Source organism: Antedon mediterranea, chromosome 4, assembly GCF_964355755.1.
Source record: "Antedon mediterranea chromosome 4, ecAntMedi1.1, whole genome shotgun sequence".
NCBI classification, from domain to species: Eukaryota; Metazoa; Echinodermata; class Crinoidea; order Comatulida; family Antedonidae; genus Antedon; species Antedon mediterranea.
This window is the reverse complement of record NC_092673.1, coordinates 25665240-25919939: the sequence shown is the minus strand read 5'-3', so window position 1 is coordinate 25919939 and position 254700 is coordinate 25665240. Positions and strand designations below refer to the sequence as shown.

General features: G+C 32.9%; 13 protein-coding genes, 1 long non-coding RNA gene and 1 other non-coding gene across 19 annotated transcripts; 6 read left to right on the top strand and 9 right to left on the bottom strand.

Moving 5' to 3' along the window:
• Positions 1–8981: 8981 nt before the first annotated feature.
• LOC140046156 (uncharacterized) lies at positions 8982–12291 on the bottom strand. Its single transcript, XR_011844737.1, has 4 exons — positions 12094–12291; positions 11145–11401; positions 10556–10701; positions 8982–10107 (listed from the first exon to the last, which is right to left on the bottom strand). It is a non-coding gene; the product is annotated as an uncharacterized lncRNA (long non-coding RNA).
• Positions 12292–13561: 1270 nt separating this feature from the next.
• LOC140046155 (synaptobrevin homolog YKT6-like) lies at positions 13562–20337 on the top strand. Its single transcript, XM_072090702.1, is given in 8 exon segments — positions 13562–13667; positions 14073–14291; positions 14380–14462; positions 14966–15008; positions 15010–15151; positions 15520–15585; positions 16242–16343; positions 18139–20337. Coding segments are annotated over 7 exon segments (573 nt in total). The 5' UTR covers positions 13562–13667; positions 14073–14190; the 3' UTR covers positions 18175–20337.
• Positions 20338–28464: 8127 nt separating this feature from the next.
• LOC140046154 (mitotic checkpoint protein BUB3-like) lies at positions 28465–33543 on the bottom strand. The gene is made up of 7 exons (XM_072090701.1): positions 33464–33543; positions 32749–32953; positions 32371–32440; positions 31521–31672; positions 30614–30877; positions 29815–29987; positions 28465–29214 (listed from the first exon to the last, which is right to left on the bottom strand). The coding sequence occupies exons 2-7, from the start codon at positions 32944–32946 to the stop codon at positions 29091–29093; spliced, it is 981 nt and encodes a 326-aa protein (XP_071946802.1). The 5' UTR covers positions 32947–32953; positions 33464–33543; the 3' UTR covers positions 28465–29090.
• Positions 33544–33670: 127 nt separating this feature from the next.
• LOC140047047 (major vault protein-like) lies at positions 33671–45670 on the top strand. Its single transcript, XM_072091844.1, has 23 exons — positions 33671–33807; positions 34155–34288; positions 35157–35220; positions 35352–35412; positions 35893–36056; positions 36142–36233; positions 36685–36916; positions 37359–37500; positions 37651–37752; positions 39415–39523; positions 39691–39846; positions 39987–40071; positions 40294–40350; positions 40475–40571; positions 41052–41131; positions 41368–41427; positions 41809–41887; positions 42046–42188; positions 42541–42641; positions 43015–43195; positions 43534–43725; positions 44119–44199; positions 44541–45670. The coding sequence occupies exons 1-23, from the start codon at positions 33721–33723 to the stop codon at positions 44643–44645; spliced, it is 2604 nt and encodes an 867-aa protein (XP_071947945.1). The 5' UTR covers positions 33671–33720; the 3' UTR covers positions 44646–45670.
• A 96-nt stretch (positions 45671–45766) lies between these two features.
• Positions 45767–47318, bottom strand: LOC140047049 (oxaloacetate tautomerase FAHD1, mitochondrial-like). Its single transcript, XM_072091845.1, has 3 exons — positions 47138–47318; positions 46723–46819; positions 45767–46557 (listed from the first exon to the last, which is right to left on the bottom strand). Exons 1-3 carry the CDS (start codon positions 47197–47199, stop codon positions 46075–46077), a joined length of 642 nt encoding a protein of 213 aa, XP_071947946.1. The 5' UTR covers positions 47200–47318; the 3' UTR covers positions 45767–46074.
• A 283-nt stretch (positions 47319–47601) lies between these two features.
• On the bottom strand, positions 47602–169820 carry LOC140046153 (oxaloacetate tautomerase FAHD1, mitochondrial-like). Of its 2 annotated transcripts, XM_072090699.1 has the most exons (4): positions 169815–169820; positions 49995–50082; positions 49011–49107; positions 47602–48847 (listed from the first exon to the last, which is right to left on the bottom strand). In XM_072090699.1, the coding sequence occupies exons 2-4, from the start codon at positions 50054–50056 to the stop codon at positions 48365–48367; spliced, it is 642 nt and encodes a 213-aa protein (XP_071946800.1). In that variant the 5' UTR covers positions 50057–50082; positions 169815–169820; the 3' UTR covers positions 47602–48364. The 2 variants fall into 2 exon arrangements, with proteins under 2 accessions (XP_071946800.1, XP_071946801.1); XM_072090700.1 differs by lacking the exon at positions 169815–169820 and having other exon boundaries at positions 49970–50061.
• Positions 65069–80404, bottom strand: LOC140046152 (vacuolar protein sorting-associated protein 51 homolog). Its single transcript, XM_072090698.1, has 19 exons — positions 80319–80404; positions 79602–79823; positions 78190–78275; positions 77301–77456; positions 76668–76741; positions 76134–76266; positions 75944–76032; positions 75242–75398; positions 75037–75143; positions 74331–74442; positions 73422–73742; positions 72824–72946; positions 72085–72189; positions 71827–71967; positions 71097–71320; positions 70778–70904; positions 70090–70202; positions 69748–69826; positions 65069–65997 (listed from the first exon to the last, which is right to left on the bottom strand). The coding sequence occupies exons 1-19, from the start codon at positions 80329–80331 to the stop codon at positions 65968–65970; spliced, it is 2412 nt and encodes an 803-aa protein (XP_071946799.1). The 5' UTR covers positions 80332–80404; the 3' UTR covers positions 65069–65967.
• On the top strand, positions 80599–90409 carry LOC140046150 (syntaxin-18-like). Its single transcript, XM_072090696.1, has 11 exons — positions 80599–80769; positions 81416–81483; positions 81597–81712; positions 82051–82128; positions 82821–82887; positions 87277–87365; positions 87830–87900; positions 88700–88755; positions 89268–89337; positions 89837–89917; positions 90266–90409. Exons 1-11 carry the CDS (start codon positions 80623–80625, stop codon positions 90356–90358), a joined length of 936 nt encoding a protein of 311 aa, XP_071946797.1. The 5' UTR covers positions 80599–80622; the 3' UTR covers positions 90359–90409.
• LOC140046149 (fucose mutarotase-like) lies at positions 93548–109491 on the bottom strand. 3 transcript variants are annotated; one of them, XM_072090694.1, is made up of 7 exons: positions 109384–109447; positions 105911–105978; positions 99372–99447; positions 98815–98885; positions 95470–95571; positions 94528–94601; positions 93548–94275 (listed from the first exon to the last, which is right to left on the bottom strand). In XM_072090694.1, exons 3-7 carry the CDS (start codon positions 99436–99438, stop codon positions 94215–94217), a joined length of 375 nt encoding a protein of 124 aa, XP_071946795.1. In that variant the 5' UTR covers positions 99439–99447; positions 105911–105978; positions 109384–109447; the 3' UTR covers positions 93548–94214. The 3 variants fall into 3 exon arrangements, with proteins under 3 accessions (XP_071946795.1, XP_071946794.1, XP_071946793.1); XM_072090693.1 differs by lacking the exon at positions 105911–105978 and having other exon boundaries at positions 93550–94275; positions 109384–109472; XM_072090692.1 differs by lacking the exon at positions 105911–105978 and having other exon boundaries at positions 93554–94275; positions 99379–99447; positions 109384–109491.
• LOC140047739 (uncharacterized) lies at positions 122567–128622 on the top strand. Its single transcript, XM_072092774.1, has 5 exons — positions 122567–122585; positions 123750–123874; positions 124632–124724; positions 125586–125759; positions 126243–128622. Exons 1-5 carry the CDS (start codon positions 122567–122569, stop codon positions 126429–126431), a joined length of 600 nt encoding a protein of 199 aa, XP_071948875.1. The 3' UTR covers positions 126432–128622.
• On the bottom strand, positions 161628–161699 carry Trnae-uuc (transfer RNA glutamic acid (anticodon UUC)). Its single transcript has one exon. It is a non-coding gene; the product is annotated as a tRNA-Glu (tRNA).
• A 4565-nt stretch (positions 169821–174385) lies between the features above and the next one.
• On the top strand, positions 174386–180428 carry LOC140046148 (uncharacterized). The gene is made up of 5 exons (XM_072090691.1): positions 174386–174506; positions 176603–176659; positions 177776–177844; positions 179051–179245; positions 180214–180428. Exons 1-5 carry the CDS (start codon positions 174459–174461, stop codon positions 180352–180354), a joined length of 510 nt encoding a protein of 169 aa, XP_071946792.1. The 5' UTR covers positions 174386–174458; the 3' UTR covers positions 180355–180428.
• Positions 180429–223701: 43273 nt separating this feature from the next.
• Positions 223702–231368, top strand: LOC140046143 (uncharacterized). Its single transcript, XM_072090682.1, has 5 exons — positions 223702–223844; positions 224123–224256; positions 225541–225639; positions 226924–227091; positions 230328–231368. Exons 1-5 carry the CDS (start codon positions 223808–223810, stop codon positions 230508–230510), a joined length of 621 nt encoding a protein of 206 aa, XP_071946783.1. The 5' UTR covers positions 223702–223807; the 3' UTR covers positions 230511–231368.
• Positions 231369–236189: 4821 nt separating this feature from the next.
• Positions 236190–248260, bottom strand: LOC140046141 (uncharacterized). 2 transcript variants are annotated; one of them, XM_072090680.1, is made up of 16 exons: positions 247911–248260; positions 245905–246083; positions 245235–245553; positions 244607–244930; positions 244132–244251; positions 243732–243948; positions 243106–243265; positions 242034–242253; positions 241492–241629; positions 240941–241149; positions 240210–240399; positions 239409–239666; positions 238112–238268; positions 237713–237771; positions 236928–237197; positions 236190–236594 (listed from the first exon to the last, which is right to left on the bottom strand). In XM_072090680.1, the coding sequence occupies exons 1-16, from the start codon at positions 248230–248232 to the stop codon at positions 236485–236487; spliced, it is 3252 nt and encodes a 1083-aa protein (XP_071946781.1). In that variant the 5' UTR covers positions 248233–248260; the 3' UTR covers positions 236190–236484. The 2 variants fall into 2 exon arrangements, with proteins under 2 accessions (XP_071946781.1, XP_071946782.1); XM_072090681.1 differs by lacking the exon at positions 239409–239666.
• Positions 248261–250545: 2285 nt separating this feature from the next.
• LOC140046135 (uncharacterized) lies at positions 250546–253623 on the bottom strand. The gene is made up of 4 exons (XM_072090673.1): positions 253361–253623; positions 252523–252774; positions 252037–252249; positions 250546–250869 (listed from the first exon to the last, which is right to left on the bottom strand). Exons 1-4 carry the CDS (start codon positions 253556–253558, stop codon positions 250594–250596), a joined length of 939 nt encoding a protein of 312 aa, XP_071946774.1. The 5' UTR covers positions 253559–253623; the 3' UTR covers positions 250546–250593.
• Between the last annotated feature and the right edge of the window lie 1077 nt (positions 253624–254700).

Below are 254700 nucleotides of genomic sequence, written 5' to 3'. Positions count from 1 at the left end.
GTTGATGCCTTCGAGACCCGAACCTCTATAAAGTTGATGCCTTTGGGACCCGACCTCTATAAAGTTGATGCCTTCGGGACCCGAACCTCTATAAAGGTGACGCCTTCGCGACCCGAACCTCTATAAAGTTGATGCCTTCGAGACCCGAACCTCTATAAAGTTGATGCCTTTGGGACCCGACCTCTATAAAGTTGATGCCTTCGGGACCCGAACCTCTATAAAGGTGACGCCTTCGCGACCCGAACCTCTATAAAGGTGACGCCTTCGCGACCCGAACCTCTATGAAGGTGAGGCCTTCGGGACCCGAACCTCTATAAAGTTGACGCCTTCGGGACCCGAACCTCTATGAAGGTGATGCCTTTGGGACCCGAACCTCTATGAAGGTGATGCCTTCGGGACCCGAACCTCTATGAAGGCGACGCCTTCGGGACCCGAACCTCTATGAAGGCGATGCCTTTGGGACCCGAACCTCTATGAAGGTGATGCCTTCGGGACCCGAACCTCTACGAAGGTGACGCCATCATCACTGACCCTTAAAATGGTCACCCCTGAATAGTTGTTGACCGTATAGTATATTTACCTTGTTTATTTCACGGTAGTGTGAATAGAGGTGTCCAATCCTACACGAGGGATTCTACTGTGTTTATGTATTGTAGTTTATGATTGGCTGGGATTTTCTTGATAACCTCATGTATGTAAGGACGAAATTTACTTTACCCACTAATAATACCTAAGAGGCTAATTTTATTAAAATAATATAAGGTACACTCCCTGGGCTGAACTGTTTTATGAGTTTTTTTATAATGTAAATTGTTGATAATAATATAAATATTTAGATTGGTTGGCTGGTGACAATTAAAACTTCCATAACAAATAAATAAATAATTAAATGAACATTACGGTTGTTTTGTGTGTTTTGTTAGCCACATAAAAATCAAACACAAATAGACAGGGTTGTTTGATGGAGAAGAAACTGGACATTTAGCAAAAAAATTTTAAAAAATAGAAGAAAGTAGTACACTACAAGGGTCACCCGCGGGACCCAAAACAAGTTTTCCATAGAGTGTCCCTTGAATATAGTTTTGCTGTAGTGTTATTGCACGGTAAAGTGTCCCTTTAATAATAGGATTTGGCTGTAGTGTTATTGCACGGTAAAGTGTCCCTTTAATAATAGGATTTGGCTGTAGTGTTATTACACGGTAAAGTGTCCCTTTAATAATAGGATTTGGCTGTAGTGTTATTGCACAGTAAAGTATCCCTTTAATAATAGGATTTGGCTGTAGTGTTATTGCACGGTAAAGTGTCCCTTTAATAATAGGATTTGGCTTTAGTTTTATTACACGGTAAAGTGTCCCTTTAATGGATTTGGCTTTAGTGTTATTAGGCCCACATGGTAAAGGTTTCCCTTTAATATAGTTTCCCCAGAATGGAACGTCCCAAAGGAGGAGTTTTACTGAACTAATTATGATTCCATAAAAGTTTTACAATACATTTCCAAATAAATGTAAACCATTTCATTTTATGACACGTATTGTATACTTACACGTCATATAAAGTGGCAATTGCATCTATTATATGAATAATATGGTAATTTTAGCAGTGTATTATATTTTTGCTATTAATTCACATGTACATTTTGAAATTAATATAACGTCAAATTTTATGGTCTGAAAATGGTCCGTAATAAACTAATAAATAATTGTCTGTCAACTTCATATCGTAAAGAAATTACGGTTACTATTGCAAAGAAAATCGATTACATATTATATTCTTATTACAGTATTTGATTTTTATCTGAGAAAATTGTGCATGTATATCGTTTATATATTAATATAATAATAGTCGATCAATCTCCTTGGAAATACACCTAATTGTAGTGTATTGGCAAATGCAAAGGACGCAGAGGATATTTAATGTGGGGAATATCTAGCTTTTAATGTGGAGGATAAGTGGTAAGGGGTGGGATGTATTTTAGTGTAGGGGAATATACAAGATTGGGGATGCAATAGTACCTATAGTAGAATATTTAGTGTAAAGGTGGCAAATTCAGAAGACGCAGAGGATATCTAGTGGGAAGAATACCTATATTTTAGTGGGAGGATAAGTGGTATGGGTGGGATCTATAGTGAAGTGGAATATACAAGATTGGGGATGCAATAGTACCTATAGTAGAATATTTAGTGTAAAGGTGGCAAATTCAGAAGACGCAGAGGATATCTAGTGGGAGAATACCTATATTTTAGTGGGAGGATAAGTGGTATGGGTGGGATCTATAGTGAAGTGGAATATACAAGATTGGGGGATGCAGTGTACCAGAATAGTAGAATATGTAGTGAAGTGATACTGGTACTGGTTCAAATAACCGTCTCACAGAGACATCTGGTAGCCATTGACTTGAAGTTGGCATTTGGATGTGCTACTTTTAAATGTATATTTTGTATGTATGTAGAGTGTAACTTATTACCAAATTGCACAGTCACAAAACAATTCGGTTAATAATATACTTAATACATACTTTAGTGGGGGTGGTACCACCTTGGTGGGGAGGATATCCGATTAGTGAGGAGAATAGGCCTAAGTGGTAGGGCTGGTGAAGAGGAATATGTAAGATGGGGGATGCATAATGGAATATGAAAGAGTAGGCTGCATTTGGGAGAATATAGGAATGGAGATGTAGGCCTACAGAGCCCCTTTCTCACAGAGTTGTGTGCCAGGAACATTGCGGGAATATACCATTACCATGCCGGTATGGTTTTCTGTGAGAACGGGTCGTCTTGGCATCATGCCGGCACCATGCCGGCATCGACATGACCTGCTTTAGACCTAGTAATATTCTAGGGATATTCCCCGCAATGCCAGACGGGCATTCTGTGAGAACGTATTGCCGTTATATTCCGGGGTTCCCCGTCGAGGCTTTGACACCTTGCGCAGTCAAGTGTATCACTTTGGCGCCTATTCAATTCAATTAACAATAATAATGTCGAACTGGAGGGATAATGAGATAAGAGAGCTGCTTAAAATAAGGGGACAAGAAGAAATTTGTAGCATAATCTATATAGGCCGCTAGGCTAGGCCATTAGCTCTTTGTTTGTTGGTGCCTGACCTTTCGTCGCCTTGTAAATTGTAGGCCTACAGCCTTCTAATTAAGGTGTTTTACAGATTGCCGATGACGGCAAATTAATTGCTATACCTGTATAATATATGCACAATATACTGTACATAGCATGTATTGCATAAATATGCTATAAAGGAAGATAATAATCTGTAACTTAACATTCGCCGCCATATCATCGCTAGACAAAAACAATAACAATAAAGGGCGCCCTCAATAATTATTTTGTCAGAGACTTTTTATTGGCCGAATATGCCCGACTCCTTTCTCACAGAAAGCCGGTATATACCGGTTATATTTCCGGCACGATAGTCCGATGAGAATGGGTATATGCCGGTAGCGATTTTTTTTTCCGTACGAGAGTTCCTCCATCGGTTCGTTTCGGACTCAATCGACTCTTCGGTAAGCCACCGATACTCACTGATGCGTGACAGCAACCACAAAACGTGAGCAGCTTCTTTGCACGAGTGACAAATTTATACATACTAGGCTATACTAGAGGCCTAATACTATACTCACTGTAAATATAATAATAAATATTAATAGTAGTACTGAACGTCATTGTAATAATAATAATAGTCCTAGAATTTTAATAATATAATACTGTATAGGCAGCCACAAACCAATGTATGTACACCATCAGATTCACAAACAGTAACACACACACACAGCAGCAGCACTTTGTTGGTCGTCACACTAGCAACTTAGGCCAGCTAGCTAGCCCTACGTACGTGTGCTTCAATGTAGTACATTCCATCTACAGTACTATTTTTTATTTTAATAAAATGAAGTAGTAGGTTAGAAATTATATGTACAGAAGTAACACTAACAGATGTTTTTATCAAGAAAATTACAATTTTCTTCAGGTTTTTAAGTGTAACATTTGAAAAATTGTATACATTTAGGCCTAGTATTAGTAACATGTATTCTTGTAAGTTGTAATGTATAGAAACACACGCTTGCTTATAAAGCGTTTAATATCGTGTTAATTTAATAATTGATGATAGTATCACATATAATTATAAGCTTCCTGGAAAATGTGTTATTATTAAATGTATTTGTACTATTGCAGTCTTGTCAGTACCGTAATTGAATGTTTTTTACTTTGCATGTATTTTTTATGATTTTCCAAATTACATATAATAAACAATAATATTAGTTGTAGGCCTATACTCCAAAGTTGCCTATTATTAAAAGTCTGAAATCTTTTTTTCAAGATTGGGGATAATTAATACGTACACCTTTAACGTAAAATTTCCATTACCTTACAATATAAATATTAATTTAATAATATTATTTTAAAAGGTATAAAAAACATACACTGTGCATAGGAATTCCTACTGTACATAATCATTTTAAATTCAAAAGTAATACCATGCATAGGCTTACACAAGCTAGCCTAGCCATGGGCTAGCTACAATACCATAAACGATAAGAAAAAGAGCCTCTCGTTCGTGACAAAAGGTCGTTCAACTTCAAAAAATAATATCTGATACGACCTACTATTGGGTCGTAGACCTAAATATCTTCAATATGCTATTGGGTTCTTAATGTAATTACTAAGTAGGCCTAGTATTTATTAATTAATGTCATCAAATCAAAACTCGTATTAGTGTAGATTTATTTTACTATTGTGAGAGCCTGTGTGAAAGTAAGCTCGCGGTTTGTAAATGTAAATTGTATTATGTTGTCACGCATCAGTGAGCTGACTTTACCGAATACCGAAGAGAGTCGATTGAGTCCGAAACGAACCGATGGAGGAACTCTCGTACGGAAAAAAAAATCGCATGCCGGTAACGATACCGGCACGACGCCAGCACTGTACCGGTATATTGCAGGCACATCTGTGAGAAAGGGGCTCAGGTGAGATATGCAAATGTTGGGGAGGTAATTTTCATTATGTTATTTTGTACATGCAATTCGAGGAATATAATTCATTTCGGTATTATACCATACCATTATATACTTTACTTCAATCTCTCAATACATAAACTATTAATCTATACCCATACATATTGATAAACGTTTGCGCAGTTAACGCGTCATTAGGCAAATGTTAAACGCTTGACTGTATCATGATGACGGTAACGATCTCGTAATGCATTTTCACTTACATATCACTTAACGTTACCAACATTTCCATGACAACAGTGTCGCAACGATGATGATATAATCTGCATTTAGAAAATGCAATCAAACATATAATAATCAAAAGTGTGATACATATTATCGTGAGAAGTTATGTGACGTTGTGATCTACATCATCTGATCTCAGATTTTTGCAAATTTATTCAAATGAAATTGGTTACGTAAGAAGTGAATGGAAAATGGAGAAAGAAACACCGAGTGCTAACAAATGTCGTATTGATATGGTTATTAAAATATCTTTGGTGTGTGGGGTTATGCCTATACTTCCAATGTGTTTCACATTGTGTTTCTGACCCACCCGAACGACAAGATGTTTTCTATTTAGGCGCGGCCTATGCACGTTTTTAGACCAAAATGTAGAGGCGTGCGTCACACTGACTGACACCACATTTTTCTCCACCCAAAAAGGTGACACTTAGTTTCCGTTAAAAACGGAAACTAACAGGTAACAGGTAAAATACATAATGTTTTTATTTTTAGTATTCTTTTTATGCTGACATGATGATAGAAATCAAACATTGAATGAAAATATTCGGTAAAACCAGGGAAGAGTGAAATTCTTCCCTGGTAAAACCATGGAGGTAACCATGCTAGGCTAAAACAAACATTAGGCCCCTATACGTGAAATATATACGTGTTTTGAATTAAAGGCTTTAAAAATAATTGTTTAAAATGGTTTGTTGAATATGCCATTTTTCATGCATAATTGGATTGGAAAAAAACTATTTACCTGCTGAAAAAAAACTGTAATTTAAGGCAAAAAATAGTCCAATTGTCTAATGGGTTTTTGTTGAATGTAACCGTTTGTTTTGTCAACATGATTTGAAAGCTTCGTTTTCCCCGATTTTTTTTTTTCTGCGGAAGTGATTAACTTGATTAAAACTACAAAATGGCAATTCAAAATCTGATTTTATTAATCATTTTTTTTTATATTTCTAGGGGACAATACATCTTTGGTCGACTTCATTTTTGTCGAATTAAAAATACTGGTTGAATGTACTTTGCTCTGTTCGTATGACTTTAATAATATTTAAATATTTACTAATAACTTGCATATCCATTGTTGTTTGTTCATATTCTATATTATATTTGAACGTCAGCACTTAAAACGTTGAGTAGCAAATTCCAAGATGGATGTTTGCGTTGGTGCGTATAAAGCTTAACAACATAATGAAACCGCGTCTAATAGTTTGATTTATAAATGACTATTTTGCATGTATAAAACAAACTGATGAAAATTAAAATGTCTTGTATTTATTAGACCTTTCTTTAAAGTTGTATTGTCCCCCAAAAACCTGAAAAATAATGATTAATAAAATCAGACTTTTAAATAAAAAAAATTAAATGAAATATTATTTTTAATTAAATAATCTCGGTATCGTTTGTCTGTTTTGTGTTTGGAATCACAAAATAATAGGCCTATAACGTTATTTAAAAACAAAGACATCATTGTTCACTATATTCCAAGGTTCATAAAATACATTTTTTACATATTATTAAATATCTATATATTGTTATGTTGTACAGTATAAAAAACGTTTGGACCATCGGCCTATTTAATGATAACGTAGAAGCAACACGTGCTTGTGTTGCGTCGTTTTGTTTAATTATTGATTATGAAGATGCGACATACATTACTATCATTATTTATGTCAAAGGTTCAAAACAGCTATTAAGTCTACTTTATCGTCGCATAATGCTTTTAAATGAATTTCTTTAATAAATGAAGTCCATTAAATGCTGCTCAGTCATTTAATTATCGAATACGGTATTTCTAGTTTAATAATATCGTCGTGAATATTACAATTATTCTTCGGAAATACCACGCACCATTATTGATCGCCCTTAATTATTAGATTTAGACAAAATAATAATTAATAGTATTTTCGCAGACATACATAGGCCAGAGATTTTTTGTTTTGCCTTTCTCGCGATCTTCTTAAACAAATAAAATAAAAATATAAATTCAGTTTTACGTAGATTCAAGTGTCAAAAATTATACCCCTGGATTAGGAACCCCAAGTGGCCATCCAATGCTGGAGGCTTCTGGCGTTTTTAGCCCTTTTCGATATATTTCAATGCTGTTTTTTCCACGGGTAAAGCTCCTGGGCCCCTTGGTTTACGCCACTGCCACTCATCCGGCCCCATTACAAGATCGTATCTCCCAATTCTCACAGAGCTGTTCCTAATGAGGCATTCGAACAGGTACCACAAATCTCATAGGCATGTCTGTTTTGTTCCAATAATGCTACTAGAAATGCAGTCGTTAACTAATTAAATCAATATTGTTTTTTTTGTGTCTTTTATGGGCTCGTCCCACTTTTATTTTAGTTTGCTGTACAAATTATTGAAATATATACAAGTTCTCTATATAAGGCATATAATATGTATATTCTTTTGTATTATTAAAATTAAGAACAAAGGTCATGTTCTCCATCTTTTCTTTTCACATGCAAGTGACGCGTGCATATTTAATCAATATTATATACAATTCAACACCTTTGGATTCTTATATATCTAGTGTAATCTATATATAAATTTACGTAAGGGCAAAATTCGGTAAATCGCGCCTTACTTCTAGAATTTTTACTCGATGGTATATAAAGTTGGTTCGTACTTTCGGTACTGATTTTAACCACCTGATGTAACCCTGTTTACTAATTAAATTAAGTTAGATAATTAGTTATTGACGATTAAAACGAATTTAGGTTCAACGATTTGCCCCAAATAGGGGTGTTTTCCGATCGTGGTATACACTGTCTAATGGATGTCCATCTTGAAAAATACCCGCCACAAAAATGCGAGGAGGCTTCGCATTTTCCTATCTCCTCCTACGATAATTGTTTTTAATAGCTGAAAACCGGTTGAACAGTTCGAGTACAGCATCATAATGTTGAAGACAGGCTGATTTTCTTTAAAAAATACTATTTTGATACATTTAATATACGTTTTTACAAATGTATTGATTTGTGATGAATGGAACATTCCAAATTATTTGGTTTAACCATACAGGTATAGATTTAGATTTATGGGCCCCCTTGGAGAATAAACATAAATAGTATTGCAATGCTGTACCAGGGAGTTCCCTGGCTGTACAATACTGTTAAGGTATTTTAATGGTTAAAACCACTTTTGATCGCAATTTGAATCGCAAATTTCTTACTGTGAGTGTTGGTACTGTTAGATGTAATATAAAAATATATACAAATAAACTTTATTACTGTGAGTGTGGGTAGGCCCTACTGTTAGATTATAAACATATAATATACAAATAAACATTCCAAATTATTTGGTTTAACCATAGAGGTATAGATTTAGATTTATGGGCCCCCTTGGAGAATAAACATAAAAAGTATTGCAATGCTGTACAATACTGTTAAGGTATTAACCACTTTTGATCGCAATTTGAATCGCAAATTTCTTACTGTGAGTGTTGGTACTGTTAGATGTAATATAAAAATATATACAAATAAACTTTATTACTGTGAGTGTGGGTAGGCCCTACTGTTAGATTATAAACATATAATATACAAATAAATAAACGTTATTACTGACAGTTGCTTCTCAACGTTTGTATTAATTAATAATTTAAAAATATATAAACGTCGTAGTGGTGTATCGTTACATGTACTTTACTATTTCAATCGACTATGACAGTGAGAGTTTTAACAAAGTACCGTATTAAATCGTAAATGTTTTACTGTATTTAGTGGTATATTATTTATAGGCCTATAAAACATTAAAAACAATATTTCGTTACTGAGTGGATAAGAATATATTTTAAAATGTTTCCTCTTTGTACCTATCTTCTTCCCCCATCCCTCAACCCTTAATGTTACATACAAAACACAAATTGGGTTTGTTTAAATGAGTCCAAATAAAAAAATTTGACTCATTTTGTTTCTCTCTCGGAAGTAATTCCCAGGGTGCTAATTTTGGTTGACTACATAAATCATTGTGTATATTTATTCGTTTCTGTAAACGACAATGTATTATAGTCCTGCGGTACGTACATTTGAAATCTCCATTTTTTTCTCGCTGGAAATACTGTGTATTCGAGAACCATCTGTGGGCACGACCTAGATGGTACGCGAGCGAAGCGAGCGTGCCATCTAGTAAATACAATTTATGGAGCTGCTTCACTCCTGATAAATAATTAATGTCAAAATATTGAATTCTTCTCAGTAGCAATGGAGGCCTTCACTATGACGAGCATAACTTGCAAGTCCCTCGTTTTTTCGTATATTAGAAAAATAATAATATTGTTTTATACCTTGCTACGCCGCATCACCCCCACCACATATGACATTTCTAGATGTCCCACTGGGTAGCGTGTATTACTTTTTTTTAAATCATATTATTAGGTACTTGATGAGAGTTTTTTTTTGTAATTTTAACAGATCACCATTTTTTGTTGTCCAGAAGCTCATTTATCCAGGATAACATGGAAGATCGAGAGTAGCATCCTACACACAGACCAAGTTAAGATATTGAAAACCGCTTGGTCACAATCGACAAAATGTTATTTTTCAAAAACCAAGGCTCATTGATTCTAAATGCTATATTTAGTAGCTCAATACATTTCTATTTTTAATTTTCTTTTAGGATTTATCATAAATCAATATCATTGCTAGCAGTGTGAGGATGACCAATACCAGTGGATTAAAGTTTACGCATGTGGTGTTTCCCGCCATAACATCGTTGCAGTCTGTCGTGTTGCAGCAAGTTGTACACTTTTCATCAAGATATCCTAGGCCTTCGTAAATACAGCCTTCCAGGCACTTTATTTTTTCAATGCAGTTCCGACGATAGGTTGTTATGACGCTATTTCTTTTTACTACATACATCTAAAAAGGTAAATTTGAATAAGGTAATAATATAAAAATGTACTAGGGCTATACCCACCTGTATGCATACACGGTATGGACCACTTTGCATATCATTCCAATGCGAAACAATAAAATCCAGCAACCAACGGTCATTCCCTCCTTTAGGAAACCATACGCACCTTTTCTGGGTTACCATATTTAGACCCTGTTATTGGTTTTAAGTCAGTTCGCTCTTTCAGGGATTTTATTTTTAGCATAAATAGGCCTATAGTCGAAACTTCCTCGTGAAACGAAGAACGGACACTGTTCTTTCACTATACTTTCCCGTGAAACGAACGATCAAGGGTTATAATATACACTGTACTATTTTAACTTATGACAAACTCCTATTAAGGGGACACTTCTAATGGAACCTTGTCGAGGCTTCGAGGTGTCCTTTTAATAGAGTTTGCATTATAATATTTACATAGCAGGCATCTTCATGTGGTTGACATTCGCGTGAAGTATTTGTCTTTGGATCCTCCAACCAGAAACATGGTTCTGCCGTTTCGATGTCATAGTTCTCTCCCGGCTTCAATATGTACTCACAGTCAAAACATTTTATTGTTGATGCTACAATAGTAGAAATCTGAGATATTAATACCGTACTTAACCACTAGGTTCTCTGTCAATTTAAATCTCCCCCTCCCAACGAAGCAAGCGTGTAATGAAATAAGACATTCTATCATTATCCAAGAGAGAAACCGCAGATGTCTAACCACACGGGACTATAGGTTTCGCGTATATTTTTGGTCAAGATAATTTTACATTTTTTTCAATTACTCTTATTCAAAAGTCAAATAAGATTCTATATTCGACTTTAATTATTGTCATCAGGAAATAGGCCTAACCATTAACATGTTTAGGCCTAGTATTAGTGTATAGAGAAACACCTTTATCAAATTCAAAGTAAATATAAATATACCCTTGCGCGTTCTACCTGTTTCATCATTTATTTATTTAATTGTCACTGATAAAATAAATAATAAAAATAACTAATAATGATTTAAATTTACCTTTTGGTGGCCCTGAGGTAAAGATAAGCAGCGTGATCCACAAATATATTAATGAACAGCAATTCATAGTAATGTCTTGTTTTGTTTTTAATTGGTAAGTTCAAGCTGGTCTCAAATCTATTCACCTCATATTTTTCCAGTATAAAGGCAACAATTTCTGTAAACTGGCACGATGGTCAAATGTCACTACGTGCTTTAATGACGGTTTAACAAACAATTATAATCACATTTAAATGATCCTGATTCAAATGTTTAAACTGAAATATTGAAAAGAAAACTAAATTTAGATTTTACTTTTGTTGTGCGGGTCTTCACATGAAGACTGTGATTCATGTGTTTTGAAAATATTAAAACCAATTGATGCATTTTGTATACCATACGTAGGCCTACATTTTAACTCAACATAATTATATTCCCCCCAAAACATGAAAAATAAAGAATAATAAAATCAGACTTTGAATAGGCCATTTTCTAGTTCTAATAAAGTTAATCACTTCCGTAGAAAAAAAATGGAAAAAAAATAACGTTTTCACTTATAAAATGAAAAAATAAATGGCCCAATTCAACCAAAAACCCAATGACTGCTGACAGCCAATTTGACTATTTTTTGCTTTAAAATACAGCTGTTTTTTTAATAAATACATTTTTTTAATCCAATTTTTGGTCAAAGTGGCCCACTATTAGGTTGCATATTCAACAAAATGTTAAGATTTATTTTTTCAGGGAGAAAATACATCTTTAAGCATTTAAAAATTGAAATTGAGAGGTGCATCATCTCTAGCACAGCTTCCATCCGTATCTATAATAGTTTATGATGTTTTCATCCCTTCACTGGCGTTGGCATAAACCCTACCAATTGAAGAAACCAGTGACATATGTCCCAACGAAAAGGAACTATTAAGTAATATCTGTTTATTGTTTAGTTAATAAGAAGTAAGCAAATACTCACTTTATTCATATTATTTAGTTTCCATCCAACAACATTTCGTTCGCGACGAATGTATACGTCAGGTCGATCTTCCAATATCGTTGCTACATTATAAATAAAGCCGTTTGGTTTTCATGCCGATGAATTATGATTAGTTTAAAAAGGCCTATTCGGTGAATCTTAATGGGTTTGTCAACAAACCCTGCAAGCAATGCGATTGGCGGAATAATGTTGCATAGTCTATAATATTATCGTCTGCTTTCTTCCGATGTAATTAATTTTCTTGAGTTGAATATTGCCGCAGCCGGAGGATAATTCTAGCAAGCATTGACTCTTAATTAATTGTCTCTCATCGATTTCTATGATTATACAGATCATGGATTGGTATAACACCGACAATATTAAAAATTCAATTATTTTACAAGTGTATTGTCTAATTATGGATCTTGCACGCACGCGCGTGCGCATTAATATGCAAAATCGGTCAAGTCAAATGATAAAATTCCAGAAATCGATGTGTGGATTTTTTTGATCAGTTGATACCTTTCCCAAAAAAAATATTGATAAAATATAGCCTTGATATTCGATAATTAAAAAAAATATATAATAATTATTGATTAATAATAATGATATATTGACATTGTGATATTGAACATTAGCAATGTAATTGGAGAGTACAAGGACTAAATATTATTTTAAACAATAAAATGATCGATCAAGCCTATCTAATTTCGTGTAATTGTTGTTGTACGTTGCTATGTAAGTATCACATGATAACATAATAGAAACTATAACATCATAAATTGGTGAAGATGAAGGCCGGCTAATTTTGGTTTCGTATCATGACAATCGCATGCGCCATAAGTCGCGTGCTAAAACGCATAGTGATACCGGACCGACAGACAGACCGACAGACCGACATACCGACCGACCGACACAGTGAACCAAACTCCACGCGACTAAAAATACGGTTCTAATTGTTCAAAAATAAATGTAGGCCTAAACTACAACATATAGGATTATAATTATTATCTGCAGTTTGTTTTTATTCAGAATTCTGGTATTAAATTATTATTTAACTATATTTAATTGATTTCATATTAATTTAGCCTCCATATTTTATATTTAACTTCGTTTTTTTTTTTTGTGGCATGGTTGGAATTCCCTTATTTCGTATTAGTTTATGTACTTTAATTTATTATTAGGCCTATTAATTGTTTTGGCCCTTTCATTTATCCAGCTGTAGGCCTATATTTATAATAGCCGATAATGTACAGAGTACAATTAAGGATGATGGATACGATAGTAATTACGTATACGAGTTAATAATAATATAAAATAAATAAATGTTTGTTTGGGAATTTGAAAACGAGAGAAAAAGGTCTAGAAGGTCAAATATACGGAGACTTAAAAAGTTTAAACAAAATATGGTGGCGCCCGTTTATTATGATGAGTAAACACACAAAAACAATCGAACTGCGAAAACGAGGCAATTTGTCGATGTGGTTGTGTTTATTGTAAATTTCTGACGTCTGTTCTAAATTTAACGTAGTAATCACAATATTAACAATTTAATAACATTCACTTACACCAAGGTAAAGTACGAATGACTTTATATAGGCCTAAGTCTTGTTTAGCTAACCCCGTTTATAGAAAATGAAAACTAGGCCCTTGTTAGATTAGCCTAACTCTGGGCAAGTCTGGTTACTCCCCGGCCGGCCCGGCCTACTATCAAGTATCTTGCCCCGTCACCAGCCGGAGCTGTGCCGCCTAGCCTGGCCAAAGTATAACCTGTAATCCATGCATGACCTGAGTGTGATCAGAAATGTAGCCCTAAATTTAGCTTTTAGAAAATGTAGACGACACAATAGGACATACATTATTAGTCATACTGTATTTTGAATTATTATTTATTTTTAATAATAGCCTAGGCCTAGCCTACTAATACTATAGCTAGCTAGGCCTACTAGCCTAGTAATACAAATTTTCATTTCTTCCAGGAAAAATATACGCAAATATAAAAAAACGAGGCAAAGTCAAGAGGAAAACAATACAGATCGTAGGCCTACGAAGTAGCCGTTTTTGTGAGAAACTAGGCTACTACACACTCACAGGACCATGCGTCTGTATTCTTTAACTATTCTATATAAGGGTGTGAAGGTACTGTCATTAAAGGCAGCCTACGATCTCTCATCCTTTGGATATTTCCAACGAAAAAGGTAAGACCAAAATACATTTTGAATTTCAATGACCTACTATATATCTTATCTAATTATACCATTAACTTTCCTACATTCATTCATGCAGTGTTCAAGAATTTATGCAATTCACTAGTCAGATTATTGTTGAAAGAACACAAGTTGGCCTCAGAACCTCCGTAAAAGAACAAGGTTAGTAGTAATTAAATGCAAACCTTACTTATTATTTTTTTTTCAGATTCAATCAAAAAAAGCTTATGGTTTGTCTTAAAAAACCCATATCAATTTTATTTATGAAATAAAAGACTCCATTATACAGTACAACCACTGTACACATTCTAGACCCAAACAAGTTTTTTCTTACTTAATAGGGGTATTCCCAGAATAATGGTTGCAGTAGTAACACATATTGCCCGTAGTAACATGTGTTTTCCACTTGTTTGATTCCACAAGTGTAGTACTGTATATTATTAAAGTGTAAAGCTCTGTCTACATTAGAAAACTAGTTTGACAAAAAAATGTGATGTGTCCAAATGTGGTAGTGTAACGACATCATCATGTCCATAGGTACACACATCACATATTTTTGTCACATAAAGTATGATAGTGTAGACAAGGCTCAACACCACTTTAAATGACCATAAAAACTTGCTTACTGTGCGCTTTTTTAACTTTGCAAATATGTCTGTTCACAGATTACTTATGTCACGCATACATACGTAATGACAGTCTAGCGGGAGTACCCTAACCGTGTGGCGTTTACGTTACTAACCAAAATACTGGATTTATTTGCAACACAAGTACCTTCAGGATCATGGCCAACAATGGCAGAAAACTCCGCAGATTTTTCGGGATTAGATGAATTTTTAGCTAAATATCAGGTTAGTATTATCAGATTTCAGAGTATTGTAGAAAAAATGCCTACAAAGCATTTGCTAAGTATACCAGCCACAATTTTCAGGTTATCGTCCCAAATTTATCATCCACAAATTACATATTCAGGAAAATTGATATGTTACAAAAGCTTGTTAAAATCCTGAGTTCTTCAATGCCAAGTATTTAGTTTCTGAGCGCTTATTTTATTACTTGATTGAATTTTTTGTTACATTTGTTGTATTTTGATTTAATGAAAAATTAAAAAAAAAAGTATATATAAAAAGCTTAAACCTCATTCACTTGATCAATTGATACATTATTAAGAAAAGTTAAATTATTATTTTTAACATTAAAAAAAATTATTTTATTTCAGAATCCAAGGGAAGCTGATGCAATGACAAAGGTACAAGCAGAATTAGATGAAACTAAAATCATAATGGTACGTTACTGATGTCACGAACTCTCTTTACGTATGTTTCCGAGCGGTTGAAAATACTTTAGGAACTCCCTTGTGACATAAAAGTACACACACAAAATCCACAAAGTTGTAAAATAACTCAAAAACAAAGCTTTAATTTCACTTATCTTCAACTTTCAACAATCCAGTAAGCACTTTAAACAACAGCTTCACAATAACTTTTACAATCTAATATCTAACCTTCTTCAAAATAAATGCTTCAATCAAAAATTCTTCTCCCCCTTACAATTGTCATATTTCCCCTTATATACAATATGTTCATAACCTTCTAGATCATTCCTTAAACTTCTTACTCTATTGGATTACAGTTTCTATTAATAGTATACTTTTGGAATGTTGCTGATTGTTGATATATTAATTATACATGGTTTATTAAATCAAAACATCTTATTCTAGAATGTTCATGTAGACTATGATACTGTATATGTTAGGAATGGTAATTTATTACACTGAACACTAGGGATGTTGGGACGTGCTTCCTTGCTTTAATACCATTGAGGGGACACTTTCCCATAGAACGGACAAACGAATATTGCCCCTTGGATTTATATAATTCCTCATTGCATAATACATTTTCTCCGAATTTATCAGTATTGCCTATATTTTACGTTTTTTAGCACAGCACTATAGAAGCAGTTTTACAGAGAGGTGAAAAACTAGATGATTTAGTATCAAAATCTGATGATTTAAGTTTACAATCAAAAACATTCTACAAAACCGTAAGTACATTTGAATACTGTACATACATTGTATTTGAACACATACATTGCATTTGAACACATACATTGTATTTGAACACATACATTGCATTTGAACACATACATTGTATTTGAACACATACATTGTATTTGAACACATACATTGCATTTGAACACATACATTGTATTTGAACACATACATTGCATTTGAACACATACATTGTATTTGAACACAAACATTGTATTTGAACACATACATTGTATTTGAACACATACATTGCATTTGAACACATACATTGTATTTGACCACAAACATTGTATTTGAACACATACATTATATTTGAACACATACATTGTACTTGAACACATACATTGTATTTGAACACATACATTGTATTTGAACACATACATTGTATGTTAACACATACATTGTATTGAACACATACATTGTATTTGAACACATACATTGTATTTGAACACATACATTGCATTTGAACATATACATTGTATTTGAACACAAACATTGTATTTGAACACATACATTGTATTTGAACACATACAGTGTATTTGAACACATACATTGCATTTGAACACATACATTGTATTTGAACACATACATTGCATTTGGACACATACATTGCATTTGAACACATACATTGTATTTGAACACATACATTGCATTTGGACACATACATTGTATTTGAACACATACATTGCATTTGAACACATACATTGTATTTGAACACATACATTGTATTTTAACACATACATTGCATTTGAACACAAACATTGTATTTGAACACATACATTGTATTTGAACACATACATTGTACTTGAACACATACATTGAATTTGAACACATACATTGAATTTGAACACATACATTGCATTTGAACACATACATTGCATTTGAACACATACATTGTATTTGAACAAATACATTGTATTTGAACACAAACATTGTATTTGAACACATACATTGTATTTGAACACATACATTGCATTTGAACACATACATTGTATTTGAACACATACATTGTATTTGAACACAAACATTGTATTGGAACACATACATTGTATTTGAACACATACATTGTACTTGAACACATACATTGTACTTGAACACATACATTGAATTTGAACACATACATTGTATTTGAACACATACATTGTATTTGAACACATACATTGCATTTGAACACATTCATTGTATTTTAACACATACATTGTATTTTAACACATACATTGTATTTGAACACATACATTGTATTTGAACACATACATTGTATTTGAACACATACATTGTATTTGAACACATACATTGTATTTGAACACATACATTGCATTTGAACACATACATTGCATTTGAACAAATACATTGCATTTGAACAAATACATTGCATTTGAACAAATACATTGTTATTTAACACATACATTGTATTTTAACACATACATTGTATTTTAACACATACATTGTATTTTAACACATACATTGTTATTTAACACATACATTGTATTTTAACACATACATTGCATTTGAACAAATACATTGTATTTTAACACATACATTGTATTTTAACACATTCATTGTATTTTAACACATACATTGTATTTTAACACATATATTGTATTTTAACACATACAGTACATTGTATTTTAACACATACATTGTATTTTAACACATACATTGTATTTTAACACATACATTGTATTTTAACACACACATTGTATTTCAATACATTTGCTTCATTTCCTTGTAGGCCAATTTATCACGTTAACTTGTCATTAGTAAATATATGTGTTTATCTTTTATTAGGCACGGAAAACGAACTCTTGTTGTGTAGTACAATAGCTGTTTCTGCATAAAACATTTACTATTGTCATGTCAAGTCTCGTCAGTGAAGTCCCACCTCAAGTAAGAATTCCTGACGTGCTGAGGTTGGGGTAGTATGAACTATGTGAATAGACTTAGCATTTTTATACTATGATGCGGCTGGCAGGAGCACCATCTGTGGAGTGTCCTAACTGGGAATAAAGGTATTTGTTTGTCTTGTGTTCTGGTGAAAAATTCATACATTTCAAATCCATATGTCCTGACTTTTGAAGAGAAAGATTTGTTTATAGTAAGTTTGAAAATATGGTTCTTGGTATGTACATTTGTGGCAATTGGATTATGAAATGCTAGAATTAGTATGAGCTGGTATCACAATTCCCTAGCTATCTTGCCCATGTTGTGTTTATTGTTATACGCCCCATAAATAAATCCATTTTCTTTTAAAATGTATATAATGCTATAGTATACAAATAATGAATGTTTATGAGTATATTGGTACAAATAGCATGAAGTGAATGAGGTGAAGCCGAGTTGATATATAACTTTTGATCATTCACCAAATGCCATTTTATATAACATCTAAATAGATTTGATTTGATTCAAATAAAAGATAGGCCTAGCCTAAGGCTATTCATGCCATGTGACCCACAATCGTCCAATCAAATGACAAAAATTTATTCAGGTGTTATATAATAACAGATAATAAATATGAAGTATGTACCATTGTCAATTGTATTACTTACAATTTTGTTGAGAATGGGTGTAGACTTGCTAGAAAGTTTTCCAGTCATTCAATTTAACCAAGAGAAAACTTCCTCCTAATTGTGCATAAGATCTGATTAGCCAATTAAAGATTGTAAAGTAGCGTGTAAAGCTATGTCTACACTATCAAAGTTTATGTGATAAACAAATGTGATGTGACCATATATGGACATGATGATGTCATATCAATACCATATTTTGGCATACTATATTTATACTATATTTGGGCACATCACACTTTTTGGTCAAACTAGTTTGTTAGTGTATAGAGCTTAATACATGTCACATACAATATGTATCACATAAACATAACCTTAACACAATACTGTGTCATATGTGATACATATGACTTTATATTACATAATCTGATACTTATGTTGATATAGAGTATCAGGTGATCTGATTTACATTTCTTGAAAATATGTTTAGATCATTTTTGCTATTTTATTAAAAATCATAGATGGTATTATAGTCTAACTCAATGTGATTGGTGCTTCAATAGATAAATCTAAAGCTCTGTTTTCACTATCAATTAATTACTTTGACAAAATATACACGGGTTGTCATATCAGTACCATATTTGGTCATAATACTACCATATTTCGCCACATCACACTTTTTGTCAAAGTAGTTTGATAGTGTAAACAGATTTAAGTTGATGTACAAAAAAGTATTTTTTAAATAGAAATTTTTGTATTAATTTATTGCCTTGGAAATTGGGTGGATTTTGGTTCTGTCAAATGTAATGTTTCTCTTCCATTGGTGTTTGTTCATTGTGTATTTTGTTTGGAATAACTTGTTGTTTATATATTGTACACAGATCGCTATGTGTTTTGTCCCTTAAGCTCTGTCAACTCTATCAAACTTTATGTGATATGCCCATATATGGACAGGATTATGTCATATCACTACCACATTTGTGCATATCACTACCATATTTGGGCATATAACACTTTTTTTTGTCAAACTAGTTTGATAGTGTAGACAGCTTTAGCTCCATGATTCTTTTACATTGGAAATCACTGTAGTATATAATCACTCATGGCGTAAATGTATTGTTTGAACTAGGTGTGGATTACAGTTTACGGTTACTGTTGTAGTATCTGAAAACCTGCTGTACATTAACCTGTAATTCTGAACCTAAATTCAACTCATTCCTAAACTCTTATGAATATGAAATGTATCATTTATTAATTGGCTTGATTAATAAATTTAACTCTTTAAAACATTTGAAATATTAAGTTAAGATTAGAAATATATCAAGAATTTGATACAAATAATGTATTGAAGGTATCCCATATTTAAATTCAAATTATAACAAAACCATGCATTTTCATTTCATTATTAATGTAAAATACTGAGATGGATTACTATTATCAGTTTTCATACAAACAATCTCATTGGCTATTTAGTACTAATAACAAGATAACATTTTTAATCAAGTGAATACTATTTACTTATGTTTTAAACAAAAACAAAATGACATTTAGTACTTCATTAATTAGTATAAGAATATGAAATATTATATGATATAATATATTTAGTGTACATTTTTTGTGTACACTTTATAGCACTTTGCTATGTAAATCGTATAATGTAATTGAAAATTATATTGTGTATAGTAAATTATGTTGTCACAAAAAATGTATGTATTTTTACAACAGCAGTAAATACAAATACTGTTTTCGATTTATTAAATAAGTATAATTTTTTAATTTAGGGTCTTTATTTCTTTAATAAGGAATCTTGTGATTATAAATGTCTTGTGAAATAAATATTCGTATACAAATTGTGTTTTCATTTCAAATAATAACTGAAATGTTTGAAAAGTCAATATTTTAGAGCCATAGTAATATTGCCTTTTATATAACACCTAAATAAATTCCTGTCATTTGATTGGACGATTGTGGGTCACATGGCGTGCAATAGTACGCACTATTAAATGATCGTTTAATAGTACTTTTTTCAACATTTTTGTGTACGAAACAAAAAACGTTTCGCGGATGAAAAAAATCTATTATACGAAAATTACTGCGTCACCTATAGTCCTGCCTCTGTAAAAATCACCGCGAGATCTACAACAGCAGCAGATTTTTGTGTACGATTTAAAGATATATATGTACTAATTTCATTCAAAAAGGCATTTAAATTAGCTTTAGATCGTTTTTAGCATTTTGATTAATTAATGGGGACATCCCTTCCTACAAGACGTGGAATCTTTGGAAAAACCATAATTAGCCTAGATAAGTTCCAATTGTCTGTCGAAGTTTTGTCTTTCAGTCAAGCTAGTACTAGGCCTTAATTAGGTCTAGCCTAGCTATGCCTGTTAGTATTAGGCTAGGCCTAGCCTAGGCATTTTAGCCTTGCTAGGCCTAGGATTGTTTGTTCGTTTGTTGACATAATTAACACTAATTATCCATATAAAATCCATATAAATATAACATTTAATATAATATTAAAAACCAAATGTTACTGTTTTAATCAATGTGAATGAAATGTAGGCCTCTTGGCTAGGGCTACCTTTTACTATTTGATTCAAATGACAGGAATCTATTTAGATGTTATATTATACAGATATTGACTGCTTAGAGGTTAAATATAAGATTTGACATCCCCGAGGGAATGATTAAGTTCGAGGGAATATATATTTCCCGAAGCGCCAGCTGAGGGAAATATATATTCCCCGAGAACTTAATATCATTCCCGAGGGGATGTCAAATCATATATTTAACTGATATAAAAGGCAATATCTGTTATATTATATAGCCAAGAACAAGTCTGCTGGGTTGGGTGAAGCTAGGCTAGCTAGGCCTTCTTATAGTATTTGTATTGTATTTAAAACAAGCCTGCCTAGACACCTTACCTTGCGAAGAATAATATACAGATAATAATTAATGATTCCTTGGCAATAAAATATTCACTTAGGCCTAGGTCGTTTAAATTAACAGAAGAATTTCCATCAATAAGCCTATTAATAATACGCCGTGGTTAGGATTCCGGCACCGGAACTCAACTGCCCAGCGTTAGGGATTCCGACACGCTATTGCGCATGCCCAGAGCGAGGTAATCGGCGACTCTATACTTATCAACAGCGATGGATTATTTCATAGCTGCGCCACACGGCGAACTAGCCTAGATGCCTTCTAATATGGGATCCACAAGAATGTGTATATCTTAACATAGATTCTAAGTACTGTATATTCCTTTGTTCATATACTAATTGATATGCTAATTTAGTGTCCAAGCTTATGTATGTGGGTTGCATTTAATTGGTTTTAGTATTACAGTTTATTTTTAATTTGGTTTTATCGAACTTCCGTTTTATCTGAGTATTATCTGTTTTAATCTAGTTTATCTTTATTTTTATACTCATATTTTTTATATTGTATGTTTAATTGTTTTAAGGATGCACCATTATTATGTGTGCCGCTGTTCAAAAAGCGTTTTCCAAATAAATTATTATTATATATTATTATATTCTAGGCTAGGGCTACCAGTTAGACTACGTGACCAGTGGGCCTATAGTATTTATTTTGTAATTAAAAAGTGGTTGCTTCATTCATATATAAAATTCATATCATTATGAATTATATAATTACATGACTAGTTTTATGATTTTTCATAACGCATTATACTGTACATATACAACATGCAATCACAAGTTGATTTGTTGACGGCAGCCACCGCGTGGATGTGAAAAAACTGTTCGGGAAGTCAGGGTCGCAACGCTAAAAACAGCATTACGATTCTTAGATAGATACTGATACTTATTAATATCATTATAATTATTTTAACGCGTGGCGTAGTCATATTTTAATTATTAATTCATGTATGGCATAGGCCAAGTTTCATCCATCGCTCTCTCGCTCGCGCAACGACTATCTAGGCTACAGTAAATCCCTATAACACTCCGACTCTCCGTGGTGTGGCACTATTATTAGTGCAAGCTATAATTCACTTCCCAGAGCTCTGGGCATGCGCAATAGCGTGTCGGATTCCCTAACGGTGGGCAGTTGAGTTCCGGTGCCGGAATCCTAACCACAGCGTTAATAATAATATTATAATCAGGTAGGCCGAATAAACAATTCGTCGGCTCCTCGAATCACCGGATGTTCAGCGCGTACTAGTTACTAGGTTACTACCGTGAGTATTGACCAATCATAAACGGTGTTTCATCACATTTAGGGTGGACTTATAACAAATGAGGGCGCTATGTATGCATAGCTTAAATAGTTTAGAAGATTAATTTCTTCAAGCAAATTCCGTGGCCCAGCGGATGAAACGTTGTCTTGCGATGGAGTGACAATTCCACCCGAGTTCAAGATCGAGTAGATGACTTTTGTTTATTTATCGGCAACGCGAGTGTTGGCACACGAAAATTACACAGTCAATATCATCGTACTCGAGAATCTATATGTTTAATGACAGGGGACACGATAATTACGCGAAAATTACACAGTCAATATCATCGTTCTCGAGGATATATACGATTTACGATCCTCGCAGCGGTAGTCATGTGATGCAGTTTCAACCAATCACGTTAGCGTATTTACATAGGCTATGTAATATAAAACAAATAATGAATGTTTTATATTCGTGTAATGGTACAAATAATGGCACTTGGTGAATGATGAAAGGTTATATCAACTCGGCTTTGCCTCGTTGATATAACCTTTCATCATTCACCTCATGCCATTATTTGTACCATTACACTCATAAACATTCATTATTTGTATAATATGTGCATCATCTTATAGAGCCATAGAAACTAGTTAGTCAACAAATAAATGGATTGAAAGTTTGCCATATAGTACAGGGACTTTTTAAAATTAAATTATTATGCGATAATATGGCTATGTAAACGTATATTTTGACATAAATGGCAGAGTCGAATAATGGGTTCTGCGCGCGTAATTTTTTTTTCCAGGACGAACGTGGGCAGAAATCATGAATAATTCATGATTAATTATGACATAATAGGGAACATTATAGAGGGCGCTGTATAAGAATGGAGAGAGATTAAATAATTAGTGTAAACAACGTTTGCCAACCGAAATGTTTGGTCTAGTGGTAAAGGCTTTAACCTATTACGCTGAAGCCCTCGGTTCGAGGTTTTTTTTAATAGTTGAGAGAGATTATTTAGAGGGGTAGGATTAGTATATTTAGGAAGTAGATCAGCTATCTTTCAATTCTTTATAATAAAAATAATTAAGGTAATGAATTATTCATGACTTCTGCCCACGTTCGTCCTGGAAAAAAAAAACACGCGTTCTGCGCATGTCAATTGTGCTATCATAACCACTTTTGACATAAATGGTTACTATTGCATAATAAACATGCGCAGAGTCGAATAATGGGTTCTGCGCATGTCAATTGTGCTATCATAACCACTTTTGACATAAAAGGTTACTATCGCATAATAAACATGCGCAGATTCGAATAATGCCTTCTGCGCATGTTAATTGTGCTATAGTAACCCGTTTTATCGAAAAATAAAAAGGTCGAAAATTGGCCATTTTTAGAAAAAATCCCTGTACTATAGTACAGGGAAATTTCCGAAAAATTGCCTTTTTTCGACCCTTTTATTTGTTGACATAAATGGTTACTATTGCATAATAAACATGCGCAGAGTAAAATAATGGGTTCTGCGCATGTCAATTGTATATATAGTACAGGGAAATTTCCGAAAAATTGCCTTTTTTCGACCCTTTTATTTGTTGACATAAATGGTTACTATTGCATAATAAACATGCGCAAAGTCGAATAATGGGTTCTGCGCATGTCAATTGTGCTATCATAACCACTTTTGACATAAATGGTTACTATAGCATAATAAACATGCGCAGAGTCGAATAATGGGTTCTGCGCATGTTAATTGTGCTATAGTAACCCGTTTTATCGAAAATTGGCCATTTTTAGAAAAAATCCCTGTACTATAGTACAGGGAAATTTCCGAAAAATGGCCGATTTTCGACCCTTTTATTTGTTGACATAAATGGTTACTATTGCATAATAAACATGCGCAGAGTCGAATAATGGGTTCTGCGCATGTCAATTGGGCTATCATAACCACTTTTGACATAAAAGGTTACTATCGCATAATAAACATACGTAGAGTCGAATAATGGGTTCTGCGCATGTTAATTGTGCTATAGTAATCAGTTTTATCGAAAAATAAAAAGGTCGAAAATTGGCAATTTTTTGAAAAAATTCCTGTACTATAATACAGGAAAATTTCCGAAAAATGGCTGATTTTCGACCCTTTTATTTTTGGACATAAATGGTTACTATTGCATAATAAACATGCGCAGAGTCAAATAATGGGTTCTGAGCATGCCAATTGTGCTATCATAACCACTTTTGACATAAATAGTTACTATCGCATAATAAACTTGCGCAGAGTCGAATAATGGGTTCTGCGCATGTCAATTGTGCTATCATAACCACTTTTGACATAAAAGGTTACTATCGCATAATAAACATGCGCAGATTCGAATAATGCCTTCTGCGCATGTTAAAGGTGCTATAGTAACCCGTTTTATCGAAAAATAAAAAGGTCGAAAATTGGCCATTTTTAGAAAAAATCCATGTACTATGTACAGGGAAATTTCCGAAAAATTGCCTTTTTTCGACCCTTTTATTTGTTGACATAAATGGTTACTATTGCATAATAAACATGCGCAGAGTCGAATAATGGGTTCTGCGCATGTCAATTGTGCTATCATAACCACTTTTGACATAAATGGTTACTATAGCATAATAAACATGCGCAGAGTCGAATAATGGGTTCTGCGCATGTTAATTGTGCTATAGTAACCCGTTTTATCGAAAAATAAAAAAGGTCGAAAATTGGCCATTTTTATAAGAAATTCCTGTACTATAGTACATGGAAATTTCCGAAAAATGGCCGATTTTCGACCCTTTTATTTTTTGACATAAATGGTTACTATTGCATAATAAACATGCGCAGACTCGAATAATGGGTTCTGCGCATGTCAATTGTGCTACCATAACCACTTTTGACATAAATGGTTACTATCGCATAATAAACATGCGCAGACTCGAATAATGGGTTCTGCACACGTTAATTGTGCTATAGTAACCCGTTTTATCGAAAATTGGCCATTTTTAGAAAAAAATCCCTGTTCTATAGTACAGGGAAATTTCCGAAAAATGGCCGATTTTCGACCCTTTTATTTGTTGACATAAATGGTTACTATTGCATAATAAACATGCGCAGAGTCGAATAATGGGTTCTGCGCATGTCAATTGTGCTATCATAACCACTTTTGACATAAAAGGTTACTATCGCATAATAAACATACGTAGAGTCGAATAATGGGTTCTGCGCATGTTAATTGTGCTATAGTAATCAGTTTTATCGAAAAATAAAAAGGTCGAAAATTGGCAATTTTTTTAAAAAATTCCTGTACTATAATACAGGAAAATTTCCGAAAAATGGCCGATTTTCGACCCTTTTATTTTTGGACATAAATGGTTACTATTGCATAATAAACATGCGCAGAGTCGAATAATGGGTTCTGAGCATGCCAATTGTGCTATCATAACCACTTTTGACATAAATGGTTACTATTGCATAATAAACATGCGCAGAGCCGAATAATGGGTTCTGCGCATGTTAATTGTGCTATCATAACCACTTTTGACATAAATGGTTACTATCGCATAATAAACATACGTAGAGTCGAGTAATGCGTTCTGCGCATGTTAATTGTGCTATAGTAACCCGTTTTATCGAAAAATAAAAAGGTCGAAAATTGGCCATTTTTTGAAAAAATTCCTGTACTATAATACAGGAAAATTTCCGAAAAATGGCCAATTTTCGACCCTTTTATTTTTGGACATAAATGGTTACTATTGCATAATAAACATGCGCAGAGTCGAATAATGGGTTCTGAGCATGCCAATTGTGCTATCATAACCACTTTTGACATAAATGGTTACTATCGCATAATAAACATGCGCAGAGTCGAATAATGGGTTCTGCGCATGTTAATTGTGCTATAGTAACCCGTTTTATCGAAAAATAAAAAGGTAGAAAATTTGCAATTTTTAGAAAAATCCCTGTACTATAGTACAGGGATATTTCCGAAAAATGGCCGATTTTCGACCCTTTTATTTTTTGACATAAATGGTTACTATTGCATAATAAACATGCGCAGAGTCGAATAATGGGTTCTGCGCATGTCAATTGTGCTATCATAACCACTTTTGACATAAATGGTTACTATAGCATAATAAACATGCGCAGAGTCGAAATGTGGGTTCTGCGCATGTCAATTGTGCTATAGTAATCAGTTTGATCGAAAAATAAAAAGGTCGAAAATTGGCCATTTTTATAAAAAATTCCTGTACTATAGTACAGGGAAATTTCCGAAAAATGGCCGATTTTCGACCCTTTTATTTTTTGACATAAATGTTTACTATGGCATAATAAACATGCGCAGACTCGAATAATGGGTTCTGCGCATGTCAATTGTGCTACCATAACCACTTTTGACATAAATGGTTACTATCGCATAATAAACATGCGCAGAGTCGAATAATGGGTTCTGCACATGTTAATTGTGCTATAGTAACCCGTTTTATCGAAAATTGGCCATTTTTAGAAAAAATCCCTGTACTATAATAGTACAGGGAAATTTCCGAAAAATGGCCGATTTTCGACCCTTTTATTTGTTGACATAAATGGTTACTATTGCATAATAAACATGCGCAGAGTCGAATAATGGGTTCTGCGCATGTCAATTGTGCTATCATAACCACTTTTGACATAAAAGGTTACTATCGCATAATAAACATGCGCAGAGTCGAGTAATGCGTTCTGCGCATGTTAATTGTACTATAGTAAACCGTTTTATCGAAAAATAAAAAGGTCGAAAATTTGCCATTTTTAGAAAAAATCCCTGTACTATAGTACAGGGAAATTTTTGAAAAATGGCCGATTTTCGACCCTTTTATTTTTTGACATAAATGGTTACTATTGCATAATAAACATGCGCAGACTCGAATAATGGGTTCTGCGCATGTCAATTGTGCTATCATAACCACTTTTGACATAAATGGTTACTATCGCATAATAAACATGCGCAGAGTCGAATAATGAGTTCTGTTCATGTTAATTGTGCTATAGTAACCTGTTTTATCGAAAAATAAAAAGGTAGAAAATTGGCCATTTTCCGAAAAATGGCCGATTTTTGACCCTTTTATTTTTTGACATAAATGGTTACTATCGCATAATAAACATGCGCAGAATCGAATAATGGGTTCTGCGCATGTCAATTGTGCTATCATAACCACTTTTGACATTAATGCTCAAAATATTAACTTTTTAAATTCAATTATTATGCAATAATATTGCCTTATAGGCACATATATTGTGTTGTCTTATAGAGCCATAGTACCTAGTTATGTCAACAAATAAATGGGTCGAAATTTTGCCATTTCTGAAACAATCCATTTACTATACTACAGGGATTTTTATAAATAAATGGTTTTGTAGAGACAAGTGATGTTAAAAAGCCAGTACTGATGTTCTTGTTTTATTAGACCAATATTGTATAAAAAATGTGGAAGATATTTACAATTTGAGATTGTGAGTTTAGATTATCATTGTGAAAAGGCAACAGTACACTAGCTATAATATTGACATTTAAAACAACATTAATTATTTTCCAGTCATAGATAGAGATATTTACAATTTAAAGAAGACATGAATCTTGAACTTTGTCTACACTATCAAATTAGTTTGACAAAAGAAGTGTGACATGCACAAATATGGTAAGTAATATGCCCAAATATGGTAGTGATATGACATCATCATGTACATATATGGGCACATCACATTTTTTGTCACATAAAGTTTGATAGTGTAGACAGAACTTTACAGCTTCCACAATATTAGATTATCATTGTGAAGTACCATAGCTACATTGACATAAAGCTTGGTTGGTAAAAGCAATGCAAGCGTGTTGACCAATGACAAGCAACAGTTCAAATAATTCATCGCTATCGGTTGGTAACTTACGTTGCGTTACGTCCTTGCATTGGGTCTCTAGTGGGTACCAAGCATTACCAACGTTAACTATTGTTCAGTACTGTGTCCGTCTGTCATTTCTGAAACGCTTTGGTTGTAATTTCTTGCAATTACCTTAAATTTTTGGTTTGGTTTCTTGGTCGGTAACTTTTCTGATGAAAATGGCATCATCAGGATGATCAATGTCACCATTTTCGTACATGTATGATGAAGCGATTGCTAATATACTACCATCATGACTAAAAGAGAAAATCATTAAAATAATTAGTAACATTATACCCCAGAGTGGGCTTATACTCGAGAATAAAATCTGGATCTGGAACTTTATGCGACAAAAAAATGTGATGTGCCCATATATGGACATTATACCCCAGAGTGGGCTCATACTCGAGAATAAAATCTGGATCTGGAACTTTATGTGACAAAAAAATGTGATGTGCCCATATATGGACATGATGATGCCATATCACTACAATATTTGGGCATATCACTAATATCACTATTTAATTCTTTAAATTGGAAATTAGTGAAAAGATTCATCTGGATCTTTATATATTATTGATAAATGCAAATTTTCCTTTGATATGATCTCACATGTTTGAATTAAAATCTTAAACTTACTTTTTACTTTCGCTGTTTACAATTATATTCAAACATATTGGATCATAAAAAAAGAAAATTTGCATTTGTCAATAATTAGAAATTATTGGGCATTATTATGTGCATTAGACAGAATTAGTACATTTGTGGAATCCTAGGCCGGAAGGACACATTCACTGGGTTTAGGGTAAGGCAAGTATATACCCTAGAAGGGGCTTATATACTATATCGTTCATTACCTGAAAGCTAAATATGATATACTGGTAGGGTATCTATGAAACTGACATAGCCGCTTCTTGTTAAATCCATCCCAGATGTTTACGAATCCATCAGAGCCTCCACTTGCAAATGTATTATGCCCACTATGAAAGGCAATGGCATTCACAGGGTAGATCTCTTCTTTACCTTCATTCTAAAAAAAAGAGAAATAAAAATAATTTCATCATTAAATTATTATTATAAAGCTTGGTTCCCACTAGAACGCAACAACGTATTTACGCAAAGTGTTATATTGTGTAATCGAGTGGGAACCGACGACGCAATATTGCTGCAGACATCGGTACTACAGGTACTCGCGCAACAACGCAAGGCAAAAGAACACTGGAAAACAAAGTACAGCACGTACTTAAAGTATGCGAGGTGAACCATGTCAAAGGCTACAGCATTCCAACGTTGACGTGCAATAAGCAGGTTTGATTTCACGCAGGCGGGGGCAAACACAATTATTGGAAGGGCATTTGCTTATATTGCATCGCTAGTGGGAACCACGCTTAAGAATGGAGCTGTAAATTGGTGGTTAACTTGCTTGCCTTCCAATCCAAAGGTGTAGGTTTCAATCCTGACCTAGTGCCATGGTTGTAACTCGCAACTCTTTCAACTCACTCCCTAGGCCTCAAATGAGATTTAGTTTATAAGCATAATCAATTATAAAATAGTTTATCTATCCTACAATTGGTGAGTTACTCGCTGTTGGATGCGTAAAAAAATACATAAGCAATTGACATATAAAATACTTAATGATTAAATTAAAATAATAACCTTTAATCTGTGACATTTAAATGCATATTTCCTTTTCTGTATCTCGGGGCTTGCGTCAAGGTATTCTACGGCAACTCTGCCCTCTATACTACTCAAAACGTAGCCTTGTTTATTTGGGAAGGAGCGAATACAGCGCGTCTGGTACTTTAAACTTGATTCTCGTCTCTGCTGTACATAGCCCATGTTTCGGAGATCCCACACCAGGACCTTCCTACCTGCTGTTCCAACAATTAATCTTTCTCCACAAACTGCCATTGTGTATACCTGGAAAATAAATCATGCTATGTATTGAGATACAACCACACAAGCTCATAGGCAGTAACCAATGCATATTATTAACAAAGATTTTTAATTTAATAATAGAAAGCTATGGCAACTGTAAAAGGTGTGACGGAAAAATAATGTCAGATCTGGTGACCTGAGGACCATAACAGGAATAATTGGAAGACCAGAAATGATGTGGATTTGCTACAAAAGGTTAAAGCTAATCAGTACTGAATAGAATAGTTATACAGAAATGTATGCAAGTTAAAAAGGATTAGAGTCTGTCAGAAGATGCTGGAGTGAGTGATGATATCCTCCGACTATACAAGACACCACAATACAATAGTTTAGAGACCAACAGCTCGGCACAAAGATCATTTTGTTAAGCTTGGTTCCCACTAGCGACCCAACGCAATCTACTCGTAACGTAAGAAAATGCCCTTCCAATCATTGTGTATGCCCCCGTCTGCGTGAAATCAAACCTACGATGTTTGCAGCACTATTGCGTCGTTGGTTCCTACGTGTGATTACGCAATACAGCACTTTGCGTAGATACCTCGCTGCGTTGCGTTCTAGTAGGAACCACGCTTTAGCCTGATGATAGTTTACTCACAGGCATGGTCTAAGGACATTAATACCGTACCTTATCAGGCTGTGAGAAGGAACCTGCATTGCATGGTGTCCTAGGGTCCCATAGCTTCACTGTCTGATCCCAACTACCAGTGATTATTACATTCACATCTGGACAATACTCAACACATTTAATAGCTCCTTCATGATTGCCAACAGTAATTTCTATAAAAAAAGGAAAAATATATGGGTTGTTTAATATAGTTTAATGTAGTATGTAAAGTCAGGCCATTTCTTTTGAGTGTGATCACTCACCTAACACCTAACTGCCCTTGAGGAGTGCGATTTACAGTGCTTAAATTTGGTAAACTTCTACACACCAAAATACAAACAGCACACCTACTAGTACAGCATACCTGAATGTATAGAGGAGTGCAATTTGTAGCACACCTATAATTATAATAGGTACTGTCTAAATGTGTGTCACGTTCAACCATGCATGTAGTTTATATTTTCTTATCGGCATGACTATAGGTCAAATTAAAAGTTTCTATCAGTAGAAACTGAACGGAATTAAGGAGCATGGTCGGCCTTGCCAATAGAAAACCTTGCTGATAATAAACATGGCTTTAGACGCAAAGCTGATCTTGTTGTCAATAAGAAACAATTTCATACATGAACATACATCAAATATTAATTTATGGTGACTGTGGCAGAAAAATGTAAAATTACCATTAGCCTTATTTGTTCTAATAAAATTTAAGAAGAAGAAATTACCACAGTATTTGTGCGGTAAGAGCAAGAAGGGTTGGGGAGAAAATTACTTATTAGGAGGGGAAGGAGTCAGAACCCAATCTAATTTATTCTGCAAGTTTTTGTTATGTTTATAAAAGGGCTAGAAAATGTTTTCAACATCCAGATACCTGAGCTTGTATTGACATCAAACACCTTCAACTGCTTGTCTAAACCACCACTGTATGTGTGTGTACCATCCTAAAAAACAAGAGATAATAATAGCAACATTTAATACTTAATTATCAACACTAGCGGTTCACTTGCTAATGTGGACAAACATCATTTAAATCATGATGACCTCTCTACGACTTAATCTGATTGAATTTTTAAAATCAATATACTGTAATATTGATTGTAATAGATTGTGTAATGTGATAAACACATCTGAAAGTATCCTTGCCATTTAATTGGGTAATTACAAATAATGAATGTTTTTATTGAATGTTTCATTAGTTGAAAGATTTTTCCATTTTCACTACTAGGCATAATGTTTGCACTGAACTTACATAAAAACAGCAATCTAAAACAGCTTGAGAATGGCTATATTTTGTACGAAGGAGGTTTGACTGAACATCATATAGTCGGACACTCTCATCCCAAGAAGATACTAAAAGGAACTGTGATGACTTTGGGCTGAACTTAGCAGCAGAAATACCATCATCTGGACATTGGTTTAGCTTGAACTCATTTGATGTTTCCGTCATGGTAATTCTGAAATAAAAGAACATTCATTAATATGAAAAAACAAACAAAAATGACATGTAAGTTAGTAATAGTAGTCGTTTTGATTTGAATAACTGTATCATCAATCAAAACAAAGAAAAGGGAAAGAAAAGGGGAAAAAAACAGCCTTCTTCTTCATATTTGATAGCTGCAGAATAATTTATTTGGTATTTTATCTTATTTATTAAATTTGTTCCTTAATTGTTTCTATTTAGGACGGCGTTTTGAATAAAAATTATGCCTAGGCCATAGTAAAATATTTTAAAAGTATCTCATTGAAAAAAAGCTTAGCTAGGCCAGAACTACATAGGCCTGGCCTACACCGGCACATGATGATAGCGAACTGCGTGCGAACGTGTGTAGAAGGCCAGAGCCAGGCTACGGTGAGACTTGATATGAAAGCGGTCATTAGCTGGCTTTCTGATTATAATTTAGGCTTGTTTCGATAAATTAAAAAAGTATTATTCTCAAATACATCTCTACCGATTATAAACTTACTCTAATACTTTGTTTACAGCTTATATTTGATATTTTTTTATAAGAATTATAGATTTCAAAAACACAAACGAAAACAACAGCAATTTCCGAATTTTGTCGCCACCAACGGTAAAGTTAAGAGAACCGTTGCCAGCTATACGCACGGCTGTGGTTTTATGACATACACAGCCGCTGTGCGTATATCCAGTTAAATTTATAAACAAAAACACAGGAAACAAAATAAGAAGTACACATAACTGCAACAAAATCAACGTAAAATGCAGAGATTTGGAGGCGATTCAATCAGCATAAACGGGCAGATGATAGGAATAGGCCCTACAGAGTTTGTGCACGTTCTTGATTTGGTATGATAATGATAGAATTCGGGCATAGGCCTACATACAGTTTGTTGGACCAGTTTTATGTTTTTGTACGCCCACCTCTCCTGATCCTCTATTCCTAAAACAAACAACATTCAACAGAACAACTATAATGGGAAGTAAGAAAGTGGCTTCCTTCTGTATGAGGTGCTACTACCTCATCCTAGACTATTCACATAAATTCATTGTCTTTATTGAATTATAATGAGCTGCAATATCAATCATTATAAATGTTCTTCTTATATCATTATTTTAATTTATAAATCTGGTCCGACCAAAACAATTCACTGGGTCGATTGACATTTCACTAATCTGTTTTTGTTCTTTTTCAGTCAACCAACATTACTCATCTTGAGACGGGTCCTCAACGTCTTGTTCTGCAATCAAATGAGAAACTATTAGCTGGACCGCTGTCTTGTATAATATTACCACCAGCTGGTTATTGCACTGTTAAAAACCCAGTCAAGTAAGAAAATAAGAACAATTTCTGCATACTCTTGTACGGGGAGTGACTATTACAGCACGTCAACTTTGCATGTAATTTACTATTTTCTATGTACGTTATCAATATGGTCCATGTACCTGTTACCTGTGCCGATACGATAACCAACAAGTATAACTTAGAAGACTTTAAATTGCATGCAGTTACCGATAGTGTCATACTCTTGTGTGTAAAGTAGGAACACCATGGATAAATCTAAGATGAGATGATGAGAAATCACCCTCACCCTATAAGGTTTCACCCTCACCCTATAAGGTTTCACCCTCACCCTACTATAAGGTTTCACCCTCACCCTATAAGGTTTCACCCTCACCCTATAAGGTTTCACCCTCACCCTATATGGTTTCACCCTCACCCTATAAGGTTTCACCCTCACCCTATAAGGTTTCACCCTCACCCTATAAGGTTTCACCCTCACCCTATAAGGTTTCACCCTCACCCTATATGGTTTCACCCTCACCCTATAAGGTTTCACCCTCACCCTATAAGGTTTCACCCTCACCCTATATGGTTTCACCCTCACCCTATATGGTTTCACCCTCACCCTATAAGGTTTCACCCTCACCCTACAAGGTTTCACCCTCACCCTACAAGGTTTCACCCTCACCCTATAAGGTTTCACCCTCACCCTATAAGGTTTCACCCTCACCCTATAAGGTTTCACCCTCACCCTATAAGGTTTCACCCTCACCCTATAAGGTTTCACCCTCACCTTCCATCTAGTATAAGGTTTCACCCACCCCGACCTCATTCGTAAATCACATGGACTGAACCAGTATTAGTATTTTTTAATTAACAATTTTTAACTTGTTACATAATTTTGTTTTTTTAGAAAATTGGAAGAAGGTAAACAATGCGAGGTAGAACATGGCCATTTTGATGTTCGATTTCACCAGGTAAATGATATAAACAATATCATGATCTCTAAGTGAGTGTGTCAGTTATTGTGTCTGGTTTACTGTATGTTGTATCAAAGCAGAGAAAATTCATTTAAATTTCATATAAAACAGTCTTTCTTTAATTTTAGGCACCATTTCCTCTGTATCCAGGCGAGATTCTTGTCAACGCTGAAGAATATATCTCTAAAGGTAAATTATGACATTGCAAACTAAATTTGTTATTTTTTTACTCTACATTAGCCTGTATGTATTCAGGTTATTAAATTAGTAAAGCGAAATATGGAAATGAAGCAAGCATAAAATAATTTCAATACACAGATTAATAGGTTTCACCTGCTCCAATGTAATAATTATTATTTATTCTGTCATTATATTGAATGACGCTTTCACTCAGTGCTAAATCATTGATTGAAGTGGTTCAGTAGAGAACATTTACAATATAATAACAATAATTCAAAGACAACTAACCAAGTAATTTACAAAACTGTAGTACACACACATTTATAGATAGATATACATTTAGGTAAATATCTACAAAAACATACATTATATATAACAAATTGAAGGAATTCAAGGTAAAAGATACTTAATACTTAATCAGTAATATTTTGGATTGAATTTTTAAAAGTTGAAAGTGTCATAGATTTATAGATTTTTGTGTCTTTTCAGGTGGTTCATATTCAAAAGCTGTGCGCCCTTTACCAGTTGTTAAATCAAATCATGCCATTAGACTTCAAGTTCTTCTGGATCACCAGGATGGCGATGTTCAGCGTACCGCTGGTGATTGCTTTCAGCTTATTGGTCCGTTGACATATTACCCAAATCCTAATGTAGTAAGTTTTTAAAAAGTTCAATAGTTTACAAAAACAGGTGTTTTTAAGCAATGTAGACGTATTTATTTTCAAACCTTTTTTCCAGGAAATTTTGGGGATTATTAAGCCATTTATCGTGAAGGAAGGACATGCACTAAAAATGAGAGCTGTACAAGATTTTACCGATGACAATGGAAAGTTAGTATACATTAATGTTTGGCTTGATTTTCCCTTTTTAAACTTCTGCAGTAACTGGTTTAATATGGGTTTGAATATTTTTTATTACAGAATGGTCTGCCTACAAAGTTCTTTTTATCTTTTTTCCTACCTTGTTCTTTCATAATAAAAGTAAATATTCTCTGCAGTATGTATAACCATGGAGAAATAAGTTAACTAACTTATTTCTCCATGGTATAACCAGTAGCTTATAACACATTGTGATAATTCTAAAGCTCTATCTATACTATCAAACTAGTTTGACAAAAAAAGTGTTGTGCCAATATATAGAAATGATGTCATATCACTACCATATTTGGGCACATCACACACTTTTTGTTTGATAGTGTAGACCGAGCTTTAGGTGCTAAATATGGTGAATATCTGTCAGTTAAATTGAGCAATTTTATTGTGCCTCTCTTTTTAAACACAGGAATCGTGTAACAGATGAGATGTGGTTAGTTAGAACACCAGGAGCATACCTTCCTGGTGTCTATGAGGAGTATTTGGAAGAAGTCAAAGCGTACATTCTAAACGACAACCTTGGCTTACACATGGTTGCTGAGCAGACCTGCGTTGATGGACTTGGCCGTGAAAGAAAGTCGGGCCAAACATGGTTGATCACAAAAAACGATATTGAGGCATATATTCCAGAGATTGGAGAGGTACTGCAAATACATTTAAAAAAAACTATGAAACACTTACATCTTTGAGGAATGGTTATCTGCATAGAACTAGCATATTTTCTGGCTGTTAAAACCATTATCTAAAAACAAAATAAAAAACACTTGGGTCAATTTTTTGAGCTAAAGAAAAACAATTTTCAGTTTACTGTTTTAAAAAGTGAAATGTTAATGCAAACAGTGACATGTTCGCTATGTTACTTTTATGTTATGTATACTGTTATGTTTCCTCCAAAAACATGAAAAATTAAGATTAATAAAATCAGACTTTAAATAGGCCATTTTGCAGTTTTAATAAAGTTATTCACTTCTATAAAAACAAAAACAAAAAAACTGTAATTCTTTGACTTGCTTTAAATTACATTTTTTTTTCAGGTAAATCATTTTTTTTCTGATCCAGTTTCAAATCATTGTATGTTTACAGGTTGTGGCAGACATTGTAACAAAGAAAGTTTTAGCTAAAGGTGAATATTGTGTTATTCACGATCCAGTGAATTCGACAGGAAGGCCGAGACTTGGACAAAAAGAACTTCGCAAGGGTGTTACAAGCTTCTTCCTCAATCCAAGTAAGGTTTTTTATTTATTTTAATCAAGAAATACATAATTAAATGTACTAAAAAATGTACCAATTCCTAAAATTGTTTATCTGAAAGATTTGACCATGTAAAGATGGTTGAAATTGTTTTAACCTTCCATCTGGTATTCTCTTAATTTAGATGAACGAATTCCAGAGGGTATTCAAAAAGAGTTTGTACTCTCAGAAGATGAGGCGATAGTTTTGCTGGCAATTGAAGATTTCATTGATGATGCAGTTCACGGTATGACTAACTAGTTTGACAAAAAATGTGTGATCACTTCATTTTTTGTCACATAAAATTTGATAGTTCAGACAGAGCTTTAGTGTTAAACTTATTCAATCCCTGCAAAGCTATACATTTGATAGTGTAGACAGAGCTTTAGTGTTAAACTTATTCAATCCCTGCAAAGCTATACATTTGATAGTGTAGACAGAGCTATAGTGTTAAACTTATTCAATCCCTGCAAAGCTATACATTTGATAGTGTAGACAGAGCTTTAGTGTTAAACTTATTCAATCCCTGCAAAGCTATACATTTGATAGTGTAGACAGAGCTTTAGTGTTAAACTTATTCAATCCCTGCAAAGCTATACATTTGATAGTGTAGACAGAGCTTTAGTGTTAAACTTATTCAATCCCTGCAAAGCTATACATTTGATAGTGTAGACAGAGCTTTAGTGTTAAACTTATTCAATCCCTGCAAAGCTATACATTTGATAGTGTAGACAGAGCTTTAGTGTTAAATCTATTCAATCCCTGCAAAGCTATACATTTGATAGTGTAGACAGAGCTTTAGTGTTAAACTTATTCAATCCCTGCAAAGCTATACATTTGATAGTGTAGACAGAGCTTTAGTGTTAAATTTATTCAATCCCTGCAAAGCTATACATTTGATAGTGTAGACAGAGCTATAGTGTTAAACTTATTCAATCCCTGCAAAGCTATACATTTGATAGTGTAGACAGAGCTTTAGTGTTAAACTTATTCAATCCCTGCAAAGCTATACATTTGATAGTGTAGACAGAGCTTTAGTGTTAAACTTATTCAATCCCTGCAAAGCTATACATTTGATAGTGTAGACAGAGCTTTAGTGTTAAACTTATTCAAACCCTGCAAAGCTATACATTTGATAGTGTAGACAGAGCTTTAGTGTTAAACTTATTCAATCCCTGCAAAGCTATACATTTGATAGTGTAGACAGAGCTTTAGTGTTAAATCTATTCAATCCCTGCAAAGCTATACATTTGATAGTGTAGACAGAGCTTTAGTGTTAAACTTATTCAATCCCTGCAAAGCTATACATTTGATAGTGTAGACAGAGCTTTAGTGTTAAACTTATTCAATCCCTGCAAAGCTATACATTTGATAGTGTAGACAGAGCTTTAGTGTTAAACTTATTCAAACCCTGCAACGCTATACATTTGATAGTGTAGACAGAGCTTTAGTGTTAAACTTATTCAATCCCTGCAAAGCTATACATTTGATAGTGTAGACAGAGCTTTAGTGTTAAACTTATTCAATCCCTGCAAAGCTATACATTTGATAGTGTAGACAGAGCTTTAGTGTTAAACTTATTCAATCCCTGCAAAGCTATACATTTGATAGTGTAGACAGAGCTTTAGTGTTAAACTTATTCAATCCCTGCAAAGCTATACATTTGATAGTGTAGACAGAGCTTTAGTGTTAAACTTATTCAATCCCTGCAAAGCTATACATTTGATAGTGTAGACAGAGCTTCAGTGTTAAACTTTTTCAATCCCTGCAAAGCTATACATTTGATAGTGTAGACAGAGCTTTAGTGTTAAATCTATTCAATCCCTGCAAACCTGTTGTATGTACTGTATCTGTATGCTTGGTCCAGAGGCATGACATATGCGACCTATGTATTGTTCTCTATATGCAGGTAAACCATCAAGGAAGGCTGGGGACAGATGGATGATCAAAGGGCCTGCATCATACATACCACCCATTCAGGTGCATGTGATGGAACAAGACGACCGTGGCTTTGTAAGGTTAGTTTGCCATTCAATAGTACTGTAAGCAGAGTTTTGATTGGTTGGTTAAGAAAGCTAATGCTCTATTTCATGCCTATGGCCTAGATTCTTTTTTCAGTGTTTTGTTTTTTGTTTTATATTATTGATATTAATTTTAAACAGTGTTTGTTTATTTTACCTTTCAGGAAAGCCATATCTCTTGCAGAAAATGAAGGAATCTACATTCGACATTTACAAACGGGAAAGATTCGAGCGGTCATGGGTCCTCAATCGTATCTTCTCGAGGAATATGAAGAGCTGTGGGAAAAAAAGTTATTACCACTAGTTGAAGAAATACTAAAGTGAGCTCTTTCTGGAAGATATAAATTATTTATATTTAGTTTACAAATCTCAGTACTCTTCCTTAAAAGTATGCAGTTCATAGGTAGTAAAAAGTATGTATATCCGTTTCTTGTGTTAAAATGAAAGTGTTCCATTTCAGAAATGGGGGTGGATGTGGCGCTGATGACATTCGCAAAATGGCTTATTTTGAAGCATCGATCGATCCACAATATGTTAGTAAAAAGGTAAGTATTTTTACGTTGTTGAATTGATGAGCCATTTTAATTCATGTTTTTGTTATGACTTTTGTGGCGTACTTTTAAATAGGGGATTACCTATAGCTTGAGAGGCTGTGGTAGTCTGTGTGTACAACTATTGGGAAGAGAGTAGATAATTTCAATCCATTGTAAACAAAATAAATAAACTCAGATTTAATTTTTCTTTACAATAATCTTTTGTTTTTCTAGGGAAGAGATAAAACTAGAGTCGTTACATATCGTTGCCCAGGAAACACAGCTGTTCAGGTATTGTTAGAATAGAAATTTTCTGAAATACATAGAGTGGTACTGATTTTTATTATTTTACCGTTACAATATTATTTTATTAAATTGGAAGCAATATTGTATTAAATTTACCATACCATTTTAGGTTTACAAATACAAAGAGAAGACTGGCAGAGTTGTGTTTGGTCCTGATATGGCAATCCTAGGCCCACATGAAGACTTTAATATTCTTAGCCTTAGTGGTAAAGTAACAACTCATTGTTTACTACTGTATTCAAGAATACCTACCTGTATAGCTTTAATATGGATATAGCATAATGATACAGTAGCCTGACCGCAACATTTCTTTTCGTACATCAGTTGGGAACCCCTCATAAAACGTCACAAAATAAACATGAATTTTCATTATATTCATATCCATAAGGTGTGACATAAAGAACTGACCCAACTACAATTTACTAATGTAAACACTTTCTGTTGAGCCGTGTGTGTAGTAGAATGGATTGACTAGACTTTGAATGTGGATGTATGGAGTTTGATTTCTTTGTACTTTATAGTGAGAGATTATTTAGAGGGTCAGGTTAAGATTTAGTAAGTAGTTCGGCTATCTTCCATTGTTTTCTAGCTGAACTATATCTGATGTACAGGTCTTAATTAATCTTAATTCCTAACTTAACTTCACGCTTAACTTAATTAAGATTAAAGTATTTATTATCTTACAGCTGGCAAGCCAAAACGAGAAAATGCACTTCAAACAATTTGCCTAATGCTCGGTCCAGACTACATCACAGATATCATTGAGGTAAATTTCTGTTAATTGCCACAAAATAGCGAGCTCAGTGTTTTGGGATGATATGCAAAGGGAGATGTTAATTTACTATGATGGTATAGAATACACACATGCATCATAGTCAGGTACCGTCTCATTTGTGTACCATCCCTGTCTTGATGGCCTAACGACCAATAAAAGTCTTGGTTAAGAAATATCACAGAGACTGATTACAGAACAAAACAATTTTTTTTAAACAAATCTTTCAGGTAGAAACTTCCGACCATGCAAGACTGCGAATCAAGATTGCCTGCAATAATCATTTTGAGGTATAAATTGGTTGCTTTTTATTACAGTAGAACGCCTCCTTTCCTACAGTATTATGGGGAACACTAATTAAGGGCTAACCCCTATAACAGGTAAACCCTTATTAAGATGTAACCCGTATTAAGGGGAAGACATTATTAAGGAGGAAGACATTATTAAGTGGAAGCCATTATTAAGGGGGAAGCCATTATTAAGTGGAAGCCATTATTAAGGGGGAAGCCATTATTAAGGGGGAAGCCATTATTAAGTGGAAGCCATTATTAAAGGGTTATAACTACTATTAAGTAAAAAGTTCTACAGTTCTACTGTATTTAAAATAATGAATTATTTTCAGAATTCTAAGAATATATCTTTACTGTCCATTAACTATTAACACTTTACAGGTGAAAAAAGGTGACAAAAAGTCAGAGCAGGCTATCTTTTCTGTTCCAGATTTTATAGGATTTGCTTGTCGTGAGATTGGTAAGTCTTTTATAAGTGAATCAAGTAATTGATAATGGTGAGTGTGGGTGGCTATTTTAAGCTTTCATACTTAAGCACAATCACATCTGAACAACTGTTATCACTAGAGCTTAAAAAAATGACTAAACTTACCAGACTTGTTATCAATTCACTCTTAGGAGGCAGAATTCGAGGTGCAGTATCCCGCATTCGTTTCGATGAATTCCACAAGTTTTCAGTGAAGATAATACGGGCTGCTGTGTTTGGTGTGGATGACAATGGAAAGGTGTTAGATAGACTCTATTTTGAGGCCAATCAACTGGTAAAACATAACATTTTATATATAAAATTATAATTCCCACCCATGCTTTTCTGAGGAATCAAAATAATGCTTTTAAAATGGTTTCGTATCTTTTAATACTACTGTATCTAGGATTATTTCTTTAATGTTTTTGTGATGCACATGACCTTTATGACCTTTCTATGACCCCTGTCCATTATTGCGAAGACATACTGTACATATATTGCCCCTTGTTAGGTTTTCAGGAAAGGTTCTATGTATATTTTGAAGGTATTTTTATTTTGAAGTGGTTTAGTTGTTGTTTCTTTGTAGCCTTAAATATAAAGATAGTGCGATATATTAATTTGTTAGTAATGATTGTTTTACCTGAAAGGTGATCACCAATGTTGACGTACAAAGTATTGAGCCTGTTGACAAGCATATGAGAGATAGTCTGATGAAATCTGTTCAAATGGCAATTGAAATAGCAACAAGGTGAGTATGGCAGTTCCATTAATACGTTAATAAGTTATGACATTGAAATACATTGTGACGGCGAATGCTAGTTCCTATCTTGGTTAAAGCGGGTGAATACGCTGATAAACTATCAGGTCTGTGAGAGATTAAAATAAGTGGGTATACAAGCTGTGTTGGAGTGACTTCTCTACCTCATTCTGGTTAAGGCCCTGATTATTGTTAGGACCTATGAGACAGGCTCCACATTTAAAACACATTTTACTAGAAAACTTAGATACAGTACCGAGGACTAGTTGGCCACATATGAACTATTTTACAAGATTATTTCAATAAAACTAAGTTTTTGAATATGAAAGATTTCAAGACTATTAATTATAAGTCTTTATGAAAGATCTGTTGAGGCATCAGCAGAGCACGAGGCAAGCAGAATGGAGCAGAAGGCTAAAGGTGAATTAGAACGTCAGAAACTATCCAATGAGAAAGAAGCAGAGAAGGCAAGATGTCAGCTATATTCTCTACAAGCAGTGACAGCTGCTATTGAGTCAAGTGGTCAGGCTAAGGCAGAAGCATCGGTAAACATTTTGTTTGTAGTTGACTTTAGTTGATTAGGGCTTGGTCGGGGGCTTGGTTGGCATTTATTTACCTATTTGGCTGGAATTTACAAGATCCAGGGGTAGCTGTGATGGGCCTGGTTATTTTGGCAAGTTATGATAAAAGTGATTATGCTTGATAATTGAAGAGAAAATTGTAGCACCAGTTCATCAAACAATGTTGATTATCAGGGGTGGATTTTTATGAACTTTGACGCATGAGGGAAGGATATGAGGGCGGACTGGTTTCTTTAATCCTATCTGATACATTGACGGGTGAAAAATAAATAATAAAAACAAATATGAAAAATTATCTTTAGGCCCAGTCAGAAAAGCTTCGTATTGAGTGCCAGAGTGAGATAGTAGCCGCCCAGCTGAAGGCGCAGGCCGATGAGATTCTACACGCATCAGATTTGGATACTACAACTATACTTCGTGACTTGGAACTCGCCACTGTTCGAGATCAAAATAATCTTGAAACCAATAAAGCTCAACGTCTTACATCAATTGAGGCAAGTTTAACCCTTTTTAGAATACAGTACTCGCTTTCTCATTCAATTATTTTTATCAGTTTGTTTTTTTAACAGACTATTGGGCTTTTATAATTTATTTCTTCATAATTCATTACTAACTTACTTAGCTCAGGACATATCCAAACTTATATGACTAGATTCCTCTATAACTTCCTATCTGCCATTGTGACAGCCAGTTCATCTCTCTGCATACCAGAACCCGCCTCTAGTACATAAATGTATGTGAGTGCTGGTCATCCTTTTTTTGCAAGCACATGTTTTGGCTGCCACAGCAATGATTTCTTCTTTATTGCGAAGAAAGTTTCCAGCAAATTTTAGTCTTCTTCAATTCATACCGAGCCTAAAACTAAGAATGATTGTTTTAAAAAATAGGTATCCAAGTTTAAGAAGATTGTTAATACTCTAGGAGCAGATACAATATCAGGTATAGCAGTTGCAGGTCCAGAAATGCAGGTAAGGAGGATAGGGTACATACATTCATATAGACTGCATCCATCTGTGACTGTTCCAACCATTACAATTACCATGACAAGTGGAGCTGTAGCTTGGTGGTTAACGTGTTTGCCTTCCAATCCCAAGGTCCATGGTTCAATCCTGACCATGCCAGGGTTGTAATTCACGACTCTTTCAATTCCACTCCCTAAGCCTTAAATGAGACTTAGTTTATGAGCATCACAATTATAAAATAGTTTATTCATCCAGTAATTGGTGAGTCTGTGCTTGCTGTTGAATGCGTATGAAATTGAAAAAAACAACAACCAAGAATGCTAATCTGTTTATTTCTCTTTCACCAGGTTAAGTTGCTGAAAGCACTTGGACTTGAGACCACTTTTATCACCGATGGCAACAATCCCATCAACCTTTTAAATACGGCTCATGGTCTTATTGGTACCAAGTGAAATATACGCCAAGTAAATACATTGAAATGGAAACTTGTTTGAATTTAACCAAAATTTTATCCCATGATTTAGGAATTGCGGCCTACAGTAGTTTACAAAAAGAATTATATATAATGTTATATTCTATTTTATGTCGGAGAATAAAATGTTTATTCATATATTATTTAACCTCAAGCTCTCTCTACACTATCAAACTTTATGTGACCAAAAAATGTGATGTACCCATCTATGAACATGTCATATTACTACACTTTTTTTTGTCGTCAACCTAGTTTGATAGTGTAGACAGAGCATTAGTAGTAAGAGTAGTCTATTTATTTTTGTATTGTTAACTGTATTTTGCAATAGAAGTAACCATTTTGTAAAAGATATATACATGCAGTATGCAGAAAAAAAATCAGAAAACTCACCGTGTAAAGAAATAACAGCATTCACAGATGTGTCACCTAGAAACTAATCTTAAAACCCATCTGAAAAAATAAGAAATTGTTTAAAAAAAAATACAATTTTTAAAAAAAAGCATATACAGCATAGTAAATAACAGGAACAGGCACCATAACATTTCTTAAAATGCACAATAAAATAAAAAATAAAAAAAAACATTATGTCATAAAAAATGTTAATACAGCACTATTTTAAGATGTTAGATTTATTAACATGAGTATTGTAGTGTTTCAAACTTTGCAAAAAGGTTAATGGTTCTCAAAGATAATAGCATGGCATGCTTATTGTTAAACAAGAGGTAATGAAGCATAGAGAATATGTTATGCAATATTGAGTTTATATTTTTTTTAATGTAATATTTAGTTTTTTTATTATTTTTTCTAATTGATAATAGTGGTATTTTAGGCTTACCTAAAGATTAATATTTTATATATGTATGTGTATTCAGTTGTTTATTGTGAAAAAAAAAATAATATAGGTATGCTATAATTATGAACCAATGTATACATATACCTACATTGTCTATACAAAGAAAGATCAGGTCACATGAAACGTGTTTACAAACTAAATTGTGAATTTAATTCTTTTATTGACCACAGTTCAAGAAAAAAAAACAGTGTATAATCTAAACTATTGTGAATACACTTTCTGTGTTTCCTACATATCAATACAATATTATGCATGATAATTAAATAATAAAATGTAGATTTATTTGCAAAACATAATTGACTGTTTTTAATAGCATCCATAACAACATATTTTCTACAATCATCAAACACATACTGTATTATTTATTCTGCAGGTACTTTAATTATTTTAGGAATTGTTGCAGCTGGAAACTGCACAAAAACAATCTGTTATTTGGCTAATAATACCCAATCAAATGTTTTACAATCGGTTTCACTATTGGATATGTCCAGAGGTTCCTAGAATTTGCTCAATACCCGCCAACAAATTCTATTAAAACCATATTTATAATCGGAAGTTAGGCGACTGTAAAAGAAATTTCCATGACTTGGTCTAGACCAGCCACAATGACATCTCCAGACTTTACTGGTCCAACTCCAGAGGGGGTCCCAGTTAATATAACATCGCCAGGTTCAAGGGTCATCGAGCGACTAATATAACTAATAAGTGTTGGAATTTTAAAAATCATATCGCTTGTGTTTCCGTCTTGACGCATATTTCCGTTAACAGACAACCATAATCTTACATTATCAACATCTTTTACACGATCTTTTTCGACAAATTTACTAATGGGACAAGACGTGTCAAATGCCTTTGCTAGTGTCCACGGGTGACCTTTCTTCTTAGCAGCATCTTGAAGGTTTCTAGCGGTCATGTCAAGACCCAGAGCATACCCACCAACATAGTTCATTGCTGATGCTTCTGGGATGTTGGAACCTTTGGTTCCAATGACAATTCCAAGCTCAACTTCATGGTGAAGATCTGTACAACCAGGAGGCATCTAGAAGCATTAAAAAGAATTATTCGTAGATGTTGCAATGCTGAATAAATTATCTATTATTACCTATTTTAGAAAATAAAATCTAATAAATAGAGGGGTATAGACTGTAGACTATAGACTGCGTTTTCACTAAAAACAACCAAATGTATATAAACACAAAATTACCTTAATTGAGTTTCCCTCTGATAAATATGCTGTAGTCGGCTTTAAAAACAACAGTGGCTCTGTTGGAACTTTGTTCCCCAATTCCACAGCATGTTCTCTAAATAAAAGTAAAAATATGTAAAAAAACAATTTTGTGCAATGTTGGATACAAAATCATCTAGGGGACCTACGCTATTAATTTATTAACTCTCTGCAAAAAACAATATGGTAATAAAGTATGTAAATGACAGTCTAGTCTAGGCCCTTGCATACTTTTAGTAGTAGCCTAGTTAGTCTCTACCATGTCGAAGCAGGCTACTCGGAGGCTTCTCCATAGGATTGTTTACTAGCAGTCAGGCCTACCACTAGGCCTAGCTAGGCCTAGCTAGGCAGACCTAGCCTACCTGATAACTATCTAAAAGGCCACTAAACTTACGCATAATTTCTACCAACACACACAATCTTCTTTCCCAATTCTACAAATTTCGACAGACTCATTTTTGCATCAATATGTCTACTACAAACAAGAAGTTTAGATCATATGACGATACCGGGTGGTTTTAGAAACATCTTGTACAGGCCCACACACTTGATCGACGATCCGATATCCAGGGTAACGTTTTGTCACGCATGACTGAATATATGTGGTATGCTCTTCCGGTGTGTCGCATGAATTCGGGGATTTCCCCTACTGGATTTCCCCTACTTACAACTTTCACAACTTATTATCATTATTGTTTCAGTAATGTCATTAAATTATGGGATATTTGTCTACTCATGGAGGAAAATATATAATTTTAGATCAATTATTGTTTCCTCAATGGTCACCTGTGAAAAACACAACAAATTGGCCAAACGTGGTTTTAAAAAAAGTCATGGAAATGAAGTTCGTAGGCGTACAGTAGTTTATTGTGGAGGCATAATTATATAAAGATAAATGAAGCATAAGCCAGTTAAATTTCCAATGCAATTGTGATGACTTTCCATAATTGTAACAACTGCAATACGTGCACATGGAAAACCAGCAATACTTAGGTTCACCGCCGGTAGTGTGTGTTATGGCATATCTGAATACAGGTGGGCGTACAAACATGGCATTATAATAAACTATAATATAAAAATAATTTAAAATAATAAATCATGAAGGAAGTATTTTAGAAACTCAATAGTTTAATATGGCATCTGCAACACTTTGCTTTCTACAAAGAAAACATAATAATTATACCCACACGTAGGCCTAAATAAGATGGGAACGCCGGTAAGTGGCCGGTCATATTTAAGTAAACAAGTATACACTTTGCGAAGATTTGGCCTAATCCCAGATTGCTGCAGTAATCTCTTATTGCAGTGGATAATATTTAACAAATATGCTCAGCAACTTACAATAGGTAGATCAGATTATTTTGTTTTAAAGGCCTATAATAGTTTTGCATGTAAATTAGCACATTTTACATTTACTGTGGGTTGGCGATCAGACCTAGAACTCGCCACTGTTCGAGATCAAAATACTCTTGAAACCAATAAAGCTCAGAGTCTTATATCAATTGAGGCAAGTTTAACACTTTTATTGGTTACGTCCAGAGGTTCCTAGAATTTGCTCAATACCCACCAACAAATTCCAACAGATAGACTATTAAAACCTTATTTATACAGTAATCGGAAATTAGGCGACTGTAAAAGACATTTCCAGGAGTTGGTCTAGACCAGCCACAATGACATCGCCAGACTTTACTGGTCCAAATCCAGAGGGGGTCCCAGTTAATATAACATCGCCAGGTTCAAGGGTCATCGAACGACTAATATAACTAATAAGTGTTGGAATTTTAAAAATCATATCGCTTGTGTTTCCGTCTTGACGCATATTTCCATTAACGGACAACCATAATCTTACATTATCAACATCTTTTACACAATCTTTTTCGACAAATTTACTAATGGGACAAGACGTGTCAAATGACTTTGCTAGCGTCCACGAATGACCATTCTTCTTAGCAGCATCATGAAGGTTTCTAGCAGTCATGTCAAGACCCAGAACATACCCACAAACATAGTTCATTGCTGATGCTTCTGGGATGTTGGAACCTTTGGTTCCGATGACAATTCCAAGCTCAACTTCATGGTGAAGGTCTGTACAACCAGGAGGCATCTAGAAGCATTAACAAGAATTATTCGTAGATGTTGCAATGCTGAATTAATTATCTATTATTACCTATATTAGAAAATAATATCAAATGAATAGAGGGGTGTGACAGTGTCCCAAATAAGGGCTTCTATAGACTGTATTTTCACTAAAAACAACACAAAATTACCTTAATTAAGCTTCCCTCTTGTAAGTATGCCGTAGTCGGCTTTAAAAATAACAGTGGTTCTGTTGGAACTTCGTTCCCCAATTCCACGGCATGATCTCTAAAAATTTGTAAAAAGACAGTTTAGTGAAATTTTGGGTACAACATTTTCTAGGGCATTATTATTGGTTGACGGCAACTCTCAGGAAAAAACCATATGGCATTAAAATATTATAAATGACAGTTTAGTCTAGGCCTAGGCTCTTGTACACTTCTAGTAGTAGCCTAGTTAGTCTCTACCATGTTGAAGCAATATTAGACATTTCTTTAATAACAAGAACAATTGGTATAGTCGACGCATGGGGTTTTAAATAAAGATGCTTCATTACACTTAAAATGCGTGTCTTTCTTTTCAGTATCGATCATCAAATTTTATTTCACTGCTGCTCAACTAAGACTTCCATAATTATATTGGACTGTTGCTGGTAAATCAAGTAATTATAAAGTGTTAGTAGAAAAGGTTGGGGAAATAAAATTAATATAACTGTCAATCTTTGAGGCTCCATTAAAAACTCTGCCTTCTAATTTGCATGTTAAAACGTTCTGTCTCACTCTTGAGTAGGCTCAGCACACAAAATTAATTTTGTCGATATAAAATGAATTTTTTCGACACAAAATGAACTTTGTCGACACTGAATGAATTTTGTCGACACAAAATTAATTTTGTTGACACAAAATGAATTTTGTTGACACAAAATGAATTTTTTTGACACAGAATGAATTCTGTCTACACAGAATGAATTTTGTCTACATAGAATGAATTCTGTCGTCACAAAGTTTTTGTCCGAATAGAATCTATTATGTGGAAAAAATGAGTAATGTACCCGAAGGCTTCTCTATAGGATAGATCTCACTGGGCTGCTGAGTGTTTGTTTACTAGCAGTCAGGCCTCCTATTAATTAGGCCTAGCTAGGCAGACCTACCTGCTAACTAAGGCTAATAACTTACGCATAATTTCTACCAACACACACAATCTTCTTTCCCAATTCTACAAAGTTCGGCAGACTCATTTTTGCATCAATAAGTCTACTACAAACAAGAAGTTCAGATCATATATGACGATGCTAGATAGTTTTAGAAACATCTTGTTAATGAATGTTATATATAGGCCCACACTTTATTTTTATCGACGATCCGATCCAGGGTAACTGTCACGCATGGTTGAATTTATGTAGTATATGCTTTTCCGGTATCGCACGAATTCGGGGATTTCCCCTACTTACAACTTTTGCAACTTTTTATATTGTTTATACAGTATTGTCATTAAATTATGGGATATTTGTCTACCCATGAAGGACAATGTATATATATATATTTTTTTTTAAATTAATGATTGTTTCCTCCATGGTCTACTGATGGAGGTATAAAAATAGATTCTAATCTATTTTTTATACCTCCATGGTCTTATTATTAGAAAAAAACATAATAAATTGGCCAATCGTGATTTAAAAAAAAAGAAAAAAAAGTCATGGAAAATCATGGAAAAATAAAGTTTGTAGGCGTAGAGTAGTTTATTATGGGGCTATAATTATGCAACGATAAATGAAGTAGAAACCAGATAAATTGCCATTACTTGTGATGACTTTCCATAATTTTAACAACCCGTGCATACGGAAAACCAGCAATACTTAGGTTTACCGGTAGTCGAGTGTGTTATGGCATATTTTAATACAGCGGGCGTACAAACATAGAATTATAATAAATTATAATATAGAAATAATTAAAAAAAATAATATCAACGGTAATCAGACGGCATAGGGCCCTACTAATTTCATTTTTAACAACTTTTTAATTTTATTCACAATTGTTATTTAGAACATTTAATGTATTTCCCATTAATGCACACTATATGCTAATGATATAGGCCTAAATGAAAATGATTTTTTCACCGATGGATAAATTTTTAACAATGAGAATAGACTTGATTTGATTGAAAATGTTTATCTGGTTTGAAGATACGTTTTAAAAATAGACTTGATTTAATTTTTATTTGATTTATTTCCCTACCATTTTTCGACTACCGATATTAACTTGCCATGCCTACATATGGTCTGTTCGCATTTTCGCATATTATAACAATTTTTAATAAATCCAAATCATTTGTAGCTTATACAACACATGGCTAAATTTCTCACACATACGCAGACAATAAACAACTTGAACCATGCAATTTTTATGAGCATAACTAAACGATTAAACCTGAATAAACTAAACGTATACAATTAGAGATGAAAATGCAACGTGTCTGTTACAAAAATAACATTTCTCTCTGGTAGCTGATTTCTAAAAGGTTTTTAACATCCTACTATAGGTCTATAGTATTAATAGATGCTGCCGTATAACATATTAATATTATTATTTTTCATACACAAAGAGTGCGTCGGAAGATAGTGCTTTATACCGGTACCAGGACCTTTGAAAAGGAAAATACTGTGCCTTCATTTATCAATATCGAATGGAAATATTCTGGTAAGAGAGCGGTTTTTATAAATATTAATAGGCCTGTAATAAATTCGTAGTAGATCTACGGGAAGTTTGCATGATATTAGCAAAAACAACAGGTTTATAATTTAGAATAACCAAAATAAAGTACAGTAATACGTGCTTTTTTTTAGGGTTTACATTTTGATGTTTTACAACGAAAACAATTATAATTATTACGATGATTAATAATAATAATATAAATATTATTTTTTCGTTCAATGTCGTGTTTATTTGTACCGATTACCAAAGAATTACGGCTTAATAGATGAGTTGATATTTGTATGTATAGGCCTATACCTCCTTAGTTGAAAGTTGATGAAATAATAATTATTGCAGCGCTAGGACATAACGTTGCACATGTCGCTAATACTATTTTGTTAACAGAATTATTACTTTTTCCTCTATTATTAATACGTGGAAGGGAACCATTATAATACATATTTATTTCCTCTATGGCAGTAAGCCTATATTTGGGAGTTTGATCTTTATGGTTTATGTTAAATAGCGCGTGCCTTGTTCTCATGTGTACACAATGCCATATTTCAAAGTGTACGACGTGTGATACAAAAACACGAGGATGTCCGTCCGACACGCGACTAAATTGAATGATTTCAATAGGACCTAACAATGAATAACAAAACATTAAAAGGAATACATCCTAATCTATATTATAAGTGAGAGAGTTTGTCTGTCTGTTTGTCTGTTTGTTTGTTTGTTTGTTCGTTATACAAAATTTTGTTACTGCACATAATCTTACATATGGGGTACCAAAATGACCGCAATTGTACCGGGAATGTTCTAAGCTATATTTCAACATCATCCGCCACCTAGGATCCAAGTTAGGGACCAAAATGTGGTCAAAACCCCACTTTCGATGTTTGTTCGTTATACAAATTTCTGTTTCTGCACGTAACCATACGTATGGGGAATCAAAATGATGGCAATTGTACCCGGAAGGTTTTAACCTACATTTAACAAAATTCCCCCGACTCCTGGGGTTTTTGTGTCAGGGGTGGGTGGTGTGGTGGTTTGTGATGTCACATTTTTGCTAGGCCTCGGGGTTGTAGGCTATCGAATTGTAAACTAAATACTACAAAAGTTTTACAGTATTTGAATTATCCTCAGCAAGGCGTTAGATATACATATTTTATTCATTGACCAATATGACACCTATTCAATTACACATTTAGCAAAGTACTTTAACCATATCCAGCTATGTATACAGTATCGGTCTCTTGGATTGTCTCATTACAGACATCCATACCTGTGTGAACATACACATGTTGTTTACTGTTACTGTGTTCAACTACATCACCAATCCTCCAAGAAAAAAACGTCAATTGTGGGAGAGTGGGGGTAGGGAGATAGGGTTTGGGTTCAGGGGATAGTGGGAATTTTGCTTACACCAGAATTGTGGTTGGAAAATGTTAAAGTATTTAATCATCCCTGGGAAGCGGATGGGAGTTTGGGGTGGGGATGTAGGTCTATCACCATGACCGAAACTGTATTTGGAATGTTTTAAACTACATTTGAAAACTGCCACTGAGGGATTATGGGTTGGGAGTGATAATAAAATAATTTGTACTGGAACCGGCTTCAACACGTCACCCAGTGTATCTGGGGTGTGTTTGTAGGGGGAGGAGGAGCGAAAATACTAGCGTAATGAAGTAGCCTATATGATTGGATTGTACTAGGAAAAGTTACTAAATTTGAACTGTCCAGGGGAGGAGTTAAGGTTTGTTGATGGTGGCTGGGGTGGTGAAAGGAGAAAGAAGGCTGGGGGCCGCAGTATCTAAATTACATATTTTAATTATCAGCCAATATGACACCTATTCATTTACACAATTTACAACGTACTTCAACCATTATTAGACCCATCGTAGCTATGCATACTCCTCTCAATTCGAAGCTTAGGTTGAATTGAATTTGTCCATCACTGGGAAGAATTTGTTTTTAAGAAAGAGTAGAGGGGTGGAGGTTGGTGAGTATAGACAGATACTGGCGTCGGGTGTTATGTACTGAGAAGGCTGTAAACAAAAAAAATTTTGAAACCCGCCCTGGGGCGGGTATAATTGCTAGTGATTAATAAAAGCATGGAATAATAATAATCATTTCTCAATGATAAACAAAACAGCTCAACGAATTCCGGACACCTGTTGATCAAAAGGATATGCCTTCAACACCACCAAGACCTTTCTATGAACGAGAGCAGGCTATCCATGTTTAAATGTCATGCTTTATTGAATATAATCATAATCACAATAATTTATACCTATTGCTATACGGTAGCCTATTCAGTGAACTCTCTATTATGGAATACCTTGAGCGTGAAAAAATATATATGTTTGAAAACGACCAACATTCATGAAATAACCCATAGGCCAGAGTTTAATAAATTGATACTGAATATTAATACTAATAGGATATTTTTGTGGTTCAAAGGAGTCCCATGTATATTGATTATAACGATGAACTTTGAGTTGGTTTTTTTTTATAATCAAATAATTATGATAGTAAGATTATTATACATTATATATACAGCCCAGCCTTAGCTTTTTATGTAATTTTTCGAAGTATACCAAAACCAGGGAAAAGTGAATATATGCCTAAGTAAGTAGTCCCAATTTTCCCGCCAAAATATTCTGCAACTTAATCTGAGTTCTGATCTTAGTATGTGGGAACTGGAGCTGGGAGAAGGATTCGAGAAAGTAGTAGAGGTAGAGGCGGGGAAGGTTGTGTAGACACTGAATAGTAACCCTTTATATTCTAAACTGTATTATTGTAACAAAAGTGTAAAATGAAAACAATAACACTGTTAAATTCCATAAGGCATGTTCACATGACCTTCTTCATCGTTTTCATGATATCATTAAATTCAAATACAACAAAGAACGAATAGTGTGAACGGAGCAAATATCCTCATTTGTGAAAAACTAGCAACTAGGCGTCTATTCAACACCTCTTCTGCCATATATTAGGCCTATGTCTTCTGCCATATATAATTATCTTCTGCCATATATTATATCTTCTGCCATATAGTATTATCTTCTGCCATATATTAAATCTTCTGACATATAATAAATATTCTGCCATATATTATTTTTATGCGTGTTTGTTTGTTCAGTTTGTTTTTATTGTCTATGCTGTTTTTAATTAAAGGACCCCATTGGAATAAGTTGATTTTTCTTTCGACTTTCTGACTTGGTTTCTAATTTAATGTATTTGCTTGTACATTGTTTGTCTTCATATTGGCTTGTAATCTTAAGTTGAAACCGAATAAAAACAAATCAAAATCAATTTTGATATTAATAATATTGTTTATACCATAATAATGCATTAGGCCTGCAATCACATTCCTTTGTTTGCAAATTCAAATAATAATAGACGCATACGTTTTGTGGCAAGTGATGAAAAAAACAAGCTAGATGGCAGCATAAAATTGTGCCAGACGACATACTGGACACAATTATTAATTTAGCACAATTTTCACCTAAATCTCGATATGGATAGGCCTAAGTACCAATAAAGTGGAAACAAAAACCAAAACAGCTCATCGGGGTTTGGTCAAATTATGCTAGATTTCGTTAAAATCAGGCATATGCTATTTTGTTTCTATAAAATGCTAAAAAGAAAGAAAACATTAAGCCTTGAAAATTAGTTTTTCCGAATTATGCCACATTATGCTAGATTTTTCAAAAATTATGTCTAAGCATTATTGCTTAATGCTAAATGGGTCAAGATATGCTAGATTTGGCAAGTGCGCGTTCGTTGGGGCCAATTTCTCCCTGGTTTGTATGTAGGTCCGCCTATGATGGACAGAGAGGGCCACAGCTACCACCACCCCACCCCTCCCTAATTAAACATTGCACTTCAAATAGGACATTAGATTCAGTCAAGCTTTTCATTTGACAATTTTGCTATCTCTTCTCCCTCCACACGCCACAGAAGTTGTCTCTGTTTCAAAATCCTGGATCGTCATTACAGTATTTGTAAACTACAGGCCTACCAATGCAAAACAGGTTTCTTTTACCTGATTGTGTAATCCTGTATAAAGTTAAATAAATAAAATAAATACACTGAACATACATACACTATTGATTTTTAAATATTGTTGATTTGATATCATCTAAAGAATAAAATTACGTTGGTGTATTACGTCAGAGATGTTTTTAAATGATTCTCGTTTACATAAACAAACAGGTAAAAAGGTCACCGTTGTGGCAACATCAACAGAAAAATAAATAAAATGTTCAAAAATGAATTACAAATTACGTCAGAATTGGGAAAGCATCTTTTTTATACTCAGGAACAAAATAATACATAGGCCTATGCCCTTTTAAATAGTACTCTGGTAGCCTTGCATTATAATGGTATAGGCCTACACTTGAATGGAATAATCTTGTGTTTTAACGCAAACAATCGAATAAACACAAACACTTAACACAATAATATATTTAGACTATATCTTTCAGTGACGAGTGAAATTACTAATTATTAAGTAATTGTAATTTCACTCTTCCCGGATACTTTATATATACTGTACATAATATTTAATGGTTAAAATTGTATTTTTGTATGTGTACGACCCCGTTAGTAGTTCTGGGCATCCGTGGTAAAATAAAGTTTAACTAAATTGAATTGACTTAAATCACCCATGCTAGTAATATCAATGTACTACTTTGATTAGGCCTAGACCATATATAATATAACAAAGAGAACTGGCACGCGACCTTTTCGACGCGTGTCGTCTTTTGTCATTCAATTTCCACCACTGTATCTGGTATAAATTAATTGTTACATAATCGATACTTAATTATTTAGCATTAATTAATAACACATTAGTTTAATTAAAGGATAATTAAAAGTATCCATCTATTAATTTGTATTGTTGTGGGTCAAATTTCAATGCATCTTTTTCTGATCGCGCAAACAAAGACCTAGAATATACGGGTTAAAATTCCATACTATTAGAGTGCAGTTTGTATAACTAACTGATATCAATTCCGAGAGAAAATTATGCAGTCACTTTAAATAATAATAACGCACGCGCCCGCATATACCATGTGCTGGTATTCAATGGGTATATAGCATTCGAAAACGGTTGTAAAAAGTATTTGACAACCTTTGAGTGCCTCGGTTGGTCTACACGGACAGTACAGCAGAAGTCACGATACATCAAAGTGATTTTATCAGCATTCAAGTTGACAAATATTACTACTAATAAAATGTAATAGCACATCAGGACCATTTCGTTGAAGCGATAAATGTTTACAATTGTCAGCGGTTTTTTTTTCAAGTATTGGTTCAGGTAAGTTGATTTAATTTACAAGTTTAAAAAGTCGTTCACAGGTTTATTACCAATAATATTAAATACACACTGGTTTGTATAGGCCTATTTTATGGATTGTCATATGCACAATTTAAAAATATGTTATATCCTCAGTAGGCCTACTGATATATTTCTGACACGAGAGTAAATTCAAATAATTTATTGATATCTTAAAACCAAATTATTTTATTTATTTTATTTTAAATGCTAACACAAACCAGAGTTTTAATCTTAAGTCCTACGTATTGAACTTATAACATTAGGTGAACGTCTATATTTTCTGGCCCTTTTAGACTTTCCGCCCAAACGGTTACGATTGGCTGGTTAAATCGCAATATCTCTTTCCTTGCAACATAATTGAAATGTACTAAAATATAAATGTACAAATTAAATTATAAAGTGTTATATGAACAATAATTTACAGTTTAAGACTAAGCTTATTATTTGACCATGCAGGACCTATTATATCCATTATACCGGTAAACCATGTTATTATACTGGTAATATACTATAAAATTTAACATGAAAATTATAAAATGTTATATAACCAATAATTTACAGTTTAAGACTAAGCTTATTATTTGACCATGCAGGACCTATTATATCCATTATACCGGTAAACCATGTTATTATACTGGTAATATACTATAAAATTTAACATGAAAATTATAAAATGTTATATAACCAATAATTTACAGTTTAAGACTAAGCTTATTATTTGACCATGCAGGACCTATTATATCCATTATACCGGTAAACCATGTTATTATACTGGTAATATACTATCAAATTTAACATGAAAATTATAAAATGTTATATAACCAATAATTTACAGTTTAAGACTAAGCTTATTATTTGACCAAGTAGGACCTATTAAGTATTATATCCATTATACCGGTAAACCATGTTATTATACTGGTAATATACTATAAAATTTAACATGAAAATTATAAAATGTTATATAACCAATAATTCACAGTTTAAGACTAAGCTTATTATTTGACCAAGTAGGACCTATTAAGTATTATATCCATTATACCGGTAAACCATGTTATTATACTGGTAATATACTATAAAATTTAACATGAAAATTATAAAATGTTATATAACCAATAATTCACAGTTTAAGACTAAGCTTATTATTTTACCATTTAGGACCTATTATATCCATTATACCGGTAAATCATGCATGTGGACAATGAGCATGATCAGAATAGATTGATTAAAAATGATTTAACGTAATACAATAATACCTATATAAATATAGAATCTATTTAAAATAAATGTTTATACCTCCATGGACTAAGTAATTTTTCTCCATGCTCAGATAATATATTTTTATTTAGGAGATAATATTGAAGATTTTTTTTTATCTAGTCGTCATAGACATAATGGCGTCAATTTCAATGTAACCAAACCGTCATTGTATAAACCACAGACCCGCACAAATTATGATTTGAATATATTTTTGAAAGTTGTCGTTTGGACTCTACCATTTTATTAACGGGGGCGGGTAGATACCCAACCACTATTAATTTATACAGTTTGTGGGAACATTTTCTCCGATTTATAAAAAACTTGAATCTTAATCTAGACTTCGGCTAATTCAGATTTACTTCAGAAATGTGCGTACTGGCGCCCGTTGAATCCCATCATTTCTGTTGCGTATTTAATCAGAATGTTACTGCAGGCATAGGCCTGCTCAGTTTGTATTTAAAATAGCATAATAACATCAATACCAATCTCAAGATGTAAACATTTTTGGTTTGTGAAGAGTAACATGTAGTTCATAGGCTGACTGCTAGGCATGGAACACAATGAGTGTTTGATACAGAGAAAATAGATAAATAATACATGACTCAAATCAAATGAATGTCAAAATGTTATTGGAAAATAAAAATCTCTAGTGTCGATGCATGCAAAAGATACCGTAAATTTAGTATGTATCTTTTCACAACATTTTCTTTCTAAATGTGCCAATTTCGTTCTTGTGAAGTTACAGGCAAAAAAATAATTAAATTCAGCAGATCAGCTGGTTGGTTTTTCCCAGGTACGTTTTCTACAAGGTCATGTGACCGTGATAATGGGCATTGTAACACTGTATCATGTCCGTTATAACGATTGCACAACTTAGTAGTAAAGAGAGCACCGTTTTCAACAAAAACACGACTTCTCAAATGATAAGACGCTTTGTTTAAAAATATAAACACCTTACTCAAGATCGCCTCGTAAATAATATCGATGACGCATTTTGTTGATTGCTGTTATACATACTCACAATACTGCGTGAATTGCAATACATTATTCCTATTACATCACATTATTCGTTGTCATAACAGTCATAGCCACATTGTTTAACTTCCTGAAATATCAAAAATTGTAATAATTAGACTATAGTATTTTGGTTTACACCTTTACCGCATGTCCGGTTACTCATTCATTAACAATACTAGGCTATACGTTTGTTTTCATTTCGAACATTTCATTTATGAACTTTATTAAGTTCAAATCATGAGTCGTTGCATCCTTAATTACAGTATTCGTTTTATATTATTTCTGATTGAACCGATTTTGTATCCGAGATCGTGATTGGCTATTTACACGCATACAGGAGGCCCGCGGTGATTGGTTGAAAGTTCATTATTGCTCGTACTCTACTAAGTAGTAGTGCCGCAGGTAAGAATGACGTCATACTTTACCTGTACATTGCTGCTTAATAAGGTATAAGTAAATATTTCATACGTCATCATGGTGAACTATCTGGGTCATTTAATCATCTTCTATTCATTATTTTCACCATCGCAGGTATTGGTACCATTCATCTATATTGATATTTTAAGTGTTTATCATACATTATTGTACGGTAGTCTTATATACCGGTATTGGTACTGTTATGACGTAACGTAACGTAACGTAATTAATGTTATCACAAATATCATCTTTTTTTTTTCTCGAAAACACCACCAGCTGTGGCAACAAAAAAAAAGAGTTCTGTTGACCACATGTTCTCTCTTGGATGCTTCTGTATCTATAAAGCACACATTTTGAAGAAAGTAAAGAAATGGAATTATGGTTCACTTTCTCGCCTCTTTTTGGCAGAAAAAAATAATAGGTTATACCTTAACCGACTATTATAATACGGTATATTCTACAGAGGTTTATATAGAATTATATAAAAAAAAAAAAAATGAAAATAAATGAAATAAATATTAAAAACAAAACGAAACGTAACATATAAGTAAGCAACAAATATAACCATGAGACATAAAACTAAAACACAAGAGTAAGGAAAGATTTTTTTTTTAAGCTTACTATAATTATTTGAATTTTATATTTTTATTTATGTTCTTATTGTAAAAAAAAAAAAAAAAAAGAATTAAGAATAATAATTGTATTGCATTTTATATATTGTAAATATTTATTTATTTATATACCTTTGTCGTGGGTATGTATGTATGCATGTGTGCAATCATATACTCGAATATATGCACTTGTGTGTTTTGTACAGAGACATAGACCTATTGTAGAAAGGAATAGTTAAAATAAAAGAAAATAATGAAAAAAGTGGATAATACATATAAAAGTATAAAGTATATATATATATATATTTGACCGAGTTGTTTCGATCAAATCGTACTAAAGATAAAAGAAAGTACAAGAAAATAACAGAACAGAATAACAAGGGAATATATATTTGGATGAAGTGTAAAATCATTGTATTGATCATTTGAGAATGAAATGAATAAAATAGTGGTTAACGCCACAAAAAAGAAAAAAAAAAAAAAGAGTTCTCAAAACTTATCATTGTTAGCGACTACTTTCAAAAGTATAAATTCACTAAATTTAAAACATAATCTTGCAAATAATAATTAATAATGGCATATAGAAAGTATTATGTAACATTAGTTAACAAAACAACTATCTACGAAACGGGTCGGTAAAAAGAATCAGGACAGGACAGGACAGAATACATAATACTGGCATTTTATAACATTAAATGTTTCTTTATTTTTAAAATTTATTTGTTCCCTTTTCAGAAACTTTATTCAATACATTCTTTTAAACTAATGTTTCTTTATATAGGCCTAAAATACCTTACACATCAATAATAATTATTTTTCCAGTCGAACTATTATTTCATTTATTAACTTGTTAAACACATTAACATGTCTGCTAAAGTTCGAAATAGCCGTCACATGCTCGACAGCGCATATCCGCCACCACATGATCACCATTATAGAGAGGATGGTTTGTTTGTTTCATTACCAGAAATAAACATATATCTGGACTACTACCGTACTTGTGTATTTATAATGTCAAAACGACTCTTTTCTGTAACATTAACTCCTGATATGGTAAGTATTAAAATAGTTATTATTACGTAACCAAACATTTTTTGTTTTTTTCTTCCAATCAAATCGTAACAAATAATGAAATTTATGTTGAACAATTTGCGCTTTAATGTATAAACTGCACGCCATCAACATAAATTAATTAAACAAAAATCATATGTACAAACTACAAACAGTTTTTATCGGCTGGCATACGTCGTTATTGGTTCACGAAATTAAACAAACATTAATCGTTGGAAGGAAAGCGAAACCTGCCGTAATTCTGTAATTTAATATAGTAATTAAAAATTAATATTCACGGTCTTTTTAGGTCTCCTTGATTTGCCAATGAGTAGCCTACACAGTGCACTAAGTTCGGTATAGTTCGACACTCCAATCGTTGTGCCGGTCTCTCTAAAGCTGTCTACACTTATACAAATTAGGCCTATGTGACAAAAAATGTGATGTGCCCATAATGGACATGGTGATGTCATATCACTACCATATTTGGGCATATCACTACCATATTTGGGCATATCACTACCAAATTTGGGCACACATTTTTTTATAGCGTATACAGAGCTTGAACCAAGGCTCTGAGTACATGGGTGTGATCAGTGATCTTACGAATAGTCCTAAAAGGAATACATATAAAAACCAGCAGTTTACGATACTCACGGATATATTCCGGTGGTCAGTTTCCTTACTTCACAAACTCATAGCAAATATTATGATTACTGTAGGCTTACAATTAACGACATTAAGATTCATACTAATGATGAACAACGCGACAGTAACTTGTAGCTTCTCTCTTCCTGCATACAAAACGGTACGTTAGGAATTCACATAAGGCCAGCAAGTCATGCATAACTAATTAGCAAGTGTACGGCACAACCACCTGCCAGCTCTATATACTGTAATTACAATGCTCTAAATATTTACTGAAGAATTAATGTTGTCATCTCTGTCATTTATGCTTTATTTTGTATTATATAGTCATGAATGAAAGGTAGTCCAGAACATCAAAGTAATGGTGAATCTATACCAGGTCTAAAATATGGTTTATGGTAACCAAATTCCCTTTGATATTATATGTAAATCACTCTGTTAAATTGAAACAGTGCTCATATTCGAGATATGATCTCATAATCGCGTCGAGCATAGCTCATTGGCGGAAGTATTGGCTCTGTGATAGTTGGCTTAGAAATCGAGGCAATATGCCGGATGATATTTTTCATTTCTTAAAAATGAGTTCACGATGACTTGGCACGATATATATATAAAAACATGCAATTCATATGATGCGCAACGTGACGACTATTGATAGATAGATCGTAATATTTAATTACACTTTAGCATGTGACCAGCGTTGGAAACTTATAAGGGTAGGCTACTATTAAAGGGTGTGTCATTCGAAAAACAGCCTTTGTTGTGCCATCATCATTCACCATGGTTCCATTGCAACGTCTGCTCCTCCTGCTGCTCTTGATGCGTGTCTGCACTTTCTTACTTCTAGGCCTCGGCTACATCTTTCCACAGGTTGCATCAGTTATACCTCCAATGGTTACAAGTCTTCAAAATTCGAGATATGCATCAATGGCCAGCTCCGGACACAGTTCTTCTCAGTTTTCCTTTTAAAGTAACATTTTTTGTTTAAATATTACAAGGGATATTTTTTAAATCTTAATTTTATGTGTTTAACTGTAGTTAGTGGATGTGTGTTATACCGTTAATGACACGACTTTTACGTGCACAAGAGATATTTCGTTAGCGTACCGTTATTGTGAATCCATGCGAGTAAGATAAATAATTAGATATCCTGCATTATGTGTACAAATATTAATTATTTATTATTATTATTAAACTTGTTGTTTTACCGTTATTTTAGGTAGGACCTGCTTTTGTTTAAAAATGTGCATGGCGAATGCAAACTTTACTTTACTCTTTTTAGAATAACATGGTTTACGGCAAAGCAGACTGTATATGTATTAATAGTTGACTGAGGGACCTGTTGAACAATGCTACTGTACAGTCACGCAGTTTCTCTATGCTACGGTCAATATTTCTTTCCAGTGATAACACAATATCGATAAAAATGTAAAAAGTCTGAATTCGTAAAATATGCAACCGTATACGCATACTGTTGGTTCTTTCTAATGGACATAATAGTTTTGTTGTCTCCTACGTCCAACGTCTTTACTTCTCCTGCAAGACATCGTTACAAGAGTCCAGCTTCACAAATCTAGATATTTGAGCTGCTACGAATCATCCAGTCGATACTCACTGGTCCTATACTAAGTACTAGTGCCGCAGGTGTTAATATCAATCATCCCTGTTGTGCTTGTACTTAACATGGGACTTAGTATTATCATCAAGTGATATCATTTAATACAGTAATCAACAAGGATCATCGCAAAAATTAGTATACAAATCCAAAATCGATTATCGGAAAACTATGTTATTGGAAATGTTATCTACCGCGTGTTAAAACGTTACCTTTTTTTAAATGTAATTTAATATTAGGCCTATCTATTCAACAATTTGATCTGATTGAACCCCCAGGAGAGGGGGTTTGATTCAATACGAATAATACCAATACATTAATGTATAATTTCCGAAGGCTATATAGGTTAAATGATTCACTGCAAGATCATGTTGGTTTTGTAAACCGAATACAGTTTCGCTTTGACATGCATGACATAAATATATCACATGGTACATTATAGCTAAAAACAAACACAAAATTTGATAATTGGACCAGGGAAGAATTGCACTATTCCCTGGTCAAATGTCCCTGGTTGATTATGTTGATTCCCTGGTGTCTATCTGTATAGTAATGACTTATGCATAAAAAATAGGCCTAATCAGGGAAGAACCACTCTACCCTGGCCTAATTAAAGATAGCTAATTTCAGCCTCGATTAAAGAAACGTTTTTCTTGATTTATGCTTTTGTAGTAAATTGGCAACGATGCATCACTAGCGTACCAGTATATCTAATTCATATTGGCGCTTGCCCATACGACCGACCTTGCTTAGCCGAGGACAACATACTTTCAAGAGACACCACATTTTAATAATGTGGGTAGGCAGAAAGTTGTAAAACTATATAGTTCAGACTATAAAAGTGAACTCGCAAAGTTTCACAATTTTTAAAGTCATAACCTTTCCATGGTAGATTATCAGGCGCAGATCCACAATTCAGAAAATCGAGGTGGGGAGGGTATCCAGAGGTGGGGAGAGGGGAGAGGGGGTTAACGTAACATATGTTTTAGAGCTTTTCTTGGTGCACGATATTCTCGTTTTTATTAAATTTCAAAATGAATCATTTTACATTCAATTTTAAGACTATATTGTTTGTAATTTTTTGGTACATACTACAGACTGCAGTCACGATGTGGTTATGTCCTATTTATGTGTAAGAAAATGCAAATTTTTATTATTGTTTTGGTTCAAATAAAAAGTTAAAAGAGTTGTATGAGTTAAAACAAACATTGCACTGATAGTCCTCTCTCTAAGCATATCAAAAAACGACACAATTTCATGATAGTCTATCACTGTTAATGTCGCTACACAAAATAACAACTCACTGATACTTAATAAATATATATCCAAAATACGATTTATGTAAATATTTATTAAATTATTATTATTAACATCTTTTCTTATTTTAAAATGTTTTTCTTATATTTAGCTTAAATATAAATTTAATAGTCAACAATATGGCCCCATTAAATTTGATGTCATATACAAAAAAACCCGGATTAAAATATTTATGACTTTATTTAGAAGTGATGTGGGGTAATAAAGCAGGACAGAAAAATGTGAAAATGTTTAAATAAAAAAACAAACAACTTTATAATGTCTATTACATACTGTAATATTCTGAATAATGTTTAAATCAATTATAAATACTATAATTAGGTTATTCTAGGATTAAATAAAATATTATTATTACAACTACAACAACTTTGGAGCCAACAAAGTTGTGTCCACTGGAAAAAGGCTGGTCGTAGTGTTGAACATATTTATACATTCCTTCTATGTTTATTGGAAAGTGTGTCCACTGAATAGAGGTATCTATTGTATTTAATTAAATTGTATTAGAGGCAGAAACTGGTTTAATAAGTTTCTCGGAGACAATGCCACTATATTTTTGTAAACAGAAAGAGCCAAAGGAAAAATCGTGCCTGATGTTTCTACCGACATTTCAGTACGTATATAAATGCTATTAATTCCTGTTTTTCCTGAGGACTTTCTTTTTAGTGTTTCTTGTAGCGCAAGAAAAGATTTTATTGTCAACGCGCTTCTGTGTCAACCTGAACCTCATATTATAAGTTTACATAATTGAATATCGTGTAAAAAACAACCTGCTGATATAATAAATATTTAAAACGTAGCACGTAGCACAAAAGTTGCTATACCTTTTATTTAACTACTCACATGGCAATCTGTTTTCAGTTGTTTGTTTGCCAAAATTAAAAAACTACTTTGTTGTTGATTAATCGCATTCTTGAGAAACAATTTGTTTCTAAGTATATTTGGTTTTAAGGTAGACCACAATGTGGTGCAGGGCAGATAAAATTAAACAAGTGAGTTACTCGGAATGACTCAGTCTTTACACATATGGTCTGCAAAATGCTCACCAGTGAAAGAAGTAGGACACGCCAGTACATCAAATCAAGAAAACTCTTTCTTTTGGAAATGGCAGGTAAATGTTATTGCACACGTTTCAAGTTGATTGGTCCACAGTTCGTAGATTGGAGTGCGCCATCAGAGCTATCCTCGTTCACAAATTACTTCAATTACCTGAAAAGATAAATAGATTTTCAAAATGAATGGAATTAACATACACTTTTCATATTTCATAACATTCAGTTAGGATTTAGGATTAGGTGGGTGTGGTCATGTCATCATTGCAAATCGGAATTTTGAGATTGTTAGTACCGGTAAGACTCTTTTGAACTTTATGACTATAGTATGTAGCTATCTAGTCAAAAAGTCATTTTGCAAACATTTCTGAGCGGAGATGAATGTTAATAGTATTTGCGTGCATGAAGTTAAAATGAAAGGTCACTAAAATGTTGATGTTTTGTTCACAATACAGAAATTAGAATTTGCTTATAACATCTTAAAACATCATAAAACAAGAATCTATAATACAATTAACTTTCTGAAAATGGGAAAGTTTCGAAAAACCAAAATTCTAAAGCCAAATTCATTGATATTAAAAAAGGAATTTCTTTTGGGCTAAGGAAATTGTGTGCAGTTTTAGTGAGTGAGTTTACTTCATAAAACTGATGAATAATACAATTTCTTGTAATAAACAAATACACTTCTACTAAGCCATTAAATCTGGACTTAAATCAGATGAAAAGGTAAATCAAATGTCATAGAATAAAATTATAAATCCATTCTCATTTAAATTAGTTTCAAAGTAATGGATAATAAATACAAATATTCTGTTAATAGCAGCTGGCGTCCATACCAAGCTGTTTATACAGTGTATATCTAAAGAATGATATTCAAATTAGATTTTTGCATAGCACATTTATATATTATCAATTTATAGAAATACTGCTTGTGGAGTTATTATTGAATATATTATTATTGAAACTGCACCATTTTGAGGAATCCCTGTTCAGTTTCTATTACCTCGCTGTCTCCTAGTTAACTCTCTAGTTATATATAATACCTCAATGGTAGAACATGATCTCATTGTATTGAGCATATTAAAAAAGTTGTAATATTATTGTAAGAAAAATTAGATTCGAACCTTTGACCTCTTATTTTACAAGGCAAGTACCATACTGTTAGACCGCAGATTTGTTTTATACAATGAAAAGTTAGAAATGAGTTTAAACTTGCTTTGAATTTTGGTAATTTAAAGCATGATATATTTATGGCATAAAAGGGGACAATTTAAATATGAATAGCAGAGAAGTGGGGAAGAGATATAATCGTGTTAATGCTATGAGCTATGAGATTCTGGATAATGATCTGATGTGATATGCCCAAATATGGTAGTGATATGACATAATCATGTCCATATATGGGCACATCTCACAATTTGTTGTTACAAAAAGTTTGAGAGTGTAGAAGGGTTTAAGGCATACTGTAGGGCTCTCATAAAACAATGCTAAGACCACTTGGAACCTAAATAATCACAATATTGTACCTCCTGGACCATATAGTGGAGGAAGGCTCTGCCTCCCAAGTCATTTACTTCAAAGCTAATTATGGTGGTTTACCAGAATATTTAAAATTGCAATAGAAGAATTTATTGAAAAATATTGAATATGTGGCATGATAAATAGACAAGTGGAAGTTGTAAAATTTGCAGGCATCAGTAATGAATGTGAATACTAAACTCGTCAGTATGATTGGCACAGAATATGTGGCAGGTAATGAATATATCAAATCTTATACATACGGGTTACAATATAAACAAGGGAATGTTCTCCACACAAAGCAATAGAGGCCAACAAACAAACCACCTATTAATGAATAAATAATGGTAAAAGCTCAGCTGGTAGTAGCTAACAAAAAGGGAGTTTGTGCAAATAATATGTAGGTGTAGTGATCGAAAAATAGTAAAACAGTGCATGTGAAAACAATTGTTTCAATGCACAGCAAACTAATTTAGTTTATTACTAGTTTTAATTTCATTGATTACTAGTTTAATTTAGTTGACTAGTAGTTTAGTTTGATTATTAGTTTTGTTTTGTTACTTTAGTGTATGGTGATTATTAATTTAGTTTAGTTGATTACCAGTTTACAATGTTGATTAGTACTACTAGTTTAGTTTATATTACAATACTAATTCAGTTTCGTTCTATTTAGTTTAGTTGATTTAACTAGGTTTGTTTAGTTTATTACTAATACTAGTTTAGTTGATTACTAATTTAGTTTAGTTGATGTCTAGTTTAGTTCATTACTAGTTTAATTGATTAGTAGTCTAGTTTAGTTTATGTTACTAATTCAGTTTCGTTAATTACTATTTTAGTTTAGTTGATTTAACTAGGTTTGTTTAGTTGATAACTAGTTTCTAAGTTGAAAATACAGTACTTTTAGTTTATTAATACTAGTTTAGGTGATTACTATTAATTCAGTTTACACAATTTCTAGTTTAGTTTAATGGATGTTAAGTTTAGCTGATAACTAGTTTAGATTAATTTGATTATTTTAAAAGACATAGATTTCAGATTTCTAAATGTAAGACAAGGTTTTAGCAGGCTACACACACAATTTCAGGGTGCAACAACACTTTTGCAAAACATATTCAAACTCGATAATTAATACTACCAGCAAAACGAATCACAAAGCGATAATATTTTATAGTTTAGTATCTACCAAATTCATTAGAATATTCTGGAATATCTGGCAAAGGGCATTAACAATAAACTAGTACTTAAATATATACAAGAAATATATAATGAAGTCTCTGATAACAAAGAAAAGCAATTAAACCATTGAAATTATGTTAATGTAAATGTTTAACAATCTGATTTACTTAGTTTAGGATATACCTTACAATAATACAATTTAACAAATATGGAAATGATATCTAATTGTAATATGCATGATAATGAATTGAGGCAACACAATAATTTGCTTTGTATCAAAGTACAAATCTCATTTCATCTCACAATTTACAGAAATTTAAATTTTTAAAATTGTAGAGAGAAGTGTTACATATAGATTAAGGGGTTGTGAATATTCAAAAGTTTTTAAGCTTGTATGCTAAATATCAGAATTTGTTTAGTGTGACCTTTATTAAATAAAGTTGATGATCAATTTCTAACATGTATGCATATGTTGATTTATTAAAATATTATGTAAGTTGTGTAAATAAGGACATAAAGTGAATTACTGTTGTTGAAAAGATCGATTTTGAAAAATTAAATTGCAGATAAATGTACGCTTAATTGTTAGTTACGGACAAACTTGCCATAACCAAACTCTATGCAATGAAAACAATGGAATATGACCATTGTAGAAACATTGACACATCACAGGGACCTAATATCAACACAAAGTAATTTTTTACCAACTAAAATATTGTAATAAAAAATAAATAAATTATCTGAGGAAACAGACAACTAAAAAGCACTAGGAAACTGCAAAGGTGTAAAATTAATTTTTATACCACAATCATATACGTTAAAATACTGTACATAGTACCAAAATGCCTTCACACAGAACAATACCATCCATGTATACAAGTGGATGGGGTCATCTAGTCTGTAGCCTTTATACATAACGTTTTACAATGTGGGCAAACACCCTTACATTTTTTTTCACTTGTCCTTGTATATTATTATAGCTAATTCTCTAAAAAAAAATATTTTACATAATAACTATACAAGAATACATTTAACATCAACATTTTATTCTCACATAATTCTAAAGTAGTTAATTATACTTAAAACAATAAAAGTGATGGTGTACTGTGTGCAATTAGTAGACGATACTTACACAGGGTTTCATGCATTGTTGTAAAGACAGCAATGAATGTTTGTTGTGAAATTTGTTAGTTATATAAGATAAGATACTTACACTGGGTTCCATGAGGATTGGGTCCAAACAGCGGTGAATAGTACTTCCAATGATTTCATCAAGAAGAAAGTGAACCAAACTAAAGTGAAAAAAAAAAACCAGATACATCATTTTGAACCAGCGTTTTAGTGTTGTTTTTACAGACAAGTTTGCCTCTAACTTGAGAGAGTACTTGATAGGAACAAAATAAATAAATATTGAAAAAAATATTACATAATGGAAAAAATCCCAGGCAACTGATTTCTTGATAAAATTAAACAAAAATAAATAATAATTTAAAAAAAACAAAAACACAAATTCAGTAAATACATATTACTGAAAAATTGATAAACATATCCTTACTTTTCATCACTGACAAATCTCCATAGATACATGTCTAAATAGTGGGTATCCACTTGCATTTGTTGTAACCCATAGCGACCAAATGTCCGTAGACGTACACATTCTAATAAAGTCTGATAAAGAATTTTTAGAATTAATTTTTTTGCATTTACTAAACACAATTTTTATACAAACATTTCTTTTATATTACAGTACTATGCTTTTAGGCACTCAATCAATGGACTGGATGGAGTGAAACAAAATGACACCTAAAAAGAACTTCATTGTAAAAATGATAAGATTGGTGCACCGCAATATGTTAGGCATAAATATTGCGGTATGGGAACCCACCAATGGAGTTTGCTAATTTGACCTTTTTTTGACCTTCTTGGCCTTTGGTTCAAAATAGAAGTGGCTTATTAACTAAATGATATTTTGCTTTAGAACAACAATGTTCATAAAACAAATAATGAATGTTTCATTGATTGAATGGGGAAAATATTTTCATCCTTTGAAAGCCTGACTGTGCTATTTCACTTGACTGCCTCATTAAATAGAGCAGACAATCTTTCCACTTATAAAATATTATTTGTATACGATTACTTGCTAAAAAAAGTTAATATATTTTATGTATTTCATCTCTGCCTAATGCAGTATACACTACTTTACTCCAACATTCAAAATATCTGCTTAGTACTTTAGTTTTTACCTTAAGACTTATTTTAACAATACCGGTAAGCACAGACACTTTGGAGAATTCTACAGCGCTGAAAATCTCTATTCGTTCAGAAAACAACTTCTGTATATTGCTCATTAGACTATTATCGATATTTGCACTAAAAAAAACAAAAATAAGTAATAAAACATTGCTTATATAGAAATATTAAATTCTGTCTCCAATTTCAAACTAGTTTGACAAAAAAGTGTGATATGCCAAATATATTTAGTGATATGACATCATCATGTTGATATATGGGCACGTCACATATGACATATCTGAAGGATTGTGTATTTGTAATTGTACTTACCTTGGTCTTTGCATTCGTTGTTGCTGTTGTCTTGCAGAGCTCAAGCTAAAAGCCCTACGACTAGAATCGCTGCTATGCGCCTTGCGTACACCCTCTTCATATAGATGTCCAACTTGCGTGTCAATAGCTGTTACATCTTCCACGACACGCTTCATTACGGCACGGACATTACGTGGTTCAATTGTGTTTAGCCAATCCCTGGTTTCAACACTTTTTCTCAACATCTTATACAAAGAAATAATGGATGTTTTATTTTTAAATACATCTAATAATGTTAAACACAAAATGAAAAATATATTTATATTTTTTAAATCTTTTTATATATTATAATCATTGTTTATTCTTGTTGAAAAATATTTGTGGCTTTGACAACAAATCTATTTAATGACACTGACATGAACCCATGATCTGGAATGGGTGTGCAACCATGTCAACAACCACTATTAACGCTAATTTATACAGACGAGCAGTAACGGTAATAACAATAAAGAATCTATGTTATTCCTTATAAGCATTTACACACAATGTGAAATGGACAGGCGGTTTCCGCTCAGGATAGATACAGATTCTATGTGGGACAAACTACACGATTTTCCGCTTACCATTACTGCTAGACTGTGTAAATTGGCGTTATCTGTGTCACTTTGTAGTCTCTAGTTTAATTTTTTAGTTTCCCCTTATTTGATTAAATTATAGGTTTATAAAATTAAATGTCTTTTGTTTTATTTACCTGAGAGATTTGTAAGCCCTGTATTTGTACATATTGGTTGAGAAGCTTCTGAGCCGTCTTCTTAGCTTTGGTTGAAAGGTCGGCAGCAGGGGTCACCTTACAACGTGGGTCAAGTGAAAACTGCTTATCAGCTGTTGTAACCTTGAAATAACAATAGAAATTAATGTTTACTATTTAAAATCATCGTTATATAAATTCTGAATTCTCAAATTTTTCTCTAGGTGAATAAAGACGATTAAATAGCTATTAAAGACTTACAATTTGGTTTATTGTTGAGTTACTAAAGTCCATGTGAAGTCTAGAGAGCAGTAGAATAATAGCTGCAGGGGCTGATCCTTTCTCACCACTACGCTCACAGAGATCCTAAAAAAACAAAAAGTATGTTAAGATTAGTAAAAAGAGTATAAAATGAAATATTTAGGCAAATTGCCAAGGATAACCATAAGCGAAATCATTCACTATCCTTCTTAAAGGTTGCACAATGGTAAGGAATTAAGTCACATGTTCGAGACTTGTGCTTTTGTTTGAGTCCTTCAGGATGGAATGTTATTATGTAAATGCACATATAATGCAGGATACAGAATATGAAAACAGCAGAGAATAGTACTACTACTACTGTATGAGCTGATCATCATACTGTACATGGGTCTGCAGTATAGGATTTAATCCAAAATTAATCAGTCACAATTTTAACTAAGGAACAATATACATTTACCTTTACAAAAAAACACAACAAAATTGATGATGATGTCTTAATGTTGATATATATAACATTGTCCCTCAAAACATGAAAAATACAGATTAATAAATTTAAACTGAATAGGTAATTTTATAGTTTTAATAAAGTTCAGGCAGAAAAAAAAAGAACAAATAATTTTGTTATTTTATTCCAATTTTATTCAAGTTAATAAATAATGTCATATTCAAAAATTGTTAATAAAATAATAATAAATATATAGTTATTGGAAAATAGACATCTCTGATATTGTTAACTTACACATGATGCTTTAAACAGATACTCAAGGAATCCTACTACCACCACTTCACGCACATCATGAACACAGAAAGTGCCTTGGAAATAAGCTGTGTTGGCAAACGTCAGGTCAGCAGAGGTAAAACCCTATAACACAAATGTGCATGTCATTTATTTTAAAAAAAAAGAATTACAGAATCTAGAACAGAGTAAGGATTGAAAACAATTAGTGTCCGAGCAAAGAAAAGTTCAATTTTGTGACGAGATATTGGAGAAAAGAAGATACACATATGGTGGTGATATGCCCAAATATGGTAGTGGTATGACATCATCATGTCCATATATGGGCACATCACATAAAGTTTGATAGTGTAGACAGATCTTAAGATGACAATGACAGAAGAGATGAAGGAGGGATAATCTCTCTTTTATAGGGATAGGAAAATGTTACAGTTGTTTCCCAAAGTGCCAATGGTGTATACAGTCACAGAAACAGTCTACACTATCAAACATATATGGACATGATGATGTCATATCACTACCATGATGTGGGCACATTACACTTTTTTTTGTCAAACTAGTTTGTAGTAGTGTAGACAGAGCTAACTGACAGCAGCCTTACCTGCAGATTAGCAAGAACAATTTTCATTTGTTCCACAATTGATGATGACATCATTGACAGCATATCCATCAGATTTGATGTTTCTTGTTTTCCAATGAGATGTGGCGTACACAACTTCTGTCGCACATCCGTAGTGCATTCGATAAAGTGATTTTTCAATCCTTCTAAATAAAACAGCGACCTCTCTCGGGCAGCATTGGCAACAATTTCTGTTCCTCGAGCGATGATATTGAGTTTTGGAAGTAGATCATCGACAGCTTGGAGGCGGCGATGGAATCTGTCCAGAGCTCTAACAAGCATTGAGTTCTCTACAGATTCCTTCTAAATGTTGAAAAAGGTAAGAAAATGAATTTAAATTAAGACTTATAAAATGTAAAAAACTGTTTCATATTTAGAAAAGAATATAGAAGATTTTGAGCCAACAGCAGGTGACTGGGCTGCCCAGGCCTAGCGCAAAAACTGCTATTTATCCTAATTTTGTCAAATATTTTGAGTAAATTCATTTTCATAAATTGTCTCTGTTTATACTATAATTATATACAATCTTAATTCAATGCAAAAAAATAGACCAAAAAAGTATATTTGCTTTGAATACGACTATTTCTATGAAAATAAAAGATGAATGTATGTTTTCGTATTCATAAGGTTGCAAACCTCCCAAATATGTGCGAACCAAAATGTCACTTTGGACAGTTAATGACTTACAAATATACATGTATCTTTAAACTTTGCGCTGATTACTAGCTGCATTATGGAAGTATGTTTCCATACGTGTTTGATCCAAAAATTACCATGGTAATAATAATGTACAGCACTTAGAGGTTTCACAACATTAGGTGCTTTATAAATCCAGAATATTATTATTATTTACTAATTAATAATTTATTTATGTCTGGTTGTAAACAATACCTCAGCTTGAATTCTTTGTTCCACACATGAGAAATATTGCTCCATCCTTGACTTGACAAACTCTGCTAACTTTGCGTGGGCAACCTCCTTTAGTTGGTCCTGCTCCTGGGGACTAATAAGAAATGTTGATATTTAATAGAAACCGGAGATAACAAGATGAAGGCTAGGGAGTAAACTAGGATATATAGATTAGATTTTATGGGGAGCAGATATATATATACATTCTCTCTATTTCCAAAAAATACAAAAATATTGACTAACTTTACATCTCATAGCCAAATGGCCAAATTTATAACATAACAAACAATAACATGTCAAAAATGTTCCATAAAAATGTGTAAGAATTAAGGCAGAATTAAAAATATTTAAATCTAATAAAAGATAAAAACACACACAAGAGCCGTCGCAAGTCAGCAGGGAAGGTAAAAATGGAGTAAATTTTGAGAATTTAATGAAAAATGGTATATTGACTAGTTGGTTAATTTTTTTTTTATTTCTTAAATTCCTACCATGACAGTCTAGTCGAAGATGGCCATGATTTCTGAATAATTTCTTGGTAAAAATGTGTACATTTTACTTACGATAGTTTAGTATACAATTTTGGGTTTGTTTGTTTTTGTTGATCGCTGGCATAGTGATTTGTGGCTGCGAATGCATGAAAAAAGTTAGGCTTGACTGACAAAAACATGATTAATAAAGAACTTACTCTGAATGTGTTTGTCTGTTGACAAACAGTTCTTTGTAAGATGCAATCACAAGACAAATATTACCAAGGAAATTGGTGCAACCTTTGTGAATAAATTCCAAAATATCCTACATAAAAAAAAAGAAAAATAACAAAGAAAATAATGCATTTTACAATTAATAATTTCTATTTCTATTGCAATTCATATACAACAATTAATACGAACCATTGGCATATTTCTCATATACTTCTCTGAAGGCCTTTCCTCTTTCTTGTCTGTGGACTCTACCATTTCCTTTATAGGGGTAGACACTTCAATGGCTTTCGCAGGGTCTACCTGATCTGACATCTCAGACAAATCTTCATCAAGTTTCTCCTGGGCACTACACGGAATAAATAAAATTTACCATTATCTTTCAGACTTTCGTAGCACATTATCAGCGGTGTCTGTATGTGCTCAATGATATTCATGAATCTCATGAAACTGCAGTGTGAGAAAAAAGACTCATAAGGGATTTGAACCCCTATCCTTCAGATAGGACATAAAGCTGATTTTCATAACAAAGAAAACAATTAAAAAGAGAAGGGGATAATCTCCTGGTGTTCTGATTATTGGCCCACTGGAAGAGGAGTATAGTACTAAAGAGGTCACCCAGGATAAAAAAATAAATCAAATTTTTACCTTAAACCAATTTCTACTGGATTTACTTTGTGTTTGTGTATAATTTTACTGCAACACAAGAATATGTAAGCTCGGTCTACACTATCAAACTAGTTCGACAAAAAAAGTGTGATGTGCCCAAATATAGTAGTGATATTCCTAAATATGGTAGTGATATGACATCATCATGTCCATATATGGGCACATCATATTTTTTTTGTCACATAAAGTTTGATAGTGTAGACAAGGCTTCAGGACTATACTCACCGTGCCAGGAACTCGTCACAGAGTTCATCAGCTGGTTCCTTGAGTTGCAACAGAAGATCCACGCACTCTGCAAGCTGTTTTGGTGTGGACTATCATAACAAAATAAAATGCAAGTAACTAATTGTTTTGCTAAAAAGGACATGATAATCATAATTATACTGCATACATTATTATGCGCAGCTTCCCTCACCTCTTTGTCTCTAAATTGTTCCCTTAGCTTTGATCTTAATTCAGTAACAATGTCACTACAATCTTGTTGTATACCATGAAAGGATGGCATATGTTGATACTGGTTCAGAACGGTTCTGGTCTTAGCATAATACCTGTGAAAGAATAAACACAAATTCTTGATCCTTAAATAGTACAAGACTCTCTGGGTCCTAGTTCTGGCGGTAGTCTTCTAGGACATACAGTATACCTCAAGACTCAGTGTACACAAGTGCATTTAAAAGACAGTGCATCTTTATCGTGGAAAGAGTAGCGCACCAGTTCACTGATTTATCATATCGTAGCCGAAAACATTACATCTTAGAATCAGAATTTTAACATAAAGCTCTGTCCATATATGGGCATTTTTTGTCACATAAAGTTTGAAAGTGTAGACAGAGCTTAAGACTTTTATCATTGATCATACTATGTCTGGGCTAATGACTCTACCAGACCCTATAAGAATTGTGGCCCTTGTCCCAATTATGACAGAGAGTGTTAATTAACTATTATATACCTGACAGCTTGTCCATAAGCTTTCATTTCAATACACTTCTTTAACCTTGCAGGAAGCTCAAATAGAAATTGTAACTGTAAATAAAAACAACTATTGTTAAACATCCACATGCTACAGTATATTTGTTTATCATTTTTTTTCCCCTAGTCTTCATTTCAACATTACAATACAAAATTGAAGCACAAACCAATAGCCAATTGAAAACAACTGCGATAAAAACTGCCACTAACTAAAACATACAATAAAATATATAATATACAGTAGAAACAAAACAAATACATCAGCATGACAGACAAATTAGTTATGCATTATTTTGAACAATGGAATGCATGATCTTGATTTTAAAAGAAACAAGGTTATCAGAGACCATTTCAATAAACACATGTAAAGCTCTGTCTACACTATCAAACTTTATGTGACAAAATTATGTGATGTGCCCATATATGGACATGATGATGTCATATCATTACCATTGTTGGGCATATCACTACCATATGTGGGCACATCACACTTTTTTGTCACATAAAGTTTGATAGTGTAGACAGAGCTTTACATAATACTGTACTAGAATTGTGGAAACAAGAAACGGTAGATGTATATTTAAAAATTTAAAAAAATAGAATAAAAAAACACCTTTTTAAGTAGTGAATGGACACCACTAAGAGTTGATATTTGCTGCCTTCTTTCCTGCAATGTGTTGCTTATTCCTGCACTGAATTCTGTAATGGCGTCCATGTTTGTAGCTAACCTATCCATCTCATCCTCCATTTTCTTGAAATCATTCTTCATCTGTAATATTGTATTGTGTTGATATTATTTAGAAAAATTGCCAAGGAAAACCATGACTCCAAAGTGAGATGTTTGGAAGATTCAGGTAAAAATTATATATCAGGCAATGTTTTGTACTTTAAACTTTTAGTTCAGTCTTGTACAAGTATTATGTAATAATGAATAATACCGAAATAATTGAATGTTGAAGAAATAGATTTTATTTTGTTTATTTTTATTTCACCTTATTTATAGGGGGGTCCCTTAACAACGTATGCAGACAATCAAGGAGCCCTCTTAATGAGTTATGACAATTGTCTGTGGGTGACAGTGGCTGTGTGTATACTAGTACACCGGGGTTACCCTAATTGTCTCCAAAGATGTACTAGGTTCTTTAAAGTGCACATGAGTCAGATGTGTACACTGGACCTATGGGTTAGTGAAAAATTAGTTAGTCTATCCGAGATTTTTTCTGGTGGTAAATAGTCTTATCCATCCAAACAGGAGTAAAAACCATAGGCACTTTTTTTAATTGTGTGCACTTCAAAGAACCTAGTAAATCTTTCAAGATGGGTAGGAGTTGTGCACTAATTCACTCACAGACATGAGAGCAATTGGCAGCACTGACATCCAGGGAAGAAGCTGCATGTAGTTGAAAAGTGTAACAATGATTCCGCTATACAAATGGACATGATCATTAGGATATTTATAGTGAAATTACATTTCAAAATATATAATTTATTTTGTCACTTACTTTTCTAATAGTATCCGTAGCACTAATAAATTTATTATAATTTTCATAAACAAGGGTTTGCATGTCACTATCTAGAGAACAAATTTCTGAAAAATAAAATCATATTAAAAAAAATATTGTAAAGTGGTGGTCGCATTCTTATTATCTGGTCATTGGCTGTAATTGTAATTGTTTACCTCCGCCAAGGAGGTATATGTAATCGGTAGCGTGTGTTTGTTTGTTTGTTTGTTAGCAGGATTACTCAAAAAGTAATTACAAGATCTTTACCAAAATGAATAGACAGATAGATATGTGGTCAAGGACCATTCCATTAAATTTTGGGACCATTTGGAACCACAGTCCCAATTCTGGACCACTTTTTAGTATACTTTTTTAGACCTGCTAGTGTTAAAAGATAGGACAGAATTTTTCAAAAGCCGGCGAGCAGTCTTAAAGTAACAAGTAAACTGAAATTGCATTTTCTCGAGAACTACTTGTCCAAAAAACTTCATGTTTGAACAAGAGGCAAGAGTTATAATTTTTGATTTGTAATTTTAAAACATAATTTGATTTAATGTGCACGTTTTTTGATGCGAGTAGTTTAAAAAACCTATTTCTTTTCAAATTCACTCGTTTGATTTTCGCGTTGCTGTTCTATTGTTAGTCAACTGAAGCTATTGTTAATTGAAAGGCTTGTTACATAACCATTACACCAAACTCGCATACACATGCTTGTAATGAAATTAGCCTAAATCACAAAGAGCATTATAAGACACACACAAATATATATATATATTTTTTTTTACCGGAGAAATCTTATGTAGGAGAATTTTACAGTAGGCGGAGGTATGCCCTCTCGGAGTGGCTTTCTAGTTCATTCTGTTTTCTTATTTATTTCCATTTTTGGCAAATTGCCCTTGGATAACCACAAGTGAATTCATTCACTATCCTTCTTAAAGGTGGCAATCCTGTTCACAAGACAAACATACACAAGATGCTCTACATAAACAAAGACTTATTACAAGTCTTTGGAGTCCTGACATATGACAGGACTTGAACCCTTGGATTGGTAGTCAAGCATCATAACCACCAAGCCACAACTCCACACTGACATGGTGTGACCAGTTTAAAGTACTTATCTGTTAAATTAAATGTTTAAAAAAAATCAATACAATTTTACAATCTGTCTACACTATCAAACTTTATGTGACAAAAAAATGTGATAGTGATATGCCCAAATATGATAGTGATATGACATCATCATGTCCATGGGGACATCATCATGTCCATGGACATGGGTGTTACAAATCTTTAGAAAGATGGAGAAAGAAAATTGACTGAAAAATTCTCCCAGCCAAAAGGATTGCCATATACTGTATGGGGAAAAAGATAAAGTGCATATTTGGCAATCAAATAAAAAAAATATGTCATACGTTTAACCATATCGCTTTCTCTGTCTATCAACTCATTTAAGCGCTTTTCTTTCATCAGTCGTGACAGATACACCTGTGGATTAAACTGAGCACCATTAATATCAATTGGATTTGAATCTTGGTTGTCCTTATTTGATTCCTCCATTCCATAGTACAGCTTCAACATCCCATGCTTTCGTCGTCTGCGGATTTCTTCTCCCGCTTCATCTATCTTGTCGCCTCCTGAATCACAAAACAATATATTTATTTAATTAAAAGAAAGGGTCTATTCTATTACTATCTAACCTCTATTGCAATTTTAAATTATGGATACAGTAGGCTCAATTTAATATGTTTTTATTAACACTAACAGAATTATTTATTTTATAAAAAAGTGTGAAATTACACTCTTTCCTACTAAAATACAAATAATAAGAAAGGCCTTTTAAAAAACATAATGCAAATAAAGGCTAGAAAGTAAAATGTTATTAACACCTACCTAGGCCTAGCCCGCCGCCCATGTATACCTATGCCTAAGAAAAAGAGGCACCTAAAAAGGGCGGCACACTCCCCTTTACCCATTGAAAAACCGAGTACACAACCAAAAAACAAACAGGGAAGGCAGGCCTAGCCCTGCCTTGCTATTATTAATCCTAATTTTGGTAATTTTAGCTAACTATATTTTAATAAAATGCGATATAAACTATTAAAACGGACTATCATTAAATTGTAGTTTACCTGAAGTAGCCATAATTAATAATAAAAACGTTTAATACGAGGCTAAAATTGATCAATCTGACAACTCCTTTCCTTCCCTTTTTCCTTCTTTCTTTTTTCTGAGTTCCAGCGACAAGCAGTGATTTCATGAGTTAACAGTTTAACAAAACGCGTTTAATCTTAGACAAAACGTAGGTAAACGTTATTTAATCGCGTTACAATTCCCGTCATAATGGCCATGTTTTAAACGCAAAAGGTCACACAACTGGGCAGCGCAGACTAAATTTCCAGATTTCCCACATCATCAAAACCAGCGAAACGCAAGATGGACATAACAGCACTTTTCAAAGCTTCAGTTAAAACTGTTCGAACAAGAAATAAAGCTCTAGGAACTGGTCAAGACAATTTAAAAAGTTCAATTTTAAAGTCCAGTCGTCCAAAAACAGAATTCTCCACCAAATCCAAAGAAATGGTAGGTACACTGCTGCTAGGCCCCCGCGTTGTAGTGTATTGTGATCTCACAGCCCAGCAGCGTAAGGATTCGGTCGTGGAAGATTCGGCAGATGGTCGATTCGCCCCGTGAAGTTTCGGCCCGTGACGTTTTACCGCAGGGAAGTTTGCCATAGATAGGAGATCGGCTTTGCAATGATTATTTGTAAATACATTTATAAATAAATAGGTCTGCTTCATTCAATAATATAATATTTTAAGTATTTTAATAGTAATACTGCTATTTCGCACCACAGGCTGTGCGGTGTTATCTTCGTTTTGTTGAAAATATTTATTTTCAAAACATTACTGAAATTTCCCATTTGAGGTGGTCAATATGTCAACCTTAATTATTCTTTTTTGGACCAACATTCTTTTCAAATTTGTCTTTACACATTTATAATTACAACCAAAATATTTACAAACACAATTTTTTATTGGGTCCCTCAAACGTTAGCCAGCAGAAAAGACAACTTGTATTGTATATGACACGCAATGGGTCACACAAGCTGATCATCAAGTAAGTAAAGAGGCTCTTCTCTCACAAATATTTGTTTGTTTTCAGGTAATTTTATTTTTGTATTAGTATAATTACAGTATGTATTATTTTAATTTTCTTTTTCAAATAGGTGGTGGCAATAACTAAACTGAAAGATTTTCTTCAAAAACATAGAAAAGATTATATCAACCCATCAAGGCGAGTTTGTTTAAAAAAATTCATTAAAATCATCACAACATTATTTTATTTTTATGTTATGAAATTATATACAATAAAAAATACTTTTTAAATAGAATTTGTTTAATTTGTAGTCATTTAAAGTCCGATTCAAATTCAATGACGGAAGCTGATCGGGACCAGATAGATGCAGACGCTCAAGTATTTATGAGAACGTGCTTAGATGCAATCAGATCATTTAAACAAGAGGGTAAAGAGAGACAGAGAGATGCAATATAAAAGCATGTAGATGCATTGACCATTAAAAATTTATCCTTGAAAATAATTTTATCTGAGAGAATGCCACTTAATATTTAATAATAAATTACACAATAAATATTAATAAACTTTGGAAAGAAATAGAGGGAGTAAGCACTACCCAAATTCCCTGCATGTACACTATGAGTTGACATGACCTTTCTTGTTTCAAAGTTGTTTGTCATTGTAAATCGAAAGCTCTCCTAAAAATGATTCAAGCTCAGTTAAAACTTAACTCTTTACATTTTTTTTCAATGAAAGTTACAGTATTTTATTGTTTGTTGTTAATAGCAATGAAGCAGGAGGCAACAGAAGAGGTACAAAAACACAGAGAAGCTACGTTTGAACTATTAGACAATTACTTAAAAGGTTCGTACATCTATTACACAGACTCCCATAAGGGGTCACGAAAAAATGTCCACATACAGCAAGTTTGACAAACTTCGGTTCCTGTGAATCATGTTTTAACGAGTTTTCGTTGCAGAAAAGTGCGGTAAAAATCTTTTCCTGCATCACCTTCAATATGCTTTCGTTATTTTTGGATATTTTTTTTTTCTTTTTTTGTGTGTAAAGCGCCTAGAAAAATATGTATTAGGCACTGTATAACAATTATTATTATACTTCGTGGAAACTCTTTTTTCCTTGTAATTTATTAGTTCATTATAAATTATTCACAATTTTGTATTAAAGATTTTGTATTGGTAAATTGTAGATGTTTTTTTGTTTATTTGATTAAATTTTCCACACACATCAAATAATACAGTACATTCTAATAAAACATAGATTAATTATAAATTTGATTCAGAGAAACATGAGTGTGGATGGAGGTCACATTTGGACATTTTAACACTAAAAATATATAAACATTTTTAGGATTGTTCAGTCGGATAGGGAGAATAATATTTGCAGTATATATGAAGAACATACATACTTATCGATGTGTGTCCATTGCGTGTGTGGTGTCTATTTATGAGAGGTCTATGTGCAGGGAGATTCAACTAAACAATTTTTTTCTGGAAATTAAATTATTTTATTGAGGAAATTTTACATATTATTTACAGGTGTTTGTAAGCTATACAGTGAACAGAGAGCTTTACGTGTCAAGAAAGTGGTTGACAAGAAAAGAATGTACGTACCTACTGTATATGGAACTGGTAACCTGCTATGTTTGTTGTGCAGTAGAACCCCCTTTTAGGGGACGCCTTCAGGACACAAATGATTGCCATAAAGTTGAAACATATATTGCTTCTAATTAGTTTCACAGGAAAGTGTCCTCTTAATAGGACGTGTGATCGAGGTTCGAATCCAACTCTCGCCGCATTGCTTGTATCCTTAGGCAAGATACTTTACTTACGTTTGCCTCTCTCCACCCAGGTTTATAAATGGAAAGCCGGTTAGATCAAGACCACATTATGTGGTAATAATGCTCAGCGCTTAGAGGTTTCACAACATTTAGGCGCTATATAAATCCAGGATATTATTATTAGGTGTTGTACTGAATCTAACTGGAGGATTTATTTAAATTTTCCTTTAATTGTATGTTAATTTAGATAAAAACTTTACCCTTCAAATAAAAGGTATGGCATCTCTTGTAACAAGTTTAAAATACAATAAAAACTAACTGTAACACACATACTCTGGACTAACCAAATTGGTTTGACCTATGTACAAACATACTATATGTTATGTAAGATATTTAAGAGCCATTGTCTGTAAGAATCAAAGAAATATCAAAAAGAGTGGCAGAATCAAAAAAATGGATTTCTTTCAAATTTTGCACATGGCTATATATATGTTGAGAGAAACCAAATATGAAGTATTTTTTTTTTCACACGTATATTTCCATGGCAACGGCCAAATTTGTGTTTTTGTCCTTTTTTAAGGTTTTTTAAAATGGATATTGGTACTACTTTGATGAACAATATTTTTGTTTTGTTCATTTAATTATAACAAAATAATTAGTGTATGCATAATAACAATGCATTGTGTACCTGTTTCAAATTTTTTTTTTTTTTTTTATTTCATACTTTGGGAGATACCATTTATTTAAAAAGGGGTGTTTTTCACTTTTTTTAAATTGTTCAATGCAACTAAACTTTACTTCACCATAACGCCCAAAGTGGTGTATTTTTTTAGCTGATTTATTACAAATAGGTAGTTCTAATGTTTAATAATTGATTTCTAAAATAAAATACTGGGGTAAATTTAAAATCTACAAGCAGTGTTGCAAGAAACATAGGCATTTTTATAAAAAAAAAACATGGTATATTAGTAAAAACATTTTATTTTCTTTGATTATTTGATTTGAAACTCATTGGTCAGAAAAATTCTTAATGTTTTATATAGTTCTAGTTGTGTTGAGAGAAAAAAAATTAATTTTTAATTATAGATTCTGTAATTCCCAGTTTTAATGTCATTTTATAGGTTATATCCTCTGGAAATTTGAATAAATTATCAGATCGTTGTGAATTTTAATCTTTGCAACAGATTACTCCTCTCTTATTTTGAAGCTCCTCTTTCATTTGTTTACTTCTTTTATTTGCTAACCTAAGCAGATCCCACATGCCCATCTACCACCACTTTCGACTACCACCCCTCCCCCCCCACCACGACTATAACCACAAAAAGATAAACTGCAACACTTTGGTCGATCATCCACTATAGAGTGTCAAATGCATGCATTTCAAGCACCACCCACACTGCCGCTACTATCGCTCCAATGAATAGACGGATTCAAACTCCTCCATTCCACCCCCTCCCCCTTTCTCCAAGCCGCCACCCACCCCAAGTTAAAAATTGCAATGCAAAAGATAGGACATAAAGTTAAGTTTTTAGACCCTCGCCTTCAACCACCTAACTATTTAAAAGTCCTGGATCCACCACTTTCCCCTCCCCAAAATAGAACCAATCAAAAGTCAATGATATACTCAGGTATGTTAATGCTACATAACAAATATTGAAGCCCTGATTTGAAATTTCATTTCATTTAAGGTCAGCATGTAAAATATCACACTTTATTATTAAATATTGGTTTTAAATTCTAAATTTTTTTTACTGTGATGGTTGGATTCAGTATTAATTATTAATTAATAATTATCTGATAATTATTTAATTTCCCTTAGTTATGCATAGCAACAGTTACTATGGTAACTAAAATTGAGATATTCTTTAGATTTTGCATATTTATCTTATACAAATTTAAATTTGTAGATTAGTAGCAGGCATGCCTTATTTGCATTTTCAAATTACCGTTTCACAAGGTCATATTCGTAAGCACTTTCTTCTGTGATTATTTTTATTCATGAAAACCCCATATTTTATTTACAGCGGCCACCTCCCTTAACGGACGCACTTTGAAAAGCCTGTTTGTTCTTCCTATCTAAGTAGTGCATTTAGTGCTTACCGTAAGCAGCTGCGGGCACCTTTTTATACAAAATGAGATTTTTTGTAAGCGGCCAATCGAAAAATGTGATACTTATTGCATGGACCTATGAATTAGAGGTGCATGTTTATTGTATTTCTTTATATATTAGCTTTATTTTGAAGAGGTTTTAAAAACATTACTGTTAAGAGATGAGAAAACTACACAGATTTTGACCGACCATTTTTCATATGATAAAAGTTTTTAAAATTTGTCTGAAAATGCTAAAAAATACTAAACCACCTGATTATAAATAATAATAGGCCTACAATTATAAGCGGCCACTTTTCCAGGTCCCAAGGGTGGCCACTTACGGGAGGTTCAACTGTATTTAAAAAAACAATTATCCTTAGTTACGCATAGAAACAGGTTCTAACAAACATTAATAATACATTTTGACATAACTTGACCCAACAAATGACCCTTTCACAAGCTCAGACATTTTCTGGGATTCAGTAGATAAGTAAATTTGGGAAAAGGTAGTAAAGCTATGTTATCAATTGTTTGTAGTCATGAAACCCCATATTAAAAATATTGTACTTAGTTACGTATAGAAACAGTTGCTACAATACACTATAGGTAAAATGTTGATGTCATTTGACCTCAATATGTAAACATTTTTTTTTTCATGAAAACTCCATATTTAATTTTTTTTTTTAAATATCATTAGTTACGTAAACAGGTTTAAGATAACACTAAAGGTCATTTTTTTACCTTTATTAAGATTCGTCAAGACTTTCTTTCTGAGATTATTAGGATTCAGTATTTAAAGTAAATTTGGCAAAAAGTAGAAATGTAAAACTATGTAGAAAAAATGTTTTGTATTTATGAAAAACTCCTTATTTTTTTGAAATTTTCGCATAGAAACAGTCACTATGGTAAAATTTTGACCTCAAAATGAATGAATTTACAAGGTCAAGTTTGTCATTAATGGAATGCAGTAGAAGTAAAATTGAGAAAAATTACAAATGCAATCAATTCTTTGTATTTATAAAAACGCCATTTTTTACGTTTTTTTTAAAATTACTTTCCTTAGTTACACATAGAAATGGTTGCTAAGGTAACACTATAGGTAAAATATGAAAATTGTTGAGAATTGTTATGAACTATCTTGTAAATTTTGATCAAAAATTAATAGTTGTAGTAAAGTGGGGACCTGTTCTGTTTTGCATTCTGACCCCTTTTGACCTCAAATGACCTATTTACAAGGTCAGATATTTTAAGAGGTCTTTCTGTATCTCTTTACACAAGATTTAAAAATTTATAAAAACCATTGACGCAACTATTTCCAAGTTTAACATTATTTTCCATCAACTAAATATTTCAATGCAAAATACTGTTTTTCTGGCAATTAATTGAAATAAACCTGGCAACACATTCTCCTATTTTATCTAAACTATTCGTATGACTCTAGTAGCATTATAGCAAGCCACATATACATTTTATTATTGGATTAGCCATATTTAAATTGTGTTTCATGTGTTTTGTTTGTTGATATTTTGTTACATTTTTTGTATTTTTCGTATTTTCCTGGCAACACAGAACCTATGTACGAAATTTACCCCAGTGTTTTTTTCATGATTATTGTTGACAAACCTATTGACTATCAAATTAAAAAAACCTCATTGATTTAAAAACACCACTTTAGAAGTTATAGGTACGTTTATGAGGTATACTTTTATAAAAAAAATATTTTTTAAAAACACCCCTTTTTAAAATAATGGTATCAACCAAACTCCATTTTGTAATTTATTTTTTTTCTACATTAAATGGAACTCAATACATGTTGTTTACACTGCTATAAACAAAAACTGTATACTGTAAGTATTTTTGGTTAAAATAAGTATACAAGTTTGTACTTTTTCACTATAGAAAATCTGTGAAAAATGGCAAAAACATCAACATTTGGATAATTGACCGTTGTCATGGCAACGGAGGCTAAAAATTAAAATGAATGTTATAGATATGCTTTTTATTGAAATGTCTATTCATGGTAAAAATTTGAGAGAAATCCATTTTTTTACATCTGCCACCAAATCTTTGATTTTTACAGACAATGGCTCTTAACTTCTTTTTATACTTACTTTCTGTTTCAGCTCTCGGTTAGAATCTGTCCAGCTCAAAAACAGTAAAGCCAAGTTTGCCTCTGGGTTAAATTTAAGAAAAGCAACCACTTCTAATTCAGGTATATAACATATTTGTATAAAGGGGTGGATCCAGGATTTTTAAATAGGGGGCGGGGGGTCCAGATACTAAGTATTTGAGCCACAGGCCCCTTTTGTAAATAACACCCCAGGTCGGAAATGGTACTCTCGCTCACATAAAATTCATGATAAATGGCACCTCTAGTTGGCCCGGAAATAACACTCCCATGTATAGCACAACAATCTGCAAAACGATCAGACTTTTTCCGCTGGTAAACACGGCCGGATGAGATAACGTTTTGTTTGCGTATGTCAGATGCGTGGGTTGTGTGTGGCAACCACCGATTGTTTGATCGTTTTTGTTTGATCGTTCTTGTGTTTGATTTGCTATTGAAATAGTTAATAGAAAAGTGACTGGTAAAATATTCTCCCTATTTTCGTATATATACAGCACAGTAAAGTGAGCATTTGTAATCTGGGGATTGATTTTTATATTCTATTTCAGATTTATCAAACCAAGTAACTAATCATGAAGAGTATTCTGACAATGAGCTATCTCCTGAAGAAATTGCAATGGTACTTTATTCATTAATTTCTTTAAGCTTGTGTATTCCCAGTACTAACAGGTATAACAAATTTCATTCGTTAGAGTGAGTGAGTGGCCGTAATATCGGCAATGATACAAGACTCACTCGCTCCATGGTTCTGGTGGTAGAATGAGTCTTTTTGGATAAGGACTATAAACTGTAGGTCCAGTGTTATACTACACATCTAGCTCTTTGTGCAATCTAAAGAACCTAGTACATCTTTTGAGATGAGAGGTTGTATCCAGTGTACTAGTATATCACATCCACTGATCATAACTGGGCCCTCTTGGAGACGGGAGAGGTTACCAAGTTTAAATAAAATATTCCAATTCAATTGAACTGGGTATAACAAGTATAGGAAAAATGATTGGTTTAAAATATTTTCCTTACAGTACTGTACAACCCCCTCTATAGTTAGTTAAAAATTAGGTGATTTGCCATTCAAATCATTCTGAACTTTGGCTTCTATAGTGTTTTTTTTAAAAAATAAATTTTGCGTATAAATTATTACTGGAATGCCGGCAAATTATTCCAACTTATTATAATTTGTTACCACTATTCTTTAAAAAAACACATTTCATAAGAATTTTGTGGAGAAAATAAGCTTTTTCATAATTAATAATCCAAACAAAATTATTTAAATTATCACTTTCGTTCTCTCCCCCTTCCTACACTAAAAGCACCATATTTCTTTTCATTTTGCTAAAATCGTCAAATTGAGGGTGCTATGCTCTGCCGAAATATGCAAATTTATATCTTGAATTTTTGATTTATTTTTATTATTTCAGTTCCAACAAGAAAACCAGATGATGCTGCAGGAGAAAAATAATCTTGATGAAGTCAGGTAAATAATAAGATCACTTCTCTTTCTTTCTAAAATGTTTGATGGCCCTCCTCCTCCACTCATATTTTAAAAGCCAGAAATTGTAAATGAAACCACCAATTTGTGTTCATTGTACAATGTAAAAAACAATATACAGGTTATAATATACAAATGTAAACAATTAAAATAAATTAAAAAATATTAATATTTATATGGTCAAAAGATATATATATATTGAGGGACTAGAGGTGTTCCAATCGAGTTTGAACAATACCATGAAAGCCCAGTGGTCTAATGGTTAGGATATCTACATATCAAGCAGAAGGTTTCGGGTTCGAGTCTCGGTTGATAGATAGATATACTGTAATTGTTCAAATTAAATTTAAGAATATTTTTGTATGTTTTGCATGAACTCTCAGGGAGGAAGAATTGAGTGGCTTTAACAACAGCATCTGCATATTTGGGAGCCAAAATCCAGTTTAATAGTTTAGTGTTGATGTTTTTTAATAAATTAGCTTCTTTTATTTTTTTAGAGAACTAGAAGGAAAGGTTGTAGATATTGCAGCTTTACAAACAGTGTTTATGGATGAGGTTGTAAAACAGGTGAAAACATTTATACAGTGGTATATTATACAAAATAATGAATGTTTATGAGTGCAATGGTACAAATAATTTTATGATTTGTTGAATTTGTCGAAAAATGGCAAAAATATGGACTTTTTAAAAATGAATTATTATGTACAAAAAATAATTACAAATGAATTTGTATGCACTCAAATTAATATATATGCATATATATTGCATCTTATCTTATGTTACCATATTAAAGCAGTTGCGTAAAAAAATTATAATGGTAAAAATGTGCCAATTTTTTGATAAAACAATTCCTGTACTATATTAAGGAATTTGTCAAAAAATTTGCAAAACATGTACTTTTTAAAAATGAATTATTATGCACTAAAATATATATATGCATATGTATTGTGTTATCATCATCTTATGGTACCATAGTAAGCAGTTATCTAAAAAAATAAACCCATTTTTAATATTGAATTATTATTGCACCAAATAAGTAAATAAAATATCTTTGCTTACTCAATAGGATAATGTTATTGATCAAGTTATAGAAAAAGCTGTGACATCTACTGAGAATGTTGAAGGTGCTACAGAAGCTATAAGAGAAGTGAGTTGCATTAATGATGTTACATTCTGAAATATACTAGTTATACAAATAATGAATGTTTATGAGTGGAATGGTACAAATAATTTCATGAGGTGAAAGATGATAGGTTTCTATCTCTAAAACAGAACATTTCATCCTTCACCGAATGAAATTATTTGTAACATTGCACGAATATAAACATTTGTTTTATAACGCACCTACTTTTAACGAGACGCTATGCCAAGGCCTAAACCTTTCGAAATGAAAGCGCTTATTAAAAGATATCAAATCATTAAAGAATCAATTTAGGTATGTAAAAATAATTATTACTTAATTTTTCGCTAATTCTTATTTTAATTTTTTCCCCAGGCTATCAAGAATAATGCAAGTCTTCGAGTGTGGATTTTATTTTTCTTGTTTATGTGCTCATTTACATTATTATTCCTTGATTGGTACAATTAATTATTCATTTTGTATATAAAATTTATCCTGATATAAAGTATAAACAATAAACAAGCAAGAAAATTATACAAATAGTGGTTTATTTGTGATTGCGTCATAAAAATATCGAAATATTACAGATCATCAACAAATTTACATTTTTTTTGTTTATGAACATATTCTGTTTTTGAGTTGGACAGATCAATAGTAGAAATGAAGATAATAAAATTAGATAAAAATAAAGTTAAATATCTTCAGCTTAAACTTTTTAAATATATAATTTAATCATACTCCACTTGACATTAAGGCTTACTAAACTAAATCATTCTTTATAAAAAGTTCGTAAGGAGTCAATTTGGTTGTCCTTAGGACCCCAGCACCAATCACATGATTTTCCCCTGCTTTAGAAAACATTCATCTTGTGTGTCTTGGGAAATGCCAAAAAGCTTGGGTTTTCTAGTCTTTTTAATGTTCATCCTGGAACTTCAGGGAAATCACAAAAGCTTGGTTTTTCTACCATTAGATTTTACTTCCTGTATAGAAATGTTTATAGAATACCATTTAGAATATCCACCCTTAATTTTTTTGGAAGGGTGTATAAATGTCATATCTTTAATGTTTGGTCAACAATTTAAAAAATCCTGGATGTAATACTTTAAATATTGCTTTATGTATGCATTGTGAATGTGGTTTTTGTGGAAACGTCCTTTTTTTGAAATATGATACAATTAGTGGTTACTACGATATACGAACACATTTTCCCATAGTTTAGTTCACTAACAAGCGGCAAGACTCCTTGCAGGAAGTTAAAACGGAACCGTTTAATATTAAATTCAAGCAGTTTCTTTTTAAATAAGAAGAAAAAGAAGCTTTTCTACCTGCATCCATAGACATGACAGCAAACCAACCAACCAATGTTGTTTTCTTTATGCCCATAACCATTAGTAAGCACTGCACTCACATGATTTAGGCTTACTAAAAGTGATGTGATGATCTTGGTTGGTTCTCACCTATATGAAATGTCTAATAAGTGAGGGTTAGCGAGTGAGTGGCCGAGCGGTTAAGACAGTGGAACCGTAATTACGTAGCCATATCATCGGCAAGGGTTCGAGGCTCACTCGCTCCATGGTTCTGGTGGTAGAACGAGTCTTCTCGGATAAGGACTATAAACCGTAGGTCCAGTGTACACATAGCTCATGCGCACTTTAAAGAACCTAGTACATCTTTCGAGACGAGTAGGGGGTTACCCCGGTGTACTAGTCCACACAAACACAGCCACTGTGCAAATTGGGACTGGACCGTTTTAGAGGTGTTTACCACCTGTTGGTCCAGATCCTTCACTAACTGAGTTAAACTAATATATTATACATTTAACATTACACATAATAAATTATACCTTAAACATTATACATGATATAATAATTTTCACGGGCCCATGAGCAGTGACCAGAGGAAAAAACAGGCATTAATAATGTCGAAAAAGGCCAAAAACGCCCGAGGATTTAGGGTTCTTAAACCAGGGGCCTCACGTTACGCCACTTTACACATGATTGATGAAAAATGATATATGATTTATATTTATGATTATGAATAACATAATGAATTATGTCTGGTTCTCCATCGCCTTGAAACCAGAAGAAGGGTGGAATCACAGGTTTTCCCATAGAAGGATGTCCTTAAAATTGGTTTGTATTGGGCTATCAAATGTGGTTTGATAACCTTGGTCTGTGGCATCTATTTAAATATATTGTATTACTATTAATATCTATTTATTTTTCCTGTTTGAAAGGTATTTTAGTACATTATCATGTAATATTATATTTAAAAAATGATCAGTGGTCTGCACTATGAGGAATTCAGGATAAGTTTCTTCTTTCATATAAAAATGTCCATATTTGGTGTGTGGGTTTTTCTTTTTGAAATTTATGAAACAAATAAAAATGAAAAGGATGTTCTGTAAAATAATGATTATAAAATTATATTACAGCTTTAAAAGTCATCGCCCTAAAGATAAAAACTATGTGTGGCCTTAAAATCATAAATGCAACAATGTACAATTTATGAGTGTGGCTCATAAACAACTATGATTATTATATATAAATCATACTGTCAAATTATAGAAAAAATGCTCATATTCGGAACATGATCTCATAATCGCGTCGAGCATAGCTCATTGGCGAAAATTCCATATTTTTTAGTTGTATGAAAACATTTCTCTGGATGATTATTATTATTCTGTTTCAGTTGATCAATGATCAATAAATAACATTTAGAGTTTATATATTCTTTAAAAAGAGTGTTCTTTTGACACCCATGACATGTCTTCTTCATTGTGTATAGCAGCATCTCCTCCCTGGTGTCCCATGGTAGTTCTGTAAAGATTGAATTACAGTATTTATTTTGTCATCATATTCATTACTATGCCCTGCAGCTGTACTTTTTTCTGCTCATCATTTTTACGTTATTTTTTCAAACTTTTATCCACCGGTGTTATTATATTTTTTAAATTTCATTTTTAACAAATTATTTATTTTTTTTATAATTTTCTATTTTTAATTAATTTGTGAAGTCAATCCTGTCACAAGATTCTCATCTTTCTGGGATCTGCCTTCGTCCATTTTCTTAATTATCTCTTGCCATTGTTGTTTTTGTTACTTTTTGTCTTTTGGACGCTTATAATGTTCTTTGAATTGAATAACAATACCTCACTCTGCGTGCCTGTTCCTTTGAATTATGGTAACACCACATAACTTTTTTTGGTTTATATCATTTTTTGTTTCTGATACCATTACTTTCATGGTGACACCCATAGACCAGCTGGTTAAATCATGTGCATGCATCAATTTCCTCTTTTTTGTGATCAATGATAACATTTATAAAAAAACATTATAAGTCAATATCAAGGTAGTTTGGTGCTAAAACTTTTAACTACAGCAGAACCCATATATGGCGACACTTTTGCGATTCAATAGAGTGTTCCTTAATAAGGTATCTCCTGCCTTCATGTTAAAACGTATATTGGCTGTCATGTTAAAACATATATTGTCCATTTGTTTCATATGAAAGTGTAGCCTTACTAATAAGTCCCAAATAAGTTCTACTGTGTGAATCAATGCCTTTTAAATGTTTGTTTTAATGCTATGGTTGAGACATGACTATAGAGTTATAAATTTCACAACTACATTATTGTATATTCCGATTTACATTTTATTATAAATATTTTTATAATCATCATTTTTTTATAATTTAATATATATATTTTATACTTGTATAAATTAAACTCATGGTGACATTAGCACCTAAAGTATTTGGAAATCAGATTTTAACATAAGTTATATAATTAATTTAAGTTTACATATAACTAAACTAAAAATAAACAATTTTAGAATTTAGATTAACTATTTTTCTTTTTAGATTCACTAATTTAAAATAAATTATGTCATCAATTTAGGATTTTAAATCTTAATACTAAATTATGTTGACCATAATTAAGCAAGTTTTAATTCAAAGAAATTTAAATGTGAAAATAAGATTAGGTACAACAATTTCTGCTTTAAACAATTTCATATTTTATATTTATATAGTATGATTGTCTCTCATCAGATTATTAAACTAACATTTATCGAACAAACAGTATATGTACTATATAGTCTTTTTTAGAGACAACATTTTACCATTGTTGTACAAGTAAAATAAACATTTTATTTTTATTCGTTATTATTTTCTTCTGTTCTTACAGTATAATCTTTCTTTTTTTGTTTTGGCCCACAATTAATGCTTTTCTTCAGTAAATAAAATTATGTTGTATATTGTTGAGAAATAAATGTAATGTAGAATGGAATTTTAGTACCCCATAATACTGATAGTAGATTTGATTTCATTGTGAAGAGGATATGACACCTTTCTTCAAAATCAGATTACCATACAAAGCCTTTTCTCTGAAATTAAACAAAAACCAAAAATTAAATTAAAAAAAACTAAAGACAATATGGAGAATAGTAAAATAAATTTCATTGTACATAATAATAATATTTGATTAGGAAATTGCAATTAGCTAATCAAGTGTAGCCCCTGCAACTATTACTATTATTTGATAAAGTACTATTCAAGTTAATGACAACAAATATAATAACAATGTTAATTATTAAATAAATTAAATAGAAAATACTTTTTGAGAAAATTCTAAATACCCTGTTGCTACAACAGCAAAAGCTGTTCGTGCTCGATCATAAAACTTGAATCGTTCAACCTTTCTCAATTCTATCTAGAAATAGAAAAATACAAATCAAAACAATTAATTGAAATTAGACACTACTGATTCACTATTGAATTTATTTTGTGTATAAATAGTAAGACATTTTCATTCTGAATATTATGGTGTTTTAAAGATTATATATTAATGTTTATTATGGGAAAGTGCAACAAGGGGTGGGTTTATAGACCCTACTGCATTTTCTAATAATCTGAATTATTATCTAGAAGAAATACAAACATTTCAAGATTAGAAATACAGAACAGAAAACAGGAACATTTATTAATATTTGTTAATAAATAAACAACTAAAAATCACACATTGTTCTAAAATGATATCTTTTTTCCCCCTACTACTATATAAACAATTATTACATAGTAAACTGAAGGTCACATTAAAAACAATGTCTCATTTTGTGGTAAAGTCATCAGAAATAAATTGTTTTTATTGATCAGTGGTCAATAAACAGATTAAATTTCCGCTATTACAATACTGTACTTAAAATCAGGTCAAGTGTTCCATCTCCCACTGAAGAATGTGCCTACTTATCATTGTAGTGGGCAATCCATATGTAAGGAGAAGCATTCCATATGTAAGGGAGAAGGTATTCCTTATGCAAGAGATAAGGCACTACCATATGCGAGGCAGGAGGTAGTGAATGATGTGAGGTACGTGTAATACCCGGGGATACAGGCGAGGCATATGGGAGAGAGGAAGCACTGACACATGAGAAGAAGAGGAGGACAGTATAATATTATGCATGCACTACAAAGGTGCATGACTCATCCATCCCTTCATAGAAACTACTGGATATTATAATCTTAATTTCATGTGACATTCCTTATCACAGTAAACAGGGAAAAGTTGATATTATTATTACCTGTCTACCTTCTGCCTCTGTTAACATTTCTTTATATATTTCCCAAACAGGGGTTTTTAACTGTCGCTGAGCATCACTATCCACTAACTGCATCACCACTGCCTGAAATTAAAATATGAAGATTGTGTTCATTTTATTTCATAATAATATCCTGGAGTTATATAAAGTGCATAATGTTATTAGACATTAACCCATTTTATTCAATTTTTGGCATCAAAAATGTATGTAAACATATTCCCATTAATGCAGCTAATAATCAGTGTTGGATTTGAACCCATGACTTCACGATCATTAAACCAACGTCCAACAAACTGCGCCACACGCCCTTATGATAATTGCCACGTCTTTTTGATGACAATAAAAAGAACAATACCTATGATAATGAACAGTAGAATCCTTATTATTAACGACCTTACTAGGAATGTTCCTTGAGTAGAGATGCCCAAAAAGAAGGGTATGTCTAAAATGTACATTTATTAAAGGGTGACTCTAGGTATTAAAAGGTTCTTGCTTATTATAAAATATAAATATAAAGCTTTGCTACACAATTGATAATAACTATAAACTCCACTTTATTCGTCATGGGTGGTAAAGCAGAAAGAGTGTTCTAAAATAAGTTCCCTTTTAAAGCGCTACAGAAATATCATTCATAACATAGGGATTTTACTGGTTAACTACTGTACTTGTGAATTAATGAATAGTATTTGTCTATATCCTTGATCAAACATAAAGTAATTTACCAGTGTAAACATTTCAAAGAAACATTATCTTCGTACAATCTAAATTCTGGCTACCATACTCAAACATATGAAGAGGAACAGCATCTAGATTGGTTGGATTCAGATATATTTGATCCCATCAGGGCAAACTATAGGATTGAGTTAGGAATGGTTACTGTGGTAATGTACATTAGAACAACTATTATGGGGATACCCTCAGGACCCAAATATTTCTTTATAGAGTGTAGTGTCCTCTAAATTAAAAAGTATTTTGCTCCTCATGGGAAATTGTTCCTTTTGTGGTGTCTCTTGCATAGGGGTGTTCCAAAGGACGGGTTTTACTATATTGTAAAAACACAAATTGATATAACTTATAATGCCTTTGTAGTCAATTTCCAGAACTTTTCCAGCAGTAACAAATGCAATGTATGGGATGTAAAACCAGTGAAGAGTGAAATAAATTTAACTCTTCCTGGTAAAACATATTTCATAACTTTTAATAGGAATCAACATATTATAGTTGTTAATACAGAGGTCACTCAAATATGATACTTTATCAGCAGTACCTACAGTATATGCCAATATACCAATTCTTTTTTTTTATTTACCCATTTCATTAAATAGTAATATTGCATTGTCATAATAAATAACAAGGTCAACTCATGCAGGCATCTGGTCCATTGATCAAGGGGGTGGACCTGATACCACCCAGCCCGGAAGTGTCATGATAGAGTGATAGTACAGGTATTTACTATTATTCACACTAATTTTAAAGGTTAAATTAGTAATTGAATAAGTTTTTTCCACATGAAGCTTATATTCTATTTTCTTAATATACAAAATACAATGGGTTCAATGACTGGCGTAGGAGTATACCAATAGTCCCTTACACCTAATCGTATTCCAAGAATCTAATTGACTAACTGCGTCTGACAGAACAGTGCTTAATCAAAATATTTATATTATGTTTTCCTTTTACCTACACACACTTCCTAAAAACCTGCAAACAATCGAAATACAGGCTTGACACACTTATATTGTTCCTGTTGTATAGTTAAATACATTTATAGATATGAATGAGTCACTGGATTTAATCAACTGAAAGTTTTCTTTTCTTCAAATTTGTCCCTGATTTTGTTCCAATTTCAATAAACTGTCACAGTATGGAGGATTGACACATTTGGTAATTTCTATTGTATCTTTTTTTTGCATACATTTACAGTTTATTTTCTTTTCTTTAACTTTTTCACCTTATCACAATGCAAAGTATGACATACTGTTTCGTTTTGGAACTGTAGACGAAGGAGACATTTCCAAACCTGTTACAACCTACCTTCATTTACCATCCCAAACTGAAGGTTGGTGAATAACCCCTGCAAAGGGGTAGCGTTTGTGTCATGCGCATACCCCTTTGACAGCTAAAATGACATTATGCACTACTTTTTTTTATATCTATTATCTTAGCTTTTCATATTAAAAGAAAATCCTTGATCTGCCCTGCCAGTATACTAAATTAAATTTAAACTTCCTAACATCCACCAATACTACAATATACTTCCAAACAAACAGAATAGATGTGTACATTTATACTATAACAAAATATTATCCAGAGTTTAAACAGAATAATCATTAACATCCTACACACAAACAGTAAGTGTGTATGTGTACTTTTCCTGAAAAATTAGGGAATTTTAATACAAATAATAGACTCATAAACAAACACTTATTATATTTGTTCAATATCTATAAGCTTGTAAAAATGCGTATTTATAGCTTTTCCTAAAATACTAATAGACTGATAATTAACTATTTACTACCGGATATATGTTATATTTATTATTATATAAAAAAAAAATTGTTTTTAATAGTAATTTAAGTAATGAATATTAGTTTATGAACACATATATGTTACTTTATAAGATTAACTAGAAATCATTTTTTTTTTGTTTCAATCCAGGCCTAATTGAAATGATCCCATTAAAAATAAAACGTATATTTGTTACTTATTCTTATGTTTTAAATGCTGTTTTTTTATTATAAAGGTATACATATTTGGGCACATCACTACCATATTTGGGCACATCACACTTCTTTTTAAAAACTAGTTTGATAGTGTAGAAAGAGCTTGACCGAGTTAGAATTCACCTAAAATAAGATCAATATTTAGTTTTTTATGGTATAAATCTTAAGCTCAACAAACCATTTTAAGTACATAAGTACTCTCATGGGTACTAACAAAAAATTGCTATACTATTTCAGGGTATGATATTTCTGCAAATTTAGATAATTGAAAAAGCAGCAGTAGTTAAAATTAAATTAGGTTTGGCCGCTCAGAATAATTTAATACATTTTAAAATTTACGGTACAAATTGATATTGTTTACTTTACTTTATTCCATTACAAGTCTACCTAATGCTACAGTAACAATTTTCGAATGTCAAGAATAACTACAAGGCTATACTGTAGCTATTGCATCAAAACATAATTCTCAGAAATATATGTGTGTGGGGGATTACCACTTATATGGTAGGACTGTGATTGATTACTACTAAATGTGGTAGTCTAGTGGCATGTCGTGAAATTAAAATAGTTTAATATATGATCAAATGCACAAGATCACACTTACAGGTTGATCGACATAGGTGTCTAATGGTAGAAGTGTCAAAATTGCCTTCAGAAGGCCTGGAATATCATTGCCTATTAAAAAAAAATGTTTTAAATTCAAATTTAAGAACTAAACAAAGCTACAGCATTGCTCATACAATGTGGTGTAATATAATCCATGCCTTATGGATTAAGAGGAGAATGTCTAATTATAATCCAGCAAATGGATGCTTGGCAAACATGCCACCCCTTCGACCTCCGGCGGAGGCACATTCTGGCGCCACCACTGCTTCCATCTTGAATCGAATGTTGAAGACTCATAAATAAATATGGCATTCATTATTTGGCAGCGAATAGCTGTTATATTGTAGATGGCGCACTTTACATTATTAAAAAAATTCATAATCCTATATTAGCTTTGTAAACAAATATTTCTAACAAAAAAATTAACTTCCAATCGGGATGTATTCAAATAATGCATGATATGTAATCAACCAATCGAATGGCATGGATAATTTGAAATATGATGTCAACATGAAGACACAAAATTTGCTAAAAATAGAAAAAAAAACAAGATACCTCTTACCGTCTGCACGTATAAGGATTGGTCCTGATTTGCATATTGAACTTGAAGGAAAGTTTGCATCAGCCAAAACTATAGGTGTAAAAGAAGGGAATAAAGAGAGCGTTCTTTCTGTCTACCAGGGTTTGATAGTAGTATGAGTCATGTACCAATCTTTTGTTAAAAAGCCCCTGAAGGTGCAAATGAAATATCAACCTGGTCATACTATTGACAAATTATACGCCTGATGTAACACCCAACAAAATATCTTTGAAAATATAAGAATGTGCGTTTGATTTGGAAATTCCGTGATTTAGTTCCTCTTGAATGTTAAAATTGTGATTCTTTTGTTATTCATCACCAAAACACAGAACTATCAAATTTCAAAATATTTTGATAAGGGGTGTGATTTGTGTACTATTTACAACAAGAGAATAGCCTTCTGGACCACCTCACCTCCCAGCAATACAATAGCATTAAATAATCATACTATTGTTTGTGATTTATTTTTAAAAAGGAAAATTGTTATGATTGAAAACATAGCAACAATATACATATCACTAGCCTGGAATCATACTACCTACAGTACAGATGGGGATTTAATATCAATCTTATATAACGCTTAATGCTCAAAGCTTTTAAGCACTTCATATTAATAATTCCCTCGGTCATTGGATCAAACATGTAGGAACTGCTCTCATAAATACAGTATGCAGCTAGTAATCAGTGCAATTGTGATTTTAGACCCTACTGGGTACCCATATACAACTGGGCGGAAAGAGGCAAGTCTCTTGACAAAGAAACACACTGTGCCACATACCCTTAATTCAATAAGCAGTGTGTCCAGCAAAGAAATAATGATATACTGTATGGAGTGCATTTTGACATGCAAAATGTACTTGCTCAGTATGTAGTATAATAATAATATCATAGATTTATATAGCGCCTAATGTTGTGAAACCTCTAAGCACTGAACATTATTACCCCAGTCATTCTTTTTTTTAATCAAACACGTATGGAAATATACTCTCATAATAATGCAGCTAGATCAGCACAAAGTTGTGTCTTTATCTAACCAGGTACCCATTTATACACCTGGGTGGAGAGAGGCAAACATAAGTAAAGTATCTTGTCTAAAGCTCTGTCTACACTATCAAACTTTATGTGACAAAAAAATGTGATGTTTCCATATATGGACATGATGTCATATCACTACCATATTTGGGAACATTACACTTTGTTTGTCAAACTAGTTTGATAGTGTAGATATAGCTTAAGGATACAAGCAGCATCAAAAAGTGGGACTCAAACCCATGATTTCCAGACCACCACAGTCAGGAGGATAAACTAGGGTTATGAGGGCCCCTAGATTGTCAGCATGTTTTGGATCACCCTCTATAAATAAGGTTAAATAAATAAAATGAAGAATGCTCATATAATACCATAAAAATAATAAGTTGAATAGGGAAAATAGTGTTATTTTTTTTTTACGAGCGATATGATTGTTCAGTGTGTATGCAACTATGGTGTCTGGACAATGTAAAAGGCAATCTAAAGGTTAAGTCCAACCTCTATTTAAAATCAGATCATACACTGATGTGAATGGTTGTAGGCAATGACCCCAGTCAATAGACACATCCCACACTCCAAGTATTAAGCTCCCATTGTGCTATATGATTTTCATGACGTGATTTATTGTTATAAATGTCACATGTGATGTAATAGTTCTAATTATTCAATCAACCTAGGTTCTATTAATATCATGCTCATATTTTAACAATAGAGTATACATATGTATAGCTATTCCTAATCCTCCTTAATTAATAAATTAGATGATTTTCTTAGAAATGCGGTACTGTAAATATGTGGTAGGCACCACAAACATTTGTTTAAAACATTTTAATCATATGTTTAGCAGTTTTTGTTAAAAACTATAACCTCATTACAAGATGTGGCCTAAACCTCTGGTGCGATATCGTATGACCTAAACCTCTGGTGCGATTTCAGTCATCGTGTGACCCACTTTAGGATGCTAAAATATTGATTCACCTAACATCCTCATTAATGGGAGTGGTCACCCACAAGACAATTGTAACGATTTCAATTTATATACCAAGATTAATTTTGCTCACATCATACCATATTTTTGTGATGGTGTAATGTTTGTTATGGTCTTCAGAAAATTCTAGAATTTGGTTTAAGATCACCTCATCAAAGGGTGTGTCCTGGAACTAGAATATGAGACAATTGTTGAAAAGTACATTTTGATACTATCTTTTGATAAACTTATATCCTCAAATACCTTCCATTGTACTATTACCGGTAATAAAATGGTGTGATGTATTGTGTGTTATGTACTGTATGTATTTGTTTAGGATTTGGTATAATAGGCGTGTCCTACCACAAAATGATCCTATTAACCAATCAAAACAATTTAAACAATATTGGGTTGGCATAGCATTGCAATTCTATTAAATTTTAATTCAATTTACATAACACCCTAATTTAAAATACCTTAATATCTAATTACTTCATTTGGGAGGTGAGAAAATTATGACATTCTCAGAATCAAGTCGACTAATTGTATTTAGTCATAATTTATAATTGCACTACTGTAATTTCAGGGGGTTCTTTTTGGTCTTAGCATAGAATATTCTAGGCATATTATTATTCCTAGAGAAACTCAACAGTTCTTTTCAAAACTATATACAGTATGTGATGTAACGCAAACTTTATATCAACATATCATTCCGCCATGAAAACTTTCAAAGGAGCCACCGTTTTAAAATAAATATTTAATTATTATTATTATAAACAATACATTATCAAATGAAGTAATAGTACATGCTTAAATAAAGTAAGAAGACATACTATAAATTTTTTTTTTTTGCAATATATTATACAATTTCTAATTATTAACAATTAATTTTAATTTCATTAATTTATTTGACCAAAAAAACCCCCCAAAAATCAGGAAAAACAAAAGCAACCTAGGCCACTATGACTCAATGAAAAATATAAAAATTTGGTAATTATGAAAAGCACTATTTACAATTTTTATTTTTTTTTAATTTCATGATAAAAATATTAAATTAATAAATAGTGTAGTATTATACTTTTAATCAATGTGGAGTGACTGATTTAGAGATGTGTTTTAGAGAAAAACTTACTGCAGAATCTTTGATAAATAATGGTATGAATTCCTAAAAGACCAGGAACTTGTTAACTGTAGTGTAAATTGGAGAGCAACTTTCAGTGCAAAAGGATGGATGATAGAACTCACAAAACAGCTGTAATCATGCTAATAATATTTTCAATAAAAAAAAAGAAGAAAAACAATATTTTATCATGATTTTGTATAAAAAGATCATGGTACAATTCCAATAAATTTAAGAATAATATTATGAAAATGAAACTAAAGTTTATTTCTCTTTTTGGTATGATGCCTAATATGGTATTATTTGTTTCGATCATTAAATTGTGAAGACTCCCATAAATGAGAGGTTGTTGAACCAGGGATTATAGTAAACATTGCATTTATTATTTATTATTTATTTGTTTCAGATTTACTAGACTACTGGAATAATATTAATAATCTTTATTATTATAATTTATTATTTAATTATAAAACAATTAATACAGTACTTCTGTATAATGAAAAACAATGTACTATTATACTGTAAGTTTCTATTTGTCTTAAATCTCTTTATTTCAACACATTGGATAGAAATATCTTGCAAAATACAGGGTATACTAAGAAAGTATAATAATAATAAAGGTATTTAAGTCGTGTTTGGGGGATACTGAGTGGACTACATTAAGTCATGATTAATAATAATGATAATATCAAATATTTATAAAGCGCTCTTTACCGGAGGAGTCTCACAGCACAATATGAAAAGAATAACTATTGAAATAGGTGAGTTTTTAGGAAAGATTTGATTAGAAAAGGGGAGGAAGTTGGTCCCAGATCTCTGGTGCCTGTGCAAAGAAGCCCTTAGGCACGGATTTAAGGTTGGTTCTATGTGCTGTAAAAGGATCCGTTTAGATTGAAGACCTCTGCATAGTGGGACATATGGTTTAATAAGTTTGTTAAGATAATGTGGAGCCGTGCCACAAAGACACTTACAGTACATGAAGAGGTTGCAGTCTTGTACTGTATATGCTCTTTAACAGGCAACGGCAGGCTAAAGGGCTAGGTGGCGCATATTTCTACTTACTATTCTTTAATAGCAGGTCAAAATTGTTTGTATCCTTTACCTTTTACTGTGTACTGTAGTAAATTTTTTTTTAAATACGCAAGTTTCATTGATAAAATAGTGTACTGTAGTATTAATTTGTTTTATGCATAAATAAAACAAAGTAAATTGTACTTTGAACAATTCCAAGATCTTCCTGTTTAACAAAAAAAATATTTTCACAACCACAACACATGTGTAACTGTCAGTTTGTTAGCTAAGTTATTTAATAGGGATTTTCCATTTTAATTGTATAATTACATAGGAATGCCATACTTTCATTTGTGTTTAAATTTGAATACTACTGTACTACTATCCCTATTATTTGTTGTGGGTAAATACACCCACATTAGAACTTGAATTGTATTTTCATAATATAATATTTAGTTAAATAGGGATTTTCCATTTCAATTGTATGCAAAAGTCTGAATGCCCATAGAATACTTCATTTGTTTTTAATTAATACTACTGTCCTTTATTTGTTGTGGCTATATAATATACAGTACACCCTCATTTGAACTTACAGTTTTGGTGATAAGAGTTTAGATGTCTTTGTCAATTTCTTGTATAACAAAGAAAGTTTTATCCTTAATCCTACAGGAATAAAGGTAGGCCTAAATATTGTAGAGTATTCAGGTATTTAAAATATGTATGAAGGATATCCTCTATGAAATGTTACCTAAATTCTTACTTTACAATAGAAAGATTTGGTTTATTATATCCGTTCTATTGTATTGTTGACAATCATATAGCATCACAATGTGATCATTTTTCAACGATTATTTCATGTTTAAAATTCCTTAAAATAGTAGTTTTCTGAGAAAAATTTACTTCAAAACCCCCCCAAAACTCCCCCCAGATCAGATACTGTCATACTGTATGATTGTCACGTTTACATTAAATTTAAAAATCACAGTAAATTAGAATACAAAGTCAAAAAATAAAAAGAACCTTGCATTGAAAAGTTCCTGTTCAGATTCTAGTATAGAAATGAGCTGTTTAGGAGGTCATTGTAAAAGTTTTTCATATCTTGGTGCTAGATTATGGAATGTACTCTAGAAAAACCAATTTAAAACGCCACAAATTAGAATTTTATTTTGAACCCTAAATGTAAAAAGTAAAGTTTTTGTTTATATATTTTTATCTCTTTAAAAAAAAAAAATGTTTAATTAGTAATGTATAAGTTGATCACAGCCTTGTAGAAGAACACCTTAGTGGTGACAAACATTTCCGTGTTAAAATAAAGTATTTATCACTATTATTATTATTTTTATTAAGCCTTGGAATTATGTGGTAGGGTGCTAAGTTCCATTACACACCACCTTTTTGTCCTTCTCTATTACTTTTCAACCAGGTACTCATTTACAGCCGAGTAAACTGGGTCTTTCTGTACGACAGTCAAGTGTCCTAACCACTTGGTTACCCAACTCTAGGCGTGGTATAAACAGATTATAAATTTACAAATTTGAGTTTAAAAGGTGTGGGATAAGTTATACAATTGATATCCTGCATCTACAGTACTTGTTTTAAATTTCTTTTAAAACAGTCGCCCAAATGTCTTAACGGTGGCTATTAAGATGGTTAATGTTCACTCTTTCAAAAACACCTTTGACCTTTATAAAAAAAATACATTTAAACAAAATTTAGTGTATAATGACCAGTAAGATGCATCCAGTAGATATACTGTACAGTGGGACCATCCATCCAACACTCAACAAATATAAAAACCTATTGTTTAGTAACTATTTAAATGCATGTAATCATTATACGCTCATATCAATTTTTTTGGAGAGATAAAAATGATTCCCCCCCCCCCTTTCAGGTTTGTTTCATTATTCTTTGTTTAAATAAAATTATTATTCATTTATTATTTCAGACAATTAAACAATATAAACATTGCCACAATATTCTCATTGCCACATCGCATGCTACTAATGATAATACTATTAATCGTTCCATTTTTAACAACAATTGGAACCTCCTACTGAACTAGCTATACCCACGTAACAACATCATAGTCGAATCTATGTACTGTACCACTGTAACACAAAATTAAAAAAGAAAAATCAGAAAAAGTTTTAGAAGTGACTTAGAACTGTATGTCGAGTTTCTAATATGTATAGGCAGATTGTTCCAGAGCCTAGCCTAGCCTAGGCCCAACAGTACTGAAAGTCTGATCTCCCCAGCTAAAACTAATAGTGTCGGTCAACAATTTATAATTTTAGCTGGATTTAGGTGGATCGCTCGCTCCTAGAGCAACTCCTAGATGTGCAAATTAAAGCAACATTTGAAAACATAGACAATTCAATATACTGTACCTGTATAATTTTCAGTAATTACTGCTTGGCCGGAAGTCGAGATCAATTATAACTTCCTGTATAGTAAACTAGTAAACAATAAATTATATTGAATATATTGAAGATTTTCATTGCTATTTGTATTTGTACAACACCTCCTACTGACCTAGCTATACCCACGTAACAACAACATCAACATCATAGCTGAATCTGTGTACTGTTCTACTGTAACGCAAAATCAAATAAGAAATGACAACATAGCCAATTTAGTGCAATATAACCATAACACTCAAGTTTTTAATTACAATTGAATATTTATGACGACGCTTTTGGCAAATAAATAAATAAAAATATTCTATTCTAAGCAAATAAAAAAAAAAACTTTGATAAACGGAAGATTATTCCAAACCATAGGCATGAGTTAATTACAAAAACAAACATTTTATTTCACATTTAGTTTAATTCATTTTAAATATTTTTCTATTTTTCAATAAAGTATTTTGCAAAGTGAATGCTTCTATTAACATTTTAGCGCAAATTTCTATCATTATCAGCAGTGCTTACTAACAACATTGCTTGAAATAACAAGTTTTCAACTCTTTCTTCAACTGACTACTGAAATTGTTAATGCCATTACGCAGATTATTGCATAGTTGGGTCCACGCACAAAGACTCGAGGATGAGTGAGTCACAGCCGAGTGGTTAAGACAGTAGAACCGTAATCCATAGCCAGGGTTCAAGGCTCACTCGCTCCATGGTTCTGGTGGTAGAACAAGTCTTCGCAGATACTATAAACAATGAGTTAAAAACAATTGGTTCTTGGTTTGATGCAAATGGACATTTAATATCGCAGTTGGCTGCTGATGACACGATGTGACCCTTAGGGGAGAAGAATGTTGTTGAAAAGGTGTAACATCTAAGTCCACAGCGCTCTGATCTTCATGAAATAGCGCTATATAAATGTCACATTACATTACAAAGATGAATGATCTACAAGCATCAGACTGACATCATGAACGCAACGTTTGGTCACTTGATGTCGTCATTGAAAAAGTTTCTATAACTGTACTACACTTAAATATGGTATAAGATAGTCTTTAAATATGAAATTATGGATAGAAAGGCATACTATATGCGGAGGACCAAAATGCATTAAACCTCTTCCTGCACAGCTGGGATGACCGACTATAATTTAAAATACTTAAAGTTAGGATATTTATTTATATATTTTTTTACCATACCTTTGAATCAGTGGCACTCACAATATGCGGTGCGGTCCAAGAAACAAAACAGAACATATTAAAAATTAAAAAGACATGAATAACTAAACTATAATTTATAAATATAACTGATAATTTAAGTATTTTTCTGTGGTAGTCATGAGCCATATAGTAATTTTCATTTTCTTGGACAATAAGGGAATTTCGTATTGTATTATTATGCTATTATATTATTTAATATTATTATTACTATAAATATTATACTATGTTATACTAATTGATATTTTGAATGATGGTTACTGTCAAATCTAATTATACATTTACTTTATAATGTAATGTAACTACAATTATGCTTTATAGAAAAAATTAATTAAATCAAATTAAATAATTTTAATTACACGATGGTATAGATTTATTATCAATTCCGGGAAGGAAAGAGGCGGAAGGGCTTTTTCAATTGCTTCCAAATATCATTTCCTTAGATTTATGTATTTCCAAATTAGATTAGCAACCACCCTTTAGAAACCACAAGTGTAGTATTGACGTACACTTTAACTATATTACTCAATACAAGCATGGTAAAGGCTAATTAAAGTTATTAACATTTTTTCCAGATGGGAATTCCTCGAAACATGGTACCTCGATCTTTCAAAATAATTATTAAAATAACTTCTAAAAATGTGTAAAATTGAATGTATTTCAGATAAAATATAATAGTTAATTATATCTCAACCATAATAGTAATAATGGTAAAAAACGATTATTTTATTTACCTGACGTTTCGCCAAACTATCAGTTGGCTTTCTCAAAGTGTAGTGACACGTATGTCACCGTCGACCTCTAGATCTACTGTAGATCTGAATGTATTTCAGATTTAGAGTATGTTTTTGTTTTTATTTTTAATAAGACAGATAATAAAACAATAATAATCAATATATAATATCAGGGTATAACATTTTAAAGGAATAAATACACAGATATTGCCTTGGAAAAAATGTTTTGTCCAAAAATCTTTTCTAATGATAGCGTGATCAATACATTACTGGGTATGATCAACTAACGTTCTTGTAACCAACTAGGAATAAAAACACCTCATAACAGGGGACACGTTCCTGTAAAACAAACGAGGAGAAATATTAGCACCTTAATGGTCAACCGCTATTAAAGATGTACTGTATTGTCCCCCTGACAGAATATTTTTTTACATTTTTTTGTCGAATATGCCAATTTGATATCATAATAGTGACCAAAAACTGTAATTTAAAGCAAAAATAGTCAAATTGGCTGAAAGCTAATGATGTTTGGTTGAACCATTTATTTTTGAAAATTATTGTATTAGTGAAAAATCAATTTTTTCGGTTTTTTTTTCTACGCAAGTGATTAACTTTATTAAAACTACAAAATAAGCTATTCAAAGTCTGATTTAATTAATCTTCACTTTTCATGTTTTTGGGGGACAATACATCTTCAAGGGGACACTTTGTTGGGTCCCAAAGGTATCATTTCATTGCAATCTCTACTGCAATCAATTTATATGCAATGTGATTGATCATTCAGATTGTATTAATGGGTCGATAGCTACCAGCATTTCGGCAATATTTTGTCTGTCTGCTCCGTTAGTTTTGGTTTAACCTGTCCTAGTTTATTCACACTGTCATTCAAATTAAGTAAGGTAATTTACGTATAACAGTAGGCTACTGAATGACATAAAGTTTTATTAAAACAATTACTTTTTAGTACCAATCACCAGTGCTATTCAAGGTCAGTTATAGGTCTAAAATCTCATCAAGGATCTACTTATGAAAAGTATTTAATATTAAATTATTACGTGTTAATCGGTGCTGACTGACTACTATATAATAAGTATTATTATTACTAATTGTCAAGAACAACCAGCAACATTTATATACTTTTCTGAAAGTCATGCTTTTAATTTATTTTTCATGTGATTTTAGAAAATTCATTTTCATATTGCTTTTATTAATATTAATTATTGAAAAATCGTGACTGACCACATTCAGGTAGGGTATTTTCTACTACTACTGTATAGTAAAGTAGCTAGCGGCTTACTCTGCCTAGCTGAGCTAGCTAGCTAGTACAGTAGTAGAGTAGGCCTAGTACACACAGTAGACTCAGCAGTGGTGGTGTAGTTTAGGTAAGCTAAACCGGTAGTAGGCTACAGCGGCCTATTTGTAAGTGAAAAAGGGGTATATTATCACATAATATGTTAATATATGTTATTATTTCAGTACTGAAGAATGTTTCTGTACTAACCTATTTCATCTCCATGGCCCATTTGGGCCAAAGCGTACAAAAGTTCAGGAGAAATAATAGACGGTATATTCTTCAAAACAACCATTTTGGAAAAAGGTTATGGTTCAGCGAACTTGAACTTTACGTCACAACGTGCCTTGGAAAATAAGTACAACCTGTAAATATATCAACCAATGGGAAGTGGTTAGAGATTGTGACGTCAAGTTAGGGGAATTCCCTTTCGGATGAGTTTTAGAGGCCTAAACTATTATACAGTAAAAAAAGAACTAACAGCTGTATTTTTACTTCCATATTATATATAACTTTCACATTTAAGTTATCCACAACTGGACTATCAAAATGTGACGTCACATCGAGACCCTACTATACAAGTTTTACCAGAAAAGTAATCACTGTAATGATTTTCCAGTATTCAATAGGCTGGTTTGCTATGTTGGCATAAAATAAATCCAATAAAATCAGTAATAAGAAAACATTCTGTACTGTACACAATTCTAAGAAGTCTGGGCTCGTGTTAAATGAAGTAATGATCCGATGACTGGAAGAGTCGTATTATAACTTAAGCGCCGCACATTTAAATTTAAAGCTTATACATACTTATAAAGCAAGGACCTACTCAGTAATAATTAGACCAATTGGTAATAATAAAGGTGTATTAGGAAAAGCACCACGTGCACCAAATGCATGGTAAAGCTTAGTTCTCAATCCCCTAGAACGGAACACAAGAAGTAGCATACGCAAGCGCACTTATCATCTATCGCCTCGTGATTGGTCAAAGTTTGGCATTTCGTCCTAGTGGGAACCAACAAAAAAATATAATGCCTTTTCCATTCTAAAAGTTAAAAAGAGGTGAACAATTGGGCTTCTAAAAGGTTACACTCGCAAATCAAATCAATATTAGGGCTAATTACCAAGAAACCAATACTGTAAGCGGGCTGGGAAATGAGGAGGTGTGGAGAGTGCTGTTGGAATCCACAGAAAAAACACAACTACCACTAACACTGACCAAATCCGCTAACAGAAGAGCCCTATTTTATTAAACAATTCATTTTATTATTAAAAACGAAAAAAGTAAAAAAAAACACAAAACCTAAAAACAATCTAATAAATTGAAATGTTATGGCACGTTGTTCAATATTTAATGGTTAAGTTTATAAAATAACGTTAGTGACTAAACGTCAGGACGTTTTGTAATAAACCACGCTATAGAATATTTTACCACTTCCTTCAGGATCTATGCTGACCAACTATCAAGGATGCCAAATGGAATCAGATGGGTGGGAAAGATAAAGAAAATAATTGCGCAGAATTACGCTCTGTCTACACTTTATCAAACTTTATTTGACACAAAAAATGTGATGTCCCCATGGACATGATGATGTAATATCACTATCATACTTGGAAACATCTCTACCATATTTGGGCACATCACAACTAGTTTGAGAGTGTAGACATAGCTTAATAAATAATGTGAATTGTAACAAACTATACTGGTTTTGCACGTCATTATTGATAATAAAGAATGATGGTCTAAATGCTTCTGGAGCTGATTGAGTTTTTTTAATAATGCCAGGCCAGCTTATTCGAGATGTTTTATTAGTCACATTTTCACATTAAGAGCAATGCTAATGGTTTCCCTGTAGAATATAAACATTTCCCCATCCTTCATGTAACAATTAGCAAAGATTACCACTAAACATTCACAGGCGTCCACCAACAATCAAGACATAACAAATCATATAAGCGGTTAAGACAGTGGAACCGTAATACCTTGCCATATTAACATTGGCAAGGGTTCGAGCCTAAACTCCATGGGTCTGGTGGTAGAACGAGTCTTCTCGGATAAGTACAATAAACCTTAGGTCCAGTGTACACATCTGGCTCATGTGCACTTTAAAGAACCTAGTAGGCCTACATCTTTCGAGACGAGTAGGGGGTTACCTCGGTGTACTAGTATACACACAGCCAATCTCTCAAGAGGGTCCCTTGATTGTCAGCATACGCTGTTTAGGGTTACCCTCTATAAATAAAGTGTAATAAAACAAAAACAAAAAATATGCAACACCGCACCTTTATCACATTGATGTAACAGTCAATAGTATACCTTCTGTTTTTTGTGGGAGGAGGTTGCATTGATTTATTATTCGTTAGTCATTAAAAAAAAACCCACTCAAAATGTGTGCAACGTTTTAAAAGCTATAGGTTGAATGGAGTTAAAATTAAATTTTATTAGAATAATAATTAGCATTTAGGTATTGAATATCAATATAAAAAAAGAAAAAGAAATTGCAATATCTTTCAAAATGTTGGGTGACCTAACTGCCACTCAGAACCGTTTTACCAATAAAAAAAAAAGGTTACTAGAGTAATAGGTTATTTTTAATAAATATCAGTATCCATATCAGACTACTGTGGGTTGGTAAAATCAAATTAAAAAAATACGTTGCCTTCAAGATATAAAGAGAACACCCACCTTATTTCTGTCTCAGATCCTGTAGAAAAAAAAATGATAGTACGTTATTAATAATTATCAACTTACGTAAATAGCAACTAGTGTATTTTTCCGGCGGAAAAAAAATTCTTGGATAAACAATAAAGTTATTTATAGATTCAAGTTAAAAGTCAAATATACAGGCATACTGCGCATAATCTTTAGTAAGAGGCTGTCCCAGTTTTTGCAATTAATAAAATACTATACTTCCGGCGGCCATCCTCCCATGTCTATAAATGTGGCAAAGTTTGATATTTTCAACTAAACGCTCTCATTGAGACACTGAAGAACTACTTATCAAGAAATATAACTTCAATTTGGATTAAAGATATTAGATTTATACTTTGTTATAATTTGTTTTGAATATATTGGCGATGGCTTCTTATACATCTTACGGTGAGTGGATACAATTATTTATTTTTACTGATATACTTCTCAATAGTTACACTAATTGTTTTGTTGATTTATTAGTAAAACTTAAGGTTTCATAAATGTTTTGAATTTATTTCATTCGTGTTAGATGAATGTGCTTTCTGTCGTGATGGATTGTTGGATTGGTTTTGTTTATTATGTTGTGTGAGGAGAAAATCAGAATTTTATTAAGTGGGTCGGATCATCAGGTTAACTAACAAATGAGTTGACCCTAGGCCTAAAGCTATGAAAATATGCGGCGATTTGATAATAATTTTAAACGAACATGAATCAATTTGTCAATCAATTGTAAAATCAAAATAAACTGGTAATCTTTAGCAGTTTATGATTCTAAACAAAATTGTCAAATTATAATTTGAAATGTTCTCAATAATTTTAGTAATATTATTGATTGGGTACGTGATGACATTTGCAGTCGGAGCGCCGACTACACTACCTGCGACAACGGTGGTGGCTACACCAGCATGGGTTACTGAAGTCAATTTGACATCACTTTTTGAACCAATCGCACCAGCATGGGATACTGAAGTCAATTTGACGCCACTTTTTGAACCAATCGCAAATCTGTGTAAAGTTATAGAAGATACGCTTGAATTAAAGGTAAGTTTACTTTATTATTATATTAAAAGGCAGTGTGAACAATGAGGTCACCTCTCAACACATTTATTACAAAAATTCTCTTCAACCGTATTATATCTTTAATTAACTATCCTGCTGAATTTTTTAAATGTAAAGTGCCAAATATCTAGTATTGATAAATGTTATAAGTAATTGAAATTGTTAACATGATTGATGAATAAGGTTTTGCTTTAGGCTTCTTCAACTTTATTAGTCTTTGTTAAATTTGAGATAAGTACATATTATTAGTACAGGAGCCCCAGTGGAAGGCCTCAGTGATATCACTGATCTGGGCTTCCGTCTTTTAAAAATATCATTCATTCACTATCTTCCAATCACATCTCATATCTTTATTTGATGGATCACACTTAAAACAATTGATTAATAATACACCGTTATCATTATTGTCTCATATTATATCCCCTAAGTTTTACACCAAATATCACGTTGATAATAATTGAACTGTAATAATAGCTGTATTAACTGTTTTCTATACATTTATTCACAGGATTCAATTTCTGCAGCTGCAAATGTGTGCACTATTCATTTTCCCAGTCTATATATTTCTCTCCTTGGAAAAAACAATACGGTATTTAACCTACTTATTTTTAAATAAAAATAATAATAAAAAAAATAAGAGGGCTGTTTGATGTCAATTTTTCTCGCATCCCAAAATAAAACCAATGTGCATCCTCATCTTGTGAATTGCTAATACAATAATATGGTTTTGAGAAATTCCCTGTAAATAATTTTTTTTAGCCAACGAAGTAGATCAAAACACCAACAAAAAATGTACGATATAAATACGATCATACATTATTATTCTGCATCTGGCATTAAGAGAAGCCTATCTACAGTATCTTTATTTTGAAAAGGGCTTCTTTTCGAGATTACTTTTGCAAACCAAACAGGGGAGTCTTTTCGAAAAGAAAGGGGTGCTTCTTTTTTTTTAGGTTTTACGATAGTTAAGCAGGGCTTATTTGAATGTTTCGTATTCGAGACACAACCGTACAGTAATTCTTATAAATAATAATTTAGCTAAGTTATTTTTGCAGGTGGAAATTTTAAAAGATATGCTGTATTCGTTGGAGAATTACCATTGCCTATTTACGTCTCTTTACGAGTCTCATGTAAAAAATAACGTCACCTCAGATGAGCAGTTTGCGTTCATTGGAATTATAGTAAACAAGACTGTTGATGCGATAACCGAAGCCAGAAATGTAAGTGGAATTTAGCATTTTTACATTTCAATTCAAATTCAAATCTCTCCTTAAAACCTTTCATATTGCGATGTGAGATTCCGGTAAAGAGCGGTTTATGAATGTTTGATATTATTATTATTAATTTCCTAGTACAGTACAGTATTATTATTTGTCATCCTCTGACATCCCTATAAAAATTAGGCATAGGCTATTTCCTGTTTTACATTAAAATTATGTACAGTGCAAGAGAACATGCGTGCTCTATATGTTTTTTCCACAAATCCCATCATTTCGATGCTACAATGTGTTTTAAAAGTTTCGTCAAATTAACAATTTCATATGTATTTTATAATTTTAGATAATGAATGCCACAACCTTTCGTTATGATCCACATGTATGTACAAATGACGGATGGGGAGACGTTATTGGCCGATTGGAGGTATCTGCATGTCGCGTGAAGATACTTCCTACAGCCGTTTTAGCTATAAGGAGAATCGAGATACAAATGAACATTTAGTCGCTAGTAGTGTTTGTAATCATTTTTGTGAGACAAGTTATGTACGGTCACAAAATCAATTGTGTAGATGTGTATAACTTGACTTTATTTAATTGTATGTGTGCTAAAATAATGCTTAATGTTTCTGGTATTACTTTGAACAAAATGTGTGTGAGAAATGGGTGTATTCAAAATCTGTTGGTCTGGCATTTCACCAATTAGCACTATTCTATTAGTATTTATCAACCGGTCTGGTAAAACCTATGCCTACAAGAATTAGTTTCAAGGGGGTAGCTAACCTTTTTTAAATTAATAAGACGAGACATGAGGAACATATAGAGTCAAATTAGATATACTCAATTGTAGTAGCCCTAATTTAGCAACAGTATTTTCGTTCCAAATTTGCTATGAAGTACAATCAATTATTCGTCATTGACGAATGAAAAAAAAAAATCTACTTTACTCTTTTATTTCCATAACCGTAAAAATAAGCGTTGCAAATATAAATTAGCCAGCAAACCAGTTTTACATTTAATCCATTTCTTCATTACGCCTCTTATTTCGATCTCGCTTGTGTAGTTAGGGTTTATTTATATATCGTGCAATTATATATTTATGTAGACAATCGCTTATGATTACTAATAACGAAGACAATACATGCAGCTGAATCTATATGTATAATAGATTATTTTAGATACCTTGAGATTTATCTATTACAAGTATTTATTAATAGTATATTTAATATAACGTCTACTACCAATATTTATTATAATAAGCTTATTTAAGCGTGGTTCCAACTAGACGCAGCGCAATGACGTAGACGCAACGCAAGCGAGTTGACCAATAAATTCATCTCTTGTGATTGGTCGAATCGTGCGCGTTACTTACGTGCGTTTACGTCCTTGCATTGCGTCTAAAGTGGGAACCAAGCATTATAGTCAGGAACGTATGCGTAACTTAATTTTTTGTATCTTGCTCATGATGAGTTCATATATTATATTTGCTATTTTGATAAGAAAATTTAGATGAAAAAAATATATTTTAACAATAAAATGAATAAGAAAATGAAACATTTTGGTTGTGTGCTAGGCTATTTGTTTGGTTATTCCGAGAAGTACGTCGAAAACAAGAATGCCTAACTGCAGTTATCAACACCACGTTTTTGCTGAGCACCTATGAGAAGGACACATAGATGGAGTTTGAGTGAAATTTAGGGTGAGGTTGGTGATACCGTACCCCCGGATCACTCTCATAGATGATTGATTGAAAACCCAGACACGTGGTCATGTAGAATAGCCTGTGTATGTTTTTCTCATCTGTCATCTCAGTTATGATTGTGAAATATTCATAAACACATTGCATCCATGGTTTTTGTAAAGAAATTGTTTCGATACGTAAAACCTCGTAGCATTCACACTCAATCGGTTTGGTAAAACACCATTATGCATTACATATATTTTCCAACGTTAAGCTCTTTGACAAACAAAACATCATTAAAACTATTTCAAAGATAATTATAAATAAACTGTCGATGGGCCATTAGGTATTATTTTATATATTTTCTTCAATTAAGAAATGTGTGTACTGTAGAAGCACAAAAGGAAATCAAAGGACATAATGAATATATAATAAAAATTATTGATGAGGTCGTCAATTACCGCGAAGTCAATATCCCGCGAAGTCAAACGCCGTATTTACCCGCTTTGAATATGTCCCTCCCTCTTCTCGAATAGAGTGAGGGGGGGGGGGGGTCCGGGATAAATTAACACATTTCTATTTGTAGTAATTCGTTAAACTCCATCTACATTAATTTTTATCAAGCGTGTTAATACCATTTTTTTCAGTTATTAATTGTGTTTTTTCGTATTTAAGAATTAATTTGACTATTCATGGAAACATATTACATTAAAAAAATTAAATTAAAATATATTGTCTTTCAGGCTTAAAAAAACAATTAAAATAGTTAAACTACACTATCAAACTACTTTGACAAAAAAGTGTGATGTTCTTAAATATGGTAGTGATATGCTTAAATATGGTAGTGATATGCTTAAATATAGTAGTGATATGACATCATCATGTCCGCATATGGGCACGTCACATTTGTTTGTCACATAAAGTTTGATAGTGTAGACAGAGCCTTAACAAATAGAAGAAATTGTCTTCTTAATATTGAAGGGATCAACCCATCGGATTTTCTATTTTGTAAAGTTAGAGGATGGGACTTCCACATCCTCCTAATTATGCATGAGGTGAAGTAAAACTGTTTCACATTTTCTCTTAAGATGACACAGCAAACATTTCGTTGGCTTAATTAAAAATTACATTGTATACAATATGAAAGGAAAATTGTATAACATTATGATATTTATTAAGCGGAAATCCTTAAAACTAGCAAACATATAGAGTACCGTACATTCCTCTAGACATACCTGAACATATTTTATTTTCCTTTACTTTTTCTGGGATTAAGTATAGTAGTCTTCAATTATTTCATTTCCGTAACCACGCAAACAATATCATATTGATCAGATTAGAAAAGTGAAAATAGATAGATAGAGATAGATAGATAGACAGATCGCCCTAATCGAATATAATTTATGCTGATCTATGCCTATTTTGATTGTAATAATATTAACATCGATAAAACGTTTTTTTTTCCTTTTATAAAAAAATATTTTACAGTGTTCTAGAAGGAACACTTATTTCATACTTCGTTGTTATTTTTGTGTGTTTAAGGAAGAGTTTATTTTGATACCAGAAGATTGATTATTTAGTGGGTGTATGTAACACTAAGATCGTTTAGTTCCAAGGAATCTTCTTTCAATTTGTCACTTTGAAGGGTGGGGTTTTTTCATCAGTTAACACGCCGTAACATGCATCGTAAGCTTAGTTGTGGTTTTTGCTTGACGTTTAATTCCCCACTTCTGTATTATTGTTGCCGAATAATAACTGGAATATTGATATAATAAACAAAACAATAACAATACTGTATTTAAAAATGAACAGGAAGTACAATAATATATCTATGTAAATGACAATTTTAAATTTTAAAGATATACTGTCCCCCCTCCTCCTCTCGAAAAAATACCTTTTTTAAGTGTGTATGTTGAATATGTCATTTTAATGACACATAAGAGAAAAAAATTTACCCAAAACAATGTAATTCAAAGCAAAATATAGTAAATTTTCTGTCAGACAATAATTGGTTACATTGAAGAGTTTATGCTTTCTTTTTATAAGGAAAACTTTCATTCCTCTGCTCTAAACACCATTATGCATTACATATATTTTCCAACGTTAAGCTCTTTGACAAACAAAACATCATTAAAACTATTTCAAAGATAATTATAAATAAACTGTCGATGGGCCATTAGGTATTATTTTATATATTTTCTTCAATTAAGAAATGTGTGTACTGTAGAAGCACAAAAGGAAATCAAAGGACATAATGAATATATAATAAAAATTATTGATGAGGTCGTCAATTACCGCGAAGTCAATATCCCGCGAAGATAAATTAACACATTTCTATTTGTTGTAATTCGTTAAATTCCATACATTAATTTTTATCAAGCGTGTTAATACAATTTTTTTCAGTTATTAATTGTGTTTTTTCGTATTTAAGAATTAATTTGACTATTCATGGAACCATATTACATTTAAAAAAATTTAATTAAAATATATTGTCTTTCAGGCTTAAAAAAACAATTAAAATATTTAAACTACACTATCAAACTACTTTGACAAAAAAGTGTGATGTTCTTAAATATGGTAGTGATATGCTTAAATATGGTAGTGATATGACATCATCATGTCCGCATATGGGCACGTCACATTTGTTTGTCACATAAAGTTTGATAGTGTAGACAGAGCCTTAGCAAATGGAAGAAATTGTCTTCTTAATATTGAAGGGATCAACCCATCGGATTTTCTATTTTGTAAAGTTAGAGGATGGGACTTCCACATCCTCCTAATTATGCATGAGGTGAAGTAAAACTGTTTAACATTTTCTCTTAAGATGACACAGCAAGCATTTCGTTGGCTTAATTAAAAATTACATTGTATACAATATGAAAGGAAAATTGTATAACATTATGATATTTATTAAGCGGAAATCCTTAAAACTAGCAAATATATAGAGTACATTCCTCTAGAAATACCTGAACATATTTTATTTTCCCTTACTTTTCTGGGATTAAGTAGTCTTCAATTATTTCATTTCCGTAACCACGCAAACAATATCATATTGATCAGATTAGAAAAGAGAAAATAGATAGATATAGATAGATAGATAGATAGATCGCCCTCATTGAATATAATTTATGCTGATCTATGCCTATTTTGATTGTAATAATATTAACATCGATAAAACGTTTTTTTTCCTTTTATAAAAAAATAATTTACACTGTTCTAGAAGGAACACTTATTTCATATTTCGTTGTTATTTTTGTATGTTTAAAGAAGAGTTTATTTTGATACCAGAAGATTGATTATTTAGTGGGCGTATGTAACACGAATCTTCCTTCAATTTGTCACTTTGAAGGGTGGGAATTTTTCCATCAGGTAACACGCCGTAACATGCATCGTAAGCTTAGTTTTGGTTTTTGCCTGACGTTTAATTCCCGACACTTCTGTATTATTGTTGTCGATTAATAACTGGAATATTGATATAATAAACAAAACAATAACAATACTGTATTTAAAAATGAACAGGAAGTACAATAATATATCTATGTAAATGACAATTTACCTCATTGAATATAATTTATGCTGATCTATGCCTATTTTGATTGTAATAATATTAACATCGATAAAACGTTTTTTTTCCTTTTATAAAAAAATAATTTACACTGTTCTAGAAGGAACACTTATTTCATATTTCGTTGTTATTTTTGTGTGTTTAAGGAAGAGTTTATTTTGATACCAGAAGATTGATTATTTAGTGGGCGTATGTAACACTAAGATCGTTTAGTTCCAAGGAATCTTCCTTCAATTTGTCACTTTGAAGGGTGGGGTTTTTTCCATCAGGTAACACGCCGTAACATGCATCGTAAGCTTAGTTGTGGTTTTTGCCTGACGTTTAATTCCCGACACTTCTGTATTATTGTTGCCGATTAATAACTGGAATATTGATATAATAAACAAAACAATAACAATACTGTATTTAAAAATGAACAGGAAGTACAATAATATATCTATGTAAATGACAATTTTAAATTTTAAAGATATACTGTCACCCCTCCACCTCTCGAAAAAAATACCTTTTTTAAGTGTGTATGTTGAATATGTCATTTTAATGACACATAAGAGAAAAACATTTACCTAAATCAACGTAATTCAAAGCAAAATATAGTAAATTTTCTGTCAGACAATAATTGGTTACATTGAAGAATTTATGCTTTCTTTTTATAAGGAAAACTTTCATTCCTCTGCTCTATAAAATGCAAAAATAGCATATTTAAAGTCTAATTTTATTAATCTTTATTTTTGTTATGTTTTTGGGGGACAATACATCTTTAAGATTTATCTAGCAGAGTGACCATTCCTTTCGATTCAAACTGGCTAATAATATTTGTTGAAGCCTCCCTAAAGCTTGGTTCCCACTAGCGACGCAACATAACGCAACCGACGCAACCTAAGAAAATGCCCTTCCAATATGTTTCCCCCGTCTGCGTGAAATCAAACCTTCGATGTTTGCAGCACTGTTGCGTCGTCGGTTCCCACTTCTGATTACGCAATACATAATTATCTTTGCGTCAATACGTCACTTCGTTACGTTCTAGTGGGGACCACGCTTTAGAGATTGGTTTCCACTTGGATGCGACGTAAGTAAATTGACCAATCACGACACGATAGATGGTCCGGACTACCAAAATTGGTATCGTGGACAATGGAACGTCCACACACGTGCTAATTCCTTGGCCGATAATCGCAGCAGGATAGATGGCCTTAATCTATTAACCGATGAGGATTAATTATATATTTGAAGTGATTCTATATTGTATTATCCTATACAACGATATATTGTTAATCTGTTCTGGAAGCAATCCATTTGTAATTGGTCGGAAGCACAAAGCCAAACCCTCTTTGATGCCGGTATAAATAGCGCATCAATCATACCAAAAAAGGAAACAATTCTTTTAATAATTTCTGTGAACATCTCTGTTATTTTCTATATTAAACTTAATTCTATTCTTATTTTTTTTATAATCAAATGTTCTATATTATTCATTTTTTTATAAATGCATATAGGAATAAGTCGTTTATCAATAAATAGGTCTAACAACATTTTTTTCAGTACTGTATATTGTTCTAACGAAAGAGAGAAACTGATTAGTGGCCCTATGTTTAAATAATGGTTAAAACCAAAACATATATGAGTAATTTGACTATCATAATGATAGCCTAAATGGTAGATATATCAGGCAGAAGATTCCGAGTTCTAGTCTCGGTCGTGTTGGTACTGGTTAGTAACTTGAAATAATGAATTATGTTTTGTTCCTGTATTTCGTTAATACATTGAACGAATATAATGGGAAAACAAGATAAATCTTAATAATAAATGATGTTGATCACCGTACTGATGATGGTGATGGTTATGAATACGATGATGGTGGTGATGACAATGACAGGTACAGATGATTACACGATGATGATAATTATTGACCGAGGAAAAGAAGGAATTGTTGTCGACACAAATACTATGAATAATATTATATTATTGTTATCAAGTGGGTGCCTAATCGGTTAAGACAGTGGAACCATAAAATCTAGCCATAAAATCAGCAAGGGTTCCGGGTTCGCCTGCTACATGATTCTGGCGGTATGGTAGAATGAGTCTTCTTGGATAAGAAATATAAACCGTAGGACCTGGTACATCTTTCGAGACGAGTAGGGGGTTACCCCGGTGTACTAGTATACACACAGCCACTGTCACACACTCATCATAAAGTACGTAAACCATGGAAAACATATTTTCAAAATATACTTATAATTCTGCAACCTGTTAGATGGGTAACATGATGTATAACCAACTTATACTTATAATGAAATTGTAGACCTAATATAAAGTGCATGTAAACCACGGGAAATAACTTTGAAAGACCTACATGATTCAAAATATAATACTTGAATAATTGAAAAACCGGTAAGACTGTACGCTTACTAATTAAAATACCCATAGCAATAATATAGCCATCCAATAAAAGTAACGGCTCACAGGAGTATTATACGAGTGATAATCTTTGCCTCCTTATTTCACTTAAGGCATCACCCACTTAAGCTATACATGAAAGGGCCTCGTCATACGTACATCACGGGAATTTTGTTGAAAGCTCTGCACATTAAACATATACTTTTATTACTACCAATTAATTAGTCCTAATGTTATTCAAAATTGTAATAACAAATAAAATAAAACAACATTTGTAATAATTTAAAATTGTGTTTTATTGGTTTTGTCCCTTACTCCCACGGTTTAAACCTCAATCTAAAAAATGAAACAAGTTAATGAATAAGGCACTACAAAAAACAAAAAAAAATCAAGTAAGCCCAACTCTTAAAAATTTTCTTGGAAAACTTATAAAAAATGAAACTTAAAAATAACAAAACAATTGATATTATTGTGCTTTTAGATAGCAACAAAATTCGTTAAAGGTCAACCCTTTTCCTTCACGAATCCTTAAACCCAAAAATAGATTTTGCGTCACGTCGGTCCGGCTTTGACAAAGATTTCTAATAATAATTTACAATAGTATTCAATTGTAAATCCTCTTAAAAACAAATAAAAGCAACAGTTTAAACCAATGCATCCATCATTTCTGAGTTTTTCATCAACATAAATAAACTAAAATTGTTAATAGGACCAACAAGCAAAAATTTACTCACCGACTTACCAATCATTTCGATTCTTTACATTTAAAGCTGTATATTGCTATAATGATGGTTATTAATATATTTGGTAAGTTATTTTTTAATTTACTTAAGATAATTATATACGATAAATTGACGGCAATTTTATCGTTGTTTTCAAGATGTTGGATAATGTATTTTTACTGCAACGCTTCTTAGCAACGTATTATTTTTACTGCAGTACAATTGTTTGGTTGATTTTACTGCAACGCCTATTCGGTTGCATGCGTGATGTATTTTACTGAGGCATGTATACTTTTTCGAATACCCGATTCCCGTACGGTATTATGTCTAGATACATAGACAGCACGTGCAGTTTCTTGTCTCCTTACTACAACTGTTCTCTCACTATCACAGCTCATGAAAATTAACGATACGAAATATTAAGATGTATCCGAATTTTTTATTTGCAATGGTATATGCCTATAAGGGTATTTCATTTGTAAACATGACCCATTTACACTTTCTGTGGCACGCAATGATTTATTTTAATCAATTAAAAACTGTATAAATTGGTAATTATTTCTAAATTAAAGCAATATTTCATAATACATAATAATAATGCAAATAAACAATAATTACATGGCCAAACAAATGTAGTGAACTATTACGAGTTTTTTTATATTTAATATACTAATTTAGCCATAACATTACAGTTGTCCGACTTTTCATGATAGTAAATGTAGAAAATTGTGACATTAAATAAAGTAGCATGTTATCTATTTTTATACCGGTACTACATGAAAAATCGGTCATTATGTTTATCGGTAAATAAGCCAGGGAAGAGTGAATAAGCACGCCATGTGTGATAGGTTTTGTTTATACGTGCAGTAAGCAACATTTAAGTAGGCATAAGTGATACCTCCAAACGGATGTGTACAGTAAATTTATTTGTAGACTTCCGAGATTATTTAATTAATATTTCATGCATTATATTGATATTTTCTGTCATAGTTTATCTTTAAATAAATCCAAAATTAAGAAATATTTTAAGTTGGTTTATTTGTTTGCTTTAATCGATACTCAAACACGATACCATGAGGGTAACCCATAGCTGAAAGTTACAAACAAATTATTACAACAAAGTTCACATTGTGTTTTGCTCTTGTCATGTTGTCTCGTATTGCTATGTATTCCAATTAGTAAGTGATGGGCTCTCCGAGTGTGAATTGAAATTAAAAAAGATAATAATCATTTTACGTTGATCTTTCAGGATCATTGTTTATACTGGTCTGCTTCAAAACGTCTGTGTCATTAGCAGGGACAATACATCACACATCTCTTATTGAGAAAATCACGGAATTACAGAGGTCTTGCAGTGCATTTGTTAACGAATACGTAAGTGATTTTCCACAATTATAATCAATTCACAGTTAGTGAATGTTCTATCTCAATAACATTATCATCCCCATCTCTATCTTTAACATTCGCAATGTAACCATCTTATTATCCTCCTCGTCACCAGTAACACCACTATCACCATCAATATCATTATCATTATGATTTAAACTCATCAACAAAATCCGCATCAATATTACCATCCTCATCTCAATCTCTAACATTTAATTCTCAATGTTACTATCTTATCACCCTCCCACTCACCAGTAACATCACCAGTAACATCACCAACAACATCCCATCATCATCTCATCATTCATGGTTACCATCATCATTCTTATCCTTATTATCATACTCCTAAAAAGACAACGATTGATAAACTATAGGCCTACCGACGCATTATTAGAATTCTTCTACAATCAAAACGATTACGGTAACTAATGACGTAAATGTTCTTTAGGATGTTTTTCCTATTCATACTATTGTTCTGTTTGTTGTATAATATTCTTACAATAAAAATAACTAACGTGTTTACTTAACTTAGGCCTACTATCACTTTCATTTTAATATGATATAAGGACTTTTATTCTGAAAATTGTTTTAATAATTAGTACACACTATTTTTTAAATATTATAAACAAACTCAGGTGTATGTCTAGCATGGTGTATTTTTTAAAATTAGTATTGTATCTGATATGATGCTTTTAATGTTATTCAGTGTAATATTTTTTACTTATTAGCTTGTTTTTTTTTACAGAATCGGACACGTTTCCGTAGACGACACTTCAACACCAACGACATTAACATTACTGTACCTCATCTTGCGTTTGAAGACGCCCGTAATGCAAGGGTTAGTATTAGTACTGAAATAATACTATCCATAAAGCTCTGTCTACACTATCAAACTTTATGTGTCAAAAAAATGTGATGTGCCCATATATGGACATGATGATGTCATATCACTACCATATTTAAGCATAGCACTACCATATATGGGTACATCAAACTTTTTGTTTGATAGTGTAGACAGAGCTTTATTCACATAATTTGCTTGTTCCTTGTCTACGTACATATCAAACTTTATGTGACAACAAATGACATGATGATGTCATATCACTACCATATTTCGGCACATCACACATTTTTGTCAAACTAGTTTGATAGTTTAGACAGAGGTGTAGACAGAGCTTCAGTCCTACTATGGCTGACAACAGGATAGACATAAAGGGACGGGACCGGATGTCCTGGATCCTGCCTGCGGGATTTTTATCCGGACACCGGTGATCCATAACAATCGTTATAATACTATATAACATGTAATTCATATGGCACTATAGGAATTCACAAAGAATAGTTTCCACTTGATTAACGCTTTACGTCGATCAACAATGACTGTTCTCTGTAGTATTTAACCATGGAACAATTCACACATTAGTACAATACCGAACTATAGACCCTTTATAGTTCGTCGTATTATATCATATACTGAATTCAGTCCTTATATTCACCGTCAATGAATTTCGTAGAAACCAGCAGGTGTAACAAAGATTAGATCATTTTGTAGGCATTTTTCTTATGTTAGTCCCTCTTACCTTGTAAGGTTGATTATTACGATGAACAATCTTACTCTATTACGTGCTTAATAAACATATGCCACACTGATGAAATATATTCCGTTCAGTTTGATTTACTATATTTTTTTAATCGTCAGGAAGTGGACTTGTTATTAACATACGTAACTGATCTCGGTATATACCGCACTGTCTTTCAAGAAGTAAAGGTGAACGAAGCCCGATTATATAGCCAATCTCTAAGAAACTTCAGCAATGAATTTCAGGAAGTATCTGATTTGATGACGACCATCAGTGATAAAATGTCAAATATTGTAAGTACAATTTGATTGTTAAATTGTCGTTTTAGACCTACTTACTTATTTTCTTGTTACACCAGTAGGCCTACATACATAGCTCCGTCACGCTTCTATGCGATTCATTCCACCTCTATCAAAACAGCATTTTCCACATTTTCGGTCTTTTTAAAAATCTAAACAGGGAAGTGTCACTCATCCCTGTTTTAAATAAACAAATCGAATATTACTGATTTTTTTCCCTCGCTTCATAATAGTTATTACTCTCACTCGCAAATATGTCAAAAACCGGACATGGAACTATTTACTAGTTCTATTTGGTCAATTAACACTTAAAAACACAAACACATCAGCTACCTGATTAAACCCATATTTTTGTTAATCATGTTTGGGCGCGCGTGAGTGATTTACACAAATTACATAATTCACAAAATATGCATTTAGTAACAGCACAGCTACTTAACATTAAATAAATGTAATAACATAACTTTTTTCTTGCAGATAAAACATAGAAATCAAAACGCAGTATTAATAAGAAACGCTACGACAGTTGATTATACTAACAAGACCAGAAAGGCCGATCTAAATGATTATGCAATGGAACTTCTATTGACTACAACACACTATGTCATTGACGTTGATTTCCACGTAACTGCACTCTATATGCCTACAACAACATCACAAGGGTAATACTTTTAAAATGTGCAATGCGTTGTATTTTACGCAAATACGTCAATTAAGTAATCAAGCCCGTCACGTTAGTATGTAAATGCGTCACTGTGTAGTTCGCAAATAGTTCAATGCACCAATGTGGTATAGTACGTATGCATTACGCAAGCGCGTCATTTGTACGTACTTAAGCGTGGTTCCCACTAGCGACGCAACGCAAGGACGTAACGCAACGCAAGTGAATTGACCAATCACAAGCGATGGCTTATTCGCTTGTGATTGCTAACTGTCTATAACTTCGCTTGTCATTGGTTAAAACGCTTGCGTTGCGTTTACGTCCTTGCGTTACGTTCTAGTGGGAACCAAGCTTTAGCCCGTGTCACAGTTTGGCAGTAGGCCTACTGTTGTTTTGACGTACGTGTCTTGCTTTAGAGCAAGAACAATGCTTAAGCTTGGTTCCCACAAGTGACGCAACGTAAGAAAATGCCCTTCCGATAATTGTGTTGTGCCCCGCTTGCATGCAACACTATTTCGTCGTCGTTCTCACTTGTGATTACGCAATATAGAACTTTGCGTCAAAACGTCGCTGCGTTGCGTTACGTTGCGTCGCTAGTGGGAACCACGCTTTATTGTACCCACTGGAATATTTATCACCGGGATATCTATCCTAATATCATGAATAATAAGCTTTCATTGAATATTTATTATAAACGCTACATGATATAACCGTAATGTAATGACAACAGTAGAACTCCTACTAAGAAGACACTTCCGGGACTGAACAAACTTTCCTCTCAATAAGGTTTTTATTTGTTCGTTTCATGTTAAAGTTTCACCCTTAATAGGGGTGTCACCCTTAATAGGGGTGTGTCCCGAAAGGAGTGGTTCTACTGTTTAGCTTATTAGGAAGATATCCCGGTGCATTTACGACAGGGTTTTAAACGAATTTACCTAGACTGTAAGTAGTAATTAGATGCAATTAATTATTATATTTATAAAAAATATTGATGCAATTTCTTATTGATAAAAAGGTGGATAGTTGTTGCTATGCAACTGTAAATAACGTTTGTCAAAACTAATTCCATTGCATATCAAATATGTATTTTTATCACTTTAATCGGTTCTAAACTAAACAGTATTATTTTAAAGTATTTAATTATATAAAACGTATTTATTAAAAGCGTAATTATTGAAAATTTTGAAAACTTAATTATTAATTTTTGGAAAATGGTATCCATTTTATTCTGAAACTTGACTCCGATCAACATTCAATTGTATTGGGATACTGTGTATCCGGTAAACAAATAAATAAATAAACATAATAGGCCTAATGGTTAAAGCCAGTTATTGATCCCACACGTATTGTTGTATTGAAATTGTTATGATTTAAAAAAACGTCTGTTGAATTTAAATTATGTCTGTAGGCCTAATTGGTATTCAAAATGTTTTTTACTAATGGTGTTTAATGATATGCTTAAATTTAATATGGATGTTCATCATCCGCAATGGTTGGAGGACGTATGATACAGGAGTTACTTAATAGAAAAATATCCTCAAAGAAACTCTTTAATTTTAAACCTTATCTACTAGAAAAACATGCTTAGTCTTTATTTTGAAATAAGCTTAAGATAAATAACATTATATACTATTATATTTAAACTTATTTAATTTAACTTTACAATCAATTGTGTTAATTATTAATGCATTTTACGTTAAAGGACAACACTCGAATAGTTTTATTTGTTAATGTTAAGTTTTATATTAAACTATTATGTTAAGAGAGTGACAAGTACATGTGATATATGTGTGACATGTATTACATCATTTGCCTTGATACGGGGCGACGATATTTTACTTTCGTTTCCCATGTGTAGGCCTACCCGGTTAGATCAAGACACAACTTTGCGCTGAGTACTAGCTGCATTATTGGAGTGTGTTTCCATACGTGTTTGATCCACAACAAATGACCGGGGTAATAATGTTCAGCGCTTAGAAGCATTGTGCAATAAGCGCTATGTAAGAACGAATATTATTATCATTATCATTAGTAGCAAGATTTTGTAATTAAGACATTTGGATATGTTTGTATACTGTGATTCTCATTTTAAAATGCGATCTGTGCAATAAAGTTTGGTATTGGGTTTTATTAATATGTTGTTTTATTTTTGTGATGGATGAAAATGTTATCACGTACATATATCTCAAATATACTATTGTGAATAGGCGGTGTTTACTTAATCAAATCATAGTAATTTCCATTCAAACTAGGACAAATGGAATATGGTGACATCACATTTTTTTGACACATAAAGTTTGATAGTGTAGACAGAGCTTTAAGCCCTGTCTACACTATCAAACTTTATGTGTCAAAAAAATGTGATGTGCCCATATATGGACATGATGATGTCATATCACTACCATATTTAAGCATAGCACTACCATATGGGTACATCAAACTTTTTCGTCACATAAAGTTTGATAGTCTAGACAGAGCTTTAGACACGAATCGAAAAATAGATATAAGAAAGGAAGTCACTATATTTATGTTATCTATTTGGTTATTTTTCAATGGGCCTATTTGCCAGTGATCTTTGTCACGATGAGATGACACTTTTTATATAGCCATCAGTAATAACGTACGTGTATTGTAATAATAATAATAATGGAATAATGGGTGTGTCTGTGCGTCTACGTAAACCGTATATCTTATGAGGCGCCATTTGAAACATTACTACAATATTGACAGTTATACACCACAGTAATTCGTGGACAATATAGTAGGCCTACAGTCTGAATAGCACAGTGGATATAGCTGTGTCACCCATCACCAATCGCGTCGTGATTGGTCAACCTATTTGTGCGCTTTGTTCTCACACAAGGACGCAAAAACATAAAGGCAACGCAAGTTTCGCATAATCCATCGCTTGTTATGGGTCGCGTTGCGTTAACGTCTTTACATTGCGTCCTAGTGAGAAGCTGTAGGGTTAAATTCTAACACTTACTAGAAGATCCTCACACATATCTCCTATTATATATAACCTTCATTGGCTACCTATTGACTCCCGTATAAAATATAAGATCCTTTTACTAACATTTAAAACGCTACTTCTAAAACAACCTATATACTTGTTCTACTTCCCTCCTACACCCATCTTGCTAGTCTTCGTTCGGCTGATCAGAACCTACTGATTGTTCTTAGAATAAACACCAAATCCTATGAACAAAGGTATTTTATGTTCTCTGCTGCTTCTCCTTGGAATTCTCTCCCCCGACATATTACTAAATCAAAATCTATTGCTATATTTAAAAAAGAACTTAAAACGCATCTTGTTAACATCTAATACAAGCGCCTTTGATTTTTACTTCGGTTTAGTTGATACTATTACTAGTGCTATACACATACCTACATTATTATTACTATTAATTCGTGGCTGCGTTTAGTTAAGAGTTTTTTTAAATGAGAAAGTAGAAAGTTTTAAACTGCGCCCCGTAGTCAACAATTCCCTGAATCCGGAATAGGGTGATTCCTTCCTTCCTTTCATAGTTCTTAAAATTGCACGTCAATATATGGACAACAAGGTCAATTTAAAAGTATACACGACAATACCTTGTTCAACAACCACAATAGTACAGCAAATATATAAAAATAAATAAAAGGGTATAAAAATACCGTAATACATGATATATGACGTCAAAATATATTATACTCCCTGTCTAGTCAATGGCTTTAACAAATAAGGACATGATTACATGACTTGATATTCAATTTGTAGGTTAATGTGTAAACATAAATGTAGGCCTATATATAAATCTCTTCCACTGGTTTCCACGTGGATGCAAGGCATAATCCTCATTATTACATTTATTTATAGACTTATTCTATTTTTTTTTAAATAACAATAATAAAGAATACACATTACCTTTTAAGGTCTGTCCACACTATCAAACTAGTTTATGGTCATATTATTCCCAAATACGGTAGTGATATGACATCATCATGTCAATATGTATATATTTTATTCTCTATTTATTCACTAAATATAGCAAATTTATTTTATTTATTTATTTATTCAACCTAAAAACATCACATACCCAGCGGGCAAACCTGTGATTTACAAAACAGTAAACAACAAAGACAACGAGGAAAAATAAAAGCAAACAAACAATCAAAAGTACATATGAGGCCAACGAACGGAAGCAATTAATTAGGAAATAACAAATATGATATTTATAAAAAGTAACGGATGATTATTGAAAGTAAATTGGAACAAACAAAATCGAGGGATGCATACATTTACGTAATAAGGGCAAAATTGGAAAATCGCGTGTTACTTCTAGAATTTTTACTCGATGGTATATAAAGTTGTTTCGTACTTTCGGTACTGATTTTAACCACCTGATGTAACCCTGTACTAATTAAATTGAGTTAGATAATTTGTTATTGACGATTAAAACGAATTTAGGTTCAACAATTTGCCCCGATCGTGGTGTACATACACTGTCTAATGGATGCCTATGGAATGTTCCATGCATCGCAAATCAATATATTTGTATAAACGTATATTACATCTATCAAAATAGTATTTTTTTAAAGAAAATCGGCCAGTCTTTAATATTTATGATGCTGTACTCGAGCTGTTCCACTGTTTTAAGCTATTAAAAACAATTATCGTAGAAGGAGATAGGTAAATGTGAAGCATCCTCGTATTATTGTGTGCGGACCAACCGAATATACCGAATTTTGCCATTACGTAAATTTATATATACCGTAGATACAAGACTATAGTAGTAATAGCCTGAGAAAATGAGAAAAGAATCCAAAACCGTACTGGTCAATTTAAATAGGGCCTGTATTCATGAAAGGGGACTACCTTTTTGGGCCTAAAGATAAAATTAAATCGGCATAATTTAAAATGAAATGATGAATTCATTAACAATGTCTTAAAGATTTATTGTGAACCCCCGGTATCGGATTGGCGTTGTGGAATAATGTCTCTATACCCATGATGAATCCCATGTTCCATTTGGTTATTCGCACTTGGCAGATAACCCATTGTGTTATATTTTATGTTATTTAAAACGAGCTGATCAGTTTTTAAGATACCGTAAAACCTCGAAAAGAAGCCCATGGGCTTAAACCTCGAAAAGAAGCCCATCTCGAAAAGAAGCCCCCCTCTACAGTTTTCGAGGTTTTACGGTATGACATAATAACTAAATATTTTATTTATTAATTGTTTAGGTTTATTATGATCTTGAGGTAGTCATAGACAAACAATGAATATTAAGTGACGTAGGCCTATAGGATGTATAAAAATCCTTGGAAAAATAAAAAAGAAAAATACGCATTGATAAAAAATGAAATTTGTAGATAAACCACAACCAACAAGGAATTCAAATATGAACAACAAATGAATATTTGTAAAAAGTAACGAAGTTTACCTAAGTAAATTCCAACTTATGACACATTTGATATTAAACGGATCCGGATAACGATCCGGCTAGTAATTTTAGAATTGGCCGTACACCTTGTAGCCGCGGGATTAGGCGATTTAGTTATTTTGGATATACATTTATATTGGATACTATTATATTAATCAACAGTGGTAAATTGCCAATAGATCTGCTGGTAAAATATCACCAGCCTATCTAACCGTTTATATCACGCAAATGAATCAATGGAACTTTTGCTTATAACTATGTTCATTTGTAGGCCGTTCCCAATATACAGTAATCCTTATTACTATTTCCTATTTTTTATACTTACAATATTATACGTATTCATCTTTTCCATTTATTGTAAACCTCTAATGAAACTTTGTATTTATTCAGTATTTTATTATTCAACTTCTGTTTCCAATAATAGTCAATATAAACAATTAATTTGTATTATTATCATTACTGTAAATAATCACTGTATATACTTTATATTTAATATTTTTTTGTAAAAAGTCACTGTAAATATACGTTATTTTGGTTACCGTTATAATACCCAAAAAATGTACGATTGATTGAATAAAGTTCACATTTACATATAAATGATTACACGTGCTACTACGTTCCAAGTAGGCCTAAGTAGCCCACACTTAGAGCTAAAATTCTTAACGAAAGCAACACATAACATTCATAAACTGATTTGATGGTTTAGGCTGGTCTAAAAAAAAAATGAGAAGCGTGATTCTGATTTCACTGTGTACATTGTAAATAAAAGCCCGTGCTGTTATAATTCTGAAAACTAAAAACCGTCGAAAAGCATTTCATATGAAATCTTGATTAAATTAGATATACTGATAAACCTCGATTAACCAAGAATGTATACATACATTAAAAGAAAACATTATCGCAATTCCCCCAATTGAAATTGAAAATGAGATAACAATCAAATATGTCACAGAAAAAATTTCATTATTTGTATTTTTCATTATCAAAATGTAGTAAAAGTATAAAACAATTATAAAAAAACATAATATGCATAATGTAGGATAAACCAATGCATTTAAATATTGTATAATAATTTTATTAATATACATTTTTTAAAATGTACTCATATTTATTATTTACTACTTATTTAGTACTCCATATTTTAAGTGGCAAAATAAAATTGAATCTGAATCTGAATCATTTATCCATATTAAGTGGATATGAAAAACTGATTAATCTACACGTTGAGCCAATAAAATAATATTGCTAGGAACCCGTTCATATCCATTTAAGACATTCGTTACCGTTCATAATAATATTAGGCTACGCCTATGTTTCACTAGAAAATACGATTTGTTTTTGTTTACATCAGAATCAATCACGCCTTACTAAAACAAACAAACAAACACACAACAACAAAGAAGAACGTATCATACGACCGAATTTTCTTAATAACAATATACTTTTAGTTCATGACAGTATTATTTTCATATAAGGCATTTTGAATACGTTCGCAAATGACGTAATAGGGAAATACCCTAATAGACTTCAACAAAGCTTACTTCGAAAATATTATAGAGGGCAGTTTACCTTAAATTAATTTCCGAGAAAACGGCTACAACCCCTTTGCAGTATGTAAACACACATTCGTTACTAGGATAAATATCATGCCTATGGCGATCTAATCTATATTTATAATGTATATATACTTAGTTGATTTTAGTACACTAAACAAACACAGAGAATACAATATTTTAAGATCGATTCAAGTTAACTGAATTCTGAGTAGGTTAGGATATGAGGGGACATTGTCTTTTTTCGGTTTTACACTTTAAATCACTTATTTTTAGCGCATTACTATTTGTTTTTGTATTGCTAGTAGGTATATATAAAGGCACATCTGAGAATGTTTCGTTATACATTCAAACACCGGCAGAAACATTGGTTAAGCAACATTGTTGACAAAATTAGGTTGAAACTGTAAGGAAAATTGTGAACAAAAATGGATGAGAGAAAAATGGTTTACAGTTTTTTGATCGGTAAGTTTCCAATATAATTTTACAGACATAAGCTTTATTTTATTTGCACATGAGCAAAATCTGTAGTTATAGATATTGATCTCCTATTTAATCTGAGCCTGGCTATTTTTTTTTCATATAATTTTACATGCCAAATTTCTCGCCCGTTTTTATCGAAGGTCTCATCATAAACTTATTATTTTATTTGATACGCATCATCCAACAGAAATAACCGCGCCGATTATGATGGATATAAAACTAAAATATATTTTTTTATTTTCATCATATACATTTTCATATAAATACTGTATATTAATTTATACACAACTGTTCTAACATTGTAATGTTATCGTGTTTTTACATACATGATTTTTGTTGTAATCTTTTCTCTATTCATTATCATTCCTTACAATATTGTCTCTTATAATTTATACATATCATCTTTTAATGTATTTCTTCTCTTTTTTTTAAAGTTTAACATAACATATAATATATTTATTACTATTATTAATTTAACTCACTGTCCAGCTTAAGGAAAGTTAAGTCTCACTTGAGGCTGAGGGCTAGAGGTAAATAGAGGATTACCCCCGGGACCTTAACCACCAACCAAAAGCTCCACGATATTTCGTATAAACTTAGCCTACCACATCAAAACATTACATAATCAATTGATACGATATCGTTAATGTATTTATCAAGGGCAATAGAATACTGTATTATGCATTAATAGATATAAAAAATAATCATAATAATCATAATTATAATAATCATAGTCTAACAATATTCATACACTTCGTCAGTTGAAATGATATAACTCATCAGTTTTACAATAGTAGATTATATAATGAGGCTAAAATTTACAAATGTTTCAACATTTGTTTTATAGATAAACAATGAGTATACTATTTATTCACATAAATAAATTCATAAAAATAACGAACGAACCTAATTTTTTTAAACTAAAATTTTGCATACCCTAATACAGACAGGCCGTCTGAAAAATGCTTACCTGTATATCGACCAGGGCTACAAAAGGGCTTAGGCTAGGATTTAATGCATGAATCCATTTCCAGTGGGTAAAGAGGCGCAGCGGCAATTTAGTAGCGGGATATTCAGACAATTTCCATTACAGTACTTACCATCAGTAAATTAAATCTCAGATGCGCTTTTATTATTATTCATTATGTTAAAGCACCCAAATCAATAAGGGAGACTAGGCATCGACACAAGGTCGGAATTTTAAAATAGGAAATTAGAATTGTGAAATTGAGTGTTAAACCTATCTTCAGTACAGTATGTGTTCTTTCGAGGGCTCCTGTAGTTAACTTCCACAAATTATACTTGACTGACCGATTTCACGAGTTAGTCGCTATACCAACCGCTACGATCATATAGTGTAGGCTTAATTAAAATTAACACCGACGAAACCATGTAATATTGAAATAATTTCCCTTTCATTTTAAATTGTATTATTTATCTGCAACTATAACGAATTTATAATTATAATTTTTTTCATTTAGCCTTGTGTGTTTTACACGTTACGTCAGCAACGCCCGTTCCAACATCGATGCCGCAACATGACATCGTTATACAACAACACGATAAGCTGGTTGAAGAAACAGTGACCTTGAATAAGATTGAGAAAGGCACCCTTGACAGTTATGTAAGTAATGCGTGCAACATCAGATGTGTTAGGTAGTTAGGGTGGGGTTAGGTAGTTAGGGAGGGGTTAGGTAGTTAGGGTGGGGTTAAGTAGTTAGGGTGGGGTTAAGTAGTTAGGGAGGGGTTAGGTAGTTAGGGAGGGGTTAAGGAGTCGGGGAGGGGTTAGGTAGTTAGGGAAGGGTTAAGGAGTCGGGGAGAGGTTAGGGAGTTGGAGAGGGGTGGGTATAGGGAGTTGGGTAGAGGTTATGCAGCTGTCACACTACGATCTAAATTGAATGACAATTTTTATGAAAAAGGAAAATTCCTTTACTATTTAAGGATATTCTTTAACAAAGCGTTTTATATTTTGATTATAGAGAGTAGACCGATTTGGGGATCCCGACGCAACAGCCAACAACATAATCATACCTGGACTACCAAGCCAACTGACACTACAACTACGACTTGAAGCTACGGTAAAAACGAATTTATTATCACGATGCCCCCCCCCCCCCTTTCTTTCCCAATGCGTTGGCCATGTTTAAATATACATACATCTTTCATTCTACTGGAAAGTGTCCCCTTAAAGGGGTGTCCGAACTGAGGGACGATGCGCTTAACGTCATTGCGTAGCATCCAAGCGGGAACGGAATTTAAAAGAAAGTATGGCTCAGTAAATGTGTCTGTATATTTATTACTATTTTGTAGGAGGAAGACCTGCTTGCAACTCACATGGATAACTTAGAAGTTTACAAGGAATTCATCAGCCAAATTAAAGTTGCTGAAGACCTCTTATACAAGGAAGATCCTAAAAACTATGTTGACAAATTTCAAGAAATTATTGTGTTTACTGAACATGTTATTGCCAAGATAACGGAACTAGTAAGTGCTTTAAAAATGCCTCCAATTATATACCACGCATTGCCTACTAAACGTTATATTAGAGAAACTCAACACAAACATCGGTCCATTATAGGTACCAGAATAAGAAATCATTTTAGCAATGTTTTAGCATGTGATGCCAGTATCATAGGCCATAAGCCTAAACCTTAACACAATATTGTGTCCAACCATATTATTTTTTTGAAATCAATAAATAATAAATATTGTTTTTAGACAACGGAAGAAAAATTCAATGGAAATTCGCTGACCAGTAACTCGTGTGATGACTTTACAGCGGAACTTGTAAAAGTGATGCTAAACGTAGAAACGCTCAAGATTTTGGAAGAATACGATGAATATCTTAGAATAGCAGAATACGATTTCGAGGAAATGAAGTACGGACATGAACATCCAGCACCTATCTAGCGGTACTACCTGTCTAGGTACGGCACACTGTTTCTCCTATAACTGTAAAACATTCATTAACTACCTGTCTGGAGGTACGATAACAGCTGCTGTCGAGGTACGGCACACTGTCTCTCCTATACAATTCAAAACGTTCATCCACCACCTGCCTAGAGGGACGGCACATTATTTCTACTACAACTGTAAAACGTTTAATCCAGTACCTGTACAGAGCTAGAGGTACGGCACACTGTCTCTCCTACAATTCAAAACGTTCATCCAGTATAACACGTCTGGAGGTACGGCACATTGTTTTTTCCTATAACTGTAAAACGTTCATCCAGTACCTGTCTAGAGGTACGGAACACTATTTCTCAAGTTATTAACAAAAACATTATAATTATTAAAAAATATTGGTTTTACTAATTAAGGGACATATTGCTATAACATTATGCAAAGAAATTGGCTGAAAATTTAAATTAAAAATTAAATAATTTCACTCTTTCCTTTTAAATACAAATCGCAACTGATTTTGGCATCTTCTTGAACAAAAATTCCCCAAAATAGGTGTCAGTCGTCGTTTGCATTTAAAGCCATGTCTACACTATCAACCTTATCTGACACAAAATGTGATATGCCCATATATGGACATGATGATGTCATATCACTACCATATTTGGGCACATCACAAGAGGGGATTCTCTGTATAAGGAATTCAAATTTATTGTGTGCACGTGCTCATCAATGTCTTACAATTTCAGGAGAAATAGTATAGTGTAGTACATCAACTATCTATTTTCAATAATTGTTGTTTTTTTTTTGCTTTTATAATTTATAACATTAAACGGACATATTCAATATATATTTGGAGACTGCGTGCGTGTCCACAACATCAATTTGTATTATCTAGGTATACAGATCTAAAACTGTACAACTTATATCAAACAGATACCTTTTTAAATGAAAGTTGATATTCTGTACAATAGGGAATACCATAACTGTAACTATGTAAACAACGAAATTGTTGTTCTATAGAAGCAATCTCTATTTCCAGTCAGGGGAAGAATGGCAAAAGGCTTCCTACTTTTTAGTAGTTTTAGTGATTAAGTTATCAGACAATCTATCTGATTGTTTTGACAACAACTTGGTAACGTAACACAATACTGATTTTGCCATTTTGCCCCATAAGCTTGGTTCCCACTAGAACGTAACGCAAGGACGTAAACGCAACGCTAGTGAATTGACCAATCACAAGTGATGGCTTATTCGCTTGTGATTGCTAACTGTCTATAACTTCGCTTGTCATTGGTTAAAACGCTTGCGTTGCGTTTACGTCCTTGCGTTACGTTCTAGTGGGAACCAAGCTTAACTCAGTTCGTTTCCTTTATCTACTGATACCCAAGGTACGTCGCATGACAACCTTTATCAAATACGTAGTCTTTAGAACAGGCAGTAAATTAGGTATTTGTATACACATAAACCTCAATCAATGTATTTATGTTTTATGTGCAATTATTAGATCATTTAAGTTATTTATTTTTGTATTTTGTAGCGGTTTTAGTAAGGTTTATGCGGTTTAAAATTAAAATAGTTCTTTTTTAAACAATTACTGCATATCTCCACAAAATGAATCATTACCTATTTCTCTATATTTAAGATAGACTTGGGATAGTTGCAACTGTACAGTTTTTATGATCTTTGAACAACTTTCCAGGTCTAGTTTTGTGAGGCTAATTTATGATTTTCTCATTATAATGGGACAATGGCATAAATCATTGAATTGAATAAAAACTATATTACAACGTATTGGTAGAATACACTATTGTGTTTATTTTCCAATAATATTCCATTTATAATATTTCATTACAGTAATTAGAATTGAGCATGGGTTTATTAATAAATACAAAAAAAAAAATTCTATGAGTTGTTTTCTTTTTCACATAGCTCATTATTATTTTACATTTCGCACTGACACCAGATGGCAACTAATCGCTGCTTCACTTCCTGTACTGCACTGTCTACACTATCAAACTAGTTTGGCAAAAAAAAAGTTTGATGTGTCCAAATATAGTGGTATGCTTAAATATGGTAGTAGTTATATTACATATTCATGTACATATATTGGCACATCATATTTTTTTGTCACATAAATGTTGATTGTCATCTTACGTCACTAAGTATTAAGCTACATCGTGAGGTAATTTTCCGATTGATCGTAATCAAAACGGTACTGGGTTTGGTCTACTAGCGTTCCTGCTCCCAATTCGTCATCCATTCATAGAAGCGTAGATGAAGCAAGCGTACCTGGTGGTGACTATAGAATGGTTACGAGATAACGACTATACTTCGGTTTGAAATATTGGTTAGAGAGAGTATGTGTGTCAAAGTCTATATTGAATTGCTGTTCCACATTATTATAGATGAAGATGGTAGTTGGATGTAATGATTTTGTATATCAATTAGATTGTCAAGCGGTAAATGGGTTAATCTATGTCGTTTTGATTAATCCATATTATTTTATACATATTTTTTTGTTATGATTATAATATTGATAAAAAGGATATTTACAAATGTCATAAAAAAATAGATATAAAGAAGAAAGGCAAAAGATTATGGAGCGGCTATTTCTGAATATACAATAATAAGTATTGTAAGTTTAATTTATAAATTTTAGTTGATCTTGTCAAAGGTCAAGCGCCTTTAGCCTGCCACGTTTCAATATTGGCAAGCATGATATAACTTTTCAAGGACCAAAAATTTGGAATTCTTTACCAGATGAAATTACAATTATTAATTTTATATCTTCATTTAAGTTCAAACTACATGAATACCTTGTTTCTACTATTATTATTTAAGTTGATCATATATCTGTCTTAAGTCAAATAATAACTGCATTTGTTAAGTTAAATGTCTTTTTATGTTCATTATCATATATTATATATATTTCTTACCTTACCTTATTTTTAATTATGTTGCCAGGACCCCACATTTTAAAGCTTAAGCTTCCAGTGGGGTACCCCTTTTTCTCATTTATTATCTATTATTTTTAGAAAATGTTAACTGTTTTTTTGTTTTTATTTGAGAAATAAAAATTATTGATTGATTGATTGATTGATTGATTGATATTAAATATTGAACGTCGTGAGGTAATTTCCCGCATGATCGCAATCAAAAACAGTACTGGGTTTGGTACGGTATACTAGCGTTCCTGCTCCCAACTAGTCTAAAGAAGATTGAAATGTTTTGTTAGAGATAGATTACACGATGTTTGATTATAGTGTAACGTTTTTGTATATTATATCTATAAGATTAGTTTGATATGTGATGAATTAATTAATTCATTATACATTTTATATATAGGTATACGTTAATATATTGTTTTATTATAAATATCAATAGAAAACAGTGATATGTGTTAGTTATAAATAATTTCATAAAATAACAAAATATAGATATAAGGAAAAAAAGCAAAGATATTATGGAGCGGCTATTCTTAAACTACAATACTAAGTATCGTAAGTTTAAAGTTTTAAATGTTAGGTGATCTTGTCAAAAGTCAAGCGCCTATAGCCTGCCACATTTCGATATTCAAGTTCAAGTGATCATTCAAGATCATTACATCCAACTACCATCTTCATCTTCCTATCTATAATAATGCGGAACATCAATTCAATACAGACGTTGACACACGTCTGCACTAATGTAATCACACACCGTATACTCTCTCTAACCAATATTTCAATCTTCTATCGACTAAAGCCGAAGTATAGTCGTTATCTCGGGACCATTCTATAGTCACTACCAGGTAGGCTTACTTCATCAAGGCTTCTAAGAATAGATGACGAGGGGAGCAGGAACGATAGTAGACCAAACCCAGTACAGTTTTGATTACGATCAATCGGGAAATTACCTCACGGCGATGGGAACGCACTGATTTAAAAACGTAACGCGGACCGAATTTTTCTCCGGCCACCGGCCCGAATCCGGGATTGATGTGAACGTAGCTTTATACAGTAGCAGGATTTTAAACGCCCAAACATGAATTTTTTTTTAAAGCAGGATCTATGCGGAAAACCAAAATAACCACCATCACCACACCCTGTTGGGTGGTTTGAAATATCATGTTACAGGGGTGGTGGGTATTTCAATGAAGACCTACCGTACTGCATTTAAAAAAAAATAAATACAAACATTTTATTGAGTCACGCCTAAGCGTTGTCAAAAAACTACAGTATAATTTAAGAGGACGTGCACATGATGACCATACCACCACACCATATTTGGCGAAGGGTCGATATTTATGCCTAATATGAAATCATTGGTGGTGGTAGTAAACTCAGCTATTTTGGTTCGCACTATTGAAATTAAAAACAAAAGTAAGCACCCTTACAGCTGCCTCAGGGCAGGGTAATCAACGTAAAACAATAAACAAACAAAAAAGGATGCTATTAATTGTAAATTACACCAAAGTTCAATAGATTCAAGTTTATTTCCGTTTTAGTTATGTTTTCCTTTATGACGTCGGTTCTGGTATCACAAAATCCTATTGAAAATCTATATAAAATCAAACTCACATTGAGACTGGAGATAAGTACCAACTACCAGATTCAACGAGACACATCAGTTACCGTATAGAAGAATTTGCAAGGAAGATCACCCCTGTTTAAAGACTTTATATAAGGCATATTTATATAAAAATCAACATCTCATCGACATTAAGAAGAAGAACTCATTGACTACCAAGCCTAACCTAACTTAACGAACACCGGGGAAGATTTCTTTAAAAGATGAAGGCAACAAAAATAGCTACTATCTGCTGTTTGATTTACAGTAAGTTTAAACAAACAACATTTTAAGTTTTACTTATTATATAATTAATATTGGCCTTATACACTTGCCCTAAGTCTGTAGTTTTTTTTTTATGTTAGTCCACCAGCAGTCGGCGTTTCAATTTTGTCTTTAACTACGAGCTATGAAGTAGTATACGTATTAAACGCCATGTGTGCCAAAAATATTAATGTTTTTACAAAATTAAGAACTTCGTCTAGAACCTAGACTATTTTGGCCTATGTATATTGTACAACTTATCAATGTTTCGTTATTTTTATTTTGTAATATTTTGGGCCCCAAAATGTGTATAAACAATTGTGTAATAATATTTTTAAAGAAGGCCCATAGTTTTTAGATTAACTTTTAACTTGACTTAAAATTGAAACAACTAAACCAGTTATCTTTTAATATTCTATTCACAATCAAGTCTCATTCAAAAGTTTATAATTAAATTATAATTATTCTATTTCTCTATCAATTTAGTGACTGTTTTTGTACAGTGTACATCAGCAAATCCAACACGAAGAAACGTGGGCGTAGGCCTACAGCAAGTTGTAAGTACTCCAGGTTTTATTTATTATTACGGTACCTTGCTAGGATGATAATCGGGGGTCCGTACGCTGTTTTTGAGGTCGGAAAAGGATGTTAATTCAGGCGATTTTTCAACTGTACTATGTCTAGAGACAATAAACCGTGTGACTGTTTCACGTCACGTGACGGTAAGCCATAGCAACCGAATCCTAAACATAGAATAACGTTTTCCATGTATAGCCTAATACTGAAAAAAAATTAAGGAGTTCAAACATGCCTTTATGATTGGGAATCTAAAACACCATTATTCAGCCAAGAACAAAAGCGTTGACATAACGTATTTAAAAAATACCCAATGACGAGAAACTACAGGTCCTGTTTATTTTCTCTCGCATGGTACGTACGTACAAAAAAAGGATAGTTTTGACTTTCCAAGTCACCTAGATAATAGATATCTATTATTAAAACAGTATAATTATTATTTCATTTCCTATAACTATTGAACATTTGTTTTGTACAGACATGGTCTGAACTTGCAACGGCAACAGCAGCATTAAAAAACCTTACGCTTGACACTCTTAATCATTATGTAAGTATTTGTAATGTTGTTACATGATACAGACCACCCCACATATGAAACACATGAGATGCTGTATTACCGAATCTTCCTATGATACAAAATATTTATGTGAAGATATACGGCACTGAGACAGTGCCAAATTCCTATTCTCTTCATATTATTATAATTGATTATTAATTGGAATATTCCTGTACAATTTACCAGTCATTATCTAACAAATGACAAGTCATAAGAGGGGAATATCGTACTTATTTACTATTACAGTGATACATAATTTGTAGCAATGAGTTTCATATTTTGATTGTAGAAAACAAGCCGATTTGATAAAGTAGGCTTAACGGAAGACGTATTTAGTGGTGGATTACCACAATCAGCATTTAATATAAATTACACAGATCAGGTAAAAATAATTACTACTTTGCAGTTAGGCTTGCTATGTGTATGGGTGTGTGTGTAAAACAGAGACGCTGATGGTTTGGATAAATACTTTATTCTGAAAAGTCTCGTGAGCACGGATTACGACAAAAAGAACATAATTATACCTATTACTATTAATATTATATCCCTTATAAGTGATGATGAATATAAAATACTGTACTAGGATGCTACTTTATTTAGGCGCTAATCTCGAATTGTACCCATGGTCATGTAAACGGTCAGTATGGTTTTTTGCACCGTGAAATGCAGTCCTACAGGGGAAATGTTTGGACACATAGGTTATTAAACATTTCATTTGATGATTCGTCACATAATAACTATGTTGCCTCTTCCATTATGATTACTCCATGGTCTGATGTGCTTTATACTTTGCAACTTTATGTAATTTGTTCCGTTTTTTCTGAAATTTACTTTTTAAGCATTGTTGTAAACCTACATCTTAATTAATATTCTTAATGTAGAAAAAGTAAGGTCAGTGAATTTACATGCATATTTATTACTATTTTGTAGGATATACTTGCTATGCACATGCACACCTTGGAAGGTTATAAGGAATACATCTTACGAATTAAATCTGCTGAAGCTACTGTATACAAAGATTATCCTACTGACTACGTTAACGCATTTCAGAAAATTATTACATCTACAGATGAAGTTATTAGCAAGATAAAGAATAAAGTAAGTACGGAACTCAAAAATAACCTGTGAACAATGAAATATAATCTAACACAAAACTTAATAAACATATTATATTTAAACAGAATGGAAAAATAATTCCATCTTTTCTTAATCTTGCTTGAATTCATTAAATTGTTAAATTTGTATTATTTGTATTATTATTATTATTAGCCTATTGTTATTAATAATATTATAACAAACGTCTGTAATCTTTATGAACTCGTATTACATAATAGTTAATAATATTAAGAAAGTAAGAAATACAATCGAAAACAATTTTGAAGAGACAGAATTTGATTGGAAGGTAATTTAATAGGAAACAGAATTCCAATCTGCTGATTTAGTACCAATTATTTACACAATCATACCGGCTCATACGGGACGTTGGATAGCCGAGGGGTTAGAACACTTGACAGATAGACCCGGGTTCAATTCCCGACAACTCCCAGTCCACTCAGCTGTAAAATAAGTACCTTGTTGAAAAATACTAGGGAGAAAAAAGGCGACACGGAACTGGCCACCCTACCACATAATGCCGAGGCTTAGTACAATGAGCCAACAGCTCATTCCCCTACGTTCAGATAACACGGGACTCACCTAACCTCACCGGCTTATATAAGCTACACTATATTAGTAATCTGTAAGTAATATGGAGTTGAGTTCTTGGTTGATAGACTTTCGTCTGAACTGGCAACTCATATTAGATGTACAGTACGTTTAACAAAACAAAGAACACTAGATGTACTTTTAAGCTCTGTCTAAACTTCAAATGTTATGCGAAAAAATATGTGATATGTCAAAATAGTTTGATAGTGTAGACTGAACTTTATACTAATATAATATTGTTGATACACGTTAACGATACTAATTATTGTTTTTTTTTAGCTAGTAGAAGAAACTTCGATGGAAATACCAGTCAATTGTACTATATCAACAGAACAACTTACTTTATACAAAGAAACGCTTATGGTGTTGGAAGGATATGATCGAAACCTCATAGTCGCTGTAACAGATTTTCAAAATCCATTAATTGAAGATTAGCTATATTACAGTTTTCCAGAGCAGATTACAATAAGTTCTAAAAGTTTTTTAAATAGTTCAATTTCAATATAAAATGAAATAAAAATGGATACAAATATAACTTTATCTCTATTAAATTATAGCGCGTTAGCTTTAAACCAATCAGAAAGAAGCAATAATTTACTATTAATTACATATTTTTATATGATATTCAGTGAATGATAAAACTATGTAATGATATAGATTATAAAAGATGCTTCAAGAGTGATTGGTTGAATTATTTTGCTGAATGTAATGTTTTGTCTTTCATAAGTGCTCCAATAATGCTAAGATTTCTCGATTTTACTTGCTTTTATAATAATTGTGTAATAGGTTACAATGCCTTTAGAAAATATAATATATTACAGGTGTCTCCATTGTTTTATAAATTTTACGAATATTTATTTATGTATTTAACTATTTAATATATTTATACAGGATGACATTAAAAAGTCACATAGTCCTATATTATTTTAAGAAGTATTGAAATAGATATGTATATATTTTATTTATGATGTTTTTGTACATTTAATTTAATATTTATATATATATATAGGTCAATAAATTTTCAAAAGGATTAATAAAGATAATTTAAATTTTAAATTAAATTAATTAAACACAAAATAAGTTTACTTTATTTATTGTAAATGATAGTAAAAGTCATGGATAATTTATAATTACATGTGCTACAGAACATTGATGAAGTGTATTATATTACGTGCCTATTTTCTTGTTGTTAACTATTTAACCTTGTTATATGCTATTTATAATAATTGTGTGATAAATATATATTAATTTAATTGCAAAATAAAATAAAATGGAAGAATACGAATGATTTTTATCCTATCTTATTTGTTACTTATGCCAACACTCTACACCACAACTTGAAAAAAGTGATGCTGAAAGCCGAAACGCTCAAGGTTGGGAGAATATGATGAATATCTTCAAATAGCCGAATACGATTTTGAGAAACACAAAACATCCAGTACCTATCTAAAGTTACAATGTTTTCCTATTCGCCTGAAAGAGATAAAAATATAGAATTCTGTGCTATATTATACGTACATTGTTGAGGATTGAAAAGCGTGTAAGAGGTATAACATAGAGGAAAATATTGTATTTTTCTTCTTTCCTTACTATTATAAAATGCAATAGTAGGAGTGAGATATAAGATGTACTGAAAGTGATTTATATTCAGTTGTATTGTATGGTAATATTACATCAAGTGCAATGCATTGTAAACGAACATTGATGAAGAAATAAAAGTGGGTCGATCCTACATAAGACAACAAAATGTTTCCTTATTCGATACTCGTACGGTACAGTATTACGTCAGAGACAATACACTATATTATACAGTAGTACTGCCGCAGGTGAGAATCGACTTTTTTTCCTAAAACTCACTTTTGCCAAAAAGAAAACAAACATATTGGGTAAAAAACGATTAAATTTAACCAGAAAAACATTGACGTTTATGTGCTTTGCAATTGAATATTTTATTTTTTAAAATTAAGGTTTTATCGGATGAATGATTGTTTTCCGATTTAAAATCAAATATAACTCTTAATATAAATGAGTTCGATATCTTGAATACAAATTGATGATCATTTCAGCTTGAACATGAACGAACTAAATCTGAATAAAACTGTTGGTTTACACACAACACTTTAAAACAGCATTAAATTAAGGTTGAATAATGCATTTAATATCGTATTTATTCTATTCGTAACAAGAAGCAATTTACTACATCTAAATACAGTATATTGGTTTTTCATGGGATACTTGTCTTTCAGTAGGTAACTTCGATGATCATCTCTGACAAATCGCCCGGGAATGGGTCCGACGGAAGCACACCTGGGAATGAGTCCAGCAGGTGTATGACAATATAGTCTAGTCAAATTGTTTGAACATTTTTGTTTACTGAATATGGAATTACAGTATGGAGTAATACCTCACATTGTTTTATTGACAGTTCTAAGAAATAAAGACGTGCTGCTAAAATCAAGTCAAGAAATTATGATTTCTTATCATCATTGATCTTGGTTGGACGTCCTTTAAAGATGTAATGTCCCCCACAAATATTAAAAATGAAGATTAATCAGAATTTTATATATATATATAGTCTCGGTTGGGGCGACTTTTTCTCATTCTCACAAGTTTCCTCATCTTTATCGTTTCAAATTAATTAATTAAATGTCAGTATATCACCGGGCGGTTTAGAATTAATGTTCTTTGCCTCTTGTGTTTATATATATATATATATATATATATATATATATATATATATATATATATATATATATATATATATATATATATATATATATATATATATATATATATATATATAATATGTTTATTAAAATATATATCTTACGTCACTAAGCCTTATACAGTAGCCGAATTTTGAAATCCCAAATATGAAACTTTTAAAAATTGGGTAGGATCAATGCGGAATTAAATAACCACCGTCACCACACCCTGTTGGGTGGAAGTTTGTATTTCAATAAAGGCATATTGCGGTTATGAGAAAGAAAGCCCCAATTTCTACTCTACAGCATATATAAAGAGGACGCGCAGAAGACCACATAACCACCACCACGTCATATTGGGCGGATGGTCGATATTTATGCCTATAATGTTACCGACTCGGTATGCGGTATTTCAATTATGGAATATTGGTGGTGGGGAAACTCAACTATTTTTATAGTATTGCTCTATTTAATTGAACATTAACAAAAAGTAAGTACCATTAAAGCTGCCTCAAAGAAATTAATACCAAACATTACATAACTGTATTTAAGAACATAGATGAGATCAGTCAGTTGGTATCGAGTTTCCTTATTAGTCAACGCAAAACAATAAACAAAACAAAAAATGCTAAAAAGAAAGTTTCAATAAAGAACGGTAGGCATACCTACATTTATACAGTATGCCAATATTCAAAACAAAAATTATGTTAAAATATGACATTGTAGAAAGATACATTTTAAAAAGAACGAAACAGCTACCTAAATAACATACCACACAATAACAACAAATACTATAAAGATAGATAAACACAAAACGAACCTTGATTGCACTATTTCGAAAATATATCGAATAAAGTTACCGGAAAAGTTTTTAGATTATAAATTTTAAAAAAGAAAATTAAAAATGCTATTTATTGTAAATTACACATCCGTAAATCCATGTTTATTTCCGATATTCCTATTTTATTTATTTTTTATTCATGACGTCGGGTATCAATATAGCTTTAATTTTCTTATATAAAGTCAAACTCATGTTTTGGAAAAGTACTATAACTACCTAACTCATCGAATAATCACATTTATTAAAGATTATTTAAATACTGGTTTAGGATCATCATTTAATCAGCCAAATCGCATCGACAATAAGAGAGAGGAAGACTACTGACTACCAGACTTAACCTAACGAATATAGAATGAAGATGGATGCAACAAAAATAGCTACTATCTGCTGTTTGATTTACAGTAAGTTTAAACAAACAACATTTTAAGTTTTAATTATTATATAATTAATATTGGCCTTATACACTTGCCCTAAGTCTGTAGTTATTTTTTTTATGTTAGTCCACCAGCAGTCGGCGTTTCAATGTTGTCTTTAACTACGAGCTATGAAGTAGTATACGTATTAAACGCCATGTGTGCCAAAAATATTTGGAACTCCGTCTAGAACCTAGACTATTTTGGCCTATGTATATTGTACAACTTATCAATGTTTCGTTATTTTTATTTTATAATATTTTGGGCCCCAAAATGTGTATAAACAATTGTGTAATAATATTTTTAAAGAAGGCCAATAGTTTTTAGATTAACTTTTAACTTGACTTAAAATTGAAACAACTAAACCAGTTATCTTTTAATATTCTATTCACAATCAAGTCTCATTCAAAAGTTTATAATTAAATTATAATCATTCTATTTCTCTATCAATTTAGTGACTGTTTTTGTACAGTGTACATCAGCAAATCCAATACGAAGAAACGTTGTAAGTACTCCAGGTTTTATTTATTATTACGGTACCTTGCTAGGATGAAAATCGGGGGTCCGTACGCTGTTTTTGAGGTCGGAAAAGGGTTGTTAATTCAGGCAATTTTTCAACTGTACTATGTCTAGAGACAATAAACCGTGTGACTGTTTCACGTCACGTGACGGTAAGCCATAGCAACCGAATCCTAAACATAGGATATCGTTTTCCATGTATAGCCTAATACTGAAAAAAAATTAAGGAGTTCAAACATGCCTTTATGATTGGGAATCTAAAACACCATTATTCAGCCAAGAACAAAAGCGTTGACATAACGTATTTAAAAAATACCCAATGACGAGAAACTACAGGTCCTGTTTATTTTCTCTCGCATGGTACGTACGTACAAAAAAAAGGATAGTTTTGACTTTCCAAGTCACCTAGATAATAGATATCTATTATTAAAACAGTATAATTATTATTTCATCTCCTATAACTATTGAACATTTGTTTTGTACAGACATGGTCTGAACTTGCAACGGCAACAGCAGCATTAAAAAACCTTACGCTTGACACTCTTAATCATTATGTAAGTATTTGTAATGTTGTAACATGATACAGACCACCCCACACATGAAACACATGAGATGCTGTATTACCGAATCTTCCTATGATACAAAATATTTATGTGAAGATATACGACACTGAGACAGTTAAGATGTAGTGTGTGACCGACTGCCAAATTAATATTCTCTTCATATTATTATAATTAATTATTAATTGGAATATTCCTGTACAATTTACCAGTCATTATCTAACAAATGAAAAGTCATAAGAGGGGAATATCGTACTTATTTACTATTACAGTGATACATAATTTGTAGCAATGAGTTTCATATTTTGATTGTAGAAAACAAGCCGATTTGATAAAGTAGGCTTAACGGAAGACGTATTTAGTGTAGTAGGCCTGTTAAGTGACCCAATCCTTCAAATTGTGATAACATTCTGAAACTTTGCACAGTTATTCATTAGGGTGTCAAAAATATGAAATGGAAGGGTTGCACAAAATTTGGTCAGGGGAAAGCCGCCATTTTGGATTTCAAAATGGCGGACCCAAATTGTTCACTTTTCAGGTATATCTCTGCTAAATAGGCACCTAGAGTTCTGAATTTAGGTGCAAATTATATGGTAATGGGGTCACCCAACATATTGGTATAACTAACATTTTAATTGCATGGCGGCCATTTTGGATTTCAAAATGGCGGACTTCAAATTTTCACTTTTTAGGTATTTCTCTGCTAAAGAGGCACCTAGAGTTCTGATTTTAGGTGCAAATTATATGGTAGTGGGGTCACCAAACATACTGGTATAACTAACATTTTGATTCTATGGCGGCCATGTTGGATTTCAAAATGGCGGATTTCAAATTTCCATTTTTCAGGTATATCTCTGCGAAAAAGGCACCTAGAGTTCTGATTTTAGGTGCAAATTATATGTTAATGGGGTCACCAAACATATTGGTATAACTAACATTTTGATTGCACGGCGGCCATTTTGGATTTCAAAATGGCGGACTTCAAATTTTCACTTTTCAGGTATCTCTGCTAAAAAGGTACAGAGTTCTGATTTTAGGTGCCAATTATATGGTAATGCGTAACCAAACATATTGGTATTTAACTGACATTTTTATTGCATGGCGGTCATTTTGAATTTCAAAATGGCGAACTCAAAATGTTTCAGTACGGTACCTACAGTTATAATTTTAGGTACAAAGTATAATATAGTATTGAGGTCAACAAACATATTAGTATAACGTCATTGATTGCATGGCGGCCATTTTGAATGTAGCTCAACCCGTACTGGCTTTACAATATGTGTTTATGTTCATAATTACATGCATTTAACACGGACACTTATTGTAGGTCACATTTTCCCTGGCAACCACACAGCTCTGTACATCGTAAATCACTCTTTCTGCATTTACATCATCCAAGATCACAGTCGGTGTGTCCAAAGCGAATTAAAACCTTTGTGACATCTGAAAGTTCTCCAAGCAATGAACTCCAAGCTGGACTAAATTTGTTGCCGTCCTTCCTCTATCCCCAGTTTGCTGGGTCCTGTTCAACCCTGAATGCATCTAGACATTCGTACCACTTCCTGGCTTCCGCTTCACATGTTCTCTTAATGCCGCAGATGTTGGGGGATATTTTCAATAGTCTTTCTCTTGTAAAAAGATATCGTCTTGCATCATTAAATGTTCTGCAGTAGACATAGTTACAACAAACTGTTCTAGATAATCTGTGTCTGTTTCATTAACATGCCCTACAGACAATGACATCCTCTCAAAAACTGGAGTCATACATGGCATCTTTTTCAAAGTCTCGTTAAATGTAGCTTTACCTTTTCCTTAAACAGATGAAGTTCTATCACAACCGCTAATGGTATGAAAGAACAAGTAAGCGGCTGATGCTTGTGATCCAAGAGAAGAAGCAATCTCATGTATTGGGATGTACTTCAAGTGCTTCCCCACTCCAAACTCGATCAGAAGCTCGTGGATGCCAGGTATTCTGTGGAAAGCTGACAACAACATCACTGTGTACAGTCTTGACAATGCGTCGAAAATTTCAGCGGCAAGTTTAACGTGAACAAACATACGTTCATCTGCCTCTTCTATGTTACATGGCATCAGCGATTGTATATTTACTGGTTTGTTACAGCTCTGTCTCCCAAAGACCCTACAAACATTCCTTGATTTGTGCCAATGTTCTCTACTACTTCAGTTACAATAAATGAAAACAACTCTGATTTGTTGTCATCAAATCTAAAAAATGTGGTCCAATTGTTGGGCATGCTCCCGCTGGCTTTAACGACCCTCCTTACACCAGAAACGCGGTTTGAACGCGTACCAGACTTTAAACTGTCATTAAAGTATCTATCGAAAAACCAATCTAGTCGTGTCACTGATCGAAGTTGACACAAATCACGGAATGTTTGTAGGGTCTCTAGGAGACAGAGCAGCAACAAACCAGTCTGTAAATATACAACTGCTGATGCCATGTAACATAGAGGCAGATGAATGTATGTTTGTTCATGTTAAACATGCCGCTGAAATTTTTCCGCGCATTCTTGTCAAGACTGTAGACAGTGATGTTATTGTTATTGCATTGTCAGCTTTCCACAGAATACCTAGGATCCACAAGTTTTGAATCGAGTTTGGAGTGGGGAAGCACATCCCAATACACGAGATTGTTTCTTCTCTTGGACCACAAGCATCAGCCGCTTACTTGTTCTTTCATTCCTTTAGCGGTTGTGATACAACTTCATCTGTTCAAGGAAAAGGTAAAGCTACATTTAACCCGACTTGGAAAAAGATGCCATTAATGACTTCAGTTTTCGATAGGATGTCATTGTCTGTAAGGTAAAGTGTCGAGACCTAAGCTAATGATAATGGCCGTGGTGCCCATCTCCATTTCTTTAGCGTTTGTGCCAGACTCCACTAAGTGTGTATGTTTGTGGGGGTACGCCACTCCTCCCGCACAAACGAGTCTGATTTACCTTCCCAGTACTTTTTACATACCGGTACCAATTTCTATCATCTGGTGGGGAGGAACAATGTGGATAAAGAATCTTGCTTAAGGACCCAACACTGCAGTGACCGACCGGGCTTGAACCAGCAACCTCTTGATTGCAAGTCCAATGCTCTAACCACTGCGCCACAGTGCTCCACACTCTCAGATGTCACAAAGGTTTTAATTCGCTGTGGACACACCGAATGTGATCTTGGACGCTGTAAATGCAGAAAGAGTGATTTACGATATACAGAGCTGTGTGGTTGCCAGGGAAAATGTGACATACAATAAGTGTCCATGTTAAATGCATGTAACTATAAACATAAACAAATAGTGTAAAGCCAGTACAGTTTGAGCTACGTTCAAAATGGCCGCCGGCGGCAATGCAATCAAAGACGTTATACCAATGTTTGGTGACCCATTACCATATAATTTGCACCTAAAATCAGAACTCTGTGTACCCTTTTAGCAGAGATATACCTGAAAAGTGAAAATTTGGGGTCCGCCATTTTGAAATCCAAAATGGCCACCATGCAATCAAAATGTTAGTTATACTAATATGTTTGGTGACCCCATTACCATATAATTTGCACCTAAAATCAGAACTCTAGGTGCCTTTTTAGCAGAGATATACCTGAAAAGTGAAAATTTGAAGTCCGCCATTTTGAAATCCAACATGGCCGCCATGCAATCAAAATGTTAGTTATACCAATATGTTTGGTGACCCCACTACCATATAATTTGCACCTAAAATCAGAACTCTAGGTGCCTTTTTAGCAGAGATATACCTGAAAAGTGAAAATTTGGGGTCCGCCATTTTGAAATCAAACATGGCCGCCATGCAATCAAAATTTTAGTTATACCAATATGTTTGGTGACCCCACTACCATATAATTTGCAACTAAAATCAGAACTCTAGGTGCCTTTTTAGCAGAGATATACCTGAAAAGTGAAAATTTGGGGTCCGCCATTTTGAAATCCAAAATGGCGGCTTTCCCCTGACCAAATTTTGTGCAACCCTTCCATTTTATGTTTTTGACACCCTAATGAATAACTGTGCAAAGTTTCAAAATATTATCACAATTTGAAGGATTTGCCTAAAATATGCACCTTAACATGCCTACTAGTAGGCCTGTTAAGTGACCCAATCCTTCAAATTGTGATAACATTCTGAAACTTTGCACAGTTATTCATTAGGGTGTCAAAAATATGAAATGGAAGGGTTGCACAAAATTTGGTCAGGGGAAAGCCGCCATTTTGGATTTCAAAATGGCGGACCCAAATTGTTCACTTTTCAGGTATATCTCTGCTAAATAGGCACCTAGAGTTCTGAATTTAGGTGCAAATTATATGGTAATGGGGTCACCCAACATATTGGTATAACTAACATTTTAATTGCATGGCGGCCATTTTGGATTTCAAAATGGCGGACTTCAAATTTTCACTTTTTAGGTATTTCTCTGCTAAAGAGGCACCTAGAGTTCTGATTTTAGGTGCAAATTATATGGTAGTGGGGTCACCAAACATACTGGTATAACTAACATTTTGATTCTATGGCGGCCATGTTGGATTTCAAAATGGCGGATTTCAAATTTCCATTTTTCAGGTATATCTCTGCGAAAAAGGCACCTAGAGTTCTGATTTTAGGTGCAAATTATATGTTAATGGGGTCACCAAACATATTGGTATAACTAACATTTTGATTGCACGGCGGCCATTTTGGATTTCAAAATGGCGGACTTCAAATTTTCACTTTTCAGGTATCTCTGCTAAAAAGGTACAGAGTTCTGATTTTAGGTGCCAATTATATGGTAATGCGTAACCAAACATATTGGTATTTAACTGACATTTTTATTGCATGGCGGTCATTTTGAATTTCAAAATGGCGAACTCAAAATGTTTCAGTACGGTACCTACAGTTATAATTTTAGGTACAAAGTATAATATAGTATTGAGGTCAACAAACATATTAGTATAACGTCATTGATTGCATGGCGGCCATTTTGAATGTAGCTCAACCCGTACTGGCTTTACAATATGTGTTTATGTTCATAATTACATGCATTTAACACGGACACTTATTGTAGGTCACATTTTCCCTGGCAACCACACAGCTCTGTACATCGTAAATCACTCTTTCTGCATTTACATCATCCAAGATCACAGTCGGTGTGTCCAAAGCGAATTAAAACCTTTGTGACATCTGAAAGTTCTCCAAGCAATGAACTCCAAGCTGGACTAAATTTGTTGCCGTCCTTCCTCTATCCCCAGTTTGCTGGGTCCTGTTCAACCCTGAATGCATCTAGACATTCGTACCACTTCCTGGCTTCCGCTTCACATGTTCTCTTAATGCCGCAGATGTTGGGGGATATTTTCAATAGTCTTTCTCTTGTAAAAAGATATCGTCTTGCATCATTAAATGTTCTGCAGTAGACATAGTTACAACAAACTGTTCTAGATAATCTGTGTCTGTTTCATTAACATGCCCTACAGACAATGACATCCTCTCAAAAACTGGAGTCATACATGGCATCTTTTTCAAAGTCTCGTTAAATGTAGCTTTACCTTTTCCTTAAACAGATGAAGTTCTATCACAACCGCTAATGGTATGAAAGAACAAGTAAGCGGCTGATGCTTGTGATCCAAGAGAAGAAGCAATCTCATGTATTGGGATGTACTTCAAGTGCTTCCCCACTCCAAACTCGATCAGAAGCTCGTGGATGCCAGGTATTCTGTGGAAAGCTGACAACAACATCACTGTGTACAGTCTTGACAATGCGTCGAAAATTTCAGCGGCAAGTTTAACGTGAACAAACATACGTTCATCTGCCTCTTCTATGTTACATGGCATCAGCGATTGTATATTTACTGGTTTGTTACAGCTCTGTCTCCCAAAGACCCTACAAACATTCCTTGATTTGTGCCAATGTTCTCTACTACTTCAGTTACAATAAATGAAAACAACTCTGATTTGTTGTCATCAAATCTAAAAAATGTGGTCCAATTGTTGGGCATGCTCCCGCTGGCTTTAACGACCCTCCTTACACCAGAAACGCGGTTTGAACGCGTACCAGACTTTAAACTGTCATTAAAGTATCTATCGAAAAACCAATCTAGTCGTGTCACTGATCGAAGTTGACACAAATCACGGAATGTTTGTAGGGTCTCTAGGAGACAGAGCAGCAACAAACCAGTCTGTAAATATACAACTGCTGATGCCATGTAACATAGAGGCAGATGAATGTATGTTTGTTCATGTTAAACATGCCGCTGAAATTTTTCCGCGCATTCTTGTCAAGACTGTAGACAGTGATGTTATTGTTATTGCATTGTCAGCTTTCCACAGAATACCTAGGATCCACAAGTTTTGAATCGAGTTTGGAGTGGGGAAGCACATCCCAATACACGAGATTGTTTCTTCTCTTGGACCACAAGCATCAGCCGCTTACTTGTTCTTTCATTCCTTTAGCGGTTGTGATACAACTTCATCTGTTCAAGGAAAAGGTAAAGCTACATTTAACCCGACTTGGAAAAAGATGCCATTAATGACTTCAGTTTTCGATAGGATGTCATTGTCTGTAAGGTAAAGTGTCGAGACCTAAGCTAATGATAATGGCCGTGGTGCCCATCTCCATTTCTTTAGCGTTTGTGCCAGACTCCACTAAGTGTGTATGTTTGTGGGGGTACGCCACTCCTCCCGCACAAACGAGTCTGATTTACCTTCCCAGTACTTTTTACATACCGGTACCAATTTCTATCATCTGGTGGGGAGGAACAATGTGGATAAAGAATCTTGCTTAAGGACCCAACACTGCAGTGACCGACCGGGCTTGAACCAGCAACCTCTTGATTGCAAGTCCAATGCTCTAACCACTGCGCCACAGTGCTCCACACTCTCAGATGTCACAAAGGTTTTAATTCGCTGTGGACACACCGAATGTGATCTTGGACGCTGTAAATGCAGAAAGAGTGATTTACGATATACAGAGCTGTGTGGTTGCCAGGGAAAATGTGACATACAATAAGTGTCCATGTTAAATGCATGTAACTATAAACATAAACAAATAGTGTAAAGCCAGTACAGTTTGAGCTACGTTCAAAATGGCCGCCGGCGGCAATGCAATCAAAGACGTTATACCAATGTTTGGTGACCCATTACCATATAATTTGCACCTAAAATCAGAACTCTGTGTACCCTTTTAGCAGAGATATACCTGAAAAGTGAAAATTTGGGGTCCGCCATTTTGAAATCCAAAATGGCCACCATGCAATCAAAATGTTAGTTATACTAATATGTTTGGTGACCCCATTACCATATAATTTGCACCTAAAATCAGAACTCTAGGTGCCTTTTTAGCAGAGATATACCTGAAAAGTGAAAATTTGAAGTCCGCCATTTTGAAATCCAACATGGCCGCCATGCAATCAAAATGTTAGTTATACCAATATGTTTGGTGACCCCACTACCATATAATTTGCACCTAAAATCAGAACTCTAGGTGCCTTTTTAGCAGAGATATACCTGAAAAGTGAAAATTTGGGGTCCGCCATTTTGAAATCAAACATGGCCGCCATGCAATCAAAATTTTAGTTATACCAATATGTTTGGTGACCCCACTACCATATAATTTGCAACTAAAATCAGAACTCTAGGTGCCTTTTTAGCAGAGATATACCTGAAAAGTGAAAATTTGGGGTCCGCCATTTTGAAATCCAAAATGGCGGCTTTCCCCTGACCAAATTTTGTGCAACCCTTCCATTTTATGTTTTTGACACCCTAATGAATAACTGTGCAAAGTTTCAAAATATTATCACAATTTGAAGGATTTGCCTAAAATATGCACCTTAACATGCCTACTAGTGGTGGATTACCAGAATCAGCATTTAATATAAATCACACAGATCAGGTAAAAATAATTACTACTTTGCAGTTAGGCTTGCTATGTGTGTGTGTGTGTGTGTGTGTAAAACAGAGACGATGATGGTTTGGATAAATACTTTATTCTGAAAAGTCTCGTGAGCACGGATTACGACAAAAAGAACATAATTATACCTATTACTATTAATATTATATCCCTTATAAGTGATGATGAATATAAAATACTGTAGGATGCTACTTTATTTAGGCGCTAATCTCGAATTGTACCCATGGTCATGTAAACGGTCAGTATGGTTTTTTGCACCGTGAAATGCAGTCCTACAGGGGAAATGTTTGGACACATAGGTTATTAAACATTTCATTTGACGATTCGTCACATAATAACTATGTTGCCTCTTCCATTATGATTACTCCATGTGCTTTATACTTTGCAACTTTATGTAATTTGCTCCGTTTTTGTCTGAAATTTACTTTTTAAGCATTGTTGTAAACCTACATCTTAATTAATATTCTTAATGTAGAAAAAGTAAGGACAGTGAATTTACATGCATATTTATTACTATTTTGTAGGATATACTTGATATGAACATGCACACCTTGGAAGGTTATAAGGAATACATCTTACGAATTAAATCTACTGAAGCTACTGTATACAAAGATTATCCTACTAACTACGTTAACGCATTTCAGAAAATTATTACATCTACAGATGAAGTTATTAGCAAGATAAAGAATAAAGTAAGTACGGAACTCAAAAATAACCTGTGAACAATGAAATATAATCTAACACAAAACTTAATAAACATATTATATTAAAACAGAATGGAAAAATAATTCCATCTTTTCTTAATCTTGCTTGAATTCGTTAAATTGTTAAATTTGTATTATTTGTATTATTATTATTAGCCTATTGTTATTAATAATATTATAACAAACGTCTGTAATCTTTATGAACTCGTGTTACATAATAGTTAATAATATTAAGAAAGTAAGAGATACAATCGAAAACAATTTTGACAGAATTTGATTGGAAGGTAATTTAATAGGAAACAGAATTCCAATCTGCTGATTTAGTACCAATTATTTACACAATCATACCGGCTCATAGGGGAAGTTGGATAGCCGAGTGGTTAGAACACTTGAATATCATACAGATAGACCCGGGTTCAATTCCCGACAACTCCCAGTCCACTCAGCTGTAAAATAAGTACCTTGTTGAAAAATACTAGGGAGAAAAAAGGCGACACGGAACTGGCCACCCTACCACATAATGCCGAGGCTTAGTACAATGAGCCAACAGCTCATTCCCCTACGTTCAGATAACACGGGACTCACCTAACCTCACCGGCTTATATAAGCTACACTATATTAGTAATCTGTAAGTAATATGGAGTTGAGTTCTTGGTTGATAGACTTTCGTCTGAACTGGCAACTCATATTAGAGGTACAGTACGTTTAACAAAACAAAGAACACTAGATGTACTTTTAAGCTCTGTCTATACTTCAAATGTTATGCGACAAAATATGTGATATGTCAAAATAGTTTGATAGTGTAGACTGAACTTTATACTAATATAATATTGTTGATACACGTTAAAGATACTAATTATTGTTTTTTTTTAGCTAGTAGAAGAAACTTCGACGAAAATACCAGTCAATTGTACTATATCAACAGAACAACTTACTTTATACAAAGAAACGCTTATGGTGTTGGAAGGATATGATCGAAACCTCATAGTCGCTGTAACAGATTTTCAAAATCCATTAATTGAAGATTAGCTATATTACAGTTTTCCAGAGCAGATTGCAATAAGTTCTAAAAGTTTTTTAAATAGTTCAATTTCAATATAAAATGAAATAAAAATGGATACAAATATAACTTTATCTTTATTAAATTATAGCGTGTTAGCTTTAAACCAATCAGAAAGAAGCAATAATTTACTATTAATTACATATTTTTATATGATATTCAGTGAATGATAAAACTATGTAATGATATAGATTATAGAAGATGCTTCAAGAGTGATTGGTTGAATTATTTTGCTGAATGTAATGTTTTGTCTTTCATAAGTGCTCCAATAATGCTAAGATTTCTCGATTTTACTTGCTTTTATAATAATTGTGTAATAGGTTACAATGCCTTTAGAAAATATAATATATTACAGGTGTCTCCATCGTTTTATAAATTTTACGAATATTTATTTATGTATATAACTATTTAATATATTTATACAGGATGACACTAAAAAGTCACATAGTCCTATATTATTTTAAGAAGTATTGAAATAGATATGTATATATTTTATTTATGATGTTTTTGTACATTTAATTTAATATTTATATATATATAGGTCAATGAATTTTCAAAAGGATTAATAAAGATAATTTAAATTTTAAATTAAATTAATTAAACACAAAATAAGTTTACTTTATTTATTGTAAATGATAGTAAAAGTCATGGATAATTTATAATTACGTGTGCTACAGAACATTGATGAAGTATATTATATTACGTGCCTATTTTCTTGTTTTTAACTATTTAACCTTGTTATATGCTATATATAATAATTGTGTAATAAATATATATTAATTTAATTGCAAAATAAAATAAAACGGAAGTATACGAATGATTTTTATCCTATCATATTTGTTACTTATGCCAACACTTAACCCCACAACTTGAAAAAAGTGATGCTGAAAGCCGAAACGCTCAAGGTTGGGAGAATATGATGAATATCTTCAAATAGCCGAATACGATTTTGAGAAACACGAAACATCCAGTACCTATCTAAAGTTACAATGGTTTCCTATTCGCCTGAAATAGATAAAAAGAGTTATAAAATATAGAATTCTGTGCTATATTATACGTACATTGTTGAGGATTGAAAAACGTGTAAGAGGTATAACATAGAGGAAAATATTGTTTTTTTCTTCTTTCCTTACTATTATAAAATGCAATGGTAGGAGTGAGATATAAGATGTACTGAAAGTGATTTATATTCAGTTGTATTGTATGGTAATATTACATCAAGTGCAATGCATTGTAAACGAACATTGATGAAGAAATAAATGTGGGTCGATCCTACATAAGACAACAAAATGTTTCCTTATTCGATACTCGTACGGTACAGTATTACGTCAGAGACAATACACTCATACAGTAGTACTGCCGCAGGTGAGAATCGACTTTTTTTTCCTAAACCTCACTTTTGCCAAAAAGAAAACAACCATATTGGGTAAAAAACGATTAAATTTAACCAGAAAAACATTGACGTTTATGTGCTTTGCAATTGAATATTTTATTTCTTTAAATTACGGTTTTATCGGATGAATGAATTTTTTTCGATCTAAAATCAAATATAACTCTAAATGTTTGTGGAGAATTTGGAACAATCAGTTCAATATCTTGGATACAAATTGATGATCATTTCAGCTTGAACATGAACGAACTAAATCTGACTAAAAATGTTGGTTCACACACAACACTTTAACAGCATTAAGTTTGAATGACACATTTAATATCGTATTCATTCTATTCGTAACAATAACAAATTTACTACATCTAAATATATTGGTTTTTCATGGGATACTCGTCTTTCAGTAGGTAACTTCGATGATCATCTCAGACAAATCGCCCGGGAATGGGTCCGACGGAAGCACACCTGGGAATGAGTCCAGCAGGTGTATGACAATATAGTCTAGTCAAATTGTTTGAACATTTTTGTTTACTGAATATGGAATTACAGTATGGAGTAATACCTTACATTGTTTTATTGATAGTTCTAAGAAATAAAAACGTGCTGCTAAAATCAAGTCAAGAAATTATGATTTCTTATTATCATTGATCTTGGTTGGACGTCATTTAAAGATGTATTGTCCCCCAAAAACATGAAAAATGAAGATTAATCAGACTTTGATATATATATATACATACTCCCAGATCGGTAAAATTATTCCATTGACTACCAAAATTTAAGTTTCAATATTAACCACCATTTTAGCTGTTTTTTAGTCTCATTCCAAAATTGTTTATATCTCTACCAAGCTACCTTCTTTGTTTTCTACTCTTATTCAGACTCCACCCTGGCTCCCTTTGTCATATTTCTTTTATTCCTGTCCACCCAGGCAGCACTTGCCAGCTTTATACTATGACGTTATCCAAATTCCTTCACTTGCACTGATGAAGGCCTAGTGTTGCCCGAAAGCTCTGCTAACTTTTCTGGCTGTTTACTTTATCGTTTTGATTTAGCTTTTCGCTTTTTATTTTTGTATCTCCATTGAGATCCAAAAAAAAAAAATTGCCCCAACCGAGACTCGAACTCGGACCGCCTGCTTGAAATGCAGATGTCCTAACCATTAGACCACTGGGGCTTTCATGGTATTGTTCGAACTCGATTGGATAACGACTCTTTAACACTCTCGGCGTGGTACGGTGGAACAGCACTAGTCCTCAGTTGTACGCACGCGCAACAGAGATCAAATTGATACGCCCTCATCTTTCAGTATTTTTATTCACGAGGCGGGATCTCCGAAGAGATACTTTTATATATATAAACACAAGAGGCAAAGAACATTAATTCTAAACCGCCCGGTGATATACTGAAATTTAATTAATTAATTTGAAACGATAAAGATGAGGAAATCTGTGAGAATGAGAAAAAGTCGCCCCAACCGAGACTCGAACTCGGACCGCCTGCTTGATATGCAGATGTCCTAACCATTAGACCACTGGGGCTTTCATGGTATTGTTCGAACTCGATTGGATAACGACTCTTTAACACTCTCGGCGTGGTACGGCGGAACAGCACTAGTCCTCAGTTGTACGCACGCGCAACAGAGATTATTGAAATTAAAAACAAAAGTAAGCACCCTCACAGCTGCCGCAGGGCAGGGTAATCAACGTAAAACAATAAACAAAACAAAAAGAAATGCTAAGATAACATATTATAAGTTTAATTGTATGTGTTATAGAAAGTTTCAATAAAAGATGTATTGTCCACCTGTCCACTTAATTTTTGCAATTTCTTGTTGAATACGCCATTTTAATGTCACATAATAGTTATCCACTTTGACCAAAAATTGATTGAAAAACTAAATTTATTTACCTGAAAAAACTGTAATTTAAAGCAAAATTGGCTGCCAGCCCTATGGGTTTTTGATTGATTTTGACCATTTATTTTGTCATTTGATATTCAGTTTTTTTACGGAAGGGATTGACTTTAGTAAAACTACAAAATAACATATTCAAAGTCTGATTTAATTCTTAATTATTTTGATTTTAATTTTCCATGTTTTTGGGGGACAATACAACAATAGGACTACCTAAATTCCTATACAATAACAATAATATGTTAAAATGTTACATATAGAAAGATAAATTTATAAAAAAAGAACGATAAGCTACCTAAATAACATATCCTACAGCAACAACAAATAATAATAGGCCTACTATTTATAGATAGATAAAAACAAAAAAGGACATTTATTGCAGTATCTCGTAAATAATAATTTCGTGTAAATTTACCGGTAAAAATCTTCACATTAGAAATTTTAAAAAGAAAATTAAAAATTCTATTAATTGTAAATTACACCAAAGTTCTTTAGATTGATGTTTATTTCCTTAAAATATTCCCGTTTATTTCCTTAAAATATTCCCGTTTTAGTTATTTTTTTATTTATGACGTCGGGTCTGGTATCAGAAAATCCTGTTCAAAATGTATATAAAATCAAACTAACATTGAGACTGCAGATAAGTACCAACTACCCGATTCAACGAGACACATCAGATACCGTATATACGAAGATCACCCTGTTTATAGGCTAAGACATATTTATTTAAACATCAACATCGTATCGACATTAAGAAGACGACTATATTGACTACCAGACCTAACCTAACTTAACGAACAACGAAGAAGATTTCTTTAAAAGATGAAGGCCACAAAAGTAGCTACTATCTGCTGTTTGATTAGTAAGTTTTCTAAATAATATTTTAAGTTTTACTTATTCATATATAATTAATATTGGCCTTATAGACTTGTCCAAGTCTGTATTTATTTTTGTTTTTAACTACGAGCTATAAAATAGTATACGTATGAAACGCCATGTGGGCCAAAAATATTAAGGTTTTTACAAAAATTAAGTCAGAACTCCGTCTAGAACCTAGACTATTTTGGCCTACGTATATTGTACAACTTATAAATGTTTCATAGTTATAACCATATCTTTCGTTATTTTTTTTTTCATACTTTTTTGGGCCCCAAAATGTGTATAACGTGTGTTAATATTTTAAAAGAAGGCCAATAATTATTAGATTAACTTTCAACTTTACATAAAATGGAAAAATAAACCAGTTATCTTTTAATATTCTATCACAATCAAATCTTATTCAAAAATTTATATTTAAATTATAATCATTCCATTTCTCTATTTATTTAGTGACTGTGTTTGTACTATGTACATCAGCAAAACCAACACGAAGAAACGTACCTGTAAGTACTCCAGGTTTAATTTATTATTACGGTACCTTGCGTACCGTACGCTGTCTTTTAGGTCGGAAAAGGGTTTTTAATTGAGGCTATTTTTCAACTGGCCCATGAATAAGGTATAACTTATCAAAATAGTATATTATTTTACCCCCAATAATATTGAACATTTTGTTTTGTACAGACATGGTCCGAACTTGCAACGGCAGCAGCAGAATTAAAAGAACTTACGCTTAACACTCTTAATAATTATGTAAGTATTTGTAACCTTACATGATACAGACCCTACATGTGATACACATGAGATGCTTATTACCGAATTCCTATGTTACTTAAATTCGAATATTGTCGTATATACAGCATTGAGAATCGGTAAAGTTGTAGTGCCAAATTCCTGACACAAGTTTGAGAAATACAGTGAACATATTCCTACATGCTCTATTCTCTCCATATTATTATAATTAATAATTATTTTTTAATATTAGTATAATCCTGTACAATTTACATTTGCAATCATTATCTAACAGTTTAATGACAATTCATAAGAGGGGAATACTTATTTAATATTCAGTTATATTTAATATAACTATAAATAATATTTCATATTTTGATTGTAGAAAATAAGCCGATTTGATAAAGACTCGGAAAGCGCATCCATAAGATCCGAACTACCACAATCAGCAATTGCTAACACAAATCAGGTAAAAATAATTTTATTTTTCAGTTAGGCTTGCTCATGTGTTAAAACAAAGAGAGAAACACAAAGAGACGATAATTGTTTGGATAAATACTTTATTCTGAAAAGTCTCGTGAGCATGGATCACGAAAAAAAAGGAACATTATTATATTGCTCTTATAAGTAGAAAATACTGCATTATTTAGGTTCTACTCTCGAATTGTAGCCATTACTAATTCATGGTCAGATGGTTTCTTTTTACCGTGGTGTTAGTTGGACACATGGGTTATTACATTTCATTGGACGATTATGTAATAATATAATAATAATGTAATAATTATGTAACCTCTTCCATTATAATAAATATTTGTCTGATAAACTTTTGATTTACTACTGTTTAAGCTTGTTGTAGGCCTACACAATTAATAGTCTTAGTAGAAGTTAAGGTCAGTGGATTTACAAGCATATTCATTACTATTTTGTAGGCTATACTTACTATGCACCTGGATACTTTGGAAGGTTACAAGGAATTCATCATACGAATTATATCTGCTGAAGTCACTGCATACACAGATTATCCTACTAACTACGTCGACGAATTTCAGAGCATTATTACATCTACAAATTATGTTTTAACAATGATAAAGACAAAAGTAAGTACAGAACAGAACTATAACTTTATTGTATAATACTTAAAATCATATATTAACAGTAAACTAACATAAAACTCAATAAACGTAATACATTAAAAAAGACCGGAATGGGAGAGTAATTCCATCTTTTCTTAATCTTGCCCAAATTGGTTAAATTTCGTATTAATAATTATAACAAACGTCTTTGATCTTTATTAATAACATCATACAAATTAACATGTAATATTTAATGACACTATAATAATACAAACGAAAACATTTTTTAAAGACAGAAGTTGATTGGTCGATAATTTAATAGGAAACAGAATTCCAATCTACTATCAATTATTTAAAAAATGTAGACTTTACTATAATCTAAAAGTGATATGGTAAACACAAGTCTATGTGTTGAGTTCTTGGAAGTTGATAGACTTTTGTCTGCAATTAGAAACTGGAAACTCAGATTAGAAAACTAGCAACAATGATGAACTTTTATATACTAATATAATTGTGTTGATACACGTTAACGATAATAATAATAATTTTTTTTTAGTTAAACGAGTTAGGAGAAGAAACTCCAACGGAAATATCATCAGTCAATTATAATATATCAACAGAGCAGCTTAAATTGTACAAAGAAACGGTAACGGTATTGGAAGAATACGACAGAAACCTTATAGTCGCTGTAACAGATTTTCAAAATCCATTAATTGAAGATTAGCTATATTACAGTTTTCCAGAGCAGATTGCAATAAGTTCTATCAGTTTTTAAATAGTTCAATTTTAATATAAAATGAAATTAAAATGGATACAAATATAACTTTATCTTTATTATATTATAGCGCGTTTTATAAATTTTACGAATATTTATTTTTGTATTTAACTATTTAATATTTATACAGGATGACATTAAAAAGTCACATAGTCCTATATTTAAAGAAGTATTGAAATAGATATGTATATATTTTATATATGATGTTTTTGTACATTTAATTTAATATTGATATATATATATATGTCAATGAATTTTCAAAAGGATTAATAAAGATAATTTAAATTTTAAATTGAATTAATTAAACACAAAATAAATTTACTTTATTTATTGTAAATGATAGTAAAAGTCATGGGTAATTTATAATTATGTGTGCTACAGAACCTTAATGAAGTATATATATTACGTACCTATTTTCTTTTAAACTATTTACCCTTGTTATATGCTATTTATAATAATTGTGTAATAAATATATATTAGTTTAATTGCAAAATAAAATAAAACGGAAGTATACGAATGATTTTCATCCTATCATATTTGTTACTTATGCCAACACTTTACACCACAACTTGAAAAAAGTGATACTGAAAGCCGAAACGCTCAAGGTTGGGAGAATATGGTGAATATCTTCAAATAGCCGAATACGATTTTGAGAAAGGAAATACAAACACGAAACATCCAGTACCTATCTACAATTTAAAACAGCATTAAGGTTGAATAATGCATTTAATATCGTATTTATTCTATTCGTAAAAATAAGCAATTTACTACATCTAAATATATTGGTTTTTCATGGGATACTCGTCTTTCAGTAGGTAACTTCAATGATCATCTCAGACAAATCGCCTGGGAATGGGTCCGACGGAAGCACACCTGGGAATGAGTTCAGCAGGTGTATGACAATATAGTCTAGTCAAATTGTTTGAACATTTTTGTTTACTGAATATGGAATTACAGTATGGAGTAATACCTTACATTGTTTTATTGATAGTTCTAAGAAATAAAGACGTGCTGCTAAAATCAAGTCAAGAAAATATGATTTCTTATTATCATTGATCTTGGTTGGACGTCCTTTAAAGATGTAATGTACCCCAAAAATATTAAAAATGAAGATTAATCAGAATTTGATATATATATATATAGTCTCGGTTGGGGCGACTTTTTCTCATTCTCACAGATTTCCTCATCTTTATCGTGTCAAATTAATTAAATGTCAGTATATCACCGGGCGGTTTAGAATTAATGTTGTTTGCCTCTTGTGTTTATATATATATATATATAATATATATATATATATATATATATATATATATATATATATATATAGTTTATTAAAATATATATCTTACGTCACTAAGCCTTATAGGCCTACAGTAGCCGAATTTTGAAATCCCAAATATGAAACTTTTAAAAATTGGGTAGGATCTATGCGGAATTAAATAACCACCGTCACCACACCCTGTTGGGTGGAAGTTTGTATTTCAATAAAGGCATATTGCGGTTATGAGAAAGAAAGCCCCAATTTCTACTCTACAGCATATATAAAGAGGACGCGCAGAAGACCACATAACCACCACCACGTCATATTGGGCGGATGGTCGATATTTATGCCTATAATGTTACCGACTCGGTATGCGGTATTTCAATTATGGAATATTGGTGGTGGGGAAACTCAACTATTTTTATAGTATTGCTCTATTTAATTGAACATTAACAAAAAATAAGTACCATTAAAGCTGCCTCAAAGAAATTAATACCAAACATTACATAACTGTATTTAAGAACATAGATGAGATCAGTCAGTTGGTATCGAGTTTCCTTATTAGTCAACGCAAAACAATAAACAAAACAAAAAATGCTAAGAAGAAAGTTTCAATAAAGAACGGTAGGCATACCTACATTTATACAGTATGCCAATATTCAAAACAAAAATTATGTTAAAATATGACATTGTAGAAAGATACATTTTAAAAAGAACGAAACAGCTACCTAAATAACATACCACACAATAACAACAAATACTATAAAGATAGATAAACACAAAACGAACCTTGATTGCACTATTTCGAAAATATATCGAATAAAGTTACCGGAAATGTTTTTAGATTATAAATTTTAAAATAGAAAATTAAAAATGCTATTTATTGTAAATTACACATCCGTAAATCCATGTTTATTTCCGATATTCCCATTTTATTCATTTTACTCATGGTTATATTCATATTACCACACTCAAGAAACTATAGACTGGCTACACGTTAAATATTATAGGTACCAGAGCCAATACACTGATTTTTCAGGTGTGAAAGGGTTGTCTAATTCTGGCGATTCTTGAACGGTACTATGTCTAGAGACAACAAAATGTGGGGGTATTCATGTCAAACGACGGTAACGGGCCAATCCATAACACCCCGAATCTAGAGATAACCTCTCTTTCACTGCTGGATATAACGTTAAAACCAAACCATTCATTCAAACAACTGGCTTGCCGAAAAGCGTTAAAAAAACGTATTTGAAAAGAGGTACATTTTCTTAGTGGAAGAAAGATTGCATTCAGAAGACAAGAAACGGCAATGTATAGTCTTAGAATAACCAATAATGACTTTGTCACACTCACATTTAAACTCTATGTGCAATTTTTTTAAATAACTGTAATTATTTCTAATTGGCATGCCTTTCCAATATCCTTTAAGATAAAAATTAAAAATAACTTTAGAAACTCCGATCCGTTGCTTGGTTCTTGGCTGTCTTTTTCTTATGTTTTCCAACTAAAACGTACAATTCAAGCTTCTTTGAGCAATTTTTATAGAAAGAGGAAGTAATACTTCGTTTTACCACTATTATAACCTATGAGTGGTTTTCAATTTTCTTAATTTGTATAATTCTATCTATAAATATTTCCGCCACAAAAGCTTTTTTCTTTTTTTTAGAATTTGTGGTTTTGAATATCTTCGTTAAATCCGTGAACATCCTAAGCAACATTTTAACGAATAACGTTTTTATACGCTAATACATCAGGTATATTTCATAATGACTGATAATTTCTATCTTAGCTATAACATAATTGCATATTTTGCTTTCTACAAACAGAAATACGGTGTGCTTGTAAGAGCAACGGCCGAATTAATAACACTTGAAGAAAATATTCTTAACAGTTATGTAAGTATCAAATAAAATAAGCTAAAGCAAATATATTATAAACAAATAAATACAAACATATATTTTAAATATAGAACCGCGACTACAAATTCATTCTATATCATTTTATTTCCTGTCTTTGTGATTTTAAAGCCTAATTTTCCAGATTATTAAAGTGCAACTTCTGCTCCCGGAGTCATGGGACGGTGAGGGAAAAGCATCCCATTTTCCTGTTCTTTTGGTTTTGATATTCTCTAAAACATACAGTTTAATGGAAATAGATAACAGCGTGATGTTCAGTTATCGGGGATGTTTAGTGGACCGGAGATTTTTTTTAAACTTTAAAAGTTCAATATTTTTGTAATGATTGTCATATTTTGATTGTAGATAGTGGACCGATTTAATTCTCCTGACATTATTCTGGGACTTTATAATTGCAATAATATAACAGTAAGTTTTTTTAGCCGATTCTAAGTAATGTGTCTACTGTAGTCAAGAAAAATTAAAACAGCGTGATATTCAGTTATTGGGGATGTTCAGTGGGCCGAGATTTGTTTTTCTTTTCTCTTATACTGTTCAATGTTTTTATAATGAGTTTCATAATTCGATTGTAGATTTGATTCTTCTAACATTAATCTGGAAGAGGAACTTCAGCCACCAAGCGTATTCAATACCCTTTCTATAACAGTAAGTTGTAAAACGAATTTAGTTACTATTTGGTGATACGCTGTGGCCGATTCTAACTAATGTGTCTAGTCAAGGCAATTTAAGAAGATTACTTTGGTTCAGATCATAGAAAACATCAATTATGTGGTATAGACCATAACCTAAGGACGATAACAAAGTTTTTACATTTTAGAATTATAGAATAACATTTATGTTGTCTGATAATAATATTGTTTACAATCTAATCAAATGACGTCATGATCAATAAGAACAACATAATCGATGTATCGTCACAATACTATTGCTCTTAATAGTCTAGTCATTTGATTGGAATTTTGAAAAAAATATTTTTATCAAAGACAGCATAAATGGTTATCCTATATAATTCCAAGATGAAAACGTTTTCGATTTTTTAGTAGTTCGTCGTTCGATATCGTTAGCAGTATATGAACCAACATTTAACCTAACCTTCATTGATGAAGCATCATATTCATGGGCAGGAAATTTACTTAATACTGTATGATATTAATGATAATTAATTGACATAAACTAAATGTATAATATTTCTATGGTGAATTTTCATTTTTAGTCAAGTTTATACAATTTAATCAGCAATTTTCTAGTTTTTGATTTTTTTTTGCAAACTGTTTATTGTTTTAAATCTAAGTAATACTTTTCTGAAAGAAGCAGTAAATTTTAGGCCAGTAAATTGTATATTTAATATCATTTGGCAGGAGGGAGATATGCTAGCAACTTACATGAATGACATAACAGTTTACAAGGAATTCATGACAGAAATTACATCTGCTGAGGCAACTCTACACCAAAATTATCCTATTGACTACGTCGACGAATTTCAGAGCATTCTTACATCTACAGATAGTGTTATTAGCAAGATAAACAATATAGTAAGTAAACAAGGCCAACAGCCATAAGTCGCGTGCTAAAACGCATAGTGATACCGGACCGACCGACAGTCCGACAGACCGACAGACTGACCGACATAGTGAACTATAGAGTCGCGTCCAGGCGACTAAAAATGAACTACACCTGTATTTATGTATCTACACTATCAAACTTTATGTGACAACAAAATGTGATGTGCCCATATATGGACATGATGATGTCATATCACTACCATATTTGGGCACATCACACTTTTTTTATCAAACTAGTTTAAGTCTAGTAGACATCTATAGCTTAACACACACTATCCTTTCTTTGTGTGCTTGCAATTGGTTGAATTTTTAAATATGTGTTACGTCTCATTTTACACATTAGTGAAATAAGATATTTATAAGAATGTATATAAATAATTTACATAGTAATATAACCTTAACATTTTTAAAAGAATTTGATTGGCCAATAATTAAAATGTAGAACAACAGTCTGCTTATTATAATAACTATAATATTTCAAATCCTAACATAATAATATTGATTTATGATAATATTGTTGTTTTGTAGTTACAAGAGAACAACTTGACGGGAACATCGCTGACAAGCAACTCATGCGATTATAACATGTCATCAGAAAAATTGACTTTGGATTGCGAAACTCTTATATTTTTGAAGAAATATGAAATGTATCTCCAAAGAGCTGTAACAGACTTTGAGGTGTATATTTAAAAGTGCTTATGAGGTGTCCTCGCTTTTAGAGTATTACGCACAGTGAGTGAGTGGCCGAGCGGTTAAGACAGTGGAACCGTAATCACGTAGCCATAACATCGGCAGGGGTTCGAGGCTCACTCACTCCATGGTTCTGGTGGTAGAACGAGTCTTCTCGGATAAGGACTATAAACCGTAGGTCCAGTGTACACAACTTGCTCGTGTGCACTTTAAAGAACCTAGTACATCTTTCAAGACGAGTAGGGGGTTACCCCGGTGTATTAGTACATCACAGCCACTGATCACCAACTGGGCCCTCTGGGAGATCAGTCTTTGACTGAAGAGGTTACCCAGTATAAAGATAAAACAAACACACACCATTTGATTCAATCCTTAAGCTCTGTATGCACTATAAAACTTTGTGACAAAAAAAGTGATGTGCCCATATATGGACATGGTGATGTCATATCACTACAATAGTTGGGCAAATAACACTTTTTTGACAAACTAGTTTGATAGTCGACATAGCTTCAAATTATTTGTGATATATGAATTACAAAATAAAATATAGTATGCCAATATTTGGTTGGTTCAGATAAGGCAATATATTAGAAGTAACACATTAATATAAGTGAATTCTTATTCAATGGGATTTCATAACTTAGCTCTATTTTATTTAAGCTGCTGATATAAAAAAATGATTTGGTAAAACAAATTTACCTGTGTTTCATATAAAATACATGATTTAAGAAGGTTATAGTGGTACAAAAAAAAACAATGCAGTTTGCAACTAATAACATTAAAATAATAATAATAATAATAATAATAATAAGATTTTTATAGCGCACATACCACTCCAGAGTGCTCAAGGCGCATTTAAAAATAAAAAAGAAATAAATCATACATGTATTGTTTTTAAATTCTAAAATTGAAATTCTAAAGTTACGAATATTGCAATAGGTTATTCATTATGGGAGTAGGCCTAACATTGTATTATATACAAGGATATTTTTTAAGTGAAGAATAATAAGAAATATTATGTTTCTTGATGTTAAGAAATAGAAATGTCTTTTGTAAAAAGAAAAATTTAATTTAATTAAGTTTAAGATTAATATTTAATCATTAGTCTTGCAAGTACTCAATATTTAACGTTTGCTAGCTTTAAACCAAAAATAGCAATATATTAAATTATAGTATTTATATTTTTATGCAATAAAAACATACGCTCTATTTCCTTATAATTTGTTTTGTTTATATAAACATAAAACGAACATTTTGTTATATTTTTCACCCAAGTAATTGTACAATCGCAACGATTAATCGCGTCATGATTGGTTAAGTTTGGTTCCCAGTAGCGACGCAACGTAACGCAACCTACGCAGCGTAAGAAAATGCCCTTCCAATAATTGTGTTTGCGCTCGCCACTTTGCGTCAATACGTCGCTGCTTTGCGCTCTAGTGGGAACCACGCTTTAAATTGTTCTAGTGGGAACACGTTATTACCTCCGTCTATAACAAATAAAGGCCAATTTATACAACGCGTATCTTGTCTTACGTCGAATCCGAGAGGAAACCTCCCGCCCGTCTGTTCTTTTTTTTTGTAAAGGGTGGTTCCCACTAGCGACGCAACGCAAGGATGGCTTATTCGCTTGTGATTGCTAACTGTCTATAACTTCGCTTGTTATTGGTTAAAACGCTTGCGTTGCGTTTACGTCCTTGCGTTACGTTAGTGGGAACCACGCTTTAATGTTCTCAAAGAATAACATAAGATTCTATATTTGTATTATCGTTACCGCTCGTCTGTCTATAGTGTTTGTGCGATATTCCACCGTTTTTATTCGAATCTCACCAACCTTAACCACAATGTTCTACGACCTAAAATATCACCGGAGTTCGATTTTGAAGGGTAATTATCAATTTGAAGGGGGAAAGGTCACAACCCAACTCCGAGGTTTTGCTTGACGATATATGAGGGCATCGCTAGTGTCATATAATGTATATTTTAATGATGCAGTTTTGTAGTTATTGTTCACATTTTATATACTATTTTTAGTCCATTTTTAAAAGAAAAATCCACAACAATCATTTATAATTTCGGACCATACACGTCGATTGTCCTGTGTTACGGAACATAATACATGTCCAGACGAAAATATCCAAACGATTGGAACAAATATGTTTTATATAAAACAGACAAACCGACAAAAAAATTATTCTTTGATGGAGGTAAAGGGCAATAACCGTCAAGTATCCTTTGTTTTGAAAACCTACATTTTCAATAATATTTCTTTCTTTTTTGTACTTTGAGCTCAAAGTGAAAATGAAACAAAGGCATAGGCACCTGGAAAATCATATGCGCCGATTACGTCGTGGAAATTTGAATTGATACATTTCTTTGAAAAGAGAAAGAACAATAACATTATTGTTTTATAATAAAATATCAGAAAAACTAAAATTATCAAAATGAATACTTAAGCATACATGATGCAGATAGAAGACTCTTGGTGCATGCATCACATGTGATACCTGTATAAGGCCTTAACCATAACACAGGTGTCACATGTTATACATGCAACACGGCATTAAAGAATTTGCAGACAGATAATAATAACATTGTGTGATGTGGAGATACAGGTCCCTATTCTTTGTTGTAAACTTCTTCATGTTAAATTTTAATAATTTTTTAATTATTAAAAAAAAAAATTTCTGTAGACTTTTTTTGGAATTTTTTATCTACGACCAAATCATTAATATATTATTTAAAGTTTATTTGTCTTTATTTCTAAAACCAGCGATATTACAAATACAATATTAACATTATATACAAAATAGTAAAAGAATTCAAAACGAAACTAATTTTCAAATAACAAACTCATTTGTAATTTAAGATTTAATAATACAATATATTTTTTTCGTTATTAAAAGTCTTAATTTTCTAGCAAAAATAAAGACATAATTGTTCACTTTGTAATAAATAATATCATCCATCGAATAAGGAAACGAATTACGATTGGCCAGTAATATGTCAGTAAAGTAATATACAGTATATATAAAGTCGACGTTTGTTTCGTGATTCACTAGGTATCAGCGTCTAGGTATATTTGCAGTTCTAATCTAAATTACTGATAGTATCAGGATACGTAAAGAAATCAAAGATGTCGAGTGAAGGGGAATCATCTCAATCGGTGGCATCTAATGACAATGTAAGTTGTTTTTACATTTTCTTATCTACATTTGTTATTGTCAATTTTCATCAATATAGCACTCTGTTGGAGTTTTACAAATACAAAATCCCTGAATTTTGGAGTTTTACGAATACAAAATACCTGAATTTTTGTCCATCTTAGACTTCGCCTTCGTCACATGTCGTGTTTTACCTCGATAAATTAGTCTTTCTTCAGGTTTGTTAAAACGAGTTTCTTCCAAGTCGTTTCCTCTGTTTCATAGGTGTCTATTTGAGCGCTACGTTGGGTATGTTTTCGTGGCATCAATCCTGTATGTGATGTTTACGTTTTGTTTTAATGTCACTGCAGCTCGCGTACCATCTAGGTCGTGCCCACAGATGGTTCTCGAATACACAGTAATTTCAGCGTAACAAAACTGGCGATTTCAAATGTACGTACCGCAGGACTACAATACATTGTCGTTTACAGAAACGAATAAATAGACACGATGATTTATGTAGTCAACTAAAATTAGCACCCTGGGAATTACTTCCGAAGGAGAAACTTATCAAAAAATGAGTCCACATTTTTGATTTGAACTCATTTAAAGAAACCCAATTTGTGTTTTGTATGTAACATTAGGGTTGAGGGATGGGAAAGCGGATAGGTACAAAGAGGAACAATTTTTAAATATATTCTTTATCCACTCAGTAACGAAATATTTTGTTCATGTTTTATAGGCCTATAAATAATATACCTCTAAATACAGTAAAACATTTGCGATTTAATACTTTGTTAAAACTGTCACTGTCATAATCGATTGAAATATTAAAGTACATGTCACGATACACCACTACGACGTTTGTATTATTGGTAATTATTAATTGATACAAACGTTGAGAAGGAACTGTCAGTATAAAGTTTATTTGTATATGTGTTTATATATCTAACAGTAGAGCCTAACCACAATCTCAGTAATAAAGTTTATTTGTATATATTTTTATATTACATCTAACAGTACGAACATTCACAGTAAGAAATGTTCGATTCAAATGAGGACCAAAAATAGTTAATAGGTATTTACAGTATTGTCAAAGTATTGCAAGTTTATTCTCAAAGGGCCCATATATTTACCTACCGTAGGTGTTAAACCAAGGGCTCATAAATTTACCTACTTGTGTTAAACCAAACTCTGGCCGACTGAGAGATTGGGATGTTCCATTCATCGAAAATCAATACATTTGTATAATCGTATATTAAATCTATCAAAATAGTATTTAAAAAAAAAAATCGGCCTGTCTTCAACATTATGATGCTGTTAAAAACAATTATCGTAGGAGGAGATAGGAAAATGCGAAGCCTCCTCGCATTTTTGTGGCGGGTATTTTTCAAGATGGACATCCATTAGACAGTGTATACCACGATCGGAAAACACCCCTATTTGGGGCAAATCGTTGAACCTAAATTCGTTTTAATCGTCAATAACTAATTATCTAACTTAATTTAATTAGTAAACATGGTTACATCAGGTGGTTAAAATCAGTACCGAAAGTACGAACCAACTTTATATACCATCGAGTAAAAATTCTAGAAGTAAGGCGCGATTTACCAAATTTTGCCCTTACGTAAATTTATATATAGTTAATAGGGAGGTTTCGATTCGCGACGATTGACAACCAACCTAGATCAGGTCAATTGATGTGTCGTCGGTCGTCGCCTTGAAATAGAAACCATCAAACCTGTTATGTATCGAGGTGGGTCGAGCGGGGACACACGTCCTAATAATCTCCGCATGCGCACAATGAATTAACACTACGTAATAGCACTAATCCTATCAAACTATCCCTATATAAATACCGCATGACCGAAACTACAACCGTAATTCCCTTTTATCCATTCGATTGGGTTTTTAGAATTTCTTTGCGACAGGCGATTGGTAACTATTTGTCATATTCTGTACATCACATTTAGGTCGTAAAACTAAAAATTCATTCACTGATTAGATGGCGCCCGTGCATTGGGCGGTAAGCCGCTAGATAGCATCAGTTGATCATTATATTATTTTAAATTATTACAAAATATGTTGTTTATATCGCTATTAATATTTTTATGTTTTATACTTACATTATCATCAGAACGATGCAACAATAGAAACTCTGCGTGCAAAGGTCGAAACACTGAAAAACAAATATGTAAGTATATTATTATTATAGCAAGGCACCAAGTGTGTTGTGTATGAGGTTAATGAGTCCCACACAGAACTGGAATTGGTTTGAGTTTTTCTGGCGAAATGGGTGGTGAATCCAGAGTGGAAAAAACCAATAGATTACTGTAAAGCCTTATAACATGTTCGTGCGCCCTTATACAGTCTTAATGAAGTCGAGTTTCATACGCGTTGATTTATTCTTCAATATATGGCCAATATAACAACTCAATAACTGTTACATTTTTATAAACCTCGTTTAAAAACCATTTAGTCGGCGATTTAGCCTGCCCCCTCCAGGACTTAAAAAATCGATCAAAATCCGTTTCGATTTACTCGAAGTTGGCCTGATTTAGTCAGCGATTTAGTTGAAGTTCGGTTTATGACTTAAAATGACGTCATATTTAAAGTTTTAGCTCGAACTACGACTAAAGGCCGGTTTAAGAATACGGGCGTTAGACATTTCTTCGGTAAATTTTGATGAAATCATATGTATAGTGTACTTGCTTTACGAATCCTTTGTCCATTAAATCATATAAACAGTTGTAGTGTGTCCATAAAGTTATTATTACGTTATGTTATTCTACGTGTGTAATGTTTCTCATGCTATTCAATTGTTATTTGACTTTCATCGCGGAGGTGAAATACATTCGCCAATTTAATTAGAAAAATTACACAAGAAATTCAAATCGCAAAAATAAAAGGTCGCGAAATAGTTTAAAATGTAAAATCGCGAAAATGTATGGCCGCGAAAATGTTAGGCATTACAGTAAATAGAAAAAAAAAACCAAACCTCTTAAATTAAAATATATTGTTAGAGTGTAGAGCTTTTGACAGAATGGTTGCGATTTAGGAAAAACATTTTACTAACTGAAAGATGCTAAAAAAATGACACTGTTTGTGTAATATCGATAACATTATAATAAGTGTAATAACAGAAAGCCCATATTATTCCCACTCTTTTATGAAACCATTTAAATATTCGTGTTTCGTCATTTAAATTGTTTAGATATTATATTATAAAATAATGTATAATATGGATTTATTTTAGTTATTATTATAGTTTAGTTATTTTTTGACATTAAGTTTTATATTTTTATTTCAGGTTAACAATGGTGGGACAATTGGCAATGCCCAAGAGAATGAAATTTCAACTAGACTACCAATCGATCTGGTATTTATTAATTATAAATTTTTGATTTGATCACTTTATTTCAGAATAAATATTCCATATATACTGTGGGTCTACAACAAAAAATAATACAAAACGGAAAATCAAAATAAAATAGGATTTTTTCCCACTTAGCGTAGAGATTTTAATATCGTAACAATATAGTTCGTAGTACACCTAACCAGATCATTTTCACTATTCACAACTCTTAATCTAAAACCATAGACGCACTTGCGTACATGCTCGTAGAAAAGGGGAATTCTCCTCGTGACAAACATGTTACTAGCACTACGTCAGTGCTTAGGTAAGCCTAGCAACATTCTCAATGAGTTGCTGTAGCACACCTCCAGCGATTTTATCGTTTTTACAATGTGGTTAGACCATAACATACAACAGTACAGATTAGTAAAAAACGACCTGAATAAATTACACTTAACATTCTCATTACATCTACTAAAGCGTCTACTACGAGTGTTACCTCGAATGTAAAGAGCTCGATACTGGCGAATAATGTCATTAGAATCATCTAAATTATTACGTAAAATATGTTCTAGGTAAGTCACTTTATTGACGTAAGATAATATATCATTATTTAGCATAATATTTGATACCACTTCACCATGTTTCTTCTTTGGAGAAATAACCATACAGACATATGTTTTTGCGTTATATACAACATCATAGTCATGTCATCAGCATAACTTCAATTATTTAGGACATTATTTTAAGTTCTACACCCGTAACCACATCTACTAAGTGCTCCATTCAGATCATGAAAACATTATACAGTAATGGAGACATAATTCCGCCCTGTCGCACTCCGCTTCTTACATAGAACCATCGGGGGATGGATCTTCCCCAACACGATAACATTTGTACAATTGCGGTTGGCATCTTTCTGTTTAATAAAATTTTTTTTAAAGAGTCCAGTGATTTACTCATCATATATCATATGCCTTAGAGGCATCAAGAAATCAAGCATAATACAGGGCTATTTTGCCAAGAATAACATTCAACAACTTGTTTTAAGACACAATTTTAATTTTCTTATTTTTAAAACACATTTTAGAGGCACAAGATAAAGCACAAACAATATCATTATAACATCATCTATACCTTTCCTATGCGAGCACCCATTATCATCTCCAATCATTGTTTTTCTTTTTACCTTTTTTTTTTATTGTATGTGCTTATTTATTTCATTAACAGGATAGAGAAAAACGATATTTACTAGAAGCTGTCATGAATAACTTGGAACTTTACAATCGCTGCATGAAGCAACTTAAGACAATAGAACTGGAACTCTACAAAGTCTTAAAAGACAATCCGACTGTCCACCACGGCCAAGATTTTCAAGACATCATTGATGATACAAAAATTATTATTGATAAGCTTCAGACTAATGTAAGTTTTGCACTCTGTAAGTTGAACCAATCACAGGTGGCGTGTCATTCGAAATGTTGTTTGTGATTGATCAAACTACTTACGCTATGTCCTAGTAGTAAAGATTGTTATACAATCTTTGCTTGTAGTAGGAACCCACGCTTAAAAAATTTAATTACTAACACAAAACATCTCACACGGTCAGTAAATGCATGCAACCAATTACCTGCCAAGGTATTATGTCTAAGTAGCATTGTACGGTTTCAAGGGATCTTTCTTAAATTGAAATTAATTTCTTTTAAAGGTGTATTGTTCTTTTAACTAATTCCAAAAAAGATAAAAGATTTTTAAAAAAAGTGGGTCATTTTGAAGTATCATAATAGTTATTAACATTCACCAAAAATGAGTCGAAAAAAATGAAATACAGACGTTTTTTGTTTAACAACGACGATTTTTCAGACGAAATGTAATCAAATTAATTTACCTGTTAATTACGTAAACTTATTTTTTTTGCCTTGAATTTTCGACTTAAATTTAATAACGTTAATATTTTGATATGGCCAATTTAAATTAAAAATATTTTGACCTTCATTTTTTGTGTTTCAAGGGACAATACATCTTTAAATATAGGCCTATTATCTATTTTCAGTTGTTTTTCCTTTGTTTTCAATCAATGTTTGCTTAAAGAATGATGTATTATCCCCAAAAAGCATGAACATTGAAGATGAATAAAATCAGACTTTGAATATGCCATTTTGTAGTTTCAATAAAGTTAATCACTACCAAAAATAATGTTTTCACTTATAAAATGACAAAATAAACAGTTAAATTCAACAAAAACACATCGTCTGACAGACCGTTTGACTACTTTTGTCATAAATTACAGTTTTGCAGGTAAATAAATTGTTTTTTGATCCAATTTTTTTGTCAAAGTGAACAACCATTATGAGTGAATAACCATTGATAAAAACCTTTTGTTTTTTTATTAGCCATTGATAGTCACACCATTGGCACATACGACAGGTGGTGCGGGCCAAATCGATTTCAAGAAAGCAAAATTCGAAATTTTGGGGAAATATAACGAGTACCTAAAGGAAGCTCAATCGGTTTTTAGCATGGGTGACGTTTAAATTTATATTGCTTTTTATGACAGTCACATCAGCACGTTTGCGATTAGGTTTAATAATAATAATAATAATAATAATAATAACAATAATAATAATAATAATAATAATTGTTCATATTTTGCATCCCACAAACTTTTCAACTCCTTTTCAATTGCTTACTGCCCATCGTTACGATATATTTCAACGAATATAAAAGAAAATCCAAAATAGTCTTCCAAATTAATACAGTCAGTTTTAAATATAGGCCTATTGCTAATATAATTCCCACCTGCATATAAAAAAAATAGACTGATCATTCTAAATAAACATGTACTATTTATATATTATATTTAACTTCATAGTTTTTAAACAGGCGTTTTATCATTGTGATGAAGGCCTATTTACCGCGTGGCTTAGAACAATGTCATTACTTACAATATAATGTATAGTTTCTATTATTTAACGATTTTGTTGCTCTAATTATTAAGTATCGCCATGTATTTTTGTTTTATGAATATGGAATAAATTTCAGTTTAAAATAAAGCTAGAGCATTATAATCGAAATTCGTGTTTTGTATCTCAGAGGTTGAGTGGTTGAAGAGATGTGAAGTGGGTTAGAGGGATGTGAAGTTGGCTAGAGGGATGTGAAGGGGTGATCGAGATACGAAGGAGCGGTTGAGGAATTTGAGTGGTCGAAGGGATCTGAATGGGTGATCGAGGGATGTGAAGGTGTGGAATTTGGGTGGTCGAAGTGATGTGAGGGCTAGTCAATAGAGATGCGGATGGCTGACAATATTGTACTTTTTATGTAAATATATTACCTTCATTAATATCCGAATTAATGCAGTAAGAATGGGATACCCTGTTAATAATCAAATATTCAGTTACATTAATCAATACATTTCATTAATTCGCCGAAGAAATGGTTAAAAACGTTTATTTTATTCCCATTTGCACTGTATAAAAAACAAGGCCAACAGCCATTAAGTCGCGTGCTACAATGCATAGTGATACCGGACCGACAGACAGACCGACAGACCGACAGACAGACCGACCGACATAGTGAACTATACTGACCGAAATTACTGAACATGTTTAAAAATGTTGAAATGATTAAAAACATTTATATTTTTTTAATTCACACGTGCGTAGCCTGTCACTTTTGACGTGCTCGTATAACGTAATTTCGAGTTGAAAAGTAAGTCAAGAAAACAGAAAATTGCCTGAAACGTACTCTTATTTCATCGAAAATAAATTTTGAAAATTTTAAGCGCGCGTACGCATGCGCTACGCACGTAATTGTATTGCCATATGATGATTTATGCCCTGAAATTTATGAGTACCAAATTTTATTTAATTGTGATTCATGGTTGTGAAGATATGATTACAAACGTGATTTCGTTAAATCGTGCGTAGACCGCGTAATTTTTTATTGCGCACCGTGAAAACATAACCACATCGATTCCTGGCCATAAGGAATATTCTTTGAAAAATTGACTTAGCTAGATTAAACTGATATCAAGATAAGGTCAGAAAGCGATAAAACGCATAGTGATACCGGACCGACAGACAGACAGACAGACAGACAGACAGACAGACAGACAGACAGACAGACCGACAGACAGACAGACAGACAGACCAACCGACCGAAAAAGTGAACTATAGAGTCGCTTCCACGCGACTAATAAGCAACATCACAACAAATATCTCAAATGGTATCTAAAGACCAGTATACCCTGTTTACAATTTTATTACCATTAGAGTGGTCTTGATGATCGTCAACAATACTTAGAACACAGCTGGAAATTGACATTCAGTATATGTAAAAAACATATTTATTTGTGTTTCCAGAAAAGAAACCACGTGTTTCAAAGGTAGAATAATACGCGATAGCAGAAAAGTACAGTAATTAATTATATATCATTTAATCTACTATCAACCACAATTACGTCGTTTGTTGTTAGTTAGCATAGACATTGACTTTAAGGGTCATGTATGTTACAACCGGATATAGGGAAACTGTCTATAAATGGACTGAGTAGTCTAACATTATAGGTACCGTGACGTTATTTCGTGTATTGTTGTGGTTACCTATTCTATCAGAATTCTATATTTAATTATCAAACTATAACTAGACAAATACGGACAAGAATACAATAATACAACTGAGAGCAACTATTCAACGTTTTAATGGAGAAAACGTCTAATTTTGGATTTTTTGTTCAATAATATTGTTTATCGACCAGTTTCATTTTACTAAGTACGTGATCTTATAGGTCAATACACACACACACGCGCGCACAATTATAGTACGGATATTGTTTAGAAGGGTTTTGTTTAGATCAGATGTGCACATGTTTCAACAATGGTTTTGCAAATACACTACAATCGACATTCGGCGGGGCGTCATTAGCCCAAATAGGCCTCAAAAGAACACTAACCTTTACTCTAAGGCACGGACATATAAATATAGGTCTATTCTGAACTAATTCGTTTCCGGACGTTAATCCGATGTTATTTAAATTTAAGTTATAATACATGTTCTGCTTATCCTTTAATGTTGAGGGCAATATAGTTCAAATCAACACGAAAGTACAGTACATATGAGAAAGCATCTAATTCGAAGTTGCAAGCGCTAAAATATGAATAAAACTACTAACTGAAATTAAATATTCCCCAATAATTGCTTCATTCAAAGCTATATATCGATATAATTTTTTTTCACAAAACTAACATTTTCTCCGATTTATTTTGTATTTAAGACAGGACCACAATGCAAAACAGATTTTCTTTTACCTGATTGTGTATTAATCCAGAATAAATATGTTGTTAAATAAGTTCTCATACAGTTCCATGTCTAATAACAATAAACTGCGATTTTGTTTATTAATAATTAATAATAATAATAAATTAATAAAATCAGACGTTGAACAGGCCATTTTGTAGTTTGAACATAGTTAATCACTTCCTTAGAAAAAAAAATAACGTTTTCACTTACAAAATGACGAAAGAAAAGGATAAATTCAACCAAAAACCCATTGCCTGGCAACCAATTTGACTATTTATTCAAAGAAACAATTTTTTTTTCCGATCCAATTTTTGGTCAAAGTGAATAACTATTATGTGACATTAAAATGGCATATTCAACAAAAAAATTCTAATTTTTTTTTTTCAGAGGGACACTACACCTATAAGCGATCGTACCAGGTTAATCCACACTTAACATCTAAAACCTAAATATTAACTTTACCGACCTCTTTAAATAATCTACCTCACTATAAAATAAATATACGACATCTACTGATTTCAAACTTTCGGTCTTCCGATTTGGAAACTAAAGCACATGCATCCAGTCAAACACTTTTGTCAGGAGACATGTGTCCGATAATCGGATCAGTGATGGGTATAACGATTATATTTTGTAGAAAATTAATATACATCATATTAATTTTAATTTGAATTATTGCTAAACCATCCAACTACTTTAATTGTGCGATTATCACGGAAATTGTGAGCTTTCGATTTTGCGACGATCTAGGACATAGAACTTACTGTATGACGCCATGTGGAAGTATTATTACCTATACCTATTATTAAATTTGGCCACAATGATCTATGCCTCAAAAGCTCGGAGAGTTTGAATTTGAGGAGAAAGGTCATAGGTCTAGGTCACTACTAACAAAAAACTATTTTACTGCCTAGAGACCACAGAAATTATCCAATTCTCACCAAACTTAGCCACAATGATCAATGACTCATCATATAATTGTGGTTACATTTTGAAAGGTCAGGGTCAAAGATCAAGGTCCACAAAAAACAAAAATATAAATAAATAAAAAAATAATAATAACAAAAAAAACCTCAGTGGGATTTGAACCAACGATCTCAACTGTGAGAGGCTGGATACATACACTTACCCCGGTGTATTAGTACATTACAGCCACTGATCACCAACTGGGCCCTCTGGGAGATCAGTCTTTGACTGAAGAGGTCACCCAGTATAAAGATAAAAAAAAAAAAAAAAAAAAAAAAAAATATATATATTTTTTCCGGGGACATTTTATGTAGGGGAATCTTACGGTAGGCGGAGGTTTGTACTCTCAGAGTACCCTCTAGTTAGTATTTGGTATTGACCTAATTTTGTCGACTCTAAGTTCATACCTTTTTGTGTGTAGGGTTGTCGTAAAAAAATCGAAATATATTTACAGATACGATGACTTCGAAAAATGACGGGATGCATATGCCCCATGATTTTCGTCACAAATTTAAAACTCATGGCTATTGGTTTTAAAGAGCAAAATCAAATAGCTGTGTAGCGTATAGCAGAAACGTAGGCAGATGGTAACATTTAGGACATACACTTTCAGAGCACTCTTTTAATTAATTATTACTTGTGCTTCTTAGCTATTCCAACAAAGTTTTATTATTGGGTAAGTTTATAAACTAAATCATTATTGAGCCTATCTGATCCTTCCTAATAATATAGATATATCGATATTCCGGCCATCATGCGCCCTCTAAACATTTTATTTGTCTGCTGAGGAAAAACAGCAAAATATATATTACGATAATCACAATAAATGGTGATTAGCAACATGTAAACAATGATGTAAATAATGTTAGTAAACAATAAGGTAATGACACGCAGTACGGGAACCAGACGATTAATAAGTAACGCGACTTCCGTTTGCCACATAGAGGGCGATGGTGATACTTTATGAATAACCATTTTCACTATCTTTGTATTTTGGTGATAAAAATAACGACGATTAAGTAGGTGGTACTGTATTTTTTTTTCTTTCATTTATTTGGCATCTCAATACATAACATTAAAAATACATCAATAATATATATAATCACCTTAAATATTAAAATACATCAAAAAAGCAAATAAAAATGGCGGGATTAATGAAGTCTGACGATGCACGGGAAAACACATAAAGTCGTTTAAAGTAAAACAACTTAATTCCAATGTGGTCCCTGTATGAAACAGAAAAGTATTGGCCAGTGCTAACATTCTTTGCCATGCATTGACTTTATTGTGACCTAATTTAGCATAATTCCAGCGACTGTGGCGGTCAACCTGCTTCGAGATCCCGCCAATTTTAGCCTAGGAGGGTTCATTTTTTTTTTGTTATAGATTGTTTTCCTTTTTAATTATATGCTTTATTTCAGACCATAAATTTAAAATTCTTTTCGCAAATATTAAAGTAAGAAAATTAATGGTTGTAAATAAAATGAACTTATGAGTTTCTATTTTAACGATTGTTAATAATGTCAACGTCGCCCTCTATAGTTTATTAAACTAGGATTCGATCAAATTTAATAATGATAACGCCTAATAGTAACCTCCTAAGCGTATTATTTTACACATTAAAAAAAAAAAATTACTCAGAAGAAAGAATCAGTTTCACTGCTCTGTTCTGAAGCACTTTAATTAATAGCTCGCCGGATGAAACTCACAGGACCTCGAGTAAAAAAGACGTCTGATTATCTCATATCGTCGTATGAGGTGTTTTCCCGAATGATCGTAGTGTACTGGGTATGATCAACTAGCATTCATGTTCTCAACTAACCATCCATTCATAGAAGTACTGATGAAGAAGTCAATCTATGGCAACTATAGAATGGACTCGAAACCTGACTTTCTTTGACTTTTTATTAATAGAAAGTGTTTAATAGTTTGTTAGGATAGAAATGTACGATGTATGATGTATATGTTTATTGGAACATTGATTTAAACAACATAGTTTAAAATTATTGTACATCAATTGCGATGAGAAAACTGTTATTTGATCGTTAAGTATAAATAAATAAAAACAAATAAATGAAATGAGCTGGACGATTCGTATGTCTACATTCAATAGGCCTACCTTACTTAAATTGAAAAGTAACATAATTTTTACGGTGACGGCATCCTATCAGAATAAACGATCGACCGCTTTTCATATTCATAGATCTAATATTGAAGATTAAAGTAACTACAGAATGTCAATGAATATTATAGATTTGTATTTAACAGAAAAATGTTCATGACGAAAGAAATATAAACTTAATGAAAGATATATTGAATATTTTGGATAGGCCATTTCACAGTTTTGAGTTAATCACTTAATAAAAAAAGAAAAAAAAATGTTTTCACTTGTAAAAAGACAAAATAAACGGTTTAATTCGACCAAAACCCATCCAGTCAATTTGATTATTTTTTTGTGACATTAAAATGGCCTATTTAACAAAAATATTAAACAAAATTATTTTCAGGAAGACAATTGTAATGGTTATCTTACTTGCTATTACATCATAATAATTATATAACACATAACCGAATTACGTTATGCTCATATTCTATTTCCTGTTCGCAACATGTTCGTGTAAAGCTTATAGTTCTCACTCTAGGACGCAACGAGAACGTAACCGCCACGCAGGTGAGTTGACCAATTACAAGCGAGAGTTTGGATGATCTGTGCCATCGTGTCGTGATTGGTCAAATTACGTTGCGTTGCGCTTACGTCCTTGCGTTGCGTCCTAATGCGTGGTTCCCTCTAGCGACGCAACGCAAGGACGTAACGCAACGCAAAGTGAATTGACCAATCACAAGCGATCGCTTTTTCGCTTGTGATTGCTAACTGTCTATAACTTCGGTTGTCATTGGTTAAAACACTTGCGTTGCGTTTACGTCCTTGCGTTACGTTCTAGTGGGAACCAAGTTTAATGGTAACAAAGCTTTTATTGGCGAATATCCTGAAGGCCCTCTCACACTAACGCGACGCGACATGCAATTGCGACGCGCGACATACGAGAGAGAGAGAGTTAGAAGTTCGTGTCGACGGTGAAATATCAAATTAATGATTAATTCTCATTAAAACCAAGCGTAATTATTATATGTCTCTGAAGGCGAAAACTTAATGTAAAAACAACGTTCCTCATCATCATAGTGCAAATTAGTATAACCATTCATATATCATGATTAATTTGTAATAATCCTCATTCAGACGGTAGTATTTAATTACACTACTATCAATTATAAATGACAGTGATATCTATAACCTTTGAAATTATAAAAAAAAGGTCATTTTGTTAGTAGATGCATTGTGTATCTCTAACCAAGGATAATGTTTATATTGCAATTTTTAACTGGAATTTGAATAGCGCCACCAGTACCGGTAAGTTACTGATAATGGCTAAATTGCATGAGCGGCACAGTTAGGCCTACCATATCCCAAAATAGTTTTGTTGATGAAATACAAAAAAAAAAAACAACAACAAAAACAGAAAAACGCAAAAGATTATTTAGAAAACAATGAAACTTGACACTTGTTGATCAGACGATCTTTTGGTGTTTCTGTACCTAACCGTGGCGCACGGGATTTGCGTGCGAAAACCAACGAGAGCAGAGCTTCCAAGAACAGGGTTTCCGACGCGTATCATGTATAACACGAGTCATAGAAAATTGCTACTTTATACAAATTTGAGGTGATTGCAGTCAAAATGTGAGAGAGACCCCCCCCCCCCCGCCCCCATAACAAACGTAGGGGGACATCATCATAATCTATGTCAGGTAGGCGTTTTAGACATGAAACTCTAGCGCCATCATATCTCAACATATTCATCTTCCCTCTTAAACCAAGAAGACAATCAGTAATGGTTTGATTGCCTTGCATAAACACACTATTGAGTGTGATTTCATTAAAAGACAATAACGTGCATAAATTAACGAACAAAATAGCAATGTTTTCGACTTTTCATTCTCAAATGATCAGAATAATTTTAACTCATGGTTTTACTAAAAATAATTTGATATTTTGTTGTGCTCTTGTGATAGTCCGACACACATTAGGGTTCCAATATAGAAACAATATAAATCGTGTTTATGTACATGTTCTTTGATAGATCAACTGCGTAGTGAATTAAAACCATACGCTTCTCTGTCAGCCGTTGAGTCATCATTGTGTAAAACGACATAGGAAAGAAAACAAGAACAACAAAATACATGGATCACACACAGTACATAAAGTTTACTTTTCGGTCGACAGAAATAGCGCACACCTGTAACATAGTCTTTAACTATAATGAATTCACGGCTGGGTAGCGAACAAATTTAGAATAAAGAGCGACAGAAATTAACCGAATATATAAGGATGACAATTAGCCTATTGGCTAAGCCATGTGGAGTGAATTTTGAGGTGAAAGTCGACCACTGGTGTGGAGCGAAACCTAACACCCAATTCTCTATAAAATCAGCTTACGATGATTAGGCATATCGTCTTCATGAGAAAATTAATATCTACTCGACCCCCGTGCTTAAGACTACGCAAAGCGGTCTTTACGTCAAATAATATTCTAACATTGTTTTGTAACTTAATCAATCTATGAGAAATTTATCTAATCACACGGTAATATATATGTCTTTCTTTAGAGATGGGTAGAAAGCAGGACCCTGGCTAGGAGTAAAATGGTTATGTCGCCTAACAAATTATTCTATTATACAAGGCATCCTATTCTGTGACAGGTGTGTAAGCAAAGAATTGAAATATGTATTTATAGCAGTTTAAAACACATGGGTAAAGCAACCAATAAGAATATGTCAGACTATCTGACGAGGGGTGAGTTACAGAAAAATGAAATGAAATCAGGGTAGATACATTCTGATTGAAAAGATAAACGTTGAAAGTGTTCCTCAGCGTGATCTGGTATTACAAAATGCTATTTCTTCATAAGTCATGTTAAATGACGACTGGAATACTACAATGATAATAGTCTACGAGGTGGGTGATAGTCTTAGAGGTGGGTGATAGTCTACGAGATGGGTAATAGTCTACGAGGTGGGGTGATACTCAGATTGTCAAAGAGGTGGGTGATAGTCTAGAGGTGGATGATCTATTCTATCGTAGCCTACATTTATTTACATACGATACGATACGATATTATTTATTGTCATTTTAACAACGAGGTACAAACCAAATCGTTACTCAGCTGGGCCCTACAGTTCATGTTAATATAACTACGAACAAATAACTGCAAAAAGCATAAGAAGTCCCATTTCATACAATCTAACATTTAAAAAAATTTTAATCAAATTATCTATGTCGTGAAGTTACATCTTTAAAGATGAACATGACATTAAAAATTAATTTACAGGAATACATAAATAAATACACACTTAATAAATAATTCATAAAAGAGGACATGTTAAAGACATTAATGCCCGGAGCCAGGGTTTTAAATAAAAGTCAATGTATCTCCTGTTGCGGTAAATTTAGCAATATAATAATTGTCCGGTTATCGGATATAAAGCATCCTGATAAATGCTAAATAGTTTTACGATAATACTGTATTATAATATTACTTCCCTGAATTATGAATTATTATTCGGCTTGATGGTATAGTGGGGTGGGACATAACTGTTTAATACCCCAAACTAATTGGATGGCGCTGAATTAATATAGGGAACTTTTGCTATGTGACGACATAAGAGGTGATGTTAATAAATTGTGGAATTAAAACTGACTGAACGTTATGTTATTTGTTATTTGATCATTTATTTCTAAACTCATTCTCATTACGATGTTTAGTGAAGAAGCTATAAACATAAAAACAAAATGGTATTTATTCAAAAAAACAACTAACTAGAGTTCTGTTACAAACAAGGAAAGATGATAAACCTTTGCAACTAATTAAATCGGAAGATACATAACATTCAGATCAATAATTAAATCGGAAGATACATAATATTCAGATCAATAAGTGGTCGATACCGGGAGATAAAAATCAATCAGATTATTATCTAAATGTATCGATTATTCCTTATTGGAAGATAACAAGCAGTCAAATCAATATGTAAACCGATAGATACCGATCAGATCAATACCAAAATTGATCCATATCGGAAGATAGATCCATATCTGAAGAGAAAATCATACAAATCAATATGTAATCGATCAATCGATCCATACCGGAAGAAACAAATAGACCAAATTTTCTTTCTAAATACAATTACGAAAACATCCTCATAGTAGTGTTATGATTAATATATACTCCACATGTTATTGGTGTAGACGAGTAATGAGTAATATAGGAATTAAAATGAAATTAATTTTTTGTGTCAGGGACAGAGGGATCGCCTCCGTTGACATCCGGGTGACCCCGTGTCTGCGGAAAGAAAGGCGGACACGATCAATTAATACTGACACGAGAAGCTATCACATTGAATTAATGATTTCAGGAATAAAAGATAATGTGATTAAGAAATGATTCTTATTTCAAACAATAGCTTGAGTGTCCTGAATTAAATATTGATACATTTAAAATAAATTAATAATCAATAATTGCATAATATGCACACGAATTGCGTCACAAGTGAGTTTACCACAAGCGGATAAGTTCGGATGATCATCGCTTCGTGATTGGTCAAATTACTAGAGTTGCGTATACGTCCAAGCTTTGCGTCCTGGTTGGAACTAAGATTAAGCTTAATTGCAAAGGACGTAAAGCAAGAACGTAAGTAAGCGCAACACAAGGGATTTGACCAATCACAAGCGATGAATTATTTGAACTGTCGCTTGTCATTAGTCAACGTTCTAGCAGTAGGAACGTAGCTTCACTGTTTCACTAACAACGTTCCTTACCGTCAACGGAATAAAAGATACTAGTCTTAAGCTCTGTTTACACTATCAAACTTTATGTGACAAAAAATTTGATATGCCCATATATATGGACATGATAATTTCATATCACTACCATATTTGGGCATATATCGCTACAATATTTAGGCACATCACACTTCTTTTGTCAAACTCGTTTAATATTTTTTCTCATTAATGGCTTTAGAGTTAACGTCCGTCTCTCTAATTCATTAAACATGTAATAAATTACTTAACAAATTAGTATTTCAAATTAAATTAAAAATATATTTCTTGTTAAGTAGTGAATATGGATATTATTGTCATTTCAAGTGATAATAATTATTGGTGATATTTATGGTTGACGAGAAATTGTCAACAGCGTCGCTCGTGTTTTAGAAATCAACACAAATTAAATAAAATCAAAATAATTAAGATGTATTGTCCCCAAAAAAATTTGAAAACTGGAGATTAATAAAATCAGACTTTAAATTGGCCATTTTGCAGTTTTAATAAAGTTATTATATTTATTTCACTTATAAAAAGACAAAGGTGTGTTTAATTTTAACCAAAAACCGCTGTCTGGTATTTTTTGCTTTAAATTTTATTTTCAGCTAAATATTTTTTTTTTTGTGATCCAGTTTTTGGTCAAATTAAATGACTATTATGTGACATTAAACTGCTATATTCAACAAAAATGTGAAAAAAAAACATTGTTTTAGGGGGACAATATATCTTTAAGTAATTGATTTTATAATATGTAATAAAAATAAGATTTTCTATGAACCGGAAGTTAAATGTTAATTTTGATATAACACCATCCAGATATCTAGTAATACATGGTTTCGGAAGTACCATTAAACAAGAAAACCAAGTTCCCTGGTGGGGTTGTGGTTTCTCAAGATCAAGTCTGTCGTATAAAAGTAAATTTAATGACAGCGTACGCGTTACTAATATTTCAAACGGATATTTATTGTTCTTATTAAAGACCATGTTTTCAATAAAGTGACGAAGTTATTCAAAGCAAAAGTTAAATTTAAATTAGAAAGCAAAAAAAAAAGGTAAATTAATAGTTAAGTACAAACAATTGACGATTAATTGTCGTACAAAGAAAATTATTATCTTCAATTATTGAAACTAAAATACACAATTAATGATGGCGTAGAAAACAAATCCTAAATAATATTAATTAATTTCTTGTGCTTTTACGAGTCAACACATACACACACACACATAATATAATATTGATCTAATGGTTAGGACATATCAAGCAGAAGGTTTCGGGTTCGAATCTTCTCTTCTCATAGATTTCCTCATCTTTATCGTTTCAAATTATTTAATTAAATTTCAGTATATCACCGGGTGGTTTAAAATGTGTTTATATACATATTTATTAATTTCATACGCACCCAGCGAGCACAAACTTGCCAGTTACAGGATGGATAACATTATAATATATCGTGCTTATAAACTAAGTCTCATTATAGGAGTGGAGTTACAAGCATAGAACTAGGTTAGGGTTGAACCCTGGTCCTTGGGATTTGAAGGTAAGCACGTTAACCATTGGCTACAGCCCGTTATGCAAACTTTGATACTATAGTAAACGACAACATCTAAAAAACTATCGTACCGCTACATCGAAAAAGAAAAAACGTATTTCTTAGTGCTCTTATACCCACAAATATGTCAATTGTTATGTCGAAAATGTTGTAAATGTCATCTAAGGACCACTATAGTGTCTACCCGGATAACGGATGAATGTAAACGTGTTAAAATATTCAGTATGTGCAAATGTGAAATCGTTTTTACAATATAGTCCAGTCAATCTAATGATATACCCACCACAAATTGCAATAGTAACAAAGCTAGTATTTTTGAATTCTATATAATGTGTAGAACGACATACTAAAAGTCACCGAAAATCCAAGCATTGGGTCAAGGGGTCAGAGGTCAATAAAGGTCATTTTAAGTCAAAATTAATATGCCCCATTAATTACATAAATTTAACCATTTAAAATACATTATATACAAGTGGGATTTATGTCTCCGAAAGCTTATTAAATTTCCTATTCAGTGATATCAGACTTATAGTCATAACATTTTATTTAGAATGTCATTTTTGCGGAAAAACACAACATAATGTGTCAATTTTGGCTAAAAATGTTGTTTTCAATGTAAACAACAATGGTATACACACAGGAGGGATACCCTGGGGTGAACATTTCAGTCCAACGCGATACACATGACCAGTTCAAGATGCAGATGAGTGACATCTCCGTTCCTGTTGCTTCTGGATGATCTACATTCCATTTTTTCCAGATGGCATTTGTGTTGCCATGGTTACAGTATTTATATTGGGATGTATAACTATTTTTTAACCAGTGGAAATACAAAATGTTCAACAGCAGTTTGACAATGACCTCCATGTTGTATGACGTTCGGACCATCTAGGCTGGATTGTCAACAGACCTGGTGATTGAAAAAGTTTCTATGAGAAGCCTCAAAGAAAACCAGAGGTTTGACAAGAGAATAGGAATGCGTACATCCAGACCAAATCTGCACTGAAATGTATGTAATGCCTTGTAATAGTATCAGGGCGTTACTCCAGCAGCGGCCAACATAAGACCTTATGGCCACACGTCAGAAACACAATGGCAATTGAAAAATCCATTTGGTTACGACTCAGAGACTTCATACCATTGACACGGGAGTTACTGCAGGTGACTCGGAATATTAGCAATGTGGTATTAAGGATTGAATATTTTGGCCAGAAAGTCTTGCAATGTATTCAAGATCCTGGCAATAAAGTCATATGTGTGCATCAATCCTACAGTTCCAGAGGAGACTCGAGGTGACTTTGTTATCCACCACCACTTTTTGAAACTACCAACTTACAATACTTTCAGCTAATAAACCAACATGATGCCACGTGGAAACAACTTCTTCTGAATAGTCTAATACATCCAACTCACTGAATGATGTCCAGTAGGCCTACATTTTAGATGGTAGTGCTCTCCTGCACAGCATTCCATGGAATAGTGTAGAGATCTGTAAAAAATATTGCTCTGCATAGTCTTTGATAATTATGAAAGCGGCTCATCCACCAAAGACGGCGCACATGGTAAGGCGGGTCAGGTGGTAGTATCCCTGTACATTTTACCAGTGACATGTGCCACAAAATAGGATCACTTTCTGTAACAAACAACAATTTATAAATCTTCGTAACTAGTATTTGAACTTTCGGATAGTACAAAAAACCATTGAATCAGCAAACAGGAAAACATCTGTCATTATCCGATGACACGGATCTACTAGTGCTCCTCTGCAGTCAAGCATTTAAAACATCTTGTGATATTCTTTAGACTGGAGCTGAGATGCTGGACTATCAAACTGGTTCAAACAGTACTTTTGAGAGACATCTGTGATAACCTTCTGTTTGCTCATGCGATACTGGTGACACAACATCCAAAGTTTTCGGAATTGGAAAACAAGTGGCTCTAAAAAAGCTTGTCATTGCACTTATTTCTGACATTATGCTGTAGTCTTCAGATGCAAACAAGCTACAAAGGATGACATTGTGGTTGCTAGAGAAAATGGTTTAGTGCGTCTGTACAATGGACTACCTGGACAACGTGGAATGACTCCATCCCATCTACAAGTACAACCTCGCATATCGCCAACTTCATAATCGTACCACAACCAAGGTACTTAACATCATGTTCAAGTTCAAGTTATCTTTTAGCAATGGAGTGGGGTTGATATGTGTACCGAGGATTGGGGATGGAAGATCAGATGATGGAAACATGGTTCCTCTACACACAGACTTAAAGCCAGAACCCAAGTATCTCCTTGAAGCATTCAGGGTAACTAGAACTACATGTGGTGAATGCAATGGCATTGCACTGTACTAATACCCGAACAAGAAAGTGATACTGATGACATATAAGTTGTGAGTCCTTTTCTATTTGAAGTATTAAACAATATCATCCCACACGGAGCAATTCAAATAAAAAGGTCTGGATTAAAATGATCTTACAAAATATACAAAAATATCACAATATACAGTACAATATAACAAGAGTCAAAGTTCAAGAATTTAAGAGTCAGATGGCAATTGGCAAAAACGAATTTCTTTTCCAGTTTGTTCTACATGCCGGGCATTGAAAGCGACGCCCATGAGGCATGAGCTCGAAATCACTGAACAAGGCATGGTTAACAAGAATAGCTCTACTTTTTTCTAGAGTTTGCATGTCACAGAAGGAAGATAAGCTACGAAGTTGACAACCTATTAATTTAGAACTTAAGTTAACAATTCTTTGTAGTGAGTTTCTCTTTTTGACCCTAAGACTAAAAAACCAGCATATAAAGGAAAAAAGTTAAAACGTTCTCAATAAAGGAATTATGAAAAACCATGAGAATTACTTTTATCGACATTAAAATGGTTCAGCTTCCTTAACAGATAAAGTTTCTGGTGTCCTTTCTTTACTATTGCCTCTTTATTTAATTCCCAGCTGAGAATGTCCTCAAATATAGTACCTAGGTATTTAAAGGAATGGACAATATCGCTGGTTCGTCATTTGTGGGGGATACCAGAGGGCTGCGTCCTTTCTCCTTCCTAAAATCTACAATAATCTCCTTGGTTTTGGTCACATTGAGTTCCAAGTAGGAGTTTCCACAAAATTGGATAAAACCATCTAATGCGGAACCATGACCGTCCTGTGAATTTTGAAGGAGAGACAGCAAGACAGTGTCGTCAACAAATTTGCATAAACGCTACCCCTTACCCCAAAATTGTTTACATTACATTTGATCAAGAATCAATTTCAATAAGAATAGTAGCCTACATCATTACTTTTAAAATTCTTCTAGTTAACATCATGTTTCCTATTTTATATATCGATAGGTACAGATAAAACACAATTTTGATTAAATGCATATACAATTATGGCACAATATTACAGTTAATCCTTTTTTTTAAGGAAAAAATGAGTTTTTGTAAAAGGTCAATAACCTTTTGACCTCTAGTTATATAAATACATGTTGTATTTTGTTTTTTTAAATTGCATATTAGAAAGAAATATATATTCTACACATTGATATCAAGATTATTGAGATTGGATTATAAAACCACAAGTTATGGGCATAAATGTTACCCCCTACCCCAAAATATTTATGGAATAAAATCACTATATAGTTGTTGAGATTACGTAAAAAATAATGTGTTCCAATGCTTCAATTTTCGGTGACTTTTAATATGTCATTATAAACTACATTTGGAATGAAAAAATTAATGTTTCGTTACTATTGCAATTTGTGGTGGGTTTACCTCTAAATATCACTAGATTGACTGGACTAATAGTACACATATATTTTTTATGATGCGGTACACCAATGCACCAGCACTTCGAGGTGGTTCCACGGTCGCAAATATAGGCCTATTTGTTGGCATGACATTGACGAAAAATTCACCTTTTCAGACCATCTAATAACATGACTTTAAGCCACAGCATACATATCCATTGAAACTGCGACCCGCTTTCTTCCTACATATAGGCCTACATCTGATGAAATTTTAATTTTCTTTTAGGTTCAAATTTGATTCGAAGAAACTCTTAACTAAAACTAGTTTCATGGTATTATTTATAGTTAATTTTAGTAATTATAGGCCTATTTTATCGGTAGACTTTGGATAATGACAAAATGTCATATTAGCCCTTGTCAGGAAAACCGGTAGAAATAATGAAAAAAAATATAAGAAATCCCTATTTTATCTGGAACTTGACATATTGTACCAAATGAATTGATAATAATAATATACTACAATTTAGTCCTAGTCAGAATGTTAGGCATATTATTATTGTTATTGTAAAAGTTTCAATTTTGATAATAAAAACATCATTGAATGCAACAATACAAAACGTACAATTGTTTGTACATATTGTGTAGTAGGATATTCAGTATATATTACAAAAGTTTTCTAAAGTTAGAAAACTGAGGGCGTCGTCAATACAGCTTGTGAAACTCAATCCTAAATACAACGCAAACAAAAACATTGGAGATGACGAAATCTAAAGTGCCGTTACTTAATGTCAAAGTACGAATACAAACATAGATAGGATCAAAGAAATAATTGTTTTGGGTTTTCAAACAGAGAAAATTGCCTTTAACCCAATATCAATCTTCAACTAACTACAAACAACATGATTGTTTTCGATGATTTTAATTATTGGTTGCAATACGATATCACATCACCCTCAAGCAATGATACGAACACCTTTTCAATTTTCTTGTCAACTTATTTTGCTATTTACTTTTCATACACACCTAATTCTATCCATATAGATGTCAAATTATAAACATGTAAACAAAGTTATCTGAATGAAAGGTAAATAAGTAAGCACTTGTACAAAGCACCACTGTCTAATGTGGTAATCTAAGACGGATTTTAAATCTTTCACTTTGTCACTTTTATAGTACTCAACAGTAGCTATTGTCTGCGACATTAAGAATAATATTGGTTCCGTTTATATAACTTTCAGTACAATTACATAAATAATGGCAGTTTATTGATCAGGGGATTTGCCCTTTCAATCGAGGATTTACCTTCTTTGAACCTTCATATCCTAAGGATTTACGGGGATTTACTGGGATTTATATGGATTTTCTAATAGATAATTGATTCTCTGAAATCGGCATAAATCGCGGATATATAGTACTTTTTAATATTATAGTAGGGGCCTACTAATCATCATTAAACTTACAGTGTCTACCGTATTCCTGTATTCAGAACTCACATAGAACGCAACGCAATACGAAAGTTGCGCTTAAAGCTTGGTTCCCTCTAGCGACGCAACGCAAGGACGTAACGTAAGTGATTTGACCAATCACAAAAGATGGATTATTCGAATAGTGGCTTTATTGGTCAACTCGCTCGCGTTGCGCGTTCGTCCTTGCGTTGCGTCTCTAGTGGGAATCACGCTTACGTCCTTACGTTGCGTCTCTAGTGGGAACGAAGCTTTAGTACGTACAGTACCTGTACGAATCCACATAAGTCTGGTCTACACTACATGGCCTAATTAGGCCTATGATATACTGTACGCATTTTAGTCGTATAACATAATACAGTCCGTATATGATTACATAATGTACTTATAGCCGGGTGTATGAATAATAGCAAATAAGTTGAGTACATTGTACATGCTTATTATTAATATAATTATTATTATTATAAATTTAAAAGGAGCACTTATTGTTTTGTTATTTTGATTACCGTTGAGAATAATCCCAGGCACCGCGATTGTATTATTAGTTGTCAGCGCAATTAAGTACGATGCAATTTTAAGCAAACTCACAAATCATTCATGTCGTTTACAACAGGTTAAGTGTACATTCTTGTAATATCATATATTATTATAGATAAATAAAACTAGCACTTAATATTTTATTAAGCCTACATTATGATTGTATTTATACCCGTCAGAAAGTACGGTACAATCTTTTATTATTCACAACACATTAGTAGGCCTATTGTATATGGCATTTAAATCACTATAGGATCATTTTATTTTGTCTATAAAAAGAAATTTAAGATGAACTAATTATAAGCCCACAAGATAACTAACATTTAATGACAGAATATATATCTCTTGGATAATTTAAGGTCTTTGCAGTTGCCGCTCGTAACCCGTGTAACAGCTTTAACCAATTTTATTTTTTAGTGAGAATTTGAAAACTCATCTTTTTAATTCTTTATAAACCACAAGTTATAGTATTTTTCGTACCTCTTTAAACATATATAATGTAGGCCTATAAATAAACAGCATTAGGCCTAACTGTACTGTGATATAAATTTAACAAGTTCGATTTATACTATTTATAAATTAATTATATGAAACAAATGACAAATTAAGTAAAAAATGAGAACACAATCTGTTACTATGACAATACCAAATTTAAATAAAACTTCGGGGTTGGAATCTATATTGTTTCTAAAAAAAACCTTTAGCAACATGTTGTCCTAAATTATAATAATATTACAAAAAGGTCCCGCATCTGCAAGGAATTGTTTCACGTGTTTCGTCAAAATAATATCAGAAAAGGTTTTAATATATCAAATTGTTATAAGAATAAAGCCACCGTATTCAACCTAACGTACAAGATCTTAGAAACTCATTTAAGGTGCATACCAATACAATAACGGAGGAAACAAGACTATATAAAACCTGGAAAATTTACTGCTTAAAAAGTGTATTTATAAAAAATATACCCTATTACAGTGATTGATTTAAAGCAATATTTATAATGATTATTGTCTCTCATTGGATGAAAATGAGGCTGTTGATGTCTTCCTACGCATACGAAAGATAACTAAAAGTGTAACATCGGCAGCACTCCCACACACAAGAATAACACGAACATGCTTGATAGCCTACTTATCTAATAAGTTTCTTGATTAGTTGATAAGATGACCTCAAATGACCTTAATTTTAGAAACACTGTCACTGTTATTATAATTCAACTCATAATGCATCTTCGCTGGGTGTGCATATTTTATCATTTTGTCTCTAGACCTACTCTATGTTCAACATATTGTTCATACATTTATCGTGCTTGCCGGCGATTGGATTATAAACCTGGAACTACCTCTTTCGACGTGTATTCATGTCCAGCCATACGAGGTAGTCTTTATACCTAAACATTAGTACACTGATAGTACATTTATCACACATTTTTATTTAACATGTTTAGCTAAGAACATGTTTTACTAATAACATGTTTAGATAATAACATGTTCAGCTAAGAAAATGTTATATAATAAAACGTTTACCTAAGAACATGTTCAGCTAAGAACATGTTCAGCTAAGAACATGTTCAGCTAAGAACATGTTCAGCTAAGAACATGTTCAGCTAAGAACATGTTCAGCTAAGAACATGTTCAGCTAAGAACATGTTCAGCTAAGAACATGTTCAGCTAAGAACATGTTCAGCTAAGAACATGTTCAGCTAAGAACATGTTCAGCTAAGAACATGTTCAGCTAAGAACATGTTTAGATAAGAACATGTTTAGATAAGAACATGTTCAGCTAAGAACATGTTCAGCTAAAAACATGTTTAGTTAAGAACATGTTTAATCATAGTCATGCATTGTACTACGTAGAACTTTTCGATGTTGTTGAAATGTGATGATTGAGTTGATAATGAATATACCTTATTGAACGTTATCTGGTTGAACGAAAAATTAAAGATGACGGTGAAATTAAAATGTGCTCTTGTTGTTTTATAGATGACCTCAATATATAAGCAACAATATTTTTACAATTTATAAAAACATAATTTTGATGATGATGATTTCTTTTTGAAATATTAAACGAGGATAAGACACGAATGGACATTTATCAAAACTCGAACTTCACCTTGAAACATATAAAGACATAACTGTATATCATGAAGTTGAACACACTATAAAGGGTAACACCTAAGATATACACATAACAATATTTACCCTCACAACATATTAAAAAAAATATATACAAAAAAACATTAAGTTTTGTTCATAGTCGGTAGGCTACTAATTATATATGGGTAATATTATATGGGTAATATGAGGTATTTTCACAGAAAGAAAACACGATATAAAACAAAGAAGTAGGCCTAAAGGTTATTATTTTTTTTAGAAACAGTAATAGCAAGTCACCAAATATAATCACAATTTTAAATCTGTTGAGTGGAAAAACCATATTTAGACTAACTCGCGGCTTCTGAAGAAAACGGTGTGAATACTTGCTGTTCCATAAATAATGGACATTTTGAATCAGGAATATTTAAAAGCAGAATCCTTTCTTAACGACACTATATATTCATGTGAAAGGTATGAGGAGACATATACGTTGTAACACACGGCCAACCGCTTTTTAGGCACCACTATTAAACTTGCTAGGCCCGGTTGCGCGCGTATCCTATATGGGTTCAAGTGTTAGTAGACAAAAAAGGCAGAAAAAAAAATTCCATCTTTTCGGTTTCGCCTCGAAATTGAAAGGTAGGGCTTTAGGAGAAACGAAGAGAGACCGGCAGTTATTATGTTTTGTGGATATTTTAGGAGATGGTAGTATTTCTATGGTAAATAGGCGCCAAATCAGCCACAAATGAAACAATATCAATATCATTAGAGTAAAATGTCTCTCAGTAAAATTTGGATGATAGCGAATCCGGCGTCGACCTACATTGAAGGGTGTATAATAAATACACAGACCTGCAAATTACGTCTGCGGCTACTCAACGGATGGTCAAGCCAAGACGCGGTAATTCTGACCGTGTAAAGGCATTCAATATTGTGATGCCTTGCGGTTTGTCGGCATCTAAATCAAATAAGCTGTTGAAAGGCATAGTAATCTAAACGGCCTAGCCTCACTTTTACCTTCTTTGTTTCTTTACTCCCGTTTTATCCGTATAATTGATATACTTAAGAGCATGTATTGTTACTTATTATCACCTTATAATCTATAATAGTTGTTATTCGAACCTACATCATTAACAATGTTATTAGCAGCGTTTTATTATTGTGATTAGGTTACTAATACATATATTATTAGTGCAATAATTATAGTTATACTATACATTGACATGCATTCAGTTACATTGTGCTCGATAACGAGAACATGTATGTGCTGCACGTACTACATAAACCGATATATTGTTATAGATCTAATTTTTATCAGGTTTATAGCGTTCTTTATTGTAAAAAAAATATTGAAACAAAACTGTCAAACTACAATATGCTACAATACGACTCTTGACCAAAGCGGATTTGTATATTATGTCTAAACACGTCAGTAGATGTTTCAGTATTTTTGGTCAGGGCCAAGTGGATCATTGGCGCGATATAGGCTAGGACCAAGCAGAACGTACGTTTAGGCCAGCTGGCCACCTAATTTTATGTTCGCAAACATAGTTATAAAACAGCGACAATAGATCTAAACCTCTACCAAAATGTTACGTGCGCAGACGTACCTTAACGTCTAAAACCAATAAAGAGGAGTTTATTTTTACGTAGGCGGCGTTGTGAGCCTAAATGGTCATGTAGATTGGATGGATGGATATATACGTACGTGATACTATCACATATCCGGACATTAAATATTCTTCTAAAACAATTAGGCCCAAAGTCTATCCAATTGTATTTCACACACTATTCCTGGGTGGTAATCTGGTTTTGTCGCAACTTTTTAATAGACAAGCAACTTGATTAATTGAGTACTTAGGTGATGAATTAATTAATTGATACTGTTTGTGGTCAAGAGAAAGGCCAGTCAAAACATTTACACATGCGGTAATTTTATTTCTTCCGTCCTTATCTAATTTAACCTTGGTGTTTTAATAGAAGTATTCTATATAAGGAATTTCAAATTGTATATAAATCCGTCAGTGGCATTCCTATCTAAAGATGTAACTGTGATAATTGTTTTAACAATTTGTTCTTTATGTATGACACAATGCCGAAGATTGAGATTGAATCCCACTTTTATAGGATTAGTATAGTATAGTTAAACGCCGTTTTTCACTCTAGCTAATTTGAAACTTATTTTTCATTTAATCATTAAACATATATATAGATATCTCTATTTAAAACTAAGATATCCTTATTGAATGAGATATCTCTATTAAATGAGATATTTCTATTTAAAACTGAGATATCTCTATTTAAAACTAATATATCTCTATTAAAAATAAATAAATATCTCTATTTAATATAGCTCTATTTAAAACTAAGATATATTTGTTTTTAATAGATATCTATCTATTGAAAACTAAGATATCTTGTTAATGATTAAATGACAGTTTGGCCCGCCATAGATAAATGTTATGCCAGAATCGTACATTCATTTTACATGTATATCAGAATTTATTTCGCAGTGGCCAAAATAAATATCCATATAAGTTATTTGAGAAAACTGTTACTATCTTTTTATTCTATTTTGTTAATTTTCTTTTTACGAAACATTTTCATAAAGTAAACTTAATTTAAAATACGTTTTGTGTTTTCTTATTGGATGCCTGACATAATGCCACGTACTTGGTGAATAAATATATAGATCATCATGTATATGGATTGTCACGGTTTAAATAATATTTCAAGTGATTGAGCACAGTTACAGACGTTCTTGTGAAATAATATTGTAGCGATTAAGGTGTTAAAATAATTTATTATAAATGTGTTAGTTCGACGATAGATACTGTGATAAGGGTATAGTTAACGGATTAGCGTATCGACATATGACATATCTCAAAAGTCAAAACAGCACTTATGTTTGAATATTGATGACCAGTAAATATATATCTTATTACTAACCAGGTAATTACAAGCAAATTTCATTGTAACAACACGCGTCATTTAGCACCACTTGTGAAGTTCGTTGTTGTCCATTCTCACTTCAAATTGATAAGGGATAAATAAAGTTCAAACGCTACTTTACAATTCGCTTGTCAAATGAAGCAGAATATAGACACATTTTGGTATTAAGTCGATCTCCAAACAAAGAGTCGCAAACTGAAAGTACTGTAGGGTTAATTCTCTACTTATTATGAGTCATCAAAACAATCAGTGTACACATGGCGACATTTTCTACAAAATATACTTTGTTAACAAGTGTTAATTATATTATAAGATACTTAAGCTTCGTACGTCCAACGTAGAAGCAACGCAACGACATAGACGCAATCACAATCATCGCGTCTTGGCTGTTCAAATTGCTTGTACTGCGCTTACGTAACCAACTCCAGCCGTACTTAGCGTAGCGTAAAATCTTATCAATCCTTGGTAATTTATTATAACCTTACGGCATGGGTTTAGTAGCTTTGTTACATTATACAGTATTATACAAGTCATTTTAAGCAATAATCAGTTTCTTTTTCTCATTTTTTTGGTCATATAATATTTTCACAATGCTGCGTTTTCTTTTCGAAAAGAGTCCCATTGGGCTTCGTTTCGAGGTTTTACGGTATACCTGTATCGATCAAATGCTAATGGCCTATAGCTAGAGGCCCAATATGCAGTCCTAAACAAAACCGGAAGTTACCATGAGGAGTATACGTTTGCCGACAATAGTAACCATATTTTACAAAAATAGTTGCGGTTTCCGCGATTCACCATCGGCACCAAGGGAAGACGATCGGCGTCAAGTAACTTTTAAAAAGGCGGCAAAAGGATAATTTGACGGGTAAAAATCTATATCTTTATTAAAATAATATACACACATAAAGAGATCCCTCATGCTTAATTTACGCTTGATAACAACACCAAGCCCATTTTTCATACCGATATATGATTTACGTGTTTTTAAACTGCTTCTTAATACATGTATAAAGCGTTACTGTTATTTAATTGGTACGTTAAACATTACTTTGATGATAGGAACTGGTAAAACAAACCAGACACATTAGTTAATAGTACATTATATTTTGTAAACAATGCGCTGATTATGACTAAACGTTTTAATTGAAAATCAAATTAAGTTTCGCTTAGGATTAAATACGACTGATTAGATAAATATGTTTGGTCCGTACAGAATGTGTGTTACAATTCACATGGTGTCAAAAGTACACGGCCCTTATTTTGCCGTAATTCTTTAAGCAGACGACTAAGGGAAATATAAATTATAAATGTTATTTTTAAACGTCGTAACTGTTTGTAATAGGTGGTACTTGGTTTGTTATTCTAACCATTATCATAACCTTCTCTAGGCCTAAATATTTCTCATTACAATAGGCCTACTCCTATTATGGCATTATGATAATTAAACTCACCTACTGGTGGTACGCGGAAGGTTTATGACAATATAAATAGTATATAATGTTCACTTGTTGTCACAATACAATAAAGGCATGACACAACAAACGAGTTGCCTTTTATTTAGCACCGACCGTCTTTTTTAGAGACCATCTCTCTTTCTTCGACCTGAATTTTTCAAACAAAACTTCTTAATTCTCCACAGCCCAACAAACGAACACGTTATCTTTACAAATAGAAGCAATCAAGTTACCCATATTTATATTTCTAGTATTATCTTTGCTTGCTAAAATGTTCAATTTTACCAAATTCATCGCGTTCATCTTAAATTGTGTTCGACGAATATACGACTTAATTGATTCGTTTAACATTAAGAAAAATTGCTCTCCATTTGAGTTGGCGTAAGAAAATAAGACTGCAGAAATTATAATCAATTCTTGAAAGAAAATAAACAAAGGTGTATTTTCTTTAACGAAAAACGCGTTCAGTTTGATAACGAATGTGATATAGAGAGTGGGTTTTAAAATCATTTAAAGCGTTTTAATATTTAAAAAAAGATATGGTTCATAAGTAAAATTTACTGAGTATTGATCTTTATGCTACGTAGGCCCAAATGGGATACTGTAATGTACTCCCAGCCTACATATTGGCTTTGAACTGTGCTGCGAAATGAACATCACAACGAAGCAAAACACTCTTCAAACGAGGTACTGATTCTGTTTCAACATTTTTTTCTTAACCGGAAAAAACCCCCAACTAGTTATAGGTATAGTAGTAAGTATATAAATAATATCATGGTGGCTACAAAAAGCATCATTAATTTTTTTGTCTCCTCTTTAATACAGTTTTTTTCTTCTTCTTCATATTTCTCACCACAGAACACGATTATTGTCTTTACCAGCAAAAAAGGCGCCTATCCATCCATCCGTATACTCTAGTAAGCCTATAGTACTGTAATAAATTCCGAGTCTATGCAATTAAGCCATTGATGTAGAGAAAAACTCCACACATAGTGATACATACACAACACATTATATATTTACTTAAAACCCATATGTGGTTTGGCAGTCTAATGCAGTATAAGCCTTGTAGAGAAAAACACAACACCACCCAGAAATAAGCTAATAAAAATAAATACATATTTACTTGATACCATCTGTTCTGTAATTATCACTTAACGCTATGACACCCACGTTTATTTAGGTGTGTGTTTTAGGGTACTGTAAATTATTCTAATATCGATATGCAGTAGAACACTAAATCAATACAAAGGTTTGGAAAGGAAAACAATCATGACTTAATACAACAAAATAGATTACATAATCAACACTGTACAATAACAATTAACAACAGATTGACGTCAAATGCCGATGTATAGGCCTATTTTAAAAGAACGCTACAGACTTTTATTCCCTGTCAAGGTTTTGTCAATATATCTTGATGCAACTCATGGATGTATTGCTTACATGCTTATGAAAATGGTTCAAGTTGTATTTACATTGTATAATAAAGCTCTGTCTACACTATCAAACCAGTTTGGCAAAGCAAGTGTGATGTATGGAAGTGATATACTCAAATTATATTGTTGTGATATGACATCATTATTTCCATGGGTATAACATCACATTGGGAGGGTGGATGGTCCTAATAGGACGAAACGCAAGCCACGTAAACGCAATGTAAGTGATTTGACCAATCACAAGTGATTGGTCAACAACGTCCTTGCTTGTTTTGTAATAGTAGGGCTTCCTGCAGATGAAAATCCGGAATCAAACGTAAAAGCTTATCGACTTTATAAAAATCGTCACAAAAATCGCCACAAAATCATCCAATACCTTAAATACTCTGAAACAACCCGAATATTAACTATTTTAATTACAACTAATGAATGTTGTACACAAAAACCAACAATCTTTAAGCAAATAACGATGCAAAGTGTTTTCCTGGACTTGAGAGCTAAAGACGCAACGCAAACGTCAGTGCAACGCAAGCGAGTTGACCAATGGCAAGCGATACAGTTCGAATAATTCATCGCTTGATTGGCCAAATTAATTGAATGACATAATTTGACAGATACCAACACACCAAGTAACAGACTGCTGTGGTACTCTATGTTCACAAACGTATGTTTACTATCATTCTATTAATAACATATCAATTTTGTTGTTTAATGAAATATAGTTTTTGACGCATTCTGAACATATGTAATTTAGATCATGTTTCATAGATTATATTCTGATAGTATGGTATCTCATTTAATTAAAACGAATACGACTAAAAACACTTAGCTCGATGACGTAATTTACCCGGACGCAGAAGCATTTTTAACCGCAATTGCGACAAACAATTCGTATTTAATTGATTGTCTAAAAATAATAACCCAGAAGACAGTCCTACGTTTTTAATAGTTAAAAGCGCACTGTCGTATAGGATAAATAAGGGTAAATAGAGATTTTCACAAACATCGTACACTTAACACATGTATTTCTAATCAATTCTGACGGTAATGATGACGGTGTAGTCAGTTGATACTGTATAATATCAATAGTGTCAACTGCAAATATTCAATTACTCTAATTAATTAGAGGTGGGTGGGAGGGGAATGCCGGTTACAGTCAACTGATATCCTGGCCTGTAAATCAACATTATTTCAAGTCATCACTGTTTAATGCTATAAGTGACGATAATAAATAAAATATTCAATGTACCATATTAAAAACAGTAACGATTTTTAAAACAGTTTAACCATATACCACAACATTAAATACATAGAGAACTCGTCTAGTCACAATAAGAAGATGAAAACAGCGTGGTTCCCACTACGCAACGCAAGGACGTAAACGCAACGCAAACGAGTTGACCAATAACAAGCAACAGTTAGAATAATCCATCACTTGTGATTGGTCAAATTACTTCCCTTCCGTTGCGTCCTTGCGTTGCGTCCTTGCGTTGTGTCTAAAGTGGGAACCGAGCCTTAAGCTTGGTTCCCACTAGCGACGCAACGTAACGCAACCTACGCAACGTAAGAAAATGCCCTTATAACAATTGAGTTTGCCCGCGCCTGCGTGAAATCAAACCTGCGATGTTTGCAGCACTATTGTGTAGTCGGTTCCCACTTGTGATTACGCAATACAGCATTTTGCGTCGATACGTCTCGTGGGAACCACGCTTTACGCACGCTAAATGCGCACGAGTTTACGATACCATCACATACAATATTTGAACTGTGTTAAATAAATACAGTTTAATTGGGACATGAATAAAATCAACTGTGTAAAACAGGAAACCTAACATAAATCATTTTGTATAAGATTACACGAATTGTGGTAGTAATTTGTGTAAATTACTGTTAATTTTACGGTGAGGTGGGGAACCACCCCGCTGTCATCTCCCATATCCAGCAGTCATAATTCAGTACCTTTATACCAAGACATTTGAGGAGGCTGATGAGGATAAAATGTATCCATACACTAGAACCAGTCTATCGTAACAGTCAGTTCTTTATTCTCCTAAAAACAGCTTCGTTTTGTTGACTAAACGAATGATTTTAAACGAGGCATTGATGCCTGACATTAATTCGTCATGTGTAATCAATAAATAGCATGCTGATTCGATCATAACTTCATCGTTGTATCAAAAGTTGCTATAAATTGGCAACCTGTGAAAACTATTGTCCGCTTGTCAAACTGATGCTGAAATCGTACGGCTTAGCCTGGTAGGGAGGGTTCATTTGCCTGTCCATGCAGGTGCGGCAGACATATGGGAACCGGGTTACCTAACCCAGAATGTTGCTTTTGCTTCAGGTAGGTTTACAAACAAAGTGGGTCAGAGACGACTGGAGGTAAATAGGCCCTGTTGGTATACAGTCACAATCACAAACTCATATTGTACAATTTTTGACAAGTGAACATGCACATGTCAACAAAATATACAAGTTGTATTTGAAATTAAAACAACAGGGGTTTTCAAAACAACTGGTGAGAGAAGAGAATAAAAAAAAAACCAAAACAAAACCAGATAGAATCGTAAATGATGTAGGCCTACATACAAATTACAAGGCCATTCTGAATAAAACGACTATAAAACAATTACACACAATCATTTAAATGGATAATGTTGTATTAAGTAATTAATGAATATGCCTATCACAACAGACGATTGAAATGTGACTAAAGCTCTGTCTACTGCACTATCAAACCTTTATGTGACAACAAAATATGATGTGCTCATATATGGACATGATGATGTCATATCACTACCATATTTGGGCACAACACCACCATATTTGGGCACTACAACACCACCATATTTGGGCACATCACAAACTAGTTTGATAGTGTACAGAGCTTTAGATCAGTATCACTGTCATTATGGCTAACAAGGTTGATTTCTTTGAATTTTTAATTAATTACTGAAAATAGGACATTTTTAAATTAAGTGGAAGGTTAAGGATTCATAATCATGTCTCCGAAGTAGTACATTGCAATTATTAACATATAAATAGTAGAAAAGAAATATGGGCGCGGGATGTGGGCGGTTGTTGACATCAATGTTTTGGCTTAAATTATCAGATCTATGTCATCAATTAGGCAAAACATATATATTATATATACAAGCCTCTCTCTCACACTCCCCACCCTCCTGATTTTCGCCTCTGAGTCTGATTTTTATTTTTTTTTTTAAACTGAAAAATCCGATAAAATCATAACATTCGATAATCGCAAGCGTACAGGAAAACTTGTTTGCATTAAATAGTTTTCTTGAATATTAAGGATTCATTTGTTCATTAAAAAAAAAATTGGTGTCAGTTTATTTTAAAATGGTATAGCATTAATACATGCCGATGACCTATTAAAATATAGCACATCCAAGAGATTTACGCTTAAGAATTATATAGGCATAATAACATTAGGTCCTATCGTTTGGTCTTACAATGTTGCTAACCTTTAGCAATTCTGTTATTTACCGGTAATCCGATTCAACTTTATTTCAGACTAGGCCTAACTGTCCATATAAAATATATACATACATACAAAACCAAAAAAATGAACTAAATGTATTGGATTGAGGAGTTAACATGGTTGAAAACCCTCTCTCCATCCCACCCCCTCCAACCCACCTGCACCCCCCCCCCCCCACTATAAATTTGTCTCTTTTCGTGTGTAAAATAGAACGATAGATATAATGTAGATTATTGGTTTCCTACTGACCAAGATTAGTGACACGTGGGACAGTCACCAATTAATTAATGACGTCATAGTCAACATCCCGAAGATGACGTTACAGTTTACAAGGTCCGAAAACCCTGGATTTGTGTTAATCAGAACAAGTGTTATTGCGAAATAGCCAGTACCGGTCCCTCCATTGTTAAACCGTAATAAACCAACAAAAACCGGTCCAATATCAAAATTGAATTATTGATCAATTAACTGAATGGCACTCGAGTATAATTTATACTCAATAATTATTTTTAATGTAATTGTAATTGTATAATAAAACACAATGTTTTAAAACCATTATCATAACAATGCTTGCATTGTGTTAAAATAAGTAAAGCATCTAGTGTATTTTCAATTACTGACATTTATTATAGTGGGCAAATTGGTAAAGAGTGAGATGTCAAACATTGGATACTCGTGATATTTTAATAGTATTCTTCTTCATTAAGTTTAAGTGTAAACATCGCTTAAGTTTGTAAAGAAGTTAAAAGGCATTGTTCTTCAGTCTTCCCTTTATAGAAACAGACACCGTGAACATACACCTTTTATCAAAACAATTTAGGTCTACAGCTCTGTCTACACTATCAAACGAGTTTGACAAAAAAAGTGGGATGTGTCCAAATATGATAGTGATATGATGTTATCATGTCCATATATGAGCACATCACATTTTTTGTGACATAAAGTTTGATAGTGTAGACAGAGCTTACAGATGCTCTGACAGTTTATTTCTCGATATAATATGCTGTATTTTTTATCAAATGTTTTTTGTTTGCCCATAATATGGAACAGAATCTGTTTAGCCTATTTTTACTTCTGGTTATCAATATTGGTGACCACATAAATGTATGTAGGCCTATTACGGTACATTATTAGTAGTAATGCCATGGTGCGGTAGTGACACAACATATCAGGAGGCAAGAAAAGGGAATCTTCCCAAAAAATAAGTACAATAGCATTATTAATATTATTATCAAAGTTGTAGGCCCACCACAGATTAGAATATTATTTTGATCCGGTTATTATAGATACCCGGTAGATATGTAATTTAATATTTCTTTAAATTAAATCTATATTTTCTAAAAATACATTTTGTGGGGGTGTGAGGCTAGGTCTAATGCGTGGATTTAAATTACATGGCTAGCCTGTGCAGTTATATCGTCTGATCAACTGGGTGGTGTTTCCTGTCATTGTGCGCAGTGTCAACGTTTCTGATTGGTCAAATACTTGAATGAGTGGCACTGTTGTTCTCAGCAGACGAACAAAAAGTACATCGCTAATATCCGCCAAATGAGTCATAATGACTTAATTTGTGGCGCTAAATTGTTTGAAAAACTTTAATGATAATATAAACGACATCATTATGTACCTATTTAGCAATTCATTATTATTAATATCAGAATAAATTAGAATTGTTAATGTTTCTTTCTATTTGTCTTGTTTTTGGGTAAGTTAGCCTAGAAACTATCAATCAAAGTTGTCCAAAAGCCTGGTGGTAACCTTCCAAAACTTCCCTAATGTTGACAATCGGATATATTCTATTTTTATTGCTCCTATTGTGTTTTCTTAGTAGAGAATCGCTCTTAAATAAATGCACGGATAACTGTTAAACAATGTCGATATATTACTCATATTAATGTGTCAAATTTCCAAAATCCAATTGAGATTTTTTCTCTAAATTTAGAAATGGACATACAAAATAATATAACTAAAATAGTAACAATAACTCATAACCTTCCGTCATAATTGCTATGTTAATTTAAATAGAGATTTTTTTAAACAATTTACATTTTTAGAATATAGCATATACAAAGGTTACACGTTTATAATGAAAAATAATAAGTTTTGATAAATGTATGTTAAATAAAACGAATACAATTATTTTGTTTTAAAAATAATAATCACATGTTTTGTTTTTATATTGGCGTTCCATATTATTATTTGTAACATATTACGTTCTATGACGTCAATTAAAACTATCAATAATCAAACGCTGTAGTGGTGTTTCCGTTTATCTATATTGCCGTTTCAATAGCCTTGACAAAAAAAAAACATTTTTCCAAATGTCTATATTTCCGTTGTGCCCAATAACAGCTAATACTACTGAACTGTGTTACGGATTAAAAAAAAATGGGATAGAACTAAAATTACTGTAATCGTCAATTGTCATTTTACAAGATAGAGTGCTCAAGGCGCAGTTACCAAAACATAAATAATCATAACAAATAACATAAAAAAATAAATAAACACAAACATAATTATCAAAAAAAGGCTTGCTCATCGCCAAACAATAAATATTTTTAAAAACAAGAATAAAAAATAAATAAATAGGAAGTGAATGAATATCGTATCGAAAAAAAAAATTCTTATTTTATTAGAATTTCAACAATTTAGTTCAAACCAACACAATGCTTTTATTCATTAATAACCACTCTTAAATAATTAATGATAATTTATTAATAATTAATACTTGTTAGGCCTCTCATTAAAATTAAAAATTATACGATAACCGTCTTCAATATAAAGAAATGTTTACCACATTTTGTTTCTTGATTTCATCTTTTTTTGCAAAACATTCAACTAAAAATGAAAACAATCAATCTAGAAGTTGGCCTAATGATATTGTAATTACTAATTGTGTTTGTTTATACTTATAGTGACGTCACTGGTGTATATATATTCTCTTCAGATATTGACTATCTTTGACGAAAAAGAAGCGAAACGCGTTTTTATATCACGTAATAAAAAAAATTAATATTTCAAACTGCATATTTTTCTTTCCGTACTAATCGATTTCCTTATATGATGTTTAGTGCTACCTACGTCATGCAACTGTGCGAGCAGTGTTTATATAAGACGTATTTAATAGGCTGTAAATAGTAAAACTCAAGATGATGATTTAGGGTGATGTCTTATTTTGGCAAATTGCTTTTAATTCAGTGCAAAACAGAATAATAATATAGGCCGACGCGCTTTGTGTTATGATTTTGTTAAAAAGTATATATTTTTTAAATATTGACTTTGTAATCTTGATCAGTGTTACCTCCGTCATGAATCTCTACGAGCAATGTTTATACAAGACTAAATGCGGTAAATAATAAAAACAAGGGGTTTTTATTCTGACTTATACTAACAATGATTTAGGTATATATTTAATATATGGTCCTAATTTTGGAAAACTTTACATCGATAGAACAAATTAATGCACATGATAAACAAAAGTTAGATAAAGCTTTGTATTAAGAATTCACTTTGTTAATAATGATATACGTTTTATGGCATGTTGGTAAAACTATGGAGACATAACTTATTTCTACAATGGAAAACCTAATGCCTGGCCCATCATAGGGTTTCCCACTGAATAAATAACACCACATCGCCCTTTATTTTTTTAAATTGTAAACAGGGTTACGACAACGTAGCATTTTAAGGCTTAATTGAAATTTATGCGTAATAACGATTTTTAAAAGACCCAATATAACATATTCTGCAGCCTAATATTACATCTTTGTTCATATTTATTTTTCAACATAAATATATTATGACATGGACACTATGTAATTGTTGAACATGTATTAAACGATATAAAAATGTCTGTTTGGAATTATTTGTTCCACCGGATCCTTATAATTAATAATGTGGTATTTGATTAGTTCTTAGTTCTTTCATTTCTTAATTTCTGTGGTATTATTATTTCTGCCCTTGCAAAAACGGACAGAGTGTCTATGTTGATATTGAAAATAAAGAGCCCCTTGGAAATTCAGTTATAATTAGATTAATGCTAATATTATTGTTGGAACACTTAAAACGAAAACCGAATTACCGAAATATTGTCGATGGTGCGCCAAATGTGACGAAATACCGATGTGAAAATGGTACCTTGTCATGCGGCTGCTTTGACGATAGAAGAAGTTGCACCTAATTAGGTCTATCGCGGTTCAAATTGATAACGGTGTCACAAAACATCGGCAGGAGTTACATCTCGTAGACAATCTCGATGTATGAGAAAATCAATTCATTTCAACGCCTGAGGGTTTACACAAGTGCCAATAAATAGCCCAGACGGAACAATTTGTGTAATTTATTATACTTTGCATGAATAGTGCACAGAATAAGGTAGATTCTGGTATAACATGTCATATCATAAATGAAATGCGATATTTTGAGCTGACTACTAACTGTTAGTGGCCTTTGTACCGATAAATTACCAACAGAAAATCAAGCTGTGATTCAAATTGCAAGAAAAACACTAGATGGAGAGGGTAGGTTACTGGTCGGTAATCGACATCATAAACCGCCGATCCACCCGCGTGGGGAGATGATTACGGATGGGCTAATGTGAACGAACTCGACGGCCTAACTTGTCAAAGAATTTAGAGAAAGTTCATCGCTTAACAAACTTCGGTCAGCTTCGAACCCCCTCGGGTCATTAGGAAGTGAAAATTGTTCAATGGGATGTTAATTGTTCTCAAACATTTGATTGTTAACTTATGTTAACACTACATGTACAATTGACTTCAACGGATGTATGACAACACAAACATCACCGGTATCGTCAAAGGTTTTGGAATAAAATTGATCAAACAAAACTATCAATAGCACCTATATTCAGAAAACAAGAAAGGATTAGATATTCCATCTATTTAAGAGCGTTGTTCTGACTGACAACTGAAGTGTGGTGGTGGAATACATAACAAACGACACAAAGCAAAGTAATTGCCGGAAACAAGTAGTAACCGATTCAGTATTCATACGATCAGTGGTAATCAATGTCGTACATAATAGACTTACGTCAATACAGAAAGTATAATCTGTTGGAACACTCAATGACAATTCTTCTAATGCAATAGTAAAATGCTAGGATTGTGCTAATCAAAGAAAATGATCAAAAGAAGCTTCAACCTTTTCATTTGCAGTTGCATTGTAAAATTATCAGCCCACAAAGCCAGGAATGTCTGCTAAACAAAACTATATTCAACAAGTATACTTTAATAACATCGATTACATGCCTAATTTGGTAAATAGTATATAGCCTAAGTATCCTAAAAATAACACAGTTTTAACTTGGGACCACCAATCATGTTATAATTATGGATGAATTGCGCAATACTACTTTGCACATTCTGAATTGCGCATTGACTTAATACAACTAAAATAATGCGAACAGATAATTGCTTGTTATCGCCTAGTTGTTTTACAGTCCCCCACAAACCTATTCAGCAAGTATAGTACTTGAAAAACATCGAATATTTTGGTAACTATACTATTTAATGTCCTTAAGAAAAAAGTTTCAGAGTTTAAACAATTAATACTGTTATATAATTACGAATTACGTCATTACGGATGAATGACGTGTATACAGTGTCCTAAACCATGGAGAAATTAGTTAACTTATTTATCTATGCCTAAAAAAACCTATTCAACAAGTAATACGGTACTTTAATAACATCGGCTACTTTGGTAACTAATAATAAATGTCGTCAAGAAAAAAGTTAAAAAAATTAATACTGTTATATAATTACGGATGAATGACGTGTATTGCGCAATGATTAAATAATGCGAACTATATTAATTGATTGTTAGCGCCCAGTTGTTGTAGTATGCATCAAGATCGTCTGCTCTCTAAAGCGTGGTTCCCACTAGCGACGCAACGCAAGGACGTAACGCAACGCAATTGAATTGACCAATCACAAGCGATGGCTTATTTGCTTGTGATTGCTAACTGTCTATAACTTCGCTTGTCATTGGTTAAAACGCTTGCGTTGCGTTTACGTCCTTGCGTTACGTTCTAGTGGGAACCAAGCTTTAACAACCCCTTGAACTCTCTTTCACCGTCAATTATTAAGACACGGATTTATCTGTTTTCAATCCATTAACAACCTACTACCGTTTATTAACAAATAGTCATTAATTATCCTGCAAAGTCGAGAATATCATTTTCTTAGATTACAATTGTTGTTTATGAATTAATTTTGTCGAGGTTCATGCAATGGGTGAACGGTGATATAAAAGCTAAATGATTATGAATATAAAATTCCATTGATTCATTGTTGTATTGACGACCTGAATTAAATACCAAAATGTAAAATTGTATGAAATTTCTAGATTCTTGTCCAATCGCAACATTTTGAGATACACTTATTATTCAAGCCAATTAGATGACTTCATTTTAAATAGTATAGGCCCTACTTAAATTTGTTTTTTTTTTTCAGTCTATATAACTAAATTACAGAGATGAAAATAAAATATAACCAACTTACATGATTAAATTTGGTAGACAGTTTCTACAAAATAGTGCTGAAGAAACAATGTAAATTAAGGAAACGGTCGAATTTCTTTATCGATTCTGATATCTCTTATAAACTGCCACCCTCGAATTCCCAAAGCATGTTGCTTAACACAACAATAGTCAAAGACCAAAATACACATGAGCGATATTCTTGGATAATATTTCAATTTGAACTCACCGAATAATATGTATTTTATTTTTAGTAATCTATCTGGTAGCTTACGGTGCCTAAATTTATTTTTGGTAATACGATGTATTTATAAATGTATACACACAAACAGAGTGGTTATTACGGAAGCTCAAAACAGTTAATTGGCCCGCTGGCGAAATGGAGCGAATAGCTGGAAACGAATGGGAAATAATAAAATACGATTATTATTTCCCTTTCATTTTTATGAAACAACAAACAGAACTAACAATAAAGAACAAGTAGTTGTTATTACCACACCAGTAGCCTAATCAACAAACAAATACTGGTACCACACAGTGCCTATTATCCATGCTATTGCATATAGTATATATCTAAAACTCTTCATAATTATTACTACTTTTATAAACATTATCACACCAAAGTAAATTATCAATATTAAATTTGTTTTTAAAACTAGGTCATACAATAAATCAATGAATCTTTAACCTACTGCCGGTACCGTAGAACTTAATTATTATTATTATTTTTATTATTATTATTATTATTATTATTATAAATTTATATTATGTTTTACATATTTATATGTACTGAGTTTAAAATTAAAATGTTACGCCTATACTTCACAATCGCAATCAGACTAGCCTTTCAATTATAACATAATTTAGATGTAACCAAATTTTTAATGGTATCAGACTATGCAAAACAGATTACAAAAGTATTTAGGCCTATTACTTTTAAATTACCAATTTTAGCTTTCAAACTTACTATCAAAACTATTATTTTTAGGCTTAAGTCTTCCGAAATCAATTACCTGTTTATTTTCAATCATAATCCCATGGGACACTTGTAAACTGATCAACGAATCTAAAATTAAAATCTAAGGGAGCAAAACATTGTTACCACTGAGCAAACACAATTCGTTAATTCGTAGCACTATTTTGATTCGCAGTGGACCAATTATACAGACATTCAGCACAGAACTGCTGTACTACAGTTTTACCAAAAGTCACGGATCATTGCAAATACGTCCTACGTTAGGCCTATACTTTACCGTTCTAAATATACCTACTTTTGTCGGCGAATTTACCACATCGGTCTTCCGTTCCACTTTATTATTAGAAACTGATGTTTTCAATATTGGAACTTTATTGACGTTCTGTAATGATGACGTTTAAAGTACAGTCGAACAAAACGTTTCATTGGTATTTACAAAAGAGATAATAACTTAACCCAAAAAAGAACTAGCAATTAACTCTAACGAACATTGTTTTAATTGCAGACATTCTCAGGTTACAAATTAAATTATTTGTGTTAATATAAGTTTTTTCTGCGAGAACATATTATTTCTGTGAAAGCTGTCATTGCAGTTATTAATCATAAATATTATACTATGATTATTTCAAATGTATTTATTAATTCATAATATTAAAATCACAATGTAATTAAATTCACTTGATGATCAATTAATCATCAGTCTATGCTCATTAAAATTAGAGGTACAATATTATTATTATTATCATTAGCAGTGTTGTCAAATTATTGTAGGCTTATTCGTTTATTTTACTCAATACTAGACAGAGGTACAGTAATTGTAACATTTATTTATGCATGTTATATCCGACCACAAATACATACACACAATGTAGGCCTGTTGAGAGGCTTATATGTTTTTTTTTTATAGGACAGAGGGGTGCCATTTATTCTCAATCTTAATTTTTAAGAGAAAATACGTTGAGCCTGAACCGTAAGTTGTTGAAAGAATACGTCACAGTTAATATTTACTACGCTGTATTTAAGTATCCGTTGCACCATTGATAACATATCACAATAAACAAAAACAAATTAGGCAGACAAGAGTCACCAAATAGCTGTAAAGAGCGAGTTTGTTTTATTATTGTTGTGAGCTATGGTTTGATTTACTACCTGATTGGTAACACGTGTGTTGTAGTTGAACCTAAGCACTTTGGGAGCTTAATAGTTACTTGAGAAGTTCAGAGGTGAATATACATTTACCATATTTGGTGGTTACATTGCCCTTGGCAATAATTTGTATTCATAGTAAGAAGAGTCGAGTTGTGTAGTTTCGCCGAAAGCCCGCTGAAACGTCAACCGAGCTATACTTCCGAGGATTACCCGAGCTCGATAACGAAGATAACCGAATCAACCCACCTGTCCCGACAAATCTTTTTTTCTGGCTAGACTCTTCGTTGGATGATTAAACATTTATAATACATTTTATTTTTATGTAATAGGTAAATCATAATTTTTGTTCCGACCGGAAGTCATTTTGTTTTCAGATGGTGGTGTGGTTGTTTGTCCTTCCTTATCACGCCCCCTTAGTTCTTGACAAGACTTAAATTACCAGGTCAAGGTAGATAATGATGAATCATATGAAACAAAAATAATGATTAATTAAAAGTATTTTACCTTTTTGTCTGAACCGTCTCTTTTGTCTTTCGTTTCATAATTTACTGGGGATGAAAGTTCAGCACAGTCACCATCAAGTCAATAGACCTTGTATCGTTACAGAAAAAAATCATAAAATGCTATGAAATAATTTATTTTTGGACTTTGGGTAACAAAAAGTTAATGACCGGTGCACAACACTATGCGCATTTTGAATGTGGATAACAAGTACCATGACTAAAATGAAAATCGTACACTTTTCGTTATTAACAACAGCAAATTTGTCCTCCCCGGATTTCAATAGATAATTCTTATATTTTCATAACACATTTGGGCCTATCTCAGACTTTTAAACTGAAAATAAATACGATACATTATGAACATGATGTCAGGATCATACTATAAGTGTGAAATGATCCTTATGTTTTATGAACAAATAACCGTAACCGTGTGAACATGACTGAAGCTATTTAAATGGATTTGTTTGTTTGTTTTTGTTTTTAAAAAAAATCTGAATCTGTTGCAAACCTCAGTTACTTTTGTAAATAGTATTCTTTTATTTATTGGTGATTGGTTTTTAAAAAAAATGTCATAAAGAAATCCCAGCAGTAATAAACATTTTACTAATATTATCATAAATAAAGCTATTGAATTTATAATTATCCAATTATCTTTATTTTTCAAAGAACAGACATCTTAGTGTTGTAGTAAATTCATTTTTAAATGCCACTTTACAAATCCCGTCATTATCGTCGCCTACTGAATAAAACACGAACGTGTTTTCTGTTTAGAAAATAGGGATTGGTCTATGGAGCCGCAAATCTTCTAACTCATCAGACAGGGTATGGCAGAAACATGCAATTAGACACCATCATCTCGACTGGCTTACATATACGTGCCTAAAATCAACCAATAAAACTAACGGTTTTTAAAGGAAGTTGTTAATTTGGAAGTTGTTAATTTAGAAGTTTTCTTCGGAGATTAATAACTTGATGAAAACATGGTAACCTCTAGGCCGCATAAAAGACAAACATGCCGGGCCTAAAGTATGACAAGTAGATCGGAAGTATTAGATAAGACGCTACAGAAAGACCGAATCACACCTGTATTGTTAAGTAGGATGGGAACTACCTTTCACCACGATTAAACCCCCATGACTAATACACTCACACAATCGGCAGACTTGCTTGACAATTCTAGATAACTATAATTAGCTACTAATTGTCCTTTTGGTTAGACTTTTCCGACAAGGTCATTATCCCTATGGAATTCCGATTGCGCAACAGAATTCTACAATGTATAAATTTAAAGATCATCGATTAATTTAAGCCTATTTAACGGTATTTCTTGAAATTCTGTAAACTCTGATACTTACGAAGTACTAAACAAAAACTTTAGTTCTAATTACTTAAAGTTAAGTCTGTACTTAAACCTTTTTGTCTTTGGTAAAATAAATGCAATTGTTTTTCAAAGGGCCCGCAATAGTATTGACATACAATTTATACACAACAGTGTTTATTATACCATGCGGTAAAACTCTCTTAGTCGGACGGATTTCGGTTCCTTTTCGGCTTCGACAAAATAATAGGCCTAGCTACTTGAAACTTGTTTTATACAGTTGATGTAGCCTATAAGGTATTACGTTCTATATTAAATTAACAAAACACTGTACATATCAACATACTATGTTTTTATGCGTGATGTTTGGGCGATATTATCAATTCTAACATTCTGTGTCTGACACACACAATGTAATTCTAGTTCAGCTCACATAGCTGGGATTATTATAATAGGCCTATTAATGAGCCTAAATAATCGTTTTCAAATATTCACACATTTAGTAATGTACCATCAATACAAAAACGCAATTTTACCGAAAATAATGTCTACTGCATATCATGAATACTGAAAAACACGATTAAAGTATAATTTAAAGATACAACTCTTTATACCGTTAGGCCTTTGTAAAAGTTGACTGCCAACCATTTCCAAATATGGTTATTCAACGTTAGAAGCAAAAGAAAAAAAAAATGGAAACAAGATTGTTTGGTAATGAGAGAGAAAAAAAAAATGAAAAAATTAAATCCCCAAAACTAAATAATAATAATAATAATTGTTATTCTGGTCAAAAGGTACCGTATCTTATTATAAGTAAATCTCTAATTTTGGAGTACTAAAAACGGATGTATTTCGACACATCCCTGTGTATTTAATTCATTTGCTGTTGATAATCAACGTTGTGTTGCAAGTCAAATAGCATTTTAAAATCACATTATCGGATTTTAGGAGAAACAGCACATCTTATACACGATTTTATGTATAGGCCTAAATAGCAAATGAATGAATTTCAACGATTTTGAATATTTATACTTAAGTTAAGCTTAATTATGATAATCACAATATAATTGAGTACTTAAGTTGCATCCCTCATAAATTTACATTACTGATTGTATTATTTAAATATAATACGTCACATTGCTTAATAATACATTAACACATACGTTGTTTTTCTATTTGGTTTAATGTATTTTTGATGTGATGTATTTTTAAAATACATTTTTTCTATGAAATGCCAGAGAATTATCTTTTCATGTTGATTTGTGACAACCCATATTTATTTCATCGGGTGTTGATAGCATAGTTTATTTGTACGGATCGATTTATACATTAATTTGTATTTATTATTAGCTTGTTTAATATAGGGCCTACACATGTGGTGACACATGCGGTAACTAGAGGTTTTATAATTCAAAGTTATCTCTTGATTTACAGCAGAGATTATGTGTCTTCACGTTTAAAATAAAAAGAATGATTACATTATATAAATAGGGATTCCTTAATAAGGAATTAATATTTCTCACACTATTTTTATAATTCAATAACTCTTTGGCTTAGTCATAATGCAGCCTTTATTTTTAACAAACTGCTTCTTAATAAACAAATCAATAATTTAGGCTACCGCTAAGCAACAACCAAACCCATTTAGACTAGTCCAGACAAATTACAACACAAGTACATACAATGGAATAGAATAAGGAAAACGTATAACTGAACACACTATACATAGGCCTAGAGAACAAACAAGTTACAGCTTGTAGCTTAAAAGACGTGCGGATTTAATTTACAAGACACTCGTATCTGGTTTTTGTAAGGTAAGAACTCTGTTGTTCAAATAATTCATAACAATTTAAATTATTAATAGGCCTAATAATTATCCATCCCTATTAAGAAACCAAATGAACGCTTAAGTTTAAAATCTAATTTTAAAAATTGTTGATTTTCATCGAAAGAGTGATAAAAATACGATAGGCTTAATTCGTGTTCTAATTAAACGCCTTCAAACTAATGACATTCATTAACCAATTTTTATAATTTCATCGTCGTTATTACCATAATGTCACTAAAGAATTATAGAATTTTACCTCAAGTAGGTTGGTATGCCTTAGAACAAATTTCAGGTATCAATTTTTGTTATTAGTTTGATAATTTATAGAAATATGTAACAAGTGTATCTCTGGTCCTACCCTAGTGCGTCGTAAAAGTAATCTATCGACTCAAGCCATATAATCGTACTATTAACTAAGGACTAATGTTGCAATAAAACCTGATTCGTTTAACTTGGAACTTGGCGTTGTGTTTCATACATGGGAATTAAATCGAACGAGAACATCAAATCAAATTATAAGGTGCTCTAACTATCTTGCTCCGTGACCTCGTTAATGTTATATCAATAGGACAACAAACTTAATTCCAATAGAAAACCATACGGTCATTACTATTGTTGGTTTTATCGTGTTTGGCTGAATAAAATATTAAAATAACAATAACAGATCTCTAAAAGTCTCTAACAAACAGAAGTCATACTAACAAGCATAATTCACACTAAGAGCCAGAAGTCACACTAACAGACAGAAGTCACACTAACAGACAGAAGTCACACTAAGAGACAGAAGTCACACTAACAGACACAAGTCACACTAACAGACACAAGTCACACTAACAGACACAAGTCACACTAACAGACAGAAGTCACACTAACAGACAGAAGTCACACTAACAGACAGAAGTCACACTAGCAGACAGAAGTCACACTAAAATATATAAATGAGTAAACTATACCAATAATAATTCTCACATGATCTAATTAATTAAATTAATTATTCCCCACAGTTAGTGCATTAGAATAAGGGCTTTCAGTAAACACTATTTTTTAATTGAGACTGCTATATTATTTTATATAATCACTGAGCCACTCAACTAGCACATTCGTAACATAAAACATTGCAATTTCCATTTCCTCTTCAGCGTAAAAACCCCAAACACGTACTGATTATAAAGACATTATAATTAATAACATAGAAGAATAACATTACGATGTAAAATTAACATCAATAATCCGAATACTTTATTTTCAAAGACTTCCTGTGCTTAGAAACAACTGAACAGAGGACATCTATTCTAATGAAATGGCTATACATTTCATGTTCACACCTTATTGTATGTAAGAAGTGGTACTAATTGCAATAACCTATCAGAGCGATTAGTGGGCGGAGGGATTATCCAGAAACACACCATAAGCGTCAGTAGAAATCAGGCCTTAACCATTATCATTATTTATTGACCTTTAATGTTCGACATTATTTTGTATTACATATTCTTAACTAACCAGAATAACCGCTTATTGTTTTTCAAATACATTTGTAAATTCATAATTGATTGAATATGTATCTGTCTGTCTTGCCAGTACAGTCAATCAAAACGTTTGATCACAGCAATGAAGTTTCTGGAGGAGGTGACGTGAACAGGGAACCAGCCAATCACAAAGCTCGGATCGTTGACCAATGATTTTTGCCGACGTATATAAAATGCTTTTAAAACCATAGCTGCTGAGTTAACTCATACAAGCCGAAACAGAAGCGTGTATATCATACGGATATCATTTTCGGCAAATAAAAGAGTAATTAAGGACAAGGAATATACGACTGTCGGAAACACTTGAAAATACTGGTTATGGCTCTGATATTAAGTAGTATTCGACGTTTTATTTGTAAGTATAGCAATATAACATTGTTTCATATTATTTTTTTGCTTATTTATTTTCTTATGACATCTTTGATATGTTAGGTTAAGTACCTGGTTGATCTCTTAATCTCACAGACTAAATTCAACAGCGCATGCTGTGAATTGTGCCATATTTAACTTTTCTCCTTATATTCAAGAAATTAACTTTTTTTTCCAGATTCATTAACATTTCTAATTTTCTTTGCATTTTTGTATTTATAGCGTATTTTTACTTTTATCTTTCTATTTTCTTTGTCTATATAGTTATGATTTTGTTTAGTATATTTATACAATTGGCAAAGTCTGCTCCAACGTTAACTGTATCCCGTTTATATTCGGCGATGCGGGAAGAGACAATGCACATGTTTCGGGAGACATTTTCGACATATAGTCAATTTGTAAGTTCAAATCCATGTATCTATGTAAATGTATCTGTTTTGTTGCATAAAATATTGTCATTGTAAAATTTTGCTTGAATAACATAACACATAATAAGCGTATATCTACAAGGAGGTTTAACGTTAATATTGCAAGTTTGGCAGCAGACATTGAGATTATTTTTTTAATATTGCTAATTTGAATTTTGGAAAGAAAGGCACTGAATTATGTTTAAGTCGTGTTGTAAAATATACATTATAGCTTACATTGAATTATTGAATTATTCAACTTGTAAAAACAAAATAAAATTGGTGTCCTTATGGCTGGGCTTTAAAATTAATCTTAGAATGAAGGCTAGGGAGTGTCAGAAATGAAGTACGCGATAAATTGTAAAAGATCGAAGCAAAACTACTGTAGTACAGGCTCATATGATAGCAAAGTTGTAAGCCTGGTAATGTTATTTTACTATACTATGCATATATCTATATTATAAGTATAATGATAAAAATAATTCCAAGGTTGCTGTTTGTAAACAGTAGGAATTTTAAAAAGGGTTATTTTTGTTTTGATTACTTCATACCCATTAAAATTGTTATAAAATCCAATGGATTATGTGTGAACCCGAATTACCTTTGCAAACTATTCAACGGGTGGTAGAAATTCATTCAATTAATTGTTCACAAGTTATCCGTAGTAATACAAATTTGGGACACATGAATGACTGGCTTTAAATGTTAACTAGATTTCATTGTAATACTGGTATTTGGCAATATTATCATTTTGTATTGCCGGATGTCCTTTCCTATCCAACCGACAAGTTTAGAAAAAAAAAAGATCAGTCCGGATAATTGAAATATCATCATTGTTAGTATTCAAGCAATTATTTCCCGTAATCAAAGTGATTTTTTGTATGTATGTGTCATATATACTCGTCAAGTTTCTTGGCTTATTTCCAGAATTATGGGTAAAAATGTACGAAGACCACGCTTATGATAGTAGACAGGTTGGGACTCTCCCGCGGTTCTTCTCCACTGGGCTAGGTTGAAGGCGCACCGGTGCGTTAGGCTGTCGGATGCTCGACATTAATTCAACACGTTTTATGTTATTTTAACAGATAGTACTTAATAAGCTCTTGTCTGATTCAAATGTTCAAAAGCCTAATCATTTATGACCTAGACTTTCCCATCAGACGGCTAACTGGTCTGTTTTATCTATCCGTTGACCTTAACAGTGCAACAAATATTATATATTTTATGGAATAATTGTATTAAGCACTTGATAACAGTGTTATATTTTATTTATAGGAAACGTTACGGGTTGGCCATACCATGAGTTCCAATTGGTATTTGACAGGTCTTCCGAATCATTTAAGTTGGACATACGCACAAAGGCACGCTGCAAGTGTAAGTAGACAAATCGATATTGTGATACTTTAAATCTGTCTAGATCTACACTAGTACTAAGTAGCCATATAGTTTAGTAATTGGTCATTACTGTAAGGGGATGAAGGAGAGAAGAGGAGAGAGGAAGAAGGATAGAAGGGGAAAAGAATGAGGGAAGGGGAGAAAAAGAAGGAAACGGGAGGGAGGATGAAGAAGGGAAGGTCAGAGAGGAAGAAAGAAGGACGGTGAGAGAGGAAGGAGGAAAACAGAGGGAGGATGAAATGGGGGATCCTATTTGCGTCAAAATATATTTACCGGCTATTGAGAATAGAATGCTTATATTTTTAAAATACATAATGTAATGATAGGCCTAATAGCAATTACTTATTATATAGATTAATTCTAACTATAGGCCTATAGCACAACTTTCAGTCATTTAATGCAGACAATGCATATAGAAATGACGTAATGTACGAGCCATGTCTTATTACAAGGGAAATGATTTCAGTACGAGCATGTTCACTGTCTCTGTACTAATGTGAAATCATTTATGTATTGTTATTAAATACATTTGGGATTTTATATGATATATGAGTAATTACCGAATTACTGAAGAGTAGAAGTAAACATCAAACAATGTAACATATATTTAATCTACACAAACAGCAAAAGAAATTTATGTTAAAAAAAAACGAAAAACACGTTTATTTATTGTTAAGCAGTTCAAATTAGAGGCATATTATTGGTCACATATTGGTATGCTTTTCCCACGACCTAACAGTTTGACAATCCGGTACTTTTGTTAAAAAACCAACAGTATACTACCTGACCAGACTGTTTATGATTTTGGTTGATTATCATTAGCAATTATTTTAATTACAGGTCTTATACCAAGGAGAACAAAGATAAATTTGTCACATTCTCTACATTTATATTGCGTCATAAAAAGTAATTAATTCTTGAATAAATACTACTAAGTAATTATCTGTCAAAATTACTCCTTAAAAAAAAGACTTAAGGCCTATTTAGAATTTCCAGAACGGCCAGTGATTTTATCATCTTCATCTGCAGTGTTTACTACACTTGCATGAAAACAGGGTATTAAATCTTATCCCAAATTCTAAAAAAGACTTTTCTAAAATAACTTTTTACCTATTTCTGGTACAATTTGCTGCAAAATAGCTTACGTCACTAGTTAATTGACTATGGAACGCATCCGATGACATAATAAAGAAGCTTAAACTAATTGTTTTTTTTTACACCGCTCCGTTTATAATGAATTTGTTTTTCTTGCTTTGTTACCAGGAAGCAGATGTCCTTGAAACTCATGTTTCAAATCTATTAATATTTGAACGTGCATTAAGATATATGGAAGCCGATGAACAAACGTACTCTGGTTCACATAGTTTTAGAACAAACTTCCGAGCAATTCGATCAAAACTAAACACCTTGATAGCAGGATTGCAACATATAGTGAGTATACACAATCATTTCATTTTAATGTATAATACAGTTAAACCCTCCTTTGGGACAATTCTATTAAGGGAACACTTCCCCATGAAACGAACGAGGAGCAAATAGTATGTTTAACATTCTACGGCCTATTCAGGAGACACTCCTATCAAGGGGACACTTGCGTCTCCTTAATAGGGGTTTACTGTATCATCATTTTTACCATTATTATTAATGGCATCAATATCACAATTTGAACGCGCGCGTTGATAGTCTCTGACGTATGATTATTCATACTGTAACCTTCCTCAACACCGATTGGTTAAACTACTGCGGCACTGCTTTACAGGTTGAACTATTACGACTAATAGTCATAGACTGAACAATTAAACGTCCAATACAAATAGAGGAAAGAGTGAAATATTTCACTCTATGGTTAATAATTAATTAGTGCCCATCTTTAAAATAAATTGTATTATCTTAGCGGTAGCATATCCCACTCTATGAATACACACGGGCGCTAACTAGTCAACACGTCGTCACAAAGCCGTGATTTAGTCCAGTTTTTGTATTTATAGTACGAAAAGGATATAAAATTAATGGAGTAAAGATCCGTGCGTAATCTTAATGTCTTAGATGTATCATGGCTTAATTATAGAAATATCTTAAGTGGTATTTGATTAAATCGTCCAAATGAAACTACTGCAGTCAATTCGGATTGAATTTCTCATCCAGATCCGTATCACGATTAGTACGCAACGTCAAACAACCAAAATTCATAATATCACTGACCACCTATCATGCAATTCAGGATGAACTCAATAGTTCGTTTATTCTAGTTCTAATAACAATAGGAGTATTGTATGCACTGTCGCTCAGTAAAACGTAATAAAATACATAGATCGGTGATGTTTAATATTGTCGAACATAAATAATAAAAAAAAGCCAATATAAACATCGATTGTAGCAGCCACATTTCTGTAATGTAAACCAAATCATTTTTTTTTAAATAATAAAGATAAATAAATGATTGATTAAATTAAATACCCATGGAGATTTTGCTCCAAAATACAATACTCGACATTATCATCCCTGGGTGGTTTAGATGTTGTTATTTCCCGTTACGATTCATATAATAAATTGTTATAATAAACATAAACATGATTTATATAAATCATATTGCCCACGCTTTTCATTCCTTTCTTTCCATCAAAAAGGGTGTAACGTTTAACTTCCACTTTTGACACCCCATGCAGGGTATATAAAAACTTTCTATAACGCTTAATTAATAACAAAAACACAACACAATACAAACATTTCCGTTCTACCCCTACAATTTTAGAAATTTAAAATATGCACTCAGCGTAATAATAAATTCCATAAAACTAGTAACAACAAGTATATTAACTTGTCACTGGAAGAGGTCATCCATATAAAATCAAAACAATAAAATGTTATTATAATGAGTCAGCAATTGTGAAATAGAATTTAAGCCGATTACGACAATTTTTGTCAGTTTGCAGCATCGGTCGTCGAATTAGCTACAATGACATCATCGCAAGAAACACCAGGCCTCTAAATACAACCCCACACGCTCAGTAAACGGAAGTGGAACGCCGAGCCCGGTGCCGAGTTCTTGTTATAATCACGTAACGTTTCTGCCACATCGGCCTAGATAGTAATAGTTCTATGTCACACCGGGCTTGTACTAGATCAATTAGCCGTTAGTTTATTAAACTAATAATTTTAATATTTTCATACATGTAAATATTATTGTTATCTATAGCGTTTATTAAAGGTTACGTTCGTTATGCAATATACGTGGGATAACAAGGTCCATCTTCAACGTAATAACAATTTGCTATTCACACGTGCTCTCTGTTGGTTGACAAATAGAACAACCCACCAACCGTTCAAAAACAACAAAATTGTCTAAAAATCCTATATTATAGAAAACAATGACTGCAAATTGTTTTTATACCTTATTACATAACACCGACTCAAAGCTAATTATTCTGATGGTGGTATTTGAGTTGGATTAGCCAAGTATTATAAGCAGTGTCGTGTTTCTTGGGCAAATTAGTGGAATGCGGATCTGTCGTCATTTTGACGGAATTTTGTTTGTCAACGAGGGTTCCCACCCTGTCATGGCATTTCCGATTAAGCAATATCTGACATTGACTTTATATTCCTCCATGAAAAGATGCAAGAGTTGCTCTAGGCTAAATGAACGGGATGGCTTTGATTTTCACCTATTAAAACATTGTGAAATTGCATTAAATTGTACACATAGTAACACACAAATTAGCAGGCCTAAGAATGTGATAAAATTCCCACTCCACGAAAACATCAGGGATGGCGATTACAAATGATAACCTACGCTTATGCAATAAGCCACTATTTCCTTTTGTGGTAGACGTAGCTATCTATAATTAGGCCTAATTGTTTGGTAATACATGTGGTTGAAGAAGAAGCGTTTAAAAACAAACAGATTATTACGGTAAATAAACCGCAGGTTATGTACCGAACATGGATAAAAACTGGAATGCTGACATAGTTTCGATACTATAGGGGACGTCCTACAGATAAATCGCAACCCTTTTTTATTTTATGTTTAGGCCTACTGCAGATCTAGTCACTTATTTTGAACGAAAGATTGTCAATAGCATACATTAATAATATATTACGCATAAATATAATAGCGTGAACATTTTGAAGCGCGAATTAAAATGAATGTCAATTAATGATTCATAAAACATGTGCACAAATGGTAACTTCTCTCGTGAATATGGGTTGAGCGTAGTGTTAAAATTTAATACATTGCTCCTTAGTCGTTTCACTCAGTGTCCTCTTAAATCGGAATAATATTATTAAGCTTCATTAACACCTCATTTTAATGAGTATGCATTATTCATATTGTTAAAGTATACCTTAATTTCAATGACCCGGATTGTATGTTATTAGTTTTTTTCCAATATGACTGTTAGTAATATTGGATTACATCATTAGGTAGGTCATAATTATTTCCGGTGCAGTACTTAGATTTTTTTTTTAAATAGTGAATTTTAATAATAGTTAGGTGCGGGTAACATGAGTTCATTCGCATTGAATTTGCATATCATTTATAAAAGTAATTATCAAAATGTATGATGTATACTTGTTGATTTATAATAATTAAATTCTTTAATTAAAAACAATACGATTATAACTAATTTCATAACATAACGTTGTCTTATCAGTCACATCATATTTTTCAGATGGATATAGAAAATTTGGTAGGCATCAACCAAACACCTGTGACGTCAACTCTGATATTTAGCCCGAATGCTGATGACGAGGAAATCAACAGACGAGACCTTATTGTTTTACGTGAGCTTGCGCATTACTCTCCCGTTCTATCAAGCGATATTAACAGGCTCTCGCGCGCACGCAGTGGTTAACGTCACATCCTGTGAACGGTAGGCCCCACCCTCTACAGTTCAGCGCTATTGCAATAGAAATGATCTACGAGGAAAGGGGTAAAGTTTGAAATTTTAGAAACGAATGAAGAAAGTTAAAACGAACAATATTGTTTAATTCACTTCAGCTGAATACCAAAGATCTATTTAAAATGTTATTTAATATTTATGGTAATTTATTAACTATTTATTATTGGATTCATAAGCTTGCCTTAAGTGGTCAGAGGCAATGACGTCATGAGAACAAATTTTATTCTAAATATAAATCCATCCAAATGTTTTTGAATGTAGTTATCATATTTATATTATTTATTTTAAGATATTTATTGTTCTGTCTGTTATATTCAACTTGTGAACATTTTATTCAGTCAAAAAAGCACGCACTCGATTTTGTTGCAGGGTAAATATTAAGTCGGTTGTAGCGCTAAGCGAGCTCAAACAGGGTTTTAGTGTTCGAGACAGGGTCATGCCTTTGATATTTATCGTCTTTGATTTAGGCTAGTGCGCGCAAAGCCACAACAACCAATGACATTCACCCATTTCTATTGCGTAGACGGTTAAAAATTATTACTTTTGAGATACAGACAAAATATATATCCAACTTTACGCACGTATACGCGTTTATATCGGATTAGGAGGCCTAAGTTTAATAACTCGTATTGTAAAATAATAATTAAGAATTATGTTAACAGTTCAAATATCGCAATGCAAACGATTAAAAGAATAGGTTTAACACTTTACAATTGTTAGGTCCTGTGCCCCACCCCTTATTTACAAAAATCCTGGATCTGACACTGACGAGTTATGATATAACGCGACAGTGTTCCTACACGGACAGTATATATAGCATTACCATTACTACAGTCGCTACCTCGTATTAGACTATAAGCGTATAATACAATATTTGTACCTTGATGAACAGTAATATTGTTGTACGCACGCCAGTCATCGGATATCGTTTGACAGTATAATCTCCAGACATTCATTGATTTATAACATTATATATAGTTATATTTACGTGGTAAACGGAAATTATCAGGCAAGACTTCCATATTTGTGATTTTTTATTGTTATAATTATGTTTTTTTTTATCAGGCGACATTCTTCTAATCCAGGTTATATAATTTGGTTTTGCAGTATGGGAAGCGCTTGATATCTTAATGCATCTTATAATGTTTATTATACAGTTTATAATGTAATTTTATTTTTTATTAGTGGACGTTTTGTGCCTGTGTATGGTTAATGCTTGAAATATATTAGGATTTGAATTATAAATGTTAATGTTATTATCAATGGTGATAATTTACAAAAACAAATTATAAATAAAAAGATTGATCGATTGTCTTAGTAAAATACATTATACAGCATACATTAATGTCCACATGTATGTAAATCTTGACTATTTTTTCCATATCCTGAATAATTAATTCCAAAAATTGATCTCATTTAAAATGCATAATGTATGACGTCATGCTAGTAATTATTCCAATAAGACCAAATTTTCGCTTTATTTTGGCAAAATATAGAAAATATTAGCTTTAATGAAAGGTATGAAATATAGTAGTTCATTGTCTTTAGCTTGGCCTATATTATAAAGGTGCTATTAGTAGAAGCTTGAGCTTATTTATTATTTAGATATGGTAAGCGTTGTTATGAACGCCCACCTAAAATTCACAAAGCCACTTTCAGTCGGAATTTAAGTATATCTTAAATGTGTGTTGTTTACATGTAAGGTTAAGATCGCATACAAGATGATATAGTGCAATATGTTATTCTTCTTTATAATCATTATATAAGTTATTTATACCTTGTTAAATATATATATTAAGTTCTGCAATGGCTAGCAGTGCTGATGATTTCAAATCGCTTCTTGTTTTTTCTCAGCCATTTCGTAATAAAAAAGGCAAAAAACTAAAAAAAAAAAATTTCTATGTCAAATATTTTAACACTGCTTTTTTTAATAAAATAAATGAAAAACATATATATATATAATGTGTGATTATAGTTCTGTAATTTAAAACAATGATTAGTAATTCGTGATATTTAAAGATTTGAGAGAAAACGAATGATCTGCAATAGTTCGACAATTTCCACTCTCGTGAATTTAACATCATAGGCTAATTAAAATATCAGTTGTTTTGGAATTGGGACCAAAACATAACCCAATCATAAGCAGCTTAATATGTCAAAATAAAATCATTAAGTGACAAGGATGTTGTACAAGGCGTAGACTGGCTTAAAGAGGTGGAACTAACGTTTAAAAAAACAGGTAGGCCTACGAAATACTGGAATAGCCCTTTCAAGTCACGCCTAGAAAATCTCTAGAGTTCGCACAGGCTGTACAAAACGCCAGGGTGAGATTGTCTAGTCTATAGGCGATGTGACTGGTGAATGACTGCTAAACGAGATATTATTTTATAGATCAATGCAACATATATAGACTAAAAACCCTTTTCCACATCACGCCTGCAAATCTGTGGAGTTGGTACAAGCTGTACAAAACGCCAGTGTGAGCATTTTAGGAGACGTGAATAGTGTATATAGACTGCTAACCGAGATTTCGATATGCTCTTATGTTATCTTAGTCTTACTGTTGGAAACAACAAAACTTGTTAGCTTTTTAGAGGAACTCTGGAACTAAAAAAAATATTCGCACCCCCTTCAATCTACAGCTGACTTTTGCCTCATTGCTGCACATTTATTGTAAGATGATGATGACGACAAATTAAGGAAATAAATGATAATTACGTTGAGATGACGAGGGAGATGACGACGTTGAGATGACGATGTCGACAACGACGTTGAGATGACGACGTTGAGATGACGACGTTGAGATGACGACGTCGACGACGACGACGACGTTGAGATGACGACGTCGACAACGACGTTGAGATGACAATTTTAGATCAAAAAAAAAATGAATGTTGACTGTGATACTACTTTCTTCAGTTCGTTCAAAATTACAATAAGCCTAATGTTAGGTCTTTCAACAACATTGTTTTTTAAATAATAACTTTAATAGGTCTACCTGTTAACAAATATTAACATTCTCCCATGTAACCTATAATTCGCCCACATAAAACAACACATTGTTCTCTTGTTGATTATGTACTAATATTGATGTCTAATATTTAGATATTTAATATTGTTGTTTTAATCTACCAAGCAAAGTGAATTTCCATTTTTATGGACAAATAAAATTTCTTGAATCTTGAATCTTGAATCTAGACATAATTAAGGACAAAAGAGCAAAACATATTCAAAGAAAAATACCGTAATGATTGTTTCTGGATTTAAAGCAAGTGTGATATGCCCAAATATGGTAGTGATATGACGTAATCGTGTCAATGTATGGGCACCTCACATGTTTTTGTCACATAAATTTGATAGTGTAGACAGAGCTTAAGAACCTCTCCTTAGTGTCACGTGAAGGTGTCAACCTGATAGTCGTCGACTAAATAATGGTTCTACGTATATAATAGTGGAACGCATGTATAAACTTACAATAGGTTTAAAAATTATGCACCGTAAATGCATTTTTAATTAAATTTTATTGTAACGCTTTTTTAATTACCATAGAATTTCATATAAACAAATTAATAAACATCTTTTTCCAGTTGATACCACGGCCGTTAACATATGGTACACTGACGTTATGATGTCAGTAAGTGTATTAGCATTTAAATTATTAATTCTTAAAATCTACTTATTCCTCCGGAGGAATCATATAATACATGATTTATCATAGTTTTAATAAATATTCGATAATAAATACGAGGAGATAAACACGTTTGTGGCAAGTAGATTATCTGTTGTGTTCCAGACATTAATCTTTAGTCCCAAAGGATGTCTTATAAATACTAGCGGGACTACTGAACCAGCGCCGTCATTAACAACCGGTAGATATAGATTACAACAATGTACAAGAAACAATAATAATAATTCCACAAGGTGATCTAAAAATGATATACAATATAACCTTGCATAGTAGATTGATTCTGGAAATTACTAAAATATTATTATTATTAATACATATAATTATTAATAAGTATAATCATATACATTCGACTATCAATGGTAGTGTTTTATTTACACATGGTAGTCGGGTTTAATTAAAAACTGTTGGTGTAAATATGTTTATAATATACTTTATATTATAACCGAGGATGAGTGTGAATTTCACTCTTCCCTGGTGTAGGCCTAAGGACAGCGTATCAACTGTACATTAACGATTACATAACTGTGACGTCACAGGGACTTAATGTAAGTTTACATATTAAGAAACCGTCTGAATCGCTTATGATTCTACTACGTGTTTTTTCATGTGACTGTGTGTTTCCCTTACTAACAATCAGTCTGGACATTAAATATAATATAATGAGCACAAACATAGATTTAAAATGTGTAAATAACGAATATTTCTACTTACAAAGGTCAGTTTTGTTTGTGGTTGCTTTGCTCTTCCTCCTTGCTATGTATATTTTTTGAATAACTGAACGGTTCGCGGTATTCTGTTGGTTCGATCCAGCCGCCATGCACCTGATTAAAAAATCGTCACTTCCGTTCAAGAAACGCGAGGGAACGGGAGAGTTACTGGCGCCAATTATTGTACGATTTAAATTAAAGGCCCTCCAACTCGAAAAACGTAAACGTAGTATAATACATTGACCGTCTGTCATGATCTACAATTCACCAAGCATTTTGATACAATAATTTGTAGGTTTACTGTATTTCACTTCCTGCTAATTGTGTTCTACTTTGTTTGTCAGGGAAATGTATTTGATTTTGACACGTTACCATTACCACTCAACAACTAAATCCCTCCCTTCGAAAGACGCTTTCCCATCTCCCGAACAATGCACGTCCCTGGCCGTGATATATGAATAAATACGGTATAAGAACTAATACGGTGGTAACAAAATGCAATATATAATTACCGGTTGTGAATTACCGAATTTAGACATTTACTTACTGATAATTATGGTATTAAATTTATTTAGGCCTAAGGATAACCTTCTAAGAAATAATAATAGGCCCATCATACGTTCTAGACATTTTTCCTTATATAGCTTTTTGAAATTTAAATTTCCTTTGAAATATCAAGGAAGGAAAGATTTTAGCCGCAGAATAAGCAATAGTAATATGTTTTTGTAGTGTGTAATGGGTGTCGTATGATACGTCTGTATACTATTCTCAGAAATCAACATTTTGATTCTGCTTCCCTCTATATTATGATAACTTAACCATCAATAGAGGGAGCTTTTTCTGGCCATTGATTTAATTTGAGCGAAATAAGAATAGGCCTTTTAAAATGACACACGAGAACAGGCGAAATCAGATATCGGCTAATAATGATTAAGTATTGTTTCAATACTATGTCTGCTTAGTTTAGCGTACAATAGTATTGTTTCAATACTATGTCTGCTTAGTTTAGCGTACAATGAAACATCTAAGAGAGACTGTACCGTTACTATTTTCTTTTATAGGCCTATATAAAATGAAAACTACAAAAAATTTCTTTTATTCCAAAAAAGGAAAAGGCCAAACATGTTTAAGACACACACATACCGTTCTTATAGGGTATAATGCCTTTTAGCCTATATACAGTTAGTCATGTGGATTAACAAAGTGAGAGCAAAAAAAACCCAGAAAAAATCATCAACTTTACACACTATTATATATATTTATTGTATCTTTGAACATGAAAAATAAAAACTTCGAATAGGCCATTTTGTAGTTTAGTTATTAAACCAAATGAATGAATAAAAGATGAAATAAACTGTCAACTTTAATCCTACCCATCCTTTAGAGGTGTACTAAATGGTTTCTACTTGTCAAAACTGTAAGACCTATGTAAAGATAATATTCTTGAATGATCGTCGTCGTCACACCCAAAACCAGACTGTTTAAGACAACTAAAACGAGAAAGCTGCATAATCGTTAATCTAAAAAATACTTATACACATGGTTGTGTATAGTTGGCAGTCGATTGCAAACAACACTGTTTCCAATTTAGTAGTCTTTGCCAGTCGCCGTTCACATTCGTATATATCCCGTCATAGGATGCTATAGAGTGAAATAAAATAGATAGAATATGTTAATGTATAAACGTAAATATAGAACATGCAGATCAAAGTAGAGCTGTAGCTTGGTGGTTAGCGTGCTTGCCTTCCTATCCTAAGGTCCGGGGTTCAATCCTGACCTAGTACCAGGGTTGTAACTCACGACTCTTTCAACTCCACTTCCTAAGCCTCAAATAAGCACCTAAAATATTAAATAGTTTATCCATCCTGTAATTGGCGAGTCACTCGCTATTGGATGCGTATGAAATAAAAAAAGAAAGATATTATTTAAGCTTTAAAACACAAATACGATAATAAATAAAAACCGTCTTCTTACCTCCTATATTTCCAATGATATAATTATTAAGAATATTTGACTGATTCAACCAATTAAAATCATCTTCTGCCTTTACTGGCACGTTTGTTATTGATACAAACGTAGAAGAGTCCCTTATTTCGGCATACATCCATGACATCATCACATGCCAGCTACGTCCATTATCAATGCTGCGCACTGCCGTGCCACTTGTATCAGAGATCTTTGTGCCGTATAAATGGAACGACTCCGAATCGTAACCTAGAAGCATGCTAACGTCTGGTGGCAAGCCTTCAAAAGTGGAAAAGTGCAATTCTGGTCAGTTTTATGAATTGAACGATCAGCTCAGGAAAGAGAATGTATAACTAATTGCAACATATGTCTTGTTACAATAGTATGACGCATACCAGACTCCCAGTCACCCCAGATTACAAATCCTTCTCCCTATTTATGCCGTTTATGCATTACGTCATCCATTAATCAATCACGCATAACGACTTGTAACTAGTGCCATCAAACTTTAAATTATTTTAAGTATCATAATCCTGAGGAAAGGTTAAATCAGACTTCAATAAAGATATTAGGCCTATTGAGGGATCGTACCATCCATCCTCACTTTACAATAACCCAGTGACACCCGGGTGTTACAAAAAAATGAGGATACACCGATAACAACAAACGTCTGTGACAATCAAAATGGCGACGTAATTCCTGACTAAGTTTTATTTATAAGATATTCTTACAAACGCATTTCCTCAGGAATTGTTTTTATAGGTGCCTTTAACGTAGACGTAAATAATACTTACGTGACCAAGTTTGTTCATCAAATCGTTTCTTCATACAATATGATCCCAACATATTATTTCTACGGGCAGAAGAAAAACAATAATAAACATTGTATTTGTAGAAGTCCTACTAAGGAGACACGTTCAGTACAGGCCCAAAACAATTCCCTTTCATAACAGTGTCCACTGAATAATAAGGTGTTGATCCTCGTATTAAAACTTATTGTGCCTATTTAGTTCCAGAGGGGGAGGGGGAGAGAGAGAGATATAGAATTTGTATTTTTGTTTGTTATACAACTTGTTTCACTACCTGTGTATCCATTAATATATGTAGTGAAAATGACCAGAATTGTACTAGGAAGATTTAAAACTACATTTTAATTTTGTTATTAAACAATAAAAACATTAATAAACACGCACCGTGTAAAGTTATAATAAAGTCTATTTCCGAATGCATCGTCACTGTATTCTAATTTGGACGGTAAAGAATCGCAAACAAATAGTTGATCATCAACTACCATGAAGCCTCGTGATTGTTCACCAAGGCCTGACTGGAATGAATTGGAGACAGTACAATCTGAAAATAGTATGGATAATAAAAATATCGTATTAATTATGGAAAGGTGATCTCACCAATATAGCATACATCAATAATTCAGACACAATTTATAATACGTCTCTGTTAATAGAGACTTTTCCCTAAAAAGAGCCAGAGGAAATATTTATTTTAGCACTACGGCTAACTCCTAAAGCGTGGTTCCCACTAGCGACGCAACGCAGGGACGTAACGCAACGCAAGTGAATTGACCAATCACAAGCGATGTCTTATTCGCTTGTGATTGGTAACTGTCTATAACTTCGCTTGTCATTGGTTAAAACGCTTGCGTTGCGTTTACGTCCTTGCGTTACGTTCTAGTGGGAACCAAGCTTTAAGCTTATGTTCCCAATAGCGACGCAACGTAACGCAACCTACGCAACGGAAGAAAATGCCCTTCCAACAATTGTGTTTGCCCTCGCCTGCGTGAAATCAAACCTGCGATATTTGCAGCACTGTTGTTGCGTCGTCGATTCCCACTTGTGATAACGCAATACAGCACTTTGCGTCAATACGTCGTTGCGTTGCGTTCTAGTGGGAACCATGCTTAAGGGACATTCAAATAAAGGGGACACGTACTATTTTGTGTCCCTAAACAGGGTTGTACTAATATACTGTACATTATATCCTTGCATACGTCGAAGCTTATTGATCAAAACGCAGAGAAACTGTTGTTATCAGAACTACGATCGTATCATGTGCAAAGTTTATAATATCAACAGTCTAAATACTATATACAAACCAAAATCTATGTTATTATACAATACAAATGTGGTGTTAAAACTATTATAGTGCGATAAAACATACATCTGATAGAATGCCAAGCCGCCAGATCCGAACCATCTAGGCCTATTCTTTAGCCTGCACAACGAACGGCATTGCCACTTGACGGGACAGAGACGAGTTTACTCATACATAAAAGCACTGTGAATGCATTGCTGTTAGCTTATGTATCTCTCAAAATATAAAACGTACATAAAACTCTGTCGTCTGTAAAAGAACAGTTATCAGGCATACACACATAAGACAAATAAACAGACCAAGTGCCTTGTGTGGTGATAACTATAAATGGCGTGATAGTGAGGTACACTGTTTTGCTACGTTGAAGAACTATACTAATACCGTAACAATTTTCTCCAGGGTTGCCGATATCACAAAATTCAAACCTAGAGGTCGGATCTGTTGTATAACACCAGGCAGTTGGTTCGTTATCGGGGTTACGGCAGTGGTTGTGACTGCCTAAACCCGTATCAGGATAATTGCTTGGAGTTCTTGTATGCCTATGGGGTGTCTGTGATGTCCAAAGTTGGCACGTTTTCCCAGTTACGGTGATATTGACTGAGCCTCGATAATCAACAGCATCTGTCATTCTATAGCATTCTGGAAATACGGCCACATAGTATGTTAATGCGTTGTCAGTAGTCAGAGGCGGATTCAATGCGGGGCCCAAACATTTCACAAATTGTAATGCAAAAGATAGGACATCAAATTAAGTTCAGCAATTCATTTCACTACTTTAAGGCCCCCCCCCCTCCCCCTATTTCAAAATCCTGGATCCGCTACTGGTAGTTAATAATGGCGTGCTCATAGCAAAGTTCACACTTGTTTGGTGAAATGAACGGAAAATGACCATAGCAGTTTTCTCCAGATCACCATATCATATCATATATATAAAATATATCACCAGAGGCAGAGGGATCGTTATCAACGTTACGGCAGTGGTTGTGATGGCCTTTTAGATTATTTTGTAATCCTAAAATAATTACGTTCTTGATTTTTACACGTTTTAGCTACTAGAGGGCCACGACCGGCCTACCTGCCTCTTGCACCACTCATCTAGAGTGGTGTACGATGAGGAACGGTAAGTTATGTTTAATATTTCTTGCTTGAAAAAGAAAAAAAAACAACGGTGCTTTGATATACCTGTATCATTGAAGTCGTCGTAATAACAACCGAACAACTCCACTCTCATGCTTGCAAAATGATGCAGACAGTAACGTTCTAACTTGAACATAACATAGCGAGCATCGACGGCTGGTAAAAGGCTGTGGTGCTTTACAATACTCGGGTCAAGTATACCATGTTCAAAATACGTTTTGTTGTTTGGATCACTCTAGAAATTATATAAAAAAGCAGAAAACAATTACAATCTTCAAACAGACACACGCGATCGACTACCCTTCAAGAGGTATCGAATATCCGAAGGTAAATTATGAGTTCTAACATTAACATTTAACATTCATTGACAAAGAGTCGTTTTTAGTGGTAGAAGTATATTGTGCTATTGGTAATGGCAGTACAACGTTATGTTTTGTTGTGTGTCTCAAGTAATAGGTTCTGTCCAGGCCTATTATTTACATGGGTAAGTTGGTTACGTATGTACATTTATCGCTGTCGTGTCGCTATAGGATCCAACTAAAGCGTGGTTCCCACTAGCGACGCAACGCAAGGACGTAACGCAACGCAAGCGAATTGACCAATCACAAGCGATGGCTTATTCGCTTGTGATTGCTAACTGTCTATAACTTGTCATTGGTTAAACGCTTGCGTTGCGTTTACGTCCTTGCGTTACGTTCTAGTGGGAACCAAGCTTAACCGGATCGATAATTCAGTCAGTAACGGACTCATAGGCCTACAGTAGATGTCACATTTACCTGTATTCTGGGTAAAGCCACCTTATAGACGCCTTTCTTTGTACCATAAAGTAACTGAAAACTTCCAATCGAACCCTGAAAATCATGCAACGTTCCGACCCGCAAGCCGCCTTGTGTAGCTATGCTCGTTATAGTTGCTTTATAGAGTAGATCTATCGCTAGCCAACTATCATGGTTATCCAGCTCATGTTTTCGGTATATTTTCCAGGCTGTAAATGTATAAGATTAAAGATGATGTATTATGTCTAAGTACAGTAAAACTTCTATTAAGGGGAAACCTTATTTACATAACAAAGAGTTACAGGACATCAAAATTGTCGGCAAGGGATGTTACTGGATTCTCTGGTAATATGTCTCTGGTGCCAACGGATTGGTTCTACTGTATATTGCATAGGACAATATGATATTGAGGACCTTGTATATGTCATTGGGCTGGATGGGGTGGTTGGGGATGGGGGAGGCTTTTGCAGCACTTGTGTTTAAAAACCCTGTCAAAAGATATATAATAAAATAGCATCTATAATCAAGTTCAACAGATGCACAAAAAGTACCCGTATTTGTCATGTTTAACCTGGCATTGTGCGCAGGCGCGTCTTCATCTGGGGCTTCTGATGACGTAATCTGGCAGTCTTTTATGCGGCCACTTTCCATACCAAGTGCCACGGGTGACGTGCAGCGCGGGACCAATCCTGTAAGGTTAGAAATTAATGTACAGTATTAATAATAAAAATAAGACAATTTAAATACAGTATAATAATCAATTGAATATATAAAACTATAAAACTTTTTCGAGTTAGAAGGCAATGTATAATTATGTATATTTCCAATAGGACGCAACGCAACTACGTATTAATGTAACACATTGCGTAGTCACAAATGGAAACCACGCTTAACTGGAAACTGGGGAAAATCGGTAGATTATCCCATAATGTTCTGTTCGAATAATGTGCAACCGTAGTTATTTATCGCATACTTTGGTTTTCATATTCATGGTACCAACGCGGCTTAAAGTCCATCCGATCATCATCATTAAAACAAAAGCATGTGTGTTAATAATGTTATTTACACACAGTACGTCAAACACACTACGTACCTAAGTCAGGATGAGTAACGTCAATCGTGATCAAATTTTTGATTTCAAATAAATGATTCTCTGCGTATTCACTTCCTTCAAAATACGTTTGGTTGTAAACAGTACTGACAAATATTGTTCCTTTGCATATATTTTTCTCTTTAAATAGGCTTACGTCCGATGAAACAGAAAACGTTACTTTAAACTGAAGAGGTTCTTCTCCTGGAAATATATTGGACGTCTAGAAAAGGAGGAAAGGACAGCTCACATAATTGTTAATAGAAATGGATACATTTCACATTAGCAAATAAATTAATAAATACTGAAACTTATGCGAACTTCAATTTTGTTGCTAAATAGTGTTGCATACATAGTTGGTATGGTCTCACAGCTTTGTAAGTTATACATATTATATAACATATAAATAAATTCTTGTCATTTGATTAGACGATTGCGGGTCACATGGCGTGCAATAGTACGCAGTATATTGAACGGTCGTTCAATAGTACTTTTACAGATCTTTCATGCACGAAAAAAAAATCTTTTCGCTTTTTCGGTCAATAATGAAAAATTATATTTCAACTTCGCCTAGCATTCACCTTATGCTATTATGTGTACCATTCCACTCATTAACATTCATTATTTGCATATTATTATGTTATATTCAATTCCATGTAATTATTGATAGTATGAACAAACAATAGAGTTTTATCAGTTGCTGATGATTATCTTATTTTCATTTGTGTTCGTTCATTCTTTCATTCGTGTGTCCGTCCATTCATTCGTGTCTTCGATCATTCGTTGTGTTCGTCCATTCATTCGTGTGTTCGTCTATTCATTCATTCGGGTGTTTGTTCATCTATTCATCACTCATGTGTTTGTTCATTCATTCATTTGTTAGTCCATTCATTCGTGTGTTCGTTCATTCATTCGTGTGTTCGTCCTTTCATTCGTGTGTTTGTCCATTCATTCGTGTGTTCGTCCATTTATTCGACATGTGTTCGTCCATTCATATTACGTTAATTTAAGGGGATATCTATTGTTAAATGAAGCAATCCAATTAGTAAATGTCGCATTCTATTAAAAAACTCACCAATATTTTAACACCATAGTTTGTTGGGATGACAGTTTCTGAGCAGTTAGCGGACACATAATTAAATAACTTCGGAAGATAAAACATTATGTACACGTTGGCGGCCGTAATAGCCGATTGCATGGTTGGTTTTAGAGTAAAGTGTATTTCAATCAAAGATCTGCAAAAGACATTGACAATTATAATAAAACAAATTCGCAGTAATTTTGCTCACAAGCAATTCGCTCTGTGGTCTAGGTCTAGAGGTTGTAGTTGATTGCAATTACCATTCTAGATAATATGGTAGACACGGTTTATGTTATTATATTATTTTATTATTATTATTGTTATTATTATTATTATTATTATACTAATTTGAGCAGTGTTTCCCATCAAAAATATACATACGATAGTAATTTATTATTATATTTACAATTTATAAAGTTGTACATATAAACATTTATGTTCACACATAAAAGAGAACCCTCACTAAAACGTTTGTTTACATCTTTGTTATGTTTATTCGACAGCAAAGATTAATTTAAAACCTGGTGTTTATTAGGCCCTGCGAAAATCGAGCTATACCGTTAACACTGCACTCGATCAAGAAAAGAATCCTGCCTGACTGTTTGATAATATATACTTACTGTACAGTATATGATAGGGAAGAATCGAAGGCATAGGTTAACATTAATTCAGCCCTAGCTGCTTCTGGGCGGAATACGCTGATTTCTGCTGCATCGGTATTTTCAAGAATACCGTCTTGGTCCACGGTAGCTTCTATAATGAAGTCTCCGATTGAATAAGGCCTAAATGAGAAGTTTAAGCTCATTTGGAACCGCTCACTGCTTGTAAATGTTGCTCCTAAATAAGAAATTAATGTGTTATTACGTAATTCTTATGTGGTATTCTTATTTTTGTTATGATAATTATGGCCCGTAATTGGGATTGTAAAATTATTTACAACTTTAGAACAACATTCAAGAAATTTGATTGGTCCACGTAAGTTGACACGTGTTCTCATCCGTTCTTTTAACCATCACATACCTTGTTCACACACAACATTCATAGTTAAACCTTCATCGCAGGATCTGGATACCCATGTTCCATTTATATCCATAAACGCGCAGTTCTTAGTAGAATCACATGTCTTAATTGATTTCCAGTCTAAATTTGATAAGATTATTAGAATGTTAATAATGTTGTAAAAATATAAGAAAAAAGAAGGTAATATGAAGTGAATTTAAACAATTTAAACATGGTAGGCCTACCAATTAATTATCTTAAATCAGATAATTATCGGATATCGGATAATTTTAACTTTTGACCTGAAGGAAATTCGTTGCGGTGTGATTGGCTAATTGGTTGGTCGGTAATGTCTGCACATGAGCATCTTATTTTTTAAATAATTATCTGATTAGTTAACAAATTAACCAATAATTTTGTTATGGCCGCGGAAACACGGTATTCAATGTAAGAAATTATAAAGAACATATCGTTCTAATGTTAATGGTGGTCTTACTTGAATATACAGAATCATCTTTTGCGGAAATCCAACGCCATTCTCCTTCTACCGATGAATCAGACAATCCCAGCCACATGCCTTCAAACTCAATGTAAACTACATTGTCAGTTACATTCACTAACTGTTCAGTTTCATTCACCAACTGTTCAGTTCCATTCACTAACTGAACAAACATGTTTTCCTCATACGATTCAACAATTACCAAAGTACTGCTATATTGCTCACACATGCCAACGGCATCAGAATATACACTGCTCTCCCCCACGTAAGCGTAACATTTGCTGCCACCGAGTAGCCAATTCTCTGGACATGTTGGTGCAACTATAAAAACAAGCAAACAGACAGACTAATAATAATAACTAAACGATTTATGCGGGAAAAAATTGAACAGTGAACACACGATGTTGTCACTTTAACAGGACAAATAATTGTTGAATAATTTAAATCAATAATTGTAATAGTTTGAAGCAAAACTTTGCGTGATGATACTGGACGGGAGTTGGCAAATACTAATATAGATTAACATAATATGTAGGCGTCCTCATTCGGCCGGATGTATCCAGGATGAAAAATGAATATACAAAAAAAACATTGCAATGGTGAACGTGATTTTAAAATTACGTACATTCAAGTTTGTTGACTGGGCCTATTTCGATAACAAGTTTTTTGTTAGCAGACCCGTCTTCATCGGGATCGACGTTAAATGAAATGGTGTCATTTATATCTAAACCGTCACCAATTGTATGGACATCGAACGTTTCTTGTACAAAATGGAATAGAATAGGTTCTGAAGCGGACTCTCTAAGACGAACTTCAACTGATACAGACGTTCGTGATTCCCGTAGCAATAAAATGATCCGGCATGTCACGTTTGAAAACATTAAAACGTCTGGAGTCGGTGAACATTCCAAAGGGTATGGATCCGGTGTAGGTATTTCGGGGATCTGAAAAAGAGAGTAAAATCAGCAAGTATATCAAGGAGAAAAGGTAAATTTATAATATTGTTAAGCTTGCATTTCATTGGATGCAACACGACGAGGTAGGCGTAGACGCAAGTGAGTTGACCAATCACAAGCGATAGTTTGGGTGATCTACGCGTCATAATTGGTCAAACCACTTTAACGTCCTTGTGCCGCGTCCAATTTGTATTTATACATTTGTTTTTAGATTATTTAGAGGGTTGCTAGGCTTAGTTAGTCCCCAACGTATTTAACGTATTCAAAACTCGGTCCCCAGTTGCTCTACACGGACGCCACAAATGCGCATACAGGTTCTCAAAACAAAATTAGGCTTACCTCGGGTGATGGGTCTGGATTATAAGTAAAAGATGACTGAGCTTTTACAGACTGAGTGGGTGAATAATGGGCGTGTATATAGAATACATTTGAGCCCGACGGATGCAGATTGCACATATTATGCTCTACAGTCACGCTAATTCTCATTTTGTTGTAATTCCCATTGTTGGTAACATATCCTATTAAATAACAATACATATAAACGTGAAATAGTATAGAATGTTCGATTCATCACACATTTATTGGGCATGAGTTATATTAATATTATCCTGGATTTACATAGCGCCTAATGTTGTGAAACCTCTAAGCGCTGAACATTATTACTCCGGTCATTTTTGCATCAAACACGTATGGAAACATACTCCCATAATGCAGCTAGTAATCATCAAAAAGTTGTGTCTTAATCTAGCCGGGTACCCATGTATACACCTGGGTGGAGAGAGGCAAACGTAAGTAAGGTATTTTGCCTAAGGATACAAGCAATGCGTTTCACGATCAGTAGTCCAACGTCCAACACACTGCGCCACACCTTACAATAGGCGGAAGGAATAGAAATATGATTTTTTTTTAATTACTCAACCGAATTATTCTGATAATCAAAATGTTCTATAGGCCTATTCCGATATAATCCAATAGGGTTGGTGAAATTCAGTCCAAAATACGCAGAATTTTTTCCAAAATACGTCAAGTTGAGGGCGCTATACTAATCCAAAATACGCGAGTCTTTCCAAAATACGTCGACTTGAGGGCGCTATTAATTTCCCAAAATACGCGATTTGTCCAAAATACGTCAACTTGAGAGCGTTAGTAATTTTCCAAAATACGTCAACTTGAGGCCACTATTAATTTTCTAAAATTTGAAAGTTATCCAACTATTATCCGCTATCAGTCCAAAATACACAGAATTTTTCCAAAATACGTCAACTTGAGTTATCCAACTTAAAACAACTTTTGTAGCGCTATTAATTTTCTACAATAAGAAAGTTATCCGACATACCCTCCAACTTGAAGGCACAGTTTTCCAAAATACGCAAATTTTCCCAAAAAATATTCGAACCTTCAAAACGCGAGGCTGTTTTAAAAATTACTATAAAGAATTGTATCTTCAACATTGAAAAGATGAACCATTAATTGAAAGCGATGTTGGGCTATCGAGCTCGGGAAAAATATCAATTTTGTAGATCACCAAATATATAACACATCACCTATGACAATACTTGTACATGCTGTTTTTAGCCGGTTTATGCCTCATTTCTAGCTACGTCTGGCAATGCAATCGTACATCGTTCCGACATTATTATATTATAGGCACTGTCTATTGACTGATGTTGGCACATATTTGTTTTTATTCAGTACACTCTCAATATGACACATTTTGGACAAATCGCGTATTTTGGAAAATGAATAGCGCCCTCAAGTTAACGTATTTTGGACAATTCGCGTATTTTGGAAAATGAATAGCACCCTCAAGTCGACGTATTTTGGAAAGACACGCGTATTTTGGATTAGTATAGCACCCTCAACTTGACGTATTTTGGAAAAAATTCTGCGTATTTTGGACTGATGTTCACCAACCCGACTCATATAATCATGGAAAACACTTAAATCATTTGTATGTTTCCATTAGAAATGTTACAATACGAATTTACAACAATATTGCTTATTTATATAGGCCTATGCAGACGTATCTAATTGGAACAGTTTAACTTTTTTTCATTATGACCTACAGTTTTGAAACAAATGTAATTATTGTCAATTGTCAATTAGAACAACAAAATCTACATATATTTACTTTATTTGTAGGCCTATGTGAATAAATAAATATAAATTACTATGTTTTAGTTGTCTTTGAATCATTTGTATTATTTATTTGTTTTCTACTGAACCAGTTTGAAATCAATGATTTAACACTGAAAGTTTCATTCAGTATAAAGACAGAATAGGCCTAAATAAATAAATAAATGGCCCCAAGCGAAAAGAAAAACATGACACTTTGTACAACTTACCAGAGTTGATCATTCTACCCATCATTACGCTTCTGCCTGGAATTCCTTCAGTTATTTCTCTATCTACACATGGGATATTTTGTCCGAAGTTATCAGATTTACTTATTGAGGTTATTCTTAAGTTACTGCTGTCAAGTTCCGGTGATTTCCATTCCGGAACTAGTGTGTATGAGCGGTTTTGATATGCGGGTATAGAGAGATAGAAATTAACAGTTCTCCGATCACCAGATGTCGAGCTTGATGACACGGAAGACACGACTGGTTCTTCAATGTCAGGGTCATACTGTAAATAGATGTAATAATAATAATTTATATAGCGCATATCCACTAAAAAGGCGCTAGCAACCACATGCTGTAGCTGATTTAGAATCCGATTTCTTTATTTATCAATTAATTTCATATGCCTCAGAAAAGAGGTATAAGGTATTAAACAACAAACAAAAACGTTAACTTTCTATCTATTCTCATGATACTTCGTGATACTGAAGCGGAAAAACCCTACAAATTCAGTTATGTAAAAAACAATTGTGTAAAGCAAAGGACCTAGGCCTACATTAGGACCCATCCTTTGGGTAACTTTAAAATATTGCATGGCATCTGTCCCTCATCCTTTAATGAGTTTGTGAGATAAAGTGAGAGGTGTGAATTTGATACATGCATGCGTTTAATATATTGGAAGGCTAAGACCAATACATTTTTAAATTCATCGTTTGTTTTTTTCCTAGTTTATGGGAGCAACTTCTCAATGAAATTAAACAAAGCTATAATTTCAGACTTAAAAGCCCAACTCACCAAACATTTGATCTCAAAATATTATGTTGTAATTGTTTATAGGCTATTGTTTATTCAATGCAGCTTATTCTTAATTGGTGTATCCCATTATAACTTTGTTTTGTTTTGTTTTTATTAATTTTATAATAATGATGGAGTAAGAGCAGTTTTCTGTTTGGGCTCATGCCTATTACTTGATCCTGGCAAGATGAAATGTAAAACGTACTTTTAAGAACTTTTGCCGAATAAATATGATTATCATTAGTCATATTAAAGGAGCACTTTCCTGTAAAACAAACAAGGGGAATAAGGACGACCCACTCTTTGGGGACTACCCTATTCAGAGGACACCCTTTTTAGGGTACAACTTTCCAGTATACTTTCTTATTTTGTGTGTGTATCGGGCTCACATGTGTCAAAAAAAAGATTAATGCGGGGCGCCCGTCTTTTGACAGCGTCTCTCCTCCTATTTACATCACCCTGTCAACCGGTACGTCAACAAGTAAACTAATTTCAACTTCCTTCCCTCCTCTCCCTCATTATTTTTGTTTTCGTTTATGTTCCATTTTTAATGTTCTCCTTTTAGGTGTTGCAACAACGACTTGCCATTCATATTAGACACTTATAACCAATATCGGTCTTTCTTTATTTTCTGTGTTTATCGGGCTAACATGTGTAAAAATATATTTTAACACTACGCCCACCTCTATGCAGGTGGAACTTAGTATTAAAGCATGGTTCCCACTAGAACGCAGCGCAGCGTAACCCAGCGACGTATCGACGAAAGGTACCGACGATCGACGCTTCGCAACAGTGCTGCAAACATCGCTACGGGAAATAAAATCAGTTTGATTTTACGCAACAACCAACGCAAGGCAAAATACCACTGGATCGGAAAATATAGTACAACACGTACGCGGGGTGAACAAAAGGTCAAAGTCTACGCCGACACGCTAACGTTGACGCGCAACAACCATGTTTGATTTCACGCAGGCGGGGGCAAACACCATTATTGGAAGGGCATTTTCTTATGTTGCGTAGCTTGCGTTACGTTGCGTCGCCAGTGGGAACCAAGCTTATCTTACGGATTCCAATTGGTAAGCATTTTCTTCTTCCAAGCCGACGACTAGTATTTCTCTGTCTACCCGGTCCGATGCTAATGGCTCTCCGTTTATATGTATAGTAACGTTGATGTTTGTTACGTTGGTCACTTTATTTTGTAATACAAGTCCAAGAAAGAGAACCAGTTCCGTTTCATCAGAATCAGTTTCTGAAATATAAAAATAAACTCCGATCTAAACAAACTTAACTACCAATTATGCCTTATACAAGAATCTCTGTTTGTTGACACCCTTATGATGTTGGTAACATGGCTAATTTTTCACCCACAATCAGTTATGCCTGATAGCCCAGAATGATATTAAAGTCCTTATTTGACCAAAACTTGTTCAATTTTGCTTCAAACACTTGCACAGATGTTGAAGTATGAATGGAATATTTTATTTATACTGGGCGACCTCTTCAGTCAAAGACTGGTCTCTCAGAGAGCCCAGCTATTAGTGACTGTGATGTACTAATACACCGGGGTAAACCCCGGGGTTACCCCACCCCTCCTACTCGTCTCGAAAGATGTACTAGGTTTATAGTACTTATCCGAGAAGACTCGTTCTACCACCAGAACCATGGAGTGAGTGAGCCTCAAACCCTTGGCTTCGTAATTACGGTTCCACTGTCTTAACCGCTCGGCCACTCACTCACTCAGGGATACTTTGTTGTTGCGTTTACTAAACAAATCATATGGCAATGCGTACCAATGATTGACCTCAGTTCCAACCTCTTCTTCCTTGTCGGCTTATAATATTATTGGGACATAGTTTATAAATTCAAACGAGATGAATTAAGTAGAAATTAATTAAAACTTACGGCAGTTTATTAATGCCCCGAAGTCGTACTTCTTACCGCCCGACGCTGTTGAATCAATATCTATATATCTATAATCTGCACAGAAGGTTCCCATATTGTAAAATGTTTTCTGGCATATAACAATGTCATTTAGTCCATTAAAGTCAACATAGGCTGTAATCCAGTGCGCTGACTTTCCTTTAACTTTTATATTTATTAACATCGCTTCAGGTTGGTTAAAGTAGAGAACAGACGGGAAATCTACTGTAGCATTAATAAAAGGCTCCTAAAGGCAAATGAAAAATAATAAAAAAAATTATATTATAAATTCGTTTATTTATTATTTATTTCAGATAAATACTCATAAAGAATTACACTCCTTGGTAACAAAAAACTATGCTTGAACTATCCTTCCAAGGCAATATCAATAGACCTTCGATACATAATACATATATACAACAAAAAAGAAATATATATTATTAATGAATGAAATTATTATTGATTTTACCCCATTATGGTACAATGTTGACTTCTAAAAAATACTTACTATATAACACCTAATTAAATTCCTGTCATTTGATTAGACGATTGTGGGTCACATGACGTGCAATAGTACGCACTATTAAACGATCGTTTAATAGTACCCTTTTTCGTTTTTTATGCTATTGCTTTTAAAATACAACAGCGCCATATTCTATGTTGTACTTTCGCGCCGCGAATGTTATTGTTATGACGTTTTCGCGATGGATGTACATTTTGGAGAGATATAATTTAGATCAGAAAGGAATTTAAATTATGGGTTAATAATATTTAATATAATTATTAATACCAAATGTTCTTGTTTTAATCAATGTGAATCAAAATGTAGGCTTTGGCTCATAAACATTCATTATTTGTATACAATTGATTGTTCTAATGAAGACATTATCACTAGAATTGATTCATTTTAAGAAGCTATGCATGGAGTTCATAAAAAAAAGACACTTCTTGCTAACAAAAACCATGATTGCACTATTCTTCAGGCAATAATAATAGCAATAATTCAAATGTACAGTACAGTACAATTTCGGTTATTGGAAAGTTGACAATGTGTTAGAGACGTGAATGGTATGTTCTTTTTTTTTATTCAATCAAAACCAACAGCGATAATTACCGCCACTATAACAGCTTTGATACAAACAAAGCCAGGACTGTTTAAAGCACCTTGATTGGTCCTAACATTGACCAAGGGCTTCTCTCGTCCAGTGCCCATTTTCACCAGAGGAAAGGCAGATACTAGATGCAGGGGCTGCCATAAGTGTCAGCAATGCTGATTTAAAATGCCAGCTCCATATACAGCACCCGATAATCCTAGATTGTCTCCCATCCAAGGTCTAACCAGGCTCAACAAAAGAAATCCTTTTATGACAGTGTTATTAGTATGTAAGATTAAAATAAACTAAATATCTCATACCTCAGTAGTAAGATTCGTAATAAAGCTAAGTTGAGCAATTTTTAGAATTTCGCCATCTTGTGTTAATGTAGCATTCATAGTATAATTCGTATTGTCAAGTATATCTTCCATGTTAGTCAAAATGAATGTTAACCCTATTTTAACCATTCGTTCTTCAGCGAGGCTTGCAGAAAAATCTGCTTCACTTCGAGTATAAGCAGCATATTTATATCGCTAGAAGAAAAGACAAATATATAGGCGAAACGAAAGTGATGATAGGGGTTCCTTCCGTCTGCGATGAGGCATGTCAGTTGAGATGGAAACACCATAAAACACACAATTTGTTTGCTTTTAACTTTTACCATTTTAAACAATAACATGGAATTATTTATAAAAAAAAAGGAATTTCTGTATTGTGTGTTTACATTGTGTGCATACATCCTTGGGGTGCGCATTCAAAATCAAAATATACTTTGTAAGGTTACATTTTAATTCACAAATTCTTACCGTAGACGCAATATAACTGTGTGTATCCCGCATATCTGCACCACTTTTATCCTGTAGTTGTGGTTCTTGTGTGAAATATCCAAATGTTCGTATCTCGGGGTCAGTTTCATACTCTGTTGACACTTTTAGTCGAATATTTCCGAAAAAATATTGAGGAAAGATGGCGGTGATCAAAACAGACATTTTATCACCGGGATGCATCACTTGATCTCCCTCTGTACGTTCCAGGTCTAGTTTAATATCATTATCTATCTATTTAAATAAAAATAAACGGTCAATTTCAGAACAGTTAGCTCAAACACAAACTCGACTTTGGAGTAACCTTTGAAAATTATATATTGTAGAAACTTGTCATTTTTATTGAAAAGAAAAGAATTTTTTGTAGCCCAAAATCTATTAATAATGTTTTAACGGTAAAGGTGAACCAATATTATTGTTTTTTGTTTGTTACTTGATTCGTTCTATTAAGGTGTTTCAAAATATACCACAAATCGCTTGATCATGCCGACATATAGGCACCGCTTTCTAATAATTCAGTTTTACGTTGGGGATAGTACAAAAACATACTCTCGATAACCGGCAAGTAGAACTTACAAAGGACAACTTGCCCAAGGACTATATTTTAACAACGTGTTAGGGATGTACATGATTTCAGAACCATCGCGAGATTAAGGATATCGCCGCACGCGCTCGCCGTACAGCCGGCCGTCGCAGTAAATTGCTGTGACGTCACAGGTGCATCGCGATATCCTTAATCTCGCGATTGTAAAAATATGTTCCTCGGTCGAGTTGTCCTTTAAAACGATTACAATTTATTTATAATAATACAATAACTTACTATTACAGAAAAATTTGCAGTCAAAGTTGTAGAAGCTCTAATTTCATTGCCGTTATACGTGTAAGAAGCGTACCAAGTGTAGATTTGGCCGTCATTGAGCTCTGAAATATCGTCTACCGTAGCCATTGCAAACGATACTACAATCTTTGAATCTACATAAACATTAACTGACGATCCACTCATAGAATAAATACCCATCTGAAATTACAGATAGATAATTAGAAGCATAAGAATGTAATGGATGCATTTGTAATGCGCTTTATACCAAGACTCCCTTCGTGTTTAAGCGGTGGCGCTCATTCGACTACCCACGACGATAAGGACTAATTATAGACCAGTACACCGGACGGCATGCAAACTAGATTTACACCGGACCTCCAGTATACAGTCCTTATCCGACAGATGCTTGAACCTGCGCAATGCTATGGCCATGGTTTTGCAGCGCCCTGCCTTAAAGTACAATTAAATACAAAATTAATATATAATAATGAAAATATAAATTAGATTTTGTCCTATACATTATAAACAAATATCTCTCCTACTACACAATAATACCACAAAATACTAAATTTAGGCGTATTAAACTGGGAACCGATAACAAAACAGTCTGTAAAATCATCCATTTATTTAAAGAATTTATTGTTATTTTATTGATTCTTTTTCATTCAAGCTAATTCTAAGGTGTGGTATTCAGGAGAAAGTTGGTCAACAAATTTAGAGTTAAAATACAAGGCAGGTGCGAAAGAGAACTATTGGTAATCTTAGGTCTTAGGTCTCGTGATCTTAGGTCTAAGGGGTCTTAGCTTTCGTGATCTTAGGTTTTGTGACACCCTGCTGCAAACATCGTAGGTTTGCTTTCACGCAGGCGGGGGAAAACCCAATGAGTGGAAGGGCATTTTCTTACGTTGCGTAGATTGCGTTACGTTGCGTCGCTAGAGTGAGACCAAGCTGTAATCACAAGTGGGAACGACGACGACAACAGTGCTGCAAACATCGCAGGTTTGATTTCACGTAGGAGGCACAGGAGTAAACACAATTATTGGAAGGGCATTTTCTTAAGTTGCGTAGATTGCGTTACGTTGCGTTCTATTGGGAACCACGCTTTAAAATACAAACACAATAAATTAAAAAAAGAATACTTACGTCGCTAACGCCGTGATGACTGCTTGTAATTCCAATACTCTTGGTTGTTAGGACAGGTGAAGTAACTGCTCCGAATTGTATCCCCTCTTCAGTTGAAGCAAATATATACAAGTTAAACGAAGAACTTGTGTGTCCAGCGGGAAATGTAACCTTAACTTTACCTCGAAGAACACCACCGACGTAAAGTTCGTCAATAT

What these genes read in the sequence shown, in the direction of transcription:
- LOC140046154 (XM_072090701.1), bottom strand. Translation starts at nt 32,946, where the DNA reads ATGACGGAAACATCAAATGAGTTCAAGCTAAACCAATGTCCAGATGAT. An exon ending in TGATGTCAATACAAGCTCAG is followed by an intron (nt 31,673 to 32,370) that starts GTATCTGGATGT and finishes CTTTTTTTATAG; the next exon opens with AAATTACTGTTGGCAATCAT. An exon ending in TTAAATGTCACAGATTAAAG is followed by an intron (nt 29,988 to 30,613) that starts GTTATTATTTTA and finishes TCTTTTTTTTAG; the next exon opens with AATGAAGGTAAAGAAGAGAT.
- LOC140047047 (XM_072091844.1), top strand. Translation starts at nt 33,721, where the DNA reads ATGCAGAGATTTGGAGGCGATTCAATCAGCATAAACGGGCAGATGATA. An exon ending in GACGACCGTGGCTTTGTAAG is followed by an intron (nt 39,524 to 39,690) that starts GTTAGTTTGCCA and finishes TTTACCTTTCAG; the next exon opens with GAAAGCCATATCTCTTGCAG. An exon ending in ATTTTGAGGCCAATCAACTG is followed by an intron (nt 42,189 to 42,540) that starts GTAAAACATAAC and finishes TTTACCTGAAAG; the next exon opens with GTGATCACCAATGTTGACGT.
- LOC140047049 (XM_072091845.1), bottom strand. Translation starts at nt 47,199, where the DNA reads ATGAGTCTGTCGAAATTTGTAGAATTGGGAAAGAAGATTGTGTGTGTT. An exon ending in TGTGTTGGTAGAAATTATGC is followed by an intron (nt 46,820 to 47,137) that starts GTAAGTTTAGTG and finishes ACTTTTATTTAG; the next exon opens with AGAACATGCTGTGGAATTGG. An exon ending in CAGAGGGAAACTCAATTAAG is followed by an intron (nt 46,558 to 46,722) that starts GTAATTTTGTGT and finishes TAATGCTTCTAG; the next exon opens with ATGCCTCCTGGTTGTACAGA.
- LOC140046153 (XM_072090699.1), bottom strand. Translation starts at nt 50,056, where the DNA reads ATGAGTCTGCCGAACTTTGTAGAATTGGGAAAGAAGATTGTGTGTGTT. An exon ending in TGTGTTGGTAGAAATTATGC is followed by an intron (nt 49,108 to 49,994) that starts GTAAGTTATTAG and finishes ACAAATTTTTAG; the next exon opens with AGATCATGCCGTGGAATTGG. An exon ending in AAGAGGGAAGCTTAATTAAG is followed by an intron (nt 48,848 to 49,010) that starts GTAATTTTGTGT and finishes TAATGCTTCTAG; the next exon opens with ATGCCTCCTGGTTGTACAGA.
- LOC140046152 (XM_072090698.1), bottom strand. An exon ending in AACAATTTAGAGACAAAGAG is followed by an intron (nt 76,033 to 76,133) that starts GTGAGGGAAGCT and finishes TTGTTATGATAG; the next exon opens with TCCACACCAAAACAGCTTGC. An exon ending in TTGTTAAAATAAGTCTTAAG is followed by an intron (nt 70,203 to 70,777) that starts GTAAAAACTAAA and finishes ATTCTTTATCAG; the next exon opens with ACTTTATTAGAATGTGTACG.
- LOC140046150 (XM_072090696.1), top strand. Translation starts at nt 80,623, where the DNA reads ATGGACATAACAGCACTTTTCAAAGCTTCAGTTAAAACTGTTCGAACA. An exon ending in CCACCAAATCCAAAGAAATG is followed by an intron (nt 80,770 to 81,415) that starts GTAGGTACACTG and finishes TTTTTCAAATAG; the next exon opens with GTGGTGGCAATAACTAAACT. An exon ending in CTACAGAAGCTATAAGAGAA is followed by an intron (nt 89,918 to 90,265) that starts GTGAGTTGCATT and finishes TTTTTTCCCCAG; the next exon opens with GCTATCAAGAATAATGCAAG.
- LOC140046149 (XM_072090692.1), bottom strand. Translation starts at nt 109,468, where the DNA reads ATGGTTGTTTTGAAGAATATACCGTCTATTATTTCTCCTGAACTTTTG. An exon ending in AATCCTTATACGTGCAGACG is followed by an intron (nt 98,886 to 99,378) that starts GTAAGAGGTATC and finishes TTTTTTTAATAG; the next exon opens with GCAATGATATTCCAGGCCTT. An exon ending in CAGAGGCAGAAGGTAGACAG is followed by an intron (nt 94,602 to 95,469) that starts GTAATAATAATA and finishes TTCTATTTCTAG; the next exon opens with ATAGAATTGAGAAAGGTTGA.
- LOC140047739 (XM_072092774.1), top strand. An exon ending in AAGACGCCCGTAATGCAAGG is followed by an intron (nt 124,725 to 125,585) that starts GTTAGTATTAGT and finishes TTTAATCGTCAG; the next exon opens with GAAGTGGACTTGTTATTAAC. An exon ending in GTGATAAAATGTCAAATATT is followed by an intron (nt 125,760 to 126,242) that starts GTAAGTACAATT and finishes TTTTTCTTGCAG; the next exon opens with ATAAAACATAGAAATCAAAA.
- LOC140046148 (XM_072090691.1), top strand. Translation starts at nt 174,459, where the DNA reads ATGTCGAGTGAAGGGGAATCATCTCAATCGGTGGCATCTAATGACAAT. An exon ending in CGGTGGCATCTAATGACAAT is followed by an intron (nt 174,507 to 176,602) that starts GTAAGTTGTTTT and finishes CATTATCATCAG; the next exon opens with AACGATGCAACAATAGAAAC. An exon ending in AAACACTGAAAAACAAATAT is followed by an intron (nt 176,660 to 177,775) that starts GTAAGTATATTA and finishes TTTTTATTTCAG; the next exon opens with GTTAACAATGGTGGGACAAT.
- LOC140046143 (XM_072090682.1), top strand. Translation starts at nt 223,808, where the DNA reads ATGGCTCTGATATTAAGTAGTATTCGACGTTTTATTT. An exon ending in TAGTATTCGACGTTTTATTT is followed by an intron (nt 223,845 to 224,122) that starts GTAAGTATAGCA and finishes TTGTCTATATAG; the next exon opens with TTATGATTTTGTTTAGTATA. An exon ending in CACAAAGGCACGCTGCAAGT is followed by an intron (nt 225,640 to 226,923) that starts GTAAGTAGACAA and finishes CTTTGTTACCAG; the next exon opens with GAAGCAGATGTCCTTGAAAC.
- LOC140046141 (XM_072090680.1), bottom strand. Translation starts at nt 248,232, where the DNA reads ATGCGCTATATAAATTATTATTATTACATCTATTTACAGTATGACCCT. An exon ending in GTTAAACATGACAAATACGG is followed by an intron (nt 241,150 to 241,491) that starts GTACTTTTTGTG and finishes ATACATTTACAG; the next exon opens with CCTGGAAAATATACCGAAAA. An exon ending in CTTTATTATAACTTTACACG is followed by an intron (nt 237,772 to 238,111) that starts GTGCGTGTTTAT and finishes TTCTGCCCGTAG; the next exon opens with AAATAATATGTTGGGATCAT.
- LOC140046135 (XM_072090673.1), bottom strand. Translation starts at nt 253,558, where the DNA reads ATGGGTATTTATTCTATGAGTGGATCGTCAGTTAATGTTTATGTAGAT. An exon ending in ACAGTTATATTGCGTCTACG is followed by an intron (nt 252,250 to 252,522) that starts GTAAGAATTTGT and finishes CTTTTCTTCTAG; the next exon opens with CGATATAAATATGCTGCTTA. An exon ending in TTACGAATCTTACTACTGAG is followed by an intron (nt 250,870 to 252,036) that starts GTATGAGATATT and finishes ATTTGCCTTTAG; the next exon opens with GAGCCTTTTATTAATGCTAC.